The 288,358-nt window shown below is 38.5% G+C and overlaps 7 protein-coding genes across 9 annotated transcripts; 6 read left to right on the forward strand and 1 right to left on the reverse strand.

Moving 5' to 3' along the window:
- The first annotated feature begins 28,446 nt into the window (after positions 1 to 28,446).
- On the forward strand, positions 28,447 to 81,306 carry TRPC3 (transient receptor potential cation channel subfamily C member 3). Of its 2 annotated transcripts, none has more exons than XM_081959124.1 (12): positions 28,447 to 30,657; positions 41,907 to 42,681; positions 52,584 to 52,769; positions 59,902 to 60,066; positions 65,114 to 65,330; positions 66,674 to 66,907; positions 68,801 to 69,065; positions 70,289 to 70,484; positions 71,269 to 71,478; positions 74,145 to 74,228; positions 76,161 to 76,236; positions 79,845 to 81,306. In XM_081959124.1, the coding sequence occupies exons 1-12, from the start codon at positions 30,389 to 30,391 to the stop codon at positions 79,985 to 79,987; spliced, it is 2,820 nt and encodes a 939-aa protein (XP_081815250.1). In that variant the 5' UTR covers positions 28,447 to 30,388; the 3' UTR covers positions 79,988 to 81,306. The 2 variants fall into 2 exon arrangements, with proteins under 2 accessions (XP_081815250.1, XP_081815251.1); XM_081959125.1 differs by having other exon boundaries at positions 30,526 to 30,688; positions 41,910 to 42,681.
- A 3,153-nt stretch (positions 81,307 to 84,459) lies between these two features.
- On the forward strand, positions 84,460 to 105,620 carry BBS7 (Bardet-Biedl syndrome 7). The gene is made up of 19 exons (XM_081960330.1): positions 84,460 to 84,654; positions 89,116 to 89,181; positions 90,026 to 90,088; positions 90,325 to 90,500; positions 91,464 to 91,650; positions 92,712 to 92,784; positions 93,063 to 93,179; positions 93,761 to 93,891; positions 95,095 to 95,179; positions 96,146 to 96,245; positions 97,617 to 97,809; positions 98,905 to 98,979; positions 99,320 to 99,385; positions 101,749 to 101,888; positions 102,218 to 102,382; positions 102,647 to 102,756; positions 102,850 to 102,953; positions 104,539 to 104,662; positions 105,369 to 105,620. Exons 1-19 carry the CDS (start codon positions 84,619 to 84,621, stop codon positions 105,503 to 105,505), a joined length of 2,148 nt encoding a protein of 715 aa, XP_081816456.1. The 5' UTR covers positions 84,460 to 84,618; the 3' UTR covers positions 105,506 to 105,620.
- Positions 105,621 to 108,319: 2,699 nt separating this feature from the next.
- On the forward strand, positions 108,320 to 118,266 carry CCNA2 (cyclin A2). Its single transcript, XM_081960118.1, has 8 exons — positions 108,320 to 108,606; positions 109,900 to 110,152; positions 111,044 to 111,150; positions 113,104 to 113,327; positions 113,749 to 113,953; positions 114,748 to 114,861; positions 116,858 to 116,991; positions 117,127 to 118,266. Exons 1-8 carry the CDS (start codon positions 108,463 to 108,465, stop codon positions 117,176 to 117,178), a joined length of 1,233 nt encoding a protein of 410 aa, XP_081816244.1. The 5' UTR covers positions 108,320 to 108,462; the 3' UTR covers positions 117,179 to 118,266.
- Positions 118,267 to 118,851: 585 nt separating this feature from the next.
- On the reverse strand, positions 118,852 to 134,824 carry EXOSC9 (exosome component 9). Of its 2 annotated transcripts, XM_081960116.1 has the most exons (13): positions 134,563 to 134,819; positions 133,689 to 133,746; positions 133,513 to 133,607; positions 132,621 to 132,740; positions 131,257 to 131,359; positions 129,268 to 129,405; positions 128,750 to 128,832; positions 127,737 to 127,869; positions 126,491 to 126,579; positions 124,938 to 125,084; positions 123,602 to 123,789; positions 122,233 to 122,308; positions 118,852 to 119,064 (listed from the first exon to the last, which is right to left on the reverse strand). In XM_081960116.1, the coding sequence occupies exons 4-13, from the start codon at positions 132,647 to 132,649 to the stop codon at positions 118,992 to 118,994; spliced, it is 1,059 nt and encodes a 352-aa protein (XP_081816242.1). In that variant the 5' UTR covers positions 132,650 to 132,740; positions 133,513 to 133,607; positions 133,689 to 133,746; positions 134,563 to 134,819; the 3' UTR covers positions 118,852 to 118,991. The 2 variants fall into 2 exon arrangements, with proteins under 2 accessions (XP_081816242.1, XP_081816241.1); XM_081960115.1 differs by lacking the exon at positions 133,689 to 133,746 and having other exon boundaries at positions 134,563 to 134,824.
- An 8,695-nt stretch (positions 134,825 to 143,519) lies between these two features.
- On the forward strand, positions 143,520 to 160,140 carry SMIM43 (small integral membrane protein 43). Its single transcript, XM_081959913.1, has 4 exons — positions 143,520 to 144,240; positions 155,958 to 156,141; positions 159,399 to 159,447; positions 159,998 to 160,140. The coding sequence occupies exon 1, from the start codon at positions 143,757 to 143,759 to the stop codon at positions 143,940 to 143,942; it is 186 nt and encodes a 61-aa protein (XP_081816039.1). The 5' UTR covers positions 143,520 to 143,756; the 3' UTR covers positions 143,943 to 144,240; positions 155,958 to 156,141; positions 159,399 to 159,447; positions 159,998 to 160,140.
- A 782-nt stretch (positions 160,141 to 160,922) lies between these two features.
- On the forward strand, positions 160,923 to 190,834 carry ANXA5 (annexin A5). Its single transcript, XM_081959912.1, has 12 exons — positions 160,923 to 160,969; positions 170,193 to 170,277; positions 175,286 to 175,380; positions 178,051 to 178,164; positions 180,865 to 180,955; positions 181,207 to 181,286; positions 181,786 to 181,842; positions 185,915 to 186,008; positions 186,267 to 186,362; positions 188,449 to 188,507; positions 189,461 to 189,583; positions 190,539 to 190,834. Exons 1-12 carry the CDS (start codon positions 160,961 to 160,963, stop codon positions 190,596 to 190,598), a joined length of 963 nt encoding a protein of 320 aa, XP_081816038.1. The 5' UTR covers positions 160,923 to 160,960; the 3' UTR covers positions 190,599 to 190,834.
- A 48,621-nt stretch (positions 190,835 to 239,455) lies between these two features.
- On the forward strand, positions 239,456 to 266,573 carry QRFPR (pyroglutamylated RFamide peptide receptor; the record flags this gene model as incomplete). Its single annotated transcript, XM_081960331.1, has 6 exons — positions 239,456 to 239,795; positions 259,616 to 259,774; positions 261,114 to 261,175; positions 262,108 to 262,343; positions 264,123 to 264,220; positions 265,539 to 266,573. The coding sequence occupies 6 exons, from the start codon at positions 239,456 to 239,458 to the stop codon at positions 265,934 to 265,936; spliced, it is 1,293 nt and encodes a 430-aa protein (XP_081816457.1). The 3' UTR covers positions 265,937 to 266,573.
- Between the last annotated feature and the right edge of the window lie 21,785 nt (positions 266,574 to 288,358).

Below are 288,358 nucleotides of genomic sequence, written 5' to 3' on the forward strand. Positions count from 1 at the left end.
AAATGGACCACAAGAACCTCGCTGCCATGTGTATTTTGCATGCAAACGTTGTTAGCTCTTGAGATGCTGAGCCGTAAACTCCATCTGTGTTCAAAGCTATGCATAAAGAGCTGTAAATATAAGTGTGGGTAAGCTATCCCATATAGGCATAGCTATAAATATTTAATCTTGTTTTGCTAATATTAAATCAATTAAATAATTAAATGTGTTGCAGTGATGAATAATGGCCCACAACTCTGAAATATGCACACAAACGTATGAAATAAACATGAACTACTCCCTTGATCTATTGTAATTCACTTATTCAAATCAAATCGCTATTGCAGTCATAGATCAACTTGAGGAGTATGAGGCACAGTGAGTAAAAGTATGGAAGACACATCAGAGTTTTAAAATGTTGAAAAGCTAGAAGGTATGAAATATATATAGGGTAGGAGCATTAGACAGGTGCAAGAGTACAAAGATTAGCATGTGGAAAATTACAGAGCACACTAGAAAGGCTAACCAGATGCTAATTAAACCTAGTTTATAGCACAGGTCATCATCCAAGGGATTTTAAGAGCTGCCTAGAACAAGTCAACACCATGTTATAGCAGGATTGGTATCTGAAAGCTGTAGGGAAGTGAGCCTTCTGTACTCCATCATATTTATGCAGTAATGGTAAGATTAAGCTAGTACATCTATAATACAGGCACTGCATAGCATGTGCTCTGTTGTTTCAGTCTGTACAGAGTCACAAGCTTAATTTCTCTCTGGGTAAGCAATCTTCCTGTATTAAACTTAAAGGACAGCTGAGGGGAGAGTATGATATGAGATAAAGGGCCTCCAGTGTTTGGGAAGTTTAATTAACTATGCCATAGGGAAAGCAAAGTATCTGTTGGATTTTCTGGCAATAGAGATTGGGATCCTGGCTAAATCCAATTAGCACTCTATGTCACCTTACATGCTACTTAATAAGAGCTTTGGCCTGACTGTACCCCATGCTGAATAGAGAGAGAAGCCCAAGGATTTTAATTTTATTTACCACTGCCTGTTTTCATCCACATGAAACTCATTACTCATAGTTAACAAGACAAGGTGAAAGGGGGGGGGGGGAGCCAAGAGCTGAGTTGGTCACCCATACTCTAGCCTTCACATTCATTTAGTTATCTTGTACACATGTAGATAGATGCACAGGTACAAAGAGGGTCATGACTCTGATATTTGGTTATCTTATGGAACAACAGTAAAGATTTAAACATCCCTTCCTTGCGTCAGGGGATTTGGGAGGAGGAGGAGGAGGTGTGCAATGTATAAGGGAAAAATTGTAAATGTCTTTGACCTACGACTTCTTCCCCATTTAAATTCCTTCCCAATCAGCTCTTCAATTTGCTCTGTAAGGGGCTACTAAGAGTATGCTGGTCTTGTGGAAAATTATGTGCCCGTGATTCCCCTTGCTGGGTATCCTCCAGTAGCAACATCTGGGATACGGGGGAATTTGGCAAAGAAAGTGATGGCAGCAGCAGTTGAGACATTGATTTAGATCCGCCCAGTGAGGATACATAACTGATATTTAGGTTAGCTCACACCTGGTTAAAAATGTGAACTGGAATTAGCCCACAATGGTGTGGGACAGTGGAGCAATTCAGCCAGTTCAATCCGGTTTGGGTGAACCGGTAGTGGTAGCTGTCCACCTGCCCGGACGTCATCACGTCCCATTTTTGACACACTGCTCATGCGCGGAAGGTCCTGAGCATGCACGTGCGAGTGCAAACTGGTAGCGAAGGTAAGTTGATTTCACCCCTGGTGTGGAGCCCACCAATGGTTGTAGTCTTCGATTTACAACACTTCATTTAGTGACCATTCGAAGTTACAACGGCACTGAAAAAAGTAAGTTATTGTTTATCACACCTAAGACTGCTGCAGCATTCCCAAGATCATGTGATCAAAATCCAGACACTTGGCAACTGTTTCATATTTCTGACGGGTTGTAGTGTCCTGGGGACATGTGATCACTTTTTGGCAACTTTCTGATTAGCAAAGTCAATGGGGAAGCCAGATTCACTTAACAACTGTATTACTAACTTAACAACTACAATGATTCACTTAACAACATTGGCAAAAAGGTCATAAAATGGGGCAAAAGTCACAACAAAACTCACTTAGCAACAGAAATGTTGGGCTCAATTGTGGTCATAAGTCAAAGACTACCTGTACAGCTCTTGAACAGCTGTGCTCTCCTGTGATTACATTGTATGCCCTTGATTGCTTGTTTTTAATATTTGTGGTGTTTCTATGACTGTTTCATTTTTTTTATTCTGTTCATGTTTTAATTTTAAGCTGCCCAGAGACATGAATGTGAGATGGGCAGCCATCTAAGTTGAAATAAAATAAATAAGCTCACTTTTGTTCTACTGTCCTGCAACACTGCAGCTTTGGTTTTTAATACCATTTTCCCTCTCTGTTCCAAATTCTTTCTCATCACTAGTGCAATGTCTATATTTTATCCATTGATATCCTAATACTTTTCAGTGTTTTCCCTAACAGTTTTTGTTGACTTTTCATAGCAATCTAGGCTCATGGATTTCCTCTAAAGTTAGAGAGAGGCCCGCCAAAATATATTTGACAGCCCTATGTAATGTATTTATAGAAATGATCTTTGGCTTTGGCTAAGTAAACACATCTTCCGGATATGACTCTGTCAGTTTATAATGGTTATAAGTGGGCAATAGGGAAATTGCTAAGAAACATTGTTCTGGCAGAAGTGAATTGAAGGGAAGCACATTCTGGCCTCTGCCACTAGCCAGGAAACAAAAGACCTCTGAAAAATTGCCTCTGCAGCCTTCCAGAAAAGAATAATGATAAGGGAATGGCTTATTCATTACTTTGGGAAGAAGGTGCTGGAATCTTGCTTCTCCCATCACCCTTCTTGAAAGAAAACTTAACAACTGCTAATTCTTCTGCGATTACAAAACTATTACTGTACACTGGCCACTGGATTAAGGAACCAGTAGATTTAAGAACCATGCAAAGGGAATAAGTAGCTAGGTTTATGATTAATTGAGCATTGCAATCCATGGTTTATTCAGCTGCACTGATTTTTTTTACTGAAAATTATCAGATAAATCTTTAATATTAATTCGCTGTCATTGGCATCCATTTGTTAGAAACGTTTATTCATATTGCTTTCTTATTATTAAGAAAACAATGATAGTTATATGTGTATTAGAAGCATATACTTATAATTAAATGCATTGCATAATATTTGCTTTCTACACTTCCTGTTTTTGGAGTGGAGGTAATTGGCAAACTCTTTGTCAGAGTGAGAGTGCCGAGTAAATGAAAGTCTTTTATAGTATTATGTATGTCTACATTAAGAGACATGGTGGCTCAATGGCTAAGACTGAGCTTGTCGATCAGAAAGGTTGGCAGTTCACCTGAATCCCTAGCACCGCGTAATGGAGTGAGCTCCTGTTACTTGTCCCAGCTTTTGCCAACCTAGTGGGTCGAAAGCACGTAACAAATGCAAGTAGAAAAATAGGGACCACCTTTGGTGGGAAGGTAACAGTGTTCCGTGCACCTTCGTCATTTAGTCATGCTGGCCACATGACCACAAAGACGTCTTCGGATAGTGCTGGCTCTTTGGCTTTGAAATGGATATGAGCACTGCCCCCTAGAGTTGGGAATGACTAGCACATATGTGTGAGGGGAACCTTTACCTTATGTCTACATTAAGGAACTGCTTCGAGGCTAGAAGACTATAGGAGAAAGAAAAACAAAATGGACAATAGAAAAATTAATTGAAGATATTTCTCTCAGCCACCTGCTCTCCAGTTATATATGCTCAAATCGAACAAGAGTAGAAGAAAATAAAACTCAGGATAAGAAAGTAAAACAAAGAACATTTCCCCAAATTGCAGATGATCAAAAATCTTAAACAACATGAAGCTGCACTGCTCATTAGATTGCTATATAGTTCTAAGATCTCTGCTTTCCAGTCCCTGGGAATTGGTTATGAACCAGTTCAATGAAAGAAAAACAAAGGCAAAATTGAATGTTTATGTCTTCTTATTAAGGGTTCCACCTGAAAGGGGAACTTTCCTGCTTCTAACTTTTAAGGCTCTGATGGTCCTATCCACTTTCTGTGTGGACAAGTTTAGATGTGATTGGCAATTCACATCTTTACTCTTCAATATCTGAACATTTTGGCATGTTTTTTTTCCACTATCCACTACAGCAGGGGTGTCAAACTTGAGGCCCAGGAGCCAGATTCGGTCCATGGGGTGCTGTGGGGCCCTCCTGGAAATAGTCAAGGACTGGACCGTGGTGCCTCTCCCAGTAAAAATGGAGTTCGTGAGCTCCACTTTTGCTGGCAGAGGGTTGCAGGAAGCCATTGCAGCCAAAACCGGAGTTCAGGAGCCAGTTTTCGCTGGCACCTCCATAGGCGCCCTCAACACAACTGACATCGAGCTGGCCATGCCCATCCTAGCTACACCCAGCCACCCTGGTGCCCTAAGGTCAAACACAAACCTGATGTGGCTCTCAATGAAATTGAGAGTTTGACACCCTGCACTACATGTTCAAATAAATGTGTAAGAGAAGGTATACATGTATTTCAAATGTGATAACTTCCGTTTATTTTTTATGATTTCAATGTTAGCTAGCAGATTTCCTGGATTTGACGGAACAGTAACTTGGCAATAGGAGATTTAGAAAGTTAAATATAGTCAGTCCATAACTGAATCTGTAAATCATAACTTTTTCATGCAGGTAAGCTTCAAATATGGAAATACTACAAAAAGTACCATCTTTTGCCATTCTTAATTGAGTTCTGCCATTGCCTGGCAGACAAATATATATTCATAAGTTATTTTGAGCAAAAGCAAAGCTAACCGTGTAATAAATGAAATATTTCATATTAGTTGAGTGGGCTTTTGACAATTCCCTATCTTCCCCACCTTCCGATTTTTTTTTCCTTTTTGATATTTGTGCATTTATGGAGGAGATGTGATAACTACTGGTCCAAGGAATCCCAGAATATTTTCTGCTCTTTCTGCCAAAATAGTTGAAGAGAATCCAGAAACTAACAGCTTGTGGCAATAAAGCCTGGTGTTAAAATGCATTTCCCCTTCTCTTCAGTAGTTACAATTCTATTTCATTGGAATGTTCTGATTTGCAGAAAAATTAGACCGCAAACAACCAGGCTTGTTCAATAAAAAGTTTGATGTATAAAAAGCAAAAGCAGAATGTTAAAGAGTTCCATTCACTGCAATGTCCATAATGTAATCCTATCATAAGACATTTTTCCGGGAGTGACACAGCATCTTCTAATGTCATTGAATTGTAGATGGTTGGTATAACAATTATGAGAACAGGTTTTACATAACCTTAATAGTTGTTGACCATCACTAGAAGTTGCTATAAGTCACCGGTGGGAAAATGGCTATAGTCTAGAAATCCAGTCAATTTCTTCCTCCAAAGAATTCTACGATATATCTTGAGCAATGTATTTTAAATCTCAGGAGACTAATTAATTATAGATAAATCTCATATAAATTACTGTTCCAAGCTTGAAATATGTAGCTAATAAAAGTTCCCTGATAAAATAACTAAAAAAGGAAATCTATTTCTATATATAACGTTTTACTCTCTTGAGAGCAAAGCTGGAGGGGGAAGAAATCAATACAAAATAACAGATTTTAGGATGATGTTCTTCAGTGTACATTGTACCCTAAAGACTAGGATATCCAGGGAATTACCATCGCTTGGTCATAACAATATCTTAACTAAGAGCAGTGAGTAACTGCAGACAAAACAAAGCTCCCACACTAAAGCTAGCAGTTCTAATTTAAAATAAGTAATCATCTAGTAGTATATATATGAAAAGAGGTACAGGAAAATATCTCCACCTAATGGGCATTTTAGTTTTGCAGCACTGATCTAGTAGCCCTATTAGCACAAATTTTCAATAGGAATAATGCTTTTAAAAATGTTTTACAGTTTAAAGTAAGGATCCTTTGCGGAATCTATTTCCTCCATCTCAGATAAAACCTACCCAGAACAGACTCTTTTGTTTAATAAGCTACTTGTTTACTGACAGAAACATTTACCTTGACACTGGAAGGTTAATACTGGAACTAAAAAAACTTTAATAGGGTCCTTTAATGTTTTTACTTGGATTTCATTATTCTTTCTGACAATAGAGTGTATTTATATCAAGTCCCATAATATGATTTTTACCATACTATGGCACTTTTTGGTTTTTAGAACATGCTTGTTTGTATTTTAAAAACCATGTATAATTACTGTGCTTTATTAAGTAAACCAGGGGTGGGTTTCAACTGGTACGGATGGGTACGACCGTACCGGATGGTGAAATGTACTGTGTCTTCCCGTACCCGTTGGTCAGGAGGCCCCATTCCAGAACACTCCCTCCCCTCCTTCTCTCTTTCACTTGTCCCGCCTATCCTCACCATGCTGCCAAAAGGTTCTCAGAAGAAGAACCAGAAGAAGAAAGAACTGGTGAGTGGCTGGGGGGGGGGGAGATGTTGGGGAAGAGGGAAGAGGCAGAGGGGCTGCTAGAAGAGTGTGTGCACAGGCTGTGGGTTTTAAAAAACATCTTAGTGAATCCAGGAAGAAGGAAAATAATAATAATAATAATTAATAATTTTTTATTTGATTAGCCGCAACCCTCTCCCGAAGGACTCGGGGCGGCGTACAATCAAAACAAATAAAAATACACATAAGACAAACATATATACAAAAAGAACAAAGACATATACATATGTGCATGGAGGAGAGTGGAAAGGCAGAGGGGCTGGAAGATACTATAGGAACACACACTTCTATAGGAACACACACTTCTAGCCCCTCTGCCTCTTCCCTCTTCCTGGATTCACTCCGACGTTTTTAAAACTCATAACCTGTGCACACGGACGCACTCTTCTACTCTTTTAAAAACGTCTGAGTACCCCGGGTTCAAATCCCAGAAGGGTATGGCTAGCTGATGAGAGCTAAATAGCTTGAACTAGATCTATACTAGTCTCCCTTTATTTCTTTGTTGGTAAAACATAAATTCAACACAAAATAGTTTGTTGCAAAAGTGATGGCCTGTGAAGGCTCCTATATTGGGGCTGAAAGGTGAAAGCAGAGCAGTATGCTCTGTCCCATCATTGGGTAAACCAGGTTGCCCTGATAAATTTTTAAAAATGGTTACTTGACTGTTGGCCTGAAGTTGACCTTGGAGTTAAATCTATGCTGATCTGAGTGCTGATTACTGGTGGAGAGGTGCTGGAGTCTTTTACTCTTTGTCTCTTTCAATCAACCAGTCCAAAAGAAGTAATGAAACATCTGTAAGAAAACAAGCAAGCTCAGAGAGCACCAAGGATGCTCAAATAGAATGGTAATTTACAAAATTTGCAGATGACACCAAGCTGGCAGGAATAGCCAACACTCCAGAAGATAGGCTTAAGATACAGAAGGATCTTGACAAACTTGAACATTGGGCACTATCTAATAAAATGAAATTCAATGGTGAAAAGAGTAAGGTTCTACATTTAGGCAACAAAAATGGAATGCACAGGTACAGTTAGGTGGTACCGTGCTCAGTAGTAGTAACTGTGAAAGGGATCTTGGAGTCCTAGTGGACAACCATTTAAATATGAGCCAGCAGTGTGCAGCAGCTGCCAAAAAAGCCAACACAGTTCTAGGCTGCATCAACAGAGGGATAGAATCAAGATCACGTGAAGTGTTAATACCACTTTATAATGCCTTGGTAAGGCCACACGTGGAATACTGCATTCAGTTCTGGTCGCCACGATGTAAAAAAGATGTGGAGACTCTAGAAAGAGTGCAGAGAAGAGCAACAAAGATGATTAGGGGACTGGAGACTAAAACATATGAAGAACGGTTGCAGGAACTGGGTATGTTTAGCTTAAGAGAAAGAAGGACTAGGGGAGACATGATAGCAGTGTTCCAATATCTCAGGGGTTGCCACAAAGAAGAGGGAGTCAAACTATTCTCCAAGGCACATGAGGGTAGAACAAGAAGCAATGGGTGGAAACTAATCAAGGAGAGAAGCAACTTAGAACTGAGGAGAAATTTCCTGACAGAACAATTAATCAGTGGAACAGCTTGTCTCCAGAAGTTTTGAATGCCCCAACACTGGAAGTCTTTAAGTTGGATAGCTATTTCTCTGAAACAGTATAGGGTTTCCTGCCTAGGCAGGGCGTTGGACTAGAAGACCTCCAAGGTCCCTTCCAACTCTACTATTGTATTGTATTGTATTGTATTGTTGTAAAATATTTCTAAATTCATAACATTGTACATTCCTCTTTTATTCAGACCAATAGTAATGCAGTGATTAGAATGCAGTACTGCAGACTAATTCTGCTGACTGCCGGCTGCTAGCGGTTTGGCAGTTCAATTTCCACTGGCTCAAGTTTAACTCAGCCTTCCATCCTTTTGAGATCGGTAAAATGAGAACCCAGATTGTTGGGGACAATAAGCTGACTCTGTAAACCAATTAGAAAAGGCTGTAAAGCACTATGAAGCAGTATATAAATTTGCTATTGTTATAAAAGAGGTGACCACTTCCCAGCTATATCAGTAGACATTTAGAAAGAAGATCAAGGAATGGAAATGGTGCACTAAAACAAGTGCATAAGATTCTGTATCTTAAAGCTCCCTTTCTTTTTCAAAATGTTCATAAGTTCTATGATAGTCTAGCTTTTTTGGTGTAAAATTAAAATTCAACATGGTAATCCCAAACAATAACAAAAAACCTTAAATAATAGACCATAATTGTTAATATGCTGACAAAAACCTTTCCAAAGGCTTTTTGGAAAATATTACTTTTTACCAGTTTATAAAAGGTTATTGCTGGAGGGATCAGTATCACTTCTAGTGAGAGGTTGCATACAGCATTGGTGTTAAGTCAGTTCTCAGCAATGTTCTTTTTTCAAGAACCACCTAGGGAGTGTTACGTATGTGCCACCCTAATGGTGTATCAAATCCATCTGATGAATTCAGGGCACCTGAACCAAGTTCTATATTATAATTCATCCACCATAATTTGACCAAGGTGGATCTCAATCTTCACCCAACAAATTAAGTCATAAGGATCACGGATAAAAGAACAATATTTTATCAATATATCAATCTTAGTATAAGACGTTTATACTTTGGAAAGATAATATGATATTATTCTTAAAATGTTATATTAAGATTAGAGTTACAATTGAAAGAATCCCAAAGCCGTGGAAACATTCTTTATGACTCAGGGTCAGGGTTCAGCAAATGCTTTGCGAGTTGACATTCAGTTTCTTTCTCTCAGCTCAATCAGCCTCTTAGCATTGTTGCTACAGAGATAATGAAAGGCAATCTGCCTATAAACCATAACGATGCCTGATGTAAGAGCAGGCTAAAAATCTAACTAACTAATGCTCATTTTGTTTACTTTAGTTACAATTCAGATTTCTAACCTGACTCCAAGAAAAAATAGCGGAGAAAAAGCAAAGGCAAACCGTATTTTTTGCAAAAGAAAAAGGAAGATATCCATGAAATTATAAGAATTGAGCAAATCTCAGAGAAGATTAATGAAAACCATCACTAAAATATATAAATTTTTAAAACCTTACTTTGCATCTATTAAAAAGATTGATAATTCATTTTTAAATAGGTATAAATCTATATGAACAGTTAAATAAATATGTAGACTAAGGAATCAGCTACTCAATGTTTTATTTATGAAATAGAGTACAAAATTGCCCCCCAACAGATGTCAGTCAAGAAATACTGATGATGATAATATTAATCATCATCATCATCACTATCATCATCATTATCATTAAAAAACCAGAAAAGGAATGTAGGTGGGAGGTTGCTGTTTATAATCATAACGTGCCTGTTTTAAAACTGGGATTATAGATAAAAGTTCGTGTAGAGATGCAGCACTTTAAGTCAGTATTTGTGTCTGGATGTATTTCATATTAGGGTGACATATTTTGATTCATTTGGGTATTTTTAGATTCTTCTGGATACCATATTATGTATCTTAAACTTAATATTAGGCTCCAATAAACTTAATATTAGGCTCCAATAACAGATTGGCAGCCCCAGAAGAAGAAAAACAGGAGATTACAGATTTAATGAGCATCACATGCATCATATCCACATAAAAAAGAGGGGATTTGATTGGCCTGCCATTTTGACACTGCTAAGTTCCACTGAAGATGCCCTGGCCCTAGGCTTCTGGTCAGATCTCTGATTCTAGATACCTAGCTCATAGTTACAAAGCTTTGCTTGGTCTTAAAACATACTTTTCTTCTAAAATTGGACACATGCCTTCTGATAATGAATTTATATAAATCTATTGAAATATGGGCCTTCTGATTATACAGCCTTTCACATGTCAATATAATCATCCATTTCGTTTCATTTACAGTTTCTTATTTAGTATTTTTGAAGTGCAAAACTTGGCAATCTCTAATGCAAGTTCTTGGAATGTAAACAAGATTATAAATAAACACACACTGGAACAAATTCTATAAAGCTGCATTGTAGGTTGCTTTCTTTATCTGGCAACAGCTACTGTTATACAGTTTAGTATAAGTGTATGTGTGATCCTGTTCTGAAGCCAGATGTTTCCCATGAACTTTGTCAAAAACAAATCTTTTGTATTATCATAAAGCAAAAAGATCACGTAAATGGGTAAATCTGGGACAGAAGGAGAAGGCTTGTAATAATAAACCAAGCTCATTTATGAATTATATAGTCAAGCCAAAGTCTGCACTGTTTAGGTAACTTAGCTTCAGTGATTGTGCATATGCTTCTATAGGAAATACTCCTGGTTAAATCTAGTTGTGCAAAGAAATAGGAATATTCAAACAGGACAAAGACAACTCAAATTCCTTTGGCAGATTCCTTTTTCAGGAGTTGCCCAATCTATATACTATCAAAACTCTTCTGTCGGCTTTTCTTTTTGTAACCTCTAATTGGGCAAAACAGTCCTTGAAAGGGCAACAATTCTCAATCAAGGTTCTTCAAATGAGCTAACTTAAAGAATACATTCAAAATCCAGGACCCATTATACTTAGTTCAACCCTAGTGGGACTGAAATTTTCAAACATTTTCAGATCAGTTGGACTGACATCACCATGCCATCAAGGTCAGTCACATGATCATGATTTACAACACTCCCTACCACTTCCCTCCACAATCAACAGGAAGTCAGGCATGTTCTTACTCCCACTGCTTTGCCCTACTGCCATTCTGTTTCCCCATTTAGATAAGAAAATATCTTCGAAGCAATGACCCAACAAGGCATGGGTTGCCAATAACAGATAACTCAAATACTCTGCCCCCATTCAAGATGAACCTCCTAATACTTTATACTGTAGTCTGTCAAGTTGAGAGATTCCTGGTGTTTCTACCCAGGATGTCTGTGTTCAACCCAGATCTAGAAAAACAGGATGAAATGTGCTTTAGATTTTACTGCCCAAAGCCTACATACTCAGAACTTAAGAGCCCTTGAATCAAGGCCAATCTGCCTCAGTTAGCTTTTTGTGCAAAGTGAGGAGCAGAGAAGCAATCTGAATGTTCTGATGCATTAACAAAGAACATTCTTTATAGGATCACTGTAGTACGACATTTCCATTAAATCAGTTTTGAATCCAATCACCCAGTTGAAATGTTGCACAGCTCTGAAATAGCAAGTCCTAAATGGTTCCTGTAATAATTCTGGAGTCCCAATGTACCCTAGGTTTTATTATAATGTAGGTATCAGAAATTGTTAGATACTTGCTACAGTTATAATAGTTTCCACCATTATAATTGTTCCGGAGGGAACAGAGGTTTAATCTCATTGGTCGAAGGGTCTGACAGCTCCCTATAAAAGGGCTGCTGTCAGAATCAACCTTTGCTGGATTGTTCATACTTGTCCTGTTACAATAAAGAGCTATTGTTACCGTTAGCCTGTGTGTGCCTTTCCATTACCCAATATAACAGAAATGCTAGAGAATTTTTTTTCCAAAATGAAAGTTTGTGCTCTATTATCTAATTTCTTTTATAATTTATAAATATTAGAGAACATAGTATGATCTTAAGTAAAAGTGCTAAAATGTATCTTCCAATTTCCTAAACATTTCTATTCCATGTGAAACAGTATTTTAATTCTTCATTCTCAGTATAATACTTTTCCTTCGTTTCTCTTCCCTTTCTGTATCTTTCATTAATTGTTGGTATTAGGCTATGTTGAAGGTGGATTTTTGTTGTTGTTCTTGTTGTTAAATGATTCTCCATCTCTTTATACTACTACTGGAAAAGCATACCACACAGTCTGAAAAAGCTAAATAGAGGAATTTCTTAATGATGTTTTCCTTTGGGGCTAAATTGAAAATTGGTTAATCAGATAAGTTGCAAACAGATGGAAAAATACTATGAATCACAACATTGTACAATGTCATAGAGCAGCGGTTCCCAACCTTTCCAGCTTTGTGGACCAGGGGCAATTGTGGCAGTGGCAGGGGAAGAGGGAATGGTTCCATGCAAGCAACTGGCAAAAGTGTGTACCTATTGCTTGTGCAGTAAGCAATAGTGCCTGCCTGCCAGTTGGCCGGCCGGCCGACCTGCCCGCCCACCCATCCATCCATCCATCCATCCATCCATCCATCTATCTATATACCTATTTCCCTCCTTTATTATTTTATAAGTAACTCAAGGTGGCAACATACCTAATACTCCTTTTCCCTCCTATTTTTTCCTTTAAAAGCAAACAGAAAATTAAATTTATTTCACATCAAATTGAATGAGAATATATGAAAACAATGGAAATAATATTTTGGTAGTTTTTCGATGTAAGTATTTTTCAACTGGAGCAGGAATGAATTGCAGAAAGATTGGCTAGTACTTCACATGCACTGGTCAATAAGACATATCTAGGAAATCACTTTAAGGCCTGTTCTCTGACAGACAAGTGGGACTTGCAACACATTTGGAATACTCTAATTTGATCTGCCTCTGCTCTCTATGTTTATTTCATTTTATTTATTTTTGTTTCTTTTTATCCCACCTTTATTATTTTTGCAAATAACTCAAGGCAGTGAAGATGTCCAACACATCTTCCTCCTTCTTCCCCCCCCCCCAAAAAAAACTAGAAGTGGTATTCAGCGGTTCTCTCTGGTTCGGGCGAACTGATAGTGGTGGATGGGGGAGGCTCCACCCATCCACCCCAACATAATGCACAAGCACTGTGCATGTGCAGAAGGCAGTGCATATGTGCAGATGTGGCGTGTGTGCTCGCAGTAGGGAAGGTTAGTAAATCCCATCCGCTGACAACAACCCTGTAAGGTGGATTGAGCTAAGAGATAGTGACTGGCCCAAAGTCATCCAGCTGGGTTTCATAGCTAAGGCAGGAATTGAACTCACAGTTTTCTGCTATCTAGCTTGCTGCTTTAACCACTAGACCAAATGGGCTACTAAACCAACTATGGGTACTGACCATTAGTAAGTATTCATTAAGCTTTTGAGGGTTCTGCATTTCTACAAAGTTTTGTTCTACAATATATTTATTCGAATGTCGGTATTTCTCCAGTTTGTACTGATATATGCCTCTTTTGCATACACAATGTTCTTTTGGTTACAATGATGGACACCGTGACATGATGGGTGGTATGGAAAACAACAGTGTTCCAAAGTTTCTATCTTTGAGTGTTCTAAACATTCTCCCCTGGGAGTTTAAAGGAAATTATTTAGATGTAATGGATTTGTGGTTGATTTGCTCCCTTTTATCCTATGGTATCAATTTTTATCCAAAATTTATCATTTTATATACTAACTCCATTAATATCTGCAAAATATATAGAATTCTGGCAATTGATATCAACCAATCTTTGTTCTAGAGCAGTGTTTCTCAACCTTGTCAACTTGAAGATGTCTGGACTTCAACTCCCAGAATTCCCCAAGTTGACAAGGTTGAGAAACACTGTTCTAGAGGATAATATGAAAGCTTTATTTCTCATGTCTTTATTTATTTTTTACATTCCTAAATCTTCCAAAATCAACAACATAAACTCATCCCCAGTGTTTATATATAAATTGCATTCTTTGATCACTGGATATTCCCATAGACATTTACTAGGATTTGTAAATAATTCTGGCCTGACCTTATGGATGCGTGGGTATTGGTGGAGAGAAATTATTCTTCTGACAGACATTTAATTTGAATAACAGCCATTGGCTTCTGGGATTTCTACAGCAAGTAATAAGATTGCTCAGCCTAAAAAGTTGCATCCTGTTTGGTTTAGGAAAAGATACAGAAATATTTTATTTTTCTGTTCTCTTAAAATACCAGTTCTTTTCTATAATTGCTTCCTCAAGTACAGTTTGGTTGTTTATTTATTGATATCTCTATACTGTTCTACTCAAAGAGGCACTGTGTAGCGTTCAGCAGAAACAGATATTAAAAATAATAGAAAAAGGAGAAAAAATATACGGTAAATCACAATAATGTAAGCAGAAGCAGACTAAATTTGCACACACACACACACACCCAAATGCCATTCCCTAGAATCAAGGATACACCTCTTGGAAGAAGCTCATTAGGCATTGGAGATCAAGTTTTTCTACAGGGAGATGCCATCTTTGAGAAACCCATATTACAAAACTCCTACAGATGGAACACATAATGGCCCAGGAAATGTATTTCAAGTATACATTCATTTAAATCTGTTGTTGCATTTTGCATTTCCAGATTTCAACAGATTTTTTTTGCCTGTGTTACATAATAGAATCATAGAGCTGGGCTATTGTTCTTAATTTCTCTGCTTTGAAAACTACCCTCTCAAAATACAGGTTATCAATTCTGAAAGGTTTATTTTTTGTATAGCTTTTTCCATTTTACAGACATAAAAAGGTGGTAAATGCCAACCTTTTATTATAATGAATTTTATTCTAGTTTTAATCCATAGCTATAACTTTTAATGGTTTCAAGCAAAATATTTGCTATTAGTTCATTTCTTATGCTAATAATGTTTCATAGCATACAGCTCAAATCTTCACATTCTTTCCCCCTCCCACTTTTTTCCATTTTTTTCATTTTCATTATTTAAACTGCTATAGTTTAAATTATGATATCCCAGAATTTACCATTTTACTTTTTGCCCTAATATTTCTTCCAAGGGGAGGAAGAGAAGAGGGGGAAACCAAGTACAGGAAACATCAGTGAGGCTGTGGCTAAGTGCTAAATTAACATATGTCCATTTCATTTCATTTTGGACATTTCATTAATGTCCAAATGAATTTTAATAAGTCAATTTATTCTTCAGTCTTCAAGGTTTGGCACAATAATATAGATGTTATTAGAACTGATTTATACTTTGTTCATCTCAGAATTTATGAACAAGAAAAAAATAATGTTGCTTGAGTATTCATGGAATATATATGTTTTATGACTCAAAGGATACAAAAATCACAAAGCTAGATGTGGTCTTAAATAGCAAAGAGTGGAAAGATGACCCATTTCCTTATATGGTAACCCATATAGGGTAACCAAGCCAGAGTTAACTTAACAGTAAGAGATTTACTAGGAAATGCAGCCAAAAATCTCTTAATAATTTGTATACTATGTATATTGTAAATCAATTACATTAATACTATTTGATGGAGAATGACATGTTCAATCCGGAGCATTTCCAGGCAAGACCTGGTAAATGCAGCCTAAAGTACTGAAGGACTGTGATCAGTAAGTTTTAACAGAAATGCCAAATGGCCTTGACTCACACATTTGTTTATGTTATTAAACACTGTTAAGCTATATGGGAGGTTTGTTGCTATCTTTATTGTCCTCTATTTATGGTTTATTCCAAAAGTCCATCTTGAATTACAGTGGGTGAAATTCAGTGCTCTGAGGGCACTAGATTATGGAAATCTACAGGACAGCCAGGTGCCCCATAATGCTGAAGTCCTTTTATGTGGCTGAATATGTCGTGTGGCAGGACCTGATTCTAAGTAGAGCTTTCAAATGGTGCTTTGTTTTAAGCAACCTTGGAATTTACCTTGTTGTGGTTTCTTGGCACAATTTCATATTAATGACCCTTTTTTCTTCCAATTATTTAGCAAGAGAATCAGAGCTGCCACATTATAAGCCTCCTCCTAAAATTTCCTCTTGAGTTGCCTCATATAAACTACATCATAATAATTAGCTTTAAAGGTTTTTAGAAGTGCATGACTAAGAAAACAGTATGCCATTTTACTGGCACTTGAATGGACCTTAGCTTTTAGGAGCTAGTTTTTACTTCCTCCCCTTTTATACATTTAGCAAACCATGTCTACTTAGCCAGCTATTTTCATCAACTCTCCTTTGTAACAATAACAAAAAGGTGCCTGTTTGTGGCTGTCTTTTTTTCCTGGGAGTGCTGTAATTATATGAGAGCTAGAAAAGAGAAAGGGAAATCAAGGTGAGCGCTCCTGTCGTTAAAAACATGACAGAGATAGCACTCTTATTTGACAAGAGTCCCCTGGAGGCATTGTCATTTGCAATTAATACATTCAATCTCCATGCACCGGAACCAATGACACAATACCTTTTCTCTTGCAAAAAGGCTTGATATAAAAGAAATACTGTACGTTGGGTACCACGGGAGGCTAAAAATAGATTTGGTAGAAGACTTATATAGTGGCTTTTGTGAGGTGAAAATTTCTCAAGCGAAAAAAGAAAAAGAAATTCCCAGTCTGACTCTATGAAGTTCTGCCTCTCAGAAGAACACTGATAGGACTTCTCTTCTTCCTGAACAATTGTCAGGAAGTCCCTCTGCCTCTTTCCTCTTCCTGGATTTATTCAGACATTTTTAAAACTCACAGCCTGTGCACAGCACAGACTCTTCCAGCTCCTCTGCCTCTTCCCTCTTCCTGGATTCACTCAAGACATCTTTAAAACTCACAGCCTGTGCACTCACACACACACTCCCAGCCCCTCTGCCTCTTCCCTCTTCCTGGATTCACGCAGACGTTTTTAAGAGTAGAAGAGTGTGTGCTGTGCACAGGCTGTGAGTTTTAAAGACATCTGAGTGAATCCAGGAAGAGGCAGAGGGGCTGGAAGAGTGTGTGCTGTGGATAGGCAGTGAGTTTTTAAAATTTCAAGTGAATCCAGGAGGAGGAGAGACAGCAGAGGGGCTGTGTGTGTGTGTAAGGTGGTCTGTAATGTTGAAGACTGGAAAGGACAGCCATATTTCCTCTGTAAGTAGCTGTTTTATTGTTTTGTGTACTTATTTTATTCTTTTTTAAGTAGTAAGTGCACAAAATAATAAATTTCCTTTTTTTTATATCTTCTTTTTGTTGGTCATTCTTTGGGGCAAAGAATTCAGTGACACCGACTTGGCCACTCCCACCCAGTCACATGACTGCCAAATTACTCCCATGGTCACATGATCACCAAGCCATTCCCACCTGGTCACATGACCACCAAGCCACTTCCACAAAGCAGGCCACACCTACAGAATAGGTTCTAAAAATTTTTGAAACCCACCACTGACCCACACCTACCCAATCAGATCTGTGCGACCCCAATGTGTACCTTCTCTGACCCATGTGACACCTGCACACATTCTTTCCACCCCATGCCCCCTTGCCACATCATCCCAGATCTGCACAGCATTCCTTGCTCACTCCCAAGCAACTACATGCATCCTTCCCATAACATCAGAGAACCAGACAGAAAAAATAAGAATCAGTTATTAGTTTAGGCTACAACCTGTGTCTTTACAAAAAATATTTCAAGAAATGAATTGTTTAATTTGTGCAAATTGTCTAATGTGTGTGCTGACAGTGATATTTTTTGAAAACATTGGATTAGAGTCAAATGAGTCCAGCAGCGTTTTTCTATCCCAGGTGCCTTTTGCCAGAGACATTGTCTTTAAATTAAAATCATTTTCATATTGCTTTTGTTCATCTGCTTCTTTTGTATGGCCAAATTGCAGAAGGGCCTTGTCTGAATAAAAAAATGTGCAGCATTAATAGTAATCTTTCGCCTTCTTTGAGTACTTTTGTTTGTTTGCTTATATTTCAGTCCACTTTATTTATATTTATATTTCCTCTCTTGCTCAGACATTGTGAGCAAGTGGAAAAAATGCTACTTACAGTTCTTCACCTGTTCGTGAAATCAGTGCCCGTTATACTATGCTTCCTGTTTCTCCCAATCACCATATGTACAAGAAGATACCATGGCATTTAATTCATGAGAGAACATGTTACATTGGAAAGCCTAAATCCATAATAAGTCTCTCTAACTACAATTAACTGCAGGTGCATATTTTCTTTAGAGAAAAAAGGTGGCCTAGTCATTGCGACAAATCCTATTTGCTCACATGGATGACTCTGGGTCAGTAGCATGCTGCCAAATTCTGTTTAGCAGAATTTTATTCTGCTCTGCTTAAGATTTACCATTAAGGGACACTGCTGTGGTATCCCTTACCTGACTATTCCCTAGTTAACATCTCTTTGCTCTGTCTCCCAAGATCTTTCCCACATATCTTACAACACAGTAATCATCTATATGCACCTGGTATCTGGCCCTTAAGCACTTATCTATTTATATCCAATAATTATGTTAAGATACATTTAAAATTTAAGATTTGACCATTGAAATGAAGCCCTTTTTGTATTCAATGCTTGATTTGTAGCTGCCTGTGCTTCACTCAATACACCAGAACAAGTGATACACAATGCATTATTTATCTTGATTATGGCCAGATATTGCTTGATATATTAATTTGCTTTATGGCAGCCAGCATTCTTCTAACCGTCTGTAGATAGAAATATTAAATATTATTCACCCTGAGAAGAAACGTTGTGCATTAAAATCAACTGCATAATATTCATTTGTAATTACCTTTGTTAATTTATCATCGCCGTTGTATCTCTGCTATTCTGAATCTCTCATTAACTTAATGTCTGACTTTCCAATTACGCTGTGATTAAGCTTTCTGAAAGTTTATTTGGGCTTAGCTGTTTGCAGTGGGGGAAATCATTACTAATTATGTACTGTGCTAGTTCCACATTTGCCCATCATGACTCTGAATTTCATTTGTCACTGGCAGTAAATATGAGTGCAATTGTCTTGATTTAGAAGGGGAGAAGAGACTTCATGAAACATAGTTTGTTTTCTATAGAATCTAATTTTCAAATCTAGTTTTATCCAGCTATCACATGTCTTGATTCAGAGAATAGGATTCCCACTGAGATATAAATCTCAACAGAAAGTATATAGATGCATGTGAAAAATTGCTCGATAGAAATTGAGCAATTGAATCCTCCAGGCTACATTATTTATTCCAACTCCAATTTGTCCTATTCAGGAACATCTTTATAGCAATCTCTCTGAACAACAAACAAATCAATTCAGGTGCACACCTATCAGTAGTGGGTTCCAGATCCCATTGCAACTGGTACGGTTGCAACGGGTCCCAGCGTCCTCCACATGAATGTGCAAAGCACGTGCGCACACATGCGCAGCACATGCATGTGTCCTACCCTCCAGCAATGCCTCCACGAGCCTCCGCAATGCTCCAGCTGCTCGGCAGAGCGTCACGCAGGCGCTGTATGTGCTATGGGCAGAAGCACTGAAGAGTTTAAAGACAGGTAAGGACGACAGGCGGGCGGGTGGGGCCTCCAGAGCACCATACCGGAACGGTACCCGATGCTTCAGGCAGGCACCGGTATGCCCATACCAGGGCATATCACCTGCCACCCACCACTGACACGTATCAATGGATATTTCCTAAACTTTCTTTGTGTATAATGGTTGTCAGTTCAGTAACAGAGAATGGACTCTAAACAGCTTAGTTATTTGCTATTTTATTTCAGGGCATGGAATATTTAATCAAATATGAGAAAGTTTATGGCTGGTCCTTATTTTGATAAAAAGGATACTTTCAAAATCCAGATAACCACTATGCAAATTAACTTCACAGAAATCTGTGCAAAGTCTAACTGCAATGTTGGGAAAGCGATGCTGTTTCATCGTTTATTGAACATGCTGATCTTTCAAATTACCCATTCCTCTAAATGAATGCAGTAATAATAATAATGACGATGATTGATTATGTTCCGTCAAACTGGTATTGACTTTAGATAATTTTCTCCAGGACACTCTACACCAGGGGTATCCAAACTTGGGAACTTTAAGACTTGTGGACTTCAACTCCCAGAATTCCCCAGCCAGCGATGCTGGCTGGGGAATTCTGGGAGTTGAAGTCCACAAGTCTTAAAGTTCCCATGTTTGGACACCCCTGCTCTACACCAACATGGTCCTTCAGATCTTCCAGTGATATAGTCATTGCAGCCATAACTGAGTCCGTCTAGGTTGCTGCTAGTTGTCTCTTTTCACTTTTATTCCACTTTTGCCAAATATTGTTTTCTCCAGAAAGCTAAGTATGTGCATCATGTATCCAAATTATAATAATAATGGTGTCTCAAATAATTGTTAATTTGGTCTAAGTTCTGTTGGTTCATTTTATTGGCTAGCTAGGAATTCTTAGGGGTCTTCTTCAACTCATAGTTCCAAAGTGTTAATACTTTTTCTATCCTGCATCTTCAGAGTCCAACTTTTATCTCCTACGGTTTCTCCGAAAATAAGATAGGGTCTTTTTTATTTTGACCCCAAAAATAAACGCTTGGCCTTATTTTTGGGGAGGTCATATTCTTTTTGAGGTGCAGGAGATGGTGAGTGTGATCACCTCATTGCTGCTGCTGTGTTGCAATATTTTTGGGGAGGGCTTATTTTAGTGCATGCACTCAAAAACCCAATTGGGCTTATTATCCGGGGAGGTCTTATTTTCAGGGAAACAGGGTAGAACATCCATTGCCTATACAATTCTAATTTTTTTAAGTATGCATGCACAACATGATATTTTCCAAAGCATTCATTACTATTCTACCAAGTGCTAGTCTGGGGCATGTTTCTGGACTGAGGGTTTTGTTACTGTTGATAGTAAAAGGCAGAAAGTATACACATCTTCAATATCTTCATTGTCAGTTCTAAAGCTGGTTATTAGTTTTGCTATCATCAGATTGGTTTTCTTTATATTTAATCTTATGGCCATTTTTCAATGAGCTCATCAATTGTTATTACTAGAGTTTCCAGATCATTTGCATTTTCAGCTATCAGTATTGCCCAAATTATTAACATTTCTTCCTCAAATTTTAAATTCACATTCATCTTTTTCTAATCCAATTTCACTTAATATATATTCAGCATATAAATATATTGAAATGCTTAAATAAATAAGGGCAAAGTATGCAGCCTTTCCTTATCCCATTATTAACCCACTGCCAGTTAGTTCCATGATTTTGTTCAGACTGTGGCTTCCTGTGTAAATGTTTGAATGATGAGAATGAGATATTCTGAGATTCTAATTTTCCTAAAGACATTCCAGAGCTTGATGTGGTCAACACATCTCTTTGGCATCTTTGAGTTTCATTCTCTCTGGTATCTCAGAGGCTCCGGGGAAACTTCTGGGACTTATGGTAACAAGGTAATATTATGGAAACTAGTTGGTTTTCTTCTTCCATTTTAACTTGATTTGGAATTTGTTCATGAGTAGTTCATGATCCGATACACAATGAATTATTGGTTATATCTTTATTATTATATCTGCGCCTTTTCATCTTCTGGTTTTAATGTAATCAATTTGATTTCTGGGTAGTGTTGGATAATCTTCATATTAAAAGTCATAATTCAATCTAACTGATATTATTTGATCACTGATGAGGTTGAAACTTTTCAGGTTCAGGCTTATTATACAGTATAACAATTTCATGCTACTATTTTGTCTTTGAGGTTTCAGATGTTCTTTTTCTTCATATCTCAAAGATACTTTTTCAAAAGACAACTGAACTTTTTTTTTCCCTTGAGGAAGAAGTTATCATCCAAGAAACTTCATCAGTTGTAATGGGGGGGGGGGTGTCTCAACTGTCAGTACCTGTCCTTCCATCCTCCCAACCATTACAACTGATGATGTTTCTTGGATGAGAAACAGAACATTTTGTTCTTCTTCCTCAAAGATTAAACAGTCCAGTTGTCTTTTGAAAAAGCACATTGAGACAACTATGACCTGGATGACTGAGAATCTCCACAGACTTTTTCTTCATACTGTAGCTACAACAGCAACTAAATATCACTTTAATTTAAATACCATTAATACACTGAAGGATTCTCAGCAGCATGTTGACTGTTCATAATCCTGCACTATATAGTCAATTATTTTATCTTGTATATCCATGGTGTTATCTTGATAAAATACATGAGTGGTTAAACATTGCCTTCTTCATGCAGCATAAAACAATTTCCAGTTATCACTAAAGCTTCCAGCATCTTATTTTGTTGCTAAAGTCATCTGGACTAATGCAGAAGTGGGACTGCAATAGGACTACCTTTGAAATTCATTTGAAAGCTTCAACTGGTGCAAAGTGCAGCTATTCTACTATCCAGAGGAGTCTTTGGGGTCCATAGGATGGCCCATATTACATTTCTGCTCTGCAAACTTCACTGGCTATTGGTCTATTCTCAAGTGCAGTTCAATGTGTTGATTATGACCTTTAAAGCCCTTAATGGCATAGGTCCAGGCTACCTGATGAACTGGCTTGTCCATCCGGTTTTTGCCAGCAGAGAAGTCCTACTTCAGATCCCGTCAGTCAAAGAAGTCCAACTATTGACATCCAGAAGAAGAGCTTTCTCTGCTGCACCACTCACCCTTTGGAACATGTTACCTTCTAAGGTAAGATATGTCCCTATCTGACTATTCCTACACAAGAATCTAAATCCCTGGCTCTGCTGGTTGACCTTAGGACCAAATGGGGGAGTTTCATGCTGGTGGTGACTGCTGGATTGATGGCAGATCCCCTCCCCTCCACTCTGTGCTCTGTTCTTCACCTGTCCATCTTTTTGGTTTTTTAAACTGATGTATTCTCAATGTGTTCTTTTTCATTATTTCATTGTTCTATTATTTTACTTCTGTTCTGTTTATACTCTTTCATTTTCTTCCTTGTATTGTAAGCTGTCTAGAGTAGCCCCATGGCAAGATATTGCAGGTGGCAAATAAATTTAACAAATAATTCAACAAGTTGAATTTTGTTTGCAGAGACTAAAATAATGTTGTTTGGCCAGAATTGTGTCCATTGGTGTAACACCCATGGAGGAATCACTCTTATACATTTCCCCCCCCCAAAAAAATCAAAATAAGGTATTGTTTATTAATATATTATATATGCATGTAATCATGTACATATGTATTCAGATTTGAGACCCAATGAATTATTATTTATTTGGACTTATATTTTTCCATATAGGAATGCAGAAATGAAGGTATTTCTGTCCGTATTGTAAATTTTAAATAATATGAAATTAGCTATTCTGCCAAAATATAAAACTATCATTGCTACTGCAATCAGAAAAAGAACAAAAAGAAGGTTTGATCTTCTAATTTAATCTTGGTCAGATTTATTAAATGATCTAATTTAATAACTTGGTCAGTTAGTAACTGTTCGGTTTCATAAATAATCGTAACCCATTGTTGGTTCTGATTATTCAGTTGTTATTTCCCCTCTCCTAACTGAGTTTATTTAAAACATTAAACTATTACTACATGCGTGACAGCCAACAGAGATAAAAATATCAATATAGTCAGGAACAACAATATTCAGCAAAAATAAAATCAGTAAAACACCTTCTCTTCCTTTAAACGTTTGTATTAGATTTTTATTTATGGATTGCAATTCTTTGGACTGTACTTTGGCTGAAAAATGGGGAAAAATATTACAAAACGTATCTGTTTTCCTTAATATAAAGTAACTGCTCATGGCTAAAAATTAACAGATTCATACAACAATTATTAATAGCATTTAATATGTTTCCGTTTCCCTTGGGCTTATGAGTACATAACCTGCATGCTTCAAATATTTGTATCCTGTATTTCTATTTACATGGACACGAAACGCCCACTTTTCACTAAAAGCTCAGATGATATCTCTGGCTATCACTTCTCCTACTCAGAGATGCAAAACACCTTCCAGAAGCTCTAAAATTGAGGTCAAGACACTGACATAACTCTTTTATAAAGCACAGCTAAGCCAGTGTTTCAGTTTTGCTAAATGCAAAACAGTTCAATCCAAATTGAACCATGTTGTGTAGGAGAATCCTCTTTCACAAATTTCTCCAAGGAGTTTTGTTTTTGAGAGTACACAATTCCAGTAAAGCATAAATTGTTTATTACAATTACTGGAAACAGCAGAAGCAAATGTAAAAGTGGGTAGGAATATAACCCCTCTCACTTTTTTAAAGTGCATGGCATACATAGCCTGTTTGCATCATGTATAGTCTGCATGCGTGAACAAATGAACTAGCAATCTTAGGCTTCCAGAGCTACCTTATGTTTAAAAAGCATTGTAGACCCCTCTATTTAAAATTATGCAAATTAGAATGATTGGATATAGCAGCACTTATTTGATGGAGTATTGCAGCAGAGTATGCTTTAGTGAGGTTATGGTAGTGAAGTAATGTGGGACAATCTACAAAGACAATAAACAAAGGCTAAGTTGTTTGAATTGATTATTTTTAAATGTGTTGTTTAAATGTTATCTCCTAGCAAGGGTGCTAGGTAAACAGGAAAAGAGCTTCCAAAACCTGTTTTCATTCCCTAGTATCTTTTTTCCAAAACCTGTTTTCATTCCCTAGTTTTACCAAAGTTTTGTGTCTCCAAGTTTTATAGATGAGCTAACTATTTTATTTTCTATGGGTAGATAATTAAAGGAAGAGATATTTGCTTTTGCCAACCATCACCATATTTTTTATTTGCAGATGCATAGTGCATTCCTAATGTGGTATTCCACACAGACCTGGTGCTGAATTAACTACAGATCAGAAGCGCTTTGGGCAAGCACTTTTCATTTATTGATTTAAAGTAAATTTTGTGCCATGAAGTCCAAATTGTAACTCTGGCCACCAAGCATTGACCTTCCTGGGAACAAGGCAACATTCTGGACATTCTTTAAAAAAATTAGTCCTCAAGTATTAAGAGAAAGTCTTAATGGCATATCTTAAGCAACGGATTCTTGAAAGCGTCAAGCTGGACTTAAAAGGATTTTGTAAAGATTGAACTGATAAAGCTATGAACTATTTAAACCAGCAAGGTACCTTTAGTAACTTAAGCATATTTGGACTTTCGAACACAATTTTAAATCTCACAATCTTTTTTTAATATAATTTTACTGAAAGTTTTAAAAACAAGAGTAAAAAATTAATACAATTAAATGGAATAAAAAAGAAAATGAGGAAAGGTTAAAAAAAGGCTGAAATGAAAAAAGAATAAAAGGAAAGAAACATACAAGAATACAGAAAAGAATTTTTTTTTAAGAAATGGATTCTGATCTTCTTTACAGCAGTTATAAATACTGTTGTAGATTTACTTCCTTCTCTAAAGTTATACTGTGATTCTCTTCTCTGTATAATATCCTAGCTATTCTAAACAATCCTTTGAATCAATGCATGAATTTGTAGCCAAAATCTTCTAGTTTTTTTGTACATGGACCAAGCGTTTTGCTTTTGTTTATTTTGTTGAAATCAATAAAGATATTTCTAGGTGCAGCCTGAGTTTATATTGCTTCCACATTCTTAATATGGCATCTGTAACATGAAAAAGTTTAAAAACCACATTTTAAACTTTAGCTCCTTTTTTATGAACCTGTAATTTCTTTAACTTTATTGTACTAGAAAAAACCATGTTAGCCGAATCTCAGATTATGCTCCTCTATTTCTAACAAACAATTAAAAGTCATATAGTACAATCACAAGGAGAGCTCAGTCTTTCCTGAAGCCATCAATTTCAGGCCCAGCCTGATCTCAAGGAAAATGATGTTCCATAGGCAAGTGCAACAACAAAAAGAGTGTTCCTCACCAGATGATACTACTTAGTGGACAGAACTTGCAAGAAGCCTTCTTCTGCTGGACTTAATGAGATGAGTAGATGTCATTAAGAAGAGACAGTTCTCAAATAAGCTGTTCACAGGCCATGCAGGGCTTCATAGGTTATCCCCAATGCCTTGAATTGGACCTGTAACCAATGCATCTCACAGAGCAGAGGTGTAGTATGCACAGAACTGAGTATGAGCATAACTGTCTGTACTGCTGCATTTGCACCTACTGAAGCTTCTGAATACTATCAAAAGCAGCCGCACAAGAGCACATTGCAGTGATCTATATAGGAAGTATAGATTACATCAGCAACGAGTGAGCGTAGAGCTTCCTGATCCACAATTCCTGGCACGCAACTCAAAGCTGTACAAAAACCCTTCTAGGCACAAATGTCGCCTCCACTTTGAGTCATAAATACAGAAGGCCCCCCAGAGTGTGTGCACTGATAAATGCAACCAAGAATAGTAAATTTCTAGAATCAGGTGGTCCTCAAACTGAAAGTTACTCAGTTTTACCAGGGTTGAGTCAAAACCTGTTGTTTCCCATCCAGACCTCTAGGAAAACCCTTGACTGAGACCTTTACATGTTACATTTCTGCCCCACACTCAGGTTTCTATTATCTATTACATTGGCACAGAGGTGGGTTGCAAATCCCAGTGCTACCGGTGCTTGTGTGCGTGCTTGTGCAAAGCTTTTGTGCATGCGCTGAAGTGTCCGAGCAGATGGGCAGAGCCTCCCGCTGCCACCACTACTGGTTCACCCGATCCGGGCTGAACCAGGAGCAATCTACCTCTGCATTGGCAGCAGCTCTTCCTCCTGTGCCTCAAGGCCCTTTCCTCTGCCTTCTACTCCTCCCAGTGAGGATGTTGTTGAGTCATTAAGTAACATACTTCTCTTTTCTAACTTTTACAGAGACTTGCATAATACTTTTCCTGATTTATTCTTAGGACATTTACTGGGTGGCTGAGTAAGACCAATGCATAAAACATGCTGTCCGAGTTTAAAATAACTAAGCACCAAGTCCTAATTTTAAGATCTACTAACTACTATAAAACTATTTTCCCAGTGAAATGATGATTCTATGACAGATAGAGTAACAGAAGTTTCTAATACCAGCAAGACTCTATAGTCAAGGATATGTTGCAGAACAGCTGAAAGTGGATTAAATCATTGTTATATTTAACATTTTATTACATCAATAATTATACTATTTATGAATAGACTATATGACTCACTTTCAATTGGATATTTTGAATTTTGAAATTCTGGACAGTTGTAAAAACTAATTCCTAAAATATTCCAGGCAGGGTTTCCAAGAAAATATTTTGACTCTATTTTTGAAACTGGTCATTAGATGTCAACAAATAGCCTATTCATTTGTCTTAATTCACATTCATATTACAAATATTTATGTAACTGTGTGCACATTATTTTTCCCTTTAAAAACATACACATCTCCATTTCAGGAAGTGGATCTTTGGCTTTTCCAAGTAAAAACCAAAAGTCTCTTCTGGGACTTGAGAAAAGAAAAAAGAATTGCTGTATCCTGGAAATAAGTATAATACTCTGAACTCAGTGCAAAAAGAAAATTAAATCTTAATGCCCAAAGATTCCTTGTGTAATTACTTACTAAAAATAACTGTTGTCAACGAGAAAAAAAATTGCCTATGGGAAAATGATTTCCAGAGGGACTGTCATGTTAGCCTGTTGCAGCAAAAACAGGTTCTTAGGTCATAATGTTTCATGATCGAGCTGTCTCCTTCAGATGAATGTGACCCTTACTTCAGAGGTTGGAATAAGCCTAAGTTTAAATGGGAGGGCCCTTTAGGACTGGAACTGAAAAGCAAAGGAATACAGCCTATGTCTATGACAATTCAGTCCGAGCATTTTGTTGCATGTTGCAAAAAGTTCTGCCATCCAAGTGAAGCTAAAATATTGTAGTCACAGCAGTCAAACCCACTGTTTTCAAGAACTGTGCTATTGTTAGTAGTGCTCCCTGCAGCGAAACTAGTTAATTTAAGACTCTGTATTATTTTCTAGTCTTAGGAGTGTCCTCATTAAAGTACTTCACTCACTAAAAATTATGTAAGGCAGCCCTTTTCATTTTGCTTAAAGAGAACTGGATCTCTGCCTCAAAGTCCCCTCTTGATCACATCGTATGATATCTGCTGCAGATGGCAACCTGGCAAAGAAGGAATATATTTAAGTATATTAATTAGAAGTCTTATGTCCTGTGTTGTGTACACACACCAATCAATAGAGAGGTCAACAAGCCCATGATTCACATTTAACCAAAAATCAAAATTAATAAAAACTAAACGTATTTTAATAATGCGGTAAAGGGAGTAAAAGCATGATCGCCTCATGCTAATTTCACATTTATAAAGATTGTGATGCAGCATATTTTCAAATAAAAATTATCAGTATTATAGCAATAATGTTTTTCCTCTTATTAAATGTTAATTAGAATGCAATTAAACTTGTAATTTTATTAAGACCAGGAAATGTTTATAGGAAAAAACAAATGTATACATTGTATTAGGAAAAATACTATACATTAACAAATATAAAATTGTTTAAATAAAATATTTATAATGGCTGATCATTTATTTTAATTCTATACATAAATTATATGTATATGTAAATATTTTCAAAACTACGGTAAATAAAACTGAAAAGTATTCATCCTTGATTTGTAATTTTCAGTTTAAAATGTACTTTCTATCTCACATTGCCTGCATATAAGACCTATAAGAAGGTTTTAAGTCCCTAGATTTGAGAAGGACCAACTGAACCATGTTTAAATTGATCCTTGAAACCTTTATAATAATTATTTATTACTATAATAATTGTACTTGATATAATTAAGACTAATGGCCCATTAAAGGCTAACACACCATTACAGTACAGACTTAATGGACCTGAGAAAACTTCATCAAATGCATGGATTGGAACCTTTCACTTTTTTAAATAAGCACTTGGGAAATAATAGTAACATCATAAAGCAATAAAATGTAGTGGTATGGTAAAGCTTAATATGCAACATTGTAGAGACCATTCATTAAGGTAACAACTATTGGAAGGTTATTTAATACATAGAGACTGTAATTCATATTATATGGCTATCCTCACTTAACTGAATGATGGTTGATTCAATGAACCCAAATATCTGGGTTCTTATGATGCACTGAATCATAAAAAAAAACATATGAACTGAGTTTCCGCAGCCTGCTAGACCAAAGGTTGGTTAGTTCAGAATGCCATATGGAGTTCATTAGAGGTTTATTTTTATTTTTTATTTTTTTAAAAATCATGGCACAGAAGTCTGGCCCAGGGCATTTGGCAGCTTATAGTGAAGGATACAATTGTGCTTTTCCCATTGCACATCCAGAAAACGATGGGTGAGATAAAGGAGTCCCGCTAACGGTGAGCTGGTGCTCCTCAACCGCGGACAAGAACCCAAGGACAAAATGCAAAGCCGGGTTCGTTTTGTCCTCCAGCATCTTACAACTAGTTCCTGCACCGCCTACAGTAAAAATAAAGGAGACAGAACTGAAATTCTCCAATGGGTTGTTACACGCATAAAGTTCCTCCTTCATTCAAGGACAGTTACTCAAAAAAACAAACAAACACCACACACACACACACACAAAACAACCCACAGCCGCGGAGCTGGGCAGAGGCCGAACGGGCTCTTTCTCGTGATGGATCGAAGCTGCCTTTGTTGATTTGCACAGGGACCGGGGTTGCCTGTTTGCCTGAGGGAAAAGGCGGAAGGGCACGGCTGACAGGCAGGTGATATCACGTCTCACACTGGAAGGGATGCTCGCCTCTTTAAAAGTAGTACACGTGGGTGAGCCAATTCCATTAGCAAATGCACGCCTCGCCGGCTAAAGCGCTGGAAACGGGCTGCTCGGGGAGCATTTGCAAGCAGCGGCCAAGTTGCACCGCGGCCGGATTTTCTTTTCCTAGCAGCGCCTACCGCCGATTCTCTTCACTGCCCGGCGTCGCGCTTCCTCGCCTCGGTGCGGATGTGTTGATCGGGAGGGGGGACGACGACGAAGAAGTCCTGCTCTTCGCCTTCTGATCGCTGACGGACCGTTATCTTCAGATGGCGGACGCCCTCCTGCGTCTTCCGTCCCTCAGCTCAGTCCCAGCACGAGGCGGTGAGAAGGCGCGGCGGTAGCAGCGGAGCCTCGTTTCTGCCTTTCGAGTTGCTTGGGCTTTCTCGGTCCCCGCTCGGACTCTTGTTCGGCTTGTTCGGATTCGCTGCGCTACTTGGGATCGGGAAGCGGCCGGGAGGAAACCTTTGCAGCTTTTCCCGCGGCTGACTCGCTCGCTCGCCGGCAGCGCCTTCTGCTCCTCTTTTGCCCCCCAGCGGCTACCAGCAACTGAGCGGAGGGGCGGCCGCCGGTGCCTACCGAGCGGAAGCTAAAGCGCCGCGGCGGCATGTCGGGCACGGGCAAACGAATTAAGGAGCGGGGAAGCGTGACCTTCACCCAGCAGCAGCAGGACGACGACGACGAGGATGAGAAGGAGGAAGAGGAGGAAGGCATCTCGGACGAAGAGCCCCCGTTGCCGCCGCCCTCACAGCAGCCCCGAGCACGTCGAGGGTGGAGAGGGGTCAATGGCGGGCTGGAGCCTACCCAGCACCAGGCGGTGAAAACCCAGGGAGAAACCTACGGCTGCCACCCGCCCTTGCCAGTGGTGGGCAATGTGTAAGCTTCGAAAGTCTGCCTGGGCTAAGGGGTAGGAGGGCGCCTCTTCTCGGAGGGAGGGAGATCCCAGAGCGGGCTATGGGTCCCCCTTTGTCGCATCGGACAGCGGTCGCCCTCTGTCCGCCAAAGCCAGCCGTGGCAGCTACCGGGAGTTTGGGGCAGCTGTGGAACGACTTTTGCAAAGGAGGGTGCAGAGCAGGTTTGAAAGTCAGGGGGAGAATAAATATTCAAGGGGAGAAAACTCCTGGTGCGGTTGATAGGAGAAGAAATGTTTAGGAGGGTTTTTTTGGGGGGGTGTGTGTGTAATGGCGCGCGGGACTTCCTAATAATCCAGTAATTGGGAATTGATAACGCTTTTTATTGTGGGATGGGCCATCCTTTTTTTTTTTTTTTGGTAGTCTCCTAATTTAATTCTGGCGCCCCGAAGTTCGGCTCTTGTCTTTCCTGCACAGACGGACTGGCTATTTTAACAATGCTCAGGTTTCCCCGTTAGACTAAGGAGCCTTGCATATTTTTTTACAGTTGTACACCCCCCTAGAATGACTGGTTTTTTTTAAAAAAAAGATGCGGTCCTAACAAACGAAAGCCATGCACAATGTAATTTAACCCCCTCCCTCAAATATGTGTGGCTGAGAAACTTTGAGGGAACTTTCAAAGTTTAGGTTCTAAATTCTCAATGTCTTGATGCTGGCATCCCATATCTTGCAAGGAAGGAGGGGGGGGGAATCAGTAACAATGGAAATAACAGGTAGGTTTGTTACCAACAAATCTCAATATATTTGATTGCCCCGGTTTCAGTCATGAAGTGGCTAACAAAGTAGCCAACAAGAAATGATGAAATATAAGTTTTGAAAATATAAACTAGGATATAAATGTTTAAAATTAAAAGAGGTGGGGGTTGGCTAAGAAGTGTAATTTAGCACACACTCTCACACATTCCAGATTTTGAATGTCAGGCTGGACTAAGCAGGTATCGCAACAAGGATGAGTACTGTCCCTTTACAGTTTCTGGGTAAAAGGTAGTATGATTCAATAGTGAGATCACTCAAACACTTCTTTACACATGTCATATATCACCATAGTTTTTTAAATCATGGAGCATAATTGGATGGTTAAAATTAAGCCAAGAAACTACCATAATGGGCTTTATATAAGCCACTAAGCCCAACCCGATAAACTCCATCGTTGTATCAGATATATCCAAATATACATCTTTATGAAAATAATAGAAAAGGGAGCCGAGAAATCAAGCAGGGAAGATACAGATCTTAGAAAAAAATCATGAAGTTGGATGGAGCCATTTGGCTATGGATCTTCTTTTGCAATTTCTTATAAGAAACAGTGTTACTGGCTTAGATATACCCAGTCAGAGTATTTCCTGGGTATGCCAGTCAAATGACATTGGGAAATTTAACATTGTCAATTTTCTGGGTTTAGGGCAAAAGACGTTGGAGGGACCACAGGAAACTTAATGAAAAACAGTTTTACTTGGGTTCATTGTAAAAATCTACAAATACAATAAGAGAAGGTCCATTACACATTAAAAAATAGGTGCCCCAATAACATTAAGATTTCAAGAATAGAACAGTGAAGAATGATCCTAAAGAACTCTATGAGCGAAATGATGCCTAAACTGATATGATCTTTTCTGAAAATCCTTCAGTTTGAAATGGAAGATTAGCAAGAGGACTTACAATGGGATGGAAAATGATTTTCTATTCTAACAAAATTTAAAGAGAAGCTAAATATATACTCCGTGTGTGTGTGTGTGTGTGTGTGTGTATTAGATGTTTTGTCAAGGCATCTGGTATACCCCCAAATATGGGCGGAAGCATACTGCATATATGGGTTTGAAAAATTTAATTGATTATTTATCTTTATTCAACCTTCATTTAAGAGTAACTCAAGGTGGCAAACATTCCCAATACTCCTCTCTCCTATTTTCCCCACAACAACAACCCTGTTAGGTAAGGGGCTGAGAGAGTATAACTAGTCCAAGCAGGTTTTTCTGCCTAAGGCGGGACTAGAACTCAGACTCCTGATTTCCAGGCCAGCACTAACCATTTCACCACACTGACTCTCCATATAAAATAATTGTAAAAATATATATGTGTCCAAGTGAGAAGGATTCATAAAACTTTTCTCCAAATTTTCTATAATTTATGGAATTGTGAGACATTAATTCAGTTCTAATATTCTGCTGAATACATTTAATTGACAATGAGAACATTTATTTAATAGGAACAGATGAGTCAGGGGTGTTTTTCTCAAGCCACTAGAATAGCTGCCAAGAAAGAAGCTCCAGTTACTGTGTCAGTTCAGGCTTTTGAATTGATATAATCATTTTGCTATGCTTCTGGTTGCAAAGTAAATTACCTTTCCTTCAACTTGCCTTGTATTTTTATACGGCAAGAAAAATTAATCAGCAGTGATGAAATGAATTACAGTAAAATGCTGTACCCATGATTGTAACTTATAATTAGAAATATTTTAATAACAGTGTATGTGTGTGCACGTGTGTGGCGGTGTCCTTGACTTACAACAGTTCATTTAGTAACCGTTCGAGTTAAAATGGCACTAAAAAAAGTGACCTATGACCGTTTTTCACACTTATGACAGCTGCAGCATCTCTTCAGTCATGTGATCAAAACTCAGATGCTTGGCAACTGGTTCATATTTATAATGATTGCAGTGTCCCGAGATCATGTAATCTCTTTTTGCATTGTGCTGGGATCACACAATCATCTTTTTAACAACCACGTGATTAACTTAACAACTGCAAGGATTCAATTTACTGTGGCAAGAATGGTCGTAAAATGGAGCAAAACTCGCTTTAAGAAATGTCTTACTTAACAATAGAAATGTTGGACTCAATTGTGGTTGTAAGTTGATGATTACATATACTACATATATGTGTGTGTTTATGTATATGTGTATAATGAATATGTGTAGATATATGGTATCTCTTCTATCGATCTATCGATCTATCAATCTAATCTTTGAATTGATATTGTCAAATTCAAGAGAAGTAAAGAATCTTGTCAATACTTCAGTCTTACTATTGTATATCAAGAGCACTAATTTCCCTTTGGGACAAACAGTATTCATTTCAGCCACATCCTATGAGTGAAACATCCTTAGGTTGTCATAATACACCATTTTGGAAATGTTACCTTTTTTGTGAAGCTAACACAATCCCACTAAAGGTGCAAGGTTTGGAAAATATGTAATACTTTGCCATTCATTATGAAGATAAGGCATGTTGAAAGTGAAATTGGAGGCCTATTTTGAGAGTGCTTGAAAGTGAGGGCATTATCGTCCCCGATCACTACTATTTCTCTCTCACAGCATTTGTCCTAGTTATTAGCTGTCATTTTTTTGTCTTCCTTTCATATTCACCTTGCAACTTTTGATACCAACTCTTGTTCAGGTTCCAAAAAGTTTTGCTGTTTGGAAAAAAAATAGGGGTGGGGGTTTGTTCCATTTTACACTGCTTTGAAGAGTAAGTTTTAACATCCCCACCTTTCTCAAACTTTTGTAGCTTATTTGCCCCTTTCCCTGTGTTTGTCAGCTTCATTACTTCCTTTCCTGAAGCAGGAGAATGACTGCCCAGGCGTTAATCATTTTGGGGTAATTCTACTGACCCCAGCTAATTATCCCAATACCAGCAGTGTGTATCTCTGTCTTCTCTGGGGCTACATCTCTTATATTGTCTTTCTGTATCTTGGTTGCCTTCACATTATTTTAAACTGGGAGCTGCCCAAATGTGGGAGGAAATGCAGACAGAACAGTCTTGAGAATTCCGGTGGTGCCCTGAAATCAGATCCATCCCACTTCTTCACTGACTTCATTAGTAGATGCTTTCCTTGCTGGAGAACAGCAGCAAAGCTACATGAGAAAAAGCAGACTTTGCCATGCTCACAAATCAGGATGACACCAATGAGCAGGGGCTGGGGACAGCTGCAATCGAAGCACCAGCCTCAAGTGATAGCCTCAAATTTCCAAGATGAAATGGATTAAAAAAAACATTCGCACACGAATGTGTAGAAAGACAGAATAGATAAAATCTTGTATGAGATTCTGGTATTTGTACATGAAAAGTTGTAATATTTAAGGTGACACTTGGGTGGGAAGGAGATAGTTTCTAGATTATTTCACAGTTGTGCCTGTGATTAAATTTTAAAAAGTTGACTTGTGATCTAATTTTTTCTATATCGTCATTTTAAAAAGCATTTAAGGAGTCATTTTTCCAGAACATGATAGCAGTTCAAATAGAAATAATGTACCTTTGACAAATGACAAAAGCTACAGTTCCTAGCCAGCATAACTAATGATTAGCTGGGATTTCTGAAGCTTCATTTTCATGAGGAGGTGTTTAATATATATGAGGTTTAGTGTTTTGGTTTAAATGAGTCTTGTGTGGCAAGACAGTCAGATTTCTGTTGCTATTCATATTTGGAAGACTTACTTCTAGAGGTAATGGTTTACTTTAGTGTAAAGTAGACTCGATACAGGGAGTCCTTAACTTACAATCACAATTGAGCCCAAAACTGTTGTTGCTAAGTGACACATTTGATAAGTGACTTTTGTTCCATTTTACGATCTTGCCACAGTTGTTAAGTGAATCATTGCAGTTGTTAAGTTAGTAACATGGTTGTTAAGTGAATCTGGCTTTCTCATTGACTTTGTTTGTCAGAAGGTCACATGACCCAGGGCACTGCAGCCATCATAAATATGACCCAGTTTTCAAGCATCCAGATTTTAATCACATGAGCTTGAGGATGCTGCAACAGTTGTAAATGTGTTAAACAATCCTAAGTCACTTTTTTCAGTACTCTTATAACTTTCAATGGTCACTAAATGAAGTGTTGTAAATCAGGGACTACCTGAAATTTGTCACTGTAGAGAGGTTTCATGCTTTATGGGCAACAGTGTGAGCTGACATTCTTTGTCATTTGCCAAAGTGATTGCAGTTACGCAAAGGAATTATTTCTAAGATATAGTGAAGTTGTGTGCTGCATTCTATCCTCTGAAGCATTAGCCCCACCTATGGGAACCTAATAAATCAGATCAACTAGATCAGTTGCTCTTCTGAGATCTTGCATCCATATATTGGTGTTCGGCTTTTCTATAACGCTCTGTTTTTTATGTGAAGAGATGATATATTACAACTATTTCTTCTATGACGGTATTAGAAAAGGAATATGCATAGCCCGTTTAAGAATTGGGTATTATTGCTGTGATCTGGGATAGTATAGCACTCCAAAGTACAACTGTCAGTTGGAAGTTGCAGATTAAAATCTGCTTTAACAATAGATGTAATAGTATCCTTGCTTCTCAATCTATATAATAGGATGTGCTGAACTATGTCAGAGAGATTGGGATTCTGGCTGAGTACCAGTTATAAGTTTGTTTCATAATCTGATGTGTACCGTTGTAAAAATTATGTACCCCAAACCTCAGGAATATCCCTGTATGTCCTCAGGAATAAATTAGAGTCAAATGTTTAGTAGATTTTTATAAGTTATCTTTACCATTTTGCATTACTGTATGAATGGTCCCTTAAAGAATCATCAGGTCTGTTTCTTACAAATGTTTTCTTCCAGAACTGCATTTTAGAGGCATTCTATTATTCTCTTTCCATACAAAGCCACATGCCCCTCCTTACTGGCAGTTTGCACAACTTAAAACCTTTTCATGATCATTGCATTCTTCCTCCTCAGCATATTCCCAAATGATGAAAAGCAAGTTTTTCATTTGAAATGTAATAATAATTCCAAAAATAATGACATCAGGAAATTCTGCTACACTTTTGCAGCCCTTTGGATAATAGGCTTTTCTTGGAAAATATTTCTTTTTCTTTTATTTATCTATCATATTTGTATGCCCCCCTCCCCAAAGCCTGGCTCTGGGCAGCATTCTTGTTTTATCTCCCGCCTCTCTGTACCTGTACATAGCTTTAAATTTTTATCTTTGAATTAAACAGCATTTACAATAAATTTTGACTCCCCTTTTTCATAAAAGTTTAGATTTGTTCATGGAAATTCCTCTATCTTGCTATTTGCCATGAGTTGTTTATAACTCATGCTATATTTTTTCATCCTTCTCTCTCTCTTCCTGCTTCAGCTGTACAGTAAAAGGCTTTTGAATGTACATTTGCTGCTCCTTTATAATGAGCTATTACATCCAGAGTTTTTCATTTGAATTTTTTTACCATTCGTCATGTCTCAATATCTATTCTTGTTCTCTTAGAGCAGTGGTTCTCAATCTGTGGGTCAGGACTCCTTTGGGGGCCGAACGACCCTTTCACAGGGGTCACATAATACCATCGGACAACACATATTTTCAAAAAAATATGGAAAACATAGAATAATTTTATGGTTGGGGGTCACCACAACTTGAGGAATTGTATTAAAGGGTTGCGGCATTAGGAAGGTTGAGACCCACTGTCTTAGAGGTATTTTTGTTTAACAGGTTAGCAGTCAAACATACAGAAACAGCAATCAAGGTTTGGAGAAGACAGGTGACAGTATCTAATTTCTTTGAGTTCTTTTTCCTATCAATGTTAATTTATAGTGCAGTCGTTCCACAGGTGAGCTCAGCAATAGGAGTTGTTGGTTAATTGAGGGGCTTTTTACAATTTTAGATTTTCAAACATTTAAAAATGTCCATAATTACAATGCTCTGAATTTCAAAAAACATAATGTAGCAAGAACTTGAAATTATTCCAAATTAATTTAGTTGTGTTCTAAAGTCTGGAGAAATTGATGGCTGGAGTTTGGAAGCTTCTTAGATTGCAGTTCATGTGCTTAGAAGCATGCACTACATGCTAATGAAGCTGGTATGGCAAAAGCATAATACTAAAAGCAGTACCAATTAAATGGTGATTAAATTCCTAGTGATTGTGTTTATGGTGATCCTCATCCAAATATAAAAGAGCAATCATAGCAATGTTAGGTTCTGATGATTTGGTAGTGCGTAGAATGTTCCCGGTAAAAAGAATTCTACAATCCATCTTGTATCCTCTCCACTGTAGGAAATCCTAAAGTTGGCTCAAATCCCAAAAAAGATTTCCATTGCCAGCATTAGACTAATATTGCTAATTTATTTAAAAGCTCCTAATCAACTTTTTAGCTAAACTAAGCTCAAAGTTGAAGGTTTCTTATAAACAATTAATCATCCTAAAATGATGAGACCTTTAACACATTTCCAGAAATACATTTCTTTACTATCAAACCAGACTTTAAGTTTGCTGGATCTGCAACACTTTTTAGCATTTATTCTTATCAAAAATTATCAGGTTTTCTTCTAGAAGGAACCAAATGGAGAACTGATACACCTTTGTTGAATGTGATAGTTGGTATAACGATAAAAATGAAATAAACCTGACTCATATCAAAGTTGCTTTATCCAACATCATGCCTATAGTGAATGACAAGCAGACTTTGAGGGCAATAGTTTTTTTTAAGCCTTTCTTTATTACTGGTGGCTAGTCAGGGGCAAATTATGTATTATGACTTAGTCTTATTGTCAGTTTAAGGATTATTTAATTTAATTTAAGAGTAATATCTCAGAGTTATATTCAATAAGATTATTATTTCAAAGTGGATTTTTAAAAGGGTGGTTGAAGACATTTCCTAGTTCAGTACCCACAAGAAATGTGGGATTTCAATATCCAATCAGTAGAATTAATAATTCCTCATGGTAGAGATTATAATCCAACATATCTGGAGGGCACCAAATTGCTTTAATGTTTCTTTTTTGCAACAATTGAAAGCAATTTAATTGTTGTAGCATTATTGTGCCATTAAATATGTTTGGCAGCTATTTATCGGTAATAAATGGTTTCAGGATTGCAGTCATACGGTAGAATAATAAAATTGTATTTGTTAGCCAGCCTTTAAAACAGAACAGAGTTTATATATTTATCATTTCAAACACTAATCTTTTTTTAAAAGTCCACATATGTACATACTGTATTTACAAATTTAGTATGATTTTTCTTTTATGCTATGTAATTTTGCACCTTAGGTTAGATCAGTGTTGTGTATGGTTTCGTTATCAAAAGTAAAATATTACGATCATATTAATTATTTTTTTAAAAGTACATTTCTTTAGACAGCCAACATTTGAAGGAAGCAGTGAAATAAATTTGAGCGTATATAAAAAAGTGTATCTGGAATATGCAGCCCAGTGTGTGTACATAGATGCTGCAGTTCTTTGATTTTTTTGTCCCCCGATTGCTTGGATTTAATGCTGCCAAAACATAGTGGCAAACTGCCAAATTAGAAAGTTTGTTTTGTCAGTTTTCAAGAAAGTAAATGTGGGTGAACACACCACAATGTGTCAGAATAGACGAAAACTCAAACAGAAACATTACCTCAGAGGGGACTAAAATTCCAGCCCTTTCTAGTCTCTGTCACAGACCCTTTGTATTTTTCAGGGTTTCCCAAGGCGGAAGATGTTTTCCACCTTTGATGAGCAGTCATGCTTGTTTAAGGAACCATGCAGACATGACTACAAAGTGGAAGTGCTCCTGGCTTGATAAATAAAATTTCACACCATCATAAAAAAGTAATGATACTGGATAATTGCCATTTATTTCCAACAGAGTTACAATTCCTTTTTCCATAAGTTAATTTTATTAAACTTTCAGTAAAGATTATACATGTGTAATTTAAATGTAAGTCTCTTTCTACTGGAAGTCATTAAAAGGAAAACTTTGACCAGTTTAAAATTGAATGATGATGATGATGATGCAGCTTTCTGCACTAACACCAGCGGAACTGCAAAAAACTGCGCTACTTGGAATATCGTATATCTTAAGGTACTTGGTTGATACCTAGGACGCTTGCAGCAACCCATGACAACCATTAGCACCAGTCAATGGCATTTGTGATGCCTTTTTGAATATTCAGTTGATATAACAACAACAACAACAACAACAATAATAATAAACAAGCCATAAGAACAGAAGGAATACCTAACAGATTTACCAGTCAGGCAAAAGCATCATGCAGTATTATCTGTCAGAGAGCAAATTAAATATTTTCCTCTGATGAAAAGCTTTTCCATATTTGAAACAGCTATTACATCTTTTTGTGCCCTTTGTGATGATTCCACTACGTTTTAAATTGGGGTAAATAAAAATACTTTTACTGTAAAACATTATGTCCATCGCAAAACATTTTAAGATTTTATGTATGGCCTTGATAAGAGAAATAGCTGGTAGGCTATCACTTCTTTTATGTGACAAGGACTAAGGCTCGGCAGTCATTCTCTGATATGTATCATCTTACTCCATGAGGTGGAATTTTCCTGACCTTCTGGAAGATAGTGAAGCTGGATTCCCTCCAGAAGTCCTATAATTAATTGAATAAAGAAGAGGCCATTTTATGGCTGATTGGAATTTAATGTATAAAGATGTTCTTTGTTATTATTATTTATTTTTAAATTAGACATTTTAAATGGTATTTGCCATGGGTCCTTTAAAATATCTTACTGCATATACTGCAAGATCCAATCTGATTAGGATCAGAGATTGTTATTCCAAGCTTTTGGATTCATCCTAGAGTCTATCCTCAGGGAACTTCTCAATCTCCAGAATGTCTTATCTTATATACCAGTGGTAGTCAACCTGGTCTCTACCGTCCACTAGTGGGCGCTCCAGCTTTCGTGGTGGGCGGTAGGGGTTTGCTGTAACTCTGCTTTATAAATTTTATAAAGGAACGTTACTTCCCTACTTTATAAATCATCATTACTGTGGAACCGGTGGGCGGTTAGAAAATTTTACTACTAACAGAGATACAAAAGTGGGCGGTAGGTATAAAAAGATTGACTATGCCTTTTATATACTGTTAAGAATATTTTGATTGTAGCAGTATGAAAATTGAATGTCCTGCTTTGTAATCTGTTAAGTTTTGTTTGATGATGTACGACAGTTTGAGAATTATATTTTCATGTTTTCACTGCAAAAGGAGAGAAATGCCATAGAAAGATGCAATTTTTTAGTTTCTTTAAAAATATTCAGTTGGAAAGTTACCCCGTCTGGATGCTGAAAAATAAAATTTAAAAATCTAATATGTTTTTCTCCCCTTATGTAACAAGTTTTTCTTTTAACATTTTGCAAAATTCTATATTAATATGCAAATATACCAGATGTGGAAATCTGCCTAATAAACAAATATATATATATATATGTATATATATATGGTAAAAGGGGAAAAAACTGTCAACAAGTTAACCCAAACATTACACTAATCTTCAAATCCCTCTCTTCACCATCTGTCATTGTAATTAACATGTAGAAAATCCATAAACTGCTTCCTGTCTCTTATAAAGTTGCCTAATCTGTCCTCTAATATAAAGCAGTTAGTTTTGCCATTTCTTCTAATTCAGTCAATTTGAAAATCCATTTTTCAACAGTCAACATCCCTCCCCACCCCAATGTTTGGCATATACATTCCTTGCAGCAGTCATCATACAAAAAAATAGTGTCCCAACTGTTTTTTGATTAGTTTGTCCATAATACCTAAAAGAAAAGCTTGAGCTTCATTAATATTTGTGTCTGAAATATTTGGAGTCAAATATTTGAATATTTGGAGTCAAATAACAATGAAACATCATTTGGTAAAAAATCTTCTTTTAAACTGTAATTCAGTCACTAACCAATATTTTATGCAACTAATATAGTATGTTACAAAGCGCAAATTCAAAAAGAAAATTTAGACATTTTCTAAAATCAATAGAAGCAAATGAAATAATTCACTATTAATTCTATAAACATAGGCAAACATACTACCGAATATAAATGTTAAAACTAAATGACAGAATTATAAAACTGTGATGTTTCTGGACAGATAAACTAATTATGACCACCATAATGTATATAATACCACTGATTTCCCGAAATATCTAATTTAATCTTCTTTGTGAAAATGTAATATGTTAGGGAGATGTATATAACATTTATGTAAAGTATATACATTTACATTTATGAACATCCTACATGTGAATATTTTTGTCTTTCTAAACAGATCTTTCGGACAATTATTTCTGGTAGATCTTTTATTCACACAGCATCTTAAAGTAATTACCATTACAATGAAATATTATTTAGAGGTGACCAACTGTCAAAATAAAGTGTGAACAGTAGATAATTGGGTAAAGGAGCTGTTTTTAGGAAGCTGGTTTAGATTCTGTAGAGATGCTGCCATGAAAAAATTTCCATAATGACTGTTTTTGCTCAGTAGGTTCATTGATGGAAGCCCTTCTTTGAGACGAACAACTATGATGAGAGAAAAGGGAAGACGGCAAGCTATCAGAGGCCCAGCTTTTATGTTTAACGACAGGGGCACAAGCCTCACAGCTGAGGAAGAGCGTTTTTTGGATGCTGCGGAATATGGGAACATTCCTGTGGTGCGCAAAATGTTGGAAGAGTCGAAAACATTAAATGTGAATTGCGTTGACTACATGGGCCAAAATGCCTTGCAGCTTGCTGTAGGGAATGAACATCTCGAAGTGACAGAACTTTTATTAAAAAAGGAGAATCTGGCACGAATTGGAGATGCTCTGTTACTTGCAATCAGCAAAGGATATATCCGGATTGTGGAAGCAATCTTGAATCATCCTGGGTTTGCAGCTAGTAAGCGGCTGACTCTGAGCCCCTGTGAGCAGGAGCTCCAAGACGATGACTTTTATTCTTATGATGAAGATGGCACCCGCTTCTCCCCAGACATCACACCCATCATTTTAGCTGCTCATTGTCAGAAGTATGAAGTGGTACACATGCTGCTAATGAAAGGGGCAAGGATAGAGAGGCCCCATGATTATTTCTGTAAGTGCAATGATTGCACTGAGAAACAGAAGATTGATTCTTTTAGTCATTCTAGATCAAGAATAAATGCCTACAAAGGGTTGGCCAGTCCAGCCTATCTGTCCTTGTCTAGTGAAGATCCAGTCCTCACTGCTCTAGAACTTAGCAATGAGCTTGCCAAACTGGCTAATATTGAAAAAGAATTCAAAGTAAGTCTCTTTTCATGCTTTTTCTTTTCTTGGCGTTACACTATTCTGACTTTACATTATTTTTCTGCACTTTATCTGAAGACCCTTACTCTCTTTTGGGTCAATGAGCACATTTGGAATTGAGAAACTAGTATAAAATGAGGGCTTTGCTGGGCTTTCTGAATCAAACAGATCCCCATTTACCAAATTTTAAGCTGGTATGGTTGCTTCCTACTGTTAAATTGTATTCTAGGGTGCTTGCACCAGACTATTTTTTTCTCCTGGCAAGTGGCTAGGTTTCTAAATCAAATAATGGTCCAAACATTCTAATTTTCTAAGAATGCCCTTCAGGTACGTGCAGGGGGAAAAGCATTATTTTTAACCTGGATAGATTAGTTTGATATTTTTCTTTTTAGCATGCGAGTGGCAGTTTTGTTTTGTTTTTAAAGTAAAGTGAAGAAGAGTACAGACCCTGGCAGTGCCACACACTCAAGGCTCAAGACATATCTAACCCTATTTGTGTTGCTATTATGATGTAAGATTCCTTTGAAAAATAGCTTCGCTTGAAATGAAAATAATGTGGCGCTTGACTTGGTAGGTACAAAATAAAATACTAAAAAATGAGCTTACTGAAAACCACATGAGTATCCAAGTTTTAGGACCTAAATGACTAATGATTTAAGTGTTGGACTTGGATACCTAAGAGTTTCACGTTCAAATCCACCCATAAAAACCCCTGGGTGACTTTAGTCTAGTCCAATCTACATTGCAAGGTGGTTGTTGTAAGGCAGGGGTGTCCAAACTTGGGAACTTTAAGACTTGTGGACTTCAACTCCCAGAATTCCCCAGCCAGCATGGGGAATTCTGGGAGTTGAAGTCCACAAGTCTTAAAGTTCCCAAGTTTGGACACCCCTGTTGTAAGGGAAATAAGAGGAAATGCTTTATTAATTGGTTTGAGCTCCATTATGCAAATCCAGCAAACAAATGAGTTTTCTTATGCCCATTCTCAGCTTTTGAACATTGTGGTTTATATAATTCTGAATGCCTTTATCATTTTCCCATCTAAATATTATGGTCACTGGTATGATAGAAATATATTACACTTCCATGATTCTATTAAAATTTGTATAATAGTTCTACTTTTCATTCCCTCCCCCAAAATATTATAAAATATTATATATTTTAATATTATAAAATGCTGATTATACTATTTTTCTGGATTTATTTATTTGGCTCCTTTTTTGTAAGGATTTGTTCTGATTACATATCTACTATTATATAAAATAAAAATTCTATCCCCGAAAATCTTCATTTACTGAAAAGAAAAAAAAATGGGTCAGAAGAGACAGATTGTGAACAAAATTAGTTATACAAATGACACATCTTTCCAACTGTAACAAACATTTCATTAGGGTCTTTCAGGGTCACTGTTAGATTACACTTTTTAAATTAACTTTCCCTTAAATTATTATGAGGAGGCAGAAGGCACATTAATGTGTGAAACTGTTCCAAGCCTAGAGAACTGTGAAGAAAATACATGTCAATTTGTGTATGAGTATGTGTTTGTGGGATGATGAAGAAACAAAAATTGGTGGTCATTGCATATGTTTATTGGACTGCCTTAAAACATAGAAATGAATAAATCAGAGTCCAACCATATTATGCAGTTCAGTTCAGTTTCAAAGACATTTATTATGTGGAGCAACTGCTGTGAAATTAAAGCTTGACCTATTTGCAAATCTGATGTTTTGTGTGACTGTTATATTCAGATTTTTTGATGTTTAATCATTTCACTATGTATGGAATGATTAAAAATTTGTATGACTATACAAATTTTGTATATGATTTATATTATAATTTCATAGAACAATAAGCATATATGGATGACCTTTCTGCAATATAGCAAGTTAAGTGTTGTCAATTTATAGCAGTTTTGCAGTTTTTCTTATTATATATCTTGTGCTAAGGTGATCCATTATTGTGTGTATGTAGTTTGGAACTACCTTTCCTGTTAGATAATTTATGTGTCTAGATCCATGATGGCGAACCTATGGCACACGTGCCACAGCATGCGTGCGCTGGCCAGCTGTCTTCGGCCTTCTTTTGAGGCCGATTTTGCCCTCCTGAAGCCTCCAAAGCACGAAAAAAATGGTCCTACGGTCACACCAGAAGTTCAGGAACGGACTTCCAGTTTGCTCGTAGGGGCGTTTTTTACCCTCTGGGGCCTTCAGGGAAGCCTCCTGAAAGGCTAAAGAAGTCGAAAATCGGCCCTACGGACAAACCGGAAGTTACCATTCCCGAACTTCCGGGTTCCCCTTAGGTGGATTTTTTGCCCTCCGTAGGCTTCAGGAAAGGTCCTAAGGTCTCCGGAAGGCGTCTGGGGGGGGGAGGCTGTTTTCACCCTCCTCAAGCTCCTAGAAAGCCTCTGGAGCCTGGGTAAGGTGAAAAAGCCACGGCAAAAGCAGGGGGGAGTTATCGCTGATTGCACACATGCGCGCACGCTGGGGGGTCATGCACATATCATTATGGGTGTGGCACGTCAGCACACGCCCCCCCTGTGCTCTTCCTGCTTTTGGCACGGCAGCCAAAAAAAGTTTGCCATCACTGGTCTAGATACTGTACAGTTGACAATAGTTAGAATTACAAAAATAGTTTAGAAGGAAGTGCTAAAAATCTGAAACCTAAAAATCTCAATCCTAGTGGAGAAAGCGAGTCAAAGACTCCAAGACTGAGACCTTGCCCTTTCGAATGTTCATTGAAGTGCATGTGAAAAAGAGACATACCGTATTTTTAGAGTATAAGGCACACCTTTTTCCCTCAAAAAAAGAGGAAAATCTGGGTCCGTCTTATATACTGAATACAGCATTTTTTGCCTCCTGAAACCTTGCCCCCTTTACCAAAATGGCTGTGCATAGCCTTTAGGAGGCTTTCAGAGTGCTCCTGAGGGCTGGGGAGGGCAGAAATGAGTGAAAAACAGACCGTTTCTGCTCAATTTTGTCCCCCCCCCCAGCCCCCAGGAGCACTCTATAAGCCTCCTAAAGGCTATGCATGCTCTTTTTTTTGACAAAAATATGGGGCTGTTTTCACGAAAAATGGGCCATTTTTGGGAGGTCTGCAATTTGCCTCTTCAAAATCTTGATGCGTCTTATACTCTGGTGCATCTTACACTCTGAAAAATACAGTAGCAATGATTGAATGAACCATGAACTATATATTAAAAATATAACTATATTTTTTGACACCCCTGCAGATATTCCTCCTGACAGTGCTTGTCTCAGTGATAGTGACACTTAGAACAAAGTTTTCTGAGATTAAGTTCTTAACAGAATAACAGAGTTGGAAGGGACCTTGGAGGTCTTCTAATCCAATCTTCTGTTCAAGCAGGAGACCCTATACCATTTCAGATAAATGACTGTCCAATCTCTCCTTAAAAATCTCCAGTGATGGAACACCCACAATTTCTTGAGGCAAGCCATTCCACGATTAATTGTTCTGTTAGGAGATTTCTTCTTAGTTCTAGGTTCCTTCTACTTGATTAGTTTCTGTTTATTGCTTCTTGTTCTGTCCTCAGTTGCTTTGGAGAATACCTTAACTCCCTCTTCCTTGTAGAACCATTTAGATATTGGAACACTGCCGCACAAACAACACAAGGTGAGCAGGTGAGGCCGGGGGGGGGGAAGGGAGAGGGGAACATGCCCCATGCATCCCACACACCCTTACCTAATGGCCGCTCCCGAAACCCTAGCCACCATGCCCCTTCTGTCACACTAATGGCCACCGCAAAAAGAGTGGCAGGCCCAGCAATGCGCAACATGGCAGCAGCCATGAGTTGACCACGCTTGCCATCTTCTGCACCTCAAAAATAATAAGACCTCCCCGACAATAAGGCCAAGCGATTATTTCGTGGGTCAAAAGAAAATAAGATCCTGGCTTATTTTTGGGGAAACACAGTATGTGAACCTGGCCCTTCTGGTTTGACATGAATAGATAATGAATCCAACTATTTTAGTTGAACGAACAATCCATAGTTTAAAGTAATGCTTAGAGTGATATATGAATGCAGTAATTATTTACTCACAGACTGATATAGAAATGTCATATTTTGAATCCAGGAAATGTTCAGCTGAATGCAGCTAATTACATTTACAAAGCCTTAATAAGTTTTCATGTTTTGTTGATGTAGTAACCTGCAAGTTGTTCTTACTCTACAAAAATCAAGCACAGCAGTAACTGTCCATTAGGGCATTTCTTAGATTATTAGATCTTAAATTTACGAGAGCTATAGAAAAGAGCAATTACTGAGAGAACTCTGATTAAGAAGCAGAATCAATTAGGGATGGGGAGAACTTAATTTGCTTCATACTCTTGTACTAATTAACTGTACATTTTAATTGACTTTTATCATTCCTTTCTCACCCTATATTGTGCTTAGCAAGGCTATTTTTTAAAAAACTCCAATGACTTTAAAGCAACAGCAGTTTCATATACTGCAGATGCTAACTGACATAGAAAGTTTGTTTTCAATCTTGTAAGCTGTTCAGAGCTCAAGTAAGCAGCGTGAAATGGCTGTATAAATGATATAAACTAAATAAATAAATAAAGGCTCTTGGCTGAGTTGAAGTCTTTTACTGGAGAAAATAAAAAAACAGGCACATCAGTGGTAGAGCATAATTTTTTCTTCCTGTGTTCTCTTTCTCTTGCTAGGGTGTACAGCTTTCCTGTGTGCCATAAAATGCCTAAGTCTGATGCAATGGCTTTTTGTTGACCTGCTATACATTTTAGTTAAAGCAGATCCAACTCAGTGGCAAGCCCTTTGAAGCTGCTTTCAAACCATTTTCTAAGTGAAGGAGAAGTGGTTGGTCTCAGATCCATTGCTATAGGAACATGATAACATAACAGCTAGAAATAAATTGTCACTGTTGATAGCAATTTAACCAACCAACTCTAAATTTCTATAGGCCTTGTAGGTGAGCCTTCTCAGTATATTATTTGCAAAGTAATTTTAAAATGTATTAGCCATTTTACAAAGATCCTTGCTTTATGTAATTGCTCGATTGAGAGTTGATACTAGCCTCCTATTGTGGAACCTAGCAAGGTATGTATAGAATCTATGGTAATATATGTTATACATTCTGGCATCTTTATTGTGGCATAGTAATTTCTGGGCAGTTTAAATCATGTGGCTTTGATTTAGCAGCTATGGTGTAAAGAAACCTTTGTACTACTTTAGATATAATGACATGTATGTAAGTAGGCAGAACTGTAAGATCATACTAAATTGTCATTTCAACTGCTTCGGATCTCCTACATTCTTATTTACTGCTGTGGCTATTATTAGAACTTTCCCATATGTACTGGAGAGCCAGGTTCAGCTCAGCTTTTCAGTATGTACAAAAACGCCATTCCTTTTCCATGTCTTTTTATTATCTCAATCTGTTTGGCATTCATTTGTGGGCTGGACTGAAAGATACATCCTCATAGTTTAAGTGCTAGGGTATAAATCCCTTTTTGTTTCAACACTGTGAAAATGTTTTCCTCATTCAGTGGGTGGGCTTAGACAGCATCTTATATCAAAATAAAGCAATTACATTATTGAATGTCTTAATATATAATATGTAATATATAAACACAACTATACTGGCTTATAAACCTCTAACTAGGTTCACAGTTAAAACATGAATGGCAATATAGCATTAAAATTGTAAGATTATTAGTTGTAATAAAAAGCATCATTAAACATTAAGTACAAAGGTGACTGCTGTATTGTTCTGTTTCTCTCCCCCTACCAATCACAGCAATATGTAGGGGGATTACTGTCCAGTAGCAGCTATAATGAAATTCACTCCTAATTTGAATGGTATCTGGATTTTGCAGATATCTTTTAAAAATAATTTAAGCAGTGTTTAGGGCATGTTCAGAACAAAATGCTGCCGGATTCACAGATGTCCGAAACATTCTGGATGTGATTGAAATAAAACAAAGGAGCTAATATTTGCAACTTCATTTTGTTTTTTCAAATTCTACTTTCTTGAAAATAAGTCCAAATTATTTTGGTGCTATTAACTTTAGAAACAATGCATGGAATTGTAGTATTTTTCTGCCATTTAAAAGCTTGGATTCAGAGCGAGAAGTGAACAATGTTAAGAAATGAAAGATTTAATATAGCACCTTAAATTAAGTTACTAAGATTAAAATATTTTTAAAAGATTAAAACTCATTTGAAGCCAGACAGATTATATTCCTTAATCTAAAAAAGATACAGGTAATTTTATGATTCTACATTAAAAGGAAAGCTGCAGGCTATATTCAGTTAAATAATGCTGAGAACAGGCCTTTGTTCTTTAAATATTTTAAAGAATTGAGGAATTAAGAAATATTAAGGAGAAATGTTAAAGAAAAATAATTGTTTTCTTGAAAATAAAATATGCTGCTATTGCTCAGCCTAGCACATAATCATTCATTATTTTTTCCATTTTATAAGGCTGCCTGACAGCAAGTAATTCAAGGAAACCCTAAGCATAAAATCATCATTACTTCAGACACATTTTTTAAAAAATTAAACTTTATAATTGACCTGGCCGAGACCTGCTAGAAAAACTAGGTTTTAAAGCTATCATAAAGAACATGGCTGGAACTATAGGGATTTCCAAGAATGCCATCCAGAGTGCAAGAATGACAACAGAGAAGACATGCCTTTGGGGTCCCATAAGATTTTTATTGATGGGACTGAATCATATCAACCTACCTTACAGAATGGGAAGAAATGATTGGAGAAAAATGGTCCTATGAATATCCATTGTTGTAATCAATGAAAGTCTTTATAACTGAGAATGAGAACCTTGAATTACACCTGGAAGACAACTGATAACCAATGCAACTAGCAAAGTAAAAGTGTCACATTGTCATATAGAAGCAGGCCTACAAGTACTTTCCTTACTGCATTCTGAACCAGCTGTATCTTCAAAGTAGCCATCAAGTGGCTGTTCTCTCTATCCAACACTGCTTTTGGAACTTTCATTTACGGTACTTCGTTTATAGAAAGAAAAGCCGTGGTGGTGCAGTGGTTAAAATGCAGTGTTGCAGGCTAACTCTGCTCACATTGCCAAGAGTTCGATTTGATCCTGACTAGCTCAAGGTTGACTCTGCCTTCCATCCTTCCGAGCTGGGTAAAATGAGAACCAAGATTGTTGGGGGGCAATAGGCTGACTCTGTAAACCGTTTAAAGAGGGCTGTAAAACATTGTGAAGCAGTATATAAGTCTAAGTGCTATTGCTATTTATCCATTTTATTTCTGTAACTTCATGCAATGTTTGTGAAAATGATTTTTCCTCTGGCCTTAACTTCTCATAATAAGCCAGAGTGACTGTAAATTATAAAAAGATCTAAAATGGGCAATATCTTTAACACCACCCAAAATGAAACAAAAGTATAAACTGTTGAGTTTTACCAAACCCTTCATCGGGACAGATATTATAGAATGCTGCAGATAGGGAACAAATGTGTGTGTGCGTGTGTGCGTGTGTGCGTGTGTGTGGAATCCAAAAATTAAACCAGAGCTGACAGATATGAGTTTTCCTTAAAGATTCAATTCCTGCAATCCATCATTTTAGAGCTTTATAACATGACAAATAAGGCTATGTGGAGCTGACCACAGCACTTTAGTCTGAGATGAGTTTGCAAGCTGATTCATTGCCAGTTTCTCCTCTTGCCAAGTATATGAGGTAATATTGGGGAATATAACTAAAGCACATAAGAGTGCATAAAGTGAAACAATTGTTGAACATAAAGTTGTACTAGACTCTTTGAAATGATCTGGATATAGCATGCACACATTTTGATCTTTTTGGAGGAGGGGTGGTACTAATTTCTTAATCTTCAACTTTCTATAGACACTAGGTACCTCTTGCTATTCTGTAACCAAGCTTTAGGGATGCGATGACTCAGCAGTTAAACACACTGAACTTGTCCGCTGGAAAACTGACAGCCTGGGTTTGAGACCCAAGAGCTGCGCGATGGGGTGAGCTCCTATTACTTGCCCCATCTCCTGCCCACCTAACAGTTTGAAAGCATGCAAATGCCAGTAGATAAATAGATACCACTTTGGTGGGGAGGTAACCGCATTTCATGTGCCTCAGCTTATAGTAATGCTGGCCACATGACCATGGGAATGGCTTTCCATAATGCTGGCTCGTTCTCTTAAGACATGGAGATGAGCACTACTTTCCTAGAGCCGGACACAACTGGAAAGGGAAACCTTTACCTTTAACCAGCTTAAAGTTTTAAAGTGCAGTAACACTACACAAAGATATACATTGTCAAAGTCATGGTTTTCCCACGTCACAGTAAAACAGGGTTGGAAGGGACCTTGGAGGTCTTCTAGTCCAAGCCCCTGATCAAGCAGGAAGCCCTATACCATTTCAGATAGTTGTCTGTTGTGGCCCAGCAAGACGTTGCCGCTGCCACCAGACTCCGAGAGTGAGGGTCCCTATGAGTCGGCTCAAGAGGAGGTGGAGGACCCTGGACAGGGTTCCGATGCTGAGCAGGGATCGGGGAGTCTGGTCGGCCACCAGGAGGCGCCTGAGGCATGGAGCAGCGGTGAGAGCCAGAGGAGGGGGGCTCCCAATGCCATGCCTTGGAGCAGTGGGGAGGAGTCACGAGACAGGGAGTCAGAGCTGAACAGGGAGTTCCTGGACGCTCGTTATCGCCGCGCCCATAGACGCAAGGAGCATGGGCATAATTATTGGCGGTAAGAGCTCTCAGCTGCTGATCAGGAGGCTCCTCTCCAGGTTATAAAAAGGGTTGACTGTGCATACGCCCTTTGCAGCAGTCAACAGAGGACTTATGCCAGAAGTTCTAGTCTGGAATTCTAGCAAGCTGGATAGCTGCTTTCGTGTTTTGTTTTTGTGAGTTTTGTCTTGGTGGTTTACTGCCACGGAACCTTCTGTTTGTTTGTGCAATAAACCTTGTTCCCTTATACTGTTCCGGAGCGTGTTCTGTGTGGGCAAAGGAGGAAGGGGGTCAGAACAGTTGTCCAATCTCTTAAAAACCTCCAGTATTGGAACACACAAAACGTCTGGAGCAAACTGTTCCACTGATTGTTCTAACTTTGAGGAAATGTTTCCTTAGTTCTAGGTTGGTTCTCTCCTTGATAGTTTCCATTCATTGCTTCTTGTCCTGCTATCCGGTGCTTTGGAGAACAGGTTGATCCCCTCTTCTTTGTGGCAGTGTCTTAGACATTGGAATACTGCTTTACTTATAACCTTTACTTCTTTTCACTAGGCATACCTAATTCCTGCAACTGTTCTTCATATGTTTTATCCTCCAGTCCCCTGATCATCTTTAACATATCTTTTAACACATGACTGCGGTATAGTTGAATTTATTAAAGTGTATTTCTGCAATATGCTGTAAGCTGCTATTAAGAATCTTCACCTCATTATCAAATATAGTGATTCATCATTTAATGTAAATGCTTTACAATGGATTTGTTGAGCCTGTCATGCCATTCTTGCTTTCCTTAATATTTGGTCTACAATATAAACGTTTAAGCTAAAAATCCTTGTAGGGCTGAAGCCATGTTTATCTTTCCAAAAAATCTTCCATCACTGTATGTGCCATAATCTCTCACACCTACTGAAACATCATTCTTTTGCAATTATTGAAGTTTTTCCACTAATGAATATTTCATTTAATAATTTATTTTACCTTTCTTAACTATATCTCATATGTGTATGCATTTGTGTGCACTGTAAACTATCATTTAAATAATATGAAAAAGGCGGGCATGGTGTCATTTATAAACATGTAATGTAACTGTTATAAAAATGCGTACAAGTTAGGAAGATAGATAACCATTAAATTATTTAGGGCAATGCTTGTCTATGTCCTAAAGGCTCAGAAGCTGTTATATTTCTGTCTTCTAGAATGATTACCGTAAGTTGTCTATGCAATGCAAGGACTTTGTTGTGGGTGTTCTTGATCTCTGTCGGGATTCTGAAGAGGTGGAAGCCATTCTAAATGGAGATTTGGAAGCAGAGCCCGTTGAAATTCAGAGGCACAGACCTTCACTGAGTCGTGTCAAACTGGCAATTAAATACGAAGTCAAAAAGGTAAAGAATTATCTTTCAAACAATGTATCTAGTGGACTCTGTCATAAACCTGCATGCATTAATAACCTTAAACATTTTAGTGTCAATTTTATCTTTTTCCTCTGTTGGAATAATATGCTGTTAAACAGTTGTCAAAGATAGGGTGAAATTGGCCTTTTAAAAGATGATAGCACTGTCATACATAATCCAATTAATAATGTTCTGTATGTCTGTTTTTGGCTATGAAAGCCTTTAAAGATAAGAAACAACCATGTTGTGCTTCTACTTTCAGGATCAATAACAGAATTTGTATTTTTTTAATAAATAAGAGCATGCTGTATTCTTATTTTGCTTTTAATTCCATTGCCATTTAATTCAGATGTAAATATTTGCATGTGATACAGGCAATGATTTGTACAATGATTTGTACATAGTGTGTATTTCTATTCCATTTAAATGTACAGGGCTTAGATGTCAGAATAATACAAGTGCCAAAAGCAATAGGTAAAATGGGTAAATGGCTATTCACCCTCAATTTCCCCCCGGGTTTCGTTTTAGACTTTGGTTCACTTTGCCTGGGATTGTCCTGGGATTGTCTAATTTATTTTTTGCTTTCCAAATGTTTTATTGGAATTTCCAGATTGGATTTTTTTTGTTGCCTTAAACTGAAAGTGGAGAAGACCAAGCTTGTAGCTTTTTATCCTCATCACCCTTCTTTTTTCCCCTCCTCCTGCTTCCTTTCCACGATTAACAACTGTGGAATCATTAATGAAAATTCTTAGCAATGAGAAACTTTCTTTAAATCCTTTCACTCATAAAACTACCAGGATCTTACAGTTTTATTCATTATTTATTTTTCATATCTGTATCTCTTTATCCATCACACAGTAACAAATGATCAGGACAGCATTCATCACCAATACTCAGTCACTAAAAACACATAATAAAATAGTTAAAATATAATCCCAAATAGTAATATACAAATACACCCATACATATATGCACACACATGCAGCTGACATTTTGTCAATGTAAACTATGCTTAGATTTAGCTATATATGATATTATAATAATACTATTATTATATCCAAAATGGTACTTGTCTTGAAAAATGCCCAATACTGTTGTTGCAAGTATTGTGCCACTGTTTTCAGATTGGAATGCTGCATCATGCCCATACCAAAATGTAGCTTTATTATTTCCAGTTACTTCCAGAAAAAAATTCAGGACTGAAAAGATGGTATAGATCATCTTGTATTTGTATCTGTTATGATATGATGTATGGAATATTTCTAGATGAAAATTGAGAAACAAATCCTTGCTAAGGATAGGTTACTATTTTTAAAGAAGGAACTATAAAAAAAATTAAATGCCGATGCTTTCTGGATCACATTATTGATGGAAGATTACCTTGGGTCATCATTCCTGATACTCTACTGGCAGATGATTACAGGATGGAACTATACCACCTAGATTTATTTTTACTTGAATGGATCTGCATTCACCATTGCCGTATATCCTCATACTTTTTCATGGCTTCTGATATAAATCTCAATGTGTTGAAGCCAGTCACTTGTTAAAGAGAGCTTTCTGAGATGCCCAACTCTGATTAAATGATGCGGATAATGTCTTTAGACTCAACCATTGTTAAAACAACATTTGATGCATTTTTAAATTCTTGATTATATATATGTTCAAGGACTTTCTATTTTGAGAGGAAGTATGCTAATGGAACACCTCTGATTCTTTGACTAAGCATCTTTTTTTTCAGCTCATCCTATACTGTTTCTTTCCTGCTCATATGTTTAGTAGAGTATACAAATGATCTAGGAAGAAAGTTCAATGGTGTAGTCAGTGACTTCTTATTGCTGGCTTGGAACTCCCCAGAAACATGCTGATCATTTCTTAATGATTTGCATTTGGCAAAATAGGGTACAATTAAGAGCTTAGGCAGCAGTAAGATAATATGAGATGGTCCATAACATACTGTAATCATCCCTGGATACGTTCGAAAGATACAGTATAAATGTGCAGGGTCTTTCCCATAAAAAAAATGAATATATGTTTTCAGGCACAAATTAGCAGAAGGCCTTTTTTGTTCCTCATATTTTACTACTAAAGTCCTGTTTTTGTAATACTTGAGAATCTTTTCAATTGCACTATGTTCACGTTCATAATCTAGTAAAGTAGCTATATAGAAAGTATGCTGTTAAACGTGACGATTTAATATTACCCTTAAGCAAAATTTTCCCCCAGAGCAATTAATGCTATGAGCTTGTGAGTCTCTCAAGTCTGAGTAATACTGTTCAATATTTCTCAGAAGAAAAAAAGAGCTTTCCTCCCAATGAATTATAAAAATGGATGAGTCAATTTTCTGGAATTCACTGAAAACGTTTGTGGTGGTTCAATTACTTTTTCAGTGTCTTCAGGATCTCACAGATGGAGGTGCAAATGGCTATAGATAGCATTATAAGGATGGATTAATGAACTAAGCTCATCCCTGCTACCTGTGAATCTTAGTTGTTTTTATAATGCAAGTAGTTTTCAACTTACAACCATTCATTTTACTGACTGTTCAAAGTTACAGTGGCATTGGAAAAAAACACCTTATGATTGTTTTTCACAGTTACAACCATTGTGGTGTTCCTATGATCACGTGATCAAACTTTGGTCACTTAGCAATGGGCATGTACGTATTTATGACAATTGCACTGACCTGAGGTCATGTGATCACCATTTGTAACCTTTTCTGCTGGCTTCCAACAAGCAAATTCAAAGGCGGGAGCCAGATAACAACTGCAGTGGTTTGCTTAACAATCATGGCAAAAAAGTGTTGCAAAATGGGCAAAACTCACTTTAAAACATGTGTCCTTAGCAATGGAAATTTTCGGCTCAATTGTGGTTGTAAGTTAAGGACTACTTGCAGCTGAATCAAGTTTCACTCTGTTTTCCTTCCTTTCCTGTCTAGTTATCTCTTTCCCATGCTTCATAGCTATACAGTTCCCTTCCTTGTACTTGTGGCTTTCTATGGGTGACAGTGGTTTTGAATATTAGTTAGAAGCATATTTGTGAATAGCCCACAGAAGAAACCCTAATTATGTCCCTAGAATAGGTGGTACATGGCCAAAAAAAAAGTGTAATAATCGCTGCTTGAAAATATTAACAAGACATGCAGGAGGAAAGAAGGAAGTTCCACTGTCAGAAATGAGAAAGTGTTCTGATTTTTTTTAAATTGAGTTTGAATTGCTTTGAGAAGACAGGTCGAATCCATTGATGATGATTCTTTCTGTCTTTTCTGCTGATCTCCTCTACTGAAGCCTATATTACATAGCATGTTAATACAGGTAGGGAGATGTTTTCCTTTTTCTTTTCTTTATGCAGGTTTAAGCCTAATTAATTATTGGGATTGGGACAAGTCAGTGGAACTCTAAAACCTATGAATGCCACCTGCTCAGAAAAGATGACTCCCTGATGTACGAGGGATTAAAAAGAAGAAAAAATATATCAAGTGATGCCAAAGGAATTTTATCTTTATTTTAAAACTGCTATATAAGTGAAATGGAATTGATTTTGCCATAGAAAGAGAGTGGAAGATTAATAGATTCAATTTTCTTCTTTCAGTGTGTGCTGTTCTTGACAAGGGTAGTCCTCCCCCAAAGAGTTTTACTGCTTATTTGAACATTTTAAAAAAGGTAGATGTAGAGTAAATTGGGTGTGGATATCAGGGATTGTAGTCTGGAACAACTGGAAGACACCAGACTGAGAAAAGAAATCGTATGATTTCTGACTTCATTAAAAAAAAACCAGGTCTTGAATTATAATTATTATGTTGCTGTTGTTGTCATAATAATTCAACTGAACTCTTGAGTTAGCTAAATTAAATGGAAAACTGAGATTTTCTTGCAAAGTTTGGTCTGTTTGTCTATCTATCTATCTATCTATCTATCTATCTATCTCTCTATCATCTATCTATCATCTATCTATCATCTATCTCTCATCTATTTTATCATGTCCATTTACACACACACACACACAGAGGTCTATGGAGTCCTTGGTTCTCTCTAAGCTTGGTTGTTTGCCTGCAGATGTTTCATTACCAGACTAGATATCTATAACCAATGCTTCTTCTCTACATTGGGGAAACTCGTCTACTTAACGTTTGCAAAAAGAAACACACACACAGACATACTTGCCTGTCTGTAAGAAGATTCCTTGCAGAATAGCCATAAAATGAAATATAATGGATAGGAGATGAAGCCAGGAATAGGGCATAGCTGTCTAGAATGCTGAATAGACGCACTCTGTATTGCAACATTTTATTTGAGGTCTCACTTTCTGTTTTGAAACATCCAGATATACATATACATATATATCCTTATTGCATATTAACCAATTTTATTAATATATTTATAGCCAATTATTGTCCCTTATGTGAGAAAAAAAAACATCACATAATGACTGATGACCAAAATAACAAATCCATTTGCACCCAAAGAAAGAACAACTGTTTTTATTTTAGTGCTTGATCTCCAATCTCATTTGAGCTTTTTGAAGTGTTACTGTGATGTTGGCAACTTTGAAACATGCTAAATAAACATATCTAATAATAGGAGAGAATTGTACAACAATAAGAATTAATGCAGTAGGAAGTCTTTAATAGCTTCAAATATCCCATTTGGAGAACCTTATACTTTAATGCATTTCTCTTCAAAAAGCAATGTTAGATTTAAGTGGCAACATGCAGATTTATTAATATATAGTTTTTTGTTGTTAGTTGCGAAGTCGTGTCTGATCCATCGCGACCCCATGAACAACACTGTCCATGGGGTTTTCATGGCAAAGGTACTGGCATGGGTTGCCATTTCCTTCTCTAGTGGATCACATTTTGTCAAAGCCCTCTGCTATGACCTGTCCATCTTGGGTGCCCCTGCATGGCATAGCTCATAGCTTCATTGAGCTATGCAAGCCCCTTCGCCACGGCAAGGCGGTAATCCATGAGGGGGTAATATATAGTTTTAGAAGCTGATAATCTTATAAAACCACCAACTTGTACATAATCAAAAGACACAATTTTTCTGTCATGCGTAACTCCTAGTGACCATGCCAACATTACTTAATATGCAGAGCATCGGGCTTGAAATCTTTCTAATTTTTACAGATGACCTGAGCTATAAGTGTAATTTATGATGGAAATTAAAAATAATACCTGAACCTTGTTAGCCATTCCATTATTGGTTTGATGGAAGGTATTGCATTTACTGGACTTTTTTTTAGTAAACAATCTATAATTGAACTTGAATTATGAATCTGTCAATGTTATAATAGCTGATGGATTTCTCATTAGGCTGCTTCTGTTCGTTCTGGATGATTTTGCTAAAAACAGATTCATTTAGCTTGTATAGTATTCTGAAAGCAAGAACCAAGTATCTTTTAGACTGTTAATTTAAATGGACCCAAATAGCTCCTGTGCTACACTGCAAGTGCTATCTTTGATGAACTGAGACTGTATGCTCCAGCCAGCACAGAAATCTGCCTAGATAGCACCATTCCGTGGACAGCTGTGCTAGGATTTTCTACATTCAAAATATGTATTCTCTCACCCAGCTACAGAATTTGAAACAAACTCTTTCATGGTACAACAAGCACTTTATACCTTGCACTAGAGCTTTGATTTATGAAAATAGAAGTTAAAAACTTAAAAATACTTTGACTGGTTTAGTTACAATGTGTTCCTTTGTTTTTGTGTTAAACAAGTGTCTAGTGCTAGGCCATCCTACAGTTTCCCCTGTTACATCCAACTATGTTATATTAGAGACTTAATGTTTGTCTAAGCCAGGGGTGTCCAAACTTGAGAACTTTAAGACTTGTGGACTTCAACTCCCAGAATTCCCCAGCCAGCATGGCTGGCTGGGGAATTCTGGGAATTGAAGTCCACAAGTCTTAAAGTTCCCAAGTTTGGACACCCCTGGTCTAAGCCAAAAAGACATTTAGTGATGGCAGTACAAAAGCAATATAATAAAATCCCCACAAAAAGAAGAATATATGACTGCTACTAGATCCAAAATAATTTTTTTAACAGTAAGTCACCCAGAGTTATTGATTGAGATGGGCAGATTTAGAAATTGAATGAATAAATTTTATTCTGGTATCTATTTCTTTTCCAAAGTGAATTAACTCTTATAGACATCATGCATTTTTGTTGCATCAAAGTAAGTTTGAAAACTTAGTTCTTGGAAGTAGGCTTTAAAATTTATCTCCCAGTGACAGTATGCACAAGACGACAAATAACCTCTGCTCAACTTTATATTTTGTTGCTCATAAATCAAAACATATTTTAGCATCATTAAACACGGTACCCTAGACATAACTAGTATTCAGCAGAGACATAAATGACAGTAGATGTAAGTTGCTTTTGATTTGGATAAGATATGAAAGTTTAAAAATCTGCTGCCATTGATTTGATCAGCTACTTTTTTTGTTTGGTCAAAGGTAAGATCTCTCTCTCTTTCCCTCTCCCTCCCTCTCTCGCTCACACACACAGAGGACACTGAAATTGCCGTTTAAATATTCAAGTTATTTTAGTTTTATTGTCAACATATTTAAAACATTGGTGAGGCTGCCCATCTTAAAACCAGCTGAGCAGCTTAGAGTTGATAAAGCAATAAATACAATCATAAAACAAAGCCAAACCTCCCTTAAAAAGTGTTTGGATTATCTGTACCAGGTAGTCCTCGATTTACAGCAGTTCAAAATTACTAAAAGTGACTTACGACCACTTATGATCATTGCAGCATCCCCGTAGTCATGTGATTAACATTCAGATACTTGTCAACTGATTCATATTTATAACACTTGTGGTGTCCTGGGATCATTTGATCACCCTCTGTGACCTTCTGACAAAGTCAGTGGACAAAACTGAGATTCACTTAACAACCGTGTTATTAACTGAACAACTGCTGCGATTCTCTTAACCGTGGCAAGAAAGGTTGCAAAATAGGGTAAAATTCACTTAACTGTCTCGCTTAGCAGCAGAAGTTTTAGGCTCAATTGTGATCATAAGTCAAGAACTACTTGTATTTTAAATAAATTTGCAGTGATGCAAAACACTAATTACAGTGTTGTGTAACTTGATTTTTCTTCTGTTTTCCCACAGTTTGTGGCCCACCCTAACTGTCAGCAACAGCTGTTGACCATCTGGTATGAAAACCTTTTAGGATTACGGGAACAGACCATAGCTATCAAGTGTCTAGTTGTGCTGGTTGTTGCATTGGGCCTTCCATTTCTTGCTACAGGATACTGGATTGCACCGTGTAGCAGGGTAAATAATTCCTTATCTTAAATTTTTTCCTTACATTTAAATTAATTAACTCTGTGGAACATGCCTTTGTATGAAAGCTTCTCTTTAAAATAAAGTAACTATTCTGGTTACCAAATTACTGTTTGTACAGTATAAACCATCATGATATTTATTATTGATTTCTCTTACTTAGTATAATGAACAGTTACTTTCCTTACCTTATCATTATTCTGTGCACAGATGATTCTGGAATATATATATATAGGCTTAATTATATTTATGTTTTTGCACATGGATGGAAATCTCTTCCATCTTCCACAGGGCTAAAGGGAATGAGTCACACTGTATTTACCTTAGCAGCACATTTGTTCATAAAGGATGAAAGCAACCTTACATTATTTTTAGTAATAATAAAAAGGTGACACACCAGGTGCACATACAAAAACCTGTTCTGCTGAACTTACCAATAGAGTTTTACTTCTGAGCAAACTTGAATTGAAACTTGGCTGCTTGTAAGATATTCTGAGACTTTGTCCATACAGATTTGCCAGGCAAATAACTAAACACCCATTTTTTTCAGTGGACTGGAAAAGGAGGAAAAGAAGGCAACTTTAATAGTTGGATATGGGGAAGATCCATTGTTAGTACAATCTGGAGATGCTACAGTATCTTTAAATTTGGAAAGAGAAATGATCATAGACATATCAAAGCCCTATGGTTTAAGGTTTAAGGTTTATTTGGATTTATATGCCGCCCTTCTCCAAAGGACTCAGGGCGGCGTACAACATTAAAAACACACATCACAAAAGTTAAAAAAAGATTAAACCCAATTCCAAAAAGACCAAACCGATTTTTTTTAAAAAAAGAAACAGTACATTTAAAATAAATTAACATTAACATTAATATTAACAGGCCAGGCCGGCTTGCTGGAAAAGCCAACATTTTAGGGCGCGTCGGAAGGACCGGAGGTCAGGGATTATGCGGAGCTCCGGGGGCAGCTCATTCCAGAGGGAAGGCGCTCCCACAGAGAAGGCTCTCCCCCTGGGGGTCACCAGCCGACACTGCTTGGCCGACGGCACCCTGAGGAGGCCAACTCTGTGGGATCGTACTGGACGGTGGGAGGCTACTGGTGGCAGTAGGTGGTCTCACAGGTACCCTGGGCCTAAGCCATGGAGCGCTTTAAAGGTCATAATCAATACCTTGAATCGCACCCGGAAAACAACCGGCAACCAGTGCAGGCCGCCTAAAAGGGGTGTCACATGGGAGCACCTAGGTACCCCCATGACAACCCGTGCGGCCGCATTCTGGACCAGCTGAAGCCTCCAGGTGCTCTTCAAGGGCAGCCCCATGTAGAGAGCATTGCAGTAGTCCAGGCGAGAAAGGACGAGGGCATGAGTGACTGTGCACAGAGCATCCCGATCCAAGAAGGGGCGCAACTGGCGTACCAGGCGAACCTGGTAAAAGGCCCCCCTGGTCACGGCCGTCAGGTGTTCTTCTAAACTAAGCCGCGAATCCAAGAGGACTCCCAGATTGCGAGCCTTCTCTGAGGGGGCTAAAATTTCTCCCCTTATCCTCAAAGATGGAACAAGATGTACAAATTGGGATGCCGGGAACCACAGCCAATCATTCTTGGAGGGATTGAGCTTGAGTCTGTTCCTCCCCATCCAGATCCACATAGCCTCCAGGCATCGGGACATCACGTCGAGGGCATCATTTGGGTGGTTTGGGGTACAGATGAAAAGTTGGGTATCATCAGCATATTGATGATACCGTACCCCAAAACTATGGATGATCTCGCCCAGCGGTTTCATGTATATGTTGAACAGGAGGGGTGAGAGAACCGACCCCTGGGGCACCCCACAAGTGACGCGCCTGGGGGTCGATCTCTGCCCTCCAGTCAACACAAACTGCGACTGATCCGACAGGTAGGAGGAGAACAACCGTAAAACGGTGCCCCCCCACTCCCAACCCCCCAAGTCGTCGCAGTAGGATACCATGGTCGATGGTATCGAAAGCCGCCGAGAGGTCTAATAGGACCAGGACAGAGGAACAGCCCCTGTCCCGGGCCCGCCAGAGATCATCGACCAACGCGACCAGTGCCGTCTCCGTGCTGTACCCGGGCCTGAAACCCGACTGAAACGGATCCAGGTAGACAGCTTCATCCAGGTACTGGGGAAGCTGACGTGCTACCACACTCTCGACAACCTTCGCTACAATGCGAAGGTTGGAGACCGGACGATAGTTGGCTAAAGAAGCTGGGTCCAGGGAAGGCTTCTTGAGGAGGGGCCTCACCACTGCCTCCTTCAAGGCGGTGGGAAAGAACCCCTCTCTCAATGAAGCGTTGGTAATCGCCTGGAGCCAGCCTCGTGTCACCTCCCGGGAAGCTGAAACTAACCAAGAGGAACACGGGTCCAGCACACAAGTGGCAGCACTGAGTCCCCCCATAATCCTGTCCATGCCTTCGGGGGTCACAGGGTCAAACCCATCCCAGATAGTGTCCTCAAGAATCATCCCCGTCGGCTCGCCCGAATCTACCCAGTCAGAGTCCAAGCCTGTCCGGATCTGAGCGATTTTATCCTGCAGATACTGAACAAATTCTTCAGCCCTACCCTGCAAGGGGTCTTCCCCAGTTCCTTGGTTAAGTAAGGAGCGGGTCACCCTAAACAGGGCAGCTGGGCGGTTATCTGCGGACGCGCTAAGAGCGGAAAAATATTGCCGTTTTGCCGCTTCTATCGCCACTAAGTAGGATTTAATATAAATTCTTACTAGTGTTCGATCAGATTCGGACCAGCTGGCCCTTCAGCCACTCTCTAGGCATCTTTTCCGGCGTTTCATCTCCCGGAGCTCCCCGGTAAACCAGGGAGCCATCCGGGATCGACACCGGGTCAGAGGCCACAAAGGCACAACACGATCCAAAGCCCCAGCGGCAGCTCTATCCCAGGCTCCCACTAGGGCTTCAGTCGAGTTGTGAGCAAGGGATTCAGGAAAAGTCCCAAGCTCCATCAGGAACCTTTCGGGGTCCATCAGGTGCCTGGGGCGGAACCATCTAGTCGGTTCCCCCTCCCTGCGGCGAGGGGTAGCAGTATGGAAGTCAAGCCTGATGAGGAAATAATCAGACCATGACAAGGGTTGAATAGAAATATCCCCTAAATCTAGATCATTCATCCACTGCCCAGAGACAAAAATCAGGTCGAGCGTGTGTCCCCCATTATGGGTGGGGTCTTGAATTAACTGAGTTAGGTCCATAGCTGTCATGGAAGCCATGAACTCCCGAGCTGACTCGGATGTCTCGCCAATGGAGGGCAGATTGAAATCCCCCAGGACCATGAGCCTGGGGAAATCAACCGCCAATCCAGCTAATACATCCAGCAGCTCCGGCAGGGCCGATGAAACATAGCAGGGAGACAGGTATGTAACAAAAAGGCCCACCTGAGCTCCAAGGCCCCACTTCACAAAGAGGGACTCACACCCGCTTATCTGAGGCACAGTGACCTCATGAGGTCTGAGACTTTCCCTAATAACCACCGCTACCCCCCCGCCCCTGCCCTGGGCTCTCGGCTGGTGAAACGCCCGGAAGCCTGGTGGGCATAGTTCGCTAAGGGGCACCCCCCCCTCATGGCCCAACCAGGTCTCCATAATGCACGCCAGGTCCGCTCTACCCTCCTGTATGAGGTCGTAAATGAGGGGAGCCTTATGTACCACATACCTGGCATTAAGTGACACCAGCCGGAGGCCAGGGTCCTGTAATCCCGAGCACCCGGGGGTGCAAGAAGGGCAATGAGGGTCGGAACGCGCGATTGCTCTCAAACAGCAAACCCGCGTCCTCCGAACATCATTTGGCCCTCGGCCCCCACCATATCTGCCTCTCCCACAAACAGTAGAGATGGTGAACTCCCCAATGGAATGGCTTAATGTCTCCCCCGGAATCCCAGCCCTTCCTAGCCCTATAAATGATGCTTGCTAATGCTTCCCCCCCCCCCCAATCCAGTAGGATATATTAATTTCCTTAATTCATCCAGTATGAATGGGTTAGCCTAGAGTAGGACTAGGGAGCACATAGTTGACATTCCATGTATTAGGAAGCACAACCTTGCCTTGCATTCCACCTATACTAGTTCTGTATCCCACCACACCTGCTGAGAAAACAGTAACCTACAAAAGATGATTTACTTGTTATGCACTTCCCTCTTATAAAAGGTTTTTGTGCCGTTTATCTGTCATTGTAGTTAACTAAAGAGCTAATCTAAGATGTATTGTTTTAGAAAACTACGGTAAAATGAAGTGGTCAAAAACCTCTTTAAACATTTTAAAGCAAAATGGGTACTTTTGACTTCACTAGAAGTATTCCAATTTTTAATTCCTTACTCAAAAGATTCCCAAGTTGACAAAAATGTTTTCAGCTTGGAACCCTCTTGGTTAGGTGAGAAAATGACATTTCAAACTGGAAACAGCCCTTTCCATTTCATTTTGAGCTTGCTTATTTAAATGCACACACATCTACTGTATAATAAGATGGACAAACTGGGTCTGCTTTATTTGCAAAATTTATGAAATGTTTCTTCAAACTTTGTGCACCTTTTGATAGCCATAATAATGAAAATAAAGTGGCTTTCACTAATACAAATAACCCATTGTTTTCGATATGTTTTTTTTTAAAAAAAGCTGTCTCATCTGGTATCACCTTAAGAAATAATAAGCGAGCTCATACATGGGGGGGAAATATGGTTAATTATATGTATGGACAAAATTTAAAAGTTTGGAAATCCCAAGGTATCTTATACCTTTAGACACAAAGAGCCGTGGTGGCAGTGGTCTGCACTACTGCAATTTGATTTTCATCAGCTAAAGATTTACTCAGTGTTCTATCCTTCCGAGGTTGGTAAAATGAGGACCAGATTGTTGGGGGCGATACGCTGACTCTGCAAACTGGTTAGAGACAGCTGTAAAGCACTGTGAAATGGTATATAAGTCTAAGTGCTGTTGCTATTGTTATTTATATATGAAAATGAAAGCACGTATAGATGAAAAAAGTCAAAGCAAAAACCATACTTTTACTTTGCTTTCTTAGCTTGGGAAAATTCTCCGGAGTCCATTTATGAAATTTGTGGCACATGCGGCCTCCTTCATTATTTTCTTGGGACTACTAGTATTTAATGCTTCAGATAGATTTGAAGGCATCACAGTATTACCAAATGAAACAGTTATTGATTACCCAAAACAGATCTTTCGAGTTAAGACAACTCAGTTCACTTGGACAGAGATGCTGATAATGATATGGGTGCTTGGTATGTATATATTTCCTTATTTCCTTATTGCAGTGTATATTTTTTTGACATCTCTGCCTGATGCTATAATGATAAATACATCTCAGCAGATTTTTAGAATGGGGTTCCCAACCCCCGGGCTGGGGCCCACTACTGGGCCTGTTCGCAACCAGGCCATGGGCTGGCGCTGATGCATACATGCATAGTTTGATTCGCATGAATGGTGGGACAGAACACATGTGAATGCAGCTTGATGCATGCAAGCAGTGGGCCTCTGTGCATGCACGCACATCTCAATTTGAAGTCGAGTTGCGCATGTGTGTGCCGGCTCACCACTTGCATGAGTCAAGCTGCATGCACATACGTGCATACTGGCCCACCACTCACATAGCCCTATTCTCTCCCCCGCTCCCCCAGATTACCAAGCAGCAAAGGTTGGGGACCGCTGCTCTAGAACCTATGGAATTATTAATATAGAAAGCATACAACAAAAAGAAATCATGATTCAGATTACAAATGTTCAAACTAAAGAACTTTTCAATCTTGTTTCTGGCTGTTTTGAAAGTTTTAAAAGTTGTCTGACCTTGCTGAGGGGTGAGTCACCCAGAATGCTCAACTAAATAGCTTGTAATACTCAATGCAAAGTAGAAACTCTAAATAATAATAATAATATAATATATTTATTTCTTAGCCGCACCCTCTCCCGAAGGACTCGGGGCGGCGTACAACGAAACATACGAAATAAATATGTAAACAAAACAAACATATAACAAAGACATACACTGAAACATACACAAGGAGGAGGTCGATTGATAAAACAATTAAAATACAGTATTTAAAACCCCTAGAAATTAAATATAATTAAAATACCCAGTTAAAAACCCGTCAGGAGCGATATGGTTAGATCAGAGTTGAGTTAAACTCAAGACTATGTTGGAAATCAGGACAGCAATAGGATGTTGAGAAACACTGTTGTACAGTACAGTGCCCCCACATATCAATCATTAAGTTTTTAAGTAATTGATATTATAGTGGAGTTAGCCTAATATTTAAGGACCTTTTACTGTATTTCTTTAATAGTGTAGATGCTGCTACTATATAATCCAATTCCACCTATTTTATGATGTAAGAAACTGCATAATTTGTAATAGTATGCACTGGCATGTTATTCAATGTAAGTAGGCCTTAAAACATCTGTATCATTCTGATCATTCATTACGTATGCTATTTGTTTCTGGTCTGGAAGTATAGTCATTCACAGGTGTATAATAAAAAAAGTCAAATTAGTCATGTGACTCAGGTTGGTGTATTTGGGTTGCATTCTTACTTACATTTAGCTGGATTTCATTGCATTTCTTTTTCAGGTATGATGTGGTCTGAGTGTAAAGAGCTCTGGCTAGAAGGACCCCGTGAATATATACTGCAGCTTTGGAATGTTCTTGATTTTGGAATGTTATCTATTTTTATTGCTGCTTTCACGGCTAGACTGTTGGCCTTTTTACAAGCTACAAAAGCACAAAACTATGTGGACAAATATATCCAGGAGACAGATCTCTCTGTAGTCACCCTTCCACCGGATATAGAGTATTTTACTTATGGTAAGTTCAAACATGTTGCCGTGTCTCTCTGGCATATTAAAATGGCTAATATTCATTAAAGCACGGTTAGCTAACACTCAATTGGCCAGGTCTGAACACATTTCATGTTTATCTCACATGGCAGATTTAGCAATACTTTATGAAAGGCTTTCTGCGGCTGAATATTAGCCATAGACTGTATACTCCTATTGAATTGTGATTTCTTATAATCTAACTATATATATTTTTGCTGTTAGAATGTTGTTAATTAGTTTTTCTGACTACTAACAGAATAACAGAGTTGGAAGGGACTTCTAGTCCAACCCCATGCTCAGGCAGGAAACCCTATACCAGTGATGGCTAACCTGCTTTGGATCCCATGCCAAAAGCGGGGGGGGCGCAGGAGGGTCTTGCGCAGGCATGCCCACACCCATAATGCTATGCGTGCGATCCCGCATGCATGCATGCACATGCACGTGCAACCAGCACCCTCCCCCCCGCTTTTGGCGCGCTTTTTTCACCCTCCCCAGGCTTGAGAGGCTTTCTAGGAGCTTGGGGAGGGCAAAAACAGCCTCCCCTGCCCTCTCCCTGGAGGCCCTCCGGATGCTTCAGGATGTTTCCCTGAAGCCTCCAGAGGGCAAAAAATGGCACTATGAGCAACCCAGAAGTTCAGAAATTGGGACTTCCGGTTTGCCCATGGTGCTGTTTTTTACCCTCTGGGGCCTTCAGGAGGCTTTCCTGAAGGCTCCGGAGGGTGAAAAACAGGCCTATGGGCAAACCGGAAGTCCCCATTCCCAAACGTCTGGGTTGCCCGTAGTGCCATTTTTCACATTCTGGAGGGTGAAAAACGGCACTACAGGCAACCCAGAAGTTCGGGAACTGTGACTTCCAGGTTGCCCTTAGGGCTGTTTTTCGCCCTCCGGAGCTTCAGGGAATGGCCCAATGCACAAACCGGAAGTCCGTTCCGCAGTGGGTGGTTTTGGTTCAGGGAAGCCTCCGGAGGGTGAAAAATGGCTGAAAAAGAAGGCCAAAGTCTGCTGGCCAATGCGCGCTGGAGCTGGCAGGGCAACCTGGCATAGGTTCGCCATCACAGCCCTATACAATTTAAGAAGAGATGGTTGTCCAATCTCTTATTTAAAACTTCCAGTGTTGGAGCACCCACAACATCTGAAGGTGAGTTTAGTTCACTGATTAATTGTTCTGTTAGTAATTTTCTCCCTAGTTCTATGTTGCTTCTTTCCTTGATTAGTTTCCATTTATTGCTTCTTATCCTGCCCTCAGGTGCTTTGGAGAATAGCTTGACTCCCTCTTCTTTGTGGCAGCCCTTGAGATATTAGAACACTACTATATGTCACCCCACTCCTTCTTTTCATTAAATTAGACATACCCAGTTACAGCAACTGTTCTTTATATGTTTTAGCCTCCAGTTTCCTAACTATCCTTTTGCTCTGCACTCTTTCTAGAGTTTCAAGATTTTTTTAATATTGTGCTGACCAAAACTGGATGCAGTATTCCTAGTGTGGTCTTACCAAGGCATTATAAAGTGGCTTAAACACTTCATGTGATCTTGATTCTATTCCCTCTAGATTCTAGTCATTCTTTTTATTTATTTTAATTATAAAAAGCAAACTAGTTTGATTTTAAAAAGGATATTAAAGCAAAAGCATTATATAATTTGAATTGCTAAAGAAAATAATTGTTGTTCAATTGGTTCAGAGAAAATACTGCTCAGAATATTTATTGACCAATAATTATTTGAAAATATTTACATCGATCTTTAAACCATATTTACAGTCACAGGCACATGCAGCACATAGAAAGAAATAGACTCAGAAAACTGCTTATTGTTTTGACAACACAATGAACAAATAGATAAAACTAACAAACTTCTTGTTTATGTCATTTTTTTTCTAGCTAGAGATAAATGGCTTCCATCTGATCCACAAATCATATCGGAAGGTCTTTATGCAATTGCTGTTGTGCTTAGTTTCTCTCGGATTGCTTATATTTTACCTGCAAATGAGAGTTTTGGACCACTGCAGATTTCACTTGGAAGAACTGTTAAAGACATTTTCAAGTTTATGGTTCTTTTTATTATGGTATTTCTTGCTTTTATGATTGGGATGTTCATACTGTACTCTTACTATCTTGGAGCCAAAGTTAATGCAGCATTTACTACGTAAGTAGCAAGTGCAGGAACAATTATTACTGTATTATTTCTGATCAAATTTTCTGAAAGTTTTGATGACTACATACACAGGAAGGTACATTTATGGAGTTTTCTTGGCAATTATACAGAAACAGTTTGCAGTTTGTTTGTTTTTACAGAGATGTGTAAGAAAAATAAAGAAAAGGAAATTAAAACTATATTTGACAATGATAAAATTAAGGAGGAAGGAAAGGAAATTCTAGATTAAAGGAGCTGGATATATAAAAACGCAGACATGAGTAAAATGTTTTAGAAACATCTGAGAAAGATGGTGAAGAGACTGACTAGGAGCCACACAATGGTTGTTTCAAAGACACAATATCGTACCTGTAGCTACATGAAAAGATGTTTATCTATACAACAGCAATCTAGAAAACAACTAACACTTGTCACTTTCATCAGCTGAATCAGTCATTACAAGACTAATTAACCTGGGGTCCTTGAAAAGTTTTGGACTTTTAGACACACACATTAGATACAGCAAGAATAGTTAATAGTAAGGAATTGTACAAGTTATTAAAACATCAAAAGGGCACTAGTTTGTTCAACTTGAACTATAAAGTAATAGAATGGATGACAAAAAAACTGAGACTACTTCTAAATTGATGTTTACTTTGCATTTACCTAATATTTTCTGTTATGTTTATTTGCCGTAATTGTTTCTGAATTTACCATTTGGGAGAAGTCTACCTTTGTAGTTATTGTTATTGCACTGGGTCTATATATGCTCATATGTAAACCCAGCTATTGTAGCTTGAAACTTTGGTTTATGACTGTATATATTGCAGAAATCCAACTAAATGATATTTAGTAAAGCATCATTCAATTCTGGTTTTGTATAATGTCAAGCCAGATTGCTGTCTCCATTCATTCTTGTGGTGCTGGTTGGTAATATTTTAGAATTAGGAATTATTTTCTGTTTGACAGTGAATCAATATAAGTTGTAAGGCTATAACATAAATATAAATACCTAATATTTAAGTTATCAGAAATAGTGACTTAACGGTACTGTTAAACAATATAGTTCCACATCCACAAATTTAATTGGCTATATGCAATAGGGCATAGCATAATCAGTTTCAGTGAAAGTATTTTATGTTCTGTGCATTAGGCCCTCTATCGCTTTGTTTATTAAGGTAATTAAATTATAAAACTTATAATCAGCTAATGCTTTTTTCCCCCTTTTCATGCAGTGTTGAAGAAAGCTTTAAGACTTTATTTTGGTCAATATTTGGCTTATCAGAAGTTACATCAGTTGTCCTCAAATATGATCATAAGTTCATCGAAAATATTGGTTATGTGTTATATGGAATATACAATGTAACAATGGTTGTGGTTTTACTCAACATGCTGATTGCAATGATTAACAGTTCATACCAAGAAATAGAGGTATGTCTCAATAGTATTCATATATTTAGAACTAAGAAATCATTTTGATTTTGATAGTTTCCTCTGCTCAGTTGTGGAAATGGATATACCCCACTGGTTCTCAACTTTAGATCTGCGGACGTCTGGAGGAGTTACGATGTTGTTACAAGGGATCCACGAAGGCTTGAAGAAATATTATGATTTAAATCTTGAGTTAAGTCTTGGTGATCTGTGGCAATCATCCGTGGCCGCAAAAAGTATTTAAAAGGGGTCCATCGTGAAGAAAATGTTAAGAACCACTGATATAACCAATTGATTTCCCTATATCTAATTTTTCTTGTGTTTCGTTTAGATGTTTAATTTTTAATATGTACTACCTAGCAATCAAATTAAAATGTGGATTAATATTAGTAAAATTCTATTTCTACTGTTTCAAAATGAGTCAGTTGTTTAATAGAAGAGAATAAAAAATATCTTGTTTTACCTAAGATTTTGGAAGTGCTTAGAACAGGGGTGTCCAAACTTGGCAACTTTAAGACTTGTGGACTTCAACTCCCAGAATTCCCCAGACAGCTAGCTGGGGAATTCTGGGAGTTGAAGTCCACAAGTCTTAAAGTTGCCAAGTTTGGACACCCCTGGCTTAGAATATATTTTTCTGTAAGTAGATTTTTCTGGTAAAACAGTAGATCTATATATTTACACTGACAAAATTCTGAAAAGATGAGAAAGTAGCAGCATTTACTTCATAATAAAAAGGAGCAAAGTACTGTGAGTAGAATTTTTTTTTTGTTTGTTTCTGACATAGGACGACAGTGATGTGGAGTGGAAATTTGCTCGTTCCAAACTATGGTTATCATACTTTGATGATGGAAAAACCCTACCACCCCCATTCAGTCTTGTACCAAGTCCCAAATCGTTCTTTTATCTCTTCATGAAGATCATTAAATTATTGAGGTGCAGAAGGAAAAGATTACAGAAAGACATGGAAATGGGAATAGGTAACTCAAAATCCAGGGTAGGTTCACCGGGTTTTGTTTTATAAAACTGTTTTTTTATTTTTGTCTAATTTGCTGAATCCTAAATTATGGTTTTCATGTAAAAGACATGCTTTCTCGGGTTAAATTCTGCATTTTTGCAATGTCAGTACTGAAGTCATATCCATTTACCCACCTAAATGAGTGCAAAAAGGGACTACAGGTAGTCCTCACCTAATGACATCACCTAATGACATTTGGGCCTGAAATTTTGGTCATAAGTCATTGCAGTTATTAAATGGGTTGCCATATAACCTGACTTGATTTTATGATAGTTTGTACAATGGTAGAAAAGCAAATCACCATGATCGTTAAGTGAATCACATAGTTGTTAAGCATGTTTGTTAACCACTGGCTACATGGTTGTTAAGCAAATTATTCTTCTGAACTAGCAAAAATGTTTTAAATCGTTGTCAAGTGCCTGAAATGCTATTCTGTGACTGCAAGTGTGTGTGCGTGCAGTAGTTGTAACTTCAAGGATAGGTTGTAACTTTGGGGCAGGGGGTTGTCCTGTTATAACTTCAAACAATTGGTAAGTGAAGACTATATGTAGTAGGACTTAAGTGACTATGACTCTTCATCACATCACAGTGTAGTGACCACAAGGGACAGTGAAGTATAGAGTTAAGCTGTACAGTGTCTATCAGTGTCCTGCTCTTTGTCTAATCTCAGTGTTATTTATGGTACAGGTATTCCTCGAATTATCACAATTGAACCTAAAATTTCTGCTGTTAAGTGAGACATTTGTTAAGCAAATTTTGCCCCATTTTGCCACCTTTCTTGCCCCAGTTGTTAAGTGAATCACTGCAGTTGATAAGTTAATAACCCGGTTGTTAATGAATCTGGTTTCCCCATTGGCTTTGCTTGTCAGAAGGTTGTAAAATGTGATTGTATGACCTTGCGACATAGCAATGGTCAAAAATATAAACCAGTTGCCAAGCTTCTGAATTATGATACATGATCATGGGGATGCAGCAAGGGTTGTAACTGTGAAAAATGGTTATAAGTCACTTTTTCAGTGCTGTTGTAACTTTGGTTACTAAATGAACTGTTGTAAGTCGAGGACTACCTGTACTTCTATTTTCACTTTCAGTAAAAAGCACTAATTCTCTTTCTTGTAATTAGATAGATTCTAAATTTTGCATCCCCTTATTATGTATTCAATTACATGCATTTAATATTTATGTTATAGTTATAAAATCTGATTCACTAATTAAGTGCTTAGATTCCAGCTCTTGGAAACATTCCAGAGAAAGAGGTGCCTTTGTTGTAACATAATGGGATAGCTTTGTTATCCTGCCTCCATATCTCTTCCAAAGATGAAGCTTTATTGCATTAGGAAATATAGATAGGACTGTATGTAAATATATTGCATTGGTAAATGATACAGTATATATGGTATATGGAATAGTATTTCTTCAGTGAATTATTTTTAGGCAGAATGAAATTTGATAACAATAATGATTTTTTACTATTCCTTTGTTTTCAAAGGAGATTTATAGTACCTAAAATAATACAAAATGCTGATTAATGCATGCCGCACTATCAAAAGTGTTCACTTGAGATATGGATGGATTAGAAAACTTTGAATGAACATTTCATTGACAGATATCTTTGGAATTTTCTATGTACCAGCAACGGGAGTGAAACCCATGAACCTGCGTGTTTACTTCAAAGTGTGCAAGAGCTCTTTTCAATTCAGCTAAATAAATATAAGTGCTCAGATATTAGGAGTGCTACCTTTTTTCATTATCTCAGGTCCCTGTCTATATAATTGGCTTTTTAGCATAGAAATGCTTATAAGTATGCAAGCCTTATGTCACTTCAACGGCAAAAAATTGTGCCTTTATGAAGGATATATTACTACATGCCCAGTCTCAAGGACAAAGACTATATACATTGTTCCTTATTTCATGCATATGTTGGTATCCAATTTCTTTTTTCAAGGAAAATGGGTTTTATTTTAGTTTTTTTATGCAACACCTTGGCTTACTGGATGTCTGGAGAATGTGTCATCAATCAGTTTGAATTATCCCTGCCTTCATCCTTTATGCTGCCTCTTCTTTGTCTTGATCGAGTCAATGGCTCCTATCCTAGCAGGCTCTTGCTATATTGCAGTAGCTGAACCTCACTATTAATAATGATACATTTTATTTTATTATGCTATCAGATGCATGAAAAATAACAGAAAATAATAAGCTCTACTTCTGACAAACTAATCACATTTTTCTCAGATTCATTGCATTACTATTTATTTTACTATTATAAATATTGTTCAGTTCTAATGCCCTGTTCAGCCCAAGCACAAGCTATATATGTGGAAGTTGTTAGGCTGTGTAAGATGTGTACAGTAATAATTGTTTTTCAGGAGTATGCATTCTTTTTTATGTGCTTGGTTTAGGAAAAGGTTAAAATAATATATTTCTATTTAAGTGCATTATTCAATCTAGGAATATATATATGTATGTATGTATGTATGTATGTATGTATGTATGTATGTATAAGTAATATCACAAATTGAAACTTGTTTCTTTCAAAATTTTATCCTGAATGGTACTAATTTCTGTCATCAATCATTAAGTATTAGCATCATATATAGTAGCAAATATTATGGAATATATTTTAATTCAGCTATATTGTTTTCTAGCTAAATCTCTTTTCTCAGTCCAACTCAAGAGTTTTTGAATCACACAGTTTTAATAGCATTCTCAATCAACCTTCACGCTATCAGGTAAGCAGTTACTTGGATAATGTGCATTCAAACCCATATGAAATGCATTAGGATTGTTTCCATTTATGGTAGAAATCAGGCATATTACATACCTAGAATGATCTATGTTTAACTGTAATAGGTTTTCTTACATCTTCTTGGGAGATAAAATTCCAGTTGTCATTCTATTGCTGCTTGCTTAAAAACTGGTAATTGTTTCCCTCACTACATAATTATTAAAGCAGACCACAACTTGGAAATACTGCAGACAATCCCTCTTCCTTGTTGGCATCACTTAAATGATGACCGTTTCCTGTAGACAATTCACTACAACTGCCGGAGGGAGACTATATGCATGCACCTGTATCTGTGTTGGCTGCTATGGGAGTCATAACCCAGATTCTGAATCCTATAAAAAGCAACCTATTGTCTATCCTGTAGATACTGATGTAAGTGGTACCAGGAGTTAATTCAGAGTGCCGTACCTATGTCTTTATGCATTTTATTTAACATACTTCATTATCATATATTTTAAAGTATAACCTAAGGTTATACTTTATTAAACTGCAAGTGCTTTGGAAGTCTTTACAGAAGTGGAAAAATGTTTCAAATGAGTATGACTTCAGAAGTTTCTCTGTACTTCTCTAAGATGGTGTCGTACCAGTCCTGCTCCAAAGTTAAAATAATACAAAATAAAATAATACATGGGAAGACAGTAGAAATAGCTTATGAGAAAGATTAATACTGCCATGACTTAGCAATTAAATATCTTCTGTACAGTCATCTTCTGTACAATAACTCCCATTTCTTCAAGGGAAGAAGGGAAATGATTGACAATGACAATAACAGGGAATGGGTAAATTAACAACCAAAGTAACGAAGAAAATACTGTGTTGCATTTTAAGCTGTTGGTTCAGTGGATTAGCACAGATGGGCCTTTTTATTTCTGAAGGAAATACAGGTCTTTTATCATATTTTCTTGTCTTATTGGCAGAAGGAAATTGGTGTCAAAAACAAATATAGGTCATTGGGACAGGCATGGTTAGAACAAGTAAGCATCCCAAAAATGCCCCCAAAACGCTACTAGCGAGACATATTATAGTCGTCTGACTTTGCCTCCAAATATTGAGTAGAAAACAAGAGGAGATTCTGCAATTTTGAGATTGCAATTATGTTAAATAAGGAAATATTACTTTTATACCAGTACCAATAGTACCAATTTAAGACTGTTGACTTGTGAATTATGAATAAGATAAATATAATATTGTAGGAGCATATGGAAAATTAGTGATGTTAGGGCATGTGCATGTGTGCAAACGTGGATAAAGCCACATCTCTTTTTGAATGAAATTTGGGGGGGGGGGGAATTTTGGTATTCATCTATCCATGCAGTCGTGTCCACAAGAACTGCTTAGATAAGCGTTTGTTAAACAGTAAGAATAGTTAGCAGAGATACACAACTTGCATAAGGGCAGGTAGTTCATTCAAACTAAACTGTTTTTTTTCTTGTTTTGCTTCTTTCCCAGCGTATTGTTCTAATTTGTTTCATATAATACCCTTAATTTTAAAACGAGTATACAAAAGTGCCCATGACTTCTTTTCTTTATTGTGATAATTGATTTTTATACAAAAATAATTTTATAAAAATCATAATTTAAAAAGGATTTTAAGATCATACAATTGAATGTCTCTTATTTGTCTCTTATTATTATTTTTATGTCTCTTTACACAATAAGCTCTACTTATTGTGTAAAAACTTGAAAATGAATGTTTGATTGCACTAAAATGGAAGTTACTTCAGAGGAACTAAATCCTGTAACTTGTATCCTATAGCCTGACCTTATTACAGATGAAGATTCAGATCTTCTTTTCAGGACTTTGAGGATTTAAAATTAGGATGGCAAATAAATAAATACATAAATAAATATTTGATTAAGTTTTTCCCTCCAATAGCAAATCATGAAGAGACTTATAAAACGTTACGTTTTGAAAGCCCAGGTAGACAAGGAAAACGATGAAGTCAATGAAGGTAAGAGCGTATAGAGGTATTCATACAGTATTATAAATGCAAAAGAAAAATAAAAGTGTTAGTATTTGAGAAACCAGAGGTTTCAATTGTGGGAGGAAATATTCTGTCTTATTTGGGCTTCAAATCAGATATTTAACACTGTAAATATGGTAAAAATAATGAAGTGGGTGAAATAGTGTATCTAATATTAGATGTAGTGTTTTTCTTAGTAATCTAAACTAATTAAATTAATAAATGATTTGCATTTGGATAAATTATTTTATAAAAATAAACTTTTAACTACTGCATGAGCCAAATTATAAAAATACTTGAAAAATGCCTAAAATATTAAAGCTTCAAAATGCAGTAGTCTTAACCTTTAGAAATATCCACGAGTTCACTTCTAAAATTAGCTGATAAAATACATGACCTAAATCTCTCTAGGGTACTGATGTGCTTTAAGATATGAGAAGTTTATATAAAAAGAAAATCATAAACTGGCTGACCAACCGCACTCAACGTGTAGTCCTCAATGGAATTGCATCTTCTACATGGAGGGAAGTATGCAGTGGAGTACCCCAAGACTCTGTTTTAGGCCCAGTACTCTTCAACATCTTCATCAATGATTTGGATGAGGAAATAAATGGGGAACTCATCAAATTTGCAGATGACACCAAGTTGGCAGGAATAGCCAACACTCCAGAAGATAAGCTTAAGATACAGAAGGATCTTGACAAACTTGAACATTGGGCACTATCTAATAAAATGAAATTCAATGATGAAAAGAGTAAGGTTCTACATTTAGGCAAGAAAAATGAAATGCACAGGTACAGTATAGGTGGTACCTTGCTCAATAGTAGTAACTGTGAGGGGGATATTGGGAGTCCTACCGTGTTTCCCCGAAAATAAGACATGCCCTGCTAATAAGCCCAATCGGGCTTTTCAGGGCATGCACCATAATAAGCCCTTCTCCGAAAATAAGCCTGCCCCAAGTATTTAAGTGCATGCGCAACCGGTCCCCGCCATTCCCATTGTACCACCTACCGGTACAGCTTGCAGGGCAAAAAGAGGGCCTGCCACAAAAACAATGGCAGGCGAAGCAAAGTGCTTCCACCCTCCCGCCCTTCCCTCCCGCACAAAAAGAGCCAGCCACAAAAACAGCGGCAGGTAAAGCAAAGTGCTTCCACCCCCTGCCCTTCCCACTCGCGCAAAATGAGACTGCCGCAAAAAGAGCGGCAGGCCAGCAATGCAATCACCCCCTCCTGTCTCTTCCTTCTCACGCAAAAAAACACCGCCCACCTCACCCTAATGGTAAAGGCAGCCTGCCTGGTTCCCTTCCCCGCCGCCCCTTTAGTGAGGGGTGGCAGGTGGGGGGGGGAGAAGTGAGGCGGGCCTCTTACCTTTCCAGGTCCGTTGCGTTCGTCCTTTCGTCCATTTAAGTCCCTTGTAAAATAAACCTCGCGAGTTGAACTCATGAGGTTTTTTTTACAAGGGGATTCACTAGACGAAAGGACGAGGAACGCAACAGACCTTTCCGCGAGACGCGCCTCTTACCTTTTCAGGTCCGTCGTGTTCCTCGCCATTGTGTCTAGGGAAGCCCCTGGTTAAAAAAAACCCTTCTCACGACTTCAAGAAGTTTGATTGAACTCGTGAGAAGCGTTTTTTACTAACGGCTTCCCTGAACACAATGGCAAGGAACGTGACGGAGCTGAAAAGGTAAAAGGCTCGTCTCGCTTCTGATCTGCCCCAGAAAATAATAAGTCCTCCCCTATAAGCCCGAGGCCATATTTCGTGGGGCAAAAGAAAATAAGACCCTGTATTATTTTCGGGGAAACATGGTAGTGGACAACCATTTAAATATGAACCAGCAGTGGGCAGCAGCTGCCAAAAAAGCCAACACAATTCTAGGCTACATAAACAGAGGGATAGAATCAAGATCACATGAAGTGTTAATACCACTTTATAATGCCTTGGTAAGGTCACACTTGGAATACAGCATTCAGTTTTGGTCGCCACGATGTAGAAAAGATGTGGAGACTCTCTAGTGCAGAGAAGAGCAACAAAGATGATTAGGGGACTGGAGACTAAAACATATGAAGAACGGTTGCAGGAACTGGGTATGTCTAGTTGAATGAAAAGGAGGACTAGGGGAGACATGATAGCAGTGTTCCAATATTTCAGGGGTTGCCACAAAGAAGAGGGAGTCAAATTATTCTCCAAGGCACCTGAGGGTAGTACAAGAAGCAATGGGTAGAAACTAATCAAGAGAAGCAATTTAGAACTGAGGAGAAATTTCCTGACAGTTAGAACAATTAATCAGTGGAACAGCTTGTCTCCAGAAGTTGTGAATGCCCCAACACTGGAAGTCTTTAAGAAGATGTTGGATAGCCATTTGTCTGAAACGGTATAGGGTTTCCTGCCTAGGCAGGGAGTTGGACTAGAAGACCTCCAAGGTCCCTTCCAACTCTGCTATTGTATTGTAAAAAGAACAGTTATTTGATTGTTTGATAAACACATAAACATACATACAATATACATTTTATATTTGCAGGTGGGTGGGTTCTTTTTAGTTTTTTTGTTACTCTATGTAAACCTGAATCCCTTCCTCATTAAAAACAAGATCCCAGGATTTTTTTTAAATTCAGTTTCAAATATCTTAATTTATTTTGCATTCAGAACAGATTAAAAAAAAAAGTCAAATTTTGAAACTAATTATTCTATAGTTCTACAGTTTTAAGATTACTGATCTTTTATTCAAATTGCACGCTCTTAAAATGAATGTCAGGATTTTTAGTATAGTTTTATAATGTATATTGAGTACAGATTACACTGAAAGTTAAAAACAAGCCGAACTGCCTGCTGTTTACTTTTTAAGTAAATAATATTATGAATTCTTACTTGGTAAATGTTCTTTGAACTTGAATTTTTGTCAAATAATTCATAGGACTGTGCAACATACTAAATTAACAACTTTTTGCTCATACGAATTCCATGAACTCCATATGAACTGGAGAGGAGGTTATATTTGTTTGCTTCTTTGTTTGAGGAATTTTACCTCAAGAAGAGACATTATTATGCAGGTTGTTAAAGATTCTGGAAAGCCAACTTGCCATGGTCAACTGTCCATGGCCAATTGCCCAAGTCACTGCAGGACAACTCAACACAGTACAAGATTTACACTAATATCAAAGAAATAGTAAAATAGAATCATTAAAGAGAGAATGGCAAAGAGGGACAAAATGAAATGTAAATGACAAAAATTAAAATATTTTCAAAAATTATTTGAAATAATTAAATTGAATTGCTGAATTGTCCCATAGTGAATTATCCCATGGCAAGTAGACCACGGCAAGTAGACCATGCTGTCGGAGATGTATCATCATTGCTTGACTGTGAAACTTTTTGTTTGAAAGACAAATTGAAAAAAGTAAAGGTTATAGTACAACTTTCAGTCATTTCACATTTTTTTCAAAGCTTTCAATTGTAATGACTTTGAATATCTGTTTATGTGATGATTCATCAATATAAATTGAAGAACTTCAACTGCTTGGTCTTATGAACCACTATGAACAATGTAGCAGAGGATACTTTATCAAGTAATGTTAAAAGTCTTTTTTGGTTTTACACAGGTGAATTAAAGGAAATTAAACAAGATATTTCTAGTCTTCGCTATGAACTTTTGGAAGACAAATCTCAAGCAACAGAAGAATTAGCAATTCTCATACATAAATTAAGTGAAAAACTCAACCCAAATATATCAAGATGTGAATGATCCCAAATGATATTTTGGAGATTATTACCTGGATTTTGACTATAGCACAAGCATTGGCAATAATATTTCTGAGTGATTCATACTTGAAAAATATGTAAATTTTTAGTACTAAATGACTTTATGTACAGCTTAATTTTAAATACAGTCTTAGAAGATTTTATGAATTTACATACAAACAATTTATGTTTATTTAAGGTATAAAACATATTTTGGATTTATTTAATACAGTACAATTGTACCTAAATAATTTTTCATTGCTAACAGTTCTATTAGTAAAATGAATAATATTTGTAGCAAATGAAAAAATACTGTAGATTTAAACTTTAGGATTGCACTGCATGTCTGTTCTCATGTTATTGCTGTGAACATTTTTTTGAGATACAATACCAAAAGTTCAGCCGCTCAGGAGGGATTACTTGAAATGAATTATCAAGAGTTAAGCATGATCATTTAAAAGATATAATCTTTCTAAAATTAATGGATTGTTTCAGGAAGTAGTAGTGCCTAGAATAGATCCACTGAAATTAGCTAGAACTGCTTTGAATTTCACTGATTTCAGTGAGTCCATTGTAATGTCGGATCTTATGCATGCTTACTTAGAAGTAGGCCATTAAGTTTAATAGTTTGTACTATTGTACAGAACTGAAAATGTTTTAACTACTTATCCAGGACTACTATGAAAGCTAGTTTCGTGTGGTGGTTAGGACATCAGGCTAGAAACTGGGAAACTAAGTTTAGTCCCACTTTAGGCACAAAGCCTGGGTAAGTGACTTTGGGCCTGTCACTTTCTCTGAGACTTAGGAAGGAGGTAAACAACTTCTGGGAAAAAAAAAACATGCCACTTGTGCAGGCCGTTTCTCTGAGAATCAAACACACTTCAAGGAAGGAAGGGAGAAAAAATCTGGGTTGCAAAAATCTGAATGATTACAAGATGGCAAGAAAAAGATACTGAAAATCTTAAGTGCTTACAGCCCAGATCTGGTACCTCTAGCTTAATTTCACTGAATCATGTCCACTTACTTTCTTTTTTTGAGAAAGCTCAAAGCTATGCCATGGGAACTGAATGTCTGATACTGAAGATAAAAATATAATTATATTATTAATAATGCTTTTACATTTATCTCATATGTTTTGTATCATATTTGCTTTCAGAATATGAAACAAGGTTGCTGTTGTTTTTTACTTCTAGTTAATGCAAACTGTCAAACATACATTTTCATGTAATTTTTTTTTTAATGCTAGATCCTATGCAGGGCTGAAGTTTTGTTACATTGTTCTAAATAATGCCTCTGATGCTTACTTGTTAAATAAAATATTCATACTTTATGGACTTATATTGTCCTTGTACTTTTATCTGTGAGTTTGGGGCAGGGGATAGAAGAGAAATCCTGTTCATTCAAATAAGCAACAGGCTACAGTTCCATATTCTAAAACTGTTATACAAATTTGATATGCAGGATTTTATTTTACATACCAGTATATTTATTCTTTACAAAGCCAAGCAATATTTAATCTTTATTAAGCAGGCAAGCATATGTATTAATAAATCACTATTAAGCTGTAAATTAATTTAAAGGAATTTTTTAAAAATTGTTTTGGAGATTTTTCCTGAATACTGTTAAGAGGACACTATCTAGATTTTGATAAATGACTTTGTAGAGATAGTCCTCGTCCTACAACCACAACTGAATCGAAAATTGATACTGCCAAGTGAAACATTTAACAACTGAACTTGGCCCATTTTACAACTTTTCTCGCCACAGTCATTAAGTGAATCACTAAAGTTAAGTTAGTAGCAGGGTTGCTAAGTGAATCTGGCTTTCCCATTGACTTGCTTGTACGAAGTTGCAAAAGGTTATCGATCACATGATCCTGGGACATTGCCACCATCTTAAATATTAGTTGCCAAGTATCCAAATTTTGATCACATGTCTATGGGGATGCTGCAATGGTCTTAAGTATGAAAAATGGTCTTGTCACTTTTTCAGTGCCTTTGTAACTTTGAACAGTCACTAAATGAACTGTTGTAAGTCAAGGACTACCAGCTAGAATTCCTCAGAAGGTCTCATTGTTCATGAATAACGTTTTTTTTTAAAAAAAAATCTGTTATTGAAGACTGGGAAGATTATAGGAAGAAGGGTGAGCCGAAATTATCTAGTTAAGCCAGAGGAAAGATACAGTGACATACTGTTGGATTTTATAGTGGGAATGATTTACTTTGAAGATAGAAATGGCATGCAATTGTACAACTGCAACTTTAGTCTACATTCTCTGAAAGAGATTATACAAAGCATTTAAGACTAAAATAGGCAAAATATCTGGAGAAGTATGAACTTTAAAAACTATGAAGCAAAGTGCTATGAAGACAACAGGCTAAAGAAAGTTTATGTCTGAGTTTGATCTAAAGCAATGGTTCTCAACCTGTGGGTCGGGACCCCTTTGGGGGTCGAATGACCCTTTCACAGGGGTCACCTAAGACCATCGGAAAACACATATTTTCGATGGTCTTAGGAACCGAGACACCAATTTTATGGTTGGAGGTCACCACAATATGAGGAACTGTATTAAAGGGTCGCGGCATTGGGAAGGTTGAGAACCACTGATCTAAAGGAATAAGGAGACAGGAAAGTTGCTACACTCCTGTTATCTGGGAAAGAAAACCCTAAAAATAAATGGAATGCAGACAAGTGCTTTTGGAGTTTATTTTATTTACATCCAAATCTCCCAAGTTATCTGGCATTTGCCCAATTCTGATTTCAACTTTCATTTCTAGAATACTTTTTCAGTACTATGTAAGATTCAAATGAAGAGTATAAAATAGCTTGATCTGAATTAAGTATTATCAATTATTAAAGAAATTGTTCTATATTTCAGTTTATTTGTCCTAATTTATTTTTGTTCTGAATTTAGCTGCAAAAGTTCTTAGTGGCTAATACAAAATGAATAATATTCAAATCACCTCTACCCAAAAGGTTTACTATATGAAGATTAATGTGCATCACCCAAGAAAAAAAGGATTAGAAAAGAAGAAAGCAATGAACTTCAAACATCATTGAATGTTCAATTAGCTGTGCTTGCATTACCTACTTCCAGTGGTCAACTTCCAATGATTTATTCAATGCAGTTGTTTGGGTACAGGTCACACAAACTAACTGTGAGATCTTTGGCAGCAAAATATCTTACTTGCTGCTGAGGAATAGCTGAGAAGACCTGACTGGCTTCCCATATCTCTACTGCAACCTGGTAAGAGGCCATTACAACATTCTAATTTATATAGTTCAGTACAAGTAGTCGTTGACCTATGATCACAAATTGAGTCCAGAATTACGATCCTTAAGTTATTGCTATCATTAACCAAGGCAGCCATGCAATCTAGGCTCTCCATGTTGCAGTGTTAGGCAGAATTTGGATTGGCTGGAGTGGTGGGGTGGTGATCCTAGACCTAGACTGCTGAATGAATGGTCATGACTCATAAACTGGCGGATTAAGGCTCACTGGTGCCCTAAGCACTGACAAATCTTGGTGCCCCTCCCTCCTTTGTATATATTGTACAAATCTTCAGTGGTTTTTTTTTCTTTCTCAACATTGTGGTGCCCCCTTTGGGCCTGGTGCCCTAAGCATATGCTTAGTCGGCTTAATGGTTAATACAACATTGCTCACAAGTCAAGGACTACCTGTATTCACTGATCTAAGGCTAAGCCATGAAGAACCACATGAATCTTAAGTTTAACAGATACAAATTGCACTATATGTATTCACTAATCGTAGCATTTATGAAGCTGAAGAAGCCTCTATTCAGAGCTGAATAGAGGCTTCTTGAAAAAGCACCTTTCGGACACAGATTTATGGTCACTCTGCTTCTTCTACTCAAAATTCAACTTAATTGTCACGATATTTTCGCATGTTACTTTTTCAAATCTGTTCACATTTTTCTCTATGTACCTTCAATTAAAATACTGCATACACCGATTATTTTTTTTGCCCAGCACGATGAACCACAAACTAGACGACCATTAACGGACATGCTATACCAATTTGTTAGTGGTATTGTAGGGAATTGTACAGCCCGTAAATTAATTGAGTAAACCACGGTTCTTTAATAACAACATCCAACACGTGTCAGTTAACTAACTAGGTAGCGGTCACCTGAACACAGGCCTCGAATTATTATTATGCGATAATAAAATGCCTTTCTCTAACCTGGTGTTTCTCAAACTTTACAGCTCTGAAATGTGTGGTTTTCAGCCCCCCAGAACCCCGCAGCCAGCCTTGTTCCCCTGCTAAATCCAAGACTCCGCTTGGGAAGCTTCACCTCCTCCTTGGGATCACCTCCAGATTTCAGAGGCTCTTGAGTTTTTATCCCGAGCTGGGGATTTATTTATTTTGCTTGAGTGACAGCTCCTTCTTCAATCACGAGGCGCGTTTAAAGCGAAGCGTACCGCCCAAAAGCGCACCACCTCCAATAAAAAACCAGGGCATTGTGGGGTTTACGCAACCCGGCCTCGTCGTCATAGTAACCAGAGGTCCGGAGATCGTTTTTAGGCCCTAAGCTTTCGCGATACTGATGCCCGCGGAGTACTGGAAAGAGGAAGCCGAAGCCAATCTTGGTAACTTGCCCATTGCCCATTGCCATGGAACTGAGTCTGAACCGGATGGATTATCTGCAGGTACAGCGGGCGGACGCGATGCCTGTGATGGCGAATGTCGGCTGTTTTGTCGCTCTCTCCCCCGGAAGCATCGGTTTTTAAGTCTTCCTTCTCTATGCAGTTGTTATTGCAGACCATCCCTACTCGTACGTCTATGGCAGCCTTCCCGCAAAAAGCCCTGCAAAAGGGTTGACCTATTGACAGTATTGGCCGGGAGGAAGTTGTAGCCCAACCCATTTGGATGGCACCATTTTGACAATTCCTCCTTGGGAATTAGCAATTTTACCAATAATTTGCAGGAAGAGAAGTCTGCTTTTTTTTGAATAGTTTAATAAATCCAATTGGGAAAAAAGAATGTGATGAAATATGACTCTTCAACCTTTGGATATAAAAGTAATTACAACCTACACAGTTACCTTTTATCTTTTTTGTTAGTTAAACTTCCATCATTGGAGTTTTTTATTAGTAAGGAAGCGTTGAGGAAAATTTCTGAAAAGTGCTAATTTGAGACATAAAGTGATTATCTAATTTTAATTGTTTCTAAGTTTTAATTAAACAAAGGGAAACTAGTATATTGCAAAGCAAAGAAGGCATAGCTTATACCAGGGGTGTCCAAACTTGGGAACTTTAAGACTTGTGGACTTCAACTCTCAGAATTCCCCAGCCAGCCATGCTGGCTGGGGAATTCTGCGAGTTGAAGTCCACAAGTTCCCAAGTTTGGACACCCCTGGTTATACATCCAAGAATGCATCTAATCCAATATAGACTCTACTAGGGATATTATTATAAAAAATGTGCAGCTGAAAAGGTTTCTGACAAAAGGGTGGGTGGGTGGGTAAAAAATATCAAGTTAGTGGCTTTAATCAAAGCCCTGCCTTTTATCATGTATCAGTTGCACATGCACGCGCGCACACACACACGCACACACACACATTGAAACTTGGATTGCACAACTGCGCCCACCCTCCCAACTGCTTTGATCCCAGGGATACCCTGGCTTCAATCCAGTACTTTATTTGCTTGGAATATAGATGTCTTGACACAAACCTCATGTATTGAACAAGTACGTTTAATTTCTTATTTTCAGAATCTGGGTCCACAGAGGAATACCAGGAATACAGAAAAACATGGGGTTTTGTATCCCTGTTTATCACTGGGGCTATCTGAGCTGCAGAAGTCTAGATGACCACTAATAAGATTTCCTCTTTCTTGCCATCTCCTGGGTGTCCATATTTCTGCAACTCAGATCTGGTAACCCTAGTATCATCATAAAACTATTAACAGACTTCTTAAAATGGACCTTATGTAAAAGATTCAATGCGACTTCATATTTCAGTATTTCTATACTTTATTCTTAGGTTCTGTTTTTAGCCTGTTTCCTGTTCCTTGAGTAGCATTCCTTCACTTAAGTCCAGTTCACAATTGAGGGTATGGCCCTCTTGCATCTGCAACTCCTCAAGGAACAGCTGATAGCTGTGACTAACTCAAGTGTGCTAATGGTGACCATTGCTGAAATAGGAGGCTCTGCTTGTGGTCACTCATCCCTTAGTCACCTCACAATTGGGACTACTGCAAGTGCGTATTACGAGGGGTGGCCTTTGAAGACCACCTAGAAAATGGGTGTCAAACATGCGGCGTCACGTGGCCATCATGTGACTTTTGCTACCTTTTTCCCCTTTGCGGAGCTGGGGTGGGCATGGCCTGCACATGACACATCCAGCTCGTGGGGTGCCAGTTTGACACCTCTGAACTAGAGGCTGCAATTGGTGCAAAATGTAACAGAATGAGTAGTTTATAAGGGAACCTCAGTAAGTCCATTTAACATCCCTATGTGAGTGCACATGCTTTCAGTGGGATTCCATTCAAGGTGTTTGTAAAGCTCTTTAGCACATAGTATCTTATGTGCTAAAGAGCTTTACAAACACCTTGAATGGAATCCCACTGGTTTATTTGCTGTATCCAATGTGTTCCAGTAGAATGTGTTCCACTCTTCAGTTCTCTTCCTTGAAACAATGTTGTCTGTCAAGACCTAGAAAGCATATTGTTTTGGATGTGGTGTCTGATTTGTGGCATGATCTTCCTTAAAATTTGGCTGGCTTTTTTATTCTTTTTTGTTAGGGTGTTTCAGTTTTTTTTAATGGTTATATGCAGTTAATGCACTAAAGAAAGCTAGCTATGGTTGCTACTTGCTCTTTGATCAAGCGGATCCAAAGATGTGTGCCTAATTGCCATTAGGTTCCACTGTCTTCAGGGAGGCTTGCTCTTAAATGAGTATGCTCAAATCATTTTGAACTCACTTTAAAGATTTAGAAGAGTTTTGAGTTTGTAATATATCCAAGATAAAATATTTTGAGACTGGATATTTTGAAATTAAAATAGGTAAAGAGAGAGCCAGTTTGGTGTAATGGTTAAGGCATCAAGCTAAAAACTGGGCTACCTTGAGTTCTAAACCTACCTTAGGCACAAAGTCACTTGGACGACATTGGCCCAATCACCTTTTCTCAGACTTGGGAAGGAGGCAATGACTTCCTTGCTGAGAAAACTGCAGGGACTCGCCCAGTCAGCTGACGAAAATCAGACACAACTGAGTGGAAGAAAAAATTGTCTATTTACAATTGAATCATAATCTCTTACTCATAGTACCCTCAATTTAGGACCACAATTGGGAGCAGAATTTCTGTTGCTAAATAAGGGAATTGTTGAATGAGTTTTCCTCATTTTATGACCTTTCTTGCCTTAGTTATGTATATCACTGCAGTTGTTGAGTTAGTAACACAGTTGTTAAGTGAATCTGGCTTTCTCATTTATTTATTTTACTATTTATTTATTTATTTATTTATTTTATTAGACTTATAAGCCGCTCCCTCTCCTCGAAGGGACTCGGGGCGGCGTACAATAAAAAATACATATCACATGTTGCACGGAGGAGGTATAAAAAACTCACAACATCAATTATTACAATTCATAAAATAACACAATAATAATAGAGTTAAAAAACATTAAAATACCCTAAAATTTAAAATTGCCAGGGAGATTAGAGGATGGAGCTATAGTTGAGCCAGGCCGGCTAGTTGGAACAGGTGGGTCTTGAGTTTCTTGCGGAAGGAGCGGAGATCAGTAGTAGTCCTAATGTCGGGGGGAGGTCATTCCAGAGGGCTGGGCCCATCACAGAGAAGGCCCTGCTCCTGGGCGCCGCCCTCTGGCACTGCTTAGTGGACGGCACCCGGAGGAGTCCCTCTCTGTGAGAGCGAATTGGTCGCAGGGATGTATGGGGCAGGATGCAATCCCGCAAGTAACTAGGTCCTGTGCCATGGAGCGCTTTAAAGATGGTGATCAACACCTTGAAACGCACCCGGTAGACCACAGGGAGCCAGTGCAGCTCGCGCAGGAGAGGTGTTATATGGGAGTATCTCGTACTCCCCATAATTGCCCGCGCGGCCGCATTCTGGACCAGCTGTAGTCTTCGGGTGCATCTCAAGGGGAGCCCCATGTAGAGATCGTTGCAGTAGTCCAGACGGGACGTCACCAGCGCATGAGTGACTGTGCGAAGGGCGTCCCGGTCCAATAGGGGGCGCAATTGGCGCACCAGGCGAACCTGGTGGAACGCCCCCCTCGCCACGGCTGCCACATGGTCGTCCATAGAAAGCCGGGCGTCTAGGAGGACGCCCAAATTGCGCGCCCGCTCCACGGGGGTCAGTTGCTCGCCCCCAATGGCCAGCGATGGAATCCACTGGTTGAACCGGGGGGCCGGTAGCCACAGCCACTCCGTCTTGGAGGGGTTGAGCTTAAGTCTGTTGCCTCCCATCCAGACCCGTATGGCTTCCAAGCACCGGGACATCATTTTGACGGCCTCGTTGGGGTGGTTCGGGGTGGAGATGTACAGCTGCGTATCGTCAGCGTACAGATGGTATCCCACCCCAAAACCACGAATGATCTCACCCAGCGGCTTCATATATGTGTTGAACAGGAGAGGCCCCCCTAGCCCACTGAGGGGGACCCATTCCCTCCGGATTTGAGCGATTTTATCCTGCAGATATTCCCCAAATTCCTGCTTGTCAGAAGTTCGCAAATTCCTGCTTGTCAGAAGTTCGCAAATGTGATCACATGACCTTGGGGCATTGCAATTGCCATAAATATATGCCAGTGGCAAGTGTCCAAATTTTGATCATGTAACCACAAGGATTGTGCAAAGTCGTAAGTGTGAAGAGGGTCATAAGTCACTTTTTTCAGTGCCATCGTAACTCAGACTGTCACTAAATGAATGGTTTTAAGTTGAGGACTGCCTGTATACATATAAAAAGAAAGCAAAACCATATACATGTGTACTCAATTATATGTTGGAAAGCCAATATCATGTATGCATTTTAATAATTAAATATTTTTTTTCTCCATAACTATAGTGCATTGACATTTTGATAAATGAAAATTGGTTTTAAAATGGATGAGTCAAATATAAATACTAACATTTTTATTTGCAACTAGGTGGGTGTAACATCTCAGAAAACCATGAAATTGCTCCCTGCATCAGGACGCAAAGCTACACAGAAGGTATTTATTTCTTTAATTCATATTCAATATTTTGTTCAGGCGCTCAAGGCTATATAGAAATGTACTTATTAAAATAATTGTATGTGATAAAGATCAGACCTAAAAATTGTACTTTTTTCTTAAAAAGAAAAATAGTATAGAAAAAATATTTATACCTACTTATAGTAGTGTGTACTATCCTAAAATACAAATAATGATTTTGTGATTTAATCTCTTGTTGTTTATGCTTAAAACTCTTAAGCTTACCTCTTAATTTTCCTATATTTTTTCACATATAATTTGGCAGCTTGTCATCTTATTTTTACAACATAATAAATATTCATTTTTTCTTATATATCCTTTGACAAAAGGATTGTAAATGCACAATTTGAATAATTTAATTTCAGTCCATTATTTTCCTGATGTTTCTTCTACGATATCCATCCCAACTATACACTATTCCTCTAGTTTCTACATAAATTATTTGTCCTTTTCCCCCAATCTGCATGGCCTTAGTGTGGCTTTCCTTTATTATCCCTTATGTACAATTATAACCCTTCTGCCCATGAGTTTAATTCTTCCAGGTTTAGTATATGAAATTGGCTATTTGCTGGAATTCCCTCCTTGAATATTTGCCTGTGATATTTTATATTTACGCCCATTTCATTCAAATTATTTCTCAAAAAAATTTTTTTTCGCAAGAGAGACATTTTGAAGTATCATGCAGCATTTTAAGAGGAAGAATTAAATAGAAGAGAGAAAAAATCTAGATCCGTGTATAATTATACATCCAACAAAAAGGACTGGTTTTCCTTTCTACTCTTAAAACAACAATATATACATATCCTCTTATTTTACTTTAAAGGTTGTTACTGGAGACCACGATGGTGTTATTACCTGCTTTGGAATAAAAAAAGGAGAAGCTATCGTAAGTTTATTTATTGATTTATATAGATGAACACTTAAATTAACAAAATAAAGTTACTTATTGTTGTAAAATGTCAAGTAATTATAAAGATAACCATTTTGAAGGATCACATTTTCAAATGCACCATGGCAGTAGAAATAAAAACGTATATTTTCGGTGATTCAAATCCTATGAACCTTTATTTTGTAATGATGCAGAATATTTATTGCTTAAATGCTTTATTTTTTGTATTTTAGCCAGTATTCAAGACTTTGCCAGGAGAAAAGATTGCAAGACTAGAACTGGGAGGTGCTCTTAATACTCTTCAGGAGAAAATTTTTGTGGCTGCTGGTTCCGAGGTTCGAGGTTTCACAAAAAAAGGGAAACAGTTTCTTTCATTTAACACCAACCTCACTGAAAACATCAAAGCTATGTGTGTATATTAAATATTGACTTAACGGTGCTTAGTTACTTACTATATTTAACTTAAAAATGACTGAAACTCACATATAGACAAAAAGAAAATCCATATAATTAAACCATCATGCTGCAAACTTCACTTGCATATTATAAAGAACCCTCTTTCTTTGTCACTCACAAGAGGAACATTTTAAAAAGATTTCTAAACTGCAGGAGGGATTAACCATGAGCAGGATCTTCTGATTCCAAAATAGTTGCAAATGGCTACATATACCTGTGAAAAAACGTTCCTAACTATAGATGTCACCTGCTGAATATCTAGGCGAACTCTCAAATTACAGACCATGTCTAAGAGGGGAAGTAAAACTCAATTTTGACAGACTTTCAAGTTAGGTCAAATCAGGAAACAGATTGCACAAGTTGTCCGTGTTTTATTGATAGACTATAGCAGGGGTGTCAAACTTGTGGCCCAGATACATCACTTGCTGGCCACGTCCACCCTGTTTAGCGAAGGGGAAAGTCGTGATACGTCTCATGATGACAATGTAACGACACAAGTTTGACACCCCTGGGCTATAGTAACAGAATATTGAAAGTTTGATTGTGTTTTCCCTTCTCTCTCTTTCGTATCTCAATAAATCTGAGCTTCTTTCTAACACTTGCTATTTCCAAGGCTAATTTTTGTAACCATTTCTTTCTAAATTCATCCCTTTAGCTTCTATTTAATAGACAAACATTGTATTTTAGCATAAGTAGAATATATTTCTTATTTTTAGTCCTCCACTGTAATCACAACTGCATTGCAAAAGTACTTGCGCCATATTTAGTAGTATTTAGAGAATTATAAAAATTTAAAAACAAAATTTTTCAGAGGAAAAAATAAATTTCTTATTGGATTGTTATGTTGATTTCAAGTGTATGAATACTTAATAAATTATATTTTGAAAGTTTTAATTATAATGCTGTTATTATTTAGGTATATATCTGGATCAGATCTCTTTCTTGGTGCAAGCTATATTTATAACCATTACTGTGACTGTAAAGATCAGCACTATTATCTATCGGGGGATAAAATCAACGATGTACTCTGTCTTCCACCAGATAAACTGTCTTGCATTATACCAGTATTAGCATGCCAAGATAGAGTTCTTAGAGTTTTGCAGGTAAACCTTTTTTATTTGTTGCCATTATTGAAGCCTGATTTATTAGTACTAACCATTATTTATTACAATTATAAGATAAGTTAGTACAATGAAACAGAAGATTGTTCATCTGTTCATACCAATAATTGTATACAATCATTTGCAAGGAAATTTTATCTGCTTGCAGCAATTCTGGTTAAGTTGAATAAAGGCTAATGTATACATGGATGGATTATTATATATTTGGGGTAATTTTACAGTGCTCTGTAAGTTGGAAGGATAGGGATGAGTGTTAGGAGCAGGAAGTTTAATGCTAATTCTTTGTCTACAGGGATTGGTAGAAAGTACTAAATTATTTTTGAGAAGAAGAAAGATTTCCTGATTCTGGAAATTCTATTTCCAGAATTTTGGAATTCATTCTTTTTGAAGGAGTGAAACTTCAAAAAAGCTTAACTGAGCTGCAGCCACTTAATTATATATTCTGGAACAGCTCAGAAATCATTTGTTCTTTGATTGGGTCTGCAGTCTAGTTTGGAATCAATGTATGTGTTCGGATGAATTAGGCTCCAGTTTTTGATAATTTGATAATTTAGATAGTTCATTGATTGAATAGTCTTACAATATTATTAAAAAAATAAAGGTACAATACAAAGTCTATTTCCAGAAAATTAATAGGCAAAAAATACAGTAGTAAAATACATATTTGCTAAATACGAAGAACCAACATTCAAATAAATGTACTGCCTTTCCACGATATTCTGATATATTCAGAATAATGGATTCTTAGATAAACTGCCTTATCTATCAACTTAGCAGTTTTGCTAGTAATGTATACGTCAGAGCCCAGGAGGAAATAGGACAGTCTGAAATTCAGGTCCTGGTATATTGTTCTTCAAATAGGGATTTTAAATCTCTAAGTTTAAAAGGGGCATGCAATTGACAGTCAGGGCTCCAGTTTTCATTCCATCCAAAAAACAGGAATGCAGTATTGAAATTTTTAAAAATCTTTATATCTCTTCTAAATTAAAAGTAAATGTTAGGGATTACAAGTAACAGTATCTCCATTTCATTTTTTTTTTGAGGGTTCAGAATTATTGTATGAAATGGAAGTCCCAGGCCCACCTACTGTTCTGGCCTTGAACAATGGAAATGGTGGTAAGTAGAATATTTAGAAGTCTTTTAAAATGTTATTAAAATGTTGAATCTTATTTTAATAATTTATTATTTTAATAATTCCACATACTATCATAGGTATTTTCTAGAACATAGAATTATTCTGATCCAGTTTATATAAAGTGATGGAAATGAAGCAGTGGTTTTTTTAATTTACTAAAACTGAAATTAAAAAATAAATAAATCTTGGAACCCACTGAATAGAGAGTAGAATTCTACTCTATAATTATTCTAATAATAGTTTTAATTTATATTTCTAGGTGACACTGGTGAAGATGTTTTGTTTGGGACATCCGATGGCAAAATTGGCTTGGTACAGATTACTGGTGTTTCCCCAATAGAAAAGTGGAAAATTGGAAATGAGAAAAAAAGAGGTGGTAAGTATTCTGTGATGTTTTCCTAAGTGTTCTGTAACAGTTTTAGTACAATTTGGTTAAAAATGTATTATTTAAAATTAGGAATAAAAACAGTAAATACTGTATATAAGATTATATCCTTTTTCATTACTATTTTTGTAAAACTTTCTATCAAATTGGTCTGAAACTTAAGCCTTATCTGTACCTAATATAACTTATTATGATAACAGATATAAATAACTATTTTCTATGAAATTGATGTTTAAAGATTATATAACTGTGGTACTTATTCTATTTATAACTTGATTAAAATATAACTCCTGTGGGGAATTTATTTCATTCCAGAGCCAGGTAGGTAGATAGATAGATGATAGATAGATGATAGATAGATAGATAGATAGATAGATAGATAGATAGATAGATAGATAGATGATAGATAGATAGATAGATAGATGATAGATAGATAGATAGATAGATAGATAGATAGATAGATAGATAGATAGATAGATGATAGATAGATATACCTTTTTAAAATGCTGGTTAAGTGTAATAGATGAAATTATAAATGTTTGATATAGATACCTGTTTATTCTTTTTGTCAGGCATCTTATGTATGGATAGTTTTGACATTTTGGGAGATGGGGTTAAAGAATTGCTCATTGGTAGAGATGATGGAATATTAGAGATCTATAAATTTGAAACTGAAAAGAGCCCTGTTTTTAAATATGAATATGTAAGTATATTGTGTAAATCTATTGTTTCAATTACAGTAAAATAATGTATTATCATGTTTATTTTCCTAAATAGTTCTCTCTCCCTCCCCCATCCCTCTAAATAAATAAATAAACACATAAATAAATCAGAAAAAGATGACCTATGGTATTTAGTTTTAGCAAGGTGGCTGCTTTATCTGTATTTAGAAGAATAAAAATGGATCAAGGCAAAGCCCACCTTAGCCCTGCATTTTGTTTCCCATAATAGTCAACTAGCACCCTCTTGAGTGTGTTTACAAATTGTGTTGGTCATGTCCTCCTTCAGCTGCCTTTTTTTTTCTTTTCTCAAAAATCCTAGATGTTTAAAAAACCCAGTCTTTTTGACTGCCTACTTCTGCACCTTTTAGGACTCTGTTACACGTAGTCCTCCACTTACAACAGTTCATATAATGATTGTTCAAAGATACAACAACATTGAAAAAAGTAACTTATGTCCATTTTTCATACTTACAGCCATTGCAGCATCTCTGTGGTCATATGATCAAAATTCAGATGCTTAGCAACTGACTCATACTTATGGCGCTTGCATGTCCTGGAGTCCTGTGATCACCTTTTCTGATCTTTTAATAAGCAAAATCAACAGGGAAGCCATTGACACTTAAAACTGTGTTACTAACTTAACGCCTACACTAGTTCACTTAAGAACAGTAGCAAGCAAGGTTGCAAAATGGGGCACAACTCACTTAACAAATGTCTCATTTAGCAACAGAAATTTGGGGCTGAATTGTCATGTCACACGACATATCATGACTCCTCCCCATCGCTAAACCGGGATGGGTGTGGCCAGCACTTGACATATCTGGTCCACAGGCCATGCGTTTGAAATCCCTGATCTACAGGCAGAAATGCCATAGACTTAATAAAAGAGAAATGTAAAGAAAGAATATATAATGAAGAGAATGTAACAAAAAGCAAATAATACCTATTTTATGCAATCCTTTTCAAATGTGAGAGTTAGGGATTAAAATAATGTTTTCAATTTTATTCAATTATCCTCCATTTTTGTAAGTATTTTATAAGTAATTACAAGTGTTTTGCCTTAGGTAGACTTTCTTGCTATCTGCTTTTTCAACTTTTTTAAAATCTGTGAGTTTTTCAGAATTATTTTGTAAGATTTTAAACAACATGGAAAAGTAAATATATGTTCTTATTTGTTGTTTTAGGCCTTGTCAGAGAGTGTCACATCCATCCAAGGTGGCTGTGTTGGAAAAGAGGGCTATGATGAGATTGTAACGTCAACATTTTCAGGTTAATTTTACTTCTACTTTCAGAGCTTTAAAGTTTTAACAATTTAACAAGAATAAAATAAAATGTATTTAAATATTTTTAATATTTTAAAAAAACTAGTTGTTACATATATTGCCTAACTCTTTTTTGGGCACCTATTCAGCAAGTTCATTGTAAATTCATTTTGGCTGTGTTTAGACTAGATTCTTTGTTTGGGAATTTTTCTTTCACTCTATAACTCCTATAGTTGAGAAATATTTTTAGGTCTCCCTGCATTTACTACAGATGTGAGATATCCCCACAAGTCCTTAAAAATATTTCAATCTGACTACTGTGAAGGCCATTTCAAAATCTTGTTTTTCTTTTCTCCATTGTTTTGCCAGCATATTAGGTCGCTATTTTGCTTAAATGTCTAACCTCTCTTCAGCTTCAATTTCTTTAGGACATGTGGACTTTCCAAAACATGTTTGCCATCTTCAAATGTGTTATGTAGTTTGTGGCTAAAAAGTTCAATCTTTACATATTTCATCAGTCCAGAACATTTTGTTCCCATAGTTTCAGTCTTACAAAAGTTTTCTTTTGCACACTTTAGATGACTTTCATAGAAATCATAGAAAAAATGTATTCTGGCAATTTTGCCATGCAGATCATTGTTATACCGTATAAACAACACTATATGATGGACCTTTTCTGAAAGCTGTTTTCAGTAATGTGAGAGTTCTGTTTGTAGAGCATTTCGGGAGCAGTTCTAGCAGACATTTTCTTCATCTTCCAGTCATGAATTTCTACAGTTCCATGTAACTTCCAATTCTTACCAATGCTGCTTATTCGGCATATAGACTTGTAGTGATCCGGGCAGCAAATAATTTAATAAATAAATAAAATAAAAAACTGCTAGCTGGCAAAATATAGACAGCAGTTTGAGTAGAAATACCTAAAAGTTTGCATAATAGGAATAAGAAATCTAAACATATATTCATCTTTTAGGATGGGTATCTGGATTAACTACCGAACCTATTCACGGAGAATGTGGATTCGATGAATTGAAGATGACTCATGAAATGCAGAATAAAATGTCGTCCTTAAGGTAATGCAACAATTTTGTGAAACTGCAAAAAATGATACTGAGGCAATAATTTTGCCTAATGTGGCACATATTTTGAGTTGTTTTATGTCAGTGCACCCTAATTATGTACTTGCCATTTAGCTGCGTTGTAAATGGCCAGCCAAATGTTTGTTATTATTTGTTATTAAACTTTCAATAATACTTTTGCATCACTTTATTTTTTTTGTAAACTCTCCTGCAGGACACACTTTATACTTTAGATTTTATAACACACTTTATGTAGCCTTGCCCATCAACCATGGGATTTGGGAACTGGTACTGCAGGGGTTGCCATTGCTTTAATCGTGCTTTATAACTGCATTGTTTGCCAGTGGAAATTCAGATTCTAATAGCCATTTTAAGTTGAGGACTAAATAAATGGTAACTTTAATGTACTATATTTTACTACCGATTTCAATTACAGTATTGTTTTTAATGCATTTTAGTCTTTATTTTACCCCTCTTTTCTGGGTGTGTGGGACAATGATGTTTAAAACAATGAATTAAAAATAATAATTGAAATCAATAATTAGAAAACAGAATATTAAAGTCACCATTCATTTAGAATCAATACGCAATAATAGTGTTTTGGACAATTTTAAAAGATTTTTAGAGTAAGCATAGGCAGAGAACAATTCTCTCTGGCTAACACATCATAAATGATAAAGAGGGGATAAAGGAGAAACTGCCGCAGACGGTCTCTAAATTACTTGAGCAATTTTGTTGTATTCATTTTGTACAATAATAATAAAGACTATACTATATAGAATACCTACCAGCCAAGCAGATTCATTGTTATAGTTGGAATTGCTAACACTACCCAAGGATCAGATTATGGTTTAAAATAAAGCTCCTACAAGAAGTTATGAGAGGTTTTCAGTAGGCTACTGAATTTAAAAGGTTTTTTTAAATAGCACTTTTATTTGTACACATTCTTTTGAGCATTGCATATAATTCAATACTAGTCTGACCTAATATTAGGAAAATATAATTCCAGCATTTAAAAATATATATTTCCAGGACAGAATTCTGCTGCTTATAATTTTAATTTTTAATGGATTTATTTTATGGTCCATTGCAGTCAGCTAGATGTTCAGACTCGATTTGGCATTTTTGTCTACCTACCGAGTCATTTCCAAGGACCTGGGAAAGGCGGATGTGGATGTTTGATGATGTTATTATTTGTTAAATTTGTCATTTATCTCTTCATGGAGCTATTCTAGGCAACTTTATTCTAAGTGGTGCCATCTTACATTGTTTCTCCTTCTCTCTTCTCTTTCTTTCTCATGCACATAAACATGCACATGTACACATATAGTAATTTTATGTTTGCTAATTATTGTGTTGTCATAGGAATGAATTGGAACAGTTACAGATGAAAGTACTTCAAGAACGTGAAAAATACCAGCAGTCTTCTCAGTCCAGCACTGCTATTTCAGCAGTCCCAACATTTAGTATAAATGATAAATTTGCATTAAACAAAGATGATGCCAGCTACAGCCTTGTTTTAGAAGTCCAGGCAGCAATTGATATTGTCTTGTTACAGGTGAGACTCAGTTTGTAGAAACTTAGTAGGTCTTGGCAACTGGATTCTTGTTTATCTTTAAAATAGATGAATTCCTAATATTACCCATTTTTTTTAGGGTTATACTTGAGTGGAATTAGGACAGATATGTATTCTGACAAAAACTGAAATATAGAAAATCAGATTGAAATGGATAGGTTTATTCTAAATTTTATTAGTTTATCAGAGTATAAAATACAAAAGAAAATAAAAATAATGGGAACTACGGAATGGAAAAGGGGAAAAATGGGGTAGTTAGGGGAAAAAAAGGTGTTGATATCGGATTCTTTTTAGTACAGTAAAAGATTTGTACTTCAAAGTTGCAATTGATTTTTTTTCCATTATTAGCTACTTGTGAAATTGCCTCAGTGGTTTGAAAACTTTCTACACATAATTGCATCTGAAGTAGTTTGAGTAGTTTTTATAATATCCTCAGAATGTAATTGAAGTATAAAGTGGAGAGTTTTATTTAATAATAATCAAGTGCATCTCTAATCCCTGCTCCATCTTCTTAACTTCCTCTTGTGATCAAGGAGTATTTTTTATGAGTTATTTAAGAATTGCTGGCCAATCAGAGTTCATAAACATTAGAAAGTTTTAACCACCCACAGTAAAGCAAACCAAGCTATAAATTACTTTAAAATAATAAAATAAAACCACAGCTTTCTACCTTTTTGTTTCGCTAACAAAGTTTTTAAAAAATACTCCATGCTTCTTTATTTTAGCTTGCCTTCAGCAACTCTCTTGTTTAATTAAAAAAAAAGTTGTCAAAATGGCTGACATCTTCAAAGAGGAGCAACAGGCTATAGCTGAAGAGAGCCTCTTTTAATTTAATAAAGATAATAATCCCTAAAAGCATGGGATCAATATCTATTAATAATGTTTAATGTATTGAAATGTATTTGGCATAACTGAAAGAAAGCAAAGCCTGAAACAAGCTTAGGAGCAGCTCCTTTTTTAGACAAGTGATATAATTTTACTGTAGGTTTTTACAAGAATCTTAATTACTATATAAAGAGACAATTGAACTACCCATATATTCAACTGCCTTTAATTTGATACTATTTGTCACCATAGTGTGATGTTCCTATAGACCTAAAGGATGTGGATAAAAATTCAGCTGTGGTCAGTTTTACCGACTGTGAAGCTGAGGTACGTGCAATTGCTATAATTCAGTTTAATTCAATGGAGTTAACTGGATTTTGGCTTTCAAATCTACTTGAAAGTAAAGTTATTAATCAATTTGAATAAATTTTGTTTTTAATATAAATGCTTTTAAGGCACATAACGTTTGAGTTATTATTGACTTATTAAATTTCTTCTTTTTTAAAAAAAAGTGGTGTTGCTAAATGTTAAGTTATTTGATAGTTAACAAATTTCACTTTTATATTTTATATTTAGCTTATACTAAATGTTTATTTTCATACTAGACCAAATTTGAGTGTCTATTCTAGTTTCTAAATTTATTGTTCCAACTATATTTTTTTCACAGCCAAATGGTAACTTTCTCCTTGCTAGTTATCGGTGTCAAGTACATACCACCCGAATAGAACTAAAGGTAATGATTTAAACAAGATAACTGACTCTATTACAAAATTGCAAATTTCAGAGCATATTCACAAGAAAGCAGCAGTAATCTTGAAAATTATAGAAAAGCTATATTTTGTTTTAGAATTTATGTACTAATTCCTGAATTTACGTACTAATTTTCAAATATGCAATATTAATGTGGAATAAATAGATGTTATGCATAAAAATGATCTGTAAGTTGACCTTTGAAAGTTAATTAACCCTCCCTACTTTATTCAGATGGAATTAATTGTCATCTTCCAATTTTCAAATGACTAGTTCTTTTGTGGAGGCTTACTGGCTTAATATAGGTTGCTTGAATTCAGTAGTTGTTAGATCTTCTTTTTGTATAACTACCGTGTTTCCCCGAAAATAAGACAGGGTTTTATTTTCTTTTTACCCACAAAATATGGCTTGGGCCTTATTATCAGGGGAAGACTTATTGTTTTGGGGTTGCCGGGCAGCTGCTCTCTTGCGAGCGGGCTCCCAAAGAGCCAGGCACAGCCTCAGGGGCAAACAGTTGTGTTGCGCTGTCGCAGCAGCACAGCACTGCAGCCATGAAGCGACCACGCTCATGAGCAGCCACCCGGCAAACCCCCTTTCCAGCTGGGCACAGCACCATTCACTGACCTAGGGGTATCACCAAGCCGCATGAGCACCTGTTCGCCGCCGCCCAGCTCTCTCAGCTTAGCACCTTCAAAATGCCAGTGAATGGCACTCTGCACGGCTGGAGAGGGGGTTTGCACGAGTGGTTCTTCCGCTCCTGCGCCTCCCAATGGCCTGGCCCCGCTCTCCCCTAAGTTAGTGAATGGCACTATGCCCAGCTGGAAAGGGGGTTTGCCGGCTGGCTGCTTGTGAGTGTGGTCGCTTCATGGCTACTGTGCTGCTGCGACAGCGCAACACAGCCGTTTGCCCCTGAGGCTGTGTCCGGCTCTTTGGGAGCTCACTCGCAAGAGACCAGCTGCCCGGCAACCCCCCTCTTCAGCTGGGCACAGCGCTGCTCACCAACCTAGGGTATCCTGAAGGCGCCAAGCAACACGATCATCTCCCTCGCCCCTGGTTCCTGCGGCTTGGCACCTTCAGGATACCGCTAGGTTGGTGGGTGGCACTCTACCTGGCCGGAGGTGGGGGGTTGTTCAGGGGGCTTATTTGTGGTGGAGGGCTTATATTTTTGCCCACCAGAAAAATGGGGCATGGCCTTATTATCAAGACATGTCATATTTTCGGGGAAATACAGTAAATATTATCAAAAAGACAGGTTGATATCAGTTTCAATATATAGTCAGTAATTAATCAGATGAAAACTAGTTGAATGACATAATTTATTTCATTTAAAGACAGAATGTTTTAAATAATAGGCAAAGTTTAAAACTATTGCAATGGAACTTCATAAATTTACAAATTCATGAAATTCTGCATTATAATTGTATCTAAAGTTCATATAGCTTTTTCACTTTTTTAGTAAAAATATAAATTATTAAAATCTCTTTGCAAATAGTATAACATGATATGCATGCACTTGGCCAATCTAATACTGTAGTGTAACCATATTAGATCTATGTTTAATGAAAAGAAGGTCTGAGGGAGACATGATAGCAGTTTTCCAATATCTCAGGGGTTGCCACAAAGAAGAGGGAGTCAAACTATTCTCCAAAGCACCTAAGGGTAGAACAAGAAGCAATGGGTGGAAACTAATCAAGAAGAGAAACCACTTAGAACTGAGGAGAAATTTCCTGACAGTTAGAACAATTAATCAATGGAACAATTTGCCTTCAGAAGTTGTGAATGCTCCAACACTGGAAGTTTTTAAGATGTTGGATAACCATTGGTCTGAAGTGCTGTAGGGTTTCCTGCCTAAGCAGGGAGTTGGACTAGAAGACCTCCAAGGTCCTTTCCAACTCTGTTATTCTATTCTATTCTATTCTATTCTATTCTATTCTATTCTATTCTATTCTGTATCAGTATAGTTTCAGGCGTTTTTTTAATCAAAGGCACAATATCTAAAAAATATGCAAGGAATTTTTCACATATTAATTTAATATAGCAGTTGAAACTCTCTAAACAGGACAGGGTAATGTTTAAGCAATATTTAGTGAAATCTTAAATTAGGATTAATTTAATTTCCAATGAATTCATTGAGACTTCTAATTTCTAAATAGACAGAATAGCACTGCAGCTGGCGTTTCTACTGAATTGCTATCCTTGGTTACAAGTTTTAAAATATAATGAATATCACCAAATAACATTATAGGAAAACTCTAAATATTTTAGACTGATTTCTTATATAGAAGTAGAAGTTTTGTATATTAATCTAAATTCAGATACATTTATACTCTTGTGTTCCTTGAACAGATTCTATCAATTGAAGGTCGCTATGGAACTCTGCAAGTGTATGTCATTCCAAGAGTTCAACCCAAAACTTGTCAAGTGCGGCAGTATCAGATTAAGCCTTTGTCACTTCATCAGAGAACACATTGTCTTGACCATGATAGGTATTGTTTTAGTTCTTGGACATTGAATCTAAATTGCAAGTTAGTTTGAATAACGGTATTGAAGTGAAGACTTTTGAAAGATGTTATAATTTCAAATCTTTACTAAAAAATGTATTGATTTTAATTTTAAGTTATTCTGCATAAATGTGCTTAGCCTCCAAATGTGAAAATTACAGGCACTATCTTTATGTCATTCTGGCACTGAAAGCAATTTTCTGAGCAAATGACTTGAATGACTTCTTACATCTATATCCTTGTGAATGAAGCAGACTGTCTTCTAATGGTTTTAAAGATCTTAATCTGTATTTGTTTTCTTTTCTTTTATCCAGACCCATGAATACACTGACTCTCAAAGGACAGTTCAGTTTTGCTGAGGTTCATTCCTGGATTGTATTTTGCTTGCCTGAAGTTCCTGAAAAGACCCCAATGGGGGACAGTGTCAGCTTCTACTTTCAGAACACTTTTTTGGATACTCAGCTTGAATGTACTTACAGGTAAAATGAAACAACTGTTGAAAAAAGTATGCTTCAGTCCTAAACAGATGAATTAAAACTGATGTTTAATCAAACTTCTTTGAAGAGTTATAACATTTTGAAATTAATTAAAACTTCTCATTAGGAAATATTTAATTTAGGGATCAAAGTACTTAATTAATGTTGGTCAACTCATAAAAATATTTTAAAGTATTAGTTTGCTGTTTAGAATTACAATAATTATCCAAGAATTTTTATTTTAAATGTGTTATATTGTTTGTTTAGGAAAGGTGAGGGTTATTTCAAATCTGACAATATATCCACAATATCCATTCTCAAGGATGTACTCTCTAAAGAAGCCACTAAAAGGAAAATTAACCTCAATATATCATGTGGTAAGGATTATTTTTTACATTTTATGATTTCATTCTGTACATAAAATATATACCAGTAGCTATTGAGTTTTTTCTTGTTGGGTCTTCTTTTAGATATGGATGAAGCATCTGTGAATCATACTTTAAACCTTATTCATCCAAAATTAGAGTACCAGTTGATGTTGGCTAAAAAAGTTGAACTAATAGATGCTTTAAAAGTAAGTCTTCAGTAGATTAGTTGATAGTTTTGCTTGCTTGTTTTGTAATCTTTTTTGTTGTATTACATGTTCATTAATTGTTTTCAAAATTATAGGAATTATATATTTAATAAATTTATATGCCATCCAAAAGCTTTGGACAATTTATAAAAATTATAATCAGATAATAGACTAAACTTTATTGTTGATAAGGTATACTTTGATAATTCCTTAAACTTGAAAATCAAATGTTCAGTTCCAGCATCAGTTTGTCTCAGCATAGGTATTCTCCTGGGGGAAAACTATTAATATGCAACTATTCATGGTATCTGAGAATTCAAAAAATTAGAATTCAGTAATTCAGTTACAATAAGTAATAGAATATGTGTTTTTATATACAGAAAATTCCAAGTTGTCCTTGCAATTACAATTATAGGAGAAGCTATTTTTACCTGGAGAACTGCTTCAAATCAGAACAGACAATATTGTGGTCGGTGGGCAAACATTCAGAATTAATACTATATATTCCAGTTTCAAATATTACTGCCATAGTTGTGTTCTGACTAGTAACTAGCAAAATATAATCATTAGCAAAGAATAATATTGAGTTACAAGTGGAAAAGTATTTGCAATTGAAAAAGACTCCAGAACCTCTTCACCAGTAATCAGCACTCAGATTAGTTAATCTAATCAGACTTTAGATTAATTTCTAGGTTAGCACGAACAAACAATCAAGTAAGCTTGATTGTTTGATTATAAATACATTGTAATATTTTAATCCATTCATCTCCTTCTTGTGCTATTAAATATATTTTACAGCTCTTCTATTTGTTTACTTGCAGTCTTCTGAGAATATTTTGGCTATTGAGAAGATTAGAAGTATTTTAAATATACATATATCCCAGAATGCTGTGTTTCTAATGGAAGCCTTGCAAACTATATAAACATAGTTTAAAAGTTTATATGAAATAAATTTATATGTGGATCAAACACTTTGGTAAACAGTAAGGTGTCATTGCTGGAAAAAAAAACTTTTTTCAAATGTGTTTTCCTGGGATTATAGCTGGGACTGCAGCTATAAAGAGCAGATTACAGATACTGGTTACAGCCGTTATAAGGAATTGCTATCTTCTATAGTGCATCTACAGAGTGTCGACTCTATTGATTCTGAAATACTGCACAACAGTAGCATAATTAAATAACAGCTTACGTCTCTCTTTTGACTTTTAAAAAATAGGGGAACCATCAGGTTATAGTCTTAGAAAATTGTGAACTGATTAAACAACAGCAATAGCACTTAGACTTATATACCGCTTCACAGTGCTTTACATCCCTAAGTAGTTTACAGAGTCAGCATATTGTCCCTAACAATCTGGATCCTCATTTCATTGACCTCGGAAGGATGGAAGGTTGTCAACCTTGAGCCAGAGACTCGAAATGCTGAACTATTGGTAGTTATCTACAATCTATATATATTAATATATATTATCTATAATGCATTTATAGGGATTCTTAATTGCATCCATATGTGTATAACCTTCCAGCTAGTGCATATTTTAGTTAAACTTCTTTAATTGTCTTAATATTTTATTATTATCTGATTAAGGAATTGCAGGCTCATGAAGGTAACATGGATTTCCTGATTCCAGAGTACCGCAATATTTTGGAAGAGTCAGATCAGCTACTTATAGAACACAAGAAACAGCCGACATCTCTTGAAAGACTTTATGGTTGGCTGATTAACTTTTTTCTACTATTACTTCTTGTTCTAGCAGTGATGGCCTCTGGGAAAACAAATGTGTCATTCTTGTTGAATATTTGTTTCCCTTTGATGAAAGATGTTTTAGCCTTTAAAAATGAAAAGCACACAATGCAATGCTTTATGTTAAAGGCAAGGATGGAAATAGTTAAGTAGTGGATATTATATATAGAAGTGTTTTATATTTAGTATAAAATTATATGTAATAATTTATTGTATTAAACATTACCATAAATACTTGTTTGAAATATTCCAGACCCTAGGGATCACTGCTTGTTTCTATGCTTGGAACAGGTCTTCCTAGTGTCTTTGGACATATTCAATACTGCAAGTAGAAGATACATATGTACTGAGCTGGTTATATATTTAATATAAATATACATGAAAACTGACTATACATTAAAACACAGAAATGTGAAAATATTGGGTAGAATGCACAATATGTTGAAGAAAATGAAAAATCTACCACTGATTTCTTTCATTCTATTTCTTTTGTTAAGATTTCTGATCTACAACTATATTTCATTCAAATTATTCCACGTTACCTATATTTTATAGATCATCCTTAAAATAATACCTCTCATGGATTCTGTTCTTTATTAAACATTTTCAGTAGTACATGAAATTGTTCTTTTCTAATTTTGATCAATTAATGTTTTGCATATTTTATTTTTCAGGTATGATTACTGATTTGTTCATTGACAAATTTAAGTTCAAAGGTACAAATGTGAAAACCAAAGTTCCTCTCCTCCTGGAAATTTTAGGAAGCTATGATCAAAATACATTACTTACATTTTTTGATAGTGCTACCTGAACTACAAGAACTGAAAAAGCAATGAGATTTATTTAAGAAGATACCAAGATGCAAATGAAGAAAACTGGTGTTTCATTTATATAGTTTATATATATTACAGTGCTTTTTTTTCTAATGAATTGTTGTGTTGTGTTCTGTGATACCATGTATGAGGGAGGAAGGGAGAGATAATACCTCTCATGGAGTGGGGTGCTTGTGGGGTGCCCCAGGGGTCGGTTCTCTCACCCCTCCTGTTCAACATATACATGAAACCGCTGGGCGAGATCATCCGTGGTTTGCGGATATGCTGATGATACCCAACTTTTCATCTCTACCCCAAACTACCCAAATGATGCCCTCGACGTGATGTCCTGATGCCTGGAGGCTGTGCGGATCTGGATGGGGAGGAACAGACTCAAGCTCAATCCCTCCAAGACTGAGTGGCTGTGGTTCCCGGCATCCCGATTTGTACATCTTGTTCCATCTTTGATGATAGGGGGAAAAATTTTAGCCCCCTCAGAGAAGGCTCGCAATCTGGGAGTCCTCCTGGATACGCGGCTTAGTTTAGAAGAACACCTGACGGCCGTGACCAAGGGGGCCTTTTACCAGGTTCGCCTGGTACGCCAGTTGCGCCCCTTCTTGGATCGGGATGCTCTGTGCACAGTCACTCATGCCCTCGTCCTTTCTCGCCTGGACTACTGCAATGCTCTCTACATGGGGCTGCCCTTGAAGAGCACCCGGAGGCTTCAGCTGGTCCAGAATGCGGCCACGTGGGTTGTCATGGGGGTACCTAGGTGCTCCCATGTCACACCCCTTTTAGGCGGCCTGCACTGGTTGCCGGTTGTTTTCCGGGTGCGATTCAAGGTATTAATTATGACCTTTAAAGCGCTCCATGGCTTAGGCCCAGGGTACCTGCGAGACCACCTACTGCCACCAGTAGCATCCCACCGTCCAGTACGATCCCACAGAGTTGGCCTCCTCAGGGTGCCGTCGGCCAAGCAGTGTCGGCTGGTGACCCCCAGGGGGAGAGCCTTCTCTGTGGGAGCGCCTTCCCTCTGGAATGAGCTGCCCCCGGAGCTCCGCATAATCCCTGACCTCCGGTCCTTCCGACGCGCCCTAAAAAGTTGGCTTTTCCAGCAAGCTGGCCTGGCCTGTTAATGTTAATTTATTTTAAATGTACTGTTTCTTTTTTTTTAAAAAAAAATCGGTTTGGTCTTTTTGGAATTGGGTTTAATCTTTTTTTTAACTTTTGTGATGTGTGTTTTTAATGTACGCCGCCCTGAGTCCTTTGGAGAAGGGCGGCATATAAATCCAAATAAACCTAAACCTAATTCTAAATTGGCAGTTGCCCTCATTAGGCTTGAAGAGATAATGGCATATTTATTAATATCAAGATTCTTTACTTTTAGTGCATAAGGCAGGGGTGTCCAAACTTGGGAACTTTAAGACTTGTGGACTTCAACTCCCAGAATTCCCCAGCCAGCATGGAGTTGAAGTCCACAAGTCTTAAAGTTCCCAAGTTTGGACACCCCTGACATAAGGTAACACAAAGTGGTTGTTCTGCTTCCATGCCTTATAAAATGGATTGCCTTTGAATTATTTTCCATGGTTGCAATTTACAGTTAAATACCAGATTTCTTGGAAGGAATTTAATGAGAGATTAGAAAATCTGGCATGCGTGTTCACTATTGACAGCCAGTTGGCCTTGGAGAGGCAGAGCCTGGCAGACTATACCTTAGCCATTTTATACTTTCTCCTTCAGCCCAAGTTATAACAGGTAAAAGCATTTTTTTTTGCTGAAGCTGCTAAGAATTCACTTAGCAGATGAAATTTGGATACATTTCAAGTGAGCAACATGTCCCAAAAATACTAGTCCAGACTTTTCCATACCATACTAAGATGTGATAAAAAAATTAAATCTTTTTTCAATGATGGCTGAGTCATATCAGCAGGTAATAATTCTTTTCTTGTGCATGGTAGAATCTCCACAAAGCCCCAGCCATTACACCCATAGTTAAAAAAATATTCTAACTTTTTCGTGATTGGAGAAGGAATAAATTGTTCAGCTTGTTAAATATCTGGTTTTCAATATTTATGTAGAAAATCAAGAGTAATATGGTATTCTGACTGTACCGGCTGCTTTTGCATTTAACAATACTGGACAAAGAGATTAACATTGTTATTAGTCAACATATAACACGATTAACATTGATTTATAGTCTTCTTATCCAACACAAATGGACTCCCAGTAGGCCAAGAAACCTGACAAAAATATGATAACATATTCAATATAACTTATATTATATACCAAGGATAGAGTGAGCCATTAAGTCAACAGCATAAGGTAAAATGGATTTGACGAAGTTCTCTCTGTTGTGCCAACCCAAAAGGATTGAATAAACCACGCTTTGCCTACACATGATCGATCCAGCAAAAATAAACAACGTCAGTATGGCCACAGACTAGATTCGAAAGTTGGACAAGTAACGCCAAGCCACTTACATATCGTTACCCCAAAAGGCGTCTATCGTGGCAAAAGGAGTTGAGTCCTGTAATTGACACATCCTCTCCCCCCCCCAGTTCCGTTTGGTCTAGTCCACCCGCGTCGACTAGGAATAGGAAGGTTTGAACTCTCCCGCCTAACTTAATTCCGCGCAAGTTTTACGAATCGCGATTTCTTCAGACGGGACCTTTTTTTTTTTTTTTTGCCCAAGACTAACTAGGGCAGAGCACCACAAAACCCAGGAGTCACGCGATCTCCTCCACCGTCCTCTCTTTGCCGCCCCGCCTCTTTTGTTTTTTTGGTGACGTTACCAGTGACGTACAACAGTCGCCTTCCCATTGGTGGATTCAATAGTCGCGGGCTACTTGAACGGCGAGAGCGGAGCGGGCCGCAGCGCTAGCGAGCGAGCGGGTCTGTTTTTTCCTCCCCCTTCCCTCCAGCTCACTTTGTGGGTCCCACTGTCAGCAGGGCCATCATGCTGACGGGCAGCTCAGTGGAGCTGGAGAACCAGGAAAATGTGCCTCCGGGGGCCAAAGAGGTTCCCAAGGTGGCGGGGGCTGTTGGACACCGACTGGCGCTGGGGCTTCTGCAAGCTAATCAGCGCCGCTCCCAACCACAGGTAAGGCGCTTTGCCCTTCTTCGCTTGGCCCGGACGGGATCACCGTCTCCCTGGCGAAGTCGAGGCACCCTTCCGCCCCCCTCCACCCCCGTACCCGCCATTTTGGAGCTCTCTTCTCCTCTTCCTGAGCTGCTGTGGCTTTCTTGCACTCGGCGAAGGCAAAAGGGCACGAGCGGCCAGCGCGGTCCTCTTAGGCTCCCTGGCCTTTTGGAAAGAGGAGGGAAGGCGCTTTCTGCGTGTTGGCTTGGCTACCGAGTCGCCTTCCGCAGGCAGGTAGAGCCCGAGTTAGGCTGCTCGCTGAACCGGAGAAGGCCTTCCCGTTTATGTTTGATCCAGGTGGGCAAGCGCTTGGGCCGCTGCTTGCTGCTGGACAAAGCGCTTTTCCCTTAGCAAAGAAAGTCTCCAGTACGTGGATAGCCACGCTGAAAGGCGGTAGAAAAGCCCTTCTTCGGATTGAGGTTGGATGAGAGTATCTTGGTTGAAAATCTAGGATTGATAGATGTTCTCATCCTTGTCCCTCACAAAAACTCTGAATACTCGGCCCAAAGGCCAGGCCAAAGCCAAACAAGCCATTATCATAGATGTCTATGGAGTCATCCAGGTCATGGTTGTCCCAAAAGGTGCTGTTTCAAGAGACAACTGGACTTCCTTCTTTTTCTTTTGAAGACATTTTGCTTCTCATCCAAGAAGCTTCTTGAATGAGAAGCAAAATGTCTTCAAAAGAAAAACAAGGAAGTCCTGTTGTCTCTTGAAAAAGCACTTTTGGGACAAGCCATAATCATACATTTATTATTCCTTCTGAAGCTTGAGATGGCTTTGATGCCATCCATTTTTATGAATTCCATAGCTGAAGGAGCAATGTGTTAATAATAATAATCATGAGCAATGTGTTAATAATAATAATCATCAGAACACTGATGGGCCTTCTAAAGTGCTGCCAAGAAATTGGGTCCATTTTATGCAACATGCCAGGCCATATCTTGGTTTTGGCTTGGTGTTTTGTGCTCACCCAGTCAATGACTTGCAAAGCAAGGTTTGTGGCATGTTGTGAACCCAGTTTGATTTGTTGTGGTATGTGATTTCAACCATTAACTCTTATAACTTCTTTTGCTCACTGGTGTTGCCCATTCTCATTATCTTCATTTAGAATGAGTGATTTCAGTTATATTTTGTAATGTGCACCACCTTGTATTGCAATGAATTATCTTTGCTTAGAAAGGTTACATGCCAATGTATGGGCCAAAGCATCATTGTGAAGTAGGTGATTGACTGCTGTTTTTCTTCTTCTTACAGGCTCCCCGAAGTCAAATACCTTGGAGTACAAATGATGAGAATTATGTTGGTGTCCCCAATGGTAAAATGGGAAACAAACAGCCAGCTTTTACTATCCACTTGGATGAGCCTGATAACAGGAGACAAAAGAAACATATGTCCAGCAAAAAGACCTCACCCGGTGAAGAGGCTATAGGCTTGAAGGCAGTTGTTGCTTCAATGGGAACCAGAAAACCTCTTACTCCTATAGATAATCCAATGGATCTTAGTTCTGGTGAGGGTAACATCCTATCTTTAAAAATAGATGTATATTGTAGTGATTGATTCTGATTACACTTAAAGCCATTTTAAATTTCAACCTACTTCCTGGGATATTGTCCAAAAGGTCAGGAAGCTTAGTTGAAGCTCATGGCCCTTCAAGTAGGAGCCATCTCACTCTTCTGCTATTTTCTGAATTCAAATCAAGGTGAATACAGGATCTTACATTATATAAACCATTGTTTGATAGAAGAATCTGGAGGAAACTCATTGAGGTTTACATCAATATTGGTGGTAAATACTCATCCTATTTTACAATGAAGAAAATGACCAGTGTTGATGTCATTATGGAAACTGCCATTAACTTGATTAGAATGTCTGATGGATGGGATCAGGCTCTATAGACCTGGATTTTGAAAAAATCTGATAAATGGACATATATAAGCTAGGCATGTAATGCTTAGCTATAATGTAGGTTGCTTGATTTTGGCTAGAGATGTTGCATGAACAAAACCTTGAGATTAGAAGATAATTCTGGATTGTAGAGCAAGCACCAGTTATAGTGATTTTAAAAACCATGATAAAACAGATCAAAATTTGAGCCAGTATGTATGAAACAAGGTAAAGTTTTAAGCACTTATTCAAAACAAGTGATATTTAACTAATTTCTCTAGCTGTTTATCTGTGGATGTCACTCACTGAAAGTCTTACTAGTTACAATGGGAAATGGCTCCCAGACAATAGTGTATGGATTTATATTGCTGTTTAAAATACTAAGATCATGGTATATGCTGCAATTGAGCAATTTTGGATTTGAAAGAATGCTTTTTTTAAATAATATTCATTGCTTGCCTTATATTTCAAGGGTTCATAAGACTAAATATTTTACCTGTGGCTTTAATTTTAGGGTCACTGAGTATTATGGATATGTCAATAGAAGCAGAACATAAAATTAACGTTAACCATGTCCCAGACTATATTGAGGATATCTATAAGTATCTTCGAGAAATGGAGGTAAGAACTGTTTGTGCTTGTATAATTATGTGTGTGGGGGATTATCTAGTTGAACTTAAATATGTGACTATGTCTAGTCCAGTGATGGCGAACCTTTTGTGGCTGGCGTGTCATAAGTGGGGGGGAGAGCAGGGGGGTCGTGTGTGGGTATGCCACACCCATAGGGCCGTTTTTTCGTGCTCTGAAGGCTTCAGGGAAGCCTCCGGAGGGCGAAAAAAGATCTCAAAAGAAGGCTGAAGTCAGCTGGCCAGCGCATGCATGCGTGCTGGCCAGCTGACAGGACAACGCCTTGCGTGCCCTGACAAATGACTCCACATGCCACCTGTGGTACGCATGCCATAGATTGGCCATCACAGGTCTAGTCTATTCCAAATGAAATGTTGGGCAAGGATATGTAAGATTTTTGCCCTTTTGCTTGATCAGTAGATGTGATATTATAATATAAAGGTCAGCTGGAAAGCTTGCCTATGCAGTTCAATTCTGTATAGGTTCACATCAATTTTTATTCCTTTTTTATTTTAAATTGCCTTGCATCTTTCTTTGTCTGGGTTGAACAACTGTATACCAAGTTTGAAAAAAAGTATGTAAGCATTCACACACCTTTATACCCGTGATGGCGAACCTATGGCATACGTGCTGGAAGTGACATGCAGAGCCATCACTCTAGGCCTGTCACCTGTTACTCTTCTGAGTTTCGGCACACACATGCGCGCCAGCCAGCTGGTCTTTGCATGCACAGGAGCGCCAGAAACTGAAAGAGCAGCTCCCTGGCTTGCATGCGAATGCCGGGAAGCTGACCAGATGACTGGCGCACAAGCACACACTGGAAGCACAGCTCAGTGTCCAAAAGGTTAGTCAACACTGCTTTATACAATGAAAATGGGACAAAATAAATGGCTACCATTAAATAAGGACTCATTTCTCCTGCTGGCTTTAGTCCAGGAATGGCTAAATTGAGGTTGTGTATCTAGTTGGTTTAGATTGGACACGATTCTAGTCTAATTACCAGTTTCTGTATATTGCTGCATTCCAATATGATTTCTGGTGGTTGGACAATGAAACCAAACACTCCCTAACATCCATTTTAAAATTTGGTTATAATTACCAAATTTCATTTTGAAGCAAGATGGGCAGCAAATAAATTTAATAAATAAAAAGGCCATCAGGGTATCTGCAATGTCCTGGAGAGAGGCTATTCCAAAGGGAAGAGACAGTAACATACACCATCTCTGGATTTCATTTTGGTAACTTCTGAACATCCAGGGTGGATGTAAGCTTCCCTCCTGAGAAGAGTGTGCAAGGAGATAGTCCTGGAGATATTTGGAAATCAATCCATCTGCAGTTTTGTAAGCATTGGAATTGTACCTGGGAAACCCATCAGAAGTCAGCATAGAGTTCCCAAAACTAGTTATGTATGACTACAATAGAGTTCAGTTGGGCTGCTGAATGTACCAGTTGAATTTGCCAGGAGGCCTCAGAGGCAGCCATTTGTAAATCACATTGCCATAGTCTAGATATACTGTGATAATGACCATTTCCCAAGGCCTCCTGCTCCAAGTAATGGCAGTGGAGAGAGTTGGAGCCTACTACTTTCAGTTGATCAAAAAGGAAGCTTGTTTTGACTTTCTTGTCTATAAAATGTAGTTCTTACGTGGCTAGTGGGTAATCCAATATTTTTTCTTCCTATATCAACAAGCAATTTTGATCATGAATATTTTAAACACGTTAATGTTTTCTTTTTCAGCTTTAAGCGTATTTACATGCCTGCCTGCCACTAATGCAGAGCAAGTGGACTGAATTTCATTTTAAAAGTTTAATATGCTAATAGCATAGATGTACCAATTGGGATAAAACTTTAAAAACTTGATAGCACTTTTGCAATTGGGTAGTAAGTTACTTGTACATCAATATAAGACTTTGAAAGTAACAAGGTAATTGCTAATCTTTTTACAGGTGAAGTGCAAACCCAAAGTGGGTTATATGAAGAAACAGCCTGATATTACAAATAATATGCGAGCTATTCTTGTGGATTGGCTAGTGGAAGTTGGTGAAGAATACAAACTACAAAATGAAACCTTGCATTTGGCTGTAAATTACATTGATAGGTTTCTCTCTTCAATGTCAGTGCTACGAGGAAAACTTCAGCTTGTGGGAACTGCAGCTATGCTGCTTGCATCGTAAGTAGATGAGAAGTTTGGAGTATTACATTTACTATCATGTCTTTAATGTGGTGTTTACATTAAATATAAGCTCAAATTCTGTTCTATCTGACAGTACTTTCTGAGATACAATTATAGATATGCTTAATACAAATCCAGAATATATCTCAGAGAAAAAATGAGCTATAGATATTTTAAAATCTTAGGTTAATCGTTAAATAAGCTTAAACATCCACCACAGACTGATGATTTTTACTTGTAATATTTTTCCCAGCTAAAATGTGCACATAAGCATTTGGCAGTAAGAACCCACAGTGTAGGATAAAGGCTAACACTAGCTACTATGACCAAATAATATCTGTATGAATCTATATAGGTGTAGAATAAGAAACACTTGGGAACAATTAGTAGATTATATCTGCTTTTCATCCTACTGTAGAAAATTTGAAGAAATCTACCCTCCAGAAGTAGCAGAATTTGTTTATATCACAGATGACACTTATACAAAGAAACAAGTTCTCAGAATGGAGCACTTAGTCCTGAAAGTTTTGTCATTTGATCTGGCAGCTCCTACAATAAATCAATTCCTTTCTCAATACTTCTTGCATCAGCCAGCCTGCTCCCTAGTGGAAAACTTGGCAATGGTAAGTATTGGGATTTCTTTAAAAAAAACAATATCTGAATATCTCAGAAGCAGTTTTTTAAAAAATTATTCAGCTATTGCAATTAGTATTCTTTTGAGAAGAATTGCTTTTAAAAATAGTTATAAAGAAAGACCCTCATTTTACACTGTGCTCTGTTTGGCTAAAAAAAATAATAATCCCAGAGAAGTGAAGGCTCAGCATATTGTCAAATTCTTCATGTTCCTATATGCAGACTATAGGTGGTTTTTTACTTATGATCACAGTTGGGACTGGAATTGACATTGTAAGTCAGTGCTGTCATAAAATGAAGCATGTGACCACACTGACTGACGGTAGCAATTCTGGCACTCCTGACATAGTTCAGGGATTGCTTGCTGGCCAAAAGGGGATACATGGGAGATAGGTGAGTGGAGACATTGAAACGCTTGTTATAGTAAGTATATGTGGACACCTAAATTTTGATCACATGGCTGTGGGAGAATTGCAACAGCCATAAGTTTGGGCACTGGTCATAAGTGCATTTTTTCAACACCATTGTAACTTTGAATGGTTGCTGAACGAATGGTTGTAAGTCAAGGACTGGTTATTTTCTTACCTTTAAACTGTAGTTTCCATCAGTAACAAAACAGTGGGGCAGGCTTTTAACTAATATCTTGATCGATATAAGACTTCACAAAGAACTCTTTTACTTAAAAATAGCTTTATAACATTTTTTACATTTTGACCTTGCACTACTTGCTAGAAAATTTACAAGAATATTAGAAATTAAGATTATGCTTTCTATTTTTTTACAGTACTTGGGTGAACTAAGTTTAATTGATGCAGACACGTATCTGAAATACTTGCCATCGGTAATAGCTGCTGCAGCATTTCATATAGCAAACTATGCAATTTCTGGAAAAACTTGGGTATGTATAAAAGTAATCCACTCGCCCCTCCAACTTGTCTGTCAGACATTTGCATCAACACAGGACTGTCTACGCCTGCATCAATCTGCCTATATAGCACTTAGATTTACATACAGTTCCACAGTGCTTTACAGCATTCTCTGAGAGGTTATTGTCCCCAACAGTTTGGATCCTCATTTTAGCAATCTCAGAAGGATCGAACTCCTTGCGGTGGGCAGAGTTAGCCTGCAATAATGCATTCTAAGCATTGCACCACCAGGTAATTTCAGAGCTATTGATTAGAAGCAAGGGATAGCTAGAGACAAGTCTCTTCCTCTTTGACAACATTCTTCCAGAGAGTTGCCTTGCATTTACATTAATAGTCCTTTTTGGGCCTCAACTGAAGACATTTTTTTCCTCAGTGATTTTGATTGAATGGACCTTATATGCTGTGCTATATCTTGCTGTATAGTGGTTGCATGTTATTTCCTGTGAACAGTCCAGAAATAACCGTTAAATGGTAATGCTTGTTTATAATTTACACTTGAGGAGACAAACTGTTCTGTGTATCACTGTATTAAAATATGCAACTATTATTTAATTAGAACTTAGTGAGCTATAATAGTCACAAATAATAATATCAGTCAATGGTATTTGTGATGCATTTTTGAATGTTCAATTGAATGAGTTTCATGTTTAATGAATAAAGTATATAATAATAAAATAATAATATAAGATTGATGGTGATCACATAATAATAGTATTTGCTTATCTGTTAGTAAGCCTTCTGTCCATCATCTCTTATTTTTTTACTTTTTTAAACATACATAACAATAATCTTAGCTTCTAATATTTACTTGTACATAGTAACCATAATAGCTGCCATCATATGGCAATATATATAATAACCTTTTCCCAGTTTTTAGTTTCTAGCTCTATTTCCTGATCTTTAATAAAACAGATCCCAGACCAAAATTTATTCTATATCTATCTATCAACTCTTGCCCTTTTTTAGTATTTCAACTCTTACTGATTTTTTGGTTAGTCTCCTTCGCCCATCCCTTGAGACCTTGTATCCCTCTAGGTCACTCCTGTTTGCCCTGTCTTCTATACCTCTGTTTCTGCCTCCCCTTGTCTGTTCTCCAAAGTACCCATCTACAGTATATCTCTTTCGTCTCTGCTAGTGGATCTTTCTCTTTGCTCTCTTCTTCATTTTGGCCTCTTAAAGGATAATCTCTGGTCTATTCTTACTATCTCTTCTGTATATCTACTTCTATCATTAATTGGTCTCCCTCATCCCTTCTTTCTTCTACTCCTTCTGAATTCTCCTCCAATATCTGAATTTTTTGTTTGTTTTCCATCATCTTTTGCTGGCAATTTCCTGGTCTCCGATCCATATCACACATCAGTTTCATCATCTCCCTATGATTCCTTGTCATAGTTTCCTTAATCTCTTGAAACAGTAGTAGTATTTCCATTTGAAAAGTATTTATACTTCCTTGTTGTATCATTTTACTTTATTTTAGTGTGCTGAAAATTATTCAGTAATTCATCTAAGCCGCAATGTCCCAAGTGTTCAAAAAGTCAATATTAAATGAATTTGTTCAGTCCCTGAACTGTTCTCAGGGTGCACAGTATTTATACTCCTCAATGTCTGCTGTTTTGCTCCTTCTAAGTTTTTCAAATTTGTATGTTCTACTTAATTTCTTCTTTCACCTTGTAAAATATTCCATCAAATAATATTTGTAATCCAAAATGGCCCACCACCCATGGCTCATTAATTCTTCAAATCAGATGTTCAATTTCAAGGGCAATTTCCGTCTCATTTGTAATCCACATACCCTAACCCTAACCCTATCCATTGATTGTACCACCACGAAGCCAAACCAGAAGTCCACAGACTTTTATTTTTATTAGATCCAGGTTGAATGGTCTCTTCTACCAAGGCAATTGAAATGACAATTGAACATCAGGAACAGAATTACTTAGGTTTTAAATATTTGACTTTCCTTTACAGACAGATTCTCTTGCTGCAATGACAGGACATACAGTTGAAAGTATTAAGCCTTGTCTCCTAGACCTCCACAAGACCTACTGCAGAGCAGCACAGCATACGCAACAGTCTATCAGAGAGAAATATAAGACCATAAAGTAAGTCTAACCCTTAAATGCAAATTCTGTAACTGAAAGAACTACAGGAGTATGTTAGACTAATTTTATATAGAAAGAGCCAAATACTTTGTCAGATAGCAAAAATAATATTCATATCACTTTTATCTTTTTCAGATACCATGCGGTGTCGCTCATTGACCCACCAGAGACACTAGATTTATTATAACAATATGTGAGATTTCAAACCTATATATTGTCCATTGTAAATGTACAGTTTTAAATGTGTATTTAGATTTCAATCAATCTGGTATATTACCATAGCTAATTATGAGGTTTTATACTTTTATAATGTTTTAATGTAAACTTCTGTACATGCAATCTTGTTCAATGTGCTTAGATGGCGCCTATAAAGCTGTGCAGAAAAAGACTTAAAACCATGCAGGTATAAATGCTGAGTGGCACTGTTCAACCTTTTAAAAATAGTATGACCAGTGTGAGGATTTTCACTCTAAAAATTGCAAATCAAGATAGTTCAATAGAATATCTGCATATAATAAAGTTACAATAGTGTATTTCAAATAGTCAACAAGTGCTCAGTAGCTGAACTTGAGCGAACTGCTGTGACACTTTGCTAACAAGACACCCCACTCTACTTGAAGGCTGTATCAGCTATTAAGGATACTGATTTTTCTTTTTTTTTAAATACGCCACTTAAGTAGCTTTATAAACACTGAATTAATAGCTTTTATTCAAACTAGTGAGTCTGGAATGTAAAGGAAGAGCTTCCGATAACCAAAACGGTAAAAGTAGTTCTTACCATTAAAAAAAAATCCGATTAAAAACCTGCCTTCTGCTAATCTAGTTCATGAATCAGACTGACTTAATGTGTTTGCAATTGAGCAAGCCAATTTCCTGACCCTCAAAGGAAACAGTCATGTGATCAGTGGGGTGGTGCAGAGTTCCTACTGCTACCTGACAATTTAAGCTAAGTTGCTGGAGGAACACACTTGCTTTGCATCCTGGCTTCAGGTAGTTAGGATCCTTAGTTTTGAGTACCTTTTCTACTCTTGGTATAATCTTGACGTTCTAATACAGCTTCGAACACAGCTTTGTGTTAGGAAAACCCCAGATTTTCTATGTTACAAGGGTTAAATTTTATTGATAGAAAAGACTTTTATACTCGTATTTGAGAAAAATTAAATTCCTATAAGCAATGCTTGAGATAATGCTTGAAATGCGCTCCCAGTAAATAAATGCATGGAAAGACCTAAGTGTAACTATCTAAAAGTTGGCAAATAAAATCCTCCAAAAGGATCTCGGCAGTAACTTGACTTATAAAATGTATTTTGCACATTGAAAGCTTAGTCTGCTACCTGTGTACTGTGAAACATCTGTCCTTGCACATGATCGGATAGAACAGCAGCAAAGGGAAAGAGTCAAATACAACAAGCAAAACTCTTAGCTGGGGGGGGAGGGGCGGAGAGGATTGATGGTCAAACAACCAACAGGGCATATATGGTCAACCTACTTCACTGAGAAGTTTCAATAAGTAAATTTTTATGTCAAAGAACTGACTTAAAGAAGATATCGCCCAGTTCGGCTTATTATTATAAAAGGAATGGCCAATCAGCTAATGCTCATTTTCCCACATTTTGAAAAATGAATAACATGTCTGTTTCCTCTTGGTGTTTCATTAACCATCAAACTTAATCTTTTCCAAATTAATTTTTCACCAGTGATAAAAGTCATAGATGTTATCTGTTTTGAGAGACTGGAGAGGGGAGGAAGAGGGGACTGGAGAGGGGAGGAAGACCACTTGCAGCAAAATGTTTTGAATAATCCAAATTTAAGATTTTCTTTATAGAGCAGCAATCACAAAAGCAATTTGCAAAAACTGTATCACAGCATTATAAAGTTTATTAGAAAAGTATTAATATATACAAAGACACATACAGTATTCCTAGGAATTGCATAATACAAATGTTTCTTTTAAGCAGGAGAAGTTTAACACAATAGACAAAAAATAAGATTTAATACTTTTAACAAACTGTTCGTTTTTTCTTATTTTTGCCAGCTGTTTTTTTCTTTGTGGTTTCTGATTTCTGTTTTTTTCTGTGGAAATTAAATACAACAATTATTTCCACTAGTACACTTGAACTCATATAAATAATCAGACAAGTTTACAATTTTGTGTGTGTGCTCTAGGCACATTTAGCTGTAAAGTCAGCTTCAGTAATGTAGACAATGAGAAATGCTATGTATATTTTTTTGACTTTTTGCCCTACCGGGCCATTTTATGCATAATACAAAGTACAGATTCTATAATGGCAAACAATTGCAGCTTTGTTTACAATTTAACAACAGGAACAAGATTAAGCTAGAAACTTAGTCCCAAAAATTACATTTGGATAAGTATCCTGAAACTTTAATGAGTTCAAAATGATTCAGTGTGATTTGTCTCAAATGCCATCAAAATTTCTCACATAGCCATTCCTCATTTAGTGATAATTTGCAAATACTATTATATTAAAGGTCTAGTCAATTTCAGGTACAGTACCATTGCTAGCCCCCGGAAGGTTATAATGAGGTCACAGAACTAACTTTTTAAACTTGCAGGTGGTTAGTACTTTTCGGGAAACTTGCTATGTAGAAAGATACAGCTTCTTTACCCAATATTTCTACTTTGGGGGGTAGAAAGGAAACAGGTCAGGCATAGGACACTGTACAAGATAATTTTTATCTGAATAAATTATTGCTGCCATCTGAATAAGATGGCAGCCTATATCTTTGCAGCATCTCCATCATGCTTCATGACCATTTAGTTGGGGTTTGCAATTGCTAAATGAAGGGCTGTATATATAGGTGTAGAATGATTATTGTATGCATTTTTCATTCAGCATGGAATTTTATGTAAAAACATCTTTCAACAATTGAATAATTTAGTTCTGAATATAACAGCCATAATTCCAGCATTAAATCTATTAATAACGATTCATTAATTAGGAATATTTACTTGTTTTTCATTTGAAAGAGCTTAGTTTGTTTTAAAATATGAATTTAGGTTCGCAGTTCACTTAATACAATTTTGAAAGATTATCTATTGGAGGCAGTTCAGTAATCCTAAACCAGGGGGTCTGCAAATCTACAGATGCCAATCTCTTCCAAGCTGCACAAAACAAAAAACATAGGACTGTATGTGATTACTGCCTTAAATTTTGTCTGTGATCATCTCAACATGAATATTAACTAAGAGAAGATCCACAACCATTATTAGTTCCTTGTTACATTCTATGAACACGTTTTCTTTCTATCCTATTGGCTACGGCCTTCTGGACTACAGATAGGTTCAGAAACTAGTTTGGCCTACTTGTCAGCCTTTGGTTATTTTATTCCATTAGTCTTTGCTCATTCTATGCTTTATTTATTTATAAAATTGTTGGGCAATCTTGACGCTATGGATATAAAGTATGTATATCCATTTACTTGCTTTTCATATAAAGGTTTATGCATATAGTCTAGTTTTACTAGGCTCACAACTGATCAAGAAGCAGATGGATTTGTGGCGTAGAGCCTTTGAACAGCCTCGTCTAGTGTACCAAGTGCATGTTCCTGCATTGGCAGCTCCTGCATAGTCACTCATGCTCTCGTTGCCTCCAGATGTACACGGGTTACTTGAAGAATATCCAGAAGCTTCAGCTGGCACAGAAAACAGCAACGTGAGCAAGTGTGTGCATTCCTAGAGCAACCCGTATTACACCTTTGCTCCCCAAGTTGCATTGGTTGCCATTTTGCTTCTAAATCCAATTCAAAGTACTGTTTTTAACCTTTAAAGCCTTTCAAGGTTTGGAATTGGGTCATCTAATGAACTGGCAGAGTATATAACAAAACATTTTTATTGTACATTTTTTGTTCTTATTGATTCTCTGCCCAGTCACCTTTGGTGAGATGAGCAGGTACATTTGATTAATAAAGTAATATTTTGTCACAAAATGTTCTAGTTAGGCTTTTTTTGAAAATGAAATAATAGTCTCCAGGACTTCCATTTTTGACCTTTTAAAAAATAACTTTGGTCAACTTTACATGAAAGTTTTGCCCTTAATTTTGATAGACAACCTGCATTCTTTGGTTTATGATAAGTATCTTCAAACCAACCTATTTATGTCTAGCCATTTTATAATTTAATACAAAATATTACAAATTATTCCACTATCCCTTTTTCTTAATTTTCAAGAATAAAGCATCTTTTCAGAAACATTTTTTCTATTGAATTCTATGGAGGTAAGAAACGGTATTTAGCTTCCTCTACTCTTTGGAAAAGACACCTGTCTCTTTCATTTTTTTGGTCAAAAACAACAAATATCCTCTAAGACAGGCATGTCCAAAGTGCGGCCCGGGGGCCAAATGTGGCCCTTCTTCAAATTTCAAGCGGCCCGCAGCCTCTTCTCCCCACTGGAATTATTTGTTTAGTCTTTCATAAAATATCGCATTTTTCGAAGTATAAAGATGCATCTTTTTCCTCTCAAAAAAGACGCTAAAAATCTGGGTGCATCTTATACACTGAATACAGCATTTTTTGCCTCCCAAAACTCTGCCCCCTTCACCAAAATGGCTGTGCATAGCCTTTAGGAGGTTTTCAGAGTGCTCCTGGGGGCTGTGGAGGGCATAAATGAGCAAAAAATGGGCCATTTTTTTGCTCAACTTTGCCCCCCTCTAGTCCCCAGGAGCACTCTAGAAGCCTCGTAAAGGCTATTCATGCCCTTTAAAAAAAAGGCCCATTTTCGTGAAAAATGGGCCATTTTTGGGAGAGTGCAAAAAACTTTTTTTTTAATTTGCCTCTTCAAAATCTTGGTGCATCTTATACTCCGAAAAATACGGTAGTCAATTCGCATTTAATGTTAAGGGTTCAAAGAATGTCAGGCTGAATGATCGGGCCCACACATTTTCACCTCATCAAATCTGGCCCTCCTTGCAAAAAGTTTGGACACCCCTGCTCTAAGAGATCTGGCCAGCAAAAAAGATTTATGAATCATAACCATGGTTTTGTAGAAATTCTCTTCAGAAAATAACAAAAAGGCCATTTTGACTCCAGGTCACATGTTGAATACTGAACTATTATATATTAGAATAGTTATTTCAAGTAGACAAGCCAATCTGAGGATGGCTTGATCAACATGTTCTAGGACAAAAATGCAACATTTGGGAGATTCTAGAATATTCCATTTTCCGAGTCCTGAGTTAAATTCCCTCTCCCATCTTTTGTAAAACAGAAAGTGCCCCTACCTGTTCTTTGATGTTACTTCAGGTTCGAGAACAACAACATCCTCTTCTTCACTGTCCGATAATACAATTGCCTCTTCTTCAAGACAGAAGAAAATTATTGGTATATTATTTTTAAATCCTACACAGCTTCTAAATCTGTCATGGATAACAATTATATGGATTCTATGGATTGACACCAATATGATGATATATAATTAATATATGTAAATCTGAACCAGACCAAACCTAACCGCAACATCTTCTCTGAGCAGATTCTGAAACACATTTTCATATGCTGTAGAAAATGTCTACAGCATATATTTCCAACAGTTACTGGCTAGATGGAAAATGCTTTATGTATTAGGAACTGGAAGGAGGAAACAATGAAACAAGATTTCAAGCCACAGCAACTGCTCATTTTTATACTGGCAACAAAGTTTATAATTGTGTTATAGCAGTTTCAACTTTACCAGATTAATACAACAGGCTTTACATGGAATGGACTAATTTTGCACACCAATTAATACTGTTACACATGGTATACATATTGTCAAAGAGTATGTAACCTCTGATTTAAAAGATGTTTGTGAAGAACAGATAATCTCCATTAATCAGTTAAAGTTTCCCTATGTTAATAAAATAAATGCTACACGTTTTTCACCAGAAAAGATACTGCATATGCACTAATTTACTACTGTATTGATATCCTTTAACAACACATTACAGGTAGTGCTCGACTTATAACAAAAATTGAGTCCAAAATTTCTGTTGCTAAGTGAGACAGTTAAGTGAGCTTTGCCCCATTTTACAGCTTTTCTTGCCACAGATATTAAATGAAACACTGCAGTTAAGTTAGTAACAGTGTTAAGTGAATCTGGCTTCTTCACCGACTGTCAGAAGGTTGCCAAAGGTGATCACACGACCCCAGGACACTAACCATCATAAATATGAGTCAGTTGCCAAGCTTCTGAATTCTGATCATGTGACTGGAGATGCTGCAACGGTCGTAAGTGAAAAACAGTCATAAGTCACTTTTCAGTACCATTGTAACTGAAGTTAAATGAACTGCTATAAGTTTAGAATTACATGTAGTGACAAAACTATTCTACTCCATTCTTAAGAAAGTTTAATTTCTACGTTGAAAGTGTGGACACACATCCAAGGAAGCCTCCTCTCTCCTCTTAGATCCCCTAATGTGGTGCCTTTGCATTGGATAGTTATTTTCAAAAATAACCTGGAGTGTTGAGAACAACTTTGAAAATGTTCACTGCTATCTATATAGAAGGCCAGTAAGGATTTTAAACTGAAAGCAGCATGTGATCTGATGAAATGAATTTCAACTTGAATGCAATTTCCCATTTCCCATTTTTTTAAAAAACAGTATTCTAACCTTTTTGTTTTTTGGCTCCAATATGTACATCTCCCATTTCTATATTTTGGTCGTCTGCTGTTAGAGATTCATCCTGGCCATCTTCCTCTTCCTCTTCCATTTCTGATTCCTCAAAATCTGCCCATGATTTCTGAAGTCCTTCTCCAATCTGAGCTGTGCCTGATGCCCATAATACAGGCTTAGACAAGCTAATTTCATTAAGGAAAAACCAGGTCTTATCTAAAATGTAACATGATAAAGAATGATTCTCATATTTTGCCATATTTTGGAGAAATAATCTTGCAAATTTGCCTTGTAATTCTTTTTGGAAAAGGAGGGAGACGAGAAAGAGAGAAAGATGTTATTACTTAAATATGGTAACAAAAGAATATAGTGAACTTAACAGCTGACCACATGCATATGAATATAGTCTTTTTCTCACAAATATTACACAGAAAAATATTAACTAAAGTGATCAACAAACAAAAAAAAGTAGTTTTATTGTTGACATCTGCTACCAGACAACAGACCTGAAAGTCTGAGGTATATTGGGACTTCTCTACAAAGTTAAATATCACAAAGAATGTGGGATCATTCTAATTGTATGTCTGTACTCAAGAATAAATATTTGGAATATCCAATATGAACAAATAAATGGCTTACTGAAGTATTATGTTTTTCATTGTCTGAAAATGTGACTAACTTAACATTATCCTTAATGTTTAAGATTTCTCTTCATATTTACTGGATACTCCAAAGGGTGTTTAATGAAGTCTTCCAACGTCATTATGCTTGGAGTATAAACTGGGTGATGGGACATTTAATTCTACAATATTGGCTCATTCAACTATTTCCTAAGTTTCGTTTAATGTTAACTTTTATTTATCAAATGTATATACCCATCCTATCAGAAGCAACTTAAATACAGTGTTGCAAAGATCAATACAATTTAAAAATGTGAACATACTCTTGAATTATATACCAAAAAATTGGGATAACTCTTCTGATGAAGAGTTAGGGAATTATTGACATAGTTAGCAGCAAAAGTATTACTCTCCAATATTGGTGAGCCAGTTGCCAGATACATAATCGTGGATCATCAATATGTGGTTTTCTATTTATGAACTGGCTTTCTAGCAAAACAATGGAAAGCTGATCAATATTAGGCTATGTAATCCAAGTGTAATGATGAATTTAAAAATTCTGAATGATTTTACATGCAATATTTTTGTTTCCTTTCTTAATTTATTTCCTCTTTTCTGAATACTGAAACAATATTTTTTTTAAAGAAATTAAGATGCTCCTGAGCATAGAAGGCCAACCATCTGATTTTCTGTTATGATGCAACAAAAGATACACTTCTGGAGGAGGAAATGCGTTGGCAATTATTTCTTCAGCTTGCTCTTGTACATCATTAGTATTGACTGGGGCTTGTTCTATTTTAAAGGCAGTTATTCTTTCATTAGGAATAGATTCTGCAAATCCATATTTTCCACCTTCTTTCCTATTAAAAGAAAAGAATTCCTTTAGAAGTTTGCATTGAAACATAGACTAAGAACCAAAAGATATTACTTCTTTATGAATTTTTAACCATACTTAGTATAATCATACTCCATTTTAATTTTCCTCTATATGTCTTAGTAGATAATTAAAGTCAGAGTAAATATAAAATGCCTTGATTCAATTCAAGAAACTAAATGGATGTGTTCTCACCAGTTCTCACAACATAAATTGTGCTATTAGCTCTTTTTAATATGTAAGTTTAGGATAGGGATGAGTCGGTAAAAGAAAAGAATCAACATTTTGCATTGAAAGACCAGAATTTCTGCCTAGATGTCATTTAAGAAGCTATTCTAAAATACAGTTTATGTGATAGCCAATGATCTGGCAGAAATAAGCAATTACTATGAAGTGGTAGTGCCACTGAGACTAACATAGCCATGAAATTATATATATAAAAGCAAGACTCTGCAAGATCCCCAAACTTTTTTTCAACGTATATAATTTGAATTTTTGGTGGCATATTACAATTGCTCTCACAAAATGGTTGCCATTATGGATGAAGCCACTTACAAGGCAAACTATTAGAAGATAGACTACCGTATTTTTCGGAGTATAAGATGCATCGGAGTAAAAGATGCACCAAGGTTTTGAAGAGACAATTTTTTTAAAAAAAGTTTTTGCACACTGTAAACCTCCCAAAAACGCCTGTTTTTTTTTTTTTTTAAGGGCATGAATAGCCCTTAGGAAGCTTGTAGAGTGTTCGGGGGTGGGGGTGGGGGCGAAATGAGCAAACAACGGCCTGTTTTTTTCTCATTTCTGCTCTCCCCAGCCCCCAGGAGCTCTCTGAAAGCCTCCTACAAGCCATGCGTGGCCATTTTGGTGAAGGGGGCAGGGTTTCAGGAAGTGAAAAATGTTGTATTCAGTGTATAAGACGCACCCAGATTTTCAGCCTCTATTTTGAGGGAAAAAGGTGCGTCTTGTACTCTGAAAAATACAGTACGTGTTGCTACTTTTTTCTCTAGAATGTGAGTTCCAGAAGTACTGTGGGAAATAATTCTTAAGCCTAATACTTTGCAGTGGCCTTCATGTTTAGGTTTTTTATTTATTTTTACTTAATATTTTTTTTGTAAATATAAAGAGAATTTTATGAAGCTTCCCTTGTTTTCTTATTAATGTTTTCTTCATGAGCTTTGCTTGCAATTGTTTCATTATCTGACTAGGTAACATCATCAATTCCTAGTTGGGTAATGAAATGTTTGGAAGCAAACAATCAAGCTCAAAAAGCACCATTGATTCAATTCAGATTCTGTTTTACAATCTACCAGACTGGCCTTACAAAAGCATGGATGTATCAATTTATAATAGACCGCATTAATAGGCATTAGCCTGCAGCATTAAAAATCTCACCTAACTTTTTGATCATTTTCCAAAGCTTTTTGAATTAGTTCAGTGATTTCTGCTACTTTGACTCCTGTTATTTTGCTGCATCTCAAAACCTATGGAAAATCATAATGCAAGTTTAAATTATTTCATCACAGAATGTATTTTCCCCATGAGTATTTGCAAGTACGTAATCTAAAAGATCTGGAATACACATTGATAAACAATTCACAAATCAGGAGAGAATGAAGATAACAGGAATTTAGACTATGGTAGAAGATCCTTCATTATTAATTTTTAGGATTTTCTTTACTTTTCAACTACCCAAAATTTAGTCTTTTACATTTAACATGAAATTTAATTAAAGAATGATAAACTGACAAGTTTGCGAAAGTCAGAACTGTGAGATAAAATTTTATCATATTTAATTAAATTGAGTTAATTTATTCTTCATACAGAATCATGGAATCAAAGAGTTGGAAGGGATTAAGCTCCCTGGCTCAGGGCAAGAATCTAAACGAAATCACCTCTGAAACAATGAGCAAATATTGAGCAAATCCAGTAAAAATAGAGCCCACTACCTTTCTGGATTATTGGTCTGCTATCTTACTGTACAAGATTTTTTCCCTAATATCCAACTGGAATCTACCTTCTTCTAGTATATTAGAATATATTAGAATATATATATTAGAATAAAGAGCAACATGCATCCAAACAAATTCTGCCATAAAAAGCTACTGCAGGGAATAACAATAGATCCACATCAGGGACTGCTCACATTGGACACTCACATTTATCAGATACAATAAACTTCAGATAAAAAAGTTACCAGAAACAAGTCATACAAAATGTATACTAAAGTATGCAAAAAATAATAATTATAGTTTGTTAGCTAACACATCTGCACCTTAGACACAAAGGATCCCTCCTACAAATGATTTCTGGTTTGCAATTTCTGAATGACTCCCTATTACAACCTCAAGTCAGAGCTGTAGGAACAATTTCCCACAGGGAATGGTATATAGATCAGTAAATAAAGAATGAAGTTAAGTGAAAAAAAATTCCTAGTATCCTTCCTTCATACCAAGAATTCTATTGAGAGCAATTTGAATCCAACTGATTAATTTTAAATTTCTTGCTGAATTCAAAATGGCTTTGAAACCCAACATTTATCATGGCAAAAGAAGAAATTAACCAATTGAGGCCCAGAAACTGTTCTTTTGAAAGACAAATACCATGGGTAATACTCCAGTTTTAAAAACTTCCATGTTACCTGTTCTTTTAGTAGCATAATTCCACCACTGGATTGAATGGTGCAGATTTCACGGTGTTTGTTCATGGCTATTACAAGGAGGCCATCCATTACACGTTCCTCTTGTTCACTGGGATCTACTAGTAAGTAAGTCCTGTACCATTTTAGAACAAGTTGCAATATTTTATATCAAAATGGAAAATAAATTAGTAAGTGCAATAACCTAATAGATGAAGCAGTAGTCTTAGCCATACTAGAAGTACTTAGCTATATTCTCACTCTGGATTCCTTCAACTAAACAATGCCATCTATTGGGAACCTGAAAGCATGTCTTCTCTGTTGCAGTGACTGCCCTCTAGAATGAGGTTCCCCAACTTTCTGGCTTTCTGGAGAATCTTTTGGAATAATGTGGGTTGCTTTGTTTGTTGTTCAGTTTGTGCCAGCTTTGTTTCTTTATTTCATGTGGGCCCTTCGAGGAGACAAGTCTAGAAAACTAAAATAATTTAGCTAATACTATTTCTGTTACAGAGTTATTGTAAAAGATTTTTGCAAGTTTGAATACACTTCCCCCTTCTCTCCCCTTAGCTTCATAAGATTATTCCTTCTTCCCATTACATCTTACTTTTTGTTCTCTGTTTTTTTATCTGTTATTGTTTTGTGGTTCTCTGTCTTATCTGTTATTTTATTGTTCTCTGTGTTTTTATCTATTACTATTTTATTGTTCTTTGTGTTTTTTTTTCTGTGAAGCACCATTAATCACTCAGGTCAGGTGGCTTAAAAATTTAATGCAATAATAACAGAAATAATAATCAAATCCATTCACTTTAACTGTAAGATGTTGGTCTTTCAGTATTTTTCATTGTATATTATTTTCTGATTTTTTAAAAAAAAGACAGCTCATGTCAGTAACGAGAGACAATCAAATTTGTGTACTATCACATCTTAAGTAAGTTTTTAATTGCTTTGGTGTACATATCAGAATACTCTTATTGGTGCACAATAATAGTGGAAAACTGAAAGTAATGTTAACTTACCCTTCCTGGAAAAAAGCAAAGCTTACACAAATAGGCATGTGGTGGATGCTCAGAGGGACAGGATCCCTTTCTTCAGGTGTATACTAAAGAACCGAACACAACAGTATTTTGCTTAGCCAATTGCATACACAAATATATATGCATAAACTATATGGATAAACAATGCCCAAATGTTAAAGATATGCTTGCTTTCTAAAACAAAGCAAGGGGCTATACTAACAGGACTTTGAACCTTTCAATAAATGAAAAGAATGTCACCCATAATGTATTAAGTAATTTTGATTAAGTATGATTTTCTGGCAGAAGTCTTATTTGTAATTAGGCACCTTGCTTTGATCCAATTGATTTTATTGACACAGTTCTTTGGCTCCAAAGGAAAATAATGATTTAGAAAATCTAAAATACTGTATTGTTTGTAAGTTAATACACATTTACAAACTATTTCCATTCCAACTTTAGAAAAACCAAAACATGCAAGAGTGAGATCATTTTAAATTCCCACTTTAGAAGAAAATTACCAATGTTACTTCTTCCCCCTGTACTGACACGTCAGGCCTCCGAAAGTGGCATAATGCCACTATTGCTGCTATACTTGCAGCATCCATAATGTTTCCATTATGATTCAGCAAATGCAGGTCCACACGAATTTGCCACACCTCAGGAAAAAAAAGAAACAATTCATTTAATTCGCTATTTTAATTCATTGTTCATATATTTAACAGGTATCTTGATGAAAAAAGAAATCTAGAAAAATATGATATAATAAAACTGTCAGGTGGCATGTAATACCACGCATATATAAATCTCTTACCCCTGCTGATACCCCAAAGATGTATTAAATGTTGGGGGGGGGGGGATTCTAAAAGGACAGCCAATACTGGAACAGATTTACCAACTACATTAAGTCTTTACATACAGGCACATATTTATAATATAAGCAGAGAAAAATCTTATTCACAATTCCATGGACAATATTTTGTTACCAAAATACTTATCACAGAAATAGTTATGTAATTGTTCAAATGCAATCTAAGTCAATTTTACCAAATACTATGTACACTTCTGAAAATTTTCAACTCTCATATGCTGGGATTACTTTCATAAATTTATGAAAATGATTGAGCTCCTAAAACTAAAAACCTTCCTGATAAATCTTTTTTATGGCCAGTTTAATCTAGTGGTTAAGGCACAAGGCTAGAAAGGAAGAAATCATGAGTTTAAGTTCCGTCTTAAACACGAAAGCTAGCTAGATGACATTGGGCAGATACAAATAAACAAATACAGGTAGTCCTTGAGTTTCAACAGGTTTAAAGTTATGACAACGCATCCAAATTTAATTATGTCTTGACCCCGAAATTACATATATAGGACCACCACTGTGATCATTCGCCCTTATAACCAACCGCAGAGATGCTACAACATGCCCTCTGCCTATTCCCCCCTCCCTCCGAGGTCCCAACAGGCACTGGGCCTGCTTCGCTAGCTACCACATACTCCCCCCCCCCCCCAAATCACTCATTTACCTTTTCAAAATATCCGGAGCTCAAGATGTATGGGTAGGAAAGGAGAGTAGGCTGGGCTATGTAGCAGAAAGGTAGGTTATCTTTTGTTCAGACATTGAAGAAGCTATTTTCCTTTTGCCACTAGATGCTAGCCTTCCCTCCCCACCAACATTAGCCCTGCTAATCTTACACTAATGGTGGGAGAGGGAAGGCATACAGCCAACAGCAAATCTCTTTCCTATAGATTTCTCTCTTTTTTGCACTTTTGCTATAAAGTGCAATGGATCAAATGCCCTATTGCTTTACGCTGGTGTTCAGGGAGCTACAGAATGCAAAGGACCAAAATCAACATGATTTTTTCTTAACTCTCCAAACACCAGCCATGATAATTCTGCCGGATTTGCTTCCCTTGCAATCCTTTCCTCCCAATGCCAGTAATGCTAGTGTAAAGCTAGTGTGGCTGGCGCTAGGAGGAAAGGATTACAAGAGAAGCAAAACCAGATTTCTTCTAAATTGTGCTGTGGCCCAACAATGACCCCCAAAGGGACTGGCATTCTCTACTCAAGCTTCCTGAGTTCTGGATATTTTCAAAAGCTAAGTGTGCAATTGTGATGGGGTGAAGTATGGAGAAGGCCCGTAGGTATTTGAGGAACCCATGTGTCGGGAGGCAGAGCAAGGGATATCTCAAAGGATGAAGGAGGCTTTCCAGAGGTGCCTGTGCCTACACTAGACTTCCCACGGTTTTCCCCATCCCTGAATCACCCCATGCTATACCTAATATACCTAATGTAAAGATTGAAAATTCATAAATTAAAACCTATGAAGAACGGATTTGGAAAATCTAAAACATGACTTGCTATTGTATGCAAGATTATATATCAGATTATAATCAGATTTTCTAGTTTGGAAAATCTCATATATACAAAAGAATGCAATTTACTTTAAAATACATGAATTCTAAAACAAAAGTCATTAGATTTTTCAATGCTCGTTTGTAATACACACCTTTTCACCAGCAACAACACAAAGAGATTCAGTATCTACACACTTGGAGTTCCTTAGACATCTTTCTAACAACCGATTCAGTTTTACAAGCAATTCAGATTGCCTAGAGAAAAAAAAAATCATACAATAGATATGTCCAGAAAATATTTTCAAAATATTTTTCAGTACATTGTTTTCTAAATTTCTAGGAAGTTATTGAGTTCCAAAGATATCTTTGGAAAGAGATCCATTGTCAGTTAAAGATGGGAAATCAAATTTTCCAAATCTTGATTTTGCATCTTGCATACTTTTTCACTTGTATCAAATTCAGACATTTTAGCCTAAATTTCCATTCCTGGACTTTTGAGATATTTATAATGAAAATCTTTAGTTAATTGATTGTTTCGGGTTCAAAACATAATACATTTGCTATGATTAATATTATATAAATTCAAAAACTGGAATATTATTTTCAGAAAAAAGTATCGTTACTTTTTTTACCAACTAAATTGACACTATAAAGTAAACTAGCTCTCAAAAATGGTTTAAAATGGTTTTGGGAAAGAACTGAAGCGACACTGGGAGCTTTACATTATATCAACTAGTAGATGATACAACGAATTTTGGGTTTTTTAAAATCATTTTCTATGTTAAAAAACATGTTTACAAGTTGTCACCTCTGGCAATATTTACACTTTCAACCTTAATATATCATTTTGGATCAGCTGCATTTTCAGTCTCAAATACAATTAGGTTGTTAGAAAGGAGCACTTCATTTTATAAAACAAAAAGCTCATAGTGAATTTTATTTGTTGTCAATAAATCAATTTAATATGCAAATGTTAAAGACAACTAAATGGAGAAAGGAACTAAGGAGACTTATTTTATCAAAACAATGAGAAAATATTTTGACCTCAATAACAAATACCTTACTAGATCTCAGATTACAGTAATAATTCAAACTTTTTAGATGTCTACCATTGTGTTTATACAGAAAAGAAATACTACTGGAAATGTGACCAGAATAACATTTCATTAAAAGCATGTTTTGCATATTCCTAATGTTGCTATGTTCTGGGAAGAAGTACTTCCTACATTAATTTGGGACATAAACTTTGGAGTAAAGTTTAATATTTTCAGATACATACATTCTTTTGAACTGCACACACATTGCATGGAAATTGACAAATGGACTAAGCAATGGATTCTCCACGCACTGATAGCTGCCAAACTATTAACTTTTCAACATTTGAAAGACAAACATATGTTATTTATATAATTTCCAGTTTTCCTATTGAAGACTTAATATTTTGGCAATTATCAGGGCATGGAGAGAAATGTTTTACTTTGGTTATTGCAGGTGGTGGTGGGTGGGCAACACATACCTTCCTGGTTCAAAAGCTGGTGATGCCATGGGTGACAGCTCTAGATTAAAGAAAAGTATGCCTTCTGTTGCACGATTTGGCTTTGGGGAGACAAGTTCACATGACACTTGCCCAAGAACTCTGCAAAAAGAAGACATAGTCTTTAGAATCAAATTGCGGTCACTTATTAATTAATCAAAAAATGGCAAGAAGATACTTTAAAATTCTACAGTAACATAAAAGTGAAATATATCTGGAATCTATTCATTGGATTCCTGGCTGAAAGTAATAAATGGCACAATGCCTTTATAAGTCCTATCAAGTAGAAGACAAGGTAGGTGTGGAATAGTTATTTGATACAAATCAAAGCAAAAGCTTCTTTTCTTCATTTATGTTGCTTCATAAGCAATATTTATATTGCTTCCAGACTTCCAGGGGACTCTTTCCAGCCCTTACCAGAAATAGTACCTAACTTCTGCATGAATCTGATTTGAATGTTAGTATGAATAATATTGATATCTGTTGCATCACTGAGAACTATGGTAACAATATGTATAAAGGATAAGCTTTTTCTTTAATTATCTAACACGAGTGGAATTTCATCTCCTGGGAAGGAAATATAGCCCTTTCTGATAATCATTGTAAAAGGTTTAAAAATAATTTCATTTATGGTAAGTCAACATTGTGTTTATTTAAAAAAGATGCTTTTAACTAAGATACCATTTAATATTGCTATTTTATTGTATCTTTTTGTTATTTTACCAAGTAATGTACTGAACATCCTGCATGGTTTCATTATCTCTGTAATTTATATTACATTAAAATTTGCTTTGTAAAGATTTCCCCCCCCCCTACGAAAACCAGACTGCAAATCTATTAAATACAATACACAGAATTATAAAACACTGGATACCTTGTTTTTCCGAGCTCCACAATACAGCAGCCATAGTCAACACCAAAAGAAATGCGGAGGTTTCTGTAATCGTAGCACTGTCGCCCATCCAGACGCTATAAACATCAAACAAGAGTCATTTAACAGCAAGAACGAAAAATAGAGTACCGGTATATAGTGAGAGAATATAGTGCTACCTTTTAAAGAGTTTTAAACGTCAGAGAAAAGGGAGAAATCAACAGGACATCTTTGTATCTGAAAGATTTAAAAAAACGCTCACTTTGGGCATTTCTAATTTAAGAACATATAAATGTTACCTATTAGAGTTAAAACAATCCAAAGGCTACACTGGATGAGCCCAGAGTACAGGTAGTCCGCGACTTATGACCACAATTGAGTCCAAAATTTCTGTTAAGTGAGACATTTGTTAAGTGCTACATTTGCTACACTTTACAACTTTTCTTGCCACTTGTTAAGTGAATCACTGAAGTTGATAAATTAGTAACCCAGTTGTTGAGTTAATCTGGCTTCCCCACTGCCTTTGCTTGTCAAAAGGTTACCAAAAGGTAACCTGACTTTGGGACACAGCAACGGTCATAAGTATGAACCAGTTGCCAAGCATCTGGATTTTGATCACGTGATCATGGGGAATGCTAGAACGGTTGTAACTGGGAAAAATGGTCATGAGTCACTTTTTTCAGTGCCATTGTAACTTTGAACGGTCACTAAATGAACTGTGATAAATTGAGGGCTACTTGTATCTAAAGCTAGTCTTCTGAGATGTCTGTAGAAGGGAAGCCTCTCCAGGTGACTGAAGAATACCAGGATCTCGTCAGTCCAGTTTGGAAAATTAGATGCCTAAAGCCTTCCACAGAAAACGTTTGCAATTTCTAGGACAACAATCTCAAAGCAAAGACCTTAATTTTAAAAAGTGGCAAAAGGCAGTTGGGCTCCTTTTCTAAATGCCGCTTTCTCACCCCACTGCGCACATGCGCAGACCAATATTGATACGTCCCTTGGGCGCCTCAGCGCACGCCGCTTTGAAGCGCACGTGATCGTATCCCTCGTTACCTTCCTTTCCTCGATAGCCCGGAGCAGGAACCGCTTCTCACAATTAGAGAGTGGCGTTTCCTTCATAGTAGCTACCGTTCGCCCCCTCTTCAAATGGTCGCGTGCTTCCTTTAGCTGTCTGTGTTTTTGCAGACGTCATAAAAGGGCGCCGCTTAGCAAAAGCCCGCAACTTGAAAAGCGTTGCCGAGAGCCGGCTTTCGATTTCTGGTTGGCAACTAGCCGTAAAATAGAAGGAACGTCACGTAAAAAGTGTATTAGGTGCGCATGCGCCATCTTAAGCGTGACACCCCACCCACCCACGAGAGTGGAAGCTATTAGAAGGGCAGGAGAGATGCTTGGATTTCTGGCGATATCTGCCTGTAGTAGCGATGGGGAGTCCGTAGCTTTTTAGAGGTCGTCGGGTTCCGGCGTTTCGGTAGCTGCGGCGGTTCGGTGGCGGCGGCTGACGGAAGTGGAGTGTTTTGAGTCGAGATTCCCCACTATAAAGCCAGTGCATAATAAAACCACCTTTTTTTACGCTGCCTGTGCATCCAAGCGCGAAAGTTTTTGACGATTGTTAAGAAGGATATGCATTATCTGAGCCCTGTTGAAACTCAACGACACAGCTACACCTTTTTACAGTCACTTTCCGCAAGTTCGAAGGGGTTTGGGAAATCTGTGTAGAGTTGCATTTTGATCATTATGATGTACTCTAGTATTCCTTTGTTAATGTTAAGAGAAATTAGTTTTTCAGACAGTCATTGTCTAGAGGTGACGTTTAATGTACCCAAGAAGCCTAGAATGTGTGGAATGGTCTTGCTGTGGGATTTCAGGGAAATTGGACTGACAGATTTGGAAGAGCTTGGATTCAAGTGCCTGCTCTGCCTAGCCTTGACTTGGATACTTCTAATGAAGTCAGTTGTTTGTTACACTGCTGTTACTGTTTAGAATTGCTTTTTCAAACATTCCATTGGAATTCTGTAGAGATTCTCAGTCATCCAGGTCATGGTTGTCCCAAAGATGCTTTTTCAGGAAGCCACTGGATTTTCTTGGTGTTTTTTTTTTTAAGAAAAATGAAAAATCCTCCCATTCCCCACTATCCTGTCAGAGCTGAAGAAACTTCTTGGATGAGAAGCGAAAAAACTTCAGAGGAAAAAACAAAGTCCAATTGCATCCTGAAAAACCACCTTTGGGAATTCCATTGGAATCTCTTCTCCTGTAATTTCAACCTGTCATTCTGTCTCATGAGGAATAGGCTTTGCTCTTATTTATTAAATTTCTATGCTGCCCATCTGACTGATACAGTGATCTGGTGGATGGCTTATAATATTACATTTAGTATTATTATTGATTACACTTAATAACACACTTTCATGTTATCATTTTAGATGTGCACACTGGCCAGCTGAGTTCAGTCTTTTTTAAAGCCATTTTTCGCCCGCCCCAGGCTCCAGAGGCTTTATAGGAGCCTGGGGAGGCCGAAAACAGCCTCCCCCCCACCGTGGCCCTCCGGAGGCTTCAGGAGCTTCACTGAAGCCTCTGGAGAGCAAAAAAACGGCCCTATGGGCAAACCGGAAATTCAGGAACGGAGCTCCAGTTTGCTCGTAGGGCCGGTTTAAGCTCTCCACAGCCTTCAGGGACCTTCAGCCTCCTGGACTTCCGGTTTGCTCGTTGGGTCATTTTTCATCCTCTGGAGCCTTCAAGGAAGCCTGAAGGTCCCTGAAGGCTCTAGAGGGCTGAAACTGGCCCTACGAGCAAACCAGGTCCGTTCACAAACTTCCAGTTTGCCCATAGGGATGGTTTTTTGCTCTCCAGAGGCTTCAGGGAAGCTCTGAAGCCTCCGGAGGGCCTCTGGGGGGGGGGCAGGGAGGCTGTTTTCGCCCTCCCCAGGCTCCTATAAAGCCTCTGGAGCCTGGGGAGGGTGAAAAAAGCATGCAAAAAATGAGGGCAATGCCTGTCATGCGCGCATGTGTGCTGGGGGTGTGTTGCACATTGCATTATGGGTGTGGCACACCCACGCACGACCCCCCCCGCTTATGGCACGCGACCCAAAAAAGGTTCGCCATCGCTGCCTTTAGGCCTTTTGTCAAATGGTGGTTCCTTTTACGGAATCTTGTTCATGGCTGAAAATTAATATGTTTGGCAAACACAGTAAAGCATTTCTGTACTCTTCATATCATAATTCATAAGTAGCTGTTATAAACTGTTACGATAAGATTTTAAAATAGCCAAATATTGCAAAATGTCATTTTCTAAAGTTTATTTTAGTTATGAATGTTTCATCAGTGCATTAAGTAAGCAAGTAAAATGTCCTAGCCTAGGTCTTTGATGAATTTCATTACTTCCAAAGCATTTGGAAAGCAATAGCACTTATTCCACTTGCACTGCAGGTGATGGCGGCATGCATAATAATCATCCTTATCATGCAAATTGATTAGAAAGATAGACATGATTGGTTGCTAAATTAATCCCCACTGGTCACTATGTAAAAAATACGCCCTACCTATATCCGAAAAGCCATGGGAACATAAAGTGAAAAACGTTGGTGTAAATGAGACGGTGAAGATCCTGTGGGACTTTCGAATACAGACAGATCGTCATTTGGAACACAAGACACCAGATATCATGGTTGTTGAGAGCCAAAGCGTACAGTTAATGATATCACTGTACCAGGAGATGCCAGGGTGGAAGAAAAAGAACTGGAAAAAATCACAAAATTGAAACTAAATGGCTATGGATGAAGCAGTGTAACAGTGATACCCATTGTCATCGGGGCACGGTACCATGTCCAAGAAGTTTACAAAACATATCAATAAATTGCAGCTTCCTGCAATAACACCAGAGGAACTGCAAAAAACGGTGCTACTTGGAACAACATACATTTTAAGAAGTTACTAGGATGCTGGCAGCAACTTGTATCAACCATTGGCACCAGTCAATGGTATTTGTAATTCAACTAAAAGTTCAGTTGGCTGAGTTTCATGTTTAATGAATAAAGTATATAATAATAATAATAGTCTTTATTGTCATTGAACATCATGTATAAAACAAAATTGGTTAACCTCTAGTGGTGCAATCCATAACAAAAAATTCAAGACAATACAGTTCCCAATTTATACAAGTAATTGGGGAAAGAAAAAACTAGGCATACATTTCCTTATGTACTTGGAGTGATTGCAATTGTGTTTAGGAGTCTGACAGCCCGTGGGTAGAAGCTGTTTTTAAACCTGTTTGGCTGGCTGGCTATACTTCTGTGTCTTCTGCCCAATGGTAAAAGTGAAAAGGGACACTGGCCAGGGTGTGAATCATCCCTAAGTATCTTCCTTACTCTGCTGAAACAGTGAAACCTGCCAATGTCATCCAGTGCTGCTAGGGGCAAACAATGGTTTCTTGTGCCAAATGGATCACTCTCTGAAGTGCCTTCCTGTCCACAACTGTTAAACCAGAGTACCATACTGTTATATAGTATGTGAGGACACTTTCTATCATGGACTGATAGAAAGAAGTCATAAGGCATTATTCCACCTGACTTTTCCTGAGGACTCTAAGGAAATGAAGTCTCTGTTGAGCCTTACTAACCACCAGGGACTGTTGTTTTTCCAAGTGAGGTCGTGACTAAAGAGCATTCCCAAGAATTTAAAAGAGTAACGCCCCCCCTTGATATACAGTGGGGCAGGTTCCTCCTCATTACTAAGTCTGGACCTTTTAACCATAATTGCTTGTTTCTCATAAACTCCCCAGGTGAAGTGAATTAGTTCACATGTCATAAGTATATGCACATAGCCTATTGCATTAGAAACCACTTTCTTTTTTAAAAAAAAATTGAATCCAAAAACCCTACAAACAGAAAAGAGTCAAATTTACAATTTTTAAATATAAAATACAATTTTAAAATAAAACTAAAGAGTTTCATAAATAGAGGGAAATAAAAATTGGAAAACCAAAAGGGTTAGGTGAAAAAACCCAATGGGATGGAGTTGATTGAGGTATATGAAATCATGCATGGCATGGAGAAAGTAGGTTATTTTACCTTTCTAAAAATGCCCAGTGAACGAATCCATCCAGTGAAGTCGATAATAAAGCAATTTAGAAACTAGATTAAGAAGTACCTTGTTATGGAATTCCCTTATAGAATGTGTGGCGATGAATGACTTTACTGCCAGGGGCATGGGAGGTGGAACTGAAAGATAAATTAAGGAAAATAGGGCGACTGCTATGGAAAACAAAATGCAGGACTGAAAACGGTACTTATTCTTATCTTTTTCATTTAATTTACACTACCAACCTCCTAGTGAACACCTGGCTTTTCAGGGCAGTATGAGGAATAATAACTTGTTGACATAGCAACAGACAAATGTTTTACTCCTCCTGCAGAAGATGGAGCGGTGCACCTGTCACTTTCAAAATAACAATCTGGATTGACAATTGAAGCTGCTATGTGTTTTCCTAGAGAGTTTGGTAAACTGTTTAGTTAGTTTAGGAGGTGCAGGACTGAGGGAGATGTACAGTTCTGTCATCCAATCCAGAAGACTACCACCTGGGCTCAAGGCCACAGATGTGGAATGCTATGGTATTTGCTTCCCGAGGCACTTGCCTTGCTCTCCAATAACAAGTCATCTGGTTCTGCTGAAAGCCTGGGGCTAATTTAGTTCTCATTTATCTAAATAGTTGGCTTCTGTTCCATCAGATACAGGACGAGAAGCGTCTCCACAATAAATGGTTTCAGCATCAGCAAGCACTTTTGCTTGATTGCCTATAAAGAATAGCCATCAGAATGTAATTTTTCCCCAAGTTAAAAGAATTTCATTTTGGTTTTGGTGTAATCAAGATGCCACACTTCATGCTGTTGAAAGCGAAACAGTTTTTAGCAAACAAACTAAATTTCCTTGGGTTGTCTCATGATTGAGAGCGACACATAACATTCTAAATAACAGGCTCTGCAATCAAATGGAATGTCAATGCTCAACTGAAAAACATGCAGTGATTATTTAAAATTTAACACTATTGTAAGAATACAGTTGACAGTGCAATCTTAGAAATAAACTGTTTAGATTTACTCCTATGAATCAAAATAGTTTGCAGCCTGAGGCAGAAGGACAACTTTTCCCATTCTTATCCTATAAGCAGAAGCAAACATTGGCAAATTCTTGGCCTTCCACATAAACATGAAGATGCAAATCAGTGCCATGAGTAAAGAATCATAAGCTATTTAACAAAATGTGAACTTTGTTAAGATGACAATAGAATTAAACTTATTCTGTTCAGTACCTACCTTTTTTTAAAAACAGACTTTCATCTGCTTTTGTTAGGGAAATTTTTATGTGCATGTCCCATGCAAACAAATTAGATTGTCATTACCTGATACTAAAATTCCAGCCAGATGGGCCATCTGCCCAATCCAGCAATCAATCCCTTTCTGATCATATGTGTATAATCAAATGGACAACTGAACCCAAAAGACAGGCAGCTTGTGAGCTAGATGACAATATGAAGTTTGATAATCTCAACCTTAAGTGCCTTAAGGTAGCCCACACACTACTCTCAATCTAAGTTGTAGTGTAGCAGACAACTGTTGTAATATTCTTATATTTGAAATTTGCAATGACCTCATACATTTTCCTAGCAAAGGAAAAGAACACAGCAAAACTGTAACCATTATGAGAGATAGGAAAATGGGAGAGTCCCTGAACACAGAAGAGAGATTGATAGCAGCTTTGCAAAGGCTCAATTGCTTGCAAACCATCTCATATCAGGGCAAAGTTCTACTCCATGCTCTTGGAAAGAACTTTATTCCTACAGAAAGCCAAAGAAATAGCTTTCTTTATCTTTTTTGTCACTGGAAAACTGGCGTTTCTGAATCGTTTCTTCTGCAAAATAAGATAATTTGTAGGATTACTAAATAAAATCCACAGGACTGTTAGTTATTGATGGCAATGTGCAAGATTTCACTATTTAAATGTGAATGCAATCTCATAACTTTTGCACGAATTGATTAAATATTGGAATGCAGTCACTTTTTCATTTACATTTCATAAAATGTAAATAGTCAGATGCTTTCATTTATGCATCATGCTGAATTGTGTTTAGATAGAACAAGGATAATATCTGCTTATGAAAGAGTCACTGAGGAGGAATGAGAACTGCACCATTGATAGCAGGATCAATGTAAAGTAAGTAAGCTCAGTATTAAGAAGATATCATTTACAATTTACTGATAAACTGTGTGTTATCAAAACATCTGATTAAGAGGTTATAAGCATCAAGTTATTCGAGCTGAATATGGGAATTGTGAACACAAATACATAGCCAGACTCTCAAAATCTGGCTATCCTGTTCTATCCTTCTATAATCAGTCTCCTAGTCTTCTAGACATTGTAGTATCTTAAAGAGAAACAAATTTATTATGGCTCTAGATTTTGTCCAACACTTGAAAGCTGTATCATAACAAATGATATTGTCTTTACAGTGCCAAAAACACACACATCCTTTTATGTGGTGGTGGTGATTAGATTTCTTGACCAGTCAATTAAAAGCTTGGATTATCCTGGAGGTTTAGGAAAAGGTGAAACTGAAAAGCATAAACATTACTATTCCAGTATCATGGTTATCTAATCTCTTTCCTAATCTATCTCCATAACTAAATAAACATTGTGGAAAGATTAAAGGATAAAAATTCCCCAAAAGAAATTTTCCACGAATCTTTCCACTAGGTCTTCTACAAAAATGGCAGTTTAAAGCATCATGGATTAATTTCTAGATTGAATAACCTGCTGTAACCATGATGGAACCTATTGTTTAACTGAAATGTTGCATTATGTTTTCCTCATTTCCTTCGCTTATCTTCCAACTGACAATCTTTAGTTTGCAAGCTCTTTGAATGAACACCTGTACTCTAATTCTCTGAAAATGTGCTATGTAAACAGACACCATTATATTCATAATTCCACAGATTCCTGCCAGGTGGCTTCATTGCCCATGCCCTACATGATTGGAATGATCTTGCTCTTACATAATGGCAGTATCTTGTGGAATAGTAGTAGGTAGTTGTTTTGACTTTTTTCAACCTCTGAAAGATAATTTATATGCAGAAAGAGTGAACTAGAAGTTAACAGAAGTCTGAATTGGAAGAAATGGGTCTTTTAAAATCTGTCCAGATGTTTTTTCCAGTAGTATCAAAGAGCCTCCAATATTGGTAGGCAAGTGATAGTCAAAAGTGCAGCAAATGATAAAGAATGGAATTCTAAGCATGCCTGGATTGTTGTTATTTTTCACAGCGTACTTTTTTATTTTTATAACAATGGCATAATCAGGTGCAGTTGATATGTACCCAAATATAAACACTTGTTTTTTTATTGGCACTATATCTTGTATCCTTTGCTATGATAAAATAGTGCTTATAATTAAGCAAATGGGTTTAGATCCAGGGGAGCAGGACCAATTCAATGAACGTAATACATAGAACTTAATTCTATGTAAATACTTCTTTAGGCAGAGTATTACTGTAAGATAAATGAATCACAAGCTCTGAATCTCATAATGTGGTTAAGGTGATAGAAAAGAAAGCAGGAAAGGGACCGCTAGTTCTATCTCATCATGAACACCAGCTGAGAAACTTTTGGCTGCTCACTCTCCTTTGGCCAAATCCACCTTACAGGGTTATTGTTGGGGAAAAGTAGGAGATGGAGCACTGGAAGGCTATCTTGAGTTGTGCAAAGGAAGACAGAATATAAATCTAATAATAAATAATAGATAAATATCTACTTTTTCAGAGACATTATCTTCTATCCTTCATAGCATGTGGGATGGATAGGAAAATCTAGAGACTTCCTCTTTGTTGCTTTGCTCATCTCTGGCTGCTGTGCAGTACACATACACCATTCAATGGATTTCTCTATTAGTGGGCACAGGCCAAAAGAATAAAGGCAGCTGGAACAAGGAACTTGTAGTGCATTTTATTTATTACATTTTTATTCCACCTTTATTACTTTGTAGATAACTCAAGGCAAACATACTGTACATAATACTATGGGTAGTCCTCAACTTACCAGAGTTTATTTGCTGACCATTCAATGTTACTGAAAACGAATGACTGTTTTTCAGTTACAACCTTTCCAGCATCCCCATGAGCATGTGATCAAAATTCAGATGCTTGGCAGCTGACTCATACTTACGACCATTGCTGTGCTCCAAGGTCAGGCGATCCCCTTTTGCAACCTTCTGACAAGCAAAGTCAACGGGGAAGCCAGATTCACTTAATAACCGGGTTACTAACTAACCAACTGCAGTGATTCACTTAACAACCGTGGCAAGCAAGGTGGTAAAATGGGGCAAAACTCACTTACGGTAACTAATGGCTCATTTAACAACAGAAATTTTGGGCTCAGTTGTGGTCCTCCGTCAAGGGCTGCCTGTACTACAAAACAGTGCAATGGCTACTAGAGTCTGCTAGAAATATAATTTCTTTCTACCACGAACAGCAAAAAACTTCACCGCTTTCTGAAAGGGCAGCAGTTTGACCCGCTGATCTAGGCAGCCTCGTCTTACGTCAGAAAAGCCCCGCTCTGCCTCTGCGGCTCGCTTAGTAGAGCTCCCGATTTGATGCCCTCCATCGTCCCCCGGGACGGGGCTGACCGGAGCTAAGCTCCATTACCTCCGCCGAGAGTGGCGGGACTCGGTCCGTTGCCCCTTCAATCCCGCCCTTTTCTTCTCACTTGCTCGCTTCCCCGGTAATGCAGGCTGATCAAAAGCAGCGGCCGCCCTTGCTTGGACTCTTTTGCCGGGAGGCTGCTATTTTAATGTGGATTTTCTCCACACACACCCCCCCCCCCCGGTGCTTTTTTCCAATCAACCTGTGGAGAACCGATCTTGAAGACGCGATCTGGGCATCCCGAGTTTGCTAAAGGAGATCCGTTCAAGTGCGGCTGCGTGCGCGTGTCCCTGCGTGTTCCTTTTAGCGGGATCTGTGACTGGAAGCAGCTCCTGCGAGCTTCCAGCCCTTTAAGGCGATGGACTGATTTGTTACGGTTGTTTGTCCCCAACCGGAGTCGGTGAGACGCGTCTCCTTCGTTTGGCTCCCAGCCTAGGCGAAGAAAAGGGGGTGGGGATAGGGACCTAGGAGAAGAGATGCCAGGGGCGGCTGAACACCCCGATTTCGTCCCCTCCCTGGAAGGGGGGGCCTCGCGGGGCAGTTGGTGAGGGATGGCCTTCGCGGCGCCATGGAGTGGGAATTCAACTTGCTCCTCTACCTCGCGCTTTTCTTCCTCCTGCTCTTTCTGCTCGTCCTGCTTCTCTTCGGGGTCATTAAGCAGCTGAAGAATTCCGTCGCCAACGCCGGCGCCCTCCAACCCGGGCGCCCCTCTTTGAGAGAGCCTTGGGGCTTCTGCCGCGAGCAAACCTTGTGAGGCGAGGCGCCCCCGGCTGGAGTAAAACGACGAACTTAACGCCGCGACTTCCAAGGAGCAGCCACAGGTGCCTCCCGGTGGGTTGAAGTTGACCTTGGAGTTGGGATGTGTGATCCGGTAGCGACAGAATGGGTCTTTGGGGCTGGGAAATAAGTAGTTTCCAAGCCAGCTCCAGCTACAACAGCCTCAACCTGCACTTTTCAATTCAATTGGAGAGAACCTTGACAGTCTTCCTAAAAATCTTCTGGCTTTAGCTTCCAGTCTTTGATTTGAGGAAACCGCCCTAAGTAACCACAAAGTAAGTTCCTCTTAGGTTTAGGTTCCAGTCTGGCAAATTTGACTAAGGTTTAGGGTTCCTTAATGATTGGAATTCTTAAATTTGAAAAGGCTTGATAAGTCATAAATAGAAGCAATTCTACTTACAATAAAAAGAAACTTTATGTCAACTCCAGAGCCCTTCTTTAATTTCTGCATTTAAAATGGGATTTGATAACTTTTTTGGGTGGGGTGGGGAGTGTGGTCTTTAAATTCTGTATACCGTATATTGCAGAATATGCTTATACTGCATTTTCCTAAGGTACCTTTTGGTCAAAATAATATGCATAACCAGCCCTGATATGCGGTATTAAATGGTTCAAATTTCCTTAGCAAATCTTTGAAGTCTCAGGTTTACAGAGATACTGAAGTGAGTAAAAAAATACTCCAAATATCTGTTATAGAGAGAGAGAGAGAGAGAGAGAGAGAGAAAGAGAGAGAGAGAGAGAGAGAGAGTATGTATGTATGTATGTATGTATGTATGTGTATATATATATATATATATATATATATATATATATATATATATATATATATATATATATATATATATATATATATATATATATATATATATATATATATATATGCCTCACATAATTTTTGACCTTATTTTTTCTATGTTTACTAATTTAAAATCATTATGGTTGGTACTGTTCATATATATCATTTCATTTACTCTGCTCTCAGCTTAAATAGATTAATATCTGGGAATTTCATCAATATATTGGTTTATAGTTTTGCCTAGCCAGGAATTGTGCACACATATAGAGACATAAAGATGGAAAGATATTATTTTGGCTATTGGACTGCTTTTTCCCATAAGTATGCAGGAGTCTGCATTCTTGTGGGAATGGCTGGGGAATTTTGGGAGTTGAAGTCCTCAAGTCTTTAAGTTGCTAAGGTCTCGTGGAATACTGTAAAAAGAATAATTTCAGCAGACACTATAATGATTCCATTGAACCAAGATGGGACTTCAAAACTTTAAAAGTTTCAGTGGTGGCTTATACAACAAAATGGAAAAGGAACAATTAAAATGCTTTTGAGTAAATACAAACTGCTACCGGTAGTCACATTAGGTAATCACACAATACTGTGAGTTTAGTTTTGGCTTAGATCTATGTATAAGCAAGGTGCGAATCATATCATGACATGAACTTTCTTAGCACTAATAATAAAAGTGCCTTTGCTCAAACTTCTAAGCTTGGAGATCATATTAACTATCCAGTTGAACTTGATAAGCAATGGTCTTGTTTGTTCTTAACTACTCCCATAGTTATAAAATATGCTGCATAAATCCAAAGCATTATATCCCATGGAAGTGAATGAGAAACTTTAATCCTGACTAAGCCCCAAAGATTTCAGTGGGACTACCAGTATGAATGCCTTGTCCTAATTCTAATCCAATATTTTACTCCAGTCTGAGGGACTCTTATCATTCTTCCCAGTAGATCTCTTTATTCAAATGAAATTTATGAAATAGACACAAAATAGGCACTTTATAAATGTTGTTGGACAATTTGGGGTTCTAATGATTTCACATACCCTGTAAGGTTTATGCTCTATCACTGTGATGGCGACCTTGTGGCACGTGTACCCGAATTGGTGCGTGGAACCATGTCGCCTGGCATGCCCGGTGTTGCCCGTTCCTGTTCTAGGTTTGTGATGCGCATGTGTGCGCGACGATCAGCTGGCCTTCTTGCATGCAGCAGTGCTGGAAACTGGAAAAGCTGGTCTTCCATTTTCTGGCATGAACATGCATGCTGGCCAGCTGATTGCCAGTAATCGGAAGACTAGCGCAGAAGCCAAAAGTTAATTTTCCAGCATACTCATGCCCCCTGGGAAGCTCATCTCCTGGGTTGTCTGCCAGATGTGCGCACACATGCTCCCTTTTCGGCACTTGGTGCCAAAAAGTTCACCATCACGGGTCTAGACTGTAGATCTGTGATGGTGAACCTATGGCATGCATGCCACAGGTGGCACGCAGAGACCTCTCTGCGGGCACACGAACCATTGCCCCAGCTCAGCTCCACTGCGCATTCGGGCATGCCTCCCACCAGCCAGCTGGTTATCAGGTCTCTGCCACACATGTGCAGGGGGCTGGGTGCATGTGGGAGATGCACATGCATGTGCGGTTGCGCGTGCATTGCATTATGGGTTTACACCCTGGAAGCAGCTGATGTATTAAGGCAGGACCCCACCTCCCACTGTGTGTATCCTTTTCCTTCCTCCCCATTTTTTAAATTGCAAATTATTACTATTATTATGAGTATTAATTGCTTCAATGTTTCATTAGCTTTTAATGCTTGTAAGCCATGCAGAATCACCTCTATGTGAGACGGGCAGCAAACAAGTCTAATTGAGTAAGTAACAAGATAAAGAAATAAACAAACAAATAAAAGATTACATACTACATAGTACTTTGAAAATACAGAGGGAATATTAATGGATGAATTCATAATGTCTTTTTTGTTTTGACTATTATTATTTCAATTTTATTTTGTAAGCCAGCTTCAAGATAATGTTAGCAGTACAAGCCAAGATACAGATTTTAAATAATTAAATTCACTCCATTTCATCTTAACTTAATGTAAATAAAATTAACTAATATCTTGCTTTTTAAAAAAAGTCATCATTTTTTGAGATCCCTTTAATTTAATTATCAATTAATCAAGCAAGCCATCATTCTACTTATTATCCCTTGCAATTTACACTGTTTTTATTATTTCCCAGCATTTGGTCAATATTTTTCTAGTCATTAGTAGCTGTTAATGATAAGTAGCAGCCCTTACTGTGAGGACATTAGAGCTAAACAGACAACCAAGTGAAACTTTTTTTTTTTTGCAATTTTTGCTTAGAGCTGAAATCACCTATTATCTCATTTACCATAAACCAACACTGATCTTTTGTTATCATTGTTTGCTTGCATTGTTTGCCAGATTATTGATACATTCATTCACTTTTTGAAAAAGGTCTCTGGTTGCAAAACTATATTTGTTATTTCATGTAGCCGGCAAAATAGCTGCCATCCTAATCACCCCAAAGAATATTCTTCCAAATCAATCATCATATGTTCCTTTGGTCCCTTTATCAAATCAGAAGTTATTTCACCTGCCATACTGGTAGGCATTATTCAACAGTTGCTCTTTTAATATTTTTTTAAAAGGATTTATATTGTTATTGATGGATACAAATTATTACATTAACTCATTTTATTGGAAATTTACCATACTTACTGTATATACTGTGTTTCCCCGAAAATAAGATTTCTGATTCTAAGATGGTCTGATTTCCTTTTGACCTCCAAAATAAGCGCTTGGCCTTATTTTTGGAGAAGTCTTTCTTTTTTTGAGGTGCAGGAGGCGGCGAGTATAGTCACCTCATGGCTGCTGGTATTGAAGTAGGAAAAGGGAAGAACACAGGCCAAGCACTTCAGTGTAGGAAGGAGTTTATTATGCATAGGTTCAAACGTCACAAAATAGGACAATGTGTTTGAACCCCGAAGGGTTGACAAAAGCAGGGTTATATACCCCAAATTACGTGTATATTAACTGGGTGTTACATTTGTCCTAAGAGGAACTGGAAAATGCTTCATACAGATATTTGGTTACAGTTAATGACAGAAAAGAGAGTTACAGGCATATCAAGAATTGTGCAGACCTTATCATATTCTAACTATTGCATTTGGGGAAGAAAGCAGGAGTGAACAACAGGATACATCCGTTTGGGTCAGTGTCGTCTGCTATAGATAAAAATACCATATGTCATCTCAGCAAACCCCTTCCCGGCAGAAGGAGGAACTATAGTCTTGACCAGGATTTTACGGGCCTTTAGTATTGCAGCTTGGCTTTTATGCCTGAACCAAAGTTATAGCCCATCTCAGTATGTTGCAATGTTTTCAGGGGAGGACTTATTTTAGCACATGCGCTTAGAAGCCCAATTGGGGAGGTCTTATTTTCAAGGAAACAGGGTAATTTGACCTTAGTTTATTTGTTGCCCTTAAAATACATAATATAACCCACACACAGATATACATACATACATACATACATACATACATACATACATACATACATGTGATCTACAATCCATAGATATAAAATGCTAATTAAAGAGCTCTTCTGAGATTCTCCTTAACAGTATCTACTTAGTAAATAGAAACATAATATTTTTAATGAGGGAGGGAGGGAGGGAAGGAAGGAGGGAAGGAAGGAAGGAGAGCAGTTGGGGTGGGGGAGAACGTACATATTCCATATCTTTTAATGTGGAAGCAGATTATAGTTCAAGTTGGAGATCCTAGGTAAGTAAATAGGCATTAGCCTAAAAAAACATTACAATTAACAGCTAAATAATAATCAATTCTCTTTTATTTTCATATCCCATCCATTAATTGTTAGTCCTTGTGAAAACAAGACTAAACATTAAGGTCCTTGGTGCAATCCCACAACTCTGTATATAAATATGTTGTATGTTATTCCTGCATGAATTTTACACTGGAGTTTCACATGGGTTTCATTTTTGGTTAATAGCCTTGTAGATCTAAACTGGTTACATTCTCAAATTTACACAAATACTTCAGAAAATGTTTAATAAAACTTGGTTACAATCATCCAGTGGTTACAAATGTTAAAGCCTTATGGTTTGGACTTGTCTTATTATTTTTGCAAATTAGGCCAACATCAATATGATTGAGAATATATCCCAGGAACATTCTCCATCTGTTAATGATACAAATGATCTTCATTCAAAAACTCAATGTCTTTGAGATGAGATAAACAATAATTCCTTGATGAATGTAACACTTATTCAAGCCAACCATTAAAACCAAGTCTACCATATGTAGAGATAAGGTAGTTTTTACTGTTGGTAGCATTGACCATCCATCAACAATTACCGTATTTTTCGGAGTATAAGACCCACCTTTTTCCCTCAAAAAAGAGGCTGAAAATCTGGGTGCGTCTTATACACCGAATACAATATTTTTTGCCTCCAGAAACCACACCCCTTCACCAAAATGGCCGTGCATAGCTTGTAGGAGGCTTTCAGAGAGCTCCTGGGGGCTGGGGAGGGCAGAAATGAGCAAAAAATGGCCCAATTTTTGCTCAATTTTGCCCCCCACCCCAGGAGCACTCTACAAACCATCTAAGGACTATTCATGCCCTTTTTTTGGAAAAAAAACCAGGCCCATTTTTGTGAAAAACGAGCTGTTTTTGGAAGGTTTGCAGAGTGCAAAAACTTTTTTTTTTAATTTGCCTCTTCGAAACCTTGGTGCGTCTTATGCTCCGATGCTTATACTCTGAAAAATACGGTAAGTGAGATTCTAACAATAAGAGGGATGATGCAATATAATCACATAGGACAGGGGTCTCCAACTTTGGCAACTTTAAGCCTGGACGAAATAAAATAACTATAAGTACAAAGGAACAACAATGCTATCCTACCTAATAAATCAAAACAGTTAATTAAAACCAAAAGTTTTAATAGTTTAAAGGCAAAGCCAGGTATCATTAAAACATCAGTGCCAAACCAATGAAAAGAAAGCCTGTAGACATTGCTAAAAAAGCATTAAGAGTTGTTAACCTAATTTTGGAAAGCGTCCTCTTTAGTAACATTATACAGTTAATTAGGACATACAAAACCTTTGCCAGACCAATTCTCAAATACAGCTTGTGTGCCTAGAATCCACACTGTATATTGGATATTAATACGATTGAGCGGGTCCAGAGGTACTTCACAAGAAGTGTACTCCACTCCTCTATTCACATAGAATTTCCTATGCCACCAGGCTTGAAATTTTGGGTCTGGAGTCTGGACAATCGGGAACTGCGCCACCTGCAGTCTGATCTAAGCACTGTGCACAAAATTGTCTGTTACAGCATCTTGCCTGTTGATGACTTCTTCAGCTTCAACGTCACTAATACTCGGGCAAATAATAGCTACAAATTCAAAGTAAACCGCTCCAAACTCGATTACGGAAAATACGACTTCAGAAACAGAGTGGTCAATACCTTGAATGCTCTATCTGACTCTGTTGTTACATCCTCAATCTCCCAGAGCTTCAACCTTAAACTATCCACCGTGGACCTCGCCCGATTCCTAAGAGGTCCATAAAGGGGGCGTGCATAAGCGCACCAGCGTGCCTTCCGTCCCTGTCCTACTGTCCCCATTTATTTGTACTCGTTTCCTTTGTTCATGTCCATGTTTATACTTACACCTGTTATCTTGTACACATTTGACAAACTAAATAAAATAAATAAATAAAACGTACAGATTTCTTCCCTTTACCATGAAACTTGATAGAGCAGTGATGGCGAATCTTTGTGGCACCAAGGGCCAAAAAGGGAGCATGCACGATGGGCACAGAGTGCCAAAAAGGGAGCACTTAGGTGCGTGCACCTGTTTTGTGTGCACACACATGCTTGTCTGAGCCACAACCAGGAAGAGGAACTGCCCAGGGGGGCATGCACACGCTGGAAAATGAACTTCTGATTTCCGGCAGGTGCATGCACACCAGCCAGCAAGTCTTCCAGTTACTGCTGCGTATGCGCACATGCCAATGAAGCTGGCTAGTGCGCGTGCTTAAGCCGGAAATGGAAGACCAGCCTTTGGGGTTTCTGGCACTGCCACACACGCAAAGGCTGGGTAATCATTGTGTGTGCATGCACACCAGAAACCCCAAAAAAGAACAGGCGACACCGTGTGTGACAGGTGACATGGTTCTGCATGCCACTTCGGACACATATGCCATCGGTTCGCCATCATGGGTATATGGAATGCAATTTAATCTGGCTTCAGTATAATGTATTATACCAGTCTTCTCCAAACCATCAAATAATTTTCTGAAGACAGAGACACTTGGTTCAACACTTCTAGCGCCTTCCCTATTAATAGGTGAAGCCAAATTCAAGGCTGCCAAATGTTATCAAGTCTGCCAGATGTTGTTATCAACTCTGAATACAATTTAGGTATTGGAGGCGAGAGACAATTTTTCACTTCTTCTCTTTATTTAGCAACTGGAGTATGGTACGCTTGGTGCCTGTACTGATGTAATTTGCCTAGTTTTATCTATCTGCTAATTTACACAAGATATAATGTTAGTGCTTTTGCTTATGTGGGATTATTTTTTCTTTGTAGATGGATCTCTGAAAGCTGGGCCATTTTGTCCTTGAAACAAGCAAACCAAAATATAATGAGCCTGATTTTTTTGGGAGGGGGGAGGGGGAACAAAAAAGACAACCTGGTTAAAAAGATAGCTGTTTTGGAGAGTAGGCAAGTGATGGAATAATGGTTGTGGAACGAGATGAATATGACTGTAATAAACAATATCAATTAAAATTTACATATAAATAAAAGTCAACTCCATCACCTACAAATCTGATTAGTTTCTCCTTTGGGATATAACCGTAACAGCGCCTGAATGGCAGATATTGTTTAGAGTGGTAAACAAGAATGAAATTTCAGATAGCAAGGTCTTTTATTCATTCATGTCCTTCCTTTGCTTCTATAAATAAAATCTGTACTCACTTGTGATTTGTGTACTTACCTTTCTGCAAACTCTGAAATAAGAACAACTAGATTAAAAAGCACTGATCTTTATCACTAATAAAGAGAACAGAATGTTTTATTTAGCCGTTATTCCAAAAAATCCATTAAGCTTTTAAAAAACACTGTGCAGAGCTTTCAATGCTTGTTCAATTTGAACTTCATAATTGCACCGTTACATAGCTGTGCTGTTAGTGACAATAATAATGGTAATCTCTTGGAGAAAAAGTATCTTTTTATCAAATTCAAGAGTAGCCTTTTTCTGCTGGGAAGTTATGGAAAGATATCCAATCCCATATTATGTTGGGGATGGGATATCTTTCCATAATATCCCATATTATATTGGGGAGAGGCACTCAAGAATGAATTTAAGAGTTGTGAATGGGATGGAACATCTGTGAATGGAATAAAAAATTTGATATATCAAATGTACCCCTTTTATTTAACAGCTTTTATGATAATCTATTAAACTCAAATGAAAAATTGCCACTGCATTATATGGAAGTGGGGATATATCCTGGGTTTGTAAGGTGCATTAATGCAATGTTTTACATAATAATGTAAAGTGCATTATTGCCATGTTTTACACAATCTTGTAAAATGTTCAATTTATTTTATTTACAGATTATTTTGTCTGACATTTGCTTTGCTTTGGCAAATGTCATATATAACATGCAAGAATTAATAGATAGTTATTCTATGTGAATCTGTTGATCTACTATGAATATGCTTCACTGTTTAAAAACAGAAAAGATCACTTCTAAAAGTGCTAGAATATATCCAACCAGTGGATTAGGAAGTCTATTTTTAAAATAGCGTTTCCTGATGAAAGAATATAGTCTTATGATTTTGGAAAGAAATTAGAAAATTTTGGAAAAAATAACTTGATTACAATTAAGAAAGATAAACCACATTATTTAACACAGGGATTGCTCAAATGTTTCATATTGTTGCAAATACAAAATATTTATGAAGTGTGAATACAAAGAATGAATGAAATATAATCAATCTATAGCAGCAATAAGATAAAATATTGGAAAGAAACTTCAATAAATTTTAGGTGAATGAATTTTCTTTGTACTCGTAATTAAATGTATTCGTAGTAATTAAAGAAACACAAATTCAGTGGTGCTAAAACTTCAGGGTTTCTTGTCTTTATACAAAAAAAGAAATAACAATACAAACAAAGTATTTTAAACAAAAGATAGTTTGCATACATAGATATCGTTCTTCTCTCATTTGAGTAAAACATTTCTATGATGTTAAGGGGAGATATAAATAATTTAAGCATCCTTACTCTTCTCTCTAAAACAAAATGTATACTAAATGAAGATAGTCTATTTTATTACTTAATAAAAAATGACCAACACTCATTGAAACTATTTTTCACTGTCTGCAAATCTCTTTTTGGCCAAAATGGTAATATCTGTGAATGGCAAAATAGGTATGGGAAAATGATGTCAGCATGAAAATGCTGCTATTTGGAACTTACTGTTTAATATATGATGCAAGTTATTTCACACCACAAATGTCATTATTTATTAAAATGTATGTTGCCATGTAATTGCCCCAATTTTAATTATCTTAGCAACTCTTTCTGTGGTTATTTGCAATTGTGAATATCACAGGTACAGCATGTCCTTTTTCTGTATGGAGGTACTTGATGTAACAATGTTATCCCATTTCTAAATCCTTGCTTATCTTGGTTGATTTCAGAAAAGCTAAGGACAGTTGGACATGATTAGTATTGTAATGATGTACTATCATAAAATCTTCAAACTCAAGACTAGACTTGGAAGGAGAAAAATTATCCCTGAAGAATGCAATGACAATTGACTTCTGTATTGTTCCAAGCAAATAACATTACTACTAAGTATTACCAGCTAACTATATTGAACATTGCTTCACACAATACAGTACTCGCGTTATACTTATTGATTAGTTAATAAAAGACAAAGTTTAAAACAAGGAACAGCTCCACTATGGCATAGATTTGGTCTTCATGCTACTTTCATTGATTCACAAAAGGCTTTTTAATTCTACTTCTAGGGTGAGCTTGTGGAGAAAATTGGGAGCCCCTCCGTCAGCTGACAACTATTGTAGTTGATCATGATGCTGCACACAAATAGCTACTGTATGTGCAGATTATACGTGCTACTACTGGAGGTCTCTGGCAATTACTTTCATGTAGGGCAGAGAGGGGTAACATTTTTTGGCTTGGGTGCCAAAACCATGTGTGTGCGCGATAGCACATGTGCGTATGCCCACACCCATAATTTAATCCCCCCACATGCTTCCCATGCATGTGTGCATGATCCCCCCATCCCCCCACGCATACGCACATAACCCCCACCCCCACCCCGTTTTGGGCCTAGCAGGCCTCACTGAATCCTCCGGAGGCCGGAAAAGCCCTTAGGTAGGCCCAGTAGGCCTGTTTTTCATCTTCCCCAGGCTTCGGAGGCTTTTCTGAAGCCTGGGGAGGGTGAAAACGGACTCCACTGGCCACCCAGAGGCCCTTCAAAGGCTGAAAATCAGGTGCCAGAGTGCGCATGTGCGTTGCAGCTGACCTAAGTCAATGGCTCATGTACCCTCAGAGATGGCTCCGCATGCCACCTGTGGCATCGTGTCATAGGTTCGCCATCATGGATGTAAGGTGTCAAGCTACAACATATTCTATCAAAAAAACATCTAACTCAATTTAGGTAATAATTCCATCTTATCTACTAGCATATGCCATTTGGAATATTTGAGGGAAGATATAGCAATATCTCACCTTTGTTTATATTTCTGAATGGATAAACCATTGAAACAACTGCCTATGATTATTGTGCTATTCTTTTTATACCATCTGGCATTCTGAACTAATAATTACCCTTTCACTGCCCTGCCCTGTAAAGCAAACATTTTATTTTCTATTCTTGAATAGGTCTACTAGTATCTCCAAAAAGTAGCCAGATTCGGTGTAATGGGTATTGCCACCAATATGTACTGTGGCAAGCTTAGTACAGTGATGGGTAACTAAGAGCAGAAAGTACGCTCTGGGAAATTCCGTACTGCAGCCTGAGTTGCTAGTCTCTCTTGTGCTCCCCCCGCTTTGTAAAGCAACTTTTAGAAATTCCACTTTTGACTGTGGTGGGTTGGCAAAGGGTGGTGGTCACTCAGAACTATGGCCACTGCAGGATTTGATGGGTCATTCTCCAGTTATTTGCTCACCAATGTAGAGAAAGTGTCAGGCGTGCCTCCTTCAGTAACCAAGAAAGAAATCTCCCAAATCCATTGTTTGAGGAATTAAAAGTACTTTTACTGGTTATGAATAGATAGCAGCGAAGTAAAGCAAGGCCTGAGTCAAAAAAGCACGAAATCATACATATCAAACATTTGCCCAGCTGCCTCCCTCCAACAACCCACACTCCATTGCCCAATCTGCAACTCCCTTAGGTGTCATGTGGGTTGCATCTCCAAGAAGCATCATCAGGTTGGTATGCAGGACCATTGGCCTTGACCAGGTCCAAACATCGGCCATCAGCTTGCTCAGAAGATGGTGAGAACAAAAATCCCTTTTTGACTATCACTCCTGTACCAATTACCCCAGCCCAAATACCATGCCCCACTCCCCATTTCCATGGCAGCTGAAAGCAAGCAAGCGAAGCAGAGGCTGACAGAAAGGCAATGAGGGGGCCCTTGGTGCTCTCTGACCTTGTTTATTTTCTTGCAAAAGTTCATTATCCTAACTAGGTAACATCATCAGTTCTAGTGACTCCTTACCAGCACAGATGATATCTAGTTAGGGTAATGAGACGTCTGCAAGAAAACAAATACGGAGAGCACCAAGAACCTCTCATTTCAACCCTGAGCTACAAATAATCTTTTTTAAATAAAGTAAACCTTGCTGGCTGGCTCTTGTGCGAACCAGCCTGCCAGGGATCGCCATTGAGGTATTGTTCTTCCTCCACTTATCTAGGCTATTGCCATTGCCTTCCCAGTTGTTTGAATGCATAGAAATAGAATGCATTGAATTACTCATTGTTCTGCAAATTATTTTTGATAGTAACAGTGGCCTTTCCCTCCCTCTGTGGTATGATCCTGGCTCTGCCCTCTCAGTGATGAAATCAACAGAGGATAAGGTTGTTCTTTCTTTTTTCTCTCTCCCTTCTGTAGGTGCATGAAAACTTTGTAGCAAGGAGGGGTATCATAGAAACAAAATAGCAGCATCCCTCTTGCCATTTGAAGATGTAAAAGAAAAGGAAAAAGAAGGGAAGAAAATGAAAGCTCTGTAGTACTCTGGACAGAGAACCATGCTTCATCCAGCTTGGGTGGAATCCAAAAGGGTGCCCACTAGCAGGTACAAGGACTGAATGAAGCATGCCTTTCAAGTGGTGAGGATAGGTCGTTGTCTTAACAGCCCATTGTTAAATCAACAACAAGATTATGCGGGAAATGACAGCTGTCAACCAGCAGAGAACATAGCAGCCTGGCAGCCCAGGATGAAATGATTGCACAGGGCAGTGACCAGTCCTTGAGAGAAAGGGGCCTGGCAGTCACTGCAGCCAAGTGAATTGCATCTGTCAGTTTGGAATCAGGCTTTGAAGGCCATCCAGTGTAAAGGACTCAACACAGTAACACAGATAGAAAAATAATAGTTTTGAATGAAAGTTGGAAAGTTTTGTGGGGGGAGAATGAGGGGGGGGGAAACAGGGAACTGGGAGGACTTTATCTGTTCCTGCACTCAGGATGGGGAAGGTGGTAATGCCAAGGAATACCATGGTGCGTTTCAAGGTGTTGATTATCATCTTCAAAGCGCTCCATGGCACAGGACCTAGTTATTTGCGGGATCGTATCCTGCCCCACACATCCCTTCGGCCGATTCGCTCACACAGAGAGGGCCAGTGCAGCCCGCGCAGGAGAGGTGTTACGTGGGAGTATCTAACGACTCCCGAAACTGCCCGCGCGGCCGCATTCTGAACCAACTGCAGTCTTCGGGTGCATCTCAAGGGGAGCCCCATGTAGAGAGCGTTGCAGTAGTCTAGCCGGGACGTCACAAGCGCATGGGTGACTGTGTGAAGAGCGTTCCGGTCCAAGAGGGGACGCAATTGGCGCACCAGGCGAACCTGGTGAAACGCCCCCCTTGCCGCGGCTGTCACATGGTCGTCCATTGACAGCTGGGCATCTAGGAGGACGCCCAAATTGCGTACCCAATCCACGGGGGCCAGATGTTCGCCCCCAATGGCCAGTGATGGAATCAGCTGGTTGAACCGGGGTGCCGGTAGCCACAGCCACTCAGTCTTGGACGGGTTGAGCTTGAGTCTGTTACTTCCCATCCAGATCCGTATGGCTTCCAGACACCGGGACATCACTTCGACGGCATCGTTGGGGTGGTTTGGGGTAGAAATGTACAGCTGGGTGTCATCCGCGTACAGATGGTAATCTACCCCGAACCCACGAATGATCTCGCCCAGCGGCTTCATATATGCATTGAACAGGAGAGGCGAGAGGACCAACCCTTGTGGCACCCCCCCAAGTGAGAGGCCTCGAGGTCGACCTCTGCCCCCCTGCCAATACAAATTGCACTCGGCCATAGATGTAGGAGGAGAACCACCGCAAAACGGTGCCCCTCACCCCCAGCCCCTCCAGTCGATGCAATAGGATACCATGGTATCAAAAGCCGCCAAGAGGTCTAATAGGACCAGGATGGAGGAGCAACCCCCATCTCTGGCCCTCCAGAGATCATCCACCAACGCGACCAATGCCGTCTCCATGCTGTGACTGGGCCGGAAATCGGACTGGCGTGGGTCCAGATAATCAGTTTCCTCCAAGTGGCGTGGAAACTGTTGTGCCACCACACTCTCTACAACCTTCGCCAGAAAGGAAAGGTTGGAGACGGGATGGTAGTTGGCTAACAAAGCTGGGTCCAGGGAAGGCTTCTTGAGGAGGGGCCTCACCACCGCCTCTTTCAGGACGGCCGGCAAGAACCCCTCACTCAAAGAAGTGTTGACTAACTCCTGGAGCCAGCCTCGTGTGACCTCCCAGGATGCCAGTACAAGCTAGGAGGGACACGGGTCCAGTGAGCATGTGGTGGCTCGCAGTCGCCTACGCAACCTGTCCATATCGTCGGAAGTAACAGAGTCAAACTCCTCCCAGAGTGGGACCTCAAGACCCACCTCCGACGTCCCCTCCAGACCACTAGTAGGGACCAACTCGCTTCGAATCTGAGCGATTTTGTCCTGCAGATACTCCCCAAATTCTTCTGCTCTACCCTGCAAAGGGGCTTCCCGTGGCCTCTGTTGAAGGAGGGAGCGGGTTACCCCAAACAGGCCGGCAGGGCGGTTATCTGCGGATGCAATAAGAGTGGCACAAAACTGACGCTTGGCCACTCTTAACGCCACAAGGTAAGACCGTAAATGGGCTCTCACCTGTGTTCGGTCAGATTCAGAGCGTGATGATCTCCATCTGCTCTCTAGTCGTCTCTTGCGGCGCTTCATCACCCTCAGCTCCTCGGTGAACCAAGGGGCCTGGGTGGTTCGCTGCCGCAAGAGAGGCCGCAAAGGCGCAACCTGGTCCAAGGCCCCAGCGGCCGCACTGTTCCATGCAGCCACTAGGTCCTCCATCCGGGTGCGGGTCAGGGCTACAGGAAATGGCCCAAGCTCTGTCTGGAACCTATCAGGTTCCATCAGGTGCCTGGGGCGGAACCATCTTGGACATTCCGGTTCCGCCTCCCCGCGGTGGGGAGTAGCGGCTGGAAAGTCGAAGAAGGTATTAATGCATCTCCTTAAGAAACTGTTTAAAGATTTAACTCTACTGTTCAATTCTTGCATGGTATCCTATCTTTTGTTTTTGGGAGGTTGTTGAGAAGTTCGTTGGCAGAATGAACAACCTCTGATGGAAACTGATCAAGGAGAGATTCAATCTAGAAATAAGGAGAAATTTTCTGACAGTGAGAACAATCAACCAACAGAAGTTGCCTTCAGAAGCTGTGGGAGCTTCATCACTGGAGGCTTTGAAGAAGAGATTGGACTGCCATTTGTCAGAAATGGTAAAGGGTCTCCTGCTTGGGCAGGGGGGATGGACTAGATAACCTATAAGGTCCCTTCCAACTGTTAGTCTCTTATATTACATTTGTTTTAAATAGTGTTAAATGGTAAGAAAAAATATACATACATTTACATACATACATAAGGGAAAAAAGAAGGAAAGGGCTAAAGGGCAAAATATAGGAAAGGCATGTGAAACCATGACTATGTGCAAGCATCTGGAAAACCAGGAAAAGAATGGGGAGTAACAAGAAGGTAACAGTCCCCAAAAGGAGAAGGAGAACACTGATAGACACACTCGCACTAGTTTAAGATGAATGGGATGATCAAGAATTGGGCTAAGGGCTAGTTAGGGTCCCCACTCCGCCCTGAGCACCAGCCTGGCCCCTTTGCCAACACACCTTTATTTAGACTGTTTTAAAAGTTGTTTTCCCAGTGTGGCTGGGAGCAGCACAGAACTTCAGCTGTCGTTTGGAATTTCCCTTGGTTCTATCTTAGAGATTTAAAGAGTATTTAAGTTCATTCATCTTAGTTTCTGCAGCACATGGATTTTTCTGTTTTGTCTTATCAGAAAGGTCACAAAGAAGTCCCAAGGTTATATGATCTTTAACAAACTTAAGGTCAGTTCTTCTTACGTTGTCTTAAATTTCATTACAGGGCTTACATTCATCATTTTTATTTTAAAATGGCAATTTTAAAAACTCTGGTTGCAGGGTTTTTTTTTGCACACATAAAATCTCTTTTTTTAATTTATGAATTTCATTTCTGAAATGGTGCAGAAAAATCACACAATTCATTTGGTCTTAATGGGTAACTTCCAAGAGGATGGAACAAATGGAGACCATCACTTGGAACAGTTTGCGTATTTTTGCAGATTATAAAGTTACTGTGATCCACCAGACAGAAAATTTAACTCCACACAAACCCGGTAAAATTATGATGTTTAATTATTTATGACTAATAACTAAAACAGTCAAAATTCAATGCAACCGCCTCACTCTATTCAAAGAGTGAGCTTGCCCTGTTGGGACATATTTGCATAGGCAAGTCCTTTCTTCTTTTATACCCATTTACTAGGAAGTGCATCTCTTTGAATTCTCAACTTTGCTAATACCAGGTTTCATTATTTGTATCTGGAAATATTATGTGGATCCAGCCAGACAGATGTAGTCTAATGTGTGAAACAGTGGGGATGTGATTTTTACCACGATGAAACAAAGAATGCCTGTTGGGCGACTGAGGCCCCTGAATAGAGACTTTGATCACAGGATAGTAATAACCATCCTACTACAACTGTCCTTTGTTATTATAATCGTTCAGCAAGCGGTGCGTTCGTCTGAGTGTAAAGCAACAGTTCCGCATAGGACCAATAATGTTCCAGAAAGAGCTTCCTCTCATGCATATTAAGTCCCTGACTTTCGAAATATTTTAAGCCGGGAGGAAAAGGAAAGAGACACTCAACCGCACCCAGGGCCCGCCGAGTAGCAGAGTAATCCGGGGTGGGGCCCCAGGCAGGAAGACCACGATCGATTCCAACGGGGAACCGCAGGGGGAAATTGAGCGCTGGGTGTGGCAGGCCGCGAGAGCGACGCGCACTTTCTCCGGCTCTGTCCATTTCTCTTGCTTCCCGAAAGGCCATCGCATCTCGCAGCTTCGCCCCCTCATTTTAAAGGCTACGGTGCGTATCGGCTGCTTTTCGAGCGGGGAGGTAAAACAGAGGCTAGAAAGTAGCGAAAGATCCAGCGGAGGGAGCCATTGCCGAACGCTCTTAATTGCTCCACGTATCAGGTCTTTGTATCTCGGAGGCCTCGGCTGAACCCAGCCTGGAGCAACTGGAAACGTCACAGGAGAAAATGCTCGGGCGGTTTCCTGTGGCCGAAAGTTGAGGTTCAGCAGAGACCCGCTCCTCCGCCGCCCCCCCCCCCCCCGATTTGGAGTGGGTGCCTATTGGGATACTCCGACATAGGAGCTGCTCGGAGGAAACGAAAGAAAGCGGTCGGGTTTATTTGCTTGTTTCTTGAGTAGCGGTTCTTGTTGGCCGCTCTTTCTTTCTTTTGAATTCTCGAAGGGTAACCCTCTGCCCCTTATTTTCCTTCGCAGCTTTTGCTCTTCACCTAAACGATCCCCGAAGCCATGGCGAAGGTAAGCGCTACCTTATTTTTTTCTCCTCGCGGTGTAATTTAAACTCTAACTTACAAGAGGGCTGAAGAAATTTTGAAAGAAGCCCCAGTCGATTTGATGAATATATAAATAAATTGTAACGCTACCGCCAGGACACTTGGGGGGGGGGGTATTTGTACAATGAGATATTTTCAGCCATAAAGATTCCTAAATCCCGAAGGGCGACCTGAAATTTCTGTGAAATAGCTTTTTTTTTTTTTTAATCCAGTTAGCTTGTAATGCCAAACGCACGTTTTGGTTTTAAGGATGAAAAAAAAAGTGAAGGGTAGAAAAGTTATTTTTGAGTTTCTGACTGAACTCTGGTGGCTCTGCTCCCTGCACTTTTACATTAGTTTCCCCCAATATGATATTCTCCAGCTGTGCTGGGACTACAACTCCCAGAATTCCCAGTCAACCAGTTAGGGTTTTTTTTATAATTTGTCAGATAATCTGAAGATAAATGACGGGGGATAAAAAAAATCCCTGTTTGGGGATGTGGGAGGACAGTTTCTTCTTTCTGTTTTTCTTGTAACTCTATGCTGATTTGATCTGGGCAAATTCATCTAAATATTTAAAGAGGCCAAGTTAGGAACAGGATGAGCTCATGCTGCTCAAATGAGTCACCTCATGCTTTTTTCCCCATTTTCCATTCTTTTAGCCATTTTTTTTCTTGAGCTGCAAATTTTTTGGCTGTGAGTTATTGTGTCTTCTTTTTAGCAGTGCAAAGGTCAACAATTAGCTAAATAATGAATTTCCTATTCATTCCTTCTGTATTTTTTTTTTTTTGCCTTTTGGTATTGGATTACCATTAGTCTATATCCTTTTTTTTACAAGTCAAATAGCCTTTTTGAATATTTTTGAACCAGACTAAATCTGAAGTTTTACAGAGTTTTCTTGAAGTTTGCAAAAATGACATGTTAGGAACTGAGATGATTCATAGTATGACTCAAATTCCCAAATGTCATTTAATTTATAAAAGTTAAATGCTCTAAGGGCAGGGATAATGCTGTTTAATCATAGCTCACTCAGATTGTATGCTTCCTGGACCCTATGTAGATCTTTAACTTGATGGCCTCCAAGTTTTGGTATAGAGTTGTTAAAATTCATTTCAACTAACTTGGTCTGTGTTGGATAGACATTGGCAGTTATAGCTCAACACAATGGAGAGTTCCAGACAGCTTTACAAGTGGTTCAACAAATGAACTCCTGTACACTTATTGTGTGCAAATAAGATTATGTTGAATGGCTTGTAAACTCATTTCACAACCCCAGAGAAATGTTAAGTAGCAAAGAAACTGATTTGAACTGACATAACTAAAGAAGTATTTCGAATGCATAAGTATAGCTCTCTTTGTCTCATCATGAGTTGTAATATACTATATAATCTATCTATCTACTTTGATAGATACTTGAGAGGTAATACAGAATATCTGCCAGTTGAATGTGATAAAAAGTTCAGTCACTCTACTGAGGGAATACAAACTGCTATTGGAAATAAATGTTTGGGTATGGGTAAGATTATGTATTTGCATAATGTAGGAATTAGATTATGAATTTGCCAAATACATCACTGAAGATACTTTCAGAAATCATAATTATAAATAATATTCATAATATAATTTAAAATGATAAAGCCTGTATATGAAGTGGATCAATGCATAACTCAGCATAAGTCCACCTTTACTAGTACTGTCTTCAGTCTTGGTTAAGTCACATAAAAATTCTAAAGGGGAACCAACCTGTGCTGATCTAATTAATTAACAATGATTGCTTTATCATTGTTAATTAGGATGCCAATTTACACAAAGGCATCTTGCTAAGCAAAATGCATGGGTTTTTTTTCTTCAGATATGTCTGACAATGAGAAAGAGTAGAGCTACAGAGAGTCTTTAACTTATGATTGTAATTGAACCCAGAATTACTGTTGTAAGTTGTGGTGGTCATTAAGTGGGTCACCATGTGATCTTGGCTAATTTTATGACCTTTTTTGTGGCAGTCTGTAAGTGAATATCATGACTGTTAAGTGAACACAGTGGCCATTAAATATAACCATTTCCTTCAATGGGTGGGGTGTTTTTTGGCTTAAAAGTAAAAATAAACACCAGGAATTTTGATTATAAAACTCCAGAATGCTTTGAATGGTCATAAATGCAAGCTGATTGCCAAGTCCCAAAATATGATCACATGGCCACAGGTGGTGGAGGAGTTGTGGCTGTCAGAACTCCAGAACTGGTCATACCCGCTGGGAGGACCATTGTAACTTTGAATGGTGGCTCAGTGATTGGTTGTTAAATTACTTGTAGTAGGGGCAGGACGGTGGGAACATACAGAGGATAAGTTGTCAGTGGATATGATGGAACAAATAGTTATAATATAGTTGTCTGAAACCTTGATCCACTTTATACAGTTCTTAGATTTCTAATACTCAGGGTGGATTGGAATAGGCCACCTTGACAGTAGTTTCAAGACTGTTATTTAATAGGCTGCAGTAGGCAGTTTAGATAGGTTATATTGTTTTGGAAGGAAAATACAGCAGTCCCACATGAAGCTCAGTGCTGCTCCTGGGATGCTGGTGCCATAGAAACCACAGCCCATGTTCTTCCATATTGCTAATTCTTGAGGGAGATTTGTCAGCAATTGATTGCTCCCCTTTTATTTAAATGTATGGGGCACTCTGATAGCAATGGCACTTGGACTTATATACCATTTAATTTTTATTTGCATTATCTAAGACCAGTTTATTTCTTTAAAAGTAGCATCACCTGCAAATGGTTGTGATAGTTATTGTTAGGAGATAAAGTTACTCTTCTGTTGCTCTGAATTGATTGTATAGTTTAGTAGAAGTCAAACAACTTCGTCTCCATTCTCTCCTGCCTGATCTAGTGACTCTAATTGTTTTTAATCATTGATCCCTTGCATTTTATAATTTTGTATCATTATTCTAGGCAGCCAGCCAAAACAACTTTGCTTAGCAAACTCTCATTTTCTTGGTTTTATATGTTTCACTTTGGTAGGATTGCTATTATGTTATTTTGCTTTTACTGTAACTAGAAATGGTGCTTTAATTATTAAAATCTTTGGAAGTCCTTAAGAAAGTTGTAATATCTTTTGATGATTTTTTAAAATATTTGAACTTAATTTGATAAGTCCAATAAGTTATGATACAAAAGTCATTAATTTTTGTAGATTTATGGTCTGAATCTTAATATTTTATATTTTAAAGCACATTGAAATGTGCATACTTTCCATTTTCTGCCTTCAGCAATACTTTTGAAATGAATGTTAATGGAAATGAAAAACAAATTGCACTCTTTCAACTTGCTTTTGACATTTATAAATGTGTCTTCCCTTTTATAGTGCACAAATTTAAAAATGCCTGCCATAAACTAAATGGGACATTATGCAGGTGTTCCACAAACAGTCAACAGGCTGTTTTTGAAAGTAGCCTTTTGTCTCTAGTTTTAGTTGCTACTAGGAAGATTTGGGGGAAAAACACCCTGCTGTTTAGAATTGCTTCCTCAAAGTCTGCTTTTTCATTAAACACACCAAAGAGCAGTTTCTGTCCATTTTTAAATTTCTAAATTTCCTGCCATTTTTTCTTCATGAAGAGAGGAGGATCCAGGATTCTTCCCATTTTGCTTTGCAGTCCAGGAAATAGAGTGAGATTTCTAAGATAGATGGAAAAGACTTCTTTTTCTTATCCAAACATCTATCGAGATTTTCAGTCATGGTTCTCCCAAAGGTCCTTTTTCAAAAGGCAACTGGGCTTTCTGGTTTTTCTTTGAAGACATTTTGCTTCTAATCCAAGAAGCGTCTTCAGCTTCTTTTCTCATCCAACTGTTCTAAAAAAAATTCCCAAAAAATGAATACAACATCATGGAAGGTCTCCATGCATCTCCTACCTCATGTTTATTTTGGAGATTCAATATTCAAAGAAATTCATCAAAGATAGAATGTGGGGTATGAGAAATGAGTATGTCGGTAATGTAATCAGTCAGTCTTAATTGCAGTTAAGATATATTTTTAGTCTTATGTTACATTGTGGTGCCAGTTGCTGATGTCTAGAATAACTTCCCTTCTACACACCTGCTTATTTGTAACTGGAGTTTTTTAACCTTCACTTGCCTTTTCTAACAATACTGTTTCCATAGTAGCTGCAAATAGGAACGTGTGCACGTCATTCCCAAAAAGTTACAAAGGAGACATAAATAGTCTAGTTTTAGCAATATATGTATAATCTTAGGCGACTCTCAAAACACATAGACTAAGAAAACCAGAACATGCTGCTTTTGACATTAAATTGGATGTGGTCAGACGATGGCCTCAGAACTCTGTACAGCTTCAGCAGCCCTTTCCTAACATGTTGGAGTCATCTCTATTTATTTATTTATTCATTTATTCATTTATTTATTTATTTATTTATTTATTTATTTATTTATTTATTTATTTATTTATTTACTGAGCGCTTATAGACCGCCCCCTCTCCTGAAAGGGACTCGGGGCGGTGTACAGTCCATATCAGAAATACATCACAAAAATAACTATAAAATTAAACAATTAAAAGTTATTAAATAGATAAGAAGATACGAAGGAGGATAAAAAAGGTTTAAAAGAACTGTACAGCTGAGTAAATAGTTTAAAACCCCTACAAATATCCCATAAAATTGAATTTAAAAAACAATTCCCCTAAAATACCAGTTGAAATAAATCTAAATTGAACTCTACAGTTTCCTGACATTCTGAGTGAAGAAAAATATGGTCCAAAATAGCTGTGCTGTAATTAAAACTAAGTAACCTATACAAACATAGTATGTCTAGATATGTGATATAATCCATCTATTTTGTGAACCTCAGTCACTTGCCCCAAAAGTTAAATATAGCCCTTGGTCTCTACAAGATTGTCCAACTGGCTCCTGATTTAAATAAATTTGATTTAATGCTATTTCTGGTTAAATAGAAAATAAATTAAAAAATTGGTCATAATTGTAGAAAATGCAGGATGCCTAAATGTGAATGTTTGAAGCTGGTAGAATTAGGTTCTCCCAAGGCTAAATGTTCATAATACATAGAAATAATAATAATTTTAGAGTCTTAATTTGAATGCTAATGGATAAGAAAATATAATGAAAGCTATCTTTTCACAGAATTATCTGTGGCAATATATCCAATTCCCAAATGAAATTGCTAAATTGCACTAAATATGGGCAACTTACTTGTGGGGCTGATAGGAGTAAATGAGTAAAAGTGTTAAGAATGTTTTCTTAAGGCATGTAGCTTTTTTCCTGGCCTGAGGAATGCACTTGGCTTTTGAGAAGCATGCAAAGGATAAGATAAAGAGAATTACCGTAAGTCCAGAACATGACAGTTTTGAATTGCTTTCATTTGCAATGAAATACAGTTAAAGAAAGTATAGATAATAATTATTCTAAACTCATGCTTGTATTTTTTTTTAATACTAAGCATTATAATTTGAAAGTCTCTGGAGTTGAAAGTGTCTGAAGGCCGCATTTGGCCAAGGATGTCAGATTCTATGTCTTTGATTTATGGGATGAAAGTTGATTTTACATAGAGATAGCATCTCTAATCATGGATAGACTACACGATTGGGAAAAAAACTCCTTTCTGGGGTTCTACACATTTTGTATAGAAGTTTCTTAGGTAGCAAAGTATATGAATGCCTCCCTCCCTCAAGGTCAGCACAAAGTAGAGGATGGGAGAAAATAGGCAGTGATTTCATCCTTACTCTCCCTCTTTCATGAAAGACTTATGTTTTTAATCAAGATAAAATCCAATCCCACAAGGATGATTAATGAAAAGGGGAGTGGGAGGGGATGTGTGGGTCTTTGGTCATCCTGATGTTATTTTCTAAATATTTCCCAGCTTCTTATTACTTTCTCTATGGAGAAGATAGATATTGAAACATAATTTTCCCCCATGAGTTCCAAATAACATGGGAATAAAGGAAAGAAAACAAGTTATTTCACCTGCTTTAACTTTGGTTTACAACAATGAACTTTCATTTAAAAGTTAAACAAACATTAGTAAATTACACTAGCATGTCCTGTTTGATTTGGCCTCAGTTTGATCTTTTGTTTGCTTTGTGACCAGCATTATCTTCTTTGGCTCTTGGCCAGCATTATCTTCCAAATGCTTTCATTTTGTTAGCTATTATCTACAGCAAGCACCGCAGTCATGCTGGCCATAGGTGGTAGAAACTGTAGAACTGTAGGATATGAGAGTCTTGGCTTATCATTTTCTCCATGCACTTCCTCTTGCTCCCCATTCCCTGAGTAGACACATATAGTTTGATCTGATTCTCTTCCTGAAACTTCAAATAATACTCATTGCATTGGTGGCTAGTTAATAGAAACATAGGTATAGTGACTGGTAGTCAACCCTGAGAAACTGGGCTGTTCTTCTGCAAAGATCTAGAAGTTTTAACTACATAATTAATTCCATAGTTTCTTTTCTTTAGTGTTTATTTTTAAAGATTTTTTTTCATTCTGCCTTTATTGTTTTACTTTATAAGTAACTCAAGGCAGTAAACATAGATAATATTCCTTCTTCCTAGGTTCCCCATAACAACATCCCTGTGTGGTGAGTTTACAGAGAGTGACTGGCCCAAAGTCCCCTAGCTGGTTTTCATGCCTAAGCAGGGGTGGGATTCAGCCGGTTCAGACTGATTCAGACGAACTTACAAGGACTAGCTGACCCCTCCTACCCCTCCCCTCCTAGGAGTCTCCACGTGGCCCATTCATCATGCCAGGAAAGTGCAGGGCCAGTGGGGAGGCTCTTGGAGGGCAAAAAATGGGCCCATTTCCAGCGTCTGGATAGCCTCCAGAGCCCGGAGGAGGCCGTTTTTGCCCTCCCGGAGGCTGAGAAAAACCCCTGGAGCCTGGGGAGGGAGAAAATGCTCCCCTGCCTCTGTGGTGCAGGAAGCCGACTATACCCCTATGGCCATGCCCATCCAGCAACTGGGCAGAGAACAGGTTGCTAAACTTTTTCAATCTCACCTCTATGCCTAAGCACCTTTATCATTTCACCAAACTGGTTCCCTTTTTTATTTACACAACAAAATCCTAGTCATCTAGTTAGTTACCTGCAAGATTAGGGTCTCAGATAGTTCTTTGCATGGAATTATTTGTATCCATGGAAATGTATTACAAAATGCTTCATGTTGTTTTCAGCGACTACAGTGTTTCTTCTGTGATACCCATTTTAAAATATTTTGTTGGAATTTTCTACGGGTAGCATTTGTGTTTCAATAAAGTGTAGAGATGAAAATAATAGGAGATATGCATAACTCAATTATTTAATGCTGGAAGATCAGATTCCATGCTTTCTTTTCCCTCTTGAACATCTAGAATATACACTCAAGTTATATAGGTTTTTGCTTTCATTCATAATATAATTGAATAAAGTGCCCAAACAGCTAGTTTCCTTGGGTTATTGGTTGGCCTTGTTAATTAGGACAATCATTGTTTTCATAGTTTTCCTACCATCACCAGAAAAGTTGGTCTCTGCTTGCCTTTCCAATAGAAGAGCAATTAGAGATGATATAGGTTGGACATTATAGGGAATTGGAAATAAAGCATACCTAGTTTCTGATTGGCCAAATAAATAATACATGCGTTTCTTGTGACGTGCTTGGTGGCTGACTAATTAGCAAAGGGGGCCTCTTGAGAGCTTCCATCTTTACAACCAAACACTTGTCAGCAATCCCAGCTGGAGAGAGAGTAAGAACTGCTTGCTAATTGCTGGAATGAGTCTTCATACTGTACCTCAAAGGGAGGAGGGCTAGTCATTTATTCCACTTGCCTAAGAACTATCAGCATGATTATTTTAGTTTGTCAGGATAGCTATCCCATAAGGATCCCATAAATGAATCCCATAATTCATTTCAGGATTCAAAAGACATATATTTGTTGCCAAATTATAAATGACTAATATTCACATGGCAGTTATGCATTTTTTCCACTAAATTTTGGTGGTTTTCTATGCTAGTCCCTTTTGCTGATTTTTAACAATATTATGGAGTTAATATGTGAATATTTAATAACTGAACAAACAATAGTTGAGTTTGTTTTCCGGAAATAAAGAATATAGCTAGTTTCTGAGAAGTTAAGAATGAGGAAGTAGTTGGTCCTCTACAGTGAAATGTACTGATATTGAAAATGTTCCCTCTTAGATTGAAATACTGAGATTTCACGCTATCACGTAACAAGATGGGATCTAGAATAATTAAAGCTAAAGAGAGAATCCTGTTCTACTTAACATGTTGTGGGACATATTGTCCCAGCAATACTTATGATTGGGCATGCTTAATGGGGCTGCTGGGAATTTAAGTTCAGCATTTGGAGTATTGTGGGTTGTTTACTGATTCAGGTGAACAACTGAGAAAATGAAGTCTAACAACGTTCTTGTTTCATGATTCGTGTATGTTAATAATGCCACATACTCATCAAAATAGTTTCTCCAAGCTGAAGCTCCTTAGAATTGTTGGAACTATTTGCCAGGATTATCAACACTCTGGTTGCATATATAGGACTGTGTTCTAGATATACAGGTTAGACAGACTATAAATTATATATCATAATTGTATTATCTGATTTCATTCATATTAAAGCTTTTTTCAGGGGTAAGCTCTTTACAACTGTGTTCCATATAACTCCTATATAAACTAATCACCGAATATGAATTATTTTTCATATAATTGTGCTATGAAAGAACTGCCAGATTGTTAAACCCCTTTCTTATTCATATCCTTCTGGGAAAATTATTTTTAATGTTCGATACCTGTTTTATCAGTAAACTTTGGAAATGTTCCTGTCTTCTTTCTTGTTTGTAACAGAGTGGCTAAACACATACATAACAACACATCATTTTGTTACACAGAAGAGACCGCAAATGCCTTTCTAAAGGATTGTTAGCTGATTCCCAAACCTCCAAATTCTACTGTACAAGCTTTGCTCAAGATCTGATTTGTAATATTTGAATGCAAGCTTTTACCATATAAGAAATCTTTGCACTCAATATTTGCAAATTGTGTCAGATCATATAGATTTGCTACTATTAGATTTAAAGCAGATTATTTTCTAAGGGATCAATATTTAGATTTTTTAAAACTCATGTTTCTTGATTATCAGTTTTCTAATAAATGTCACTAAAAGGATGCTACATGAACAAAATTTTATTTTTCTTCTAGTATACAAGAGGTACTGTAAAAGACGTCTCTGGATTTGATGCCAGAGGTGATGCTGAAGCTCTTCGCAAGGCAATGAAAGGATTGGGTAAGCAGAAGCAAATAATGTCCCATTGAAACCTTTCCTGACATACAGTTGCTATTTTGTGAAAAGGAATGTGAACTCTCTGCAATCATCCCTCTCCTTCCTGTCTACCATGAATTTGGGCTCAAATTTCAGTAGCAGAGAATCTTCATTATGTAGGCTTCCTAATGATCTAGGATGGGTGTTGGCAACGTGTGGTTACTGAGCCACATGGGGCTCCTTCATCCCCCTGCTGTGGCTCCCTGTTGGCTGGCTGGCCCCACCCCTTGCCCTCCCCTCCCAGTCACTCCTGATGCATAGCCTGAGAAGGTAAGGGTGATGGTGGGTATGGAGACTTGCTCCATATTCCAGAGCAGAAGGAAAACGCCCCTGTACTTGCCTCTCATCTTACAGGCGCTTCTTCCGGCTACTGCATGCACTTCAGTCACTCGGGGAGATGCGCAACTTGATCTCTGGCTCGAGACACTGGCCCCTGCCTGGCTGCAGCCAATTCTCCGCATCTTAATGGGCTCCAAGAGGAGGAGGGGATGCCATCTCCCCCATTGTGAAGTGTGCTACATTTAAGTGTGCTGAGAAAGATGCCGTGAGAGCAGTGCCTTGCGCAGCACACTTAAATTTAGCGCGCTTTACAATGGGGGAGATGCCTTCCCCTCCTCCTCCTGGAGCCCATTACGACACAGAGCATCGGCTGCAGCCGGGCTGGGCCAGTGTTTCAAACCAGAGAACTTTGCACATCTCCCTGAGCAACCGAAGTGTGCACAGCAATAAGAAGCACCTGGTAGATAAGAGGCAAGTACAGGGGCACTTTCCTCCCGCTCTGGAATATGGAGTGAGTCTCCATACCCACCGTCGCCCTTACCTTTTCAGGCCATGTGAGGAGTGACTGGGAGAGCAGGCCGAGGGCGGGGCTGACCAGCTGACAGAGAGCCACAGCAGGGGAATGAAAGAGCTTCATTTATCTGGTAATCTGAAATGACTCTTGATTTAAATCATATGGTAAAAAGCACCCAAAGAAGAAGAAAGAACATCAGCAAAAAAACCCACCCCAACTCTCCCCTGTTTCAAGAGGGAACACACACACGCACATACAAGAGGGAGAGAGAAAGAGGGGGGGAAAGAGAGATGAGAAAGAGAAAAGTAGACAAAGAAATGAGAAAATGATGGAGGGAGAGAATGAGAGAGAAAAAAGAAACAAATGAGAGAGAGAAGGGGGAGAGGAACACAGAAATGAGAGCCAGAAGGAGAGAAGGAGAGATGTAAAAGAGGAAGGAGAGAGAGAGAAGGGGAGAGAAAGAAAGAGGGAGAGGAAAAAGAAGAACGAGGGAGGGAGGGAGAGAGAGGGAGAGAGACCCATTTTCCAAGGAAAACACCCAGAACCGTGTGACTGGGTGGGAGTGATGTTGAGTTGGCAACACCCACCCAGGTTTTGTGACTCCTAGTGTTTTCTGAGGAAAACGGGTCCAAATGGCTCTTTGAGTGTTGGAGATTGGAGACCCCTGATCTATGATCAGAACTAATTAGTTTGGGGAATGATCAGAAATAGAGTTGGATTCCTGCTGTAGTGTGAACATTAGACAGAGTAAAATAATGTTCAAGGATGTTGGATTATTTCTCTTTACAGGAATCTGATTGGATGTGAGATAAAATTTAAAATAGACCTTAAAATGTTCTACTGCCAGGATCAGAAATATATCACTGTGGTCACCAAGTTCTCTTTATGCTTTGGCTTGGCAATATTTTCATAGCTACTTGCATAAGCAGACAATAATAGCAAAAGCACTTAGATTTATATACCGCTTCACAGTGCTTTACAGCACCGCCTAAGTGGTTTACAGTCAGCATATTGCCCCCAGCAATTTGGGTCCTCATTTTACCAACCTTTGGAAGGATGGAGGGCTGAGTCAAACTTGAGCTGGCCAGGATGACACATTAAGGAAACAGTCATTAGAATGGGAAAGGACCATTTAGGTCATTGAAAGAAATCCCTTATACGGTATAAGAATCCAAATTAAAGCATTGCCAGTTTCTTCAGTATCCCTTCATAGTCCCCTTGTTGCCACTGTTGCTCTTTGAACATGTTCTACTTTCTCTGAATTATTAAATGGCGCTGCTTAAAATTTTACATATATGTATAGAAATAGTAATTAGACATATATCACCCCACAGTGCTTTACAGCACTCTCTGGGCAGTTTACAATGACAGCATATTGCCCTCAGCAATCTGGCTCCGTGTTTTACTTGAGCTCAAAAGAATGGAAGGCTGAGTCAACTTTGAGCACCATCAGGATTGAACGACAGGCTGTGGGCAGAGCTTGCAATACTGCATTCTAACCCCTGTGTCACCAGGGCTCCCTAGATATACTACTCAGGTTGGATAGTATGTGTAACTATAGTATATGTAACTATTAATCTGCACTCATATATATAACTATTAATCTTTACATTTGAACATTATTTCAATTGTACTATGTAGAATGTTTATGGGGATTCTTAATTGTTCAGGTCAGGGTTGTCCCAAAGGTTTTTTTTTTTCTCAAAGAACTGAAGAAGCTTCTTGGATGAGAAGTGAAATGTTTTCAAAGAAAATAACAAAAAAAGGCCACTTCCTTTTGGAAAAGCACCTTTGAGGTACTATCTTGTTTCCCTGAAAATAAAAACTCCCCGGATAAAAATCCCAATTGGGCTTTTGAGCGCATGTGCTAAAATAAAATCCTCCCCCAAAATATTGCAACATAGCAGCAGCCATTAGGTGACCACGCTCACCACCTCCTGCACCTCAAAAATAATAAGACCTCCCCGAAAATAAGACCAAGTGTTTATTTCGGGAATCAAAAGAAAATAAGACCCTGTCTTATTTTCAGGGAAACACGGTATGTAGAATCTTCTTTGGGACAATAGAATTGTTGCTTTGGTGTTTAGTTTTTTTTTTTAACTCGAGTTCCTGAAAAGTTAATGACTGCCTCAGTATCTTTATCTTAACTTTTAGTCATACAAAAGAAATATTGACTTAACTTTATCTTAACTTTTATTAATGCAAAACAAATTCTGAAGGCCAGATAGTGAATAAGAAACAGACGTTTTATTCAAACTTACTGATTTATACTGTCAGGCTCAAGCATCCAGAATGACCTTGGAATAGTTTCCAAAAGAAGCTTTATCGCTAGTCACCTACGTTACAAGAAATCTTGCCAGATTGACTGCATTTTCTTGGGAGTGGTCAGATAAGGCTTTAGGGATTCTAGGGAGGTCAGACCTGTGTGGCTTCCTGCAGTGCAAGAACTCCAAGCTTGGCCCCCTCTTAACACCTTCCTTCAGTCTAGTTCAGAGATCTTCAAACTTGGCAACTTTAAGACTTGTGGACTTCAACTCTCAGAATTCTGGAGTTAAAGTCCACAAGTCTTAAAGTTGCCAAGTTTGAAGACCTCTGGTCTAATTGGAGATTCCACCACATATATTGACTTAGTCTCCAAGAAATATTGATGCAAACAATGTGTTTAAATGTGGAGGAAACGCTTCTATGAAAGTTTTTGCTAATCAGTAGTGCTTGCTTATTCAAATCCAGTTAGTTGTGCAGTCTTGTTCATAGTTTTGTTTTTTGTTTTTGAATGAGGGTACATATGCATGCCTTCTATTGTGAAAGTTGTCACAAAGTTAAATCCAATTTGCTACCTAATTATGTGATGTCACTCGGAAGTCTGCTGCTAGTTTTTGCTCTTTTTTCTTTTAAAAGATGCTCAAGCAGTGGATTTGCAAAGAAGCATAGGCCTTGATAATTATTCTCAATCATCCACACAAATTTGGTGGAAAACAATGCTTGAATTGAAACAGTGATTGAAAATGAGGCTCAGTGGCTAAGACACTGAGCTTGTCGATCAGAAAGGTTGGCAGTTCGTCTGTTCGAATCCCTAGTGCCGTATAATGGAGTGAACTCCCATTACTAGTTCCACTTTCTGCCAACCTAGCAGTTCGAAAGCATATACAAATGCAAGTAGAAAAATAGGAACCACCTTTAGTGGGAAGGTTCCGTGTTCCGTCATGCCGGCCACATGACCACGGAGATGTCTTCAGACAGCAGTGACGTGCGGTGAGCTTTATGGCTGGTGAGGCTGGTGACGTCATCAGGAAGGCGGGGAATGGGACCACGTGTGCTGGAGGCTCAGGCTGCCTCAGCCTCCAGCACACGTGATCCCATTCCCCGCCTTCCTGAGCGTGCTCCGCCGGCTCGCACTCCGCAGTCCTCGAAAGCGACTGGGGAACGACGAGAACCTTTCTGCCTCTGCTGGACTTTGCGCGCTCCTCGCGACTGCATATTGGAGTGCGCAAAATCCAGCAGAGGCAGGAAGGTTCTCGTCATTCCCCAGTTGCTTTCATGCCTTCATGCCGGGAGCGCCGAGAACATTTCTGCCTCCGCAGCTCCCAGGCGCGGACGTCCCTGTCAGACAGCACTGGCTTTTTGGCTTTGAAACGGAGATAAGGACCCCTAGAGTCAGGAATGACTAGCACATATGTGCAAGGGGAGCCTTTTACCTTAATGCTTGAAAAAAGTAAGAGAATGGATATTACAAAATGGTCTTCTTTTGAATTTTTCTTTTGCTGCAAATATTTTCATGGGTGACAACTAATATACATTCCATTTTTTTCATTACTGAATATATGTGTGCGTGGTTATTTGTGCAGTAACTGACTCACAGGTGCAATGGTGACAAAAAGGTAGCTTTGAGACCAGTCCTTGTGTTTATGAACTTCACAGGAATGTAAAGCCAAGGAAAGCTGAAATAATTGTAAAATCATGGTGTTTCACTTAGTGACTGCTTTGCTTAATGACTGAGTTGCTGATACCAGTTATGCTCACTTAAGAAGTGAGGACTACCTTTACGTTAATGTAGAGTTTTCTAGTAAGAGATGATTTCAAGAATAGAACGATATGGACTTAATGTGTTCATTTACATTCATTCATAAACTATTGCTATTCTTTCAGTGAATGATTTTATTTTAACTTGCATAATTTAAGGAACTGATGAAGACTCAATCTTGAAGATTCTAACAGGCAGAAGCAATGCTCAACGCCAGGAAATTGCAGTACAATTTAAAACTTCTTTTGGCCGGGTAAGTAGGTGATTCTACTTGTGCTTTTTCATATTACAGATCAGTGATGGGTTCCGGATCCCGTTTCAACCGGTACGGTTGAAACGGCACGGCGGCATCCAGATGGACGCGCGCAGTGCCCACATGTGTCTTGCCATCCAGAGACGCCTCCGTGATGCTCCAGCTGCTCGGTGGAGCGTCGCGCAGGCGCTGTATGCGCCATATGCGGAAGCGCCTAAGTCTTTAAAGACAGATAAGGAGCGCGGTAGGTGGGCCCACCGGAGCACCGTACTGGAGCTGTACCCGGTGCTCCGGGCAGGCTCCAGTAAGCCCGTACTGGGGCGAATCGCCTGCAACCCACCTCTGTTACAGATATTTCACGATGGTTAATGCTTTTGGGTGGCTGGCTATTACTTGTTTATTTCTCTTACTGTTCACTTCTGTGTGTGTGTGTGTGTGTGCGTGCGTGCGTACACACACACACACACACACACACACATTCATACATACATACGCATGCACACATACATATATCATATTTTTCGCAGTATAAGACGCACCTTTTTCCCTCAAAAAAGAGGCTGAAAATCTTGGTGCGTCATACATTGAATACAGCATTTTTTGCCTCCCGAAACCCCGGCTCCTTTGCAAAAATGTATGTGCATAGCCTTATGGAGACTTTCAGAGAGCTCCTGGGGGCTGGGGAGGGCAGAAATGAGCAAAAATGGGGTTGTTTTTTGCTCAATTTCCCCCCCCCCCCCAGACCCCAGGAGCTCTCTGAAAGTCTCCATAAGGCTATCCATGCCCCTATTTTGAAAAAAAAGCTAGTTTTCACAAAAAATGGGCCGTTTTTGAGAGGTTTGCAGAGTGCAAAACCTTTTTTAAAAAAATTTGCTTCTTCAAAACATTGGTGTGTCTTATACTCTGGTACGTCTTATACTCCCAAAAATACTGTACATACATACATATATATCAGAGGTGGGGTGCTCCCGATTCAGCCCGGATTGGGTGAACTGGTAGTAGCGGCAGTGGGAGACTCCACCCATCCACCTGTACGCTTCTGCGCATGTGCGCATGAGCGAACCAGTAGTAAATAAAATGGAAACTCACCACTAATATATATACATATCTTCAAACATTTATATGGAATATTAATATGACAAGGTCTACATGGAATAACTAGAACTGAAAGACTGGTATATGTATTTCTCATTGATGATCTCTGGAGGGCCAGAGATAGGGGTTGTTCCTCTATCCTGGTCCTATTAGATCTCTCGGCGGCGTTCGATACCATCGACCATGGTATCCTGTTGCACCGGCTAGAGGGGTTGGGAGTCAGGGGCACCGTTTTACGGTGGTTTGGCTCCTACCTCTCTGACCGGACGCAACGTGTGTTGGCAGGGGAACAGAGATCGACCCGGAGGCCACTCACATGTGGAGTGCCACAGGGATCGGTGCTCTCGCCTCTCCTGTTCAACACATACATGAAACCGCTGGGCGAGATCATCCGTGGTTTTGGGGTGGGATATCATCTGTATGCTGATGATACTCAGCTATACATTTCCACCCCGAACCACCCCAATGAGGCCGTCGAAATGATGTCCCGGTGTTTGGAGGCCGTACGGGTCTGGATGGATGGCAACCGACTAAAACTCAACCCTTCCAAGACGGAGTGGCTGTGGCTTCCGGCCTCCCGGTTCAACCAGGTGCTTCCATCTCTGGCCATCGGGGGCGTGCAACTAGCCCCCATGGAACAGGTGCGCAATTTGGGCGTCCTCCTAGATGCCCGGCTGTCCATGGATGACCATGTAACAGCCGTGGCAAGGGGGGCGTTCCATCAGGTCCGCCTGATGCGCCAATTGCGCCCCTTATTGGACCGGGATGCCCTACGCACAGTCACCCATGCGCTAGTGACGTCTCGCCTGGACTACTGCAATGCTCTCTACATGGGGCTTCCCTTGAGATGCACTCGGAGACTGCAGTTGGTCCAGAACGCGGCCGCGCGGGTGATTATGGGGAGGACTAGATACTCCCCTGTAACACCTCTCCTGCGCGAGCTGCACTGGCTTCCTGTAGTCTACCGAGTGCGTTTCAAGGTTTTGATTATGATCTTTAAAGCGCTTCATGGCACAGGGCCTAGTTACATGCAGGATCGCATCCTGCCCCACACATCCCTGCGACCAATTCGCTCACACAGAGAGGGACTTCTCCGGGTGCCGTCCGCCAAACAGTGTCGGGGGGCGACACCCAGGAGCAGAGCCTTCTCTGTGATGGGCCCAGCCCTGTGGAATGACCTCCCCCGTGACATCAGGATTACTTCCGACCTCCGCTCCTTCCGTGTACAGCTGAAGACCCACCTCTTTCAATTATCTGGCCTGGCTCAACCGTAATTTTTCTCACTCCTCCTGACTGTCTTTTTAAATTTTAAATTTTAATTGTACATTGGGTCTTTTACAATTGGGGTATTTTAATGGGGATTTTAACTGTCTAAATGTTGTAATTGGTTACCTCCTCCGTGCATGTGTGTCTCTGTATTTTTGTATGTTTATGTGTTTGTACACATGTTTCTATGTTCTATATGCCCATTGTACGCCGCCCCAAGTCCTGCCTGGAAAGGGAGCGGCTAATAAATTCAAATTTATTAATTTATTATTATTATATTAATTACTTATTCTTTATTCTGTCATTTAGGATTTGGTCGATGACCTTAAATCGGAACTTACAGGCAAACTGGAAACGCTCATGGTTTCCCTGATGCGACCTGAAAAGATTTTTGATGCACATGCACTAAAACATGCCATCAAGGTAAAATGATTTATTTATCTAGAATGGAATCTTTCCTTTTAATTCTGAAGTTAACAGTTATGACAAATGATCTGTTTGGTTATAATATTAGTTTTCATTGTAATAAAAAATATTTTCAAATCAACAGATTTTAGCATTACCTGTGGGCTTGAATAAGAATGTTGTTATAAAACTCTTTATAATATAATATTCAGGGAACAATGCACCTTTTAAATTACATTTATGGTTGAATTTCAGTTTATGCTGCTTTGCATCTATTGGGTGATTTTTAAGCAGCTGCTTACAATTGTTTTGTATTAATTAAATACACTGTATGCAAAAAAGTAAGAAGGGACAGAGGAAATCTATGTCCAGGCTAAGAATCAGCTAAATGCTTATAGAAAAAGGCAAACTATATTTGAAGATAATAGCCAACTTTTATTCTTGTGAGTTAAATTTTAAATCATGTGAGTTAAAAAATTACTCTTAAGTACTCCTTAGAGCCTCGTGATCGTGGGTAATTTTGTTACCAATACTGTCACTCGACAAAAATTCCTATGTAGCATTGCAGTCAAATATTGATTTTTAATGCTAATATTTGAAGGAAGGTAGATACAGTTTAACTTAATGAGTCAGTGGGAAAAAACCCCTAACACTTAGGATCTGATTCAAGTGATAACATCAGTAAGGTACTGGACAGAAGAAAGAAGTAGGTTGGAAAATCAGGTGATTTTTCTTCCTCTTCTCTCCCACAGAAGAAGCAGCTGGGAACTTTGGAAAGGGATTTTACGGCAGTCACACTGTGTTAATGATTACAAATGTACTGTTAATTTCATATCGATTGCAGAGTGACTAGGTGTCTTTAGCTTTTGAAGCCTAGAACAAGCAGCCATTGACTATTTCTCTCAGGCCCTTCAATTGCGCTAGTTTTTTCTTTTCTACCTCAGGAACTAGATCTATACATTTGTCAGGAAGCTCATGACCATTAGCCATCTCTTCATAAGTGTAGGTGCATTTACGAGACTCTGACAGAGTGAGAAATGGTAGTTCTCTGGATATCTGAAGGAGGGGGCATTTTCTCCTTTACCAACCTACTTACATGCTGTGAAGGTAATTCCCAAGGCTATAGTGGGTGACTTAAAACCAGTGGGTTTTATGTGATCCCTTGGCAACCCTGTTGATACCTCAGAACCCTGAAATCACACTGGAAACTTTAGCCATTTCCCCCAAGTTTCTAAATTGTGCTATGCTGCAATGTCGCCTTTGTTTCTCCTTAGTGGGATATGTGAACCCAGCCAATGTGCCTTGTTCCTCAACCACAGTTAAAATTAACCCTGCTTAGTATAATATGATTTTTTTAAAGTGTTGGGTGGTTTTGTTCTTGTACTCTGTAATTGAAACCAGCCATTTCACATCAATATTATTAAATAAGCCAAGATTGAAATGTTTAGCGATTACTTGGTTACATTTGGATCCAAAATAAGGCTATATCTGACCTGTTATTTCCAAAGTGAGTGAGTTAAAGAAATAGTAGGATAGTGACCATGTGAATATAGGTTTTTTTTCCTGCTAGTTGTGAAAAACAGCTACCTGATCTCTTTACTCCTAGTTGCACCCACTTCTATAAACCATTATTATATGAACTGCCAGTTATGAAACATTCCTATACGTTTTCCAAACATACTTATTTTATGCCAATTTCTAATATATGATAGGCATTTGTATTTCATTCCAAAATTCTCAGAGCAGGAAAATAAATTGCTATTGGTTGCCCTCCATGAAATTGTCTCTATCATAGTAGAGCAAAACTAACTTGTGATGCTTGTATGTATATGAGTACTAGAACAAAGATGCAAACAAATACTAAATGTATTGGCAGATAAGTAAATTACAATTAACTAAATTCAGGAAAATGGAAATATATTAATGTAATTATCAGAATGGTTTAAGAAGGCCAGGTGCTGCAAGAAAGAAATCTGCATAGTTTAAGAATAAATCTTTTACGTAGTACTAATCTGACTTTAGCTTTTTGCATTCCAACTATGCATACATTTTTATAAGGTTTATACAGACTAGAATGCCAAACATGTTCAAATGCACAGCTTCCTTTATTAAACATAAGATGGTTTTACCACTTATTGAAAAAGTATGACAATTAAGTGTTCAATCCTGGCAAACAGATTTATAAATTATAATAAAAGTCTATTTTTGTTAAACATTTGTTAATTTATTTAACATTTTATTAATTATAGTAACAAAATTCTACTACTGCCAAAAGTTTTTAATTTTTCTATTATTTATTCCAAGAGTTGGCAGAAGAAAGAGAAGCAGTCTGAATTCTTTTGAGCTAAAAAAAACTGTTCAGCAAAATCTGTTGGACAAAAGGACTGTATTACAGGAATTCAAATTTCATCAGTAAGCCTTGCCACATTTCCTGTATGAGTCAGTTGTAATCTATTTATGTAGTTTCACCCACCCTTATGGATCTTATGGTTAGGCATTCTCAAACTAAGAAATAGGCATTCTTGAACATTATGGATTTATTTCAAATATATTGGAATTATGCTAGTATTTCTTTACATTCTGGTTATAAAGTAAAATTTTTGATCTGATATTTCAGCATAAAAGAAGAATTATAGAAAGAACTGCAAGTCAGTTTGATTGTTAATACTGTACTAAGAAAAATGATATGATTTCATGAACTCATTACATTGGTTTCAGGGGGCAGGAACTGATGAACAAGTCTTGACTGAAATTCTTGCATCTCGGACACCTGCTGAAATCCGAAATATAAAGCAAGTTTATCAGGAAGGTAATTTTTGGTTGTGGGTATGTGGCATGTTTCTGGGGTGGACAATTTGTGGAAGCTTAGATCATTTAGCCAATTTTCTCAATACAATATGTTCTGTACAAGAATAAATGTTATGGCATTCTGAAATCTAAAATGACTGGCCTTTGAATAAAGGAAATGTTTAGACATGCATAACTCTTTAACAACTGTATTTTTTATTTTTAAATTCAAATTTTGTTTAATAATGCATATGGTTTTGTATTTTTTTGCAGAATATGGAGCTGACTTAGAAGATCATATCACATCAGATACCTCTGGCTACTATCAGCGAATGTTGGTAGTTCTTGTACAAGTAAGGTCCTAAGATTGAAATCAAATAAATGGTTCAGAAATTGACCAGCTCTTATATTAACTTGTGTACTTTGGATCTTTGGGACTGGACTTTGGAAACATACCGCAGGCAGTTAGTGGGCTTTGTTGAGGAAGAAGAAAGGAAGGATCGGTGAGTGGATAGAGTTGGTTTGGAAGTCACATGCAGCTCTAGAGCTGCAAGATACCTAACCTGATGTATCTTTCTTTTCTAAATTGTGACAAAAGTAATACCATTGATGCATTGATATTTTTGTTTCTTATCTCTAGTCTTGGTTGACTTCCATATTTCCTTATGGATACACATCTTGTAGTTGTGCTGCGTTGTGCAAAGCATATGCTAAGAAAGAGAGAGATAAAGAAAGAAAGAGAAAGAAAAAAGAAAGACTTGACCATGACATAATAACTACTGATTTTTAAATACTATCTAATTATAGTCTTGATTCACAGAGTCATAACACTTTTTCTTGTACTCCATTTAGGCCAATAGAGACCCTGATGGCCAGATTAAAGAAAGCCTAATTGAGCAAGATGCTCAGGTAGGTAAAGATTCCCTCTTTTTGTTTCACCTCAATATATCTAAAATAGGACCATCAGGACGTTAGAAAGTAAGAGATCTCAAGTGATTGAACAAGCTTGATTCTAGTATGGAAACGATACAGGCAATTTTTTCAGTTAAGCATCATTACCGTAAAGAAGCCAGGAATTCTAGCTATTTTTTCCCTTGTATGAAGAACAATAGTTGTATAATTACTGCATTATAAATAAGTGAATAATAAATAAGCATATATACAGAATGAAGAAGTAAATAACTGAATCACTTTTTGGAATTAGTGCTGGATCCCAGATGTCTCCTTGAATTGTATGGTTCCATTCTCAAACTATCTAGGGTAAATTATTTCTAGTTTGAATGTTTATGTATGCTGCAAGTAGGTCTTTAAGACAGCAAACATCATTTAGTTTTGGAAACAAAAAATGTGACTATTGTTTCCATTCCTCAAAATAGTTCTGGAAAATGGTATGCTAGAAAAATGAAAAAGTTGGTAATAAAAGTTTGAAGAGTTTATAATTGACATCCCCTTTTAAAAATTGGAAATAAGGGATATGGTTTACGTTTTCATGTCTCCAAGAGACATCAGTTTGGAATGCTGTCCTGGAGATCAACCCAGGAGACCTTATTTTTGTACTGAAATCCTTAAATTTGGTATCTAAGTAAGTGGCAGCACCTAACTGACCTTGATTGATCTTAAAAAGGCAAGCTGAATTAGCCATAATTAAAAGGACTTGAACAGGAGACAGCTACCTAACTACTACCCTACTGTTATAAACTTGGAGACCCAGTTTCTTGAAGTCTAAGTAACTACCTGGAGGCAGCCTCTACGCAGCAAAGAAGTAGTTACTTTTTAACCTGTAACTCCAGTTGATGCTTTCTATATGAAATGGGGAAAGGAGAAGGAAAGTTCAGGCTTGTTTTATTTGCAAAAATGTTTTGCTAACTATGAGTGTCTCACTTCCATCTATGGAAAAGCTTTGAGCTAGTGCTTCTCTCCAAATATTGGTGGACTATATTTTAGCAACTTCAAATATCATTTAGAATGCATTTCATTTATTGTTCTAGTTGTATCCAAGAAATTCTCTAGTGAGACTGATTAAGCTGGTTGGGCAAATACTATATTGTGTAATATTGGTAGTTTCATAATTGATCCTTTCCTACTTTATTCATTCAGACTTCTCCCAGGACCTGTATGTGACAATACGTAATTTATTTGTGTCCATTTTAACTCTTATTCACTGTGGCAGTTTTTTTTTTAATAACTTGGTACGTTTTCAGTATTAAGGGCTGGAGATTGTGGAGTTGAAGTCAAACATATATGGGAAACCACCAGATGGAGATGAGGGTACTATACTGTACTGGCTGACTTTGATGTATGACATATAATTAATATTACTCAGAGTGTATGAAGGATTTAAAAGAAGGAGTGCAAAAACTACTTGTGTAACATTAACATTAATTCAAAGTAATTATAGTTCAGAGCATATAAGTGTTCCAGGAATCCTAGGAAAGCAAATATTCCAATGATAATGTATTCCATTGTTCTGTTAATATTTGGTTTACACGCTGGAAAAAGGAGTGGTAGCAACCAATAATTTTGTTGCTCATAGAATATCATATTTCTTCTTAAATCAGATAAGCTTTACAGTTAATCATAGTAATTTAACTGCTTCTTCATAGGATAGTGTTTTCTATCAACAGATATTTAAGTTTTAGATGGTTGAGAAATGTATGCTCCCCCAGAAAAAAAGAAGACAAAAAGGGCCACCTTTATGTTGCTCTTGCCTTCACACATTGTTTGTTCTGTACCTTTTTATGTCTTGTTTGATACAGATCTTAGTATTGTGCCAGCTAACAAATTATACATGGATATCTTCTTTGTATAATCAAGTAGTAGATCCCTCAATAGTAATATGTATTGTCATACAGAGGTGCTGGGAGAAGATTATATAAATAAAACAAGGAATTTCTATGGGCGCTTATTATTTTTGAGGTGCAGGAGGCGGCAAGCCTGATCACCTCATGGCTGCTGCTGTGTTGCAGTATTTTGGGGGAGGGCTTATTTTAGCGCATGAGCTCAAAAGCCCAATTTGGCTTATTATCCGAGGAGGGCTTATTTTCAGGGAAACAGGGTAATATTGATACCTGTAGTAGTGTGTAGGAATGTCCTTGGAAGACAAGAGGAAAAGCTGCACAGTAACAAAAGGCAGCCAAGTCGTCAGAAAGAATGGAGTTGAGGCAAATGCCTCAGAAGAGACCCTCCCTAGTTTCTTGAATTATAAAGACAAAGGGGGGTTATACTTGCAGACTTCCAAGATTCTGTTAATGGAGCTTGCAATAAAGTTATAGCTAATACTTCTCTGTGTGCCTCTTGTCTGAATTACATTGTGAAGTTGACAATAATTCAGCTTGTAAAGTTTACAGGTAGTCTTCGAGTTATGATCATTTGTTCAATGACTGTTTGAAGTTATGGTGCTGAACAAATGGTACAGTAGTTAAAATTGGTTCTTGAACTTCTGGCCATTGCAGCAACTCACAGTCATATGATCAAAATGTGGGCATTTGGTGACTGCCCTGCATTTATGTCTGGTCACAGTGTCCCATAGTCAAGGTATTCTACTTCAACTGCAGGTCCCAGATCTGCCTCTGTTTCAACCCCAGGTCAATTGGAGACAACGGAAGGGAATGATAGATATACTGTAGGTGTAGGTAGTGAAATGCAGGACAGCCAAAAGATGAGAGATGAGAGGGAAATGGAGGAGTTAAACCAGAGGCGGTTCATGCAATACAGGAGAAGCATGAGGTCCTTGCCAAATGATCACATTGTCCTGACCTAACAACCACAATCTGGACTACTGAAACTGTCCTTACAGTTAAAGAATGTCAAGCATAGGAAATCAGGAGTCCAGGCAGTTTAAATGCATATTATATGCTAATGCTCACTACAAGAATCTGAACTACTAATGGTAAAGCAATGGTAGACAATAGATAAAGAGTCAACAGAATTCAAGGTGGACTGGACTTAGATCTCTTGTGGGTACAAAGGGACTCGAGACTAATGATGTGCTTGACACCTCCCTCAGGCTCTGCCTGGTCATTCCCTAGAAGGATAAAGTTATCTTTTCTGCTTTATCATTTTAAATTGAATTATGACTTTGTCATAAGGTTGTTATGAAATTAAAGGTACAGAGATGATACTGATTCATTCTGTTCCAGAGAGGTATTTGAAAAGTCATTTAACACTCTTTATGTAAAGACACTTCTGTTTCCAAAAAATGGATTAATCCATGATACATCTCGTCATCATTATCTTTCTTTTATAAGAGCTGGACTTAGAATCTGCTTTTAATCAGATAGATTGGACATTTTAAAAAGCCACTTATTAAAAGAGGAAGCACATTAATTTTATAACAGATAGTCCTCGACTTACAGTATGACCACAATAACAGTTTATATTAAAATTCCTTGCAGTCATGTCAGATGCAATTTTATGACAGTTTTTACAATGGTTAAATGAATCACACTGTGTCATTAAGTAAATTATATGGTTATTAAGTGAATTTGGCGTCTTCAATATAGTGTACAAATAAATTACTATATATATTTTTTATCATTTACAAGGTCTATTTTGAAATGGTTTAAATTGTGTGGTTTTAAAAAACAGACTGGCATCTAGAATTTATTTTCTTTTAGAAAGTATTTGAATTATTCAACATGAGGCATCATCTGCATTCCACAATGTGAAGCTGTTGTCTCATGAGAAAATTAGAAAGGACAGAAATAATGGTTCTTACTGAGATTGGTGGGCAGTCCAACACATTTGGAGAGTAGCAGTATTGGAAAGGCTGTGATTGGGAATTATATTGAAGTGGCCAAAAGAATGAATGCAAAAATACTAGTTGTGATAAGGATGGTTCAAATGTCTTCTGGTAAACACATGATCTGATATTGAACCCTTATATAAGATAAGTGTTGTCTTTATGACCCTTGGCTTTACATAGAACACAGAAAAATCTTACTATTTCTTTTTATTAATAACTTTCTTTTTATTCTAACAGGAGCTGTTTAAAGCTGGGGAACTGAAATGGGGAACAGATGAAGAAAAATTTATCACCATTTTGGGAACTCGAAGTATATCTCACTTAAGGAAGGGTGAGTAATACTAAAAAGAGTAATGATGGGTGTGTTTAATGACTTTAAGAAATATGTAGGTGCACAATAAGCTGGATGTATCTTTGAATATTTGAATTTTCCCTTTTTGTAGCTGACTTAATTGTCCTGCCCATATGTTGAGGCATGTATATGAGTTTATATGAACGTTTTTCTAAGCTTGTTTGAAGAAACTAAAAGTAAGTAATATGTAATAATTAAAATGTAGATACCACTTTTACCTCTTTTTTGTTCTTTCAGTTTTTGACAAATACATGACAATTTCCGGTTTTCAAATTGAAGAAACAATTGATCGTGAAACATCTGGTGCACTTGAAAAGCTGCTTCTGGCAATTGGTAATGTATAGTCCTATTCTTGAGGAATCTTAAGCTTGTATATACTAGGGCTGTGTTATCTAGCAACATAGATTCCATTAACTGAGTGGGTTAATCACTTCAGGACAGTGTTGTAGGAGAAATTTCCTGTCAGTCTTTTCCTGCAGCTCGACCAAAGAACTTCCAGGTTGGGTGGTTTATGGATTGCTGCAGTAGTGGATTAAGGCTTACTGATGTCCTAAACACTGACAAATCTTGATGCCCCTCCTTTATACATATTGTACAAATCTTCATTGTTTTTTAATTTTATTTCTCAACTTTGTGGTACCCTCTTTGGGCGTGGTGCCCTAAGCAGTGCTTAGTTTGCTTAATGGTTAATACACCACTGGATTGCTGACATTATACTCCAAAATTGCACAATCTGGAAGATCTTCAGACAAGCCACAGAGTCTTTGGAATGAGCAACTGCACTGCAGACAACAGTTATATTGCTCTGTAAGTTATAGATAGGGTATAAAACCCCTTGCTGCAAGCCCAAGAGGCACTGGGCTGAGCAGCTGTGTAATGGATGGTCATGCTGTACAATGAGCAGTTGCCATCCATACTCACTTAAGCAGTAGTGACATGATTAGTGGCTGTATGTGCTCCAGATATGCTTTGGAACAAATATGCTCCAAAGTACAGGTAATTCCCCCAAATAGTTGATGACCCATAAGCAATGTCACAATTTCTGCCTCGTAACTGCTCAGATGAAACCCCTTTAATTGCAAAGTTCATGCTTAGTCACCACTTAGCCAGTCAATGGAGGGGGGAGTGGTATGGACATATTAGTCAGGAAATTTGGAAGTTCTTAGCTGGCTGGCCTGTATAAAAGGACAAGCCAAATCAAAGTTCACTGAGAGGCTGTGGATTGGTGATAACCATGTTGCTATGCATATGTCACAAGTAGCTCTGTTGGCTCTCCTTTTTTTTTTGCCATGTACATGTATACATCCTAACTAGTGTTGTTTCTCTGTGTCATATAATATATGTGGGCATATGCATATTTTTGGACTAAGACAGTGATGGTGAACCTTTTTTGGCTTGCGTGTCAAAAGTGGGGGAAGCGCGGGCATGCCACACCGATAATGCTATGCGCACACCACAGCTCGCATGATCAGCACCCCCCCATTTCTGGCATGCTTTTTACACCCTCCCCTGACTCCAGAGGCTTTATAGGAGCCTGGGGAGGACAAAAACAGCCTCCCCCGCCCCCTCTGGAGGTTCTCCAGAGGCTTCAGGAGCTTCCCTGAAGTCTCCGGAGCATGAAAAACCAGCCCTCTGGGCAAACCGGAAGTTCTAGAATGGGCTCCCGGTTTGCTTGTAGGGCCAGTTTTAGCCCTCCGGAGCCTTCAAGGGCCTCCAGGAGGCTTCCCTGAAGGCTCTGGAGAGCAAAAAACGACCCTACGAGCAAACCAGAAGCCCATTCCTAAACTTCTGGAAGTGACTTCCAATTTGCTTGTAGTGCTGTTTTTTCCCCTTCGGAGCCTTCAGGGAAGCCTCCTGAGGGCTCCGGAAAGCTAAAGCTGGCCCTACGAGCAGGTTTGCCCGTAGGGCCAGTTTTTCACGCTCCGGAGGCTTCAGGGAAGCCTCTGGAGGGCAAAAAATGGCGTCAAAAGAAAACCAAAGTCAGCTAGCCAGTGCGTGCATGCGCATTGGCCTGCTGACAGGGTAAGTCTCGCGTGGCCTGACAAATGGCTACACGTGCCACCTGTGTCACGCGTGCCATTGGTCCGCCATCATGGTACTAAGAGAACAACTGGCTTAAAGTTACTCACGAGCCCTTCAGTTAAATGAAGAACTAACCTGGATCTTTAGGTAAATCCAGTGTCAAAGATTTCACTCTACTTCTAATCAGAGAATTGTCAAGGGTTGTTTCTGTTAATTTCCCTGTTTAAATAGATATTAATGTGCGATAGAAATTGTGGGTCAAATAATTTATTGTAAATATTTGAAAACTACTTTTCTGTGTTTAGGGAAATAAATGCCATTTATATAGCTGTTTGTCATCTGATAAAGTAATGTTAAAATATTTTGTGATTCACATAGATTGTTTTTTTTCTTCTAGTGAAGTGTGTCCGAAGTGTTCCTGCCTATTTTGCTGAATGTCTCTTTTATGCAATGAAAGTAAGTATTTATCATTTTTAAATAAAATCAACATCTTCAAGCACTACTATTTAAACAATCTCAGACTGACAATATCTAAGTTACTTTCTTGAACATAAATATTTTGGCTTCTTGTTATTCCATGTATACTGTATTTATGCAGAAACAAGGCTTGTTGTGTTCAATGACCTTTATATTTTAAGAACACATCCGTAGGATTTCAGCCTCAGTTGGAGAAAAATTGAAAAGGAGATAAAATGAAATGCGGAAAACATTTCCTTTTATGAATTTTTCAATTCTCTTGGTATTTGTAACGTTTACAATATAGTATTTGAAATTTAGATTTTAGTATTGAGTGAAAAGTATTAATTGATCTGATGTGAGGTGTTCATTATGCAATCCATTTTCAATATGTTGCTTAAAAACTTGCAGCAATTTCTATGTAGCAGTAGTCATTTTTTAGTTTTGTTTCTCTTTTTGTTTTGTCAAGTTTTATTTTACCTACATTCCCATGTTTTAAATTCTTTTTGAAGAATTTATCAAATTTATTTGCCATTCATCTTGTGGTTTAGAAGACTCTGAATGACTTGGGCATAGAGTGGAGCTAAGGGACCAATTTCTAATTGCTTTGTTAGCAAGTTGAGAATCCAGTTTGGGATTGTTCCTACTGTCACACTGACAGTGTCTGGCTCTTTTTATGAGGGTAAATGACACTATTCAAGGCTGGGAAATGGGGTCATTGGATCCAACAGTTTAAGAACCTTTGTTATTAAAACAATAAAATTTAAAAAATGAATTGTTTCTCCTGAATTGCAAAAAATTCAAGCATCATGCTAAGTCATTGTTTAATTTTAACTATGGTTTGTGAATAAGACATTTTGTCTCAATGGCTCCAGCAGAAAGAATTAAGTAATGGGAATTGGTAGAATTACTGGCCAGTGCCCTTAATCGATTGCTTAACTTTGTTTTACTAGGGAGCAGGCACCGATGATGATACATTGATCAGAATTATGGTTTCAAGGAGTGAAAAGGATCTACTTGATATCAGGCAGGCATTCAGAAGGGATTTTGCAAAAAGTTTGCACCATGTAATTCAGGTAAATTCACCCATGATTATTAATTCACATTATTTGTAACAGAAAATAGCTTAAGTAACAGAAAATAGCTTAAGAGAAAGAAGGACTAGGGGAGACATGATAGCAGTGTTCCAATATCTCGGGGGTTGCCACAAAGAGGGAGTCAAACTATTTTCCAAGGCACCTAGGGGTAGAACAAGAAGCAATGGGTGGAAACTAATCAAGGAGAGAAGCAACTTAGAACTGAGGAGAAATTTCCTGATAGTTAGAACAATTAATCAGTGGAACAGCTTGCCTCCAGAAGTTGTGAATGCCCCAACCCTGGAAGTCTTTAAGAAGATGTGGAATAGCCATTTGCCTGAAACGGTATAGGGTTTCCTGCCTAGGCAGGGGGTTGGACTAGAAGACCTCCAAGGTCCCTTCCAACTCTACTATTGTATTATTGTATTATTGTATCAAAATACTGCTGCTTCATGTGATCATTTTCTTAAGACTAATTACAATCTACCAAGTTTTGAGTTATGTTTCAGCTTAGTTTTGTTAAAACAGAACAATTTTAATCATCGTTTGTTTTATTACTTACTTATAAGTAAAATGTATATCCCACTCAAGATTTATACCCACAACTCTGTGGCATTTAGGGCTGAGATAGTAATTGCTCCTAAACCACCTAATTAGTTTCTATGGCTTCTATAGCTGAGGGTGATCTTGAATCTGACACTCCTGATCATTCCCCCTTAATACTCATTCTTGTGTAGGCATTTTATCAAGGGCAACAGCATATTTAAACATTTACTACTAGTAGTATTTATCAATAGTATTGGTTTTGCAGCTATAGATTTCCGATGAACAAAAATTCTTTATTTAATAGTATGTGCTCATCATATGATTACAGAATAGTCATACAAATAGCAATACTAGAAAATCTGTCCTTTTTTGAGAATCTATGGACTCATTGTTGGTTGATCCTTTATAGAAAGATACATCTGGTCACTACAGGAATGGGCTTCTGCTGCTGTGTGGAGGAGAAGACTAGTGAAGTCTACGATAACACAGAGGACAGAATCTCAAATCATGCCTTGTGCCTTTTCCCAGTTGTATGGCATTTAGATAGATCTGCAGTGTTCTTTGTATCCATGCTGGCCCTTTTATGGCAAAAGCAATGTACTGTTGTTAGTCCCATATTATGATGCTTCTTCTTGTACTGGCTTGCTTACGTACAATTATTTTCCTTACCAGGGAAGTTATATTTTTTCATCCATTTATTTTACATACCATATTTATTCGAGTATAACGCACAAAATTTTATACCAAAAAAAGAAATCAAAGTTAGGGTGCGCGTTATAAACGAGGGCTGGGGTGGGGTGGCAGTGGCGGCCGGTCCATTGAGGGCGCAGGCGAATTGTGAATTCGCACTGCGCCTTTTCCGGGCTGCAGCCGCAGCGAAGAAAAAAAAAGTCCCCTCGTCGCCGCTTCATTTCCTTGCCTCGCTCACACGTGTACACGAGGGCGAAGAAAAAAAAAACGTCCCCTCGTCGCCGCTTCATTTCCTCGCCTCGCTTGCAGCCGCAGCGAAGGGCGAAGAAAAAAAAAAGTCAATAAATGATTTTTATCATGGCCGCACGTGTTCAACAACGTTTTTTGTATAAAACAAAATTTTATACCGATTTTTAATCAAAAATTAGGGGGTGCGCGTTATACACGTGTGCGCGTTATACTCGAATAAATACGGGTAATTGAAATTTAAAATCAATGAAACAAATTTGGATCCAATCTTTCATGTGTACATTCCTTATTGGAAAAAAAATTGACGAAAGTGCCTTTAAATAAATGTGGTTTTATTTTTAAAATCAAAAGTCCAAAATCTGGGGTGCTTCTAGGCAAAGCTTTTATTATGCAAGTAGCACTTACTAAAGTTTCACAGAGGGTCCAGATGACACTGTTTTCCTGGAGGAACTTACCCAGAATTTTCCACTGTTGTTTCTGACTATTTTGCTCACAGAAGATGTAAGCTATAACAATTGCACAATGTCTTTTGGGAGGATAGTGTTGATAGTTGGCTATCTAGGAACATTCCTCCATTTCAGCAAAAGTGGAAGTAAAATACATTCCAAGAAACAAAACCAAATTTCCTCTTAGCTAAACTTGCACTATATATCTTGCACTTTTTACTCATATTAAAGAACATTTCTGCTAATAGATTTTAAATTGTGAGCTATGCATTAACTGTCCTCACTTGTGATTTTGGTACAATTAAAAATGTTTATAACCGACTAAATGGCTAAGTTGTCTCTATGGTACTCTGAGGACCAATAAAAGGAATACAACTAGGTGCACTGTGAATATATGGATTTACTTAAGCTTAAAAAATGTTTTCCCACCTTGTTGGAATTAGCAGGAAGGATCTTATCTTTAACCATTAGAAAGCTTTATTCACAATTTCTGTGTCTTTTATCATTTCAGCGCATGTTGCTTGTATGCTTACGTTCTCCTGAAGATTAGAATCATTTTTAAAATGTCTCTATTGAATAATACGCTTTGTGTATTACTTCAAGAAAATTGTGTAGAACACAAACATACATATTGAGGGAAACATATTAGTTAGTAAATATCTAACATATTCCTGCTTTAATAAACAGTGTAAAATATATCTGTAAATGCAAAGGAGAAGAGGGGCACTGATTCGCTGATGTGTTCAAATGCCATAAAAAATTACTGCTATGTACGTAGTTTCTGTCCTACTGCCAATATTAATGCTATTATGTTGAAGGGTGTGGTGAGAATACTGTTCTGTACTTCAATTAGGAATGAACTTTTAATCCAGTTTAGAATGGGAAGATCTTTAACTTCTTCAAGCAGGAGTGGCAGTATCTCATTGTGTGTATAGTCCTTAGTGATTTATTTCACTCTTTATCCTAACCTTTTGCCGAACAATGGAAGAGAGAAGCTGCGGTTTTCTTGAGCAATAGAATAAAGAATGAATAAGGGGAGGCTTCTCAGACAAATACAGAGTAGCCTGAAACATTTCCAAGTTGAGCATTTGGCTACAAATTAGATGGGAGACTCCTTGTATAACTCTAATTGTTATTATATTCTGCAAAATAACTTCAACCAGAGGTGTTGGCACTTAATGAATAATCAAATGGTACAAATATTTGCTACATTATTACAGTGAGAACATTATTGGATGCCTTCATGTTTAAAAGCAATGATTAAAATCAATGAGGGAGGTAGAAATTGCTAAAACTACCAACCAAGATTTGAAAGTGGAATAAGAAGCATTCAAATAAAGATAAATTTCACAATGCAGATTTCTGAAAATACTGACATTGCAGGATAATTTTATTGCTTAATATAATAATAGAAGTCAGGGCCACAGGAATAGGGCATTATCTGGGATTAAACAAGCATTCTTGTTTAACCAGTGCTACACAAAAAGGGATTTTTGCTTCCTGATCACATAGGCTTGCTGGCTGGGGAATTCTGGGAATTGAAGTCCAGAGATCTTAAAATAGCCAAGATTGACAAACACTGTACTATGGGATCTAGAAAGCAACATAGACTCTTGAAGAACCTAGTACAATTCCATCCTGCTTCTCAACAGACCTACTTTGAAACTGCTGAAGGTCTCACTCTGCATCTAAAAATGTGAAGTGATGCAATGTGATTGTAAATTACTTGGTTATATGAAGATATTTAACAACCCGAAAAACTGAAAAGCATACTCTAAAGTTTATACAATCCAGCTTCATAAAGATGCTGATTCATGGTTTATTTTCTTTCTTCCTCATCATCCACCAACATTTTTTCTTTTAATCAAATCTCTATCATGTTCAGTCCTACCCAACATTTCTTCTATCTCTGCTAATTCTTCCTTTTAAAGAAAATTAGAAATAATTTTCAGCTACATTCAGCTTTAAATCTCTTTGGTATCAGAGGGAAAGAAGGAGAAAGCTTCGCTATTAATATTGATGTTAGCCCTTCAAGGTAGGTCAGGCCAGGAAACATACCCTGCAAGAAATATCAAAATTTTGTTTTATTGATGTTTTCTGTAGTCACAGAAGTCATGAAAGTCTGGTGTTACTTTCCCTCTTATACCAAAGAATGAAAGTGAAATTATTTTAAGCTGCTTCTTAATACCTTAAGACCATATCAGGCCTGGATGGAAATAATATTGCTCATGTTTTTTTTAATGATCTCCAGGAATGGATGGTGCTACAAACTGATCCTCAGTGCCCCCCACCCAGTGGTGGAATTCAATTTTTTTTACTACCGGTTCTGTGAGCGTGGCTTGGTGGGCGTGGCTAGGGTGGGTCATGTGACTGGGCAGTTTGCACAATGGAAGGAAGATAGTGACAGTAAAATTCAAAACTAACAATTAGTTGCACATTTATTCAAAATCTAATTTAAAAACATTTTCAGCTAGTTAATTCAACAAAATTGTTGAACATGATTCAGTGATAACAGGTTTTCAAAGTCTGATAGTCATTTATCAAGAACCTTAGTAACTAGTAACTTAGTAAACTCAGTAAAATTTAGTAACAACTTCACTGTTCAGTAAATTCTTAATGTGATGGATGGGCTTGATGAAGTGATATCAGTTTCCCAATGTCTGGTTTTAAGTCACTTAGGAGTCTTAAATCACCACGTTCAGTAGTCTGGAGTTGATTTATTTGCTTGGAGAGAAGTTGGATGACGACACTGAAGCCACGTTCCACCAAATATGGTGTTGGAAATGCAACAAGGAGCTTCTTAACCACTGTCCATAGTGCAGGATAGCGATCAGAAATTTCTTTCTGTAACCAAAACTCTTGGTACAATTTCTTAAACTTTGGCTTCAGCTCAATGTCATTTTGCAGCTCTATGAGTTGTTCCTCCACTACCCCATCTTCCTCGGTATCTGAAAATGGATTTATCACCCAATCTGGAATTTCCATCAAAAGAAGACCCCAATATCGCTCAGACATATCTTTATGCAGCATGTCCAAATAGTCTAAAAAAACTTGAAGATCATCATCTTGTATGCTACGTTCCCTCTAAGGTGCGCGGCTGCGCTAGCGCGCAGGTGGCAAGAAAACACCGCGCAGCAGTTTTCAACTGCCGCGCAGTGATTTCTATTGCCACAGGCTTTGGAAGCTGGGGAGGTCCTTTGCAGGCAGCTAGAACGGGCCGCCTGCAAAGGACTTCCCCAGACTTGCTTTGAGGAGCACGGGGCGACTGAGGCTAGTTGTGAAGCCCCAAAGCCCCCACCGCCACCGGAAGAACTGCTGCCACCTCCTCCTCATCCTCCTCTAACAGGCAGCACTGCCGGATTTGCCGCCCGGCGCTGCGGCTGAGATGAAGCCGGCAAAGCTCCAGCCGGCATCTCTGCGTGTGGCAGCGGCGCCTCCCCTCTGCTCAGAGCACCTGAGCTCAGCGCTGGGTTACCCCTGCCTGCCCCCTCTTCCTCCTCTGCCGTGCTTTTGAAGAGCCATGAGGCTGCGGGAGACAGTAGGAAGGTGGGGAGGGAGCAGGGGGATAAAAGCCTCATGGTTCTTCAAAAGCACGGAGGAGGAGGAGCGGGCACGGGTTACCCAGCGCTGAGCTCAGGAGCAAATCTGGTGGTGCTGTTGGAGGAGGAGGAGGTAGCAGCAGTTATTCTGGTGGCAACTCGTCGGCAACTTCAGCAGCAGCCCTGCCCACAATGAAGAAAGCAGAGATGGAGCAGATCCACGCAGATGACGTCGCTGCAACATGACTGGAGGAGGAATTCTGGGAGTTGAAGTCCACAAGTGTTAAAGCTGTCAGGTTTGAAGAGCTCTGCATTTTTTTTCTAGGGGTGGAAGGGTCTTGTAACTTGACAGCTTTAAGACTTCCATGCTTCAAATGCCAGAGTTCCTGAGCCAACAGGACTGGAGGAGAAATTCTGGGAGTTGAAGTCCACAAATCTTAAAGCTGTCAGGTTTGAAGACCCCTGGGGTTTTTTTTCCCTAAAGGGTTAGGGGTGCAAGGGTCTTGTAACTTGACAGCTTTAAGAGTTGCGTGCTTCAAATGCCAGAGTTTCTGAGCCAACATTTTGGTTGCTAAGCAGGAGCGTTGTTAAGTGATACTGATATTATATAACACTTTGAATTAAGCGGGTACCTTGAAGAAACATAACTTTGAGTTTCAAATAATACTGATTTCGTTGTTGTCTTAGGTGACATCTGTGAAAAAAATTCGGGTGCTCAGGCATGAAAATGTGCCGCTCAAACACTATACTTTTCTGCTCACATCGAAAAAAAATTAGAGGGAACATTGCTTGTATCCCACCTTTCTCTTCTAGCTCAGACAAGCTCGGAAATTGGTATAGCTCGCAACAGCCTATAGAGTTAACTTTGAAATAAACATAGAGATGACATATTTGGCCTTAATAAGATTGACCTCATTTCCTTGCAACTGCAAATTCACTTCATTGAACTTTGCAAATAGTTCTGATAAACAACCAATCTCATGCCTGATCTCTTTGAGTTCACCACTGAGCAAAAAGCATTCTTGTCTTCAAAAAACTCCACAACAGTGTCAAAAAGATAATAAAAGCGTCTCACACAGTTGCCTTTTGATAGCCAACGAACTTCTGTATGAAGCAGCAAACGATCAAAATCTTCATCATTCTCAACACAAAGATCTCTGAATAGTCGATCATTGAGAGCATGTACTTTAATTTTGTTAACTGTAGTAATGACAGTGTGTAATGACTTGTGCAAGCCATCACTGAGGTTTTTTGCAACCAGATGTTGGCGATGAATGACACAGTGAATGCTAAAGACATTTGGCACTGCTTTTTTCAAGTAAGCAACACACTCACGGTAGCGACCAGTCATTGATGGTGCTCCATCAGTTGCACAAGCTAGTATGTTAAGTGGAATTTCGTTGTCTTTGAAAAACTGCTCAACAACATGAAAAATTGACTCCCCTTTAGTATCTGTTTTTAGTTGCCTTGCAAATAACAACTCTTGAGTCAAACTTTCGTCTTTAATAAAGCGCACATAAACAAGAAGCAAAGATTCATTGCCTGAAAGATTCCCAATATGGAAAGTGAGACTGGGAACATTTTAACAGATCTATATGTTCTTGGGTTATAATTTTCACTAAAGAACCATGGGGATGGAAAGGGAAATATAGACAATGGAGACCAATCCCCTTCCTCAACAGATTGGAAGCAAAGAATAACTAGCAAAATGTAGCCTTTTACCTCTTTGGGGAATCATTTCCTTTTTTAAATTATTATTATATATTTTTTATTTTTCCCAATACAACTCATGCAAAGGGTTATCCACATGTACATTACATTTTCCACACTTTTAACTTACATATTTGTGATTCCTTATAACTTCTTTAAGCTAAACATTTTTAGTACAAATCAACTCACTGACATATATATCACTAATGCAGTTTCCTATCTCTTCCATTGACATAATTAACACTTTTTCATAAGTAAAGTTAAGTTGTCTCTCTCTTACCTCTCTTCCTCCCTCTCTTCCCCTTCTCTCTCCCTCTTTCTTCTTTCCTCTCTTCCTTCTTTCTCTTTCTTCCTCCTTTCTCTCCCTATCTCGTTCACACTCTCCTTTCTTACTCTCCTCTCTCTCCATCTTTCTCCCTCTTACTTTCTTTCTCCCTCCTCCCCTATCTAAAATTTTTTTTTGAATTCCACCACTGGGTGGGGGGCACTGAGGATCAGTTTGTAGCACCAAGGGGGCAGTGGACTGAAAAAGTTTGGGAACCATTGTCTTAGAGACATCTACCTGCCTCAGAGTTCTGCTTTCAATGGGTGCATTACTCAGAATGCTGACATAAATAAATCAATGCTTCTTTTAAGTATAATAGTCTGACTATTTATATAACTACTGTAGATTGTGTTGTAGCTTATTAGTAAACCTTGACTTCTTTTGGCTTGGAAGTAGACATTGCTTTGCCCTTGAATTTTCCCCTCCTATTTATTCTCTGCTTATTTAAAATCACATTTTTCTTCCACGGGATTTATAACATTCTGAGATATGTTTTGATTAAGTGGTTTCTAAGCCAAGATTTATTGTTCAACGTGTTTGAGTTGTACTTTATTCAATAAGCTGTTGGTACACTATCATGGATTAAGGCATGTGAATATTTGGCCAGTGACTTTATTATTGTCCATATTAACAGCTAGATATATAGCTTACCAGAAGATGGTGCTGGTGAGTTATTTATGCCTTTATCAAGTTTTCAGCGCTCCAACTTTTTTTAAAAAAATTGAAAGCCAATCATTCCATGAACCAGTAGGCATCAACCTCTTTTTTTAGATATATGTTTTTATTCTGTCTAAAATACAAGTATCTTATGTAAATATTAATGCTTTTCTGAATTATGTTTTAAAAGGGACCTTCATTTATTTATTTAAGAAAATTTATATCGCTCATTCTCAGTGACTCCCAGGAATTTACAAAGATAAGAAGCTATTATAAAAACAATAAAAAGCAGCAACGCCCACTCCTCTGATACTAGACAAGTTTCTAATTAAACAGATACAGCAGAGGGGAGAGCTAGTCATCTGCATTTGCTAGGACAAGCCAAGAAACACAGCAAAAATGGTCATTTTGCCAAATGAGCTGAAAGTCTATACTCAAGCATCCCCATTGAATCGAAACAATTTTTTTAACAAAACATTTTTTTTTGTTTTTGAACAAGGACAAACAAACATAAAAATAAAAAAACCAACTTCCATTGCAAATTGTAGAAAGTGTTGGTTACAGTATTTCTATGCATCTCTTCCACCTGCTTTTCATATCAAATCGCATATTTTAAATTCACCTATATTCATGTATATCACAATTATTATATCTCAACCTTAATTTGACTATAATTGTTTTTACATCCTTTTATATACAATATTCAAAATCTAGAATAGGATTATATGATAACATTCCATTAAATCATCCTAAGATCATCCAATCACAATACATCTTCATAACATATTCTACATAAAACTTTTAAACCTCCTCTCATAATCTCCATGTGTTGTTTATATAAAATTTCATATTATCAAACTAATATATCTATATGTATTGTTATCATTATTAATCATTAACTATAGCTATTGTCGCTTCATTTTATACATACTACTAGTAAACTAAATTTAGCTTAATTTTTTATTATACATTTTCATTGCATCAACCTGTATCTTTCCAGTAATAGTACGGTCTTATATCTCTTGCCATTTTTAGCATTAATGTTCTAGTTCCTTTCTTTAATAAATCTTGTTTAAACTTCTCTTGGCAACATGTTATTCCTTTCGTATCTCATAAAAGCTTGAAACCCAATATCTGTTCTTTCCATCAGCTTATCTTTGGTTATTGCTAGTGCTTCTGTCAAGATCTCTCTCCTTATCTCCATCAATTTTTCTCTGTTTTCTTCTTCTGTGCTTTGAAGTCTGGGTAGAGTTACAATCTATCTATCTCCCCTTTCCATATTCCGCTCTTGCCATTACCAACCACACTCACTTTGTTGTCAGTATCCACAGTTTTCTTACCCTGTTTCCTGGAAAATAAGACCTCCCCAGATAATAAGCCCAATCGGGCTTTTGAGCACATGAGCTAAAATAAGCCCTCCCCTGAAAATAAGTCCTCCCTGAAAATATTGCAACAGAGCAGCAGCCATGAAGTGACCATGCTCACCGCCTCTTGCACCTCAAAAATAATAAGATCTCCCCCAAAATAAGGCCAAGTGCTTATTTTGGGGGGTCAAAAGAAAATAAGACCCTGTCTTATTTTCAGGGAAACACAGTATCTCTTTGCTCATTTTTTCTTCCATCTTTTGAACTCTGTCCTCCACTTTCTTCATTTGGTAAACATCCTTAATTTCTCCATCAGATTTTTCTGTTTTGTATTCCATATTCTCCAATCTCTTTTCAATTCTCTCTGTCACAACTAATAGACTTTGAATTTCAAACATAATCATTTGCAATGTTACAGTTGCTTTTTCCTGCTGAGCCATTCTTTCAATTTTGCAGACACTGCCACTATAGGGTTCAAGGCTATTTTAATAAACTTCAAACAGGTTCATTTATTATCTTTCAAGTCAAAATGTTGTCTTCCCTCCAATAGCTAGTGATAGAACTTCCAAAAGACACCTGTATAACACCTGTTCAATGCCAGCAGAATAATACTCTCTTGAGTTCCAGCATAGAAGAAGTGCAATATGCAATACAGAAATTAAAAAAGCAAAATATTCTCCTTACTCTATTTAACAAGCAGCTCATGGTATGTTTCACAATCAGTTGCATATTATTTTTGTGTATCTTCTTGGAAATAATCTGTTGACTTTAGAAACATATTTAAAATTATTTCTGGTACAGTTTTGTAATGCAATTATGGTACATCTTCCAGGAACCTTGGATAGTTATAATTTTTTTCTCTATTCAAGCTGAGTGAAAGGGAAAATGCCACCAGCTGACACTGCTTATAAATTTTGTCAGAGCTCCAGTCGAGGCATTTGCCTGGAAAGTGACAGGCTGAAATTAAATGCAGTGCCTCTATAGGCCATAATAGCTGAGCACAAAGAAAACTTGACAAGCTCTGCTTGTCATGATGGACTAAGAGAAACTATGAAACTCCTTAATCCGTACAACTATAAAAAAGAACAAGGGACTATCATCTTTTTGCATCTTTGTGTTGCTTTACTTTCAGGATTTGGAAATAATAACAGCAGCTAAATAACCTAAATGATAAGTGTTCGATTCCTAGTAGTAGCTCTGGCATAACGTATCTTTGGATAAGAAAAAAAAAAAAAAAGAATGGCAAAAGCAATAAAATAAATCATCTGAGTAAGAGCAATCAGACTCTAATGAAACAAACAAAATGCTAATTTATTATATTTATGTAGTTACTTATCAAGCACATTTAAATTATATTAAAGTAATCAAAATATCTTTACAATCCCCAAGGCATATTACAATTTTTGAGCACTTCTGATGTTTGGAAATTGAAAGCTGAAAAAATTGACATGTCCTAATAGTACAATAATAGTATGTTTTGGCCCTTCAGGTACCGTTGTCTATGGTGATTGTGGATGTAACAGTTCATCACATTATATAAAACCAAAAACATAGGCTTGCCCAAAACTCAACTCTTAGCTTCTTGAGACACTATCTTTGTATATCCAACCCAATGCTTAGGAAGAAATTCCGTCCTGCAGGTAGGTCATCTAATGTCATGTGAAACATGTCTGCAATGCTGTGTGGATGTTGTGAGGAGATTTTAAATGCACCTAAATATTGGCATCCTTCATCTTTAGATTTCAGGCTCAAGAGAAACCAATTTTCTATTCAGCAGAATTTTTGCCATCTCTAAAGGCTAAGAAACATAGATACTAAGCATGACTGCATCTTTTCTCAAGGCATCTGAGGTAATTGCCAAAAGTCATCAACAAAAATGCGGCACTAGGGATTCGAACCACCGAACTGCTGAAATTTCTATTGACAAGATCAGCGTCTTAGCTACTGAGCCACCCTATATATATATAGGAGAAGGATATATATAGAAGGATTTAAATATATAGAAGGATCTATATAGAAGGATTTAAATTATTTAAAAGAAATAGACCAAATAAAAGAGGAGGTGGAGTTGAACTATATATAAGAAATAACTACGTCTCTACAGAAATAGCGCACAACAATGATGAGAACAATCTTGAATGCATTTGGGTCAATATTAAAGGTTGTGGGGGAAATGACATTGCCATAGGTCTATACTACAGGCCACCCAACCAAGCAGAGGAAGTAGATGAACTTTTTGCTAGTCAGCTAACTAAGGTATGTAGGAAGCACACCACAATAGCAATGGGAGATTTTAACTACCCTGACATCAACTGGGAAACAAACTCTGCGCCAAGTGGAAGATCCAACAGGTTCCTAACAAACCTAGCAGACAACTTTGTTTTCCAAAAGGTAGAGAAGGGAACAAGGGGATCAGCCATATTGGACTTAATTCTCACTAACAGAGAGGAAATGATAGAAGGTGTTGAAGCCATAGGAACCCTCGGGGCAAGTGACCATGCAATATTGGAATTCAACATTATCCAAACACAAGTAGTAGAACAAAGTCAAACTAGAGTCTTGGACTTTAAGAAAGCTAATTTCAATAAACTTAGAGAGAGCTTGGGAAAAATCCCATGGATGAGAATCCTCAAGGGGAAAACAACTCAAGAAGCTTGGGAAATTTTGAAAAATGAGATTACAAAAGCCCAGTCTAGCACAATACCAATGAAGAAGAAAAATAACAGCTCCCAAAAGAAACCAGCATGGCTGCATAAAGAACTATCTGACAAACTGAAAGACAAAAAAGGTAAGTATAAAAAGTAGAAGGAGGGGGACATAACTAAGGCAGAATATCAGCAAATAGCCCGAGCCTGTAAAGATGAAGTAAGGAAAACTAAGGCTCACAATGAAGAAAGGCTTGCCACAAAAGTAAAAATTAACAAAAAAAAGCTTCTTCCAACATGTTAAAAACAAGAAAAAAGTTAAAGAAACAATTGGTCCATTGCTAGGAGAAAGTGGCAAGAAGGTGACAAGCAACAGGGAGAAAGCAGAACTATTTAACTCATGTTTTGCATTTGTCTTTACACAAAGGGATAAAACAGTCCAACCTGTCAAAAGCAGCACCACAAAAATCAGATTAGGAACACAAATTGAAATAGGGAAGAAAATGGTAAGTGAGCACCTGTCTACCCTAGACGAGTTCAAATCACCAGGACCAGATGGATTACACCCCAGGGTTCTGAAGGAACTAGCAGATGAGATCTCAGAACCACTGAATTATATCTTTCAGAGATCCTGGAACACCGTGGAACTACCAGAGGACTGGAAAAGAGCTGATGTGGTTCCCATCTTCAAAAAAGGGAAAAAATTAGATCCAGGAAACTACAGACCTATCAGCCTGACCTCAATACCAGGAAAGATTCTGGAAAAAATAATCAAGCAACGAATTTGCGAACACCTAGAAGCAAACAAAGTAATAGCCAAAAGCCAACATGGATTTGTCAAAAACAGATCATGCCAGACTAATCTTATTGCATTCTTTGATAATGTGACAAAATTAGTAGACCAGAGGAATGCCGTTGATATAGTTTACTTGGACTTCAGTAAGGCTTTTGATAAGGTAGACCATAACCTACTACTAGATAATGAAATTCAATGGTGAAAAGAGTAAGGTTCTACATTTAGGCAACAAAAATGGAATGCACAGGTACAGTATAGGTGGTACCTTGCTCAGTAGTAGTAACTGTGAAAGGGATCTTGGAGTCCTAGTGAACAACCATTTAAATATGAGCCAGCAGTGTGCAGCAGCTGCCAAAAAAGCCAACGCAGTCCTAGGCTGCATCAACAGAGGGATAGAATCAAGATCACGTGAAGTGTTGATGCCGCTTTATAATGCCTTGGTGAGGCCACACTTGGAATACTGCATTCAGTTCTGGTCGCCACGATGTAAAAAGGATGTGGAGACTCTGGAAAGAGTGCAGAGAAGAGCAACAAAGATGATTAGGGGACTGGAGACTAAAACATATGAAGAACGGTTGCAGGAACTGGGTATGTTTAGCTTAAGAGAAAGAAGGACTAGGGGAGACATGATAGCAGTGTTCCAATATCTCAGGGGTTGCCACAAAGAAGAGGGAGTCAAACTATTTTCCAAGGCACCTGAGGGTAGAACAAGAAGCAATGGGTGGAAACTAATCAAGGAGAGAAGCAACTTAGAACTGAGGAGAAATTTCCTGACAGTTAGAACAATTAATCAGTGGAACAGCTTGCCTCCAGAAGTTGTGAATGCCCCAACACTGGAAGTCTTTAAGAAGATGTTGGATAGCCATTTGCCTGAAACGGTATAGGGTTTCCTGCCTAGGCAGGGGGTTGGACTAGAAGACCTCCAAGGTCCCTTCCAACTCTACTATTGTATTATTGTATTGTATATCTAGTATGCTTACCAGCAATCCAGAAGTGGTTTGTTTTGGTCTCCTTCCAGGATGTTTTCTAAGCCTTGCACTCTATCTTACAAATTTTAAACATTCATATACAAGAAGATGCATTTAAAACAATTTGATTAAAATGGTTAGAACAGATCTTGTGTTATGCAAAATGGTTTGCTACAAAAGAGGGTTGAACTCAGAGTGAATCTTTTTAGGAAATTAGCCTATTGCAAATCCATGGAGTAGATAGTGCTATTTAATCTTCCCAGTTTTGTAGCCCGTTTAATTAAAGATGGCAAACTCATCACATTATCATGTGTGAATAAATGAACTTTGTCAGTTCAGGCAGGGATTTTAAAGGAACCACACTTTACAGAATTTGAATGAGATTTCCATGCCAAATTATTAAAGCCTTTATGGGCAATTTCTATCAATATTATCTGGTTGAGCAAATACATATAGGAAATGGTCATTCGTGTGTGTGTGTGTGTGTGTGTGTGTGTGTGTAGAATGACCATTTCCTATATGTATTTGGTATAAATACATGTAAATACAAATAAAAATATAACACACTCATATATACATATATTGTGTTTGTATATATATAATGCACAGTACATATATCTAATCTAGTATTGTGATCTGTTTAAACAGATTAAATTGTTTTTTTAACAGTAAATAACCTCATTTTATAAAAGCTGCATACCAGTTCCATTAATATTGCTATTTCTAACCTTCTTATCCACTATACTCACTATAGCCCTATTGATGCTTCCATCATAACTAAAAGAAGATAATTTAGCATCAGTATTAGATAGACAGTAGTAGTGGGGAAATGAGTGAGTTACATTAAAAGAATGCTCTGTGAGATGCTTTCAGTTGTGAAGAGACATAACATCATTGCACACAGAGGAAACAAAGCTTAAATTTAGCCGTGTCTAGACAGGTATCTATCCATCTCAATCTAGTAGGACTTCGAATCAAATGTTCTTTCTAATTCAAGTGACTACCAGTAATTTACTCCAAAATAATCAGACATAGCTTATGAGCTGTGGTTGACTGGGTATATCATACATTGTACTGGCTCGATTAAGACAAGATTATTAGACTGACTTATTATGATTTTCCCATTGTGTATTTAGCTGCTTACTAGAGCAATTTACAGAAGCTAAAAGTTTTTCTTAAAGCTAAAGACGTCTGCATCAAATTTTTCCTCCCAGGGATATTTGTATTCCTTGTCCATCAAGCTTTTTCTCCTCTTCCATAAACACTATCTTCCATGCAAACATAGTTTGAAGGCTCAGTTAATCCAGAATGATTAACTTGGTTACTAGCAACTCATTTTTGCAGCTTACACCTTACATGAACATAAAACTAACTACACGGATAAGTTCTGTACAATTCATTAGGCCACAAAAATGAATTAAGTTAAAACCAATCAAGTCTAGCACATTATACAAGTGCAAGCACCAGGTCTTTAATTGATCTGATCAAGTGTGTTGTGCAAATGCAACCTATATAGATCATTTCAAAAGCCACCTGGAATAGGAAAAGTATATAACCACAGCTAGCAGTTCTTTTAAAAAACCCTGTTCCCTAGTTCTTACAAAAAATAGAGGAAAGAAGAAAACACATTCAGACTTGGAAGATTCTGTTACAATAGCTTTAAAATAAAAATAGTACTGACCTACATTAGATTCCTGCTCTTGTTACTTGGAAGAGATGACTGCAGCTGATAAAAAAATAAAAAAAATAAGTAATCTAAAAATGCATCTTACAATCAACTAAAGCACAAACTGGCTGCTGAATGTATTTATTATATTTATATGGCCATTAATCTCTCAAAAACAATTCTGGGTGGTTGACAGTTAAAACAGGATTAAAAAAGTAAAATAAAAACACAACCAATAAACATGGAAATAAGTTACATAAGTTAGTAAGAGTCTCACAATTAACATAACTAGAAAAAAGGTTTATTCACACTGTCAAGGGCCCAGGTTTGAGAGCAGTACTAAAATTTGAATGCCGTGTGAAAGGCTAGTAAGGTCAGGGTAGTGGTGGGTTATGACTGGTACACCCTGGTACGGGCGTACCGGTGCCTGCCGGGAGCACAGGGTACCATTCCGGTATGGTGCTGTGGAGGGTCCACCCGCCTGCGCTCCTTACTGGTGTTTGAGCTCTTCAGGACTTCCACGCACACGCACAAAGAGTACGGCTCCTGCGTGATGCTCTGCCGAGCAGCTGGAGTGTTGCGGAGGCGTCGTGGAGCGTCGCAGGCAGAAGGTATGGATGTGCACACTGTGTGTGTGCATGCGCGCTGTGCATGTTCATGTGGTGGATGCCAGGCCCCATTGCACCATACCAGTTGCAACGGGATCCAGAACCCACCACTGGGTCAGGGCATGTCTGATCTTGGAGGATCGGATGGCGATGATGTTTTGGGTGGGCACCATAGCAAAAATATTCATATGTCTTCAGAGAAAGCACTCTCTTGCAAAGAGCATAACTCTCCTGCTGGATTTAATAGGACAGGTAAATACCACTGGGGAGAGATGTATCCATAAGTAACTCAGCATCAAGCCAATTGTACCTGGAAGCATATCAGTAGCCAATGCAGCTTGAAGCTCAAAAATCTATTAAGTTTATTTATTTATTTATTATTTATTTTATTTCTTAGCGCTTATAGACCACCCCCTCTCCCAAAAGGGACTCGGTGTTTAAGATAATGTATGTATATATTTTTTCTATTCATTTTCATTTACCTGTTTTGTATTTAAATATACTTTATAATTGAGGCCTTTGAACTATGGTGCTGGAGAAGACTCCTGCGAATCGCTTGGACTGCAAGGCGATCAAACCAATCACTCCTAGAGCAGATAAACCCTGACTGCTCTTTAGAAGGCCAGATCCTGAAGATGAAACTCAAATACTTTAGCCACCTAATGAGAAGGAAGGACTCACTGGAGAAGAGCCTAATGCTGGGAAAGATTGAGGGCAAAAGAAGGGGACGACAGAGAATGAGATGGCTGGATAGAGTCACTGTAGTAGTAGGCATGAGCCAGTGGTGGGATTCAAATTTTTTTGCTATTGGTTCTGTGGGCGTGGCTTGGTGGGCATGGCATGGCTTGGTGGGCATAGCATGGCTTGGTGGGATGGATTGGTGGATGTGGCAGGGGAAGGATACTGTACAATCTCCATTCCCTTCCCACTCCAGGGGAAAGTTACTGCAAAATCCTCATTCCCTCCTGATCAGCTGGGACTCAGGAGGCATAGAGTAGATGGGGGCAGGGCCAGTCAGAGGTGGTATTTACCGGTTCTCCAAACTACTCAAAATTTCTGCTACCGGTTCTCCAGAACTAGTCAGAACCTGCTGAATACCACCTCTGGAGTGAGCTTAAATGGATTCCAGAGGATAGTAGAGGACAGGAAGGCCTGGAGAAACATTGTCCATGGGGTCACAATGGGTGGGACATAACTTCACAACTAACAACAACTTTATTACAGCGGTGGGTTGCAGGGAGTACAGCCGGTCTAGGCGTACTGGTGCCTGCCTGGAGCACCGGGTACCGTTCCGATATGGTGCTACGGAGGGCCCACCAAGCTCCTTACCTGTATTTGAGCTCTTCAGCGCTTCCGCGCACGGAGCTCACAGTGCCTGCGTGATGCTCCGCTGAGCAGCTGGAGCTTCGCAGAAGCTAATGGAGGTGTTGCAAGAGGTAAGGACGTGTACGCGCGCTGTGCATTTTCATGTGGTGGACTCCGGGGCCTGTTGAAACCGTACTGGTTGCAACGGGTTCCGGAATCCACCACTGCTTTATTACCATATCTTTATACCTTCATTTATTAGCTAGCAATGTGAGCCAACTAGTGAAGCACATTACCTTTTCTTTTATCTAATTGAAGTGGTGCCCTCAACACTTTTAAATTAGAACAGTGTCATATTTCTATCAAGGGAGAGTACATCAACGCTGCTTCACTTGTTTTAGATTCACAATTTTAAAAGAACTACTGACAATTAAAAATGTCATTTGTGAAGACAGCTTATAGAGCTTCTAATTATATGCATTAAAGTGAGTGTTTCTGTTATTTAGAAAATTTCATAGACTCTTACTAATTTCATGAACCACCTACCTAAACTGTCAAGTCTCAAGAATGTATTTTACTAATGAAATTGTTTTGGTAGCCTCTGTGGCCTTGTTCTCAAAATAAACTAAGACATAATTAGCTACATTGTACTTTGTCTTAAAATGTTGGAATGATCTACTATATAAACCATGTTTCATGAATTAGTGAACTGTATGAACCAAGTCAATTAGATTTTTAAAAAAGTCATGTTTAACAATCCACTGTTAGTGCACTCTGTGAATTCATTGTTAAGTAGAATCAGACCACAACATATATCTCAAAATTCCAGCCAGTTAAATACATCAGAGTTCACAATACATTAGCAGTGAAAAGAAGTTTAGGGCATCTATTTCTGATATTTATTTCTTTTGCCTGAATCATTGGGCTCCAGAGCATCCAGAAGTCAAAATAATATTTTTAAAGCAGTGCCATTTCAAGATAATATGAAGAGTAATGTGTAGGTACTGACAGCCCTAAAACCAAATTGGTGACCTTCCGATGACTTTCTTGCTTACTTCTCTGAGTGTCATTTTCATTTGGAAAAATATCTTACAATGACGTCAAAATGGAAAAATAAAAATCCCAGTCTTCATTTTGATGAGCTTTTTTTAAGCTTCTCTCAGGTTTTGTTTACAAAAAAAAAAATTACATGAGACATAAATTAGATTCACATATCACAAAATTTAATTCGATATAATATGTTTTGGTGATTTGTCAACAATATCCCTCCTACTATTTGAATGTATTTTCTGTAATCATCCAGCCATCTCTGTGTCACTAATGGAGACTATGATGCCTCAGTAATGGCTCTTGCCATGAGATGACAGAAATGACCAGAAGGAAAATAACTTAAACAAGCAGTGTGGGAACCAGATAACTGAGAGGTAGCACAAATTTGTAGCAGGATAGCACTGACAAAAACTTACATATGAACCTCAGACATGTTATGGTTCAAACGTACATTTGGTTGGGTTGGTTGGACCTCTGATTTTGATTTGTAGTTGAAAATTATTAAAGTACATAATTCTGGGAAGAAGGTGAATATTGTAGTGTAAGAAGGAAGCCTGGTCCACTCCACCATATCCATTACTGTACAGGATAAGGAAAGGGTTAAAGAGGCAATGAAAGGATCACCATGAATGAAAAGAATTATATGAAGCCAGAGAAAAAGGGCTCATGCATGAAATGGAAAAAAATCCTTACACTTTGGATGGAATATCATATACAAAAGAGGAAGCCAATTAGCCTTGTCCTCATTTCAGACTAAGGCTCACAGATTTCTCAATACACCGAAGAAACAAGGAGGTGAGGAGTACATAGAAATATTCATTCCCAGCAGTGGCTGATTTATGCAATTTAAGCAAAGATGTAATTAGCATAGCATGAACACATCAGATGAAGCTGCAAGCATCTGATAAAGAAGCTGAACTTGATGATATCATAGCAGAAGCACATTTACCTGAACAGATGTTCAAGATGGATAAAACCAGTTTATTTCTGGAAAAAAAATGTGAGGATGGATCTACATACACAAAGAGACTAAAGCAATGCCTGAACACGAATCGTTTAAGAACAGAGTAACCTTACTATTGGGTAGGAATGTCTCTGAATTTAAGCTGAAACCATTTCTGATCCACATATCAGAGAACACCCCCCCCCCCTGCCCCATGCTTTTAAAAACAGAAGCAAGGACACATAATTGGCCGTTTACAACCAAAACAACTTGAAGGCATGGATAACACAAATCCTCTTTGAAGATTGGTGTACAAATTATTGTATTCTCCTAGGACTTCCAAGTGAAGTATGACAAACTGAAAACTACTTCCCAAAAGTGAAGGTGAGGACCATGGCCAAGTTTTATGCAGTTTTGAATGGCAGAAGACAACAGGATCAGCCATTCTGTTCACAACTAATTTGATAATCTAGTTACATTTAAAGGAGATTTAAGGTTTTTCAAATGTTATTCAGTTCATTAAAGGTAAAAGAAATTGGGTATGGAAGGTAGAAGTTAAGTCTAGTTGAGAACATGTGATTTTTGACTTAGCGACTGCTTTACTTAACAACCAAGTTGGTTGTCCCAGCTGTCATTAAACGAAGACTACCTCTATTTCATTCAGCCATATTTTTGTTTACTTGTTTTTATATAGCATATTATATAAATACCACATTTTTGTTTTATTAGTTTGGATTAATAGTGCCATGTAAGGTCAGCCACTCAGGGTCCTCTTTTAGCAGGTTGCCTTGTGGATGTGTAAGTTGGCTCTTTTATGTTCAGTGATCATGACATTAAATTGCTAAATAATTTACTGCTCTGACACATATACACAATTTATTTTAACATGGCTTTATTTTACAGCTAATGGCAGTTTTAATGATTCAAGAAATTACTTCTACCCATGAATGTGTCATTTTCTATGGAATATATGGATGTACATGAATGCTAATGCTTGGAAACAGGCCACCATTGTAATTAAAGTTTCAAAGCATTCTTCTTTTTAAAAAATACATATCAATGTGTGATTTCAGCTTCCATTACTAATAAACACACATGGTATATCTCATTTTTCCACAATCTCTTTGCTGCTAATATGTACGGGTATATGTATGACACACCCTTCTCTGCACAACATTTGAGTAGCTCCCTCTCTTGTCTTCCACGTGTAACAGTTGAAACAGCTAATGTGCATTTTTGACATTGTGTATTGCCATCTAAAAACATATTGCGCAAAAAACTCCAATTTCAGTATTTAAGTCAGTTTCCCTTCACATATTGTCAGACAAAAATATAGCAGTGGGCAGAGATATTCTGTATTTTTCCTATTTGCTTTGATGAAAAGAAATTTGGTTCTAAAAGTTCTGTCAAAAGATAATGTTGGAGAAATGTAGTGGCTAGAATAGCTGTTCTAGAACTTAAGTGTTCACTGATAAATCAGTTTTTTGACTTAGTGCAGTGATGGCGAACCTATGGCATGCGTGCCAGAGGTGGCACACGGAGCCATTTGTCAGGGCACGCGAGGTGCTGCCCTGTCAGCTGGCCAGGGCGCATGCGAGCGCTGGCCAGCTGAGTTCACTCTTTTTTAAAGCCATTTTTTGCCCTCCCCAGGCTCCAGAGGCTTTGTAGGAGCCTGGGGAGGGCGAAAAGAGCCTCCCCGCCCCCCCCGGAGGCCCTCTGGAGGCTTCATGAACTTCCCTGACGCCTTCGGAGCGCTCAAAACGACCCTCTGAGCAAACTGGAAGTCACTTCCTGTTTGCTCGGAGGATCGCTTTGAGCGTTCCGAAGGCTTCAGGGACCGTCCGGAGGCTTCCCTGAAACCTTCGGAATGCTTAAAATGACCCTCCGAGCAAACCGGAAGTGACTTCTGGTTTGCTCAGAGGGTCGTTTTAAGCGCTCCGAAGGCGTCTGGGAGGCCTCCGGACGGTCCCTGAAGCCTTCGGAATGCTTAAAACAACCTTCCGAACAAACCGGAAGTCACTTCCGGTTTGCTCGGAGAGTCGTTTTGAGCGCTCTGAAGGCTTCAGGGACCGTCCGGAGGCTTCCCTGATGCCTCCGGAGGGCGTCCGGGGGGGCAGGGGAGGCTGTTTTCGCCCTCCCCAGGCTCCTGTAAAACCTCTGGAGCCTGGGGAGGGTGAAAAAAGCATGTAAAAATGGGGGGATCGCGCCTGTAGTGCACGCATGCGCACTGGGGAGGTCGCACATTGCATTATGGGTGCGGCACACCCGCACACAACCCCCCTGCGCTCCCCCCACTTATGGCACACGAGCCAAAAAAGGTTCGTCATCGCTGACTTAGTGCATTGTGAAAACTAGACAAATTTATTGAAATATTTCTCTCCCTTTCGTGCTACCATGATTTACTTATAAAGTCCACCAAACTCCAACTTGGAAATGTGAACTATTGTATTATTTTTCTCACGATCCTAATTTAAAACACTTTTTATGCTACCAACTGGCTGTTGTGCTCAAGTACTATTTTTCTTTTTTAAATGAATGCAGATTTTCTCATGTATATTTTATAGACTTTCTCAAATAGCTGAACAAGTACCTAGGATACAAATCACTATGTATGATGAATATACTTTTAAAAACAGTCTTATATGTAGACCCTTCCAACTGCTGAAGCTTTTGAAGTATTTATAGGTACTTTTAAATATTGTGATTGTTCTCTGGTGTGCAGCCTCATCAGCCTTATTTATGGATTTACCTGATTGTTGCTTTAAAATCTTGTACATTTCCTGGACTGCTTTTGAAAGTAAGTCAGTACAATGATGCTTGAAACAAAGCAGAATAAAAATATAATAATATAAGATTCTTAATCTGAACACATTTTAGTTTGGGACTCAGATAAGACAGAGTGAGAACTGAGTCCTCACATCGATAAGAAGTCTAATAAAGTAAAAGTAAAGATTTTCCTTTTCCAGTTGTGTCTGTTTCTAGGTGATGGTACTCATCTCCGTTTCTTAGCCAAGGGAGTCTGCATTGTCCAAAGACATTTCTGTGGTCATGATTCACATGGGTCATTTGATTGTGTGTTTTCATCAAAGGGCAGGAGCAGGGGTAGGCTGCTGGGGGTTCTCAGGGGTTTGCGAGAACCTCTAGCTAAGATTCTGTGCAGTTTGGAGAACCCCCAAATCCCACTCCTGGCTGGCCCCGCCCAATCCTCCCTTCCCAGGAATCCCCATGCGGCCCGTTTGGATGCAGGGTACGAACAGAGGCTCAGGGAGGGTGAAAAATGGGCATACTGGATGTTTGGAAAGTCCAGAAATGGGCCTGTTTCTTGCCTCCAGAGCCAAGGGAGGCCATTTTTGCCTTCTTGGAGGCTCAAGGAAAGCCTCCAGAGCCAAGGGAAGGCAAAAACAGCCTCCCGCTGTAGTGCAGGAGGCAGGCATGGCCATGGCCACGTTGCCCACACCTACCCAGCAACCAGGCAGAGAACCTCTTGCTAACATTTTTGAAGCCCATCCCTGGGCAGGAGGATTACTGTTTTTATTCTTTTTTATTGTCTTTTTATTGTTTGTAAGCTACTCAGAATCACTGAGAATAAGTGGGCGGCAATATAAACCAAATACATAAATAAAGGGAAAGGAAAAGAAAAAGGTTTCCCTTGTCCAGTCATCTGACTCTAGGGGCAGTGCTCATCTTCCTTTTTAGTCAAGAGAATCAGCATTGTCCAAAGATATTTCTGTGGTCATGTGGCCAGCATGACTGGATGCTGAGGCACATGGAAAGCTATTACCTTCCCACCAAAGTGGTACCTATTTATATGCTTTCAAACTGCTAGGTGGGCAGTCATTTTGATATGATTAGGTCCTCATTATAAAGGCAATCAAAAAATACTAGAAGTATGAACTAGTTTAGGCTAGCAGTTCCTTCACAATCTGAGCGATAGAACAATTGGCATCAATAATCCAAGAAATAGAATATCATATCCATAAGATTGCAAACACTATCATTTTGAGAAGACATATCATCTGCAAATACTACTCATGCTTCGAAGATCAGAGTACAGAAGTAGGCCTATTTTCTAGATATTTTCTGTCTTTCTTGCTCATTCAGATGCAAATAGAATGTACTCTTTTGAAAGATGTGAATTCAGAATCTTTCATAAAGGCTCCTGCAGTACCCAGCTTGCAAATTAACAACAAAAATATTTCAAGACAAATTAACCTAATACCTGTCAGGCAACAACAGGAACTTCAGAAAGCTGCTTTATATCAAATTCATCTTACACCTTATGGCTGATTCTGAATAGCAATAATTTTCAAGGTTTTCAGGTAACAGTTTTCTTAGCTCTGCCTCGGAATGGCCAACAGCTTAGCTAACATATGTATGCAAAGCATGCATTCTGTAGTCTGGTGCAGCCTTTTGAACTGTGGAAAGCTTTCTGGATCAGCACCCTGAGGCTATCCTGCTGCTTTTATCATCAAAGTTGAAGGTCAAGCAAATTAGCTTCAAAGGTCAGCTTGATTGCTTTCAAGATCCAATCCAAGACCAGCCTGCATAACTATCATTTGTGTATCCACTTCAAAATAATGAGATATTTGAAATTCATGGAAGAGTCATTATTTTTAATGAGCAAATTTTTGGTAATTTTGAAACCCTATATTTTTCTTCCGGATTATGTAATCTGGTTTAAAGAAACTATTCTTGATGGTGCTGTTGTTTGGAATTATGATTTACTATAATTCTATAATATTTGAGGGAGCTACTCAAATCTATCAATTTCAGTATATCCACTAAGTATTGCTAAAAATGCCTTTTCAGTAAATACATCAGTCGCATAAATTGTGCAAATCTTTTGGCAGACAGATTTCAAATGGTTGCTTGGTTCCACTTAATTTCACTACCTTGGAGGGACTGCCATAGTCTATACGTATGCATGAGGAGAATACCTTGGGAAGGATTTGAGACAGATGCCCGAACTTGGAACAACTGCGATGACTTCAAAGAATGGATTGAGAAGGTTTTGGGATTTGCAAAGCCCAAGAAATTTGTGTCCAACTATATGCCAGCACCTAACCAAGTTTGATTTCAAAAATCTAAACAAAGATTGGTTAGAATTGTAATAATAATTCCAGGACAATAAACTAATTTGTTGCTTTTTAAAAAATCCTAGCAGAACCAATAACCAATAACTTGGATATTCTTCTAAAAATACCAATACAGGTTTATCAATGAGATGATCAGAAGTTTGATTTGAGGAAATTTTACTTTTACAATTTTATCTACGTCTATGCAGTTAACTTGCATAATATTATTGTCTATTTGCAGTATAACATGTTTATTTCCCTATTATGCAGAGTAGAAATAACACATTTTTGAACTACTTTTCAAATAATTAATGTATGACAGATCTAAGAACTACTAGCATTAAAATAATGTTTGTAATTTGTTCAGAATTATTCTCCTGTATATCTAAAAGTCTTATATATTTATATATCTTAATCATACCACCTAAACACCTTAAGTTCAGAAAAACTAGTTTACAACAATCTTTCATTAGGAATTTTCTATATTCTATTCCCTATATAATTAATGATACTAAGTGTTTTAAAACAGAGGCTTTGTATATAGTGTGCTACTAACAAAAAATTATAAATTAAAGAAAATATATACAGTATGTATATTTATTGTCCTTGTCCTCCATCTCTTTACCTAGATACAATATTTTTCTTTTACCCATTTCTTTAACTGTCTTATATTCAACTGCATCAGCATATTGCAAATATAATGATACCAGTATAAAGTTAACATGAAATACTAACATAATAAAGAAAAATGCAACACAACAAGAAGGTAATTCAATTTTTGTACTCACTAGCTGCATATTTGCTTTTCCCTTTTTATCTTATTATTCATTTATCTGTGAAGAAGCTTTCAATGTACCACATTTACTTATACAATTAGGTTCACAGGTTGTTTTCTTAAGGTCTCCTTTGACTATGCCCATTCTTTGAGTTGTAGCAATTATTTCTCTGTTTGTGACTTAAACATTATAAACTTCAATGGAAACTCCCACTTATATTCTATTACTGACTTAATTGTTCGTATTCCTCTTTGAAAAATGAATTCCTTAACATTTTCAAAAAACAATTTATCTGTTTTCTAATTTATCTTAGGGATTTTCTGAAGAATCCTGTGTGTTGTAGCAGCATTAATAAATTTGATTATAGTAACCTTAAGCTTCTGCATTGTTGCAATATATAATTTTGAACATTTGATACCCTTGGCAAGTACTGTATATAACAAAATCCAATCAGTGTTTTCTATTTTTTCTATAAACCCATGACTCTAAGGATGTTCATTCTGCTGCAGTTCTTCAAAATGTTAAACTTGTCCTAATATCTGTACAATAATGTACTTTTTACTTTTTAAAAATTATTCCATGCATTTTGTTTTAACTACACCAGTCATTTGCTCCAACATTTTAGTATAATATTCAGATGTACCTGTAATATGTGTTCCTCCCAGTGTTACAGATTTCTCCCATTCTTTTTAAAATTGTTCAATTAAATATCTGATTTAATTAGAAAACTACTTATTATTAACAAACTACATTTTGTACATTTTGACTGTCCATCTTCAGTTGACACATCTCCAGCAAAGGAAAATACATCACCTCCAAAGTCAGTCTCTTCCATTGTTGAACTGCTTTTACTCTTAGAATATTTTAAAATGTCAATCTGAAACCCACTTCCTTGTCATTTAAGTTCTCCCCCACACACACACATTCTATCTTTTGGAAAAAAAATTGAGATTCTGCTGTATCTTTTATATGAAATTCTTCAAGTACCTAAAGGCAACTATTGTGTGTCCCTATAATCTTTTGCTATGCCCAGTTGTTCTTTATAAGTAACTCTTCCAAGATATTTGGAGATTGCTTATCATCTTGGCTGATCTTTTCTGAGGATACTTCCTGAAATCAAATACAGTATTCAGAACTGAGATTACTTAATTACAAGTAATTCTTATTTAGCAATAATAATTGGGACCAGAATTTCTATTGCTTGCTTATGTATGTATGTATGTATGCTGGTCTTGTGAAAATCCGTGAAAATCTACGAAAACAAATATGTATGTATCAGTGGTGGGTTTCAAAATTTTTTGGAACCTACTCTGTGGGTGTGGCCTGCTTTGTGGGAGTGGCTTGCCTGCCATGCGACAGGGTTGGAGTGGCTTGCCAGCCATGTGACAGGGTGGGAGTGGCTTGCCAGCAATGTGACCAGGTGGGAGTGGCTTGCTGGCCATGTGACCGGGTGGGAGTGGGATGTTAGAAGATCCCAAATGAAGTTAGAAAGGCTGGGTCCCAAACCCAGCTGGCTTAACTGGGATAGGGTGAATAGGGGGTAGAGGTTCACAAATCACCAAGGACCCTCCTCTCCTTTCCCCCCAAAAGCAGAGGACGTCAGTATTTAGAGGGAAGTCCCCCAACTTCCCCCCTTTGTGTGTCACTCTTTCTCTCTCTCTCTTCCCCCCGTTTCTCTCCCCCCTTTCCTTCCTCCTCCTTTTCCTCTGTTCCTCCCAGTTTTTCAAGCTGAGCCATTGGGGGAGGTCAGAGGGAGAGAGAGATGGATTGAAGGGTGCAAAGAGATGGGCTTCCCATTTTGAGAAGCCTCCCTTAGCAAAAGATCGCTGACAGGAGGAAGGGAGGATTCCCCACCCCACTTTTCCCTTCCCAAAAGATTGCTGACAGGAGGAATGGGAGGATTCCCCACCCCACTTTTCCCTTCCCAAAAGATCGCTGAGAGGAGGAAGGGAGGATTCCCCACCCCACTTTTCCCTTCCCAAAAGATCGCTGAGAGGAGGAACGGGAGGATTCCCCACCCCACTTTTCCCTTCCCAAAAGATCTCTGAGAGGAGGAAAGGGAGGATTCCCCACCCCACTTTTCCCTTCCCAAAAGATCGCTGAGAGGAGGAAAGGGAGGATTCCCCACCCCACTTTTCCCTTCCCAAAAGATCGCTGAGAGGAGGAATGGGAGGATTCCCCACCCCACTTTTCCCTTCCCAAAAGATCGCTGAGAGGAGAAATGGGAGGATTCCCCACCCCACTTTTCCCTTCCCAAAAGATCGCTGAGAGGAGGAATGGGAGGATTCCCCACCCCACTTTTCCCTTCCCAAAAGATCGCTGAGAGGAGGAAAGGGGGGTGAGCGAGCAATGGAGTGGCTTCTGAACCGGCAGGAGCGAGCAAGTGAGTGATAGGGGCGGGGCAGGAACTTACTTCCGGGTTCATTGTCCAACAGGTTCGCCAGAACCGGTGCGAACTGGTAGGAACCCACCACTGGTATGTATGTATGTATCAAACATATGGCATCTGCAGCAGTGGTGGGTTCTGGTATGGGTGCAACAAGGCTCGGTGAACTCCACATGAACGCGCGCAGTGTGCACATGCATTCTACTCTCTAGCGACACCTCCGCAAGCCTCCACGATGCTCCAGCTACTCGGCGGAGCGTCGCGCAGGCACTGTATGCATCATGCATGTGTGCAGAAGTGCTGAAGAGTTTAAAGACAGGTAAGGATGGCGGGCAGGCGGGTGGACCCTCCGGAGCACCGTATTGGAATGGTACCCGGTGCTCCAGGCAGGCACTGGTATGCTTGTATCGGGGTGTACCGCCTGCAACCCACCACTGATTTGCAGGACTCATGCAATCACTGATATACAAATTTAGTATAAATAAAGTGTCAGTATGTCTGTCTGTATGCATGTATCTATGTATGCATGTATGTATGTATAAGATATGTGAACAATAGATAATATATTAAGATAAAATAATAATAAAATCACCATAATATGGACCCATAGAATTGCAATGGGATAGATATTATAATTCAATATCTAAGTAAGCTAACCAACTAACTGCTTCTGATGGGGCTGCAGTGAAATCGTCCCAGGTGCTTTGAAATTTCCTGAGGAGACATCCTTGAACTATATATATTATAGTTTCTTCCAATGCACCACAGTTGTATTGAGAGCTCTTAGCCGTTCCCCACTTAAAGAGTTTAGCCTTAGTTCTGGTATGACGTGCATTGATTCTATTATGGTGGCTCATATTTTTTGGGCAACGGTAAGTGGTTTTGTTGGATTTTCATGGCTAAGCAATGTGGTTGCAAAGTATAACATTGCATGACTGCTGCTTCCAATTTCCTGACCGCTTTTCCATTGACTTTGTTTGTGGCAAGTCAGCAGGGAATGTCATAAATCATGTTCCCATGGCCATGGGGATGCTGTGACAACCAAAACTTTGAGAACTGATTGTAAGTACTTTTTGTTCAGTGTCGTCGTACGCTTGGATGATCGCTGAATGAGTAGTTGTTAATACAGGACCATCTGCAATGCAGAATAGAGAACCTTGAATTTAATATTATACTTCTGTTGATGCAAACTGACTTATGAGTCAACAAGATACCCAGATTCTTCTCTCATGTATAGACTCCCCCTCTATATCTTATATTTATGCCTGTGATTCCCCCCCCCCTATATAAATGTAATAGTTCTCATTTCTCCTATTAAAAATCCTGTTGTTGGTTTCTGCCTACTGTTATACTTGTCAAGATCCACCTCTACAGTCCTCTGAGATGTTTTCTATGTCCACTATTTCTATCCCCAAATTTGGTACAGATAGCTTTTAATTCCTCATCCATGTACCCCTTATCTAACGTGAATATATGTTGAACATCAGAGACCAGAATAGAACTATGTAGGACAGTATGCCATAAACCACTCAATTTTTCTGTCCAATCTGACAAGAAGCCACTGATTTATACTTATTGGGAACAATTGTTCAACTATCTCCATCCATCCAAGAATAACATACTCCACTGCACATTTTGACATATCTCTAAGAGAATGTCATGCAGGCTTTGACAAATGCTTTGCTGAAGCATTTCCACTGCATTCTCATGGTCATCTAAACTGGCCTCTGTATTAAACATGGCATGATTTATTCTTGATAAAATAAAGCTGGTTGTCGCCAAGCAATATCCTTCCCCCCCAATATTCATAAATAGTCTGTTTAATAATATGGTTCAACATTGTATCCAGAATCAACATAACATTAAGTTTCTAGTTTCTAGTTATTCAGTCTTCTTGCATGCCGACCCCTTTTTGAATATAGGAACCACATTTCCCATTCTCCACTCCTCAGATGCTATATCTGCCTTCCATGATTTCTTAAACATCATAGAAGGCTATGGAATGACATCTGCAAGATCCTTCAAGGTTCTCAAACATAATTGGGTTGGTCCTGAACATTTAAAGTTCATGAGAACCTGGTGTTTCCAAAGAAAATTGATCAATTTGTCAATGTTTTGTTTAGATCTATTCCAACTGACTTTCAGTTTCAGGAGAAGACTGAATTACACCAAGAGTTGAGGGCATCAACCCTTAGTACCCTATCATAGTAACCTAGCAGCAAAATATGCTTCTTCCTTTTTCTACTATTTTTATTGACACAGTCATACAGAATAGCTGTGCCCGTACCTATAACTATACCTCGCTTCCAGTATTAAAGTATTTCCATTGACTTTCTGTGCAGCCGGCCCGGGCTACTATTTCTTAATGTTTGTTTAAATTAGCTTTGATCCACTCTGAAGAGCATCTATATATTTCAATCTCCTTTTCCATAGTATCTTGGCCCCGGGGGTAAAATCCAGCAGGTTCTGACAGGTTCTGGAGAACCAGTAGTGGAAATTTTGAGTCATTCGGAGAACCTGCAAATGACACCTCTGGCTGGCCCCAGGGTGGGGTGGGAATGGAGATTTTGCAGTATCCTTCCCCTGGAATGGGGAGGGAATGGAGATTTTGCAGTATCCATCTACTGCCATGCCACCAAGTCACACCAAGCCCACCAAGCCACACTCACATAACAGGTAGTAAAAACATTTACATTTGTAATGCTCTCTATATGGGGCTCCCCTTGAGGTGCACCCGGAGACTGCAGTTGGTCCAGAATGCAGCCGCGCGGGTAATTATGGGGAGATCTATGTTTTTATGTTTCCATGTTTGTAGTCTATTTTATCTATTTCACTTGACTGTACACCGCCCCGAGTCCCTTTGGGGGAGAGGGGGCGGTATAAAAATCGAAATAAAAGGTAAAGGTAAAGGTAAAGATCGAGGTTCTCCCATATAACACCGCTCCTGCGCGAGCTGCACTGGCTTCCTGTGGCCTACCGGGTGCGCTTCAAGGTGTTAGTTACCATCTTCAAAGCGCTCCATGGCATAGGGCCTAGTTACTTGCGGGATCGTGTCCTGCCCCATACATCCCTGCGGCCCATTCGCTCACACAGAGAGGGTCTCCTCCGGGTGCCGTCCTCTAGAGATTGTCAGAGGGCGGTGCCCAGGAGTAGGTCCTTCTCTGTGGCGGGCCGTACCCTTTGGAACGACCTCCCCCCAGACATCAGAACAACAACCGATCTCCGCTCCTTCCGCAGTAAACTGAAGACCCACCTGTTTCGGCTAGCCGGCCTGGCATAACTCGACAACTTTTCCACCCCTAGGTCATATTTAATTGTTAATTTTAGTTTTTAAACTATTAATGTTATTGGGGTTTTAACCTTTTTTAGTATTGTAATTATTTATTTATTTTTTACCTCCTCTGTACGACACTGTGCTGACTGTTGCTTGTGTACGTCGCCCCGAGTCCCCGTGGGGAGAGGGGGCGACTAATAAGTTTAAATAAATAAATAAATTTGAATTTCATCACTGCTTGGCCCACTAGATTATGTGGCAATATAGTCCCAAATCTCTCACTGCTTTTTTCTCTTTAACCAGCAGTGTACACTGGGAAGGTTCTAGGAGAGCTGATCTCTTTGCTTCTTCTTCAAACTTCTGGAAAGTGAAACTGTCAGCAAATGTACTGAGGGTTTTGGGAACCTATTACTCTTGGTAAAGTTGATTTTCCAACAGATATTTGGGTGGTTATAATCTCTCATTATTTCTATTCTCTCTTCCCTAGAAGTTCTGTAACATGGCATGGCTGCATTTCTGACTGGTGTAGTGGTCCAAAGCATGGTCCCTTCTGCCTAATGATAGTGTGACTTCTTGTTTCCTCCTCTCTGTATTTTTACTCAGGTGCTCTCATATAACTGGACTTTTACATTTAAATTCTGGATCTCAACATATGTGTGTGCTTCCTTAACATACAATGTCACTCTACATCTCATTTGTCTGAATTATTCCCCTTGAAGAAGTCATATGCTTCAACCTTTACATTGCACGCATAATTTATTTTTTAAGTGAAGTTTTATTTCAGCCTGGTTCAATAATGCCTTCTAAATCATATTTACCTTGCTGCATTTAGTTTTTCAGGTTTGTTTCCCCTATTCTTTGCATAGGCTATTCCTTCCAGTATTCCGTGCTCATTACTGGATATCTCCATATTATGGATACACTTCCCTGTTCTGTCCCAGTATTGGTGTTCTATTTTTGGAGTTTTCTTCCTACACAATTCATGTTAAATCCCTTTAAAAGGTGCTTATTTCCATTTTTCCTTATTCTAGTCAGGTAGAGTTTATCTCTTGCAGAAATCCTTCATCCTTGCAACTACTGTATATTCTATTATTAAAGAATCAATCGTTCCATTGACCTTCATTTTTTACCCTGCTCCTTCTGCTTTTTTATTCCTTAGAATGTCTTCAATTCCATGGCTATACCACTTGTCCTTACATAGGTTACTAGGAAGAGATATTTGTCAGTTGGCATAAAGAGCCTTGGGGATATTTTCCTCATTAGCAGTTGGAACTGTCTTGCAATGCAGAACAAAAATATTGTTTTGGTCTATAAGACAGGATCAGCGGCACTTATGTAATGGAATATAATTGTATTGCTGTGGAAAGTATATTCCATTATTTTGTTATTAGCAAAGAATCCTTGATTTATTAAATAAAATGTGGAAGATCCTGAATTATATATTGAAACTTTTCACTGTATGACTAATGGAGATCCCTTGTTGACCATTGGGTGATCTGAACATCTGACCTAGGTGATAGAAAGCAAATAAATGTAATTAATTTTTGTGAAATAAAAAGCCATATTTAAGAATATTTGAAGAGCAAAGAACTGGTCTGATGCCTAATTAATTCCTCTGGATATATTCACCCACTACTCTCAGTGTGGGATATAGAAATGCTAGGGACACATTTGTGTCAGCCTGTTTACTAAAACACTTTGCTGTTCATATTTTATTCAATTTTGTAGCATTCAATATTTCAGTTTAAAAATATGAAACTCTTGCCATTTCTTCCTAACCAACAATATACCTTAAATTACAAACATGCATTAGGAAAGGGCAATTAATATTATGAGTAAGCATTAAATGGGGTGGCGGTAGACTTGATAGAGAAAAAAAGGATAGGAAACTATTTTAGTTTCACACTCTGTTTAAGCCTGTTGACAGTTTTAAAAGAATGGGATGAATTTGATATACAAAGAACCCTTCTGGCTAGAAAAGTTTACAACAGCTGGGTTTATCCATTATATGTATATTTAATCAACCACATAGCTTTTTTCTCTATATATGTTTATGGGAACTGTCAAAAAGAAGATTGAATATAAATAAACACTGCAAAATTGGCATGTGGCACAATGGGTTACAGTTTGCATTTTGTTTTGTAGAGACTAACGTCATATAGGCAGTAATTATTCCATTATATCAGAAACAAATTTCTTTTTTTCCTTCCCCCAATATTTAAGAGCAGCATATACTGGAATATTTCTTTTTTTGTGTGTATTATTGAAGGAGAGAAGGAAAGCAAAAAGCTTTCCTTTCTGTCTTCTTCAGTTCCTTAACCATTTTGCAGCTCGCAGGGGACTCCAAATATTTGCTCTAGAACCATCTGTGCTCAGTCTCAATATGTAGCTCATGTCGAAATTAAAAAGGAAAATTATTTTATTCTCACCAGAGACCAAACAGATGTTCACTTCATTATACGTTCAGCAACCATAACTGTTTTTTTAAATAGAAAATTTTTTTTTGGTAGGCACAGCCGAACCGATTTTGCAGAATATGGGCAGAAGTTAATCCTTTCTTCCTTAGTAGTGTTCACAATAACAATTCCCGTTAGTGATAATTAACATCAGGGAAAGAAAAAGATACTCCAATGTTACCAATAGGAACTTTTTCCTAATCTGAATTGACTTTCTTGGATGGAGATTTTCACTGGGATTACAGCAAAAAGGAAAAGACCAATTCCTGTCCAATTTAAATTAATTCTCCTCATGAATTATCATGAAGAACTTGAGTTCCAAAAATGGCAAATCTTTTTGGCAAAAAGCATTAATTCATAGATACTGAAATGATCAGTAATAAAGCTTTGTGTTGTGTTGTATTTACGTCATCTATCATCTACCCTTTATAATTGATCTCTGCTTTCATCAGTAAAACTGTTTACTTCTATGACTACAGTATATAATCTTTTATACTCTGGCCAAGAATCAGTGAACTTCATCCTCATTTTTTTTCCGCACAAACGGAAGATACTATGTTCTTGCTGCAATTAAGCTCTTTTTGGCCAAGTTGCTTCTTTACGGAGGCTGCACGAATCCTCAGCTTGGATTGGAAACAGTCCAATCCAAATTTATTAAAGCAATTCTCCAGATGTGTCTCAAATGCACTTCTGCGCCTGGAGACAGGATTGATAAAAGTCAAAACAAGAATCAGTATAGCTTCTTTAAAACTCTTGCTAAAGCTTAATTTCTTTCCGCAAAGCCTTGCTCCATTAATCCTCCAAGACAAATTCTCCTCTTCATGGATCCAGGCTGTTGAGTAGAACCTTGCCAAACTAGGCTTCTCTCCAGCCTCAATACTCAAGTTGGACTATGACCAAGCAAAACAAACCTTGCGACAAAAGGTAGAGGACATCAAGAGGCAAATGGACTTAGGGGAAGTTCCATTGTTTCTGGCCCCAGATACTATTAGATATGTTGTTACTCCTGACAGTTATCTTAGCCAGTTGGAGTCGGCAAAGCACCAGAAAGCATTTTCGCTCACACGGTGCCATATACTTCCAACCTGCACAGCAAGCATAAAAAGATACCATTGATTGAAAGACACTGTTCTTTTGGCTTAGGAGAGTTGGAAACTGTTGGACACATACTCCTTCAATGCTCTTTCTATAGAGATATTCGAAAAAACTACATTCCCCCAATAATCAATAGGTATCATGGCTGTTTCGACACTGCTTATCTCCAGTGGCTGCTTAAGGATGAACAAACTGTGACTACAGTGCAAGTGGCTAAATTCTGTGTAGCAGCACTGGGGATTCGTCGGAAATGTGTTTTTAATCTACTAAAGCTATTTTACACAACTAATGTAGTGTAATGCACTACTTTTGCATTAGTATTTTTTGCATTTTAGTATTTAATGATTACGGACCTCACAGTTTATGGACTGATATTATAGTATAGTTAGGCCATGTGTAACTGACAGACTGGATGCCAAATTGTGATTTTAATATAGATTTTATCAGTTATTTATTATTTTATTCTAGAATGTTTAACTGGATATTCATTGAGCATTTTTATTTGTTCTGGTCTCTGGTCTTTGACTGTAATATGTTGCAAAACCATCTTGAGTTTTGATTCCGTCTTCAGAGGCTCCTCATTTTAGTATAAATAGGGCTTGCATTTCATATATAGCATTTACTGGAATTTCACTTTTCTAATGACTTAATTGCTTTTGTTTAAAATAAGTTTAATGGTTAAATGTTTCCTTGAATATGTGCTGCTGGTTGATCGCAGTTCTACAGTTTGCAGGGAGAATCCTAAGGTTGCTTCCTCATAAAAGTGTTATAATGGAACACTACTCATCCTCCTTTGTAAACACTATCTTTTCTTTTGGTGGCAAAATAATTGAATATATTTTCTGTCTTGATAGCCTTTGATAAAAGTGTATCTGTTAGGTTCTTTGGATCAACCAAGACAAGTTGCTATTTATGAAATAGTTGTATCAGTATTTAAGAAATAAACAGTAGCATGTTATGGGGGAAAGCATGGTTGATACTTCACAATGATCCAGATTGAGTTTTTAAGCCATTAAAATGCACACCATTCACACAAGAACCAGTAAACATCTTTGACTCCACCCAACTGCTAAAATTTTATTAAAATTGTAATCACCCTCCTGCAGAAATTTTATTACATCTGCACTGTGTGAGTTCTGGTTGAATAATTTTAATGCTCTGATGATACAATGAACACTTAGCTTGCATTGTGTGTGATCTGCTCTCATTATTCTTCCAGAACCAGTTTCTGATTATTAAAAACAACTCATTTAATTTAATAAACAAAAAAAATATGGAGGTGTAATATGGCAGATTAAGTACACTTTTCATAAGTTAACAGCTATGTTTAACCCATAATGTTTATATCTTATAGCGGTCTTTCCTTCCTGATGCCTATAGTTGTCTTGGTGCTACCACTGGTACTACCACTCCTCCCAGAATTCAAAGTGAATCCAGTGGGAATTTTAAAATGAACTGGGAACTGAACATCTTCCCTTAACATTACTTATATGTCAACTTCAATGCACTTTACTTGGGGATGCTTTTAAAACCCTTCACTGATTGGCACTGTGTTTTAAGGATCACTTTCTCTAGGTGGAAGAATTCAACCTTAGAGAAGCTAAGGGTACCCCACAGCCGGAAGATAACAGTTACCCCAGCTAAGAGAAACTAAGGATACCCCATCATCAGAAGCTGGGGCCAGAAGGCATTCCTTTTCTGTTATGATTCTTATATTCTGGCACAGCCTTCTCCCAAATATTTAGTTGTGTCCATTTTGGCATTATTTAGAGAGGCCTTGAAAGTAGAGATTTTATGTAGGCTATTTGGACCTTAAGGGATGTGAATTGTAGGAAGGCCTCCTCCTTCCCAGAATAAAATATTCCACATAATGTTTTAAAAAGCAGAATAGAATATTTCCCCTAAAGGAGAAGAGGAGTAAAAATCTCTTTAACAAAGGCAGAAAGCAGCCCCAGTCTTTCCTGGTGGCAAAGCTTAAGGAAACTAAGTTTCATTCATAAAACAATTAAATGCTTTTTTTCTCCAGTGGGCAACCTGGTCTACCCAATTATGGGATGGAGCATACTGCTTCCATTTAATACAGCTATATAATACAGTGATGGCAAACCTTTTCGGCACCAAGTGTCCAAACTGGAACGCAAGTGCGCGTGCCGGAGCACCAAAAACCTGAAGAGTAGCTGGTGACGACGCATATGCCCACAGAGAGGACTCTGGATGTCATCTCTGGCATGCATGCCATTGGTTCGCCATCACAGGCCTAATATATAAGCAGCCTGGGTTCAAATCCCATAAGGGTATGGCTACCTGATGAGAGCTAAACAGTTTGAAATAGATCTATACTAGTCTCCTTTATGTCTTTGTTGGTAAAACATAAATTTAACACATTCATAAAATAATATAAAACATTATAAAACTGGACTTGGCTAAAGTGATCGCCAAATAGATGGCAGAGTAGACCAGGAGCTGAAACAGACAAGATTTAGTCTGATAGGATTAGATCAAGGAGGCAAACCCCTAGGATTTGCATTTCTCCTTTACCTGTAGGGTCAGTCAGGACCCTGCAGACCATAATACAAATCTTGCAATGCAATTAAACAATAAAGGATACATAGTCTCAATTTCAAAGACCCCAAAACAGATAAAAACTCATCTACTGACCAAACCAATTTGCCAGCTGCCCACAGAAATGCTATCTTTGGGCCCATAAATGTCATTTCCCATTGCAGACTGCCTCAAGCTTATTTTCCTCTGCCTGCATTTCTCCCCCAGCTTGGAATAAGACACAGACCAGATTTAATTTCCAACAGAATGATTATGCAATATCATCCTTTAAAAAAAAGTCATTGCTTTTTATTTGTTGTTTCTTATTGCATCGGAGCTGATTTGAATGACTGCAAACCATCAAGAATCAACTAAAGCTGGTGAGATCCTAAATAAATCAATCTACAAGCCTTCCACACTGAATAATATGCCTTTACAAACAGCTGCCCTTGCCACTATTTTTCTCCGATGTCTGCTCAAAACTTTCAGTACTGTTTTCCTTATCTAGGAGAAAATCAACTACACTAGTAGTAATCACCTGAAAAGCAAATTGCTAAAGTCCTATCAAGCAGCAGATGAAATCAGAAACAAAAGGTGAAATTATAAGTGAAACTGAAATCCAGATAGTGATGCTAACAGTAATGCTGAGTTCAAATTAACAGCCTAAACTTCTAAGAATGAAGCAATCAAGACAGCACAGCATGAACTACAGCTGATTTATGGTTTTGGTTTCTCACCCTCTGAGTATTGTTAATAGATGCTATTATGACTTCAACCCACTTATTAGAATATTTCAACCATGTTCAGTATTATTAATATTGGAGGGTTTCTGATTGCACTTGGGATTTTGTCCAAGGATCTGATGGCTGTTGGGCTGAGGTCTTAGGGACTTTCTGACTGGGTCTTGGATTGGACTATGTGGCCTCTCTGTGGACATCAATTGGGAGGAGGGTAGAGTCTTTTGGTTTTCTTAGGAACTTTGGAAGGAATGAAATTTCAGAAGACACATCCAGAGGAACTGTTAGAGATAAACAAGAGAAATCTAACCTGAGCAGGTGTAAGATCCCATGACTATTGCTAATAGTCAATCAGCAATACTTTTATTCAAAACTGAAATAAAATTGGAAATTAGACAGTATTCATAATATCTTCTAGACCAGGGCTGTCAAACTCGCGTGGTCATGGTGGTGTCACGTGACACATCGGGACTTTTCCCCCCTTTGCTAAACCGGGCGGGGGCGTGGCCAGGATGTGACGCATCCGGCCTGCGGGGTGTGACTTTGACAGCCCTGTTCTAAATCATGACGTACGTGTATAAAGTGTGTTTATATATTCACACACACACACACACACACATGCGCATGCACACATATTTGGAAATGTCTCTCCGTCATGATATTTTGGCCATTTCTGTTTTTTGTTTTAATTTTGAGTTCTTATTCTGGTAATACAATGTGAAATCTGACAATGGTGCTTGCATCCGGAAAGGCTGCTGATTTCTAGTTTGAGCTTTTTTGAGAACAATACTCCTGATCCAGAACTGAGTCCCTGACAATTACTTCAGATTATAAATAAGACATGATCAGTTTGCAGAATACAATGGCATGAGCAAAAAATCGTTCTTTAAAGCATTAAAGCAGATGCATCCTATGTAATGCACACATAAGTGGTCTGAAAGTAACCCACTATTGTCTGCATGCATATACCAACACAACAGCTTCACTTTGCTGTACTCCTAACAAACGTATGGTGAGTTCCTGCACACGCATATGTGCCCACAGTCACCTGGACAGATTTTGAAGTAGCAATAGAAAGCTTTCAGAAACAAAGTTAGTTTACTGCTTTGAGGAAGAGTACTTCACTTACTCCCAAACTTTTTACAAAAGAAACCTCATCTTATTTTCAGTGTAAAGTTATGACCACTTTGTAGAGCACATCTTTTAATTTTTTCCACATTACTGTTTAACACATTATCTTGTTTGCCTGCATGATTCAAATATTAATGAATTCTGCATAACCTCTGGTGCCTTAGATTAGTAAATTTATGAGGAAGAAGATTTTATGGATTAGATTCCACTTGTAAACAGCATATGATTAGACTGATTATAATCACCTCTTCTCATAGCATTAACATACTCTGCATTAATCCTCTACCTATTTCTGCTATTAGGATTTTGAGAATTTGGGATTTATTTTTCACTAGTGCTGTAAGTGAAGAATTAAATAATATGCTATGTCTTTCCTGAAAATATATTTTATGATGTACATAAATATATACCTACTGAATTAGGAAGAGAGAATTTTGAAAAATGGTTAAATTGCTTTACTAAACACTACTTGGTCACAACATTTTTTCTTGCTTTTCAACCACTGCAGAAAACAATCTTAGAGTGCCTGTTTCTTAAGATTTCTTACGCAGTTACTTTTAAAAAATAAATCCTTCTAAGAAAAGAAAGTATCCAGAAATCTTATTAACTTTCCAGTTTACTAGTTTTAAATCAAATAGTTGAGAAAAATTAAAGTCAGAGAACACTATTAAAATGGAGAGATATGGATTTGTTAAAAACTTGAAGCATCTGAAAGAGAAACCAATTAGAGGTATAATATGCAATTTGGCTACAGTCAAGCAAGACTAAGGATATGGTTCTACTGAATTTATTTGGGAATAAACTTTAAGGAACTCAGATGGATTTTTCCACCAAACGCATGTGTATAAGGCAGGTTCCCTAGACCCATTAAAAATAAATGAATTTTGGAAATCATGCACTGAATACTGTCTCTGCCTATTGCAATATCAACATGGGATGGTTTTTAAAGAAAGAAGAAACAAGTTGTAGATTTTCTAATTGAAACAAAAGTTTGAAAACTTAGCAAAAGAATTAAATGTGAAATTATTTATGGGAAACTAATTTCTGTAGGGAATGTAATAAATTTAACACTGTTAGGAATATTTAAAACACTGTTCAATTGATATTAAAATAATCTTCTGATACTACTTCTCAGTGATAGTATCTGATATAGGAAAGTCAGTATGGCTGCCCATTGAATTTGCCCTGCCCTTATCCCATGTAGTTTTCAAAATAAGTCAAGTTAAAAGCACTTTTGATTTTGTCTTTTATGAGATGAATAGAACTTACCTTTGTAAAACAGTTTATATCTGCTTTTTTTTGCGTCAGAAAGGCCTATAGGTTCACAACTGAATGAATAAACAAATTGGCAGAGTCCCCTGATTTGCAGCATCTCTTACCTGAGGCACTAGTTTCATTCTGCCCAATTATAAGAATGGTCCTGGTTAGTTTTCTGGCTGTTTCTGCTTTCTGGGTAAGACACTCCATCAAATCAATAAAGAAAGCTTGATGTTTCCCTTCTATGGACTGGAACTGTCCCTGGGGAGATGAGGAGAACCATCACAACACTGTGCCATTCACTCTTCTTTCCTTAGTCAATCTTATTTAAAGCACACATTTTTTCCTGCAAAACTTCCCTATGTCTTCCAAATGCAGAACTAACTAAGATGAAAGCCTGAAAATACAGAGGAGGCTTATTGGACTGCAAAATTGGTACTCGGAGAGCTTACCTAGATTATCGACCACAGGCTGCCTACCTTTGATTTAAAGCAGTATTTTCAGGACTATACTTTTTATGAAGCAGCCTACATAGAAGAACACTTTCAGAGAGTCATAACAGCTGCAGTGATAAGCACATAAAACACTTTTGACACATATTGACTATGAATTCATATAGTTTTGAACAAAAGTGTTATCTGTCAAAATAGCTGCACAGCAGAGACTAAACACTTCAAGGCTGATGTAAGATATATTTCTGACTAAAGGAAAGCATAGGGTAGGTCCTCTTCCAATTCCACTTACACCTGAAGCTTATTTTAATACTGTGGTGAAACTGCTTCTCTGCGAATCAAATACTGACTATATAGCCCACACAGCTCAGGATAACAGGTTTCTTATTTAATTTATTTGGATTTATTAATGTTTGAAGAATAGCCAGAGCTGTTGCTGTAATCCTCCAAACTACACATCGTTTTTTGTCTGATGCAAGCATTTCAATCTTCCTCATCGCAGGGCCAGTGTTTAGACTGACTATAGGAAGAGTTGTCATAGCAGCCACTGTTGGGAACTCCCCATGTATTAAGTCTGACAACCCAACAGCTTTAATATTGGATACTCTCAAGTGTTCCTTATCGCAGCTGTTATTTCATAGACCATATTTGCTAGAAAAATGCAGTAGTTCAAACAGCTTGATTGTAGGTTTTTAAAGTTTAAGAAAACCAGCTCTTTGAATTAGGACTAAAAGTCAAAGGGCTTTATTTTTTTTTCTGCATTACATACCAATTAAAACTTCCAAATCATCTTCAGAACAAACTTTAGTAGTTCACTTGGATGCTATCATTCTGTCTAATGCCTGATCCATAGAAGAAAAATTGTAGACTGGATAATTATTTAAGTTCATGGGTTTTAAAGTGCAACAAAAAGCCAAGGACAATTAGAAACACTACAAGCCATGAAAGGTGACGACTTCTGATTGTTCAGCAAACTTGTGCGTATAATCATTTATGCTGTCCTGCTGACCAAGCTGCTGTGTAAGAAACTGCTATGACGGGTTGTGTGAAAAGATAGCAGAATACCTAGTATGCACAGACCATTTTTTTGCAAGCTTCGAAGTGATATGTGAATATGTGTGTGAATAAAGTAGACCACTTTATTCACATATATGTATTCATGTATATGTATTAACATATGCATACACACACACACATATACATATTCATATGTATGTAAATAAAGTAGATTACAACCTACTTCTTGGCAAGCTAGAAAAATGTGGGATAGACAACACAAGCAACAGATGGGTTTGTAACTGGCTGACAAATCATACTCAACATGTAGTCCTCAATGGAACTACATCTACATGGAGGGAAGTAAGCAGTTTGGTATCCCGAGGTTCTTCAATATCTTCATAAGCAATCTAGATAAGAGAATAGAATGAGAACTCATCAAATTTGCAGATAACACTAAGCTGGCAGCAATAGCCAACATCCCAGAAGACAAGCTAAAGATCCCAAAAGATCTTGACAGACCTGAACATTTGGAGGATACATAACTGCAGAATGTGTGGGATACCAGCAAAGCTTATATTAGAGGACTGGTAATGACATATTCAGGAAGAAGGAATAAACAGAATAGACAAACACAAAAGAAGAGAGAGGAAGAATGTAGGAGGTTGGAGATAGAACTACAGAAAAACCCACAAAACATAAAGATTAAGAACTCGATGGACTTGCAAAAACATAAGTTGAACTTAATGGAAAATGAAGAAGTGACAAATAAAACAAGACTCACAAGACAAAATTTCTTTGAGAATGCAAATAAACCAGGATGATGGTTGGCATATAGGATGAAAAAGGAGAAAAGAAAAATAAATAAATCAATTAACAGATCAAGGAGGAAATACATGTTACCAAAATAAAGAAAAGAGAAAAATAGTAGAAAATTATTATAAGAAGTTATACCAATGGACAGTATTTAGAAAAAGTGGAAACACTTGAACATGTTGGCCAAAACAGGACACAGGGGGCCTCGTGTGGCCTCTCATGGTCCATTTTGGCCAGCAGAGGCCCCATGGGCCAGTCCTTTGATATTTCCAGGCCGGCCCACAGGCCACATCTAAGCATCCTTTTGACACCCCTGGTATAGGGTCTCCTGCTTGAGCAAAGGGTTTGACTAGAAGACCTCCAAGGACCTTTGAATTCTATAATACCAGTTCTATGAATTCTCTTTTCCCCCTGAGCAGAAACAGAGAAATGTGGAATTAGGGAATGCAGATATGAGAGAAATAGAGCCAAAGGATAATAGGATTTCGAACTTTTGCTTTTTTATTAGTCAAATTATTCTGAGTTTGCAAGTAGATGTTAAGAAATAAAAGCTGAATCTGATGCATGCAAAAGTAATCCAAGGAAAGCTTGTTTCAAAATATTAAGATACAGTAAAGATAAGAGAGCAACATTAATTGTTCAACTATCTGAAACTATTAATATTTTCAATTAAAAATATTCAGATACTGATAGCTATCTTATTCATTGAGTTTTCTAATGTAAGGATGTTAATAAGATACATGCTTGTTCGACCTTGAAGCATTTTAACATTACCACCTCAGTTTCAGTTCTTATTCTGTCATACAGTAAAAAGATAAAGGTAAAGGTTCCCTCACACGTGCTAGTCGTTCCTGACTCTAGGGGGCAAAGCCAGCGCTGTCTGAATACGTCACCATGGTCATGACTAAACGCCGAAGGCGCACAGAACGCTGTTACCTTCCCCACCAAAGGGGTCCCTATTTTTCTACTTGCATTTTTAGGTGCTTCTGGCAGAAGCTGGAACAAGTAACAGGAACTCACTCTATTACGCGGCGCTAGGGATTCGAACTGCTGACCTTTCTGATTGACAAGCTCAGCGTCTTAGCCACCGTGTCCCTGTCATATAGTATATATGTACTTTTTTGTGTTTTTCCAGCTTTTCAATGCTTACATTTTTAAGGTAGCTAACATAATACAAATTATGTTAAGGTAGCTAACATAATACAAATTATGTTAAGGTAGCTAACATAATACAAATTCCCTGTCATGGTCAGATCACTCATCTCTCCGGCTCGACTTCCCCGGCGCTAGCCCCCACTGCGGGGAGGCGGAACCTGATTGTCCCAGATGGTTCCGCCCCAGGCGACTGATGGAACCGGATAGGTTCCAGACGGAGCTTGGGCCACTTCCTGTAGCCCTGACCCGCTCCCGGACGGAGGACCTAGTGGCCCCTTGGAATAGGGCGGCTGCTGGGGCCTTGGACCGGGTAGCGCCTTTGCGGCCTCTCCTGCGGCAACGAACCACCCTGGCTCCTTGGTTCACCGAGGAGCTGAGGGTGATGAAACGCCACAAGAGACGCCTAGAAAGCAGGTGGAGGTCCTCACGCTCCGAATCTGACCAAACACAGGTAAGAGCCTATTTACGAACCTACCTTGTGGCACTGAGAGCGGCCAAACGTAGATACTGTGCCGCTCTCGTTGCGTCCGCAGATAACCGCCCTGCCACCCTGTTTCGAGTGACTCGCTCCCTCTTATCTCAGAGGCCGCGGGAAGTCCCTTTGCAGGGTAGAGCAGAGGAGTTTGGGGAATATCTGCAGGACAAAATCGCTCAGATCCGGAGTGGGTGGGCCCCCTTCAGCGGACCAGGGGAGACGTCGGAAGCAAGTCTTGAGACACCACGCTGGGAGGAGTTTGACTCTGTTGCCCCCGAGGATTTGGACAGGTTGCGTGGGCGACTGCGAGCCACCACATGTTTATTGGACCCGTGTCCCTCCTGGCTTGTACTGGCATCCTGGGAGGTTACACGAGGCTGGCTCCTGGGTCTGGTGAACGCTTCACTTGAGGAGGGGTCATTGCCGGCCGCCTTGAAAGAGGCGGTGGTGAGGCCCCTGCTCAAGAGGCCTTCCCTGGATCCGGTGGAGCTAGCCAATTATCGTCCTGTCTCCAACCTTCCCTTTTTAGCGAAGGTTGTAGAGTGTGGTGGCCCAACAGTTCCCACGTCACCTGCAGGAAACTGACTATCTAGACCCGCGCCAGTCCGGCTTCCGACCCGGTCACAGCACGGAGACGGCCTTGGTCGTAGATGATCTCTGGAGGGCCAGAGATAGGGGTTGCTCTTCTATCCTCGTCCTATTAGATCTATCAGCGGCTTTCGATACCATCGACCATGGTATCTTATTGCGCCGGCTAGAGGGGGTGGGAGTGGGGGGCACCGTTTTGCGGTGGTTCTGCTCCTACCTCTCCGACCGGACGCAATGTGTGTTGGCAGGGGAGCAGAGGTCGAGCCTGAGGCCACTCACTTGTGGGGTGCCACAGGGGTCGGTCCTCTCGCCCCTCCTGTTCAACACATACATGAAGCCGCTGGGTGAGATCATCCGTGGTTTTGGGGTTGGATAACATCTGTACGCTGATGACACCCAGCTGTACATTTCCACCCCAAACCACCCCAACGAGGCCGTCGAAATGATGTCCCGGTGTTTGGAAGCCGTCCGGGTCTGGATGGGGGACAACAGACTCAGACTCAACCCCTCCAAGACTGAGTGGCTGTGGCTACCGGCGCCCCGGTTCAACCAGTGGATGCCATCGCTGGCCATAGGAGGCGAACAACTGCCCCCTGTGGAACGGGCGCGCAATTTGGGCGTCCTCTTTGATGCCCGGCTGTCGATGGATGACCATGTGGCAGCCATGGCGAGGGGGGCGTTCCACCAGGTTTGCCTGGTGCGCCAATTGCGCCCCCTATTGGATCGGGACGCCTTACGCACAGTCACTCATGCGCTGGTGACGTCTCGCCTGGACTACTGCAATGCTCTCTACATGGGGCTCCCCTTGAGATGCACCCGAAGACTACAGCTAGTTCAGAATGCGGCCGCGCGGGCCATCATGGGAGGGACAAGATACTCCCATATAACACCACTCCTGCGCGACTTGCACTGGCTGCCTGTGGTTTTTCGGGTGCGTTTCAAGGTGTTGGTCACTATCTTCAAAGCGCTCCATGGCATGGGACCTAGTTACCTGCGGGATCGCATCTTACCTCACACATCCTCACGACCAATTCGCTCTCACAGGGAGGGACTCCTCCAGGTGCCATCCGCCAAGCAGTGCCAGCGGGCGGCGCCTAGGAGTAGAGCCTTCTCTGTGATGGGCCCAACCCTCTGGAATGACCTCCCCCCCGATATTAGTACTATCGACCTCCGCTCCTTCCGACAGAAGCTTAAGACCCACCTGTTCCAATTAGCTGGCTTGACTGAGGTATAGTCCCATCTTTAACCTCCTGGCAAACATCTTACTGTGTAATTTTTAAGGGAAATTTTAATTATATTTGTATTTTAATTTAAATTTGGTACAGCACATTCTACCTCCTCCGTTTATATGTTTATATATTTATGCACATTTATATTTTGTATCTATATGGTTTTTTAATATGTCTGTACACCGCCCCAAGTCCTGTTTAGGAAAGGGCGCGGTTTATAAATAAAAGTTTACTTACTTAACTTACTTACTTCTTAATTTCCTATTACTTAGATCAGGAGTAGGCTAATTTTAATTACCCCTAGGATTACTCAATAAAATTCATGGCAATCGGAGAATTTGTACCCAATCCTCCTCTATTCAACCATCTTCGGAATGTGCTTACTATTTACCTGGAGATCACCATTACTTTTCTTTCTGCAACTGCTGCCTTTTCTCTCTTCTTATTCATATTCAGATGTGGAGCCCTGCTGTCATTACTTTGCATTTCTTTTATTTTCCTGGGAAGACAGTTAAATTGTTTATATGGAAACTTAAAAATTGATTCCCCCCCACTGTTTTAATCTTTTAGATCCTGCATCACAATGAGCATATTTCATCTGTATATATCTGCTAATTACATTATATAGTACTGAATATATAGTACTGAAATCTATACAGACAGCATGAACTCATTTTTTCTTTGCGGTCTCTATTAAGTGGGTTGTTCATGGCAATTCAGTCTGAAAGCATTCATCTTACAGATCTATTAGGAATGCAGACAATTTGTACTACAGTGAAAAACATGGATAAAAAGTCAGGTATATTGCACAAAAATGTCAAAAATGATGTGGTTACAGAAAACTTTATTTGGCTTAGCTATCCAGACAGTTGTTTGTCCCTAGTGGGGGATAATGGAAGCAGTTTGCAACACATTTTATTGAAAAAACATGACCTTTCATGAACTATACCTCAGTTTATGTCCTTAATAACATTTTCTACTTAGAAAAGGAGCTATTAAACTCTTTCTGATTTTTGGCTACCATAGACCAGTATGGCTCTCTTCCTACAATATCTCAATAGTGGGGTATCACAGGATTACTAGTACCTGCGGAATATTTTGGGAACATTTAAGATTTAATAGTTCCAAAGGTGGGTAATGACTAGATTTAGCATCTTAAAGGTAAATGTAAAGATTTCCCCTTTCCTGTTATGTCTGACTCTAGGTGCGCATCTGTCTCTTAGCCAAGGAGCCAGGATCGTCCGAAGATAATTTTTGTGGTCACAGGACCAGCATGACTATAAGCTGAGGTACATAGAATGCTGTACCCTTCCTACTGTGGTACCTATTTACCTATTCACATTTGCATGCCTTCAAACTAATAGATGGGAAGAAGCTGGGGCAAGTAATGGGAGCTCACCAAGTTATGTGCACTCTGGTCGCCAAAACCGGCTGTCAGCTTCCCAGCTGACAAATCCATGCTAGGAAGGCTAGATCAAAAGATCTGAGTAACATGTCTACAAAATGGGGCAGGAAAATAGTGGGTTGATTAATAGTTTTTATTGGGGAGGTGAAGTGGTTCAGCAGTTAAGACACTGGGCTTGTTGGCTGGAAAGCCAGCAGCCCAGGTTCGAGATCCGAGTGCCCATGCAACAGGATGAGCTTCCATCCTCGATCCTGTCAACCTAGTAGTTTAAAAGCACGCAAATGTGAGTAAATAGGTACCACTTTGATGGGAAGGTAACAGATCTCCGTGATGTCATACTGGCCACATGACCGCAGACATGACAAAACAATGTTGGTTCAATGGCCTTGAAATGGAGATGATCACTGTCTCCTATAGCCTGCAACAACTAGCGGAATAAAATCTGCAGAGTCCTTTTATCTTTATTAAATCAAAGTAAGCTTTGATGAATAATTTTATTATAGGATTCAAGGATAACAAGGATAGATAGTAGTGAACTGATTTAGGAAACCAAGTCCTTGGAAAAGAAATTCTTAGCAGATGTTGTAAAGAAATGAAATTGTGTTATAAGCCAGGTAATTGTCTTTTTTGCCATAGCACGTGCTTCAAATGTACTGGGATATCAGCTCCTTGCAGGAGAGATTTATTAAAATGTTTCAATGACTAGTAAACCATCCCTAATATGACCTAGATCAGTGATGGCGAACCTGTGGCACGCGGAGCCATTTGTCAGGCACGCGAGGCGCTGCCCTGTCAGCTGGCCAGTGCGCATGCGCGCACCGGCCAGCTAAGTTCACCTTTTTAAAAGCCATTTTTTGCCCTCCCCAGGCTCCAGAGGCTTTATAGGAGCCTGGGGACAGCGAAAAGAACCTCCCCCGCGCCTCTGGAGGCCCTCCGGAGGCTTCAGGGACCGTCAGGAGGCTTTCCTAATGCCTTCGGAGCGCTTAAAACGACCCTCCGAGCAAACCGGAAGTCACTTTGGGAGGGAGGTCATGCGTTGTGCACACATGCGCACTGTGGGGTTGCGCATTGCATTATGGGTGCGGCACGCCCACACACGACCCCCCTGCGCTCCCCCCACTTGTGGCACGCGAGCCAAAAAAGGTTCGCCATCGCTGACCTAGATTGACTACAAAAACAAGGCCAGTGTCAAGATAGATGTGATAACTGGTTGGCATAGCTTCTGCATTTATATATATTGCACGGCCTTCAGTTTTTAAAGGTGTGGATGTAGAATAAAAGCAACCAGCAGTTGTTTTAACTGGTCCCAGCATGGCCATATCTTTGCATAATACTTAGCTGGGGATGGGACGAAACTGCAAAGACAGCAACCAAAAGCGAAATGCAATTTTCAGAAGAGCACTAGTTCTTTCTTATGATCTAACTCAGGGGTGTCCAAACTTGGGAACTTTAAGACTTGTGGACTTCAACTCCCAGAATTCCCCAGCCAGCGTGGCTGGGGAATTCTGGGAGTTGAAGTCCACAAGTCTTAAAGTTCCCAAGTTTGGACACCCCTGATCTAACTCAACCAAACAGCCTTTGGTTCTTTAAACAGCATTATATAGCATTCTATTTATTATAGATCTTCCTCCTGGATTTCAATTATTTTTTATAGATCTTCCTCCTGGATTTCAAGGATCATAAGATCCTTGGTCTTAATATTTCAGGCTACCCACTTGACTGAACATTAAACATTAAACTAAGCATTGACTAAATAACAATAACCCCACTCTAAACACGCCAGAGAATTAAAGCATCTTTCTTCAGTGTGTCCTCTAGGCGCGCCAAATGCAAAGATTGTGGCTAGAGAATGTCATCCAATGCACCTGGGTTGCACCAAACTGGGAAACCACGTTTAAAGAATCCTCCGGTTCCGGGCGCTCCTCAAGCTCTTTCCCGCACAGCAGCAATCCTCCTACGCATCTCCGCTAACATCCTTCTCCCGGCTTGCTTGACTGGCCGCATTTCAAGTCCTTTGCAAGCGCCAATCCTCGCAGCAACACACGGCGGTTTCCTCACTTTTTCTTTCGCTACTCAACTCCTCGCTCCGCTCCAAGCAGCCGTCACTTCGGAAACTTTGAAGGCGGAGACCCTGCGGGAAAACCGGGGGGAGCCGCCTTTCTCGACCGGCTAGCGGCTTGGATCAAGCATTCCGTAGGGCGCTTCGTTTGCGCGGGCTTTTGCAAGCCTTAAGGGTAAATAATCAACAGCAAAGGGAAGCGCGGTTAGTTTGTCGCCCGGCGCTCTTTCGTCTCTAAAGTTTCGGGTTTTCGGACGGGATCCTCCGTCGCCCAGTTGTACTTTATTCTGCAGCGAGACGCTCGAACTTTAAGGCGGCTCTTTCGAGGACCTCGCCCGGGATCTCTTCATGCAGTCTAAGAAAAAGGCGGGCTCTTAATTGAAAGAGACTCTAGTTAAAAAAAACCCGACGACGCCTGCCATGTCCGAGGAGCGAGGGACGACAGAAGCTCGATCCTGAACTATGCGATCCCTGAACATTACGCCGGAACAGTTCGCGCAGCTCTTAAGCGACAACAACATAACCCGCGAGCAGTTCATTGCGCTCTATGGGCTCCAGCCGCTGGTCTACATCCCGGAGCTACCCGAGCGCGCCAAGCTGGCCTTCATGCTCACTTGCGCGGCCATCTTCGGCCTGGCGCTCTTCGGGAACTGCCTGGTGCTCTACGTGGTGGCCCGCCGCAAAGCCATGCGGACCGTCACCAACATCTTTATCTGTTCGCTGGCCCTCAGCGACCTGCTCATTGCTTTCTTCTGCGTCCCATTCACTTTGCTGCAGAATATCACCAATAATTGGCTGGGAGGTGAGCTGGAGAGGCTGCTTAGAGCCTCGTCCTAGCAGGCGGGCGCTTGGTCTGCCAGCGGTATATGTGCTTTTGCTAAGAATCTGTGCCTCAAAGGCTGCCATCCCCCGCATTCCTTTCTGGTTTCTGAAGGCTGGGTTTCCTTTTAACCTTATGCTTAGGTGCACAAAGAAGGGAAGGTAGAAATGCGGGAAGTGGGTGTGAGTAATTGACTTTGTAATAGAGAAAAAAGTATTCTTACCTCTTTGGAGAGGTAACCTCTTTGTGGGTTCTTTCTATTGCTCTTGTTGAGGTGTACAGTATATGTATAAAGGGTAAGGTTTTTTGCGTTTTCAAAAGTCCTGGCTTAATGGGCAGATATTACTTCCCTCACTACATCATGCTTAACAGGTGGATTGGCTTTAGTGCTGTGTTGGGGAAATCTTGACCCTAATGTTAATTCTTAATGTTTGAGAATTCTCTTGGCAAAACTCAACTTGGTACTGGACTTCAATTCCCATACTCTCCAGAGTCAACACATTGGGAAAAGCTGATTTCCATTTTACTTCCATTCACTGTTTTCATACCATTATTAATAGCTCAATGGTAGAAGGTGGCTATCATACAATATAACATTTATATTTATGCAGTTAAACTTTAAATATGTATAGGTGCTTATTATCTCAGATGCAAGATATAAACTATAATCTCACTAGAATCTAATTTTAATAGGTACAGTGTTTCCTATGGATTTCCTATGGATTTTCATGGTCATTTCTTTATAACTTGCCATGGCAGAATTAAAGTGTTCAGAAAACTGTCTTGACATTGTTCGTATATAATTAGGAATCATACAGTATCTGTGTGTATACTATCAAACTTAAAATGAGTATAAATATATAACATTAGCTCTCTTAGTATTTTAAAAGTATGCATTTGTTTTATCACCCGTCTTCATACTGAACAGTATTTCTCATTCTCAATTATCTACTGATTTTTTAAAACCTGGGGGTAGATTATTTGAGAAAATAAGATTTTTGTGCTGTTGGAAAGGACCTCTGCCTTTGCAGATCTAGTATTCTATTGAATTAGTTGAAGAAATTGATTAGTTTTATATTAATATTAATGTCATATTTGTGGTAGATTATGATCCATTATATAATAACACTTGGGATCCATATTCCCATCTTCTGGTTTTGTTCCCTATCAGAATTAGAAACTGGTAAATGACCTGTCCAAAATAATCATTCCATTCATTTCACTTCAGAATTAGGCTGCAGCAGAAGCTTAAACTAATAATGTTATGTATTCAAAATCACAGTCCTGTGGTTTTATTATAATGGACAATAATCAAGCGTAAGACTAGAGTAAGTCTAGAAATTAATTGGAGTACGTTTAAATGGGCTTCATCATCTATAATCCCAGTTTGAGACAGCCACCCCTTTTAACAGGTTTTATTTTATTTTATTTTATTTTATTTATTTATTTATTTATTATTTATTTATTTATTTATTTATTTATTTATTGGAATTTGTAAGCAAAAACGAGAACAAGAATAAGAGAATAAAAATCCACAGAAGTCAACAAGTTTAGAACGATTTACATTGAGTTTAAAGTGGTTCTTCATGCACGTATTATTGCGATTAAAATAGATAAAGTCATTTACAGGTAAAACAGGCGGCGGACCACAACAACCTGCTCAATCTTCTTCTGAAGCACTAGATATTTTGCAGTCAAAACCACATTATTTGTGTTTATGCATGCCTAGTCCCATGATAGTAAATCTATAGCACATGTGCCAGAGGTGGAACGCAGAGCCCTCTGTCTGGGCCCGTGCGCTGTTGCCAGCTGCTCTTCAGCTTTCTGGTGCGTGCATGGGTGTTGGCCAGCTAGTCTTTGCATATGACGGAGCCCTGGAAACCCGAAGAGCAGCTGGCTGGCGCGCATGCACGTGTGCCAAAAACCCAAAGAGCATCTGGCTGGTGCGTGCATGTGTACTGGCCAGCTGCTTTTTGAGCTTGGGCTTCGGTGTGTGCATGCCCGCATGTTCCAGTTTCGGCACTTGGTGCCAAAAAGGTTCGCCATCATTGTCCTAGTCCACGGTTTTCTTCTTTAAGCTTTCTAAATAAAGTGAAGTAACAAATTCAAGGAAAACACATTTACCACTAGTGACTATGTTATTTGCAAATCAGTTAATATTATGTATTTGTGTGTATGGATACATACACACATACATACATACATCATCAAGGTGATCGTTGAGCAACTGCTACATTCTCTATGATGATCTGTCCCTTACCTATTCTTTTAAGTTTCCCAACTGATTAGGCAGGCTGATGTTACCAAGAGAAGATAGTCTGTAGATATCCAGACTATGAACGATGGAAGGATTTGAAAGTAAAAATGAACATTTTGAATTCATTTCAGAAATAAAATGGGAATCAGTGTGGTGGGTTGATGGTGTGTACCATATTTTTCAGAGTATAAGATTCACTGGAGTATAAGACGCACCCAGGTTTTGAAGAGGCACATTTTTAAAAAAAGCAGGTAGGTAGATAGAGGGATAGAGAGGGAGAGAAAGAGAGTAGGTAGGGAGGGAGAGAGAGAGAGAGTAGTTAGTTAGGTAGGTAGATAAAGGGATACAGAGAGAAATAGAGAGAGAGAAATACAGTAGGGAAGGAGAGTGTAGATAGGTAGGTAGGTAGAGGGATAGAGAGAGAAATATAGGTAGAGAGAAATACAGATATGTAGGGAGAGAGTAGGTAGGTTGCTAGCTGGAGGGTTGGAGAGAAAAATAGAGAGAAATACAGTAAATAGGTAGGGGGAGAGAGAGAGTAGGTAGGTATATAAGTAGATAGAGGGAGAGAGAGGGAGAAATATAGTAGGTAGGTAGGGGGAGAGAGAGTAGGTAGGTAGGTAGATAAAGGGATAGTGAGAAAATTATATATATATACACACACATATACATACATACACACACATACACACACACACACACACACACACACACTAGGTAGGGAGAGAGAGAGAGTGTAGATAGGTAGGTAGATGTTTCCAGGTGTATTTATCCATATGCTGAAGAAGGAAATCGCATACACAGAAAAAGTGAAAATAAAGATTATATTATCTATCTTTTATGTTCCCTAAAAGTAACATCTCTGATGTATATCTGAGGAAATATACAGCGAGCCACCCTATAGAAACTTATTAGGTAGGCTGTGAGAAGATGGTCTATAGATACCCCCATTATGAAGGACTTGGAAAGTAAAAATCAGTATGTTGAATTACCTCTAGAAACAAAATGGCAATCAGTGGCTCTCAAGGAGTTTTTAAGTATGAGCCTTGAAGGGTATTTATAACTACACGAGCCACTATGTCTTGGACCATCTGTAGCTTCTAAATGTTCCTCAAATGTAGCCCTCAAATAGTATGCATTGCAATAATATACTCAAGAGCTAACTAAAGTGTGAGTGACAATAATACCACACCTCTCAGGAATGATTACAGTTGATACAAAAGATGGAACTGTAATTCCTCATGGTGACAGTTGTCATCTGCTTCTTGAGCAGGAGCTGTGACTCCAAAAAGCTCCTCAAATTGTGAACTAGCACTGTCAGGAAAATACAGCTCTGTTCATTAGTTTCTGTAGATCTCTGAATCCAAAATTACTCTGCCTTACTGGTACACTGGCATTCTCTCTATGTAAACCCAGGCAGTGTCTGGACATCTCAACTTCCACTGCATGATCCATTTGACCAAAAATTGAGATGCATAATTGGGTATTATCAGCATGCTGATGAAACCTGTCTCTATGCCCCTGGATGATATCATCCAGCAATTTCATATAAATATTGAATAGGAGCTGGATAAAAGTTTTACTTTGCCACAAATCCAACCAGAAATCGTATATAACATGAATACTATGAATCTGAGCTGAAAACCTGATTGAAATGGATCGAAATAACCTATTGCCTTCCTCTTGCAGATACTTTCTCCATGATTTTCACTCTAAAGTAGAGGTTGGAGTTGGTAATTGTCCAGTATATCTAAATGGGGTATTGTCTTCTTGAGGAGGGACATGCTCTCACTTCTTTCAGAGAACAAATGTTCAGAGGAATTACATGCATCACTTTTTTATCCTTGCAACAGTTCTGCTCTAGGAACAAGAAAGACTTTGGAAAAGCCATTAAATCAGTTCATGGAAGAGATTTGTTTTAAGCTTGCTGGTTGTAGTTGTCTTTGCTGTAGTTGAATTCTGAATGGAGAGTTTTAGTCTTTTTTCCTTGAAATACACTGCTCCAGAGAGTTTCTCTTTTATTATTGTATGATAATCAATATCTTATTTTTTACATGGTGCAATTGGGGATATAATGGTTATACATTGAATTGTACTCTTATCTTGTTTGCATATGTGAATATTTAGCCCATTAGTTCCACATCTCAGAGCTATTGCATTTTATGACTCCTTAAGGGCTAATAAGTGAGCTTAGAAAATGGTGTTGATTTTAGAAATTACTGCATAAATGTTAAATGATGAATAAGAATAAGCATTTCAAATGTAGGCAAACTGCTTCAATGAAGTCTTTGTACTTAGAACTAATGTAGTTCACTATTAGTAAGTTTTCATGTCACTAAATAGAGTTGTAAAAAATCCATTTTGTATTTACATAGGAAATTCTGAGCTGTTCTAAAGGGATATTTACACACATGACTGCTTCCCTAGATTGTGTGTGTGTGTGTGTGTTTAAGAGAGGAAGAGGAAATTGATTTCAAACAAAGCTGCAAGAGTCCTGTAGCAAAACTTAAATAAAATCACACTCATTTGTATTAACTAAAAAAGGCTAAAATAATTACAAAGCTAAACAACTGAATTCTACTTGATTAGATTTAGATACTAACTGCAGGTAGTACTCTGGTACAATGGCAATTGAGATTGAAATTCTTATTGCTAAGCAATATGATTGTAAAGTGTGAGGTCACATCAACCATGTTGCTGTGACAGCAATTCTACCTCTAAGTTTCAGTGAAAACCTGAAGGCTACCCAGGACATTAAGCAAAAACCTCATGTGATCATGACGTCTTACTTTTTGCTGGCTTCCCCATTGACTTTGCAGGAAAAAATGGAAATTGTAATCTTGTGACTAAGGGGATGCTATGATAGCCAGAACTCCAAGGACTGGTTGTAAGTTCCCCCTTGTTCTGCACTGTCATAAGTTTGAACATTCACTTAATGAATAATCCATAACCTGAAGATTACCTGTAACGATGTACTAAAAAATAACATCACAAGACAAAGCTGCTATATCTGAGATTATGCAGAACTGAATGTATATTAAACTGAGTCCATTACACTTTTTCTCTTCTTCCTGTTATGTCCCACTTATTTAGCTTTATATCCTTTATCTGAAAAATGTTAAGTACTAGTTCTTTGTCAGAGAATAAGGTGAATATTCATTTATTAGATGTAAAATGCCTACTAAGATTGCTTATGCTATTTGGATTCCTTGACTCAAAAGAACTGGAATATTTCTGATTGCTTTTATCAATCCATCCATCCATTCATCATCATCTGTTTATCCAGGATAAGCTTTCTTATGCTGCAACTCAGTCCATCAGATCCAAGTGATGAAGTATGCTGCAGCTCACAAAAATGTATTTTAATACATTTTGTTAGTTGGAAATGGTATTATTCCACTCCTTGGTTTTTTGCTAACATACAGTAGATAACACATTTCTCCTCTTACAATTGCCTTCATGGATTGTTACCTTGTAGTACTAAACATTTGTAAAATACAATGAACTATAAATTTGGGACTATACAGTCCTAAAAGGGACACGCATGAAGGCAGGTCATAGTCAGGGGTGGGTTCTGGCAAGCACTACTGCCGGTTCATTTGTGTGTGCTTTGTGTGCTTCGTGCAGATGCGCAGTACAATTAAAATTGTTCTATGCATGCTCAGAACTGAAAAACAAGATGGCGGTGCATATGCTGGCGCCTGGAGATCCGGTTCGGGGGTGTGGCAGGTCTGGGTTGCTGCCGGTTCCAGCGACCCAGGCTGCTAAACCACTACCAGTTTGGCCAAACCAGTCGGAATCCACCACTAGTCATAGATAAGGTAGCAAAATTGGAGGAGAAAGTGACAACCTGTCCCAGAATGCTGCGAAAAGAACAATGAACATTCAAAAGTAAAATAATACCAATGTTTGTATAATGAACCCTCTAAGGCATCTAGTGCGTTATTGGAAAAGTGTAGAAGAAAGGGCAAGGATTATTTAGCCAGCCAGCCAGCCAGTCATCAAATGTCTGACAATGCCAAGTCATCTCATGAAAGAGTGACTTGGCATTGTACACAAAACTATGAAATAGTAATATAAAAACCAATTTTTATACATGAAATATGTGAATCAAGATCAAAGTAAACTTGATTGGATAAGAACTGGAATACCAACACTGAACACTGACATCCTGATGCTATAATTGCTATTGACTAGCAGGCGGAATTACACAATCGCTTTCATCTTTATTAAGGCTTATCAGGAAAAAGTACCGTCTATATGTTTAAATCCTCTACCAGGATTTGGTTTGGATAATCCCTAAAGAGGACTGAATATAAGGACTACCTATGCTAATGCATCCCAATAAGGATGCAGATGTTCCCATAGTGACTTCTACTGGTCAGTAGTAATAATGATATCTGTAAAGTCTTTATAAACCTCTTCATAAGTGGGGAGAGTCGAGTGTTTTAGCATGAGGCTCAGACACATAAGAACCGCAAGGTCTCTGACAGTATATAAGGAAGGGAATCCATTGTAATATCTATGGACATTCCAGGAATTAGCAGACCAAAATGGACTGGAATTGATTCAAAGCACATCTTCTGTTGATAAAAAATCATAAAATAGTGTAGCTATTGACAAATCAATCAGTGACTGAATATATTCCTTCTTTGAACAACCTAAAAGATGCCTCTACCTATGAACACCACCAGATGGGCCACAACAAAATTTAATTGGGAATATGGTGTGCAAGCAAAAATGGAGAGGCATTATTAAGTCAACAAAAACACAAAAATCTTGAAAAAATACAGCTTAAACTAAAATAAAAGTATCTGACCAAGAAGATATATTCTTAGCAATAGTCCATGTCCTTATATGGTAAATGAACATAAATAATAGATTTAACTGATTGAATCTGACAAATGGAATTCATGAAGCATAGAAAGCTGATATGGTGATAAAAACAAAAGACAACATAAATACATAGAACTATATAAAACAAAATACAAACTGGTAGTATGTATGAGGATTTCATAACAGAACTAGAGCTAGACACTGGAAAGTGAAGTCAAATCGTCTCTAGAATAAAATGTACAAGTGGCTAGAAAACAGAAGCCAAGACAAAAAATAGAGAATATGGATATAAATAATGAATACTATTATAAGTGTTAATACTATGTTTGTTAAATCATAGGACAAGGATATAGTGAGGAAGGCAATGCAGAAGGGAGAATTATAAAAGCTAAGAAGGAAAGCCGATAGAGAAAGCTGTAAAATAATTGTATATTGTTATGTATGTTCTGTGTTTTGTTTTGTCTTATTGTGTTTTTTTTCTTTGCCGTTTCTTCCCTATTGTTTTTAAAGATCAAAACATTTAATAAAAATTATTTATTAAAAAAAATCATCTCTAGAAAATATTGCTAAGAATAAACATTAAAATATCATGGTTGGGAATAGTGTTAGCAACAGGAAATATTGTATTTTAATAATAACATACGACCCAATGTCTCAGTTGATGTTAGAAAAATTATAATAATAAAAAACGAAAAAAAAATATTCTGATTCCATGGTGTTGCCTTATGTTAATAAAATTGGAACTAATTTTTTCTAGTGTCTATTAATTAAACTATTAATTATATAATCCTTTATTCACTAAAATTTTCAAAGTTAGTGATGCTTTTTACTTTAGCTCATGATGCTTTAATTATTCATTAGCCATTGTAAAAGCAAATACGGCAGTCTTCATTGTTATACTGTATGTATACTCACCTGGAAGTGCTACTTAAGTATTTGCAAAGAAGCAAATTTATTTTATGGAATCATAGTTGGCACAAAGATTTTCTATTCCCTTCCGCATCTTATATTCTGTGTAATGAATTTATAATTATTTCTATGTTCCATGATAATCAGGAATACTTGATTTCCTGGGAAGCTCTGGGAAATAAAGTGGCAGAAGAGATCCTTGAAAAATCTGGGAGACAACTCATCAGACACATGAGGGTTTCTCATCAAAGTCCAAGATTAAGGTCTACATTGTGATGGTGAAGGCGTATCTTTACATTAGAGGTTTTAAACAAGCATGTGTGTTCCAGGACCAAAATTAATCAATAATTAATAACTTAATAAATCAAACAATTTATTAAGTAATCTTTGAAATTAAAGTAAAAAAGCAATCAAATAAAGTGGCTGACAGTTTATTGGGAATATAGTACAAATATCTAAAGCCAATAAACACTCGAATAACAAACAAATAATAAATAATTTGAGACAGAGGCAAAGATTTCAGAGAGTAGCATGTTTATTTTAATGAGACAAAAGCAGGAGCTCCAGGGAGCAACATATTTAATTCAGATCTTGGAGACCAACAAACTGAATTCAAGAGTAAAATAGCTTGGAGTCTGAAGAGTAGCATACTGAGTGCAGAATGAGATAAAAGCATGGACATAAGAAAATGGCATGGGAAATGATTGATGAATTACGTGCCATCAGCTCCTACCAACTATATAAAGATAACCTTCGACTTGGGACCAAAATTGGGAACAGAATTTTCATTACTAAGTGATGTGGTTGTAAAGCAAAATATCAAATGACAGCAATGCTTAACAGCAATCCTGACACTTGCTGTTGCCATCATTAACTGACAATCTTGAGTCATTAAGCGAGTACCCACTCCAATCCAAGCCATTCTCAGCTTAGTCCTGAGTCTTTAGTCTCAGGTAAGGGACTACCTTCCACTCCTCTAACCTGTGTATCTCTCTCCTGTCTATTTACTTTGGCTCTATGCCGGTGGTGCAATTCAGCCTGTTCTATCCAGTTCGGGTGAACCGGTAGCATTGGCAGGAGGCTCTGCCCACCCACCTGGACATTGTCATGTCCCATTTTTGATGCTCTGCGCATGCACGGAAGGACACATTTGCAAACTGGTAGCAAAGGTAAGTTGATCTCACTCCTGCTCCATGCCTCCCTTGGCTCATGTAGTGCCAAGATGTCCAGACCCAACCCAGGGCACTGGAAAAAACAGAAGCAAGCAAGAAGCAGAGCCAAATCCATGGCAGTTTAGGAAGCCCAGTTCGATGAAGGGCAAGGCTGAGCATGCCTAGTGAGTAGTAGGTTGAGTTTTAGCTGGAGCAATGGACTGCAGAATGGCAGGGGCCAAAAAACAGACAGAGTACATAGGTGGGTGGCTATTGAAGTGGGATGCATACCCACTTCACAATCCAAGATTCGCAATTGTTGATAACTGTCGGGATTGCTGTCACAAAGTATCTTGGTCATGTGATATAACTATTGCTTAGCAATGGAAATTCTGGTCCCAGCTTTGGTCGTAAATCGAAGATTGCCTTTTTATAGTTGGTAAGAGCTGATGGCAAATAATCCATCAATCATTTTCCATGCCATTTTCTTACATCCATGCTTTTATCTCATTTTGCACTCAAGTGTGTTACTCAAGTGTGTTATAAATATATAAAATACATCATGAAAATATAAACAAAATTATGTTCATGACATTAAAATTTATGTCATGAAAAATAGAAAACAGAAAATCCATTTCAGAGATCTTTGAAACTGCAAGTATTACTATTCAGGCAAAGAAGCCTGAAGGCCATTTTCCTCTTGAATTCAGTTTGTTGCTCTCCAAACTCTGAATTAAATATGTAACTCCCTGAAGCTCCTGCTTTTTTCTATTAAAATAAATATGCTTCTTTCTGAAATATTTGCCTCTCGCTCAAATTATTACTGTAAGTTATTTGTGTGTTTGAATGTTGGTTTTAGATATTCGTACTATATTCCTGCTTATTTGATTGCTTTTCTACTTTAATTTCAAAGATTACTTAATAAATGGTTTGACCAGTTATTATTTATAGGTACATTTTGGGGCCTCTGGAACCCATGTGCCTGTTTAATAACCTCTAATGTAAAGATTCCCTCTACTGCCACCTTAAAGTAGACCTTAATCTTGGGTTTTTATGAGAACCCCATGTGTCTGATGAGATTTGCTCCCAGCTTTTTCAAACATCACTTTAAGGATCTCTTCTGCCACTTTATTTCCCGGAATTTCTCAGTAAATCAAGTATTCCTCATTATCATCATACTAAAAATAACTATAAATTTGTTGCCAAGAATAATCCAGCAATATGCATCGTTATAGCAGAGATTTTGTGATATTTTACAATAACACTTTTTATAGATTTTACTGTAGTAGTGAATTTATTAGCAAGACAGTGACTGTTGAACAGTTAAAAAAAGATAAACTCATGATCTCTCTATACAATTGAGTTTTCATTGATTATGTTGAGGATAAACAACAGGTAGCTACATATTGTATTTAATTCTTTTAATGTTTTAGTTTCATTACATTTTCTGTTGTTTTATGTATCATAAAGAATTATGGTCTATTATGACAAATAACATTTGATTTTATATGCATACTTCCAAGCTGTCTCCTTAGAATGTGGATGCAAATCTAATTTTGCCTTGCTATTGCACAGTTTCTGATTATATTAAATCAGGAAGGGAACTAATAAATAAATTCCTGGTTTTGGTGGTGGTGGGGAGATTGTATAAATACAATCTTGACCTTTATTTTTTAACTTTAGTATTGATTTTGGTTTAGTACTTTAGAATGTGTTCATATGTGAACAGCTCCTGCAATTAACCAGAATGTTAGTGCTGACTGAGAATGTCAAATTCTTAACATCTGCTGGGAAAACAGCCTGGCTTTGAAAAAGCTGCACTAAATCGTAAACTATGTATTACAAATTGCAGGGGAAACTCTGCTTGTAATATTAATGACTAGATAATTGATTTCAGGGGTGGGTTGCACCAGGTTCGCATCGGTACGCCAAAGGGGTTCGTCAAATTTATTGTAACTTTTAGAACCCCTTCGTCCGGTGGGACAGTACCGGAACGCCCTCTCCTGCCTGCCCCCCTCACTCGCTCCCCTCGCCCACCTGGTTGCTGCTTGCTCGCTTACCTCGCCCATCCGGTTGCCGCTTGCTCACTCTGTCCGTTCTGTCGCTGCTCGCTCGCTCCCCCGCCCCTCTTCACCAAGCTTGCCCCACCCACCAGTCACTGATTGGCTGGCTCACCAATCGCCTCGCTTCTGAGAGGCAGTGTGGAGGGCTTTCTCGTACGCCTTCTTTCTTTCTCCCCTCCCATTGCCCAAATGTGTGAAAGAAGGAAACTGCAGGCTCATTTGCCTCGGCTATGCTATCTCCTTTCGTTCTCTGATACCCGAACAAGTGAATGAGGCAGACGGAGAACAAAAGGAGATAGCGTTACCGAAACAAATGAGCTTGCAGCCTCCTTCCTTCACACGTTCGGGCAATTCAGGGAGGGGGCTTTCTCGCATGCCTTTGGAGAAATAAAGAAAAAAAAACATCCTCCCTTTTCCAGCACCTTAAAGCTACAGGGAATGAAATTAATTTTGAAGGAACCAGGTTAATCTCCAAAACAGAACACTTCAACAAGAGAATAATTTTGGAAGCTATCGAAATAGAGAAACACCCCCACAACATGAAGAAACGTGATGATACCTCCCGCCTACCAAACATCTGGAAACCAGCCCTAGTCAACAAACCACCCACCACCCAGGCCGTTACAACACAAAACAATAGACACACAGCCAGCACCAATCAGTACCAATCTTCCAATCATGATACAACCACACAACCAATCATTCCACTTACTGAAACAAAGCCATCACTCCCCACCCACCACCCACCAAGATTTATAGAAAGACAGCAGCTTTCTGGCAGGAATAGCCAACACTCCAGAAGATAGGATTAAGATACAGAAGGATCTTGACAAACTTGAACATTGGGCACTATCTAATAAAATGAAATTCAATGGTGAAAAGAGTAAGGTTCTACATTTAGGCAACAAAAACAGAATCCACAGGTACAGTATAGGTGGTACCGTGCTCAATAGTAGTAACTGTGAGAGGGATCTTGGAGTTCTAGTGGACAACCATTTAAATATGAGCCAGCAGTGTGCAGCAGCTGCCAAACAAGCCAACACAGTTCTAGGCTGCATCAACAGAGGGATAGAATCAAGATCACGTGAAGTGTTAATACCACTTTATAATGCCTTGGTAAGGCCACACTTGGAATACTGCATTCAGTTCTGGTCGCCACGAAGTAGAAAAGATGTGGAGACTCTAGAAAGAGAGCAGAGAAGAGCAACAAAAATGATTAGGGGACTGGAGACTAAAACATATGAAGAACGGTTGCAGGAACTAGGTATGTCTAGCTTAAGAGAAAGAAGGACTAGGGGAGACATGATAGCAGTGTTCCAATATCTCAGGGGTTGCCACAAAGAAGAGGGAGTCAAGCTATTCTCCAAGGCACCTGTGGACAGAACAAGAAGCAATGGGTGGAAACTAATCAAGGAGAGAAGCAACTTAGAACTGAGGAGAAACTTCCTGACAGTTAGAACAATTAATCAGTGGAACAGCTTGCCTCCAGAAGTTGTGAATGCCCCAACACTGGAAGTCTTTAAGAAGATGTTGGATAGCCATTTGTCTGGAACGGTATAGGGTTTCCTGCCTAGGCAGGGGGTTGGACTAGAAGACCTCCAAGGTCCCTTCCAACTCTACTATTGTATTGTATTGTATAGCTCCGATCACACTTTAAGCCATATATATATAGAGAGATTTTCATAGATTTCCACGGGTACAGGTATGCAGGTCTTGGCGTATTCGGGTCTTTTGAGAGTATCTTGGCGACGTTTCGATGAGGTCCCACTCGCCATCTTCAGGCTGGTGCCTTCGGCTTTGTGCTTGTGCGAGCAAAGTGTGATCGGAGCTGCCGTCTTTCTATAAATATTGGTGGGAGTGTGTGGAGTGCTGGTTGCTGTAAGAGGGTTGGTTGGCTGTGTTGTTACATCTTGATTAGTTAATGGAGTTGATGTATGCAAATTAGTCGGCTGTTTCGTAACATCCTGTGTGGCTGAGGTACTAGCTGTGTGCCCATTAGTCTTTTGTGTTGTAAAAACCCATTGTTTGTGTCGTTACAACACAAAAGACTAATGGGCACACAGCCAGTTGGCTCAATGTCATCAGGAATATGAGAACTAGCAGGAGGTTATTTTTATTTGTCTACTTGGTATAACCAAATATATATTTAGATTGATAATAGATATAATATATATTGCCATGAAGAGTAAGATTACTATTTCCCTCCCACTATCCATAAATTAATGCAGATTATTTTAATAATATTATATCTATTTGGATAGATAAATAGGTCATGAGAGGTTTGATTGCTATAAAAAATTAATTCTCACAGTTTTTTCCCCATTATGCTATCTATTATATTGTTACAGGTGTATATCAACCATTGCATTCTGGAAGAATTTTATCCTTCCAGATTTCTCTTTTACTTGAGGAAAAGAAAAAGGGAAATATATTTTTCCTTAAGGAATGGTAGACAGGGATACCAGATATCAACCACTTCCTGCCTTTAAGAGGGCTTGCTATATTCTATGAATGGTTGATCCATGAATGATCTTGATCGTGGGAAGGATTTGTTTTGTGGTAGATGTTTTTGAAGAAAGACTTTAGCTTTATATCTAGAAAGAGAAATTTCTCTGCAAATTCATATTTCAATTTTTAGTCCTTTGTTTACTGCATGGTTGAAGTGTTCTTACATTTGCTATCTAAATATATTAGAGTGTGTTTTAAGTAATTAATTTATAAAAAAAATTAAAAATGGGAAAAGAACATCCCCTCACAAACAAACGCAAAACAGTTTCAACTGGCACAGAGCAGAACATATATGTGTAGAGTAGACCTAGGAGCATATAAGGGAACATGGAGGTAATCTAGTCCAAACCCTTCCCAAGGCAGGAGTCCTTCCTTCTCTTTGGGAGCTGTCAGTGGCAGACATGAGGGAAATGGTGTTTGTGTGTGTGTGTGTGTCTGTGTGTGTGTGTGAGAGAGAGAGAGAGAGAGAGAGAAAAGGCAAGTGGGAAAGAGAGATAAGAAAGAAGGAAGGAAGAGAAAGAAAGAAAATAAGTGGGAGAGAGACACACAAGAAGAAAAGGAAGGAAGGAAGGAAGGAAGGAAGGAAGGAAAGAAGGGAACTTATGATCAGAATTGAGCCCAACATTTTGGTTGCTAAACAAGAGCGTTGTTAAGTGAGTTTCACCACATTTTCCAACTTGGCCACGCCCATCCAGTCACACGACCACCAAGCCAATCCCACCTGGTCACTTGACCGCCCAGCCATTCCCACAAAATAGGCCACACCTGCAGAATAGGTTCTATAAAAATTTGAAACCCACCACTGGTTGATTTGCATTTCTAGGTATCATGACCATTGAGCTTTGACTTTATTTAAATATAATTTTGTTTATATGTTACTTAGATTTAGTATATAAAAGTGGAAATTTTAGTCAAGGCACCCGGACTAAAAACCAGGAGATTGTAAGTTCTAGTCTCACCTTAGGCCCAAAGCCAGCTGAGTGACCTTGGTTCAGTCACTTTCTTTCAGCCTTAAGAAAGAGGCAATTATTTCCACTTCAGAAAAACCTTGCCAAGAAGGGAGCAGGGAAGTCCAGGCAATCTCTGAGAATTGGACATGATTGAATGGAATAAAAAGAAAGGGAAATTGTGCTTTTCCTTCTACCTTTATTTTTGAAAATAAAAAAGAAAGCTGAATTATATCAGTTTCATTACAACATATTGAAGAGGTTATATCAAGCAAGGCACTACCCATTCTGCCCATTTGTTAGAATTTTATCATTTTCTCTACATTTAAATTACATTTTGAGTCTGGTCTACTGATGTTTGATATAATGTTTTTCTCTACATTTTGAAGCATAGCTTTGTTACCGAACTAACTGAAAATTCAGCATTATAATTGGCTTGCCCTTAAATCTTAATAAAACAGACATTGACATGACCATATTTAATGAGCTGTAATTGTCATTCATTACCTAAAAGACCTGGTGAATGATTCTGTAAAGGTAATAGCTAGGGCTTTTCATTGTAACTGAGAAAGAAATACCGGCAGTTTATTTTTCTGGGGGCGGGGAAAGACCAAACACCTTTTATATAAATGCCTAGGTGCGGATGATTTGTGTTGCTCTTAACAAAGAGACAAAGTTGATTTGTAAATGAGCTTGAGCAAAAGCATCACGGGATACATGGGGTGGAATAGGTAATGACATTTTTAAATACCTCTAAAAACCAGGCACTTATAGTATCTGAGGAGAAAACAAAGCTATTTGGGAATGCTGAATGATAGGCATTAGTCATTATAATATTAGATTAACCTTTATAGCTGTCTTAATTTTAATGGTTTTGCAAGGTCACATAAGTCCTAAATGACATGTAGTTTAGCTCTGCAGAACTTTTGCATTGCGATAGTTCTGTCTCCTCTTCTATCATTTACCCCTCACGACTTCTTTCAAGACTAGGCTTTTCAATTTGAGTTAATTAGCCGGAAGCTTTCCGGAAGAAAGAAATGCCAAGAGTAGTAAAACAAACACTTTGCATAATTGCTTGAGTCAGTTTGTGGAAATGTTTTCTTCAAGCATCTTTCTGTTAGTTTCAACGTGAGGAATTTAAACATTCAGTATACTGCATTCTATAGTTAGTGCTTCTCTCTGCAGTTGTAATGTTTCTACTGTGTATAATAGGGGATTTTACTTTGAAGGCAAGCATGCTCGTTCACCAAAGACAGGAGAAAAGAAAGAAGCTGCATTTCCTTGCTTTAAATCAGTTTCTGTTAAACTTTATGTTAGATACCATCAAATAGTCATGGGCAAGATAATTTTAATGTTGTTGCGCTTTTAGAAGAAGTGTAGATACTATTCATAATGTTACATAGTGTTAGACTCAAGTGGCATTCCTTAAATACTTTCATACTTGTGAGTCCCTCGTCGTGAGATGGGGCCCAGGGAGGCAGTTGGGCCTGCTGATAGTATACCTGGCTCCTCGCTATACACCAGCGGCCCTGCCTGAACTCCTCGAGCTGATCTCATCGGTGGCGGTTGAGACCCCCAAACTTTTAGTGATGGGGGATTTTAATCTGCCGTCGATGGGAGAAGCGTCTGAGGGGGTTCGGGAGTTCATGGCTTCCATGACAGCCATGGACCTGACCCAGTTAATTCAGGGCCCTACTCACGAGGGAGGCCACACGTTGGACCTTGTCTTTGTCTCTGGCCAGTGGACGAGTGATCTGGGAATAGGGGATTCAATTATTACTCCCCTGTCATGGTCAGATCACTCACTTCTCCGGCTTGACTTCCCCGGTGCTACACCCCGCTGCGGGGAGGCGGAACCGGAAGGTATTAGATGGTTCCGCCCCAAGCGCCTGATGGAACCAGATAGGTTCCAGACGGAGCTTGGGCCACCTCCTGTGGACCTGACCCGCCCCCGAGTGGAGGACCTGGTAGACGCATGGAATAGTGCGACTACCGGGGCCCTAGACCGGGTGGCGCCTTTGCGGCCTCTCCTGCGGCGACGAACCACCCTGGCCCCTTGGTTTACCGAGGAGCTAAGGGTGATGAAACGCCACAAGATACGCCTAGAGAGCCGTTGGAGATCGTCCCATTCCGAATTTGACCGAACACAGGTACGAGCCTATTTGAGGACGTACCTTGTGGCATTAAGAGCGGCCAAACGTCAATATTGTGCCGCTCTTATTGCGTCCGCAGATAACCGCCCTGCCGCCCTGTTTCGGGTGACTCGCTCTCTCTTGTTTGAGAGACCGCGGGAAGCCCCTTTACAGGGCAGAGCAGAGGAGTTTGGGAAATATCTACAGGACAAAGTCGCTCAAATCCGGAAGGGATGGGCCCCTTTCAGTAGTCCAGCTGAGACGCCTGCGGCAAGTCTTGAGGGACCGCTTTGGGAGGAGTTTGACTCGGTTGCCATCGAGGATTTGGACAGGTTGCGTGGACGTCTGCGACCTACCACATGTTTATTGGACCCGTGTCCCTCCTGGCTTGTACTGGCATCCTGGGAGGTTAAACGCGACTGGCTCCTGGGCCTAGTGAACGCCTCGTTGGGCGAGGGGCTTCTACCGACCGCCTTGAAAGAGGCGGTGGTGAGGCCCCTGCTCAAGAAGCCTTCCCTGGACCCAATGGACCTAGTCAATTATCGTCCTGTCTCCAACCTTCCTTTTTTAGCGAAGGTTGTAGAGAGTGTGGTAGCACAACAGTTCCCACGTCACCTGGAGGAGAATGATTATCTAGACCCGCGCCAGTCCGGCTTCCGACCCGGGCACAGCACGGAGACGGCCTTGGTCGCATTGGTTGATGATCTCTGGAGGGCCAGAGATAGGGGCTGTTCCTCTATCCTGGTCCTATTAGATCTCTCAGCGGCGTTCGATACCATCGACCATGGTATCCTGTTGCACCGGCTAGAGGGGCTGGGAGTCAGGGGCACCGTTCTACGGTGGTTTGGCTCCTACCTCTCTGACCGGACGCAACGTGTGTTGGCAGGGGAGCAGAGATCGACCCGGAGGCCACTCACATGTGGGGTGCCTCAGGGGTCGGTGCTCTCGCCTCTCCTGTTCAACACTTACATGAAACCGCTGGGCGAGATCATCCGTGGTTTTGGGGTGGGATATCATCTGTATGCTGATGATACTCAGCTATACATTTCCACCCCGAACCACCCCAATGAGGCCGTCGAAATGATGTCCCGGTGTTTGGAGGCCGTAAGGGGCTGGATGGATGACAACCGACTAAAACTCAACCCTTCCAAGACGGAGTGGCTGTGGCTTCCGGCCTCCCGGTTCAACCAGTTGCTTCCATCTCTGGCCATTGGGAGCGTGCAACTGGCCCCCATGGAACAGGTGCGCAATTTGGGCGTCCTCCTAGATGCCCGGCTGTCCATGGTTGACCATGTAACAGCCGTGGCAAGGGGGGCGTTCCATCAGGTTCGCCTGATGCGCCAATTGCGCCCCTTATTGGACCGGGATGCCCTACGCACAGTCACCCATGCGCTAGTGACGTCTCGCCTGGACTACTGCAATGCTCTCTACATGGGGCTTCCCTTGAGATGCACTCGGAGACTGCAGTTGGTCCAGAACGCGGCCGCGCGGGTGATTATGGGGAGGGCGAGATACTCCCCTGTAACACCTCTCCTGCGCGAGCTGCACTGGCTTCCTGTAGTCTATCGAGTGCGTTTCAAGGTTTTGATTATGATCTTTAAAGCGCTTCATGGCACAGGACCTAGCTACATGCAGGATCGCATCCTGCCCCATACATCCCTACGACCAATCCGCTCACACAGAGAGGGACTTCTTCGGGTGCCGTCCGCCAAACAGTGTCGGGGGGCGACACCCAGGAGCAGAGCCTTCTCTGTGATGGGCCCAGCCCTATGGAATGACCTCCCCCGTGACATCAGGACTACTTCCGATCTCCGCTCCTTCCGTGTACAGTTGAAGACCCACCTCTTTCAATTATCTGGCCTGGCTCAACCGTAAATTTTTTCTTATTCCTCCTGACAGTTCTTTTAAATTTTTTAAATTTTTAAATTTTAAATTGCGTTTTTACAATTGGGGTATTTTAATGGTGATTTTTAATTGTCTAATGTGATGTAATTTGTTACCTCCTCCGTGCATGTTATGTCCTGTATATATGTAGGTTTATGTGTTTGTATACATGTTTTTGTTTTATACTCCATTGTACGCCGCCCCGAGTCCTGTCTGGAAAGGGAGCGGCTAATAAATTTAAATTTATTTATTATTATTTATTATTATTATTATTATTATTATTATTATTATTATTATTATTATTATTATTGTTATGGTTATGGTTATGGTTATGGTTATGGTTATGGTTATGGTTATGGTTATGGTTATGGTTATGGTTATGGTTGTTGTTGTTGTTGTTGTTGTTGTTGTTGTTGTTGTTGTTATTATTATTATTATTATTATTATTATTATTATTATTATTATTATTATTATTATTCAATTGAAGTGTTTCATATTATAATACTTACTGTATTAAAAAAAGCCCCAATGGATATCCAGGAAAAGGCACTACTATATGTAGTTCTTACACATTTATCCACCATTTTTCAAACAAAGAAAATATATAATTTTTTAAGCAAGTGTGCTTATTGAACTTAGTTTTGATAAAGTCAAGGCTTAATCCACACATTTCAAAGAAATTACTTTTTATTCAAAATTGATGTTGCTTCTTGAGATGTTTCCTGTTTCATGATAAATAAATAAGTCCATGTGAAGAGAATATCAATTCTGTTAAAGTACATATCACATACAATCTCTTCCCAGAAAAGAGATAAAGGTAAAATATACGCAAATAAAATTTGACACCTGGGTATTTCATCCATGCAGCATTTTGGCAACATTATTGATGTTATTGGCCATTGCCTTTTTCTGAAATGCTTTTCTTAATCCAACCAACTCCCTGGAGTTCCTACATTGTCTGTCTAGTTTGTCCTCCCATAAGGTGACCCTGCAGGCTCACTTTATGGCAAGATCAATAGATGTGGCTACCTGCACATTCCTCAGAAATAAGAACAAATATAGCTGAGCCTGGTTCTGAATATATTAATAATATGATTAATTTCTTTTCTTTATAGGTGCTTTTGCTTGCAAGATGGTGCCATTTGTGCAATCTACTGCAATAGTTACTGAGATACTTACAATGACTTGCATTGCTCTAGAAAGGCATAATGGCATTGTTCACCCTCTAAAAATGAAATGGCAGTATACTCACAGAAGAGCATATACAATGTTGGGTAAGGTCCCACACAATTTTATTACTTGTTTTTAACTTTTCTTCCTTTTCTTTAAAGAATGTCAAAATATTCATATAATTGAAAGACAAAGATAGAAAGAAAGAAAGCAAACTGTTAAGCTCACACAAATTAGAGCAAACAATGGTCTGCAAAGCTGAGTGTTGTCATTACCTTGGCTGCTCATTTTTGTGAAAATGAAAGCTCTGGAGTTCCTTAACCAAAGCTCCGTTGTAAAGGCACTTATCTGCATCTTCTATCACATTAAACATGCCTTATTCCTAGTATACAATGGTGATATCATAGTGTAAAGATGAGAGGAGGAAGAAAAATGTCTAGTGATTTTATTTAATTACTTTACTGTAATCCAGTATCTTTTGATTAGTAGTTCGTGAAATAATTCTAAATCTCATTCAGACATTTTGACTAAGTCGGAGCAATGACATTTTGCCCATGCTGTCACCTCTAATTTCTCATTGATTTATCAGGTTTCCATGTGCAAATAGTATTTTCATGTTTAGATTAATAGAAATAGAAATCCACTTTAATAAACCTAGGAAGTGATGAGTAATTGACAAGGAGCCGATTTATACAGGGATTTGGTGTGGGAACTAATGGATATAATTTTCCTCTGAATGACTGGACTGGTAGGGCACAGTACAGAACGACTAATATTGACCGCAAATCATCCACAATGAAGTAACAAATAAAAGTATTTGCATTCAAAAGAGTTTGGACTACATGAGCATTCTTGAAAGTGCTATTAAGCTACTTATCTTAAATAGATCTTAGCTAGGATGAATTTAGCTAGAATGACTCACAAGGACTCACTGGGGAAGAGCCTAATGCTGGGAAAGATTGAGGGCAAAAGAGGAAGGGGACGACAGAGAATGAGGTGGCTGAAGTAGTAGGCTTAAGCTTAAATGGACTCCAGAGGATGGTATAGGACAGGAAGGCCTGAAGGAACGTTGTCCATAGAGTCATGATACGTCAGACACGACTTCGCAACTAACAACAAGAATGATATTTATTTTTTAATGAATGTGGAATGGAGAAATATAATAATTAGAATATCCATCGGAATAGTACTATTTCTCTTTCCCAAATATTGGTATTAAAAATAGATCAAATCTATAGGATTCTGTCATTAACCCTTCTTTAAATAAAGCTCATTACTTTGAATCTTCTGAGAGTAGATCAAAAAAGTTGTATCTCACCTCTCACTTTGATCATATACTGGCTAATCTTAAAAACAACTACCAAATGCCAATGACCCATATATTATATTATTTTAATTTTCTGTGCTGTTTTTCTCACATCACCAAAAACTATTTACTTTTAGGCATTGTTTGGCTGTTGGCAGCTGCTGTCGGTTCGCCAATGTGGCATGTACAAAGAGTGGAGGTATGGTTGTGTTGTACACTGGCATTTATTCAGGATTGTAATTTGGGATGTTTTTGTATAATGTGTTCAGGAGCTGAATATAATCTATAATGGAAAAATGTAATGATCACATTTCATGTCTGCAGGGTTTGATAAATGTCAAAAGGTAGAGCGATTGAAATTCTACCTTTATAAAAAAAATATGCATCATTTGTGCAACACCCATAAAAATGGACTGAGCTTTGACCTCAGCATTGTGGCCATCATCTTAACTTTTCTGATAACATGCTGCAGATACTCCTGCTATGTAGCATATAGTTAGAAATAGCATTTACGATAATTATGCACTGAATTGCTGAAGTATGAATCAAGTAAGTTGACGGAAATCATGATCACATAGACAAATTTAATAGGATCGGAAATATACACAGGTAGTCCTTGTTTAGCAATTGCTTCATTTACTGACCACTTGCAGTTATGAAGGTGATGAAAAAGTAACTTCACAACCAATTGTCATATTTATGACCTTCACAGTTCTGTAAAGCAAAGTAAAGTTGAAGTCATATCATGGGCACAGTTGTGGTTTCACTTAGTAAAAGCTTGCTGATCCCAATTGTGGTTGCTAAATGAGGACTAACTTATATATGCAGATTGCACGTAGAGTGCAATAAAATCACAGTTTTTTGCAGATAAAACTTCTAGCAGTCAGATTTGCTTATTAAGTACAAAATGGATGAGATGCATGCTAAAGTATTGGCCCATTCCCTGGTGTTTTATTGATATGTATAGATAAGTAGTCCAAGATAAGTAGTCCAAGCTTGGATGACTTAATATGAGATCCACATTTGGAGTTATAGTTTCATATAGCTGAATATTCCATCTTTTGTTATTTTTTCTTATAGATAATATATTGAAAAAGGAATCTGTACTAATATCTGTTTAATGTCTTGCAGAATAAATATGACTTCCTTTATGAAAAGAAATATGTTTGCTGCTTGGAAGAATGGTTAAGTCCTGTCCACCAAAGAATTTATGCCACTTTCATTTTGGTCATTCTTTTCCTTCTTCCATTGATGCTAATGCTACTGCTTTATAGCAAGATTGGTTATGAGCTCTGGATTAAGAAAAGAGTTGGAGATGCTTCTGTTCTCAGGAGCATTCACGCAAGTGAGATGTCTAAAATTTCTCGGTTGGTACATAACATTTTATCTTTACGTTTGCTATGTTAAAAAAGGTTGTTATATTGCTTTTCTGTAATTTCAATATAATTTTATATTACTTCATATAAATTAATATTTTCCTGTTTCCTAGGATTCTATAAAAACATCTGTGAGCTTAAGGACATTGATTGTTTGCTAAACAAGTTTTCCCTAAAGTCTATTTTTAGGAATTTGTTTTCTGAATGAAGCTTTATAGAATTGAACTACATGTAATTAACAAATATACCTGAAAAGTGGCAAGGCATAATTAAATGTGAAGAAGAAGAGCACGCCAATAAAGCACTGAGAGATTCTTCTGTTTGCAACGTCCTTTATATTATGTTGTTCTTTTATATTATTATGTTCACTCCAACCTCATGAATTGAAGAGTTTCAAGTCAAAATTTTGGGAAAGAGGGAGGGAGAGAAAGAGTATGGGTTGGGCTATAGGTGTGGGTATTAAAGTAAAAATCAAATTATTCCAGTTCAGACTTCCAGAGAGATGGCCTTTGAAAATGTTTCCAGAGTTCATAGAACCTTACAATACATTGTTTAAATTCAACTTTCAAACTAAATTATAGCTTGAATAACTTATGATGACTGGGCTCATCATACACTGTATGGATCCATAAATTATAATTTACAAAACACAGTGACTGGATTCCACTGTTTCATGACTTAATATGTGCACACATCTCTTAATTACTTCTATTACTCTTCATTTTAAAATGGGAGAGGTTTTGTTTCTTGTTTTCTTGCATTAAATTATCCTGTACTACTGTATCCTCAATACTGTCTCTTAAAAACATCCTGTAGACATTGCTACATCCATTACTAGCCTGTTGTTCTATAAGATTCAATGGGCAGGGCTTTCTCCTTGTTCCAGTAGTGACACAGCATGGCTGGTGAAAACAGATCTAAATGACCATGGCAGCTTTAGGAGACCAGGATAAAAGCATCTCTAGCCTACCTATTTTTAATTATTTATTGCATTTAAATTTTATCTTCTGGGTGCTCAAAGAGTAGATTTCTGCCCATGTTTTATCCCATTTATACTTCTGACAGGTACAATGTGCTAAGAGAGAATTGAACTCAAGTCATATTGTGAATCTATAACTGATTGAGAGCTTTACTTGGGTTCCCAAAGTTCATTTTCAATATTTTAGCTTCTAATTTGCTTAGTTTAATAAATGAGTAAATGTAAGCCACCAGGTCTACATGGTGATGGTGGTAATAGTACTAGTACTTAGTCTTATATACCGTTTCATAGTGCTTTACAGCTCTTTCTAAGCTGTTTACAACATCAACATACTGTATTGCCCACAATAATCTGTGCCCTCATTTTACTGACCTCAAAAGGATGGAAGGCTGAGTCAACCTTGAGCTGTTGAGTTTCGAACTGCCAAACTGCTGGCAGCAGCAGTCAGCAGAATTACCTGCAGTACTGCCCTCTAACCACTACGCTATCACAGCTTTAAAACCATACCTTTAAATTATTTTAATTTTGGATTGCCATATTTCCTGCCTTGCTGTATAGAGAATGTTCTCAAGAAGGGCAGGATATAATTTATTTTAAAAATAAAATGTAATAAAAAAAACATAATAATAAAATAAAATGTTAAACATTTAACCAGATATATGAAAATAGTTCTGAATGCAAAGTATCTTCTTTCCTACTGAGATCTAGTTTTTCATCATACAAATTATTTGTATTGCCTCCTTATTATCAAAATGATTTCGATCAACAGTCCAAACTATTTCTCTTTTCAGAAAGAAGAAGCGAGCAATCGTGATGATGGTGACTGTTGTGGTTTTGTTTGCTATTTGTTGGACACCCTTCCATGTAATGCACATGTTAATAGAATACAGTGAGTAGTTTTTTTTTAATTAAATAGCAGAGAGAGGGGGTTGTTTTGTTTAAAGTAAACAAGATAATATATTAAACGACACCAGGATATTGAATTTTATATGTGCTATTATAATAACACTATTCCAATAAAGGAAATTTTTCATGTTTACTGGGATGTATGAGTCACGTTTAATCAAGTTAATAAATATGTAGTCCCCTGCAATCTATTATTTATACATAAAAGCTATTTACACTTGAGGACATTGAAATTATTTTTATCTGTTTTTCTTTATGCTTTTCTTTTTATACCATACTGAGTATATACATTTCCCTCTTACCCCTTCCCTGCAAAGTTGAATTACAATGCATTTTGAATCCATTCTGAATTGCACTATGAATCTGTCCTTTGAAAGTAATAATGAAGCCAAAGCTATCAGAGTTTTGTTGTTCATTTTACTTAATTAGTTTCCTGTCCACCCATAGAAAAGCAGTACAATTTGACATATATTTCTAATTTATTTTAATGTCCTATTTCCACATGGTTAAAGCTTGTATTAAGTTTTTTTCTCCATCTGCTAATAAAGGAGAAAACTATGTATATCTAAACCTATAGAGAATATGGAAAGTTGTATGAGATATTATATAAATAGTATTAAGAGAGTATTAATAGAATATTTAAATATTGTATATGGCAATCGTGGTTTAGTATTGTTTCATTTGATTAAATTAATATCTATTTTAAACCAACATTTAATTTCCTGTTGACAAATTCCTAAAAATGTGAACATTTTACAAGGCAATGCTTGATCTTTACTTTTATGCTTTCTTGTGCAAGAATTTAGTCATAAATAGTGGAAAATTAATAGTGCAGTTTTATGCATATAAATGAAATAAATAATGTAGGTAAGATATTAGACTTCTTCTATTTAAGAGAGCAAGTCTGGCGCAGTTGTTAAGGTGTTAAATTAGAAACTGGAAGACCATGAGTTCTAGTCTACCTTAGGAACAAAACTAATTGGGTGACCTTGGGCCAGTCACCCTCTGTTAACCTTAGCAAGGAGACAATGGCAAACTACTTCTAAAAAAATCTTGCCAAGAAAATTGTAGGGACTTGTTCAATCTCCGGCAACCAAAAATTTACTTGAAACACACAAACAGAAAGTATAGGCTTGCTTGTTGATAAGGCATGATCCAGTTTATTATCCATCAGCTTATTAAGTTATTCACTATATATTATGTATATGGCAGATAAACTTTTTAATAGCATGCTTCTAATGAATTTCTTAAACATGTCTTATAATTAATTTTGTATAAATTTCATATTTTTCTCTGTGTAGGTAATTTTGAAAGAGAATATGATGATGTCACTATTAAGATGATATTTGGAATTGTGCAGGTAATCGGATTTGCTAATTCCATTTGCAATCCCATTGTATATGCCTTTATGAATGAGAACTTCAAGAAGAACTTCCTCTCTGCACTTTGCTTTTGCATTATGAAAGAAAAGTTGTCTCCATTCAGACATCACAAAAACTTAAAAATCACAACGATGCAGCATGAGGAAAGGGCCTGTAGAAGAGAGTTGGTCTCCCTGGAAGTGACTAGAAGAGAAGCATTCAGTGAAGGAAACATTGAAGTAAAATTCTGTGATCAATCCTTTCCTAAGAAGACCTCCAGAAGACATCTGGCTTTGTTCTCATCAGAATTCACTGGGCACACTTCACTGGAATCCTAGCAAGAATGGTTCTTTGTGTTCCAACATTTGGCAATGGTTTTTCAAGTATTGTATTTAAAATGCTTTGCTTAATATATACACAACAAAGATGTTTTGTGTTTGCCTCAATTGAGGCTAGTAGCTACTAGGTTTAGATATGGTCATCACCGCATTAGACAAACAGCCCACATTGGTTGATTTTCATTGCCTGAGACTGTTCTCTTTTTCCACCTTTTAAAAAAAAAACATTTTTTAAACGTTGCTTTATCTTCTGTTTTATTGTGTGTTTTTAGTACAAGAAATTAATCCTTGCCCTGCTAGATGAACTGTGTTTAGACTAATGTGTTGCCTTGTTGCCAATTAGTGTAATAGTAAAAAAAATAACAAACCTGTGATCATGAATCACAGCCATGCAGCCATTTGATATCGTAATAATCAGTATTTGGTTATTTTTTAAAATAACTTAATGTCTCCACCTTGAATAACAAAGGAAAAACCCTAGAAACTTATTTTCTACATAAAAAGTGCAGAGAAAGTATTGAGAAGCATTTATGATAGAGAAAGTAACCTTAAAACCAATTCAGAAATCATTTTTTGAGTTCAGTGGATTTGAAAACCATCTATTAAGTTAACAGTGTAACATAGTTGACACAGTGAAGCCAGTGTTAACCTGGTAAGACCTGTGAATAGAATTGGCTTTCCAAGACACAGAACAATGCTGCTTAAAAGCAATTTAACGATTAGTCATGGCAGATCTCACCAAGTTGGATGGAAAATAGATTTTACTTTTCTCCAAAGGAACTTGCAGTGAGAAGCACATACAGGCTACTATGCAGCAAAGTTACCAACTCCCCTTCAAAGTTTAATTACAGTTATTGGCATAATCAGCTTAGAATTGTTATTTCACCCACAAGTATGGTAAGAGCTGGAGAAGCAGGAGGCTTTGCATTTCCTACAGAATGTAAAGGCAGCTGCCAGCACAGCAAGACCGCTTCTACTGCACGATGCATAGACAAAAGACTAATGTACAAATAGCCTAAAACTGAATTCTGATTTCAAAATATTCACCAGCTACTTTATTTCCTTTGGTTATAAATTTGTTGCAGAATACCACATGCAATATAAAAGTACTTCATGGTAGTTTCTCCCCATCGCTTCTCTCTGAAAAAGTTATGTTAGCACACTTGTTTTTACAAGCTAGAGTCATGAACCACCCTAAGGTCCTTTGGACATCAAAAGCACATAATTCCTGTCTTATGTGTTGTCCAATGACCATTCAGTAGAGCTTCTCCTCGTTACTTTATTGAAAGCATTAGTGAGTTATAGTTTGTACTTACTAAATGGCAGCGTAATATTTGTACCCCTGTTTCTTTGGCTGTTTAGTCATTAGTGTACAATACAATAGTAGAGTTGGAAGGGACCTTGGAGGTCTTCTAGTCCAACCCCCTGCCTAGGCAGGAAACCCTATACCGTTTCAGACAAATAGCTATCCAACATCTTCTTAAAGACTTCCAGTGTTGGGGCATTCACAACTTCTGGAGGCAAGCTGTTCCACTGATTAATTGTTCTCACTGTCAGGAAATTTCTCCTCAGTTCTAAGTTGCTTCTCTCCTTGATTAGTTTCCACCCATTGCTTCTTGTTCTACCCTCAGGTGCTTTGGAGAATAGTTTGACTCCCTCTTCTTTGTGGCAACCTCTGAGATATTGGAATAATGCTATCATGTCTCCCCTAGTCCTTCTTTCTCTTAAGCTAAACATACCCAGTTCCTGCAACCGTTCTTCATATGTTTTAGTCTCCAGTCCCCTAATCATCTTTGTTGCTCTTCTCTGCACTCTTTCTAGAGTCTCCACATCTTTTTTACATCGTGGCGACCAGAACTGAATGCAGTATTCCAAGTGTGGCCTTACCAAGGCATTATAAAGTGGTATTAACACTTCACGTGATCTTGATTCTATCCCTCTGTTGATGCAGCCTAGAACTGTGTTGGCTTTTTTGGCAGCTGCTGCACACTGCTGGCTCATATTTAAATGGTTGTCCACTAGGACTCCAAGATCCCTTTCACAGTTACTACTACTGAGTAAGGTATCACCTATACTGTACCTGTGCATTCCGTTTTTGTTGCCTAAATGTAGAACCTTACTCTTTTCACCATTGAATTTCATTTTATTAGATAGTGCCCAATGTTCAAGTTTGTCAAGATCCTTCTGTATCTTAAGCCTATCTTCTGGAGTGTTGGCTATTCCTGCCAGCTTGGTATCATCTGCAAATTTGATGAGTTCCCCATTTATTCCCTCATCCAAATCATTGATGAAGATGTTGAAGAGTACTGGGCCTAAAACAGAGCCTTGGGGTACTCCACTGCATACTTCCCTCCATGTAGATGCAGTTCCATTGAGAACTACACGTTGAGTGCGGTTGGTCAGCCAGTTACCAATCCATCTGGTGGTGATGCTGTCTAACCCACATTCTTCTACTTTATCTAGTAGTAGGTTATGGTCTACCTTATCAAAAGCCTTACTGAAGTCCAAGTAAACTATATCAACGGCATTCCTCTGGTCCACTAATTTTGTCACATTATCAAAGAATGCAATAAGATTAGTCTGGCATGATCTGTTTTTGACAAATCCATGTTGGCTTTTGGCTATTACTTTGTTTGCTTCTAGGTGTTCGCAAATTCGTTGCTTGATTATTTTTTCCAGAATCTTTCCTGGTATTGAGGTTAGGCTGATAGGTCTGTAGTTTCCTGGATCTAATTTTTTCCCTTTTTTGAAGATGGGAACCACATCAGCTCTTTTCCAGTCCTCTGGTAGTTCCCCGGTGTTCCAGGATCTCTGAAAGATATAATTCAGTGGTTCTGAGATCTCGTCTGCTAGTTCCTTCAGAACTCTGGGGTGTAATCCATCCGGTCCTGGTGATTTGAACTCATCTAGGGTAGACAGGTGCTCACTTACCATTTTCTTCCCTATTTCAATTTGTGTTCCTAATTTTGTGGTGCTGCTTTTGATAGGTTGGACTGTTTTATCCCTTTGTGTAAAGACAGATGCAAAACATGAGTTAAATAGTTCTGCTTTCTCCCTGTTGCTTGTCACCTTCTTGCCACTTTCTCCTAGCAATGGACCAATTGTTTCCTTAACCTTTTTCTTGTTTTTAACATGTTGGAAGAAGCTTTTTTTGTTAATTTTTACTTTTGTGGCAAGCCTTTCTTCATTGTGAGCCTTAGCTTTCCTCACTTCATCTTTACAGGCTCGGGCTATTTGCTGATATTCTGCCTTAGTTATGTCCCCCTCCTTCCACTTTTTATACTTACTTTTTTTGTCTTTCAGTTTGTCAGATAGTTGTTTATGCAGCCATGCTGGTTTCTTTTGGGAGCTGTTGTTTTTCTTCTTCATTGGTATTGTGTTAGACTGGGCTTTTCTAATCTCATTTTTCAAAATTTCCCAAGCTTCTTGAGTTGTTTTCCCCTCGAGGATTCTCATCCATGGAATTTTTCCCAAGCTCTCTCTAAGTGTAATCCAAGATTTGTTGACAACAATCTCTAGATTTATTTTCTTTATAGATTTATGATGTTATTTTGTCTAGAGGTGAGGAATAGCTAGATATATGTAAATAAATACATTGTGAATACATAGCACCTATTTATAAACTATTTAATTTCCCCCCCTTTTTAGTATCTAGACATTACCAATTTGATTAAATTCAAACTTAGTTATTTTGTAACTTTTAACTTTAAAGATGCTAAAGTATAAACAGATCTTTAGCTTAGTCAGCACAGCACTTTTGCTTTTATATTAGTAATACTGCTCTATTATTTTTGATCCCTGTCTTTGCTTTCTGGAGCAAAACAATAGTTTGTAACGTTTTGTCAGAAAAGTGAAAAAATGGCATCTTCCTGGCTTAACTAGAAAACCTAATGAAACATTTAATTTTATCTATTACCGTATTTTTCTGAGTATAAGACGCACCTTTCCCTCCCTAAAAGAGGGTGAAAATTTGGGTGCGTCTTATACACTGAATGTAGACCCACCCACCCACCGGCCCCAACCCTTTGGCCTCTGCCTCCAAGCAATTTACCTCTTTGCAGCAAATGGGGACTTTGCGGAGGCTTCAATAAGCTATTGCAATCCCTGCAGCCTGTAACAGCTGATCATCGGGAGAAACTGAAAGTGAAACTTGCTGTTTGCTCCATGTGGCAAATTGCTGGGAGGCAGATTTTTTTTCTCTTGTGCTAATCAGGTTGTTTGCTGCAAGGAGGTAAGTCAACAACTATAAATGCCTATAGAATGTTCAAATTATTAGACTTATTTTTTAAAGACTGCTTTATTATTATTCTATACAACTTAACACAATGAAGAAGCTTTTTAAAATAAATGCTTGATCTGAAGAGTTTTGTGGAATTGTTTTAAAAAATGCTATTCTTTTAAATAGCAGAGAATAACTATACTTCCAGAATCAATTTTAACAGCATCTGTACAAGTATAGTCTGAAATATAACACTACAGACTGTGTATATTGTCTGTACTGTTTGTTGCAAGGAGGCAAATTGCTGAGAAGCAGAGGCACATATTTTTCCCTTGTTTTCCTCCCCAAAATCTAGGTGCGTCTTATATTCCGGAGCGTCTTATACTCCGAAAAATACTGTACATTCTGGAAGGTTTCTAAAGTCAAAGTTACAGCTAAAATATTTCTAAAAAATATTATCAAGGTATATAATTTTAAAAATAATAAAATAGAAATTTATCCTTAGTTTATCATTTTTCTTCTCCATGAAGATGACACTGCTCCTATATTTTAAAAGCGATCAATGGTTCTAAAATTTTTTGAGATACTTTCAACAAAACTGATAGAATCTAAATATATCCTGAATTTTTAACTATTCGATACAGAGAAAGGTTGCCATCAGTGGTGGGTTACGACTGGTATGCCCCGGTATAGGCATTCCGGTGCCTGCTGGGAGCACCAGATACCATTCCGGTATGGTGCTCCGGAGGGCCCACCCACCCGTCTGCGCTTCTTACCGGTATTTGAGCTGTTCAGGTTTTAAGTTGACATTAAAAATCAAAGGAGAGAGTAGATATCTTTGTTTAACACCCTTATAGACTGACAAATGTAGATTAAAAAGTTCATTGATCTTCATTATAGACCAGAGACCACATAGATTATTTAAATAACAGATATTTAAGTGAACATATAATGGAACATTTTAGTAACTAATGATACATTCCATTTGTAATTGACTGAATTTGTCATGACTTTGTTACAATAAATGCATAAAGAATTATAGCCTAATGAAATAATAAAAACTTTAATTCTGTTAATTTATTGGAAACCCATGCAATATGGTTTTGTATGTAACTTTGGACAAATGAAGTGGTGCCTGGATAAATTTATTACACTGTAGGTTCCATAAATAATATAAATACAAAGACATTATACACTCCAATAAATAAATTTATTATGTATTATAAATACAAATAAGACTAAACTATTTAAAGGCTGCTCCAACTGATGCTATATGCAAATATGTATCTGTAATAGTGTAGTTGGAAAAGAACACATTTATTTTGTGTGTCAAAGATTCCAATATTTATTTTTTCATTTTCTTTTTTAGAATAAACAGTTGGAACTATAGCATCTATTTTCCTACTGATTAAACTTGTTGATGAAAAAGAAAGGATTCTGGGATGAGGAATAGGTTTTATACAGGGATTTTTTAATTGAAAGAAGTAGATGTTATTAACAGATTAGCCTAGGGTAAAAACATAAGAGCAGAAAAATTGTCTACTTAAGACATTTGTGTGTGTATGTGTGCGTTTACACATAGTGTATAAAATGGATGTGTTCCCAACTAAATGGTTTAAAACTCTTTTTGGTGGTGTATTATTTGAAATTCATAGTGCCATTGTTTAATTTTGATTTTCAGTCAGGCAAAATATTTATTTTTCTGTTCCTTTCCTATTGCATTTTGTTTGTCAATTCATGTAAAAACATTCTAAAATTTTAGCTTGTAAAATTTACCATAGCTTACACTTTTGTCACATATATTTCTGTTTATTGCGTTATCTGGAAGGGAACAGAGTACAACTGTACATATTATTTCTTTTTTACAGATATTAAAATAAACATTTGAGTACACTAAAATACTTTTTTAAAATAAAGCACTGTATATAAATATAATATGAATGAGTAAAACACTATAAAATGTGATGACAAAAAGATTCACTTTTTTGGCAACACACTTTGGTGTATGTGCAAATTTAGCATATGTGCAAGTGTATGTCTTTAGTATATGAACTAGTTCTAGCAATACACAAAATGTTAGGGTATGTGCAAATTCTAGCAATACACAAACAATGCAATGCAATTCAAAACTAATGTTGCCTCATTGTCCATACAATTTTCAGAACAAATACAATTTGTCTGTGCCAGATGGAACTGTTTTCTTGATAATAAATATAAAGAAATCTCAAATAAACACACACACACACACACACCACACAGAGCTAATTTGACTGCCAAAAAGGCATTTTTTAACTTCTGTTTTTATCATTCCATCGTTTTGTTTAGTGTTCTTTATTGAAATTAGAAATGGTGGACACCTCATATTTCACCTCCTTGCACTTTTAAGACAAATATCCCTTCCAGTTCATAGAATGATCTGCTTTCTTTGGGTCCCTAGAATTAGAAATCTAGATAACCTACATGTGACATTTGTTGCTTGATCTAAAAAATATACATGGGGGAATTCAATTTGGAGCACTCATTTTAATTTTAATTACACATCTATGAATCTAATCAGTGTTGGTTGTTCTACATGATATGTACGATGGATCAAAAGGACAACATTGAAAAATGTCAGATCCAATTTGGCCCTTCCGTTGAATGGACTGCCTAACACGTCTGCACCAAATATTTTTCTTTTTTGCTTTGTGATTTCTGAATTCCTGTTCCCACAAATTTCTGTCTCAAGTGCTTCCTATAATATTATTCAAGTGGAAAGAAAAATATTTCACAGAGAAGCTATAAACTCTACTAGAATTGATGTTTGGTGACTTATCCTAGGTGATTATAAAGTATGTTGCTGTTAGAAATAAATCTTCAGTATCTGAACAATTGAGATATTTAAATATTATTGTATAATTAAAAAGGCTGTCCCTGACAGATTCAAGGTAACTGTCAGAGCAGATTAACTGCTTGATTATTTGGTGTAGAACTGATGACATCATGTGGTAAATTTTGAAAAATCTTTTTGCAAGATTCATTTTGTATCATGTTCATGGCTTAGTGGTGGCCTTTTTATCACTGGTGATCTAAAGGTATTTTCTAGCACCATCCAACCATATAGGTTCATTTCTTATATTCAGACATCAGCTCTCATTTTCACTTTCTTAGGCTAGGGAGCACAAAAAGAGAGTCTGGAAACAAATACTTTGGAATATGGTTGAAATCTTGAGATGCAGCATCTTGCTATGTTCTGGCAGTGGAACAAACATAAGCAGTTGTTTAATGGATTCTGCTGTGTATGCTAAAATGGCTGGAATACATTGTTTCAGTTTTAATGTTACACCAGATTTATTGTCAGGTTTTCTTGGCAATATCTTGCCTGTTTTGAAATGAAAAATGAGAACATATTTTTATCTTAGTGGTGCAAGAATCAAGTCTTTATTTTTAAAACCATTCTCTCAATGCACAAAACGATGAAGAAGCTGGTATGTGAACCTGCAAAAACTGAAGAAGTAGATATGTGAACCAAATATCATAGATAATATCCGATGGAAGAGAGAAACTGAGACAGACACTGGCTTCCATAGGAATAGGAAATTTCGGCAAAAGCACCAGTGATAACAAAAGTCAAGCTGATGAAAGGAACAGATGGAGAGTTTCGAATCCTTATAAGATATGCAATGAACAACAAGTTGTCAAGAGAAGCCCACATAAGACTTATCAAGAAAACACTTAGAATACAGATTCTACAAATGGCAAGAGATATTGGACTGCACTATTTCTGGAAGGATACAGGATGATGAAATGAAATGTCACAATAAAATTTAGTTAAATGTAGTTAAACTTTGAGTACTATGTATAAGACGAAGTAATAATAGCTATAGTCAAATAAATGATCAATAATGGTAATAAAGCATTTATATATACTAAAAAAAAAAAATCCACTGACAACCCAAACTTCTGACTTTGCAACAACAAAGTTGAAACTGTTTCACATTTAATATGTGAATGCAGCAAAATTGCACAAACTGATTACAAAGCTAGACATGAACAAGTTGCTAAATTAATCCACTGGTCATTATGTAAAAAATACAACTTACCTGTATCCAAAAGTCATGGGAGCACAAAGTGGAAAAAGTTACCGAAAATGAGAAGGTGAAGATCTTGTGGGACTTTTTAATACAGACGGATCGTCATTTGTAACACAACATGTCAAATATCACGGTTGTAGAGGGCCGAAATGTACAATTTATTGACATTGTAGTACCAGGAGATGCTGGAGTCGAAGAAAAAGAACTGGAAAATATCACAAAATACCACGACCTGGCCATCGAAACTACATGTCTATGGATGAAGCATGTAACATTGATACCCATTGTCATCAGGGCACTTGGTACCATGCCATGTCCAAGAATTTTATAAGATACATCAACAAATTGCGGCTTCCTGAAATAACACCAGCGGAACTGCAAAAAACTGCACTATATGGAACATCGTATATTTTAAGAAGGTACTTGGTTGATACCTAGAATGCTGGCACCAACCATTAGCACCAGTTAATGGTATTTGTGATGCATTTGTGAAGGTTGACTTGACTGAGTTTCATGTTTAATGAATAAAGTATAATAATGATAATAACAACAACAATAATGCAACTCTACTAGGTAGTTTGACAGTATTGTGGGAATTAGTTTTTGTTATCTGAGTGATGGCATGGAAGAAAAAAACTGTCCTGGTGTCTAGTTTTGGTGTGCAATGCTCTGCTATAGTGATGGTGAACCTATGGCACATGTGCCCAAAGGGGCACATGGAGCCATGTCACCTGGCACACACGGTGTTGCCTGTTCCTCATCTAGGTTTCTAGTGCACACACGGACGCAATGATCAGCTAGCCTTCATGCGTGCTGCAGTGCCGGAAACTGAAAAAGCTGGTCTTTCATTTTCTGGTGTGAGCCTGCATGCTGGCCAGCTGATCATTGCACATGCATGTGCACCACTAACCGGAAGACTAGCTGACTGGTGCGCATGTGCGCACTGGAAACCAGAGGTTCATTTTCCAGCACACGCATGGGAAGCTCCTCTTTAGGGTTGTGGCCCAGATGAGCGAACACATACTCCCGTTTCGGCACTTTGTGCCAAAAAGTTTCACCATCACTGCTCTATAGTGTCTTCTTGAGGAAATAAATTGAAACAGTTTATGTCCAGGATATGAGATGTCTGTAAATATTTTCATAGCCCTCTTTCTGGTTTATTCACTCTATGGAAGGCAGGGTGGTAGCAATTGTTTTTTCTGCAGTTCTAATTATCCGTTGAAGTCTATGTCTGTCTTTTTTGTTTGCAGTACCAAACCAGACAATTCTAGAAGTGCAAATGACAGACTCAATAATTCCTTTGTAGAACTGAATCAGCAGCTCTTTGGACAGTCTTAGCTTTCTGAGTTGGCATAGGAAGATAAGCTTTTGTAGTGCTTTTCTGATGACATTTTTGAGATTATGTGTCCATTTTAAGTCAAGTTATTATAGAATTTATAAACTTGAAAGTCTCTACTGTTGATACTGTGTTGCCCAGTATTGTAAGAGTTGGTAGAATATGAAAGCTTCTCCTAAAATATCCTATTATTTCCACAGTTTTGAGGCTGTTCAGTTCAAGATTGTTTCAGTCACACCACAAGACTAGTTGTTTAACTGGTGCACACCCATCTGTATATAGATTCAGTGTTATCTTGAACCAAACCAATCGCTGTTGAATCATCTGCAGATTTCAGTACTTTAACAGAAGCATTGTTGAGATGCAGTCATCTCTGTCTTGGTATAGACAGAGAAGAGAGTGGAGACAGCACGCAGCCTCGCTTCACTTGCTGCTTCCTGTCAGAAAGCTTATGATCCACTTATAAGTGTGGTCAGGCATGGCTAGCTGAATCAGTTTAGTTAAAAGTATAACTGGAATGATGGTATTGAATGCCAAGTTGAAGCCTATTAAAAGGACCCTTGCATAGGTCCTTGGAGATTCAAGATGTTGTAGGATATAATGCAGAGCCATATTAACAGCATCATCTGCTGATCTATTTGTTCAGTAGGCAAATTGCAAGGGGTCTAACAGTGGATCTGTGATGGTTTTCAGGTGGGCCAGCACTAGCCTTTCAAAGGTCTGCATAACTACAGATGTCAGAGCAACTGGTCTGTGGTCATTCAACTCCTTGATGGAGGGTTTCTTCAGCACTGGGATGCTAGTAGAACATTTGAAGCAAGAAGGAACATAACATATCTCTGGTGATTTGTTAAAGATATGGGTGAAGATGGAGGCCAGATGTTCAGCACAAGCTTTCAAGAAAGAGGAGCTACCTTGTCTGGGCCTGGTGCTTTTCCATGCTTTTGTCAGTGAAATAGACCTTGCATTTTCTGTTACCATCCGAGATGGGCCCCCCAAAGGGATGGGATCAGTTGTAGGAGACTTGCTGTTGTCGGAGTATCTGAGATGAAGATGGTGGTGATAGTGATATTTGACAGTGGTTTTTTCTCAAACCTACAGTAAAACACATTCAGATCATCTACCAGTTGTTTATACCCTTCAGCATGGAAAGGAAGTTTGCTGAAATGTTGAAACAGTTTCTCATATGATATACTCATTGGTGGTATAAGAATACATATCACTTAAGACATACAGTTACTCCTCATTTTACAACCATTTGTTCAGTGATTTCAAATTTACAGCAGTGCTGAATGAAGGGACATACGTCACATGCACAAAGGTCATTGCAGCACCCCTGCAATCATGTGTTAAAAATGCAGGTGCTTGGCAGCCTGCTCACACAACCACGCAAGGCCCTGCAGTGCTCTTACTCTCCCACTTTCCACTCTTCTAAGCTGTTTTGGCTTCCTGTATACAGTGTACTTTTGGCATAAGTGTCAGATCTAGGTCGGAAGTAAAGACCATGATCCTTCAGCGGTTTCAGACAGCTGCCACTCCTCTCAGGCTTTGACTTTAGCCCAAGCACACCATGGGTATCGAGAAATGCTGCCCCAAAAAAATAGATCAGGGAGGAGATAAATGAGGTTGCAGGACCCCAACTGGGCCTGGTAGGCAGGAAATACATTAAATGTACATCAAAATTGTATTACTGCTAACATTATTACCAAAGTCTAAACTATGAGAAAGTCATTTAGAAGTTCAAAGCCAGTAATAATCAATAATAACTTGATGCAAAATACAAAGTAAAGGAGAAAATGTGGCGACTTAGTTCCTAAAGAGATTACTCTAAATGACTCTTGCTATGTCATAGCAAGAAAGAAACATACACACATAAAAGTCAATTTGTAATCATGTTTTATTAGAAATAACCATCAGCCTAGAAAAATATTGGAAGTAGTTATCAATTAAAATTTGAACTCAAAATGTATAACAAATTTAAAATAATGCAGATGTGTGTATAAATGCTTGGTGTAACTTAAATGTGATTCTAAATAGAAGTGTACAATGCCCAAATATGAATTAAAAAGTTAATTCAGTTTTCTAACAGAAATTCTGATACTTATTTTTGTGATCCACCAGAGAGCGCTAAAGAAACAAAACAATCAAATTAGCTACAGAAAAATAATCTCATGAATTGAAAGGGTAAGATTTGGAAGTTCATTCTCACAGAGAGAACAACTGAATAGATCAGAATAGTTTCTAAATAAGGAACAGATGGTAAAAGGGCTTCTTCTTTCCTTAAATGGAGGTCAAGTAATCTGTTAATATTAGATGCACAAAAGAGGAATAAAAGTTTGAATATTGAATCTATGCATGGTGTTTGTGCTTTGAATATTGTAATTGCTGTGAATCTTTCATTATGGTTTTATAACTCCTTATGAAAAACTCATGCAAGCTTTTATTTTAATTTTTAAAATTGCTTTTAAGGCAATGACAAAAAAGAAAAACCCAAAACACATAGATAATGATGATAAAAATCCATATATAATTAAGGAAAATAAAAGAAAAAATATAGAAGAAGCTTTTGAAAAAGTGAAAAATACAACAAAGAAAAAGGAAAGAAAAAGGGTTTGAGCAGTAAATAATTAAATTTCTATATATCTAATGCAATTATTATCCAGGTACAAATATATTTCTAATAATTTATATAGCTATCATATTTTATGCATAATCTTTATTGTCATTGTACTTAAATACAACGAAATTGGTTAAACTACTATATTTTTGTATAAAATTATATTTCATTATACTTGTCCGTACGAAGTCTATGTATAGATAATCGATTCACTGAAAGGGAAAGTTAAACAGTAGTTATCTTTCCAATGTTGCATTGCCAGTCTTTGGAATGTACTAAGAGCACAGGGCATCCATTTCAGATGACTGGTTGTCAGATTCCAAGTAGTAGGTTGTAATTCAAGAGAACCCTATTATATGAGATTTTAGTTTTTGTCATAAAAGCTACATTTATATAATCCACTACCAAAGCTTCATAAGTCAGGACCTTGTAAAAATGTGTACTACATCTCCAATAAAATGCAATTTTGACAATCCTTCTCTATGCCAATATAATGGATAATATATTCTAAATATTATTTCTTATATAAATCATAGTTTGACACATTGACACTCTTGAGAATTCATGCAAGGTTCCAGTAAAACTGAATATTTGTAGCTCAGGGTTGAAATGAAGTGCAAGATTGCTTAATTGGTTTCAGTCTGTTTGCCAGTAGAAGTTTGACAGATAAAATGGATTTTGCAGTTTCTAAAATCTAACTGGGGAGATTTTCTTAAAATAGAAAGAATCCTTACTGAGTACAGCAGACTACATCTTATACTTCTTCTATACTTCTATACATGCAACAGTATTTGCCAACAATAATCTCTTTCTTTACTAAAATCTGAGACAGTTACATTAGCATTCATGACAAAACTTTTTCTAAGAGTAACTAGCTTGAAAGAACAGTTTGTTAATTCTTCGTTATCAGGTACGATGTTTTTCTGAACAAGAAGAAACTGATATTTTTAATTTTGACAATAAAGTGATTAGATCTTGATCCTTAACTGCAAATCACAATTAGGCTGCTCTTTGAATTAACTGCTTCTTATCATGCAGTAGTTGGTTCAGTAAGGTACAATATTGATTTAGAGCACTTATTTGGAAATATACACTTGAAATATACACTTGAAAAAGCAGTGTGCAGCAGCTGCCCAAAAAGCCAATACAGTCCTATGCTGCATCAACAGAGGGATAGAATCAAGAGCACGTGAAGTGTTAATACCACTTTATAATGCCTTGGTAAGGCCACACTTGGAATACTGCATTCAGTTCTGTTCACCACGATGTAAAAAAGATGTGGAGACTCTAGAAAGAGTGCAGAGAAGAGCAACAAAGATGATTAGGGGACTGGAGACTAAAACATATGAAGAACGGTTGCAGGAACTGCGTATGTTTAGCTTAAGAGAAAGAAGGACTAGGGGAGACATGATAGCAGTGTTCCAATATCTCAGGGGTTGCCACAAAGAAGAGGGAGTCAAACTATTCTCCAAGGCCTCTGAGGGTAGAACAAGAAGCAATGGGTGGAAACTAATCAAGGAGAGAAGCAACTTAGAACCGAGGGGAAATTTCCTGACAGTTAGGACAATTAATCAGTGGAACAGCTTGCCTCTAGAAGTTGTGAATGCCCCAACACTGGAAGTCTTTAAGAAGCCATTTGTCTGAAACGGTATAGGGTTTCCTGCCTAGGCAGGGGGTCTGACTAGAAGACCTCCAAGGTCCCTTCCAACTCTACTATTGTATTGTATTGTATATATATTTTACTCTGAGATATGTCCTACGTGTTTTGTACAGACATATCAAATTTTAATACATACGTAAAGTTTATTTATATTTATACAAATATTTGTATACTGCCTAGTTAATAGGACTCAATGTGCTTTATCACAAAGAAAAATGCAAATATATAAAAAGAATAAATCAGAATAAATCAAAATTCACGATGAACCTGGTCAAAAATTAAGTGACCAATAATTTAATTTATCATAGCAAAATATGATTTATTTCTTTTATAGCTTAGCGAATCAGGCATAGTGCTCTGGTTCAAGTAGTGGCTAAGCATCTAAGTATAAATTGCCCAAAGTCAAAACCAAACAAATGACACAAGTGTTATCTCTGAGGCCATGGTTTAAACTGAATTAAAAATTTATGGATTGGGAATGGGATGGTGGGAGGGGTGAGAAATCAACAGCTGTGTGAGGAAGTCTTGTGTGTGGTGATACTTACCCTGGTCCTGCTCATCGTTTCGATGTTGTTGACCCTGTGAACACCTCTGATCATCCCAGTCTGCCTTGCTTCTGGAGCTTCATAGTTCTGGTTTGATGAAATGAAGCAGGTTATAGAACTGTGTGGCTTCACTTTAACAAAGAATCAAAGCAGGCTGCCTCTGTTCAACTGTTGATATGAAGAATGTGAACTAGTAGGCCAGGATTACAATTTTATTTGAAGGCTTAGCTTAGATAAGAGTCCTTCACTGAAATGAAATACTCAGATGGAGATGTACTCAGCTGTTCTGTTTATAACTGTAGAAAATCAGCACCCACCCACCCTCCTAGAGAATGAAACATTTTGGGGACTATTAAAAAAAGGCAGGGTAGAATATTTGTCTTAAAGGAAAAATGGGGAAAAATCTTAAGGAGGCAGAAACCAGGCCCAGTCTCCCTGCCCCAAGCAGAAACTGAGGAGGCCATCTTTTAGAAATGCAGATTTGGTAATCCATTCAGAAAGACTGGGTCAGACAGAAACTTCAGCTAAGCAACACAATTAGGCAAGCCAAAGGTTGACAAGATAAGCTCAGGCAAAGGATTTGCATTTCCCCTTTTGCCTATAGAGCCAGCCATGACCCCATAGGAAAGAAGAAAATATTTTTAAAAACCCACCCACTCTCAATTCCATTTTGTTAGTTGTCCCAGAACTGCACGCTGTGTGTGTGTTGGTTCAGCACATCAATAAACGGACATTTCTTTTTTAAGTAGCCTCCATTTTATTCCCATCTTGGAACTGGAACTGGATTTTTCTTCCAATATAACCCTACTCCTAAACTCAAAGCGGAGAGGGTAGGTATTGTGTCCATGCAGATGACGTCAGGGAATTCCCCCTGACAGCAGGCATCTGCACTAGCAACAGCCAGGTCGCGTCTGATTGGCTAAGACGCGACCTGGCTGAGAGCGGGGAAACTCCGGACAGTGGATTGGCTGGTTAGTCTGACAGCTTGTTATAAATAGCTGTCAGACGAACCCTGCTTGCTTCTCTCCTGTAAATAAGTTGAGTGTGTTGTATTGAATAAAGCGTTGTTAATTCTCCTCACGACTCTGCTCGCCTTTTGTGCCAACTTAACACTGGCGACGAGGATGGGATCAAGCTGCCGCTAACCCACCGAACGTTCCACCTTGGCACAATTGTTTTGGCGACCAGTTTTTTCCGTTCCTGCCTAACTTTTGAACTCTGAGGAGACCATGTCTGCGATGCCAACTTTCGTCCCCTTCGGCTGCGACGGCGAGACCTGGGAAGCATTCCTGGAGCACTTCGAGTGCTACCTGATCGCCAACGGCCGACGCGATGTGCCAGACGACGAGAAGTGTAGTTTCTTTCTGAGCTGTTGTGGCACGCCGATGTTCAGCGCCGCTCGCTCACTAGCAGCTCCTCAGCCAGTCCACTCACTGGACTGGGCCACCTTAACGGAGCGTCTACAGCGCCACTATGCCCCTACCCCATCCTGGGTGGCGAGGCATTACGCTTTCAGACGCTGCGTGCAGAAGCCGGAGGAGTCTGTGAGCCAGTTCCTCCAGTCGCTTCGCACAGCGGCGATGAGGTGTGAGTTCGCCGATCTGGACCGCAACCTCACAGAGCAGTTTGTCAGCGGCGTCAAAGACTTGCGCCTACGCCGGCGGCTTCTGTCCCAAGCGGACATCACGCTCACCGGGGCCATTGAACAGGCAAGGGCGGCCGAACTCTCCGACGAGTCCATGGCGGAGATGTTCAACCTGCCGCCTCCGCCAGGCTGCACTTGCCTGGTGGACGAGTTGGTCCCTCTGCCAATCGACTACCCTGAGGAGGGAGCGGTGGCTCGTATAGGACAGTCCTCAAGAAGACGCGCCCCTCAGCGAGCCCGAGAAGCCGTGACCGCTTGCCTGGGCTGTGGAGGCAACCATGACCGCTCTGGTTGCCCCTTTAAGACTGCGGTATGCCGCCGCTGCCTTAAGAAAGGACATTTGGCCCAGGTCTGCAGAGCGCAGTTTCCCTTGCCTCAGCGCCCAGATGATGTCTCGACCGCAGCGGCCGCCAAGCCGCGACCCGGGAGCCGTTCTGGACAACAGCAGCAGCAGTAGCAGCCCTCACGCGGAGGCTGCTACGCCGTGGACGCTGATCAACACGCCAGCCCCGCAGAGTTGGCCTTCCACACTGGCGCAGGTGCGGAGCGCATCAAGGCGTCGCTCCTCATTGAAGGCTCCCCCTGCACCATGGAGGTGGACTTGGGGTCTTCCCGATCACTCCTGTCGTGGGCAGAGTTCTCCCGCCTCTGCCCAGGCATCTCCAAGACCCAGCTCTCCTCCCCAGACGCAACCCTACGGGACTACCAGGGGACTCTGATTCCTACCCTGGGTTGTCACCTGGTGCGGGTGGAGTATGGGGACTTTTCGGGGTGCCTTCCCCTTTTGGTAGTGGAAAAGCCTTTGCCAGCCCTCCTGGGCCTTGACTGGTTCCCGGCACTAGGCCTGTCAGTGCACGGGGTAAGGCAAGTGATGGCCACGCCTCCTGACGTGGCCGACGTACTTGCAAGGTTCTCTGATGTGTTTGATGGGCAGCTGGGGGCATATAAGGGAACTCCCATTTCCTTGAATCTAGATCCCCAGGTTGCCCCCATTAGGCTGAAGGCCCGTAGGGTGCCTTTCGCCTTGAGGGCAAAGGTTGATGCGGAGCTGGACAAGCTCGTCGCGCAGGGAGTCTTGGAGCCTGTGGATTACTCCAAGTGGGAGACCCCTTTGGTCATCCCAGTTAAGGCGGATGGTTCCATTCGCCTCTGCGCTGACTTTAAATCCACCATTAACCTTGCCCTTCAGGCGAACCCCTATCCAGTTCTGGTAGTGCAGCACTTGCTCCACTCTTTGGGACAAGGCTGCATTTTTGCGAAACTGGATATGGCGCAGGCCTACCAGCAGCTCCCGGTGGATGACGAGGCGGCGGCCGCGCAGACCATCGTCACCCACCGTGGAGCCTTTTGTTGCCGCCGCTTGATATTCGGCGTTTCCGTAGCCCCGGGGATCTTCCAGAGCCTTATGGAGCGTTTGCTCCATGGGCTCCCTGGCGTGGTTCCGTATTTCGATGACGTCCTGATCGCCGCTAGCAGCCGATCGGGCCTCATCGAAGTACTGGTGAAGGTCCTCGAGCGTTTCAGGGGCGCGGGATTAAAATTGAAACGCAGCAAATGCTCGTTTGCTGTGCCCTGGGTGGATTTCCTGGGCTTCACTATTGATGCCCAAGGAATTCACCCCACCCCTTCCAAAGTAGCAGCCATCAGGAACGCCCCCACGCCTGCCTCCAAGACGAAGCTGCAGGCGTTCCTTGGCTTGCTAAATTTTTACGCGCCATTTTTGCCGCATAAGGCGTCACTAGCCGAGCCGCTGCATCGGTTACTCGACCGATCGGCAGCCTGGCGCTGGGGCAGCCGCGAAGCGCATGCGTTCGCGGCTGTCAAAGACATGCTGACGTCAGAGGCAGTCCTCGTCCAATATTCGGACAAGCTGCCTTTGACTCTTGCTTGTGACGCCTCCCCCGTGGGTTTGGGGGCGGTCCTGAGCCATGTGCTGCCCAATGGCTTGGAGGCCCCCATAGCCTTTTATTCCCGGACACTGACTTCTGCGGAACACAACTACAGCCAGATTGACAAGGAGGCTCTGGCTGCAGTGTCAGGGATTAAGAGGTTTCACGATTACCTCTATGGGCGGCACTTTACTTTGTTCACCGACCATAAGCCACTCCTTGGGCTTTTGGCTGGTAACAAGCCGACCCCTCCCATCCTGTACCTCGCATGACTAGGTGGACAGAGTTCCTAGCTGCTTACAGCTACACTCTGCTCTACCGTCCGGGCAAGCACATAGGGCACGCTGATGCCCTAAGCCGCTGCCCCCTTTCCGTTGCAGACCCTCCGACAGTGCCTTGCCTGTCGGTTTTGGCCATAGCGGATTTGGCTCTGCCCCTTTCTTCCGGAGAGGTGGCCACACAATCTAGGGCTGACCCTGACCTGTCCCAGGTCATGCTTTGGGTCCAAAGGGGCTGGCCTGAGGGACCGGTGCCAGAGCACCTTCGCCCCTTCAAGGCCAGGCAGTTGGAGCTGTCACTTCACAGTGGGTGCCTCCTGTGGGGTGACAGGGTGGTCATTCCACCCAGCCTGTGCCACCAGGTCCTATCTCGCCTTCATGAGGGCCACCCGGGCATAGTGCGCATGAAAGGCCTGGCGCGCAGCTATGTCTGGTGGCCTCGCATTGACGACGAGATAGCCGCTTGGGTGGCTGGCTGCTCCCCCTGCCAACTTTCCCGACCGGCGCCACCGGTGGCCGCCCCGAGGGAATGGGAATTGCCCCGTGGGCCTTTGTCCCGCCTTCACGTAGATTTCGCGGGCCCCTTCAGAGGCCAGGTCTTCATGGTGGTGGTGGACGCCTATTCGCGCTGGGTGGAGCTCATTCTCATGAGATCCACCACGGCCGAGGCCACGATCAGAGAACTGACTAGGCTTTTCGCCACCCATGGCTTGCCGGACGTCATTGTCTCTGATAACGGGCCTCAATTTGCGTCCACCGCTTTCCAGTTGTTCCTGGCCTCTCAGGGCATCTGCCATGCCCCGGTCGCCCCATACCATCCAGCTAGTAATGGCCGGGTGGAACGGGCGGTCCGCTCGGCCAAGGAGGCGTTAAGCAGGATGGATGGGGCAGACTGGCCATCAAGGGTGGCCGCTTACCTTTTGGTACAGCACGCCACTCCTTGCCCCCTGTCCGGGAAGTCTCCAGCCGAGCTGCTCAGGGGCGGTTAGGTGGGTGCCTGCCACCATCACCGCCATAACCGGCCCCTGTTCTTACAGGGTCCAGCTACATGATGGGACCGAATGGCGGCGGCACCTGGATCAATTGAGGCGCCGCCTACCGTTCAACAGTGACAACAACCCTGCAGGGTTGACCGTCGACGTCGCTGCACCTGAGCCCACCAACACATCGATTCCTGGTGCCCTTCCACCAGTCACAGTTGACCCAGTCCAGCTGCCCTGGGCCGTTCCGGCCTCGGACGCCGCCTCCCGGCCGTCCATAGTTGGGGGTGTGCCGCCCATTAGGCGAATTCCTCCTGGTTTTCCATTGGCCTTCCCCGAGTCAGGCCATGCCTACCCTGATGTTCCCTGCTCAAGCCCGCCTTCGGCCACGCCCCCTTGGCCCTGCCTACCTGATCCTTGTAGTTCTCCTTCCGTGGTGGGCCTCCAAGATGGCGCCCGGAGCTCCACTCCCTTGCGGGAGGAGCTTCGACGAGCACCACCTTCTCCTCCGCCGCCTCCTGTCGCACTGAGGCGTTCTGGGCGGGTCCGGCGCCGCCCAGCCTATTTGCGTGAGTACGTATGTGCGTCGTCTACACATGCGCACTCACTGGGGGGGAAGGAGTATTGTGTCCATGCAGATGACGTCAGGGAATTCCCCGACAGCCGGCATCTGCACTAGCAACAGCCAGGTCGCGTCTGATTGGCTAAGACGCGACCTGGCTGAGAGCGGGGAAACTCCGGACAGTGGATTGGCTGGTTAGTCTGACAGCTTGTTATAAATAGCTGTCAGACGAACCCTGCTTGCTTCTCTCCTGTAAATAAGTTGAGTGTGTTGTATTGAATAAAGCGTTGTTAATTCTCCTCACGACTCTGCTCGCCTTTTGTGCCAACTTAACAGTAGGAATACAAACCGTACTAACAAAGATTACATAAATGGTTTTTACTTTTCAACAGTCAGTATCTGGTTTTCATATTAATCCATATGCTTGTTTTTTATTTGTATTATGGCATTCATCTCCTGCTTTTTCTCTGAGAGCTGAAGAGGCATGTGTGGAGTTTTCCCTCATTTTATTCTGGCAGGAATAGCCAACACTCCAGAAGATAGGCTTAAGATACAGAAGGATCTTGACAAACTTGAACATTGGGCACTATCTAATAAAATGAAATTCAATGGTGAAAAGAGTAAGGTTCTACATTTAGGCAACAAAAACGGAATGCACAGGTACAGTATAGGTGGTACCGTGCTCAATAGTAGTAACTGTGAGAGGGATCTTGGAGTTCTAGTGGACAACCATTTAAATATGAGCCAGCAGTGTGCAGCAGCTGCCAAAAAAGCCAACACAGTTCTAGGCTGCATCAACAGAGGGATAGAATCAAGATCACGTGAAGTGTTAATACCACTTTATAATGCCTTGGTAAGGCCACACTTGGAATACTGCATTCAGTTCTGGTCGCCACGATGTAAAAAAGATGTGGAGACTCTAGAAAGAGTGCAGAGAAGAGCAACGAAGATGATTAGGGGACTGGAGACTAAAACATATGAAGAACGGTTGCAGGAACTAGGTATGTCTAGCTTAAGAGAAAGAAGGACTAGGGGAGACATGATAGCAGTGTCCCAATATCTTAGGGGTTGCCACAAAGAAGAGGGAGTCAAGCTATTCTCCAAGGCACCTGAGGACAGAACAAGAAGCAATGGGTGGAAACTAATCAAGGAGAGAAGCAACTTAGAACTGAGGAGAAACTTCCTGACAGTTAGAACAATTAATCAGTGGAACAGCTTGCCTCCAGAAGTTGTGAATGCCCCAACACTGGAAGTCTTTAAGAAGATGTTGGATAGCCATTTGTCTGGAATGGTATAGGGTTTCCTGCCTAGGCAGGGGGTTGGACTAGAAGACCTCCAAGGTTCCTTCCAACTCTACTATTGTATTGTATTGTATTGTATTGTATTGTATTGTATTGTATTGTATTGTATTGTATTGTATTGTATTGTATTGTATTCCTGCAAAAACAGATTTGTGAAGCCAGTTCAGCTAAGAGAGGAAGTGACTGGCCAAAGTCACTCGGTAAGTAGAACATCAAGGCAGATAAAGAGGTTGAAATCTAGAAATTCATTAAAGTAGCATCATTTCCAGACAATTTATCCAGGGAGATGAGCAAGCTGCAGTGCCAAAAAGCCTTACATTTACACAAGTAGATTTTATTAAATGGATTGACTGTGCAGCTGGGATAAAAACGTTTTGCTACGAGTGTACAAAAAGTATGCAGCACTGAGTAGTATCCTGTTTAAAGTGAATCTAAAGACTGATCGCTACCTCTGAGTATCATGGGAAGGAAATGACTGAAAACCACAGAAATGAACAGCTTCCCTTACCCTTTGACTAATTGCTCCTCTTAACAAACAAGCATTTGTTGTGCTGGAAGGTATGGGGCTTTCCTTATTAAAAGTTAATGTGCACTGACGTAAGCTGAGGTTGTTCTAATAATAAGAAAAATGGAAGTAGATTTAAGAAGTGGCAAATATTTCCCCTAAATAACAAAAATTAAATATCAAGACCTAGTAATAGAAAACATGCAAATTGGTTGTATGCAAGGGTGTTTAAAAGTCACACTTTAATTTGTGATTCTCACACTAAGATTGGCCTATTCCTTTAGACTTATGTTATCCAGGAATGTATTCTAGGTCTTCAACAGTTATCAAGTTATTCAAGAATTGATTGTTGATGACTCTTAGCAACATATAAATTTTGCCTATGACAAACTATCCCACATCTATTATTAAACTATCTGTTTCTGGATTACTGAGTTTGTATCAGACTTGAGAAAGTTGTAGCTCTCCTCAGCTGCAACTTCTAGCAAACCCAGCTAGTGCAGCGAGTGGTGAGATAAAGTGGGAATTGTAGGTATTTATAGGAGAGGAGGATGAGCTACTTATTATAGTCTACAAAGGCTGCTTCTGATTCTTCAGGTATTAGACAAATATAGTATTCATAACTTTATCTGGATGTGCTAAGGACTGAAACTGGGATACTTTATATGCAAAATTCAAGCTTTGCTATTGAGAAAACTTCTTTGCCCCACAATCCACCCCAATATCTCTTACAAGTGAATTGACAATTGCATCCTACAAAGACAATGTGACTTTGTATCCAATATTTTTAGTTAATGATTAATGTAATAATT

This window comes from Natrix helvetica (genome assembly GCF_964273705.1).
Source record: "Natrix helvetica genome assembly, chromosome: 7".
NCBI lineage: Eukaryota > Metazoa > Chordata > Lepidosauria > Squamata > Natricidae > Natrix > Natrix helvetica.

Coding starts and splice junctions, on each gene's coding strand:
- TRPC3 (XM_081959124.1), top strand. CDS start 30,389: ATGTCGGGCACGGGCAAACGAATTAAGGAGCGGGGAAGCGTGACCTTC. Junction 69,066..70,288: donor GTTAATGCAGCATTTACTAC/GTAAGTAGCAAG, acceptor CTTTTCATGCAG/TGTTGAAGAAAGCTTTAAGA. Junction 76,237..79,844: donor AAACGATGAAGTCAATGAAG/GTAAGAGCGTAT, acceptor GGTTTTACACAG/GTGAATTAAAGGAAATTAAA.
- BBS7 (XM_081960330.1), top strand. CDS start 84,619: ATGGAACTGAGTCTGAACCGGATGGATTATCTGCAG. Junction 93,180..93,760: donor AAATGAGAAAAAAAGAGGTG/GTAAGTATTCTG, acceptor TCTTTTTGTCAG/GCATCTTATGTATGGATAGT. Junction 93,892..95,094: donor CTGTTTTTAAATATGAATAT/GTAAGTATATTG, acceptor TTGTTGTTTTAG/GCCTTGTCAGAGAGTGTCAC.
- CCNA2 (XM_081960118.1), top strand. CDS start 108,463: ATGCTGACGGGCAGCTCAGTGGAGCTGGAGAACCAGGAAAATGTGCCT. Junction 110,153..111,043: donor TCCAATGGATCTTAGTTCTG/GTGAGGGTAACA, acceptor CTTTAATTTTAG/GGTCACTGAGTATTATGGAT. Junction 113,954..114,747: donor TAGTGGAAAACTTGGCAATG/GTAAGTATTGGG, acceptor ATTTTTTTACAG/TACTTGGGTGAACTAAGTTT.
- EXOSC9 (XM_081960115.1), bottom strand. CDS start 134,628: ATGAAGGAAACGCCACTCTCTAATTGTGAGAAGCGGTTCCTGCTCCGG. Junction 126,580..127,736: donor TTATGCTACTAAAAGAACAG/GTAACATGGAAG, acceptor GATTTTCCATAG/GTTTTGAGATGCAGCAAAAT. Junction 119,065..122,232: donor GAAGTAACATCAAAGAACAG/GTAGGGGCACTT, acceptor TAATTTCCACAG/AAAAAAACAGAAATCAGAAA.
- SMIM43 (XM_081959913.1), top strand. CDS start 143,757: ATGGAGTGGGAATTCAACTTGCTCCTCTACCTCGCGCTTTTCTTCCTC.
- ANXA5 (XM_081959912.1), top strand. Junction 181,843..185,914: donor TAATTGAGCAAGATGCTCAG/GTAGGTAAAGAT, acceptor TTATTCTAACAG/GAGCTGTTTAAAGCTGGGGA. Junction 186,363..188,448: donor AAAGCTGCTTCTGGCAATTG/GTAATGTATAGT, acceptor TTTTTCTTCTAG/TGAAGTGTGTCCGAAGTGTT.